Consider the following 288,358-nt stretch of genomic DNA (forward strand, 5'->3'; position numbering starts at 1 on the left):
TATAGCTGGCAGCTCGAGGGCGAGACTATTCTTCTGCCCGGAATACTGAACGCCAACTGTGCCAGTCAGATCTTCTGTCTCTGAACAAATAAGTGAGAAAAACCAATGAAAGGTAGGAATTAATTATTTTTAGCCAGTGGGCTTAGATGTTGTAATCCACAGTTCTTTGTTACACCAATGTTGGTCCTACAGTGAAGTGGAACACCCTGGTTGGTCTGGGCACATGGCAGAAGCTACATACCTTATGAGGGACCGGAGATGGGGAATGGTCCATATACTAGGTACAGTCTTCAATGGCCTGTCACTGGTAGGTACTTTCTCCACCTAGGCCTGCCTCCTAAAGTTTGCATCACCTCAGGTGGGGATCACATGGTCAACACCTGAGCATGTTGAGGATGTTTCATAATAAAACCATAATATTAGTCTTCAGAGTCTTGCCAAAGACTAAATCTACAATAGTATCCCAGTTTCTTTCAGACTTACATCAGGTATAACTGATACTGGAGTAGAAGCCCGCGGAGACACCTGGGCAAGGAGACACCTGTGCTCATCATTCAGACCTCTGTGGTTCCAGGTTCATATCCTAGTTCTCACACTGGACCACTAGGAGGCGCTGCTTGCTTTTTAACCAGATTTCCATGACTTTCTAAATATAGCACCCACCTAGCCCCCCCCCCCCATATGTATTTCTGAAAGGTTCACAGATACACAGATTTATTTCAGAGATCACAGGCCTGAGAAATACGTGGCACTCAGGAGTAAATGGGAAAGCAGAAACTCATAGCTACAGGCTTCCTCACCTTCCTCCGTCTCTCCTGAGGCGCCTCATTTCATTGCCTTTGTAGAAAGGCTTTATCTTTTCCAGGGCACATTGTGAAAACCACGTTAAGTCTACAGCCTGTGCCTGGATTTTATTCTCTTTCCACCCCCACCTCACTCCCCATAGATTGGGCTAGATGGACCTTCCTTTAATCTCAGCTTGAAATTTCCTGGCTAGGAATGTGCGGTTCCTTTATCTTGGGAAACTCATGGATCAGCAGTTTGGAAGAGGTGAATTAGCCTTCTCCAGAGGAACAGAACAAAAAGGCACAGGTGATGACAGAAGCTAGAAAGTCCAGTGACTGCACCCAAGCAGGGGTTCCAGGCGAGCTGGCAGCATAGGTTTAGTCCATGCCTGAAACCAGGAGGCGCACAAGAGCTGTTGGCGGAAAGTCTAGTTCACAGGCAGGGGACCAATATTCCAGACCAGGCAATGAGCGATAGGCAGGGAGAGGCAATTCACCGGCCATGCCTTGCTGTTTTGTTCACGTCGGCTGCATTTGATCGGGTAAGGCCATTAGGGAAGGCTAGCCTTACCTGGTCTACTAACTGAGATGACGACCTCACTGACACACCTAGAGGTGATGTTTAATCAGGTTTTGGGACATCCCGTGACCCAGCCACATCTGCCTCACCGCAGACAAAGCAGCCAGGAGCTTTGGTTGTTTCCATGTGAGTTGGGTGGGTCTTACAGAAGCAGGCCTCATAGGGAATTCTTATGGATGAATTGTCTTACGTACTACATTGCTTTTGCTTCTTAAAACACTCTAATTTTATTTAGTATTCTACTTTTATTTTACATGTATGAGTGTGTTGCTTTCATGTATGCCCGAGTGCCACATGCGTACATGGTGCCCTCAGAAGCCATTTGAGAGTGTCAGATTCCCTGGACCTGGTGTGACAGATAATTGTTGGTACTGGGAACCAAACTCAGCTCCTCTGGAAGAATAGCCAGTGTTCCTAACCACTGAGCCATCTTTCTTGCCTCTGTTCTTGCTTTAAAACAATGTTTTTTTTTTTTTTTTTTTTTACTAAGTTTTTGAGAATTTGATGTAATCTATGTTGATTAGATTCATCCTTCAACTGTTAAGAATCAGTTTTATGAAGTAAGAGTTCATTGTCAGGGTGCTGGTTGAATGGTCTCCATTGCTGTACTGTGTGGTGATCTTTGTGGTGGTAGCGTTTCTCCTGAGTATGCCATTTATTATATTCTACAATCTGCATGGACTTGTGAGGCTTCGAGTTTTGTCTGGCAATCAGCTTGAATTAGGGAAGTAATTTAGCCTCTTTCAACTTTGCTCTCATTAATAAAACAGATCAGATACAGATTGTTCTAAGTATTAAATAACACACTGTATGCAAAGTGCATGTTCTCAGAAGGCTAACTATTATTATCATCACTAATGTACTACTAATCATTATGTCATGTTGGCATGTTCTCAGACCAACACTGACAAAGGCCACTCAAATAAATTGAAGCTTTCCTTTTGATTGATGGTGACAACAAGATTGCAAACCAATAGGTGTTCTGAAAGGCACGATCTCTGCTTCCCAAACACATAAAACACATAATTATATTTTCATGCTAACAAGGACTGAGAAGCAATAATCTTTAATTTTTTCATTTGTTTGCAGTGACACCAACTAACCCAGACCAGTGTTCTGTGGTGGGGAAATCACATAATGATACTCCAGTCTTAGATTAGCTCTAAACTTGTGGGCCTACTGAAGCCTGTCATTTCTGTCACACAAATATAATGGGGAAAATACCTATTTGAATCCCTGTGTGCCTTTGTTCTTAAAATACAGGATGGAGGGCTAGAACAAAGGAAAGATTGTGATAGTGTTTGTGATTCTATAATTATAACAAAATGAGTAAAGAGAGTTGTTCCATAATGTGCTAACATGGAGGTCTGAGTGCACTAGTTTTCTCTAAATATAAAAACAGTTCTTCAAAGAGCATGTCCCAGAAGGCAGCCAGATGACTTGTTGGGTAAAGCCCCTTGCTAGATGAAGCAAACCTGAGGACTCAAGTTCAATCCCAAGAATCATGTGAAGGTGGAAGGTGAGAATTGACTTCAGAGAGTTGTTCTCTGCCTGTAGCACCACACACAAAGCCTTGGTAGGCCTTTCTGGGGTATTTATTCAGCCCTCTGGTTAAATTTAACAGCATGTTGTATTTACCTGCTTTTGGATATGTTGCAGTTCTTTCACAGTCTAATGATGATCACTTTCCTGAGTGTTTATCTAGCACAATTTAAAAAAAGATTTCCTGCTGCTATGAAGTGCAGTTATACCCAGGATAGAATTTTTTTGGGAAGTATTTTTTATCTCTCTCAGTGCTTTGTAGCTATCATTTCGCTTTTTATTGGCTCACAGAGTTTGTGCTGAGAACCTGAGGACAGGCACTGCTGGGGATTCCCTTGCAGACAAAGTGTTACCTTTCATCTTGATGCTTTTGCAATCTACCATCTGTGACTTCTGACAATTCAGTTGCCTTGGTCACTATCATCAACTGTTTTCGGTAATACTTTAGATTTTACGAAACTGGATTTTCAGTCATTCTGTGGGATTATTTTACTCTTTCATTCTTTTCTCTTTTGATCTTCTAACTGAACAGCTTCAAATGTTCTGGCCTCTCATTTGTTGATTTTTGTCTACTTGATTGAGACCTCCAATGAAGCCTTCTATTCAGTTTTTCAGTTCAGACACTATTTTATTCAGCCCTGGAATTTGTTTGGTTTAGTCTTTGGTGTCTGTCTTTGTGAACTTTTCATTTTATCCTTGTACCTTTTTGCTGATTTTTTTGAATTGTCTGCTTGTGTTTCTTCATAGCCTGTTCAGCCTCTTTAACACAACTGTAATGACTTATTTTCAGGAAGTTCTTCCATTTCTATTTCTTTAGGGTCACCTAGTGAGAATTTACTTTCTTTCTCTGGCTGTGTTCTATTTGCTTGATGTGTGTGTGTGTGTGTGTGTGTGTGTGTGTGTGTGTGTGTTTCTCGAAGCTATGCTTTATTGTTCTTACATTGGAAGAATTAGTCATTTCTTCTGGTCTTAATGGCCTTGGAGAGAAGAGCCTACACTAATAAGCACAGCGGGACATTCTGTAGGCTGTTTAGACGTTTTAGACTGATATTTCATTGTCCTGATCCTTCCATTCCTGCTTTCTTTACAGGAGAAGCTTTAAACTTTTGTGCTTTGCTGCTAGCATGTGTTGTGAGTGCTTCCCGTCTCTCACCTGTTGGAAGGACCCTGTTGTTTGAGGTTGCAGTCCTCCCAGTCTGGACAGCCATTCTGAGCTCGGCTGATGGTGGGAGGCTCCCTCTCTTGAGCAGGAGGCCCTGATATCGCTGCCTGACATCGTCTGGAGAGTGTCTTTAGGCATAGATGCATCTAACCACATATGATGTATGGCCTTTGACACAGCTCCCTGCTAGCTCTCCTCTCACTGCACCTATAGGATAATTAGGTATCATATTCCCATGCATATGATAGGAGTGTGATGTTTAATGCAAATCAAGCATCTCTGAAGTGCCTAGTTTTAACCAATTATGCACACCTCTCCTTGTAGCCCCCCCCCAACCACCACCGAATGGGTATGTAACCTTTCTTCTCTGGAATTCAAGCTGAACTGGCTCTCTGAAGCAGTCCCTGGAGTATCTGATCTCTGTAGTGCTTGCTGGCCTTCCAAGCTCAGTGCCTTGTCTCCCGAGGCAGACCCCAAGGCAGAAGAACTGTACCCACCCACAGGGCCAGTGTTTTGAGACACACCAACTTCTGTGATCTTCACTGGCTTTAAAATTATTCTGTTGTTTGTGGAGCATTTGTACTCCATACTCAAAAATGTGCAGCATGCCATCTGTGTTGGGAATGCGTTAGGCTTTGTGGCTGTTAGGTCCAAACTTGTCCCCCAAATGGCAGTGCCACTGAAAATGTCCCAAGAGACAACCTGGGCTCAGCTCAGGCCAGACCAGGTAAACAAAAACCTAAGCCTAGCATTCCTTAGTATGAGGTGGATTCCTGTTTGTCAGGAAAAGCCATTACTTCCCTCATCCACTCACAATGCTCAACTTCCTTGGGCAAAGGACACCTCATTCCTGATTAAGCCAAGCACCCTAAACGTATCAAAGTGAGCCCCCCAATTGCTGGCTGTTCTGTTCTGTAACTCTTCTCCCACTGCTACCTGTTCCCATAAAACTGGCAAGGCTTTTCTCACTGCCAGCAGTTCTCCCACAGTTTGGTTCCCAAATAAACTCTCCTCTACACATAGAGTGGTCTAGTTCAGGGATTTCACTATGCCATTGCTTACAGAGGCAACTGAGAGGTCCATAAAACATTTTATCTGTGGGTTCTATGGGCAGAAACCTCAGAGGCAGAGAGCTGGTTCTCAAGACCTAGGAGTGGATGCTGCACAGCACACCCTTGGTTTATGCACTGTTGTCTGTGCAGACTTCCTCATGGTTCTAGGTTGGGAAACGCAGAGTAGTCCTCTGGGTCAGCATCCCACAGGACGGGCATGTAGACACTCTCTTCATCCTCGTTACTTTTCTTCAGGGAAAAGGCTGCGGCACAGGGCTGTGCTGCCTTAGGAATGAGGCAGGGAGCAAAGTGAAGTGATTCTTGCCTCTCACACTGCAAATACGTTAGACCCTTTGTTTTTGTTGGACACTGGACCCTCTCAGATAAAATCCAGACCTCCATGAAGTAGTCTCATGTGTTGACTGCCATTAAGATTATGATTTTTCTGAGTAGAGAGGGATGAGACGTGGTACCTTCTACTTTCCATCATCATGCTGGACTCTTATTCAGGCCATGTTGGACCTCTAGGTAAAATTTGTAGCACAAGACTTAGGATGCGGAGGACATTAGAGAGGTGTGCAGGGGAAGAGGAGAGACTGGAAAATATGAGCAAGAAAAAGAAGTATTTCTTAAGGATTTAAAGCTGCGTTCTATTTTTAGTGTTTGATTTCATGTGTCCCAGTCTCCCAAGATCTTAAGTGAATATCAGTGCTTACTACTATGCATGTGCAGGTGCACTGCTAGGCCAGAGGCATAAGCACTTAGTACATCCCTAAAAGGTCAGAGCGGTGGTTCCCTGTGGAAGGCTCCCCATCTCTGGAAGATAACCAGGAGTTATCTTCAACAGGGGTCACCAGGTCCATCCTTTACTTTTCATTCCTCTGGCAAGTTCCCTGGGAGTCCTAGACAACTGATAACCCTTTTCTTTATTTCATTTTACTGAAACAAACTTTCACAATTGTAGTCCTGGGTGGCCCAGAACTCACCATGTAGGCCAGGTTAGCCTCAAACTCATAGAGGTTTTCCTGCCTCTGCCTCCCAAATCCTGGGATTAAAGTCATATGCCACCACACTGAGCCTGATAATCTTTCATGAGAGCACTTAGCTCATTAGTTGGCACTAAACTAAGCTCTTATCTGGGTTTACTAAGGTATGTATCTGTTAGAACTTGAGTTAGTTGAACATATGGTCTTAAGCTTTTTCTTTTTCCACCTAAGTCTCTGAATTGACAAATGCTAGGCTTAGATTAGGTGCCCATTAAATGGTGATAAGGCTTAGGTAGGTTGAGTCCCACATGCATCATCATTAGGTGTATTTGCTGCAAGTCCTGGGGTGATGAGTAAACACTTCCAGTGAAGAGCATGTAATGAAACAACACCGTGCAGCTGGCAGGTCTTCTTGCTAAGCCATCTCATGCCAGGATGCTGTTGCTAAGGCTTTCCATGGCTTCACAGTTAGCTTATTATTCTAATAAGAATGTTTACTTCTTTTAGTAGCAGCTGGGAAGCTGTATTTTTCTTGGCTGCTGCTGACCTTTTCATCTCATTTGGGAATTAGGCCTGAGGATGTGCAGGCCAAGGAGTCGGGTTATAACCAGGTCAGCCTTTCACTTGAAATAGTCATGAAAAAGAACTCCTAAGTAAGCTAACCATGAAGAATGTTTGAGGGCCCAGTGGAGTAAACAAAGGAGAGGAATGAAGCCGTAGCTATAAGCAGAGGAAAAGGAAGGGCAAAGCTGTGCACTCAGTGGAACGATACTTGTAAATCGATTGAAAAGGAGAGGGTGCAGAGTGTCAGTGTGTAATCACTGATAGCCTTTCTGGTGTCCTTCTTAGCAAAACTTGGGTCAATGCCTCCCTGTTGATGGTGAGGCTTTGAGGGTGCTATGGATTCATACTGCAATATTCCAGTATGGTTCCTTGTTCTGCTTCTCCCTGGAGTGCCTGGATGCCACTGGACACCAAGCCAAGAAGGATGAGTCAGAGTCCAGAACCAATGGGGGAAACTGCAGGATTCCAGTCTTGTTGGGGGTAATGGTGATGGTGATGATGGAGAAGACCTTCTCTGGGGATGAAACAACAACTCTTAGGCAATATTCAGTGAAACAGCTTATGTGTGCATTTATTGTTGAAACAGCTCAAGTTTTTTTTTTTTGTGTGTGTATGTGTGTGTGTCTGTGTGTCTCTCTCATGGTGAACAAGCCTTGGAAATCAGGGAGGGTTTTTTTGGGTTAATACTTTTCATTATTTGGGGCTGACATGCTGGTGATGCTGTTTGCATCCAGGTGCTCACTGCATGACTGACTACCTGACCACCTGGTTGGGGGTTGACAGATACCAGATGGGTGCTTAGAGGCAGGTATGGAAAAAGGGAGGGATCTTGTCCCACTCCTGCTGTCTCAGGATGAGATTTTTAGATCTCATGTTTGAGATTTCTGGGGTTTGAACATGCTACACCTTGTTAGTTCCATGCCAGTTTCCCTGGTAGCATGGTCCATGTGCCCCCCATACCAGGTGGTTTCTTCATTGGCCTATTTGAAGGCTTCATTAAGTCTGTAACATTTCTGCTATTACTTAGCAAATGAAATTACTATGAGGAGGTAAAAGTATAACCCAATGGTTAAAACCCTGGACAGTAGAGCCAGAAAGAGGAATTAGTGATGCCATGTCTGAGTAAACAGTTGCCTTCGTGTTAAAAGGAGATTAACATGTCACCTGAGACATTTTATCAAGTGGAAACTTAAGAGGTTGATGTCATGACAGACATTATTCATAAGCTATCTACTGTGTCAGTTCACATTTCTGTTTTGTGAACTTGTATAATCGGCTTGGACTTTGTGTGTCCTCGCTTCCCAGACTGTAAAGTAAATAAATGTATACCCTTCCTCGGGTTAGTGTGGAATCTACTGAATAAAAAGTGTTTCATACTAGGACCCCAATAAAGAGTGGTGGGAATGAGTGTGTTCTTTCAGGAACAGTGCTCTGGTACTGATCAAAGCAACAGCATGTTCAGCGTAGACAATATTTCCAGCTTCTTTTGCATCTACCTTGAGCATGTTAGATCTATGCCCGCATAGTGAGCTGAAGGTGAAGGTAGACAGTTCAGAGATGCTTTAAGTATTTATTTATTTTTTCATATAATAAAAGAAATATATCTCACAAGTCCTTTTTTGCTTCCTTCTTCCTGTTGCCTGGTTCTCAGAGGTAGTGGTCAGCCATTTGAGTCATGATGTGACTTTGCAAATGGAAGACACAATTTCAGGATGACAAGATGGAAACATAGCCTGGCATGGTGGTGCAAACTCCCAGGAGGCAGAGGCAGGTAGATCTGTGTGAGTTCAAGGCCACTCTAGTCTACATAGCAAGTTCCAGGACAGCCAAGCTACATAGGGAAATCCTATCTCAAAGCAAAACAAAACAAACAAACAAACCAAACAAAAAGAAGAGAAAGGTAGAGCAGGAGAGTAAATAGCTAAAGAGTAGAAACTCAGATTTTCATTGTAAAATGCTTTACCAGGATGTCTTTAAGGTGAAAGAATTATCTTTTTTTTTTTTCAATGCAGTTTATTCAGGAACCTTGAACAATCATCTGACCCTGGGGAATGCCAGCCCACAGCTTAAATAGCCTCTGGGTAGCCAACCTCAGCTACCTGCATTGCCACGTGGGCAATGCAGATAGGTCCACATACATGGAAGCAAGCCAGATCCTCAGCCTTAGCCAAATGTGGAGTTGTTCGTGACAGAGAGCACTCACCATCAGGAAGGTGGAAGGCGGAAACCAGCTCCTTCTTTAAGGTGCGGCATTACACAGCTCTCTACAGTTCCCCCTTTTTGTTTTAGACGCATCAGGCAAGAGCAGAGGTCTGATCTCTGATATTAGAAATAAATTGGGACTTTGTACCAATGTTCATTTAGGTGTCATCCACCCAAAGAGCATCAGACCCGTCCGATACCTTTTTCTCAGAGGCGGGACCGCATGCAATCAGACATGCTCTTCTCTGGGTCGAAAGTGGCTGACCCTGAGTGCAGTGCTTAGCCTCGCATCCTGAGCATAACATTTTAGCTTTTTATGGTAGCCAACCATGCTTGGGGAGACTGTCCTGCTTCGATGGCTGTAAAGGCCTGAATGATCATGGCTGCAACTAAATGTTTTCCCTTTTCCTTTTTGAGTGAGAAGGGACTCACTCTGTTGCCTAGGCTGGCAGGAAACTGACCCTAGCTTCCAGAATAGTTGTGACTCAGACATGTGCTACTTCTTTTGGTTATAGGATTAAAAAATGAATTTTTAATAAATTATTAGTCATTTTGTTTACATATGTGTATGGTGTGCATGCCTATACGATCATACTCACATGTATGTTACCACATCTATGCATGTACATGTAAAGGTCAGTGATTGGTGTCAAGTGCTTCTTTTGATTGCTTCCTGCTGTATCTCACCTAAGCAGGGTCTCTCCCTGAACCTAGGTTTGGCTCGTTTATCTAGTGAGCTTATCTTGGGCATGGCCTATCTCTTCCTCAGTGTTAGATGATAGGCAGGCTGCCATGCTCACTCAGCTTTGAAAACTGTGGCTGGTAGGTCTTTTCAACCTTGTTCCTTGTGTTTGTGCTACATGCATTTTAGCCATTGAGCATCTCCCTGGGCTTTTCATTTTACACACAGAACAATGTTTTTTAAATGGGAAATAATGTGAAGATTTTGCAAGAGGCATACATTAATTTTCAGACAATTTCCAGGAGTTGTCTTGCAGTGGGTTGATTCCTACATGGATCAACAGCTAGGCCAGTGTACTGAGAGAGCAGGTTATAACACAGAGACTCAAGGGTGATGTTTGTAAGGATGGTGGTTGTGGATGGAGTAGGAAAAGCATCTCCCACTCAGTGTTTATCAGCTGGGCTGTCTGGAGCATGTCAACGAGCAGGCAGTTCTGAGTTCAGGCTTTGACATCCCCCAAAGGCTGCAGTGGGGATTAAATGAGATCATTATTACAAGATCTGGCTCGTTGTAATTATCTCAATAGTGTTTATTTCTACAGATTTATTAAACTAGGTCTTTAGCAATCTTATTTTTTTCTTGTATACGTTTGCATGGTATGACAAGCTCAGGATTCACTGTTTCTTAATTAGAATTGTTCCTGGCTCACACTCTCATGCTGTTTGTGGTTCCTGACAGGCCCTGGCTTGTCTTAGCTTGTTGTGAAGGAAGGAGGTAGGAAGAGAGGGTGGGCACAAGGCCTTCACCCTCTTTGCTGAGCCCCTGGCCTGTCTGGTCCACTGCAGACTGGATGACTTTTCTTTTTCCCCAGGGATGTTTTGCTGAACACAATTACATGCAGCATTTGACAACAGAGCTGGTAATTTATGTGCTGCTGGAATGGAGAAGGAAGGGGATTGGGATGAATATCAATGTGCTCCGAGAGGACAGTGCATGTCATCCTCCCTTTCAGAAACCGAGGCTGCTGTGGAAGGGAGGATGCTAATTGGTCACTTGGCTAGTTGTCCAAGAATGTGTCTCCCCTCTCCCTCCACAGTTGAGGGAGAGGGAGGAAGTCAGCATCTGATTGCCACATTGCAAGTGTTTGATGAAATTACTGATTTGCTACTAGAGACCACTATTACATGTTTCTGAATATCTGCTTTGTTATCAGTGAGTAAGAGATAACACTATCTCGTTGGCCTATTCTGAGGGCTAAGTAAGATAAATTATATACGGCACTAGATATGTGGTAAAAAATATTCCTTTTCTGGGTCACAGAGATAGCTCAGTGGGTAATGTAGCTGCTGCCAAGCCTGAAGACCTGAGTTTGACCCTGAAATATGGTGAAGGAAAGAAATGATTCCTTCAGGTTGTCCTCTTCTCTCCACATGTGCATCATGGTATACACGCACACTGGTGAGCACACACACACACACACACTCCACACACACTGCACACACACACATGCAAACACACACATAGTAAATGAATGTACAAATGTTTAAAAGAAAATAAACTGTTTCTTTTGTCTATCACCCAAAGATAACAATTTATGTTTTTCTTGTAAAAAATAAAAATCTTTGAAAAGGTTCAGCATGAGAAGGTAGATCCTTTCATTGCATTACTGAATAGTTTAGTTTCATCACACAAATTCTCTTTGATGAACACATGTTTATGTGTATAAATTTCAACATCTCTCACAGTTTTTATTTATTTATTTCAGGGAGGTTTCCTCTTCATTTAAAGTCAGTGTTTTGTTTTTTTTTTTTCCCCCTCCCTGTATTGCCTTAATGGTAACTGAGGGTAAAAAATTCTATTTGAGTACACATAAGGCCTTGTGGTCAATCTTTAACACTGGGGCAAAAACAAATCTCAGCTTTTACGTGATTGAGAAACAGAAATCTTAAATTGTCTTCTCCCAGGAAAAATCATGTTATCACAAGGTTTTGTAGGAACTGATGTGGGCTGTTGTTCATGAACGACCATGAATGACCTTCCTCTTTTCCTGACAGGTAAGTGCTCCCTGGGCAGACATGACCTATTCAAACTCTTTTGGCAATCTGAAGACAGCTTTGGTATCACCAGTACAAACTGAGACCCCTAGAAATAAGATAACCTTCCCTGTTTGGAAGAACATTTATGATGCTGAGTGTTATCAAACTGATGTGACCTGCACATGGACAGGGACTTTGGGAATTGCCTGTTAGGGCTAGACTATCCCTTCAACTGCTCATCCTGACGGTGTAAGATGAAGAAAGCTAACTGAGTGTTATCATGTGGTTGTTACCCTGCTTCTTGGCTGTGGATGACCTGTGACAACCATCCTTGGGCTGTGATAGACTGCAACCTGGATCTATGAGACAAAGCAACCCTTTCTTTCTTAAGCTGCTTTTGTTAAGAGTATTTTTCCATAGCAACATTCAAAGCAACTAAGACATCTCCCTAAAGAAGAGGGCCTTTTCCCACCAACTCTGCTTCTTAGGCCCTGCAGCCCTCTCTTGCCATGATCTTGGGTTTAGCTTTCCCTTTGTTATTTTCTCTCTCTTTACTCACCTATGGGTTTCTATTCAGATCTCCAGTTGATTCCCCGCTGTTGTCTAGGCATTTCAGTTTGTTCTGGTGAGACAACAGGTCTTTGAATTCCCAGAAGAATTTGAACAGATCCAGTCCTAGCAAAAACCCAGAAGACCTTCACTGCATACAGTGGTGGAAGATATGTCTTAGATCCTGGTCTGGCCTTGCCTGACCTAGGGGGAAGGCAGACATGAGCAACTGTTCCTTGGCTTGCCTTTTTTTTTTTTTAATATTCTGGCATTAAATGCATTAAATGATAGAATAAAATCAATGCTCCTGTATGTGTTATTTTGTGGCTGTTGTGTCATGGTTCACACATAGCAGTTGTGTAGTTTCTTTGCCGGGGACGAGCCTCGGCCAATTGTTTCAAGATTGGGAGGAATGGATCGGGGCAGGAACAAGCTGACGGTGACTCATTTCAAGAGACTGTTCTCAGGATGCAGTCTCTCTGGTGTCTGCTCATACTCTCTTTTTTTCTTCTGTCTTTCTTCTCTCCTTTCCTTTTTCTGTTCTTTTAGAGGAGAGAGTCAATCCCAGTCTTTTATTTGTTAAATCATTTCCTTATACATTTTTTTTCCACGTGATCAAAACCCTTTTTCTCTTTCCCCAAAATATTGGCTTTTCCCCAAAGACCCACAGATGAGAATAAACAGAATATAGCAGGCTTTACTTACTCTACATACAGGGTACAGTGATTGTACCCAAGAAGTCACAGAACAGAATATAGCAAGCTGTACTCTACATACATGGCACAGTGATTACATTGCAAGCAAGCAAGCATACTTAATCATTAACTCAGTGCTTTTTCTCAGGCAAACCTCTACGCCATAGGTCATCTGGGCAAAATCTTGCAGTTACAGTAAGTGGCATAAGAACAAAGAAATGCTAACCAAACTAGATAATTCTTAATTCTTAGCTGCTGATTGCGGCAAAGCAAGTTCTTTTTGAGCACTTTCTAAACATCTTTTGTAATAGAAGTGATCTTTCAGAGGGTTTCTAGCCCCTTCCTCATGAACTATATAAAGCTCCTGTAATCTCCTCATCCTATGCCAAGGAGTTATGTACATGTGACCAAGTCTTTTCAGAAAAGGAACTTAGTATGATTCCAGGAATATCTCTAGGGTCCAATTCCTTTCTGATTGCAGGAGTCTGAGGCATGAGTGTGGAAACTCAAACAAGTCCTGATATCGTTTGATATCTAGGAGATGACTAAAGTTTTTCAGGGAACAATTAGCATTAAAGGCCTCTATGAATTTAATTTCTTGTTCAGATAATTCAGGGTTCACTGCCTTTACTGCAAAGAGGAACACTTCCTCCATAGTGGTTGTTTTTGAGACATTTCCTTCTCCCCCAGTCCCCTAGAAATCTTAACAGTTGCACTGATTGTGGTTGAATTAGAGGAAAATGATGGAGTCACAGTAAGAAACAAAGCAGGCAGAGATATAGGAAAAAGCAATGCCATTTGTGGACTGGTAATCCAGAGATGTTTTCTCCAGGGCAATGGTGCTTCAGCGGCTGGAACTGTGTCAAGCAGCTGCTTCCACAACAATGTCGTCCCTGACATTTCTTTGTTGCAAAAAGTAGGATTGAAAAATCTTTGCACTCCATTATAGTGGCTCTCATCCATGCGTTATCACTGGAACTAAAACATGTGCACACTTTTGCTTCAGTGGTTTGGGTTCTAGCCGTGGCATTTAGGCCTAATGGTAATCCTGGCTGGAGCTGCCTTTTTCTGGCTTACCTGGTATGACTGTCATGCTCCTGTCAGTGCTGATGTTAGTTTCAACAGTGTCTGGATTCAGGTCTTAGCATATCCCATTTGTCTGAGTGGGAGGACATTCTCTTCTACTACCTCACACTTCCCTTTGCTCTGGAGGCTCTTCCTCCTGGTACGTTTTGCAGCCGCTCTGTGTCTTACCCCTCTCCAGGCTCAGTGTGAATAATTAAAATCACCTTTTAATATAAGACTTCAAAAAGTGTTTTATTTGATTTCTGGAAACTTTTAGGGTAGGTGGACAGAATGAGGACATCTATTCAGATTGTAGTAAAATCTTTAAGAAGCCAAAGATATTTCTAGACATAAGAGACTGGGCAGTTGCAACGTGCATGGCCAATGCTTAGTTTGCACTTCTTCCAGTCAGCCAGGACCTAATCAGTCAGCAAGCTTGCCAGTCAATCACTTGGGTAACAGACTTGTTGAGCTTTCATTGTGAGCTCAGCCATGTATTAAGGACCTCAAGAAACAGGTAACAAGAGAAATGCATAGCTCCTGCTTTGAGACAGTTTGTAAACTGGTCAAGAAAAAAGACAAATGTTCATCCTTCCAGAAAATTCTTCAGCTAATTAACTGCTATATTCTCTCTCCCTTTTTCTGTCTCTCTATCGTGTGTGTTTGTGTGTATTTGTGTGTGCATGTGATTGCATGTGTGTATATACTTGTGTGTGAGTGTGTGTGTGTTTGGTGAGGAGGGTAAAAACCCCTTCCCCAGGAGAGGTAGTGCAGTAACACAATATCGATTTGATTCTGGATTGGAAGGGATCAGCTTTGAGTCCCAGATTCCCCTCACACCAGTTTTGTGTTTCTGAATTCTTAATCACCAGCAGGAATCATTTGTTGTGAGTTTTTTTTGGCACCAAAGGGGTTACAGGGGAAGGCACGGCTAGCAACCTACCCTAAAGTTGCAATCTCAACAGAAGTGATGAGACCAAATAGCAGATAACATAATACTTCAGTGTTGGCATTGGGTGGGTAAAAGGGCATCTATGACTGTGAACAGCAGATGATGTCATCCTTATGTGTTGGCCTTGGTTGGATGAGGGACATCTATGACTTCGGACATATACTCTGCCAGATTGATGTAGGACTTATGGTACTTTGTATACCATAAGTTCAATTGAATTGAATAAAAAACTCTCTCCTGATATATTTCAGGAAGCAGGCCAGTGCCTGCTTTAAGATGTCTACCCCATGTTAGCACCTCAAACTTCAACACCTGAGTAATTTTTTCCATGAGCAGCCATGGCTATGCATTTCTATTTCCAAATGAGAAAAATCAATGTTAAAATAGGGGGAATGAATTGCTTAAGAGAAACCTCTACTAAGTTAGTGAAGTTTAGGTGCTGGCCCATACTTCTCAGGCATTAGCTGTTGTGTTGCAAAAATATATCTTCTTCCCTTTTGCATATTAGACAGATGAGACCAAGCAAGTCATTTTAAATATGTCCGACTAATGTTGGAACCCAAATCTGATCTCCTGATATTGACGTCTGAGACTCCTTTCTGTCCACAGTCTTTAGGGGTGAATGTTGAATGTAAAAGAATAGTTGCTGTGTAAAACACCCTCTCAGTTAAGACTGGCAGTGCCTTCCTCATGCAATGAAGTCTATCAAGAATCTGAATTACTACTTCTAAATGTGTGTAAAAACCATTCTGGAACCTTGGGAAAATGCAGATATAGGTCCAGGGAGTCTGGGGGACATGCCCGAGGTGCTGAGAGTCTAAGAAGCTGATGCATTGGACATTAAATACCAACGTCAGTTTTCCCTACTCGTGGGACACAGCTTGGCATCAGGTAGTTTTCTGTTGAAGGGACGCTTAGCAGCTTCCCTGGCTTCTTCCCACTAGATGTCAGTAGCATCATCTCTCTCCTCATAACAAAAAATATCTTCTGATATTGCCAAATGTTTCCTAGGGGCACAAAAATCAACCCCTGCTAAGAACCACGGCTCCAAAACAGGGATTTTCAAATTTGCTTGCACATGGTAATCACCCAGGGAGATTTCAAACCCTGGTACATGTGTCCTACTGGGCAGCCTGTGGTTTACTTGACCCAGAAGACAGCTGGGGCTTCAGATGCTTAAAAGCTTCCCCAGGAGATCCCACTGGGCAGGCAACTTTGGCAATGAACAGGCTAAGTCAAAACTCTGGAGAGAGCTTATGTCTCTCCCCCAGCTTCCTAGAAGCTGCCAAGTCTGCTCATGACTGACCAGACACCTGGTTCTGAGAAGGGAAGGGAGGCTCCAGCCTTCACTCATCATGCAGAGAGACCAGCTCTGAGCAGGCTCAGATCCTCCAATGAGAAAGAGCAGAAATAATCTCAGGCTGGAATATATTCAGGCCCTATCCATCATGCTGCCCAGGGCTGCTTTGCATGCAGAACACTGTTTGTTTTAATCTCTCAGAATCCCACTTTGAGCTGTTGATCTCTAAAGAGAAGCCTCTGCCTTGTTTTGGCTCCCTTCCCTCCTCCAAACTCTTTCTAAGAGCATCCTTTATTCTTTTCACACTTAAGCAGCTATGATAGCATTGCAATGATTGTCTGCAGTTCAGACTGAATGGTACTTGGAGGTAGAGAATCCTTGATAGGCTGCATCATACCCAGTGAAGTCTGCAGAGGAGGGTGTCTTTTCTTAGGCCTTCACCTTAGCTGAGAGAGAGAGAGAGAGAGAGAGAGAGAGAAAGAGAGAGAGAGAGAGAGAGAAAGAGAGAGAGAGAGAAAGCGAGAGAGAGAGAGAGAGAGAGAGAGAGAGAGAGAGAGAGAGAGAAGCAAAAGGGTTTTCCTATATATGAAGCAAAATAAAGATATTTTCTACTTGTTGAGCCATGTTGTCAATGTGGACCAAACAATTTGGAGCATTAGGCAAGGAACTGCCTGAAATGATTCACCTTTGCCAGATAAGGCTCTGAATTTTGGAAAATGAAGACATAAGAATAACAGTCAACTCTTACTACATCTATTTCCATCTATTTCCACTACTTATTGCCAGACACCTATTTTTTTTTTAACCTGGTAACATAAGAAAGCAGGAATTGAGCTGCAAAGTCTGGAACCATGGATGAAACAGAATTGAACAGTATACAGCGGCTGGAGAGGTATTTCAGCCATTAAGAGCTCTAGTTGCTCTTGTTGAGTATCTGGGTTCAATTACAAGCACCCACATAGTGGCTCATAGCCATCTGTAACTCCAGTTCCAGGGGGTTTAATATCTCCTTCTAGCCTCCTTGAGCACCAAGCATGTGTTAGTGCACAGATTACACACAGTCAAAACACTTATTACACAAAAGTGATGTCAGAAAGAAAAAGCCAATACACTCTCTAGAAAGCAGATCCCCTGGCTACCCCACTAGGAAATCTGGAAAATATTCCTATTTTTACTTTGCTTCACAGTGACTCCAGGTCACCTAAACACCCTAAGGCTCAAATTGTTTTTGTTTCTGTCAGAAAGAATAATAAGCACACACAGGATTTTGCATTAAGTAGTAAGAAATCCTGTTTACCAAGCGCGGTGCAGTGTCAGAAATGTGTATCAGTTCACTTTAATGCCCCAGTATATCCCTGGAAGTATGTCTCACCACGTCCTCCTCATTTTGCAGATGGGAAAATGAAGGTGCAGACAGACTGAATACTTTCTGAGTTGGGGAAACAATTTAAGAACTTGAGATGAGAAAAGACTTGGGAGATGGCTTTGTGGCTCACTCACTTGCTGCATAGGTGTAGGGCTGCACTCAGGATCCCCAGAACCCATGAAAAATGCCAGGTTGCTACTGAGGCCCACCTGTTATTCTAGCCCCCAAAGGCAGAGCAATCTGGCTAGCGGGACTAGCCATATCGGCAAGCTCTTGGTTTGACTGAGTGGCCCCGTCTCCATGAATAAAGTGGAAAAGCAGTCGAGGATGATTCCTAGGATCAGCCACAGACCTCCACACAAAGGAGCATATGTGTGTAAACACACATACTTGCTTGCATACATGCAAACATGAACTCACACGTGTGTACAATACATACATTAAAATGGAAAGTGCAAAAAGGTACGTAAACCTCACTGCTTGCTAATAAATGTAACATGCTTGGGATAGATTGCAGTACCCTGAAGATTCTTTGGTTTCCATTTCTTACTCTAGGCAACATGTTACTTTCTCAATATTATCAGTGACCTGGGTAAAGATGAAGGAGGGGGATTTAGTGGAGGCAGTAATGTTTTGCTTGGTAGAATCTAGGCTGATGTAAGGAGAGATCGATGGTCAGTTAATAAAACAATGAGGTAAGGTTTTGTCCTGTTTCCATCTTACAGATGAAAAAATAGAACCCAGAGAGTTTACACAATTTAATAAAGATAGCCTGCTTGGTAGAAGGCTTTAGGATTCAATCAAATCAGGAGGTGGTCCAGCAAGAAGTGGCTAACTGAGGGCCTTCAATATGTCTTGCAGAGTTGTTAATGGGTTGTTGGCCACCCATGGTCAAGGCCTTGGATATTGCTTTTCGAAGTTGTTCTGACTGGGTCTCAGTATATCTTGGTATGCCCATCACTATCTGGAGATAGATTTTTCAGCCCCAAATAGGACAGCTTCTCCCAAGTGGAACTGTCACTTGCTCCATGATAAAAAGTACAGTTTCCATAGTTTCCCCAGCATCTGGAAGATGAACTGGTGTCACATATAATAAAGCTCAGAGAGACCATAATACCCCAGGGTTCTGCCTCATCATTCTTCAGCTCATCTAAGCAAGTCCAGATCTGCTCTCATTTTGCATCCATTACAAGATTATGTGGAGGTGACAATTCAGTGGCTGTAGTTCAGCAGGCAGCTCTACATCTTGTCAATAGCATTTAAGGGCACTGGAGAATCTCAGCATCCTGGACCTTTACTAGTTTACTCAAATATTGAAGAAATTGTTTTTTTTTTTTTTCTGATCAAACCATAAAGGTAGTACATTCTTCAGTCATCTCAGTGACACATGCCTGTGATCCCAATACTGGGATGCTAAGGGAGGGGGTCACAAATTCGAGGTTAGTCTCGGCTGCATACTACGATGATAACATTACCTGTTCCCCAACATGTTCATTGTTCTGAGACCTGAGGAGTTTGTATGCTTTTTTTTTTTCGATGTGAGTTTTAGGTACCAGGAACCCTCCCTCCCTCTCTTGTTCTGGGGAATCTGGGGAACACTCTACTTAAGCCTGTATCTCTGCATGAATAGGCGTGTTGGGATTGACTCACACCAACCCTTGCTTACACAGAATGCTGCCTCACCAGGGTTAAGTGGAGGGCTGTTTGGGCTTCTCCGTTAAAAGCAGAGAGAGGAAAAAAATGCCAGGTATGGAAAGGGCCTGGAAGTCAAGGTGAAGCAGCAAAGATTTTTTTTTTCCATTTGTTGCAGTGAACATTTACAGGTTAATTACTTTCCTAGAGAGGTGGCTTTATTGTCTTCCAACATTTGCCATTCTACCCTCATGTGCAAACTCCCCGTTTAAGAGAAGAATAATACTTAAAGCCCAGAACAATGCTGAATAGAAAAGGAATGGGCTGAACTCTGAAGGTACAGATTCTAGAATCTTAGTTTCTCAGGCCACCTGGCTTAGCTGAGCTTCACAGCTGTTAGCAGACATGGCCAAGCATTTGTTTCATTTAATTGTGCAGTCTGGGTTCTTACTGCCCATTGACAGCCCATTAAAGGAAGCTGCACCTGCATTTATTGAAAGAGACAGAAGGAAAATTCCAGGTCTCAGTGCATCAACAGCCAGGTGGAGGGGCTGGACTCTGAGCAGCAGGTGAAGAAGACAGGCTGACAGATAGAAGAGCACTCAGGCTCGTGAGGGGAGGGCTCCATTCAGGACAGGGCTTTACTGAATGGCTCTACAACATGCAAGCATTGTAGTATTTTTATTCTCCATTCCTTTAGCTGCTATAGTCATCTCAGCCACAGCTGAAGATAGGTATAGCCAGTGTTCTATGTCAGATCTCAAACCAAGTTCCAAAGTATAGAGCAAACATCACTTCAGAGCCTGCACTCCAATGCTAGCATGGTAGTCAGATTTTACATCACCATGAGAACATACCTCACACAAACACAGAGGGAAAGATTTGTTTTAGTTCAAGATTTCAGAGATTTCAGTCCATAGTGCTTGGCTATATTGAGTCTGGTGCTATGGTAAGATAGAACATCTTGGCAGTAGGAGGATGTGGAGGAGGAGGAGGAGGAGGAAGAGGATGCTGTTTTCCCATGGTGGACTGGAAGCAGTGAGTAAAGAAAGAATGTGGGGACCAGGCTTATATTAGTCAAGGTTCTCTAGAGTAACAGAATTTATACAATGAATCTCTCTCTCTCTCTCTCTCTCTCTCTCTCTCTCTCTCTCTCTCTCTCTCTCCATATATATATGTATGAGATTTATTAGAATTACTTATGGGCTGCAGTCTAGCTCATCCAGCAATGGCTGGCTGTAAATGGAAAGCCCAAGAACCCAGTAGTTTCTCAGTCTACGAAGCTGGATGTCTCAGCTGGTCTTTAGTATACACTGGAATCCTGAAGAAGTAAGCTTTTTAATGCCAGCAAAAGAATGAACTTGCTAGTGAAGGCAAGCATGCAAAAAGTAAAAGCTTCCTTCCTCCATGTCCTTATATAGGCTTTCAGCAGACTGTCCAGATTAAAGGTGTGTCTTTCCACCTCAAAAGATCTGGATTAAAGGTGAGCCTCCTTTTACCACAAAGATCCAGGTTATAAGTGACTTTTCTTACTTCAAATTAAGCAAAATTTCCTCATGTGTGTGCCCTCCATTTTTGGATTTTAGTTAATTTCAAATGTAGTCAAGTTGACAACCAAGAATAGCCATCAGAAGGCCTAAACTTCAAATGCTTGTCCTCTGGGACTCACTCCAGTTAAACCATCCTAAAGTTTATAAACCCTTCTAAAATAATGCATTGGCTGGGGGCCAGTTCCTGAATGCATGAGTTTATGGGGATGTTTTCATATTCAAACCATCTCAGCTGGTTTATCAATTGCAAGTATAGTGTTCAAGACCCATGTGGTAGACTGTACTGGGTGAGGATATAAAAAGATGAAAAAACTCATCCACAGCCTCAGCTTCTAGAAAACAAAAAGAATCCCAAAATTCAGAGGTGTGTTATGTTGTGGGGTCTGAGTTTGTAGGGAGCTGAAATTGTAAGGACTCATGGGTATCTGTCAAGTAACCATGTTGATCACCAGATAGGTAGTGGAAGTTTCGGAGAAAAATCTACAGGCAAGGTTACAGAGGAATGGAACTAAACTTGGAATGTGGGTTTAGTGGGGATGGTATTCAGAACTCATGGAGAATAGTATGAGCTAATACACACTCAGCACTTCTGTCCGCAGGTTCTTCTTTGCCCAGAGTGGTTCCTTGAATTCTCAGAGGTACTATTTCACCTTCATGATCATGGTGACACACAGGTAGGGAGATTGTGTCTTATTATTTTAGGTAACTCAGGAAGAGGGGAAGCTGTGCATGACGACCAGAAGTGTGTTGCTTGCTAAATCTCCTTCACTTGTGCAGAGTGGAGGAACAGATCCAGGGAGGGCCAGCACACACCAGCAGAGGAGGCCAGCCTGGGCTAGCCTGGGCTTTACTTCTGCTGTCAACCACTCATTGTTAACTCACTGATCACTGTCTAATTTCATGTGCATAGTATGTACAAAGGACAATAAATTTAAAATCACTAGAGAAGAAAACATGAGGAAACTCTTCTGCTAATATGAGGAAGAGTCTCATTTGTAGCCTGAAATTCAAGAGCTGAGAAAGGCACTTCCTTAGTCCTTCACATACATAAGAGTTCTTTATTTTTGCATTTCAGTGAAGCTCATGGGTGATAACCATGAGCTTAACCGGTATTGCAAAGTGGCTTCAAACTCTTCCTCTGCCTCAGTTTCTTGAATGCCGAATTATCACTGTTTTTTAAATTCGAGTTTATGCTATGCTTCACTTATTACTCCTTGTCTCTCCAGCAAAATTCTGTATTTCTTCAATACTTGATATAATGCCTTATGTCAGCAACATTTCTTAATAAATATACCTCATGGGCACCTGTTCTTCATGAAAAGTTATTATCTTTTAAAAATTCACCAGAAGGGAAATCTACTTTTGTATGACCCCTGCCCTATCTGCAGAGCCAAACAAATTAGCAAGCTACCTTTTACTGGCACTTCTTCAGAAATGGGAAGAAACACTTCCAGTGTGGTACTCTATAGCTAAAAGAACTTCCTTTTCATGCATCTTGATTTGACCCCATATGTGGAGCCCAACCCTCTTTCCAGCTGGTTCACTTCTCTTTGTTTGGAGGACCACTCCATCTGGTCCCTTCTGCTCGTTGGACTCTTTCCAGTTAACTGTGTGTGTGTATGCATACATATGCACACATGTACTTGTGCATGAGTGCATTGAACATATTGTTTTCAAGTGTAATTTTTCATACCTTTTAACTTTCTTGTGTACACACACACAAACACATACATGCACATTTAAAAACATTTAGTGTGTTTGTGCCTGTACACATGCCCACAAGTACACAGAACAGGTGAGGAAGTGAGAGGACTACCTGTGGAGGATGGGTTTGGGAGGTTGAACTCAGGTCATCAGGCTCAGTGGCAAGTGCATTCACTTGCTGAGCTATCTTGCCAACTTCATACGCTTATTTGTTAGAACACTTTTTCTTCTTTTGGCTCTCCATTTGATAACAAATACAGTTGTAGACTTCCCTCTAGTGCCTGTTACCCTCCCCAACATTTGACTAGGTTTATAATACCAGACATGTATTCTTTTTCTCTTATTGAGCAGGCCTCACATAACTTCAGAAAGTGTTTGATTAACCACAACACAGTCACGCCACAGCTGCGACATAAGGTGGATTTTGCCTGGCAGTTTTGCATTGAAACATACAGGGTCCACAGCTGGTTGGGAACATTGATGTCTTTCCTTCCCTTAAGCAGGCTGCATAGCTTTTTCTAGCCTCACGAACAGGAGCCACTGTGAAAGGAGCTTCCAGGCAAGTTAGAAGTTGATTGCCCAGTGTCCTGCATCCAACATGTATGATGTTTTCTATCTGGCAGAGCATTTTTTGAACACTTTTAAACACAGAAGGGCAGGGGCATAATTTAGTGAAATACCAATACTTATTTCCAGTTTTAGTTACCATTAACTTTATGTCATTTTTGTGTCATGTATCTCCCTGCTCTGTCCCTACCCACAACTCACCTATTTCACAGCAAACCCACAACTTTATATCCCTTCATGTGTAAATGCTTTATAATAGAAATGTCTACTAGATAGTTTTCTTCAGCCTTCATAACAGCATCTCAAGGTCCATTTACTCAACACAAATGCAAGACAACTTTATTTTTAGAATCCATCCTCTTCTAGAAGTTTCTTACTCAGTAAGTGTTACTGCTATATCTACCCAGAGCCATCCCCAAATATTCCTTTCCAGGCCTTCTCCCAGTATCCTATCAATTTCCCCTTCTACTCAAAAATGTGACATCCCTTTCTATAACCACATCACAGACCATTATTTTTCTGTCTCCTAGACTAGTGTAACATTCTTTTAACCACATTTCCCCTCTACCAAGTTGGTTCTACTTCAATCCTTTTTCTGTCCATTTTACAGCAAAAAGATGTTACCTATGGCTACTCAACAGAAATATACAAAACATCTCTTGTTACACAAGTATTAAAAACAAGACACAGGACATGTGTTTATGAATGAAATAAGAATTTCCTGTAAATTCTTATTTTTCCATGAGAAAAGCATACACACAGATGAATGTATTGTTAGAGAGCAAATATGTTTTGAAGTGTGAGATGTAGAAAATTAAACCAAGCCAGAGAGTGACATGGTGCTATCTTATATAGAGTAATTGGAAAGGTATTTCTAATAAGTTAATATTTGAGCAAAAACTGATGGAGATGAAGATATAAACCACAAAGATGTCCAGAAATAGATGATCCCTGCTACTGAAGTAACAAGCACAGTGGTACTTGCTGTAGATCTCACCTATCAACTTAGTTTTTGTTTGGAGGACCACATTAATTGTTTAGATATTTTCCAGATGATTTTAGGATAATAGAAAAAATGTACAGAAGGTATAGATAGCCCATGTACTTTGTTTTACTAATACAGTTTCCTCACTGATCAGCACCTTTACCAGATTGGTGCATTTGTTACAGCTAGTGAACCTTTTCTGGTCCATCAGTATCACCCAGAGCCCATAGCTTCTGTGAAGACATGCTCACAGTGCTGTGTGCTATGTGGTTTGGATAAACATATAATGAGCAATTTTCTTATTACAGTTTCACACGTAGTATTTTTACTGCCTGAACAATCCCATGGCAGCTTTACATTTTAGAATATATTGATCTTTTGAAATGCCATCATCCATAAGGTATAGAGTGAAAAGCTTGATATTTTTCTCAGGATTACAGTTTCTCGTATTTCCTTTCAAAGATGACCACACATTATTCAGCAGACATAAATAGTAACGACTCTCAGATTAAAAAAAAAAAAAAAACATAAAACAAAACAAAACAAAAACATGAATTCACTTCTTCTAAAAATACTTTGTCTTAGATTTCTATAGCTGTGACAAATTCCATGGCCAAAGCAACCTGGGGAGGGAAGGGTTTATTAAAACTTACAGTTGTCTCTGTAGGGAAATTAGGGATCCAAGGAAAGAATCTAAGGCAGGCAGCTTGAGGCAGGAACTCTGAGGCAGGAACTGAAGAAAAAGTCATAGCAGAACACTGCTTATTAGCTTGCTCTTCATGGCTTGCTGAGCCTGTTTTCCTATACAACACAGCATCTCTGGCCCAGGGGATGCACAGCCCACAGTGAGCTGGGTCCTCCCACATCAATCATTAATCATGCCAGGCCAGTCTAGTGGGGAAATTGATGTTCCATCTTCCCAAATCTAACTTGTGTCAAATTGACAAGAACTAACAAGCAAACTTTTCTACTTCATTTAATTTTTCAGTTTTATGGATTGAATCTAAAATCCTAGGCATGCTGGGTAAGCGTTCTACTACTGAGCTACATCTTCAGTTCTAAGAATATTCCTAATGTAAAAATACATAACACTGGCTGGAGATACAACTTATTGGAAGTCCTTGCCTAATACATTGAAGGGTCTAGGTTCAAGTACTGCATACAACCACAAGAATAAAACAAAACAATCATTAAAACACTCTTTCCTTTGAAGGATTGAATGTAGGATAATGCCCACACTCTTTATAGACATCACATTGCCTTTTGACCTCTGTTTTGTCTTAGACTTTAGTGCCTGTTGTATACTATGCTATAGGCACATGATCCTTTTTCTAGTCATTAGGATACTCTCTTCTGCTACAGAAACTTTGTACATGGTCTTCCCTCCATCAAGAATGTTCCTTTCCTTGTCCTATCTTTTGTTATATAGTGTAGGCAGAGAACACCTGGGTTCCTCTGTCTAAACCTGCTTGATTGCTTGTAACAAAACACTGTAGGCTGCATGACTTTAAAACAAAGCAGTGATTTCTGACAGTTTTGAAGTTGGAAATCTGAAATTAGAGTGCTAACACTGGTTAGTGTGAAAGTTCCCCTTGATTGTAGATTTGATTAGGTTCAGAGATAGCTTGGTTAATCTCAGCATAGATTCACTATGTGTTTGTGGGGGCATTTTCAGAGACCATGAAGGTTCTGACCTAATCAGTAGTTTAATCCATTGATGGGTCCAAATTTTGAATACATCTTAGACAGTGGTGGAAGCTGGGGCTTGGGTAGAGCAGGTGGGTCGTATGTGGCATCACTTTGAAGAGCATATCTTGCCCAGGCTTCTTAAGGGCTCTTCTCTACTTCCAGTGCAGCATGAGAAGAGCTTTTCTTCTCTACAGTGACTTTCTTTCCTGATGAATCCCTTTTGAAATAACAAGCAACATGAATCGTTCATTTTTTGAAGTCATTCTGTCTGTCATGAGAAGTCTAGCATCTTCATTTCCAGTGGATACCTTTTTCTGTGGTACAGATTGCCAACTTCTTGTCCCATCAGATGCAGGAAGAAGACCAGAAAGATTGATGGGATTCCTTTTAGTTTTCCTTGAGTACCAATATCATTCATGAAGACTATCTTCATGACCTAATCTTCTCACAGTCTGCCTTTGTATAGCATCAACTTGAAGGTAAAGATTTCAATATACAAACCTTGGGGAGAGGCATTCATTCAAACCAGAGCATCATCTTCATAATCACATTCCCAGGCAAGCATCAGGTCTTCTTTTATTCCTTGATCCTGGTTGAGTTTCCTATGCTTCAGTCACCATGGCACCTTTTGGCTCCTCAAATGTACCTGCTATTGTTACTGTTCCTGGCTTTTGATGACTGCTTCTCCTGATTTGGGGGCTGTATTTCATTCATGTACTCCTGCCTGGTGTTACACGGCCTCAGAGAGGCCTTCCAATGCCATCTCACCGAAAGTGGCCATACAATTTCTTTTCTAACAGCTCTTTGCTGACATTTCCTCTGACTGATCTGATTGACCTCTTTAGCTCTACTCCAGACATAAGGGCTGAGCAGGAGAAAAATCATCTCCTTCACTCAACATGCCTCATGCTCCTGGCATATGTGTGGTGATGTCTGTAAGTCAGTAAAGGCATTATGTGTCTGTGAGCAGGGAAGTATGAAATGAGAGAAGTGCTTATGAAGGACTCTCAGATCAATAATATTCAAGGACCAACCTAGATGTGGAAATGATAGGAAAAGAAAGCAAAGAAAGAACCAGTTCATGATGCTTCTGGTTGCTAGATTCACTTCAGACCCCATACTCATGTGCTTTATTAAGTTCCTTGGGAGCTTTAGAGTCTCAGGGCTGAGAATGGTAGAATTACACAAGGTGTAGGCCTATATCAGCTCAACTGGAACACCAGTGGCAATGTAATTTTCCTTTCTAATGTTTTAAATAAAAATATAAAAACAGGGAAAATTAGTCTATTTCTTATTTCCTATAACCTGCTACAGTAAAAATATACTCCAGTATTTAACAAATACAAAAAGTTTAAAAAAAGGTAAATTTTCTTATTGTTATTGTTTGTTTGTGATTGTTTTTGTGAGATAAGGCTTTATCATATATCCCAGGTAAGCCTCAAGATCCTATCTCTGCCTCCCAAGTGCCTCCCAATTCTCTAATTAATGTCTCCAAAATCACTGTGTAACTTACATTTATTTGCAAACCCTGGAATCTGGGCTAGTCCTATTATAAGAGCTCAAAATCCATGTGTGCCTAGGGACCTACCTACACCACACAGTGCAAAATATAACCCCCTTCTGGCCCTGTCTTCAGACAGCTGCATACTGAGGGGAGACCACTGCCATTGTGAAACCCAGCTCAACATGTTCTGGGGATTGCATTTCTTTCTTGTCTGATTAACATCTGTGTCCTGCCTTTTCTTGGCTCTGGACTCCTTTCTTCCAGCTGTTTGTTAGAGATTGAGAATCCCCTGTGTGGATCAAAGCTATCATGTGAGCCTTCTTTTCCTTAGTAAGACTTGCATAGGGTCTGAGTTTTAACCAGTGGAGGTCACTATTCACTGAAGGAGGGTCCTTGGAGGAGGCAGTGGAATTCAGGATGAATGCAAAGACAGCACTTGGTGTTGTCCTTCCCTGTGTTCGTATTTCTCATATAATTTGGAGGAATGACAGGTTATTATTATTATTATTATTATTTTTTAAATAAATGGAATGTCAGTGTTCACTGAGATGATTGACCAGTGCTGTCTACAGAATTTATTGACCTTGGAGAGTTGAAGTTCCACTAAAAAAAGGCATCATCAAAAATTATAAGATGATCAGCAAGAAGTTCATGTGTGGAAACAAACATTTCTAAATTTCTGTTTTTAAAAGAGACTATCTGGATTCACATAGCTCAGTAGCACAGTGCTTTTATAGCATGGGCAAGGCCCCGGGTTCAGGCTCAGGTGACACACACCCTGCTGTAAAGCAGTAAAGCAGAGGCCACAGTCTGCATGTGAGTCTGTTCCACTGCTGTGCTTAAAAAAGCAATTGAAGTATCACTTGCTTTCCTGGGAATTTTGTGTGGGGCTTTGGATTTCTGGTTTCACCTGTAACATGAATACATGGTGGACTTATAGTCACCCAAACCATATCTCGGTTGACAATTGTGACTCTTCTTATGAGCTTTCTTCTCATCTTTTCCCACATTTCTTTTTAAACCAACTCATGTCACCAACTCATGGTGGCAGACTAATTAATCTTTCTTGGCATTTATACTTTTGACCTTTGTTTCTTGGAACCAAAACGTGCAGTGAAGCACAGAACTTTTCTGTGATTATCCAGAGGATGGGGCATTTGGAAACGGGAAGCTGCTTCTGTAAGGCAATTCTTTAGGTTCTGCTGGGGGCCTGGAGTACTTTTAGCTCAAAATAAGAAAAGATGGCTTGTGCGTTCTCCAAGGTAGCCATGACAGGGAATATGGGAAGAAAATAGGTTAAGGACATAGAATCTTTGATTTCATTGTTAGAAGGTGGGATGGAGATAGACCCCATTAACCCCTTCTTACTGTCACTCCAGTGAGCTAATCATAAATTGGGGATCCTCCTTCACTTTTGCCCCAGGTGGTGTTATGGCTTGGAAATTAAATGGCTTCAAAGGCTCATGTAGTAGAGCATTGGTTTCTGTTGGTTGTGTTATTAAGAGAGGTGATTACATCATGAAATGTGGATGATTTTATAGATTAAAGAGCCATTAGGAGGTAGAGGCTGGCTGAACTGGGTTACTGGAGGCAATGTCTTTGAAGGGTTTACCTTATTTGTGGTCCCTTTTTGTCTTTTTCTTTTCTTTCCAGCTTCCCTGAGGCAAGTAACTTCTTTTGTCATCCTCCCACAGTAAGATTTCTGTTCACCATGGCCCAGAAACAATGGAGCCAGATGGTCATGTACCTCCGATGAGCCATGATAAAATTTCTCCTCTTTGATTATTTGAGAATTCATTTTGTTCCAAGAAAATCTCAGGTACTCTGGGGCAGCTTGTTCTGTGACTACACTCTGATATCTTTTCTCTAAGGTTTCAAAGCCAAAGTGAAATTGCTTCAAAGGAACGGAGTGTACATAAGGACACACTGAAAATAAGATCATGAATTCTGCTCCAGAGAAAGTGCATGGCAGAAGAGTCAACGTATTTCTCACATTGTGGAGAAGGCCCTGGCTTTTTCCTTATCACCATGTACGACACTTCTCAAGGAAAAGGACAAAATACCAAGGGATGACCTGTAACTCAGGAGCTGATTATCTGTCAGTGGAGAAGTGACCTTTTCTTCACTGCCTCTGACAACACTGTGCAGAGAGGCAGGAGAGGAGCCTGGCAGCAGTGGGAGCTGACATTTACTGAGTTCCTACTGTCTACCAGGAGCTGAGTTACACTGCTACCTATAATACCCTCAATCTATTCTTGAACCACTCTAGGATGTATTGCCATGTACATTTGCATTTTATAGTTTGCATTTTATAGGTAAATAGCTTTCCTAAAGCCACACAAGTAATGCGTGCTGGCCAGGATTTCAGCTGGGTTTACCTGAGTCTCCATCTAGAGCTCCTAGTCAGCGCTTCTCAAACTAAGAGGAGTGTGAAGGGTGAGAGTGTCACTCGGGAGCTGTGGGACTTTGCTTGTGTCTGGATCCTGTGCTACAAAATGTGAACAAGAATACCCCTTCCTGGATTGTCCTAAGAGTTAATACGATGAAGTCATTGAGGCATGAACCAGGAGATACATTGGTTGATCCATTTTTTTCCTCTATAAAACTATAACAAACTTCCTCCTTACCCCCAGAGCCTCTTAGGTGACTTCCCTTATGCCCCAAACCATTAATTTATGGGGTATTTACAGGGTACTCATTGTGTGAACAAAGATGTGGTCCTTGTAGTGCAGTGGCAGAATGAGGCTATAACTGATTGAAAAGCTACAGACCAACTCTAAACCTCCAAATGCAACCCAGCATCCAGCATGTTCCCCTGACGGGGTCTCTTCTTGGATGCCTCTTCTCTCTGTCACTTGCCATCTTCATGTGCCTTGGAGTCAACAGTCTGGCTGATCTCCTCCATATACCTCTTCTAGATACCAGAGTACTTATTTCAAGCATGCTCTAGATTCTAGGGATTCAACATACAAAATCTGTGTCCCCACAATGCTTGTTTAATTTAGTTTGGAATCACCTCTATCATGGACTGTGTCACAAAGGGGTTTACTGTGCTGCCAGTCTTGATTTTTCTAACAAAGTCTTTATCTGGCTTCTGGACTGAATGTTCACATATGCTTCTGAGTCTGTGGCTACCTGTTCCAGGTTCTATGGTAGCTCATGGCTTGCTTCCTAGAGGCTTCCATGTTCAGCCTCTAGGACACTCAGAATGCTGCACTCTCTGATATGTCCTCTTATCTTTATTTCCCAGCATACTTTGTTCCTTAGTCCCTATCTGCTCATTCTGATGACTCATACCTCTAAGAAAGTGTTCAGGATCACCTTCACTCTTTTTGGGTCACAACCAACTACCACCCTCTGTTTGGGTGGCTTCTAGTCATCCTTCCTAACTCAGATTGAGAGAGTGCCTAGGCAAAAATATTTTTTTCCTCTCCAGTGTAAGCCAAGGCCATCTTCTGTGATCTGCTTGTTTTTATCACTATATCAGATTTAAAAACAAGCAGTTGTAGCATAGTTGCTGGATGGAGGCCACTGAGCTCTGGGAAGGTTCAAGGCTCCCAAAAATGCTGTCTCAAGTGAGCACAAAGCACAGTGGGCAAAGCCTGTAGGGTAATTGTTGGACCTTAGGGCTCAGGGGTTTCAACAGTCAGAACAAGGTAGCATCTTTATTTTAAGATCTTTCCCTCTGACATTTCTTCCCAGAAATGCCACTTCTACTGAGTCACAGAGAGACACATGTTTAAGGGGCCTTGACCTATTCAAAGGCTCAACGATCAATCAGAAAGAGTGGAGCTTCTTGTGAATCCCAGCTGAGGGCTTCTGGACAGACAACAGCAAAGGCCTCTACCTATAGCAGCTGACCTACTTTGCGTTTTCCTGTCTGCTTGTTGGCCTTTTGTCGTCCCAGAATTCTCTCCTGTGCAGAAGGAGACCGTAAATTGAGCCAGGCTTCTTATGTGGGCCCTTGATTCAAATTCCAGAAAAAGAAAAAAATGAAAGAAAGAAAGAAAGAAAGAAAGAAAGAAAGAAAGAAAGAAAGAACAAACAGGCTCTATGTTTACTGACCCCTTCTTCCCACTCCTTTTCCACTAGGCAGTGAGCCATCCCTCTAGAGCCCCAGTAGGGCTCCAGTGGTGCCACCAGTTAGAACTGGCTCTAAGGGTGGGTGTGACGTGATGTGTCCTCAGCAGGAACTCTTAAGTTCTTACTTCTGTTGTGGGTTTCAGGGGCTGAGAGAAGTGGTGGTGGCGAGTAAACAGAGGGCTTTTTTATTTGTGGAGACCTGGGAACTATTGTTAAATTTGTTGATGAGGATTCTACATTCCACAGTTTGGTAAAATGGCCCTAGAGTTGGACAGAGAGGACCATGGAAACAACTGCCTTGAGAGTCTGTAAAGAAAACTCCTTCTCTTAACGCACTTCCCTGCTGGTTTGTTTCCTGTTAACAGAAATAAAAATGAAGCTCTGGTGGAGTGAAGCAGCACCCAACCAGTTTCCCATCTTTTCCTTAATTTGATTCTGATCCAACCCTGGGAAGATAAGCAATATGGTTCCTGCTTCATAGATGAGGAAACAGCCATGGAGCAGCCATTTGCATGTAAGTGATTACATTTGATTGCTTTCTGCTTCTTTGCTTTTTTTAGTGCAGGGTCTGATCCGTCAGGCAAGGGCTACCACAAAGCCACATGGTTGATGAGGACCCACTGTATCAGCCAGATTGGCTCCAAAGTCACTTTTTTTTTTAATGTCTCAGCTCTCATATACCAGGGTTCAGCTCTTTGCCACTGTATTAAAGTTGATTCTTATAACACAAATGAAATTTAAATGAGGGGTATGTAAATAGAAACTTTACAAAAAGAAAATCCTCTTTTATTGTATGTTTGTATAAGCTGCACTGTTGTGATAATTATCTTGGGCAACGACCTATAGTAGGTGCCTTTCTCCAAGCTTGTTCTAGACTTGATTCTTAAGAAAAAGACATTGAAAAGTCTTAAGTAAGAAAAAGACTCCTGAGTCAGTGTCACAGGAGGGACAAGGATGGCCTTAAGCGTTGAACTCTGCACTGCTGCTTATGAGGCTGTATGCCCAGGCCCTGTTTACAACCTTCTCAGGAGTGTTTTTGGCCTTTGAACATGAACTTGGCCATTGGTTACCGAAGCAGATGAATCCCCATACCTATAGCAGACAGTCATGGCAGGTTAATGACCTTGGCTAGGAGTCCTTGTGTCTGCTGCTGTGTGGGAAGATGTCAGTGTTGGGCAATAACTGATCATTTGCTGCAAACCATTTTGTTTTGGAAAAGACTTTATTTTTCTCACAGAACTTTTCTTGTTTCCTGATCTATTCCCAGGGATTAATAACTTTTTAAGCACCTAAGCCCATCATGTTTACAGAGCAATTTCACTTTTAACTCAATTCAGAATTTCCCACTGAGACCTATAATATTATCCCAAATTTATGAATGAGGACTTTTTTTTTTTTTTTAGCAGAGATGTGGAACAATTTGCTCCAGACACACAATGTTTTAAGTCTGTAAGAGTCACAGCAGGGATTTGAGCCTCAGCATCATTGACCCCAAAGCTCTCCAAGTTGTCTACTTTAGTGTCTCAGAGAGAAGTTGAAAACCTCAAAGGTTGTCCTATACAGTGTCTTTGAGAAGACTGTGGGGGGTGAGGAGGCGAGGGAGTTGTAATAAATTAAAAAATGGTATAAATTCTAGGCTCTGTCGAGGGACAGATGGATCAGTGGACCATGCCTGGCAGAGCAGAGCAACAGACCCAGGGAACAGAGAGTCACTTTAGCTTGAGCCTTTTTTCATTGCACAGTTTGTGTGCTTGGGCTACATCTGGACCCTCAACTGGTGGTGGCCAGATTATAATTGCCTTTGATTCGGCAGTCCTTACACATGAGTGACCACGCTTGTGGGCCATGTAAATGAAAGCATGTACTATGTCACTAGACTGCCTGGGTTTGAACACTGGCCCTTCTCCCTGAAAGCCTTGTAACAGGAATAAGCTAGCTTTAGTCAGTTTCACTTTGCTGTAGCAAAAGACCAGAAGCAATTAACTTGGAAAGATAAAAGGGCTATTTTGACTATTAGTTCTGGAAGCTCCAGTTCAAGATAAGGGGGTCCTATTGCTTTAGATCTCTGATGAGAGGTCAAGAGTGAGGGCCCGAGGAATCTATTTATAGTTCAGTAGTTCTGAACCTTCCCTGTGTTGTAACCCTTTAATACTGTTCCTTATGTTGTGGTGAACCCAACTATCAAATTATTTCATTGCTATTTCATAACTGTAATTTGCTACTGTTAATGAATCATAATGCAAATATCTGATACAAAGGATATCTGATCTGTGACCCCTGTGAAAGGATTGTTAGACCCCCAAAAGGGTCACGCCCATGGGTTAAGAACTGCTGATTTACATCACAAGCGTGAAGCAGAGTGAAAGAGGAAGACACCAGCTTCCCATAACCCAACCCTTTCAGTGGCATAGCTTCCTCCAATGACCCAAAGAGCTTCCACTAATCACTGCCTCCAAGAGGTCCACAGTGCTTCCTGAGAACACCTCCCCCTTACCAAGCTCTTTATCCATGCTTCCAGGAAGAGCAGATGCCCAAACATGGAAACCTAGCCCTCCAAGCCTATGTTACAAGGATTCAATAAGAAAACTCTTGTCACATGAGTACAGTATCCTGGGCCCCTCAGCTCTCAGAATGGTGTTATTATAAACATTGTTGCCCGGGGCTCCTCTTTAGAGCAGTCACCTATGCAGGAAAGCCTGTTTTCCAGACTCTTTTCATCAGCCACTTTGTCATGGTAATTAGAAGCCCATGAGGATCCAATTAGAGGTGAATAAACAGCAGGAAAAGAACAAGATAGTCCTCATTGCCTAGTACTCTCAAGGTAAGGTCATGACAAATTTCAGTTTTCCTCTCTTGGTACAACTAATAGGTAGAAGTGTAGATAAAGTGAGTTCTCCTGCCCCTTGTGCCCATACAAAGCTACTATTTATCTTTCAAAGCCCCAGACTAGATGTTTTACCCTCCCTTATTTTTCGACAGGTTACATTTCTACTTTGTCTGGTCATTAACTTGCTTCTTATTTAATTGAACTTTTCATGCAAACAGTACTAAAAGAGCATCTATTACACGAAAAGCGTGGTGACAATCATGAGAGATGTTAGTGGCAGAAGATTATAGTCTCCTTTATTTTCTTGTCATCTTTGGTTCTTGCCAGTCTTAGACCCAAGGACCATCTAATTTCTATAATATCTGAAATCTGAGCTCTGGTACCATGGCCCTGTGTTTCTCCCCTAGAAAGCTTCTATGACCCCACTGAGAATAACTAAAAGAACTCTGCAATGTGAGTGACCATTCACTAGCCCAAATCATGTGTAGTAAGTAGAAGAGGCCCCAGGGTAAGAGCATGGGAGGGGAATCTCAGGTCTGTGATTAGAGAGCCAGCAGAGCAAGGAATGACCTGGGAGCTGAGTCTTTCTGGACTGGTAGGTGTGAGCAAGAAGCACATGGCTGACACTTCCCCTCCACCTCTCTACCCCCACCCTACCATCGTCATGCTTTGCCTGGCTAGGGAGGCTTTGGTGCAGCTGTTCTTCAGTTCTGAATGCAGGTGTTTATGTGAGGAGAAGAGGGCGAAATCCCTTACAAAGCCAGAAGCAGCGAGTTCAACAATAAGGGCATCTTGGAAGAAACAACAGTTTGACCTACAGGCAGCATTAAGCCATCTCAACAGTGACCATTTTGTACTAAAAAATACAGAAAGACCAGAGGAAGACAGCTTCACCAGAAACTTGGGGCTTCATAAGTGGTTCTTATCCTATGGGTTATGACCCCCTTTTCGGGAGGTTGCATATTAGATATCCTGCATATCAGATATTTACATTATGATGTGCAACAGTAGGAAAATTACATTTATGAAGTAGCAACAAAAATAATTTTATGGTTTGGAGTCACTACAATTTGAGGAACTTTATTAAAGGGTCGCAGCATTAGGAAGGACTAGATGGATGGAGAATGTGTGTAAACCATCAGGGTTTTGTTTGTTTGTTTGTTTGTTTTTTTAACTCAAGTACCAAGGACAGAGGCAGGTGGAGAAAAGACTTCCAACACTGCAGTCCCATCTCATGTGGGAATATGAACCCTCACTTTTTGTGCATACAAGGCTCATGCAACATTTTTTCTGTTCATAGCAGAGCACATCTATACTTACTGGGCTGGGATCCTGGTCATGGAGAAGGGATTGGTTTTTGGACCTCAGTGAATACCCAATCCATGGGCACTTAAATCTGTCAAATGGCATGGAGTTAGCATATAATCTCTCCACATCCTTCCATGTACTTTAAATAATCTCATGATTATTTAGAATCCCCAAGGCAGTCTGAAGGCTTTACCACTGGCTCTTACACTTTATTGTTTAGGGAATAATGAAAAGAAGTCTATATGTATTCAGTACAGACACAACTTTTGAAATATTTGCATCTGTCACTGGTTAAATCTGTGGTGTTCTGAATCTGAGGATGTGGCCATCACCGATATGGATGGCTGAATATGTTTAATCTTCCTGGGGTTTTAGTTTCTACATCTGCATAATGATGGTCTTGATAGCTGTGGGAGTTTAAAAACAATGCATACAAAATAGTTTGCTCAGTGCCTGGCAAGGAGTAGTGGTGGCTAACTAAAGTGTAGTTATTATAATTTTAGGGAGACTGTAGCACTTGTGCTGAAATTGAGTAATGTTACCAATTGTAGGTATCAGAGCAATGAAATCTCAGAGTTTCAGCTTCATAGAACAATAGAAGTCTGTTCTCATGCACGTAATCATCTAGTGCAGGGTGGGAGGTCTCAGGGTGATTTTCTCCCATATGCTGCCTCAGAAACCCACACTCTTTCCATCTGTTCTGCCATCCGCTGGGATCTGAGAGTCTGCAGCCAGCAGAGAGAAGAGTGAGGATGCCCTGCTTCAAAAAGTTCCGATCTGGATGTGTGCCCACAGAGATGAGGACCAGTTGCATGAGTACTTCAGGAGATGGATGAGGGGCAGGTAGCTGGGTAAGAATCTTCCAAAAGGACGGAATGGAGTGTTCTCCCCGAAACAACTGCAGAGGGTTGAAAGGAGGTGAGCAGGCAGTTAGCTGGCTCTCCCCCAGTGCTCTCTGGAACTGAGCTCATTCTAGCCAGGTGGAGGTGTTCACCAGGGAAGTAGAGCCTGGCCCACTGCACCATGTCACCTCAGGAGCTTGTTGAAAACACAACATTCCAGCCCAATCCTGACTTTGATAATCTCTGTGCAGAGGCTGATTGGGAAGGACTGAGGTGGACTTGACATTTTTCCACCAGGTTTTCAGCAACTTCTAAAGCTATATGAATGGCGCTGGTCCACAGATCATAGTTTAAATAGCAAGCATGAAGAAGATACAGGTTAAAAAAATGCAACTTCTTCCTGTGTGAAAGGAAATCCTGTAGTGTGTGTAAGGAGGTGGGCATTTTTGTTTCCCACAGTTACTTGGCAAGGGTGGGCAGCATTTCAGTTGGAAGAGCGTTAAAGAGGATCCTAAGTCTTAGTTTTGTTTGGGAAGGCTGGACTCTGGTGATCACCCACAGACGCCCTGCAGCAGTGTCTTCCATGACAGCATGTGGCTGAACAGAAGCAGTTTTCACACCTCTGGTAAGAATCCATCTCCAGACTGTCCAGCTGAGATTCACGGGCAGTTGTCCGAAGTTATGTTAATGTTAATGAAGCCTGTGCCAGTGTCACCTGGGGACTCACCTCGGTTCATCTCACTCCCCCTTTCCCTCCCCCTTTCCCTTCTGTACTTTATCTTTTTTCTTTTTTCTTTTTTTTTGTAGGCATTAATTAACCTACATCAACACTTTTCAATATATGACAACTCCAAGCAAAAGCAAACTGGTGTTCTTGCTTTCACAGACAATTCCCTCAGTTTCTATGAGCTTACACACATTTTAGGAACAAAACAAAACAAAATAATACAGAACAAAATACACCTTGACTCGGGAACAGTGCCCCTATACAAAATCGGCTGAGAAGTCATCTGTCTCATCCAAGTTAACAAGCTGACTGCTAGAATTCTTAAAGTTAAAGCGTAGAGACTGGGAAGGGATACATTGTGCATTCATGACGCACTGCCGTTTTCTGTAGTTGGTGCCTACCGCTCCTTACTTTTTGACCATTTTGTCAGGAAGAGGAGTGGGCCCAGCAGGGCTGCAATTTGCTAGCTGTCCTGCTTTGAGCTCTTCTCTATTCATCACCTTGCCTTTGAACCTGTTTGAAACCTTGAGGACTGGTCACTCTTGCATGTGTGAGTTGATGTTTTATAATTGAAGGTGAGGGTTTTATGAAGCATAGCAAAGTGTGCATACAGAGTTTAACCCCAAAGCTGCTTCCCTGATACTCACAGTTTCCCCAGCTTCATAACAATATCACGAAAATGAGAACTGATCAGTTGACTGTAGTCAGGGCGAGGTGATAGCCCATGTTTGAAGATCTATGAGATACAGCCAAGGAAAAGTCTAATATGCAGCTGAGAGTACAGGCTCTGGGGCACCTCGCTTGTGCATTACTGCTTTTTCAACAGTGAGTTCAGAGCCTTAGTTTCCTTGACAGAAAAGTGTGAATCACAGTAGTACTACTATGTTGAAAATAATCCAAAGAACAAAGAGACCTCAATGTGAGAGTTTTCGTATAGTGCCATACACAACATTAGTGTTAGTTAATATTAATCCTTACTGAGAATGTTCATATGATTGGTTCAAGACCATTTTCACTAGATGGACAGACACCAGTCAGCTTAGACCATGTGCATAGGCCAGGGTTATTGCAAACCTGTGAGGAGCCGCCTGAATGTACAGACGTCAATGTTATCCCCTTCTTGTCGCCCAGGTAGCACTTGCCATCCTCATACCTGCTTCTCTTGTTGGATATAAGACATGATTCTCCTGATTAGTGTCCTAGGTTTACTTCCCAGTGTAAGGTCCAATAAGATCGCCTGCTGTGCGACTCTCACCCCACCGTATACTAAGGCTCTAATTTGAAATTAATGAAAGGGTATCTGGTTAGTTAACGGTTAGTCCATGAATGGACCCTTTTGGTTTGGGGTTCTTGACTGTTTCAGATGAGGGTTACTCTGGGCTGTAGGAATCAGTCATGGATAGAAGAGTGAGACAAGCAATGAACTATCTGTAATAAGGATAGTGGTTCCTTCTTTCAGTGTGTTTCTGAATTGCCTGTTTCCGTTACTGCCTTCATTCTTCAATTGGGCACAAGTATTTAATCATGTCATTGAGGGATAAGGATTTGAGATAGTGTCTGAGCTGATGAAAACTAGTTCGCAGAAATGGTGGATCTGTGGAAACAAGATGTGTTTGGGCCCTTCCTAGAGCCACTGCACTTCAAGCCTTAATCAACCTCTTAGGGACTTTCAGCTCTGCACTGCTGTCTAGGAAGACCTTGATAAGCATTTCTCTGTATCTGTCTGTCTCTTCTGCCTTTACACATAATTGCTGCTATTTTTCATTAAAGAAGAATTTTCTTGGAGAAAATTACTTTCTCAACCTTTTGCCTTTTCATGGCCTGAAAATTACTAGCAAGTTCTGGGGCAAGGACTTTATAGTTTTGATTTTGGATCTAATTCTGTGATTGGAGTTAGATGGCAGAGTATCAAAGAACACACCAGGGACATTAGCCTTTCCAAACATGGGAGGCTGATTGGGAAATTCCAGCTCCAGTCCAAAGAGACAATCACTTGCTTATCCTGCTTCTTAAACTGGACTTTTCTAGTTCTTTCCACTATAGGAGAGTAGGATGTAGTAAAATGATTATAGAAATATGAATTGTGGTCTTTTAGGACATTAAAATCTCCCAGTAGTCATAATTTGTTTAGCTTCATTTGCCTGGTAATTTAGGGACTAGGCTTTGGAGCTGGGGTTTTGAAGATTGCATCTTTACCCTGTAATTACCAGCTCACTTCCTGGCATGAAGAAAGTGGACAGCACCATTACTATTGTTCATTATTTTAAGCATTGTTGACTATCAGTCTGGGAAATTTGAACTTTTGTTGAAAAATTATCCTATTATTTTATTCACTCTGATATCTCTAGCTTTTGGTAAGAGAAGTGCCATCTTCCTGTGCCCATAAAAGGCACAAACTTTTTCCTAGTGCCAGAGCTCAGAGTACTATGTACAGGCTCTAAAGAACATCCCTCAGAGCTAGGAGAACATACTCTGGTGCCCTTCTCTAGTGTTTGTGATTCCCTCAAAGTAAGAGGTTAAAATCTATTCTCTCCCGTGTGGCTTTGGTTGTTGATTTCAAACTCCCTTACAGCAAACTAATTAGTACATAGAGACAATTTGCTTTGTCTCCCGTCTGGGTGTTTGCTGTTTATTTTTCATTAAGCTTTATTTAAGAAAAACAGGCATAAGAGTAGTTAACATTTACCAAACATTTGCTATGAATCAGCCACTGGGCTAAGTGCATGTGGGGTCTTATCTCATTCAATTATCACCAGAGCACTGCACCAGGAATTAGGGTCATCTTGTTTTAGAAGTGCAAGAACTAAAGCTTGGAGTGATTAAGTACTGGTTGATTTGGATCTTGGTCAAAGTAAACAATTCACATTTTAGCTCTTGTCATTTTAGTCAATAGTCCATCTCAATGGTGTATAGGTACCTTTCGTATATTTGCCCTTCTGGGAAAATGATAACTTTAAAACACTTTTCACTATAAGTACTGAAAACATTCATTTGACTTTACCATCTCTTCTTCTCTTAGCTTCTTTTTTTCTTTCTCTCTCTCTCTCTCTTTTTTTTTTTTTACTTTATCTCCTGTCTCCTCCTCTTCATTTATACTTTCTCCTGTTCTATGTGTCTTGAAAGGAAGTTTCCAATACCCTAGCCATGAAAGACAGAAATCCCACTGTTTCTATCCTCCCCTCTCTCCACTGCTCCCTGACAACTTGGAGAGTTCTGTTGTCCCCTCTCCCTCCCCTGACCCCAGCCTCCTGACAGAATTACTCAGCTAGTGTGCTCACTAATGTTGCAATTGTCTGGAGAAATGGAATCCACAGTATCTAAGCAGTGCTATGAGGGAAGGTGTGGAAAGAATTAAAAGCTAAGGAGAGATGGGAAGCAGTAATTAAAGTTTGCCATCTTTGGAGTCAAACTAACTGTCATATCAACCAGAGATTAACCTAGTGATTTTCCAGTTTTCCTGCTTTGGACCAAGATTCTTCCTTTGAGTTTTGGGGTTAGTGATGAAGCCCACCTGAAGTCTTGGGGAGCTGCAATGACACGACACTTTGCAGAGCCCCAAGCATGGCCTGGTTGTTAGTAACTGCATAGGTATTATCCTTTGCATCCCTGCTGTGCTGAGGCACATGCTTCCTGTGCAGTCAGATGCTTCTCTCTTTGCTGTAGGCATTCAGATATTCAGTGAAAGGTGCTTGGTCAAGCACAGCACCAGCATTGCCAACTGCATGAACCTGGTCAAATTGCTTTGTGCATTGAGCTTTTGTTTCTCCTTCTATTGTGTCTGGGATAAAATATTTCACAGCTTTCTTGGACAGGGAGTTTTGAGAAAGTCTTTTTGACTTGGTGATATTTCTTTGGTGTTACCAAGAATGTTTTCTTATCACTTCTTCTCATCATTCATCTTGTCTTAACTTTGTATGTGTGTTTCTGGGGAGGGAGTTGGAAAGCATATAGGTATTAGCCTATTGAGCAAGGCTCAGGAACAAAGAGAAAATACCTATTTTTATACAATTTGATAATTAAACAAAACTTTGCAGCAAAGAGCTTTTCGGTTTCATGTGGTCCCAGTTATCTGATTTTCTGATTTTACTTCCCATATTTGTACTTTTAGCTTCAAAAATAAGAAATCATTACCAAGGCTGATGCACAGTAAGTCATCAACAGAGTAAAAAGGAAATTACAGAAAGAGTAAAAGGAAAATTTGCACACTGTGTATCTTATAAGGGGTTAGTATGTAAAATAGAAAAGGAAAGAACTCCTACCATTCAAGGTCAAAATCCAAAATAGTCCAACTGGCAAAGAACTTTAATAGATATTTTTATCAGACAGAGACACACAAGTGGCCAATGTGTATATGAGAATTCACACTAGTTGTCAGAGAAGTGCAATGAGAGGCACAATGTGATGTCATCTCAGTTCTGTTAAGGTTGCCATTATGAACAAAATGTTAATGGTGAGGAGAAAAGGGGACCACTGCACACAGATGAGGGGATGTAAGTTGGGATAGCCAATATAAAAATAGTATGGATACTCTCCAAAAACCTTAACTACCACATGCTCTAGCTATCCCACTTCCGAGTATTCCAAATGAAGGAAAGTCAGGATCTCACAGAGGTACTTACCCCTCTGTTATTGCAGCAGGTTTATGTTAGATAAGATACTGAATTAACCCAAGCACTCACTGGCACGTGAATAGAGAAATAAAACGTGTTATGTATACACGATGGAATATTACAAATCCTTAAGAATATGGAAGTCATGTAGTTGGCATGAACATGGATGAGATGAAGAGCATTACATTTAGGTGAAGTACATCGTAAGTATGAGAGCAAATACCGTATGCTTCTATTTATATAAAGAATCTCCAATCGTTAGGGTTAGAGAGATAGCTCACCAGCTAAGAGTTGGTCTTGCCCTCACAGTACCTCATCCAGGTACTCACAACTGCCTATAATTTCAGCTACAGTGTCTCCTTCTAACCTCCACAGGTACCTCCATTCATATGTGTGTGTGCGCGCACACACACACACACACACACACAAATACACACACACACACATGCACACACACACACATGCACACACACACAAATACACACACACACAAATACACACACACACACATGCACACACACACACAATCATTAAAAACGAATCTACAATAATTTAACTCATAGGAACAGAATAGAATGATGGTTTCCAGGGACTGAGTGGGAGTTAAATATTTAGCTATTCGATTGATGTGAAGTTTCACATATGCAAGCTGACTAAATCCTAGAGGTGTTCTGTACCACACGTCAACGATAGCTAACAACAGAGTATTGTGTACTTAGAAGTATGCTGAGAGGGTAGATCTTATGTTAAATGCTTTTTCCACAATAAAAAAAAATCTGGATACTAGTAATTTACGTCTAAAATATTTATACACATTTCTCTATTAAAAGAGAACAACTGAAAATGCTGTAATTCATCTTAATAACATGTTATAGCCACAAGTCACCTCATAGGATAGAGGACACAGGTATACAGGGCATTGCCGAGTATGTACTGATTTTGATGAAAAACTATTGCATGTGAGATTATTGTGCAATATTCATACCTTTCTAACTTAACCAGCAAATTGATTCTGTTAAGAAAGAGTGACAAGATATAGAGAAAATTATTAGCAAGGCCTGAGCAGCCATTTCCTTTGAGGCCAGCTTTGGCCAGGTCCCCGGATGGTAATCCATATTCACTTGGACAGCTGAGCCTGCAAAGTCCTCAGAGAGTTGGAGGTGGGACCTGGCAAGCTGGTGGCAGGAGCCAGGCATCAAATCCATGGAATCTTCTTGGCTGACAGGAACTTCTTTGCTTTTTATGAGAAAATATGAATGAGCTCTATTAGTTCTTCTATGCAGGAAGAGCTCTTCCTGAATGATCAATTCCAGTGCTGTCAGCCTGCAACTGAGATATTTAAAGCAGAGTGCAGCCAGTCTCACTTCCTCTGCCCACATCAGCCTTCCTAGTCAAGAGTGAAAGCAAAGCCTCTTCCATAAACCAGTAACTGGCCACACCCACTTGGGGAGAAGGCAGCCCTCTCTTCTTTCATTATTTTTTAAGCTACTCACACCATCATGCTCTGTAACCACTCTTAGATTTCAGTGGGCAAGTCATTAATATCCAATTTGAGAAAGTCAGTGGTATGTAACTACAGCATGGCAAAATAAATGGAAACTAGAAGGCTCATGAACATGGTATTAATTATCCTGTGCGGCAGACAGAGTGCAGGCAGCTGTTTGTGGGTTCCATTTTCCTGGTTGCCCTGGCTGTGATCAAGGTGATCACATACTCCAGGGCACATATTCCTGCTCTATGCTGAGCAGCCCTCTAGCCCAAACAATATTCTTGCTTTGAATTAAAAATATAATATCTATCAATAATGTGACATGAGTTAGATAGTATCATATGTTATATGAGGTAGATAGCCTCATCTACCACCCCCAGGAAAGTTTTGTTAGAATAACAGTTTGAACAGTATATAAAACACACTTAAGGTAAAACAAGAAAAGACCTCCCCTTATGGAATTAAAGCATATGGCTCTTGGATATGAGTCTCCCTCATTTATGTGAGGACTGAAAAATGCACCCTTGAGATAAATAAGGTATTAATCTATACATGAAGTAATGTGAGTTAAAAAAGAAATCAAGCACAAGGTAGTTGGCATTCTCATACTCTTCTTTCTGTTTTTATTATTTTTATTTATTTAACAAATATTTTATCTAGCTGCGACCACATGACTTTCTATCTGCTTCTCTTCTTTCAATTGTTCCCCAGAAATTTCATTTCAAAGGGCTGCCATTGCTATGAAGTTGCTGAGTGTAACATGACTGTGACACTATCCCGCTGAAAGGCCTCCTCCTTCACGATGGAGTGAGGATGGACTGGACCCAGGGCAGCCGACATGAGCCTGCCTTTCCATGTGTGAGTGTTAGGCTCAGGAAGGGGAAGCCATGAAGCCTACACAGGGCTGTTGCTGAGGCTGGTGTGCTTCTTCTGGGTGAGTTGAATCTGAGCAGCTTCTGTATATGATATCCCATGTCTTCCTTTCCTGGCTCTTGTCTGTGGTCTTGGGGGAAGGACTTAGGGGCTTGAAGCATGGTGGCCAGCTTCATTTTAAGTAATACGTTGTTTTGGATAGGTACTTAGGATTACAAAACCTATTCCTATTTGTTGTATAGGAGGGCGGCCATACAGATATGCATGTTCACAGGCTGCCTCATTGAATTGCTTCATGGTGGCCCCATGTAGTTAGAAAAACAAATCAAGGGAGTAGAATACAGTGCGTTGTTGTTTGACTCTAAAATATCCCCACAGTCTTCCGGTGTCAAACTCTGGATCTTCGGGTGGCGCTGCTATATTGCTAGGTTCTCAGAACTCGAAGAAGCTGGACTAAGCTGGAATCAGGAGATCACTAATGGTGGGTTGTTGGGGTTATCTTGTTAACCTTCCCTCTTACTCCTGGTTAGTTGTATGATATGCGATAAAGAAACTCCTTTGCCAAATGCTATCACCACTGTGATGATCTGCCAAGTTCATGGAGCAAAGTCAACCATGGACTGGACTTTTTGAAAACATGAGTGAAAGCAGATATTTCCTTCCTTAGGCTTTTATGAGGCAATTGTTGGTATCAAGCTAAATCTAACTAGTATACACTTCTAGAATAAGGACCAGAGCTTTAAATGAAACAAGATATATATATATATATATATATATATATATGTACATACCTGGCATATTATTGACTGTAGCTGTGACAAATACCTGAGTAACCTGAATCTGCAAGAATAAGGGTCCCAAATGGCAAGGTGTCGAGTGAGAGGAACAGGGATCAGAAATAAAGAAATAGAGAACACAAAAGCAATAGCTGGAACCAGGGGGTCTTGCATAAGCTGATGATTTATGCCAAGCATGTTTATTACAAAATACAGAATCACATATATTATTTGCAGAGGAAATTTGGTTAAGGCCAGTAAAGAGCTAAGTCAGACAATGTTGGCAAAGGACCTCAGACATAGCTGCCTAAGAATTGATAGCCACAGCCCAGGGGAAGAAGCCGCAATCTTGACTCCTATAAGGCACTGGCTCCAGCTAAGAACTAGCTTTGTCAAGTTTTCTCCTTCACAAAGATACAGAACAAAAGTTCCCTCTGTCATTTCCTCAAGGCCTCTGAAAAAGTCTTGGGTCAATATGGCTCCTCACACATAAAAGGAACAACTTAAAGGGAAGATTATTCATTTAAACTCATGGGGTAGAAACTTACAGTTCACTATGGCAAGACAAGCATGGAGGATTTTATGGCCCGTGGCTAGGACACATGTCTTGGAGGACCAAGTGTCAAAGAGCCCAGGCTGAAAGAGGATGTGGTCTATAACCTCCCCACTCTACTGCTCTTTGCTATTTTGTGGGTTCCTCTTTTTCCACTCTTATCCTCCCTGGTTTGCCCTATTTCACTAGATTGGAGAGAAAGAAGTATAGAGGGGAGAGAGAAACATACAGGTCCTTAAACCTAATTTCTTCTTGTTTCCCCTGCTACCAAACTGCAACAAAACCCTCTGAATGACCACCAACCACCAACCCCACCTATCAGGGCTCTAGCTTTCATATACCCTCTGAAAAGTGCCCAAAATTTGAAACGTCACACAATTGCAGAAGTTATCTGCAGCTGGCAAAACCACACCTCTGCTAGAGCATGAGGAAAATTATAGTCAGCTGCTGCAGGCAGACCTAAGCAGCTCCATATCCCCACACCTGGGATTAAAATGAAAGCACATTCTTATAATATTTCCGTGTTTTTTTTTTTAAAGAAACAAAAATTCCAAATTGTTACTATACCCCACCACCCCAGCTGAGCACCAAGTGATCAGAACACATGAGCCTGAGGGGGCTACTTCACATTCCAACCATACAACACGAATGTTGATTCTATTGTTAATTTCAAGAATGAAGTGATACTTTTCTTAGTCTTTTATAGGCTAAAATTTTAATAAAATTTAATTCCTTTCTATATTGTTTATTCCTACCTTCTACTGTACACCATATTTCCTTAAATTTGTTCCATGGTATGGCGGTTTTTAATGAGAATGGCCCTCACCACATCATATGTATGGAACGATTCAGGAAAGATTAGGAGGTGTGGCCTTGTTAGATGAGGTGTGTCAATGGAGACAAGTCATGAGGTTTTAAAATGCCATTCCCAGTTAGCCTCATGCTTGTGGATCAATACTAAGCTCTCAGCTACTGCTCCAGCTTGTTACATACTCTAACTGGCTGGAACCAGGAGCCTCAAATAAACCACTTTTTTTCTAAGTTGCTTTGGTAAAAGTATTTTCCTTTTTACAGCAACTGAAAGGTAACTAAGACACATGGTTTGGGACTTTATATTGAGTTTATTAGTGCATTTGCTTGTGTAAACATTTTATATGCAAACTTTAGTACAATGCTTAGTGTTAAAACTTACATGTTTATAACAATGGTGACAATATTCTTTGGAAGACGTGTTTTATTTATTTTAGTTTTCTTGCATGCTACAATATCCTAATTCTGATTTTTCTCCATCTTTTGCAAAGTAGAATGTGCCTACTTTTAGGAAGCCCCATACACATGGCAGGTGGAATCATAGCAGCACTGAGATTCTCATATATGAATTGAAGTTTGTCAGGATCAGCCTTTGGCAGTCACAATATTTACTCTAAGAAACCATGTAGAACCAGTTACTTGCTGTGAGATTTTAAGAAAGCACCGATTCTGGGTTTTTGTTTGTTTGTTTGTTTTTGTTGTTGTTGTTGTTGTTAATTTGAGGTGGTGTATTTACTATTGTGGGGTGGTCACAATTTCTCTTCATTGGCATCGAAGTAGAAAAGTAAATTATAACCATTAAGGTAAGTGGGTATGGACACTATTGATTGATTGCCCTGGCTCCACTCAGGGATCCTTTTTTTTTTTTTAAATTTTCTGACTCAAGTTGTCATGAACTGGCAGATAGTAGAGGTTCCCCACAGAAATTTACGGAGAGAAAGAAAGAAATGAGTTCTCTGGAAAGGAGTAACTATAATGACCAAATACAGATCTAAATAGACTGAGCAGAACCGTATCACATAGGGGAAGTCGTGGGTAATGGATAATAATTAGTGTATCTGATGTATCATTTGTTTAGAGAAAGTTTTGCTGTGAAGCCAAGATTGGCCTAGAACTCATGATCTTTCTTCTTCTTTTGAAAAAATGCAGGTTTCTAATTTTAATGTTATGCTTATACAGACTTCATCCCTTTCAGAGTCACTTTACTTCAGTTACAAATAATTTGTCATTACATGAAGAAGAATGATTATAATTGCCTCAAATATTTGGATGGAAAACATCAACTTCATTTTTATCCCCAAACCAAAGATACATTTCATTCCTTTAGAGATGATGCTTTCTAGCAATGGTACAAAAAATATCTACAACCGAGCCTTCTTCTTTTTTTTTTTTTTTATCAATGCAGTTTATTCAGGAACCTTGAACAATCATCTGACCCTGGGGAAAGCCAGCCCACAGCTTAAATAGCCTCTGGGTAGCCAACCTCAGAATGCCACGTGGGCAATGAAGATAGGTCCACATACATGGAAGCAAGCCAGATCCTCAGCCTTAGCCAAATGTGGAGTTGTTTGTGACAGAGAGCACTCACCATCGGGAAGGTGGAAGGCGGAAACCAGCTCCATCTTTCAGGCGCGGCATTACGCAGCTCTCTACAGTTCCCCCTTTTTGTTTTAGATGCATCAGGCAAGAGTAGAGGTCTGATCTCTGATATTAGAAATAAATTGGGACTTTGTACCGATGTTCATTTAGGTGTCATCCACCCAAAGAGCATCAGACCCGTCCAATACCTTTTTCTCAGAGGCGGGACCTGGGGCATCAACCCGCATGCAATCAGACTTGCTCTTCTCTGGATCGAAAGCGGCTGACCCTGAGTGCAGTGCTTAGCCTCGCATCCTGAGCATAACATTTTAGCTTTTTATGGTAGCCAACCATGCTTGGGGAGACTGTCCTGCTTCGATGGCTGTAAAGGCCTGAATGGTCATGGCTGCATCACACTGTTGTGAGACTCTAATCTTGCATATATACCACAGGCAAACCAAGGAGACCAACACCAGAAGGCCTGCTAACGCTCCCATGCCCGCCCATTCCGTCAGATGATTCATGGCTGCAGCAATCCATGATGATAATCCTGTGGCTAGTCCTGCATCCACTCTGGTAGAATTTACCTTGACAATGGCCACTCTCAGCTGCTCCATCGTAGTATTGAATTCTCCAGTCCAATTACCTAAAATATAGCTAGACAATTGTTTAGACAGATTTGCAGCACAGGAAAAATTCTCATCTTGTATGCTAGTGACACAAAGTCCAGCATACTTTCATTGACAGCCAAGTTGAGCCATTTGCCATAGGGTATCAATTTGCTCCTGCACGAGGTCAATCCTCTGATTGAACACTATCAAGCCTCTTTTTAGTTGAGCATTAATTCCTTTTTGTACATCTAAGGCATGAGCTACGTTGGCTAAAAGATTATTCAGGGTCAGAGCAGTCTGCACAGTATGACTCATGGCTAATGCCACGGTGGTAGCTCCAACAGCCGCCAATGAGATGGCAGTAACAATGGCGGCTGTAGTTCCAAGATCCCTTTTCTGTCTGAAGAGAGTCATAGCATGAGGGGCATCAACGGGCACAGGTACCCAGCGAGGCATGCGAGTAACCAGGGCATATCTAAATTCACTAGCATTCCAGCATTGGGCAAAAAAGCAAGTATCATTACCACAATTACTTGGCTCTATCTGGCTAATAATGAGTAAAAATGGGGGATATAAACAAACAGGTGTGGGCTTATAGGAAATATTATGAGAAGCCTAATCCTGCATCAGTTCTAGAACTAGGAGTGGTGGTGTCTGAGGTCTGAGTAGGTTCAGGAGACCATTGCCCCCAGGGGTGAGAAGTGCTCCATGTAAATTGACTAACTCCATGTTTTCCTCCACTTTTGAAAGTCATTTAAGGTTCTTGAATTATTTTTTCCCTTTTTTTTAATTTTTCATCAATTACACTTTATTCATTCTGCATCCCCCCATAAGCCCCTCCCTCCTCCCCTCCCAATCCCAACCTCCCTCCTCCCTCTGCATGCATGCCACTCCCCAAGTCCACTGATAGGGGAGGTTCTCCTCTCCTTTCTGATCTTAGTCCATCAGTTCACATCAAAAGTGGCTGCATTGTCCTCTACTGTGGCCTGGTAAGGCTGCTCCCCCCCAGGGGGAGGTGATCAAAGAGCAGGCCAATCAGATTATGTCAGAGGCAGTCCCTCTTCACATTACTATGTAACCCAATTGGACTCTGAACTGCCATGGGCTACATCTGTGCAGGGGTTCTGGGTTAACTCCATGAATAGTCTTTGGTTGGAGTATGAGTCTCTGGGAAGTTCCCTGTGTTCAAATTTTCTTGTTCTGTTGCTCTCCTTGTGGAGACCCCGTCCTCTCCAGCTCTTACTATTTCCCAATTCTTACATAAAATTCCATTCACTCTGCCCAACACTTGCCTATCAGGCTTAGCATCTGCTTTGATAGTCTGTAGGGCAGAGGCTTTCAGAGGCCCTTTGTGGTAGGTTCCTAGGTTGTTTCCTGTTTTCTTCTTCTTCTGATGTCCATCCTCTTTGCCTTTCAGGATGGGGATTAGACATTTTAGTTAGAGTCCTCTCTCTTGCTTAGTTTCTTTAGATGCACAGGTTATAGTGGGTTTGTCCTATGTTGCATGTCTATATGAGTGAGTATATAACATGTGTGTCTTTTTGCTTCTGGGACAACTCACTCAGGATGATCCTTTCCAGGTCCCACCATTTATCTGCAAATTTCATGATTTCCTTATTTTTCATTGCTGAGTAATATTCCATTGTGTAGATGTACCACAATTTCTGCATCCATTCTTCAGTTGAGGGGCATCTGGGTTGTTTCCAGCTTTTGGCTATTACAAATAAAGCTGCTACAAACATGGTTGAGCAAATGTCCTTTTTTTTGTACTTGAGCCTCTTTTGGATATATGCCTAGGAGTGGTATGGCTGGATCTTGGGGAAGCACTATTCCTAGTTGTCTGAGAAAGCGCCAGATTGATTTCCAGAGTGGTTGTACAAGTATACATTCCCACCAGCAGTGGAGAAGGGTTCCCCTTTCTCCACAACCTCTCCAGAATGTGTTGTCACTTGAGTTTTTTATCTTGGCCATTCTCATGCAACCCAGCCTTCTTATTGGCTTCTTGTCTGCTTGATCAGCTGATCTATAGCAATAGATTCCTGGGGTGTCTGTGCAATTGCATGTAATGTGGTCACTGTCCCAGCAGTCCCAGCTACGTACACATATAATATGATCACTTGCCAACAGACATTGTCCAAATGGTAGGACAACATGATCACTACCCAGCATTCTGGGTTCCTAATCTAGCCCTGACTAGAATACCACTGTCTCTCTATTGTGAGTTCTAGAATTATAGGCATGTGCTACTGTGCCTGGCTACATCTGAGGTCTTGATGAGGAAGATAAGAATAATACCCCAAACTGGAAGTTGACATTGCTCCTATTTTATGCAGGGAATGCCTGGAAGATGGTGGGGTGAAAAGGAGTGGGACGGGGGACTGCTGGACGCTCAGGAACCCATGGGCAAGGCCAATCTGTGAGCCAAGTTATGGACTTGAATATCTGGTTTTCAAGGAGATTATGGGAGGAGAAGTGGAAATTAGAACATAATTCTCCTAGTCTAGAGGGGCTTCAGGTTATGAGTAGGAGATCAGTAGATCTGAAGTTTTAGAAGGAAGGACAGCTGTGTAGAATAGCCTCTTAGTGAGATATGGGAGAGACTGAAAGCACACTGGGTAGACCAAAGAGAACTCTGACTCCATTTCCATCTCACTGGGAAATGTTGTTGGAACATCCATCACTTGGTAAGGCTTCATGGGGGTTAGTGGCTCAGAGAAGAGCCAGGTTAAAGAAGAGGATAAGGAAGTTCAGGAGACTGGGAGACTGGGAGAGTACAATCCAAGGTAGAGTGAAAGAGAAAGAGGATACATATCTTAATGTGAGCATTCTTCTAGTTTGCTTTTCTGTTGCTGTGATAAATGCAATGACCAAAAGAAACCCAGGGAGAAAAGGGCTTATTTGGCTTCTACTTCCTGGTCATAGTTCTTCATTAAATTAAGTTATGGGAGGAACTGAAGCAGAAACCATACAGGCACATTGATTATTTGCTTCCTAGCCAGCTCATGTTCAGCTACATTCCATACACAGCCTAAGCCCACCTGCCTAGGGATGGTGTTCCCCACATTAGGCTGGTCCCTTCTACTTCAGTCATCTACCATGAGAATTTCTCACAGATGTGGCCACATGCCAGTCTGATCTGGACAATTCCTCAAATGGAGTTTTCTTTTTCAAGGTGACTCAAGATTGTGACAAACTGAAAATAAAATTAAACCAACATTGGGGTGGTGACCAGGTTGTTCTTGGATGCTGAAGAAAGTGTGACTCCGAATAGTCCCTGATGCAAACAGACAGGAAGACACATGTTTGATTTATGCAAGGACTCCTTTCTGTTGCTCTCTTGAAATGCTCAATGCTGCTTGAATAAGAATCTTTCTATTTTTGTTTTCTTTTGCATCCCAGGATCCATGAGGTTGGTTTTGGTGAGGTGTGACCATGTATAGAAGACAATTCTGTCCCCACACTGGCCAATGCTCAGACTTTACCAGATATCTGTTTGCTTCCCCACAGCACCCATACAAACTTCATGGTCAATTGGTTGTTTTGAGACTGAGCCTTATTTCCTTCCCACATATCTTCCAGCTGTGATATTGAGCGATTCTGTTCCAGTTGTGATACTGAGAGATTCTGCACAGGCTTCTTATCATAGCATTGTGAGTCGTTCATAGGAAGGAACAGCCCACAGTAGTCTTAAAAAATAGGCTATTAAGAAGCAGGCAACAGAGTCCATGTCAGAGACAGTCCCTGCTCACCTTACTAGGGACTCAACATAGAGTCTGAGCTGCCCATCAGCTACATCTGTGTAGGGGGCCTAGGTCCAGTCCATACATGCTCTTTGGTTGGTGCTTCAGTTTCTATAAGCCCCTCTGGAACTTGGTTAGTTGGATCTGTTGGCCTTCTTGTGGAGCTCCTATCACCTTCAGGTCCTTTTATCTTTCTCCCAACTTTTTCACAAAACTTCCTACACTTTGCCCAGTGTTTGGTTCTGAGTATCAGCACCTGTTTCAATCTGCTGCTGGGTGGAGCCTCTCAGAGGACAGCTAATGTAGGCTCCTGTCTGTGAGAATAGCAGAGTATCCTTAATAGTGTCAGGAGTTAGGGGAAGAGGACATGCTCATTCCTGATGTGATTTAATAAGCTGGGATGGGCTAGGGTTTGTATGTGTGTTCCCCTTTTCTGAGAAATAGGGGAGGGTGATGGGAGCAAAGGAAGAGAGGGTAGGACTGGGAGGAAGGGAGAGAAGGGGCTACTATTGGAATGTAAAGTGAATAAATAAATAGATAGATAGATAAATAGATAAAATTCTAAAAATAGACTATTAAGTGGCTGTCCTTAAAGTGTTGCTGAGGAAGACTATAAGGGGTGGTGGGGGACCAGAAAGAAGGGGGAGGAAAATGGTGGAGTAGAGTTATGGAAGGGAAACACAGGGAAAAATAAACATGAAAATGTTTTGAAAGTCATTAATTTGTATACTAACTTTAAAAAAAGAATAAAATTTTCCTATATTTCTGACATGAGAATACTATTATTTCTTTATTTCACTACTGATAATAGGTTCTTCTCCAATTTTATAGGTTTTACGACACTTAATGATAATTGAGGTGCGACAAAGAAGGAGGAATATAATCATATATGTTCAAATTGCTATTATAAGATAATGCATTTTCTTTCTCTTAACATATTTTCTCTGGGCTATTTAAGGGATTTGGATACAAATCTTTGTTTTCCAAATCCTTTGTGCTCTAAAGAGAGGTTCACATAATTAGACTGAGGTGATGGCTAGGTATATAACGTAATTGTAGTAAGTTGCCAGTATTTGTTGCTACTAATTATCAATGCAACGAAAAAGAACAATTGGTTACAGGAAAATCAATTCAGGGTTAACCAAGTAGAAACTGATCTAGTGATACCAAGTCACTTTCATCTGAAAAGAAATCAGTTTTTCCTTCTTTCATTTCTTTATAACCTGATGCCTCTATTGACTATGAATACTTTCAGATATTAACAGCATCAGCCAAATGCTGTATTTCACATTAAGTGTGTGAAGAATTAAAAAAAAAATCCCTCAACATAACAAAGATTAGTTTCCATGCATTCAAAATGAGATCTTAATAAGGAAAACCTGCCTGGGAAATGACCCATTTATCTTGTTCATTCTTCACGTTTTATCTCACTTAAGGAGGATAAAAATCAAATTCCTTTTGCCTTCACACACACAATGTAGCCTGCACTGCCCATGACAGTTATATATGTGGAATGGAGGGTGTGTGTGGGCTTTTGAATGTCATCAGCTCAGCCAAATACCAAAGCTTTCTGTTCATTTAATCAGAGAGTAGATATACTTAATAACGAAGCTAACAAAATATTAAACAAATGAGTCTACGATCAGAATAGACTGTGTGTAGGGGTCACTGCAATTTATTATCCATTTACTGTGCTTGAGCTGTCAGCTTGCTACTTTCATTTGTCATCCGAGCAGATGGAAGGACAACCCCAACATGAGGCATTTCCCATTTCTTATACAACAAAACGGAGACAGAGAGATTAAAGATATTGGTCTGGTGTTATAAGTCATGGACTCAGCCGAAGCAGCCCTGAAAATAAAGCACAGACTAGCTTTTTCCAGCTCGTGCCTATTGTATTCTGAATTCTGATATGTAGAGCTATAAAAATCTAATTGCACAGTGAAATTGGACATGGGAACAAGTTGTTAGCAGAAAGACATCTGGCTATTCGGGACAAGGAGCATGCTCAGACACGGGTATGGGGGAGACTGGTGTATTGAAATGAATCATGTTGTATAGCCCACTTTGCTAGTCTTGTCTCTTGGTTTAGTTCCTGCATATGCTCTGACGCTTCAAGGTGTGTCTTCACTCCTAGAGTGATTTACATGTGAGTGTATGCATGTGTGTGTTTATGTATGTGCATGTTGAGAAAGCCCCAAACTGGTGTGGAGGCACATGCCTTTAGTTCTAGCACTTGCAAGGCAGAGACAGGTAGATCTCTAAGTTTGAGGCCAGCCTGTTTTATGGAATGAGTTCCAGGATGTCCACAGCTACGCAGAGAAACTCCGTCTCAAACAAACAAAACAAACAAAACAAAACCAACCAAACAACCAAACAACCAACCAATCAAACAGACAAAAACAACAACAAAGGAATATATGAACTTAGATCCTATGAAAGGATCTAAGGCACAAACTCTGTGCTTTTTTTATATCCCACCGTTCTGAAATACACAGTGATAAACTTTTTACATTTCTTTTCCTAAATATTAATGAGAAAAGACTATTCACATGAGCTAGAAATATTGACTAGGAGAACCCAATGGGACCTTAACTGGTACATAAAACACTGACTATCAAAAATATTGCATATAGAATGAATTCTTTTTTGTTTTGTTTTTTGTTTTTGTTTGTTTGTTTGTTGCAACAGGTTTTTTTCTGTGTAGCCTTGGCAGTCCTGGACTTGGTTTGTAGACCAAGCTGGCCTCGAACTCACAGAAATCCAGCCTTTGATTTCCTGAGTGCTGGGATAACAGGGATGTACCATCATGCCCAGTATAGAAAACATTCTTAAGAGTCTTACAATGTCTTTGGATAGAAATGGAAGGGATGGGGGTGAATTATTTATTCTGAGAATGATAAAAAGTGTGCGAGGTGCAATGAGGGCATGAGACGGGTTGGTGTGGTTGGCACATGTTACCCAAGAAAGCAGAGCAGCAGAGATGGAAGGGGGAAACTGAAATGGGCTACTAAGCCCACACACGGCAAATACCATGGAAACAAGCTGAAGGTTGTGTTACAGAGGTAAGAGCCAATGAAAGACTAGAAAACCATCATGATAGATTTATATTTTGGGATAAAGCTAATCTAATTTGTTGCCTTAATTTATATTGTGGTACTAATAGTGAAATAGGCAAGACTGGGTACTTTATAAAGAAAAAAAGAGATTATTATAACTAGTGGTTTTGGTTAGCTCCCAGTGAGAGCCTCATGCTAAATCTTATCATAAAAGATGAGCAGAAAAGGAGGCCATTCTTTTGGAAGGAAGACATGGTCAAGAAAAACTAAGATTCAGGGGACAGATTACAAGCATAGCACCCTGTGTCCTAAACGCCTTTTAAGGGTCCCTCACTCTGATATTTTGAGGGATTAAGTTTCAACATGTGTTTTAGTTGGAACAAAGGCACACATGACTAAAACACAGCATGTGTGATGAGTGAACTTGGATGGATGGACTGGGAGTCAGGGGAGGGGCAGAGGCCAGGACACCCCAGGTCAGGATTCTCTACTTAGTTTAGCTAAGTAGTTAGATAACTGGGTGAGAATAATCCTGGTGTCACTGTGAGACCCAATGGACTTTTTAGACTGGTGTTTGGGGTCATGAGAAAGATGAAAGGACTATGAATACATAGCTAAGCTTGCACAACTGAGTGGACGGTGAGATCCCGTACAGTAAAGCACAGAGGGAAAGAGTGTGCGTTTTGAAGGGTTTGGGAAGACGTCATTTGGGTTTGAGACATTGATTTTTTAAACTTCTGGTAATGTTTGATGAAGAAGCAAATTATATCCAGGGTGAGACACACAGAATTCTTGCTCAGGTTCTACTGTCCATGGCCACATGGAAGGCCATGGTGTCCTGTATTTTTTTGTCTCAGTGGAAGCAGTCTTAGAACTCTGCAAAGGAGCAAGGAAGTGTCTGAAGCTCAGGCTCACTGGACAAAGCAAGCCAGTGTTTCTTAATGCAGTATATGACTTGCATCAGGCCAAGGGCCACCCACAGTAAACGTCATCAGTGTTCTTAGGTCACAGTCACTAAGTTCTCAAGAAAGCTGCTCGCAGCATCTCTATGCCAAGTGCCAGAGTCATTGTGTAGACTCTCCCTGATACCAGTTTTCATTCTTCAGTGTCTGGCATTGCCACTGGTGATTGCAACACTGGCAATGTTCAGGCTAAAATGTTCTCTTAGAGAGTCTCTCTGTACGTGTGAATACATGGGTGAGTGTGGCAATCACACACACACCTCCCAGCCACGGACTTGCCAATAGAAGGGGGACTCTAAAGCCTTGTTGAACTAGAGCATGGCCCGAAGAGTCTTTTCTTGCTAATGACTAACACCTGCTTCATGTAACCTAGTACCAACATAACATACCGTGCTGGGCAGTATCTCTAAGATTGTTTAGAAGGCAAAGTCTTAGGGTCAGTGAAATGCCCTGATGGTATCTCCGAACATTTGACAGGTGTGAGGGAATATAGCAGGAAGTAGTTATTTTGTACCCCCATGAGGAACCAATAAGCAAACTCTTAGAGAAGCATCTTCTCATGGAAAGGCCCTGCAGTCCCTGTCAACAAAATCCACAGAAAAGCCCAAAAGAAAGCATGAATGATAAATTAGGCGAGTGTCATTACCACTCTATGGAAGAACGTTGAGCCCCACCAGCCCCCTCCCCACCTCCCGGATTTTGACATCCTGTGTGCTCATTGTCATCAAGGTAGTGGGTTTTCTAGTTGTCCAGCCCAGGGCCATCATGGCCCATCAAATTTTATCTGTATTCTCTGTGTAAGGAGAAAATTACCAAGCACAAATCCAATCCTATGCAGAAGCAATTAATGTGGAACATGCACAGCTAAATAAGCTATTTAAATGTATGGCTACAAACTCCCAGGTCTGCCCATTTGGAGGGAGGCCAGCAGCATACCCCCCAAGAAACATTTCAGTAGTGGTGGCTAAGCAGATATCTAAGTACAAATCCCCAGAGGCACCATTAGGAGGTGTTTATGGAATTATCTTCATGAAGACAGTGGTAGTGGCTCCCATAGATACTTTGGGTAGAGAGACAGAATTCTAGAAGGTAGGGTAAAGCATTTATGATGCGCTTAAGATGCGGTTAAGTTTGTCCAGAAAAGCACTACAGTGAACACGAGCATCGCTAGAGCGTGGGTCTTGCTGTTCTGATTGCCTGGGTAGTTTCTGAAACGCTCAGTTGTCCTTCATTTTGAAAGTCACAGGAAGGCAGGACAGAATAGATTCAGAAATACAACACTCCTCTTTTTCAAAACCTTGTAAGGCCATTTCCTGGCACAGGACTCATATCTGCGGGGGTGCTCAGCTCCAAACAGAAGCTGAAAGTAGACAAGGCCATCAGATTGACTCAACGATCTGAGCCCACAGGTAGAATTGTTGACTTGGAGATACACCTAGATACACAGATATAAAGTGAGTCATGCTATGGGCTTCTTTCAGGAAATCCTGTGGAGTCCATAAATTTTGCTTCTTCTTCTTTTTTTTTTCCAGAATAAGAACCTTCATATTTTTTTTTAAAAGCACTGTCCTTCAGCTGTGGATTTCTAGGTTGCTCAATGTTAATAAATCACTGTATTAAAAATTGTTGAAAATATAGGAAATTTGATGATCTGCTTTGTTCACTTCTATTGCTTCCTGGCAAAGTACTTGATTCAGCAGGGACATGTTATGCATTTACTATGAAATTATCAGTAATGTAAAATAAAGGACTTGATTTGGGAATTTCATCTCATAATTGGAATACATGATAAAGTTTCTGTCTCTGGCCTCCCCATACTCCCCCAAGTGAAAACAAAACAAAAGGCCCTCTCCAGCTATCATTTAAAAAAATAAGATCTTTTAGAGAGAGATAAAGTACCCTGGATAGAGAGCCAGGAGGCCTTATCACTAACACAACCTTGCAAACACCCTTCCTGACCTCCCTTGCTTCCTCTGTGGCATGGAAGAGTTGGAGAGAATTCTGGGTAGGGGTTGCTTTCTATGCTGTGCCCATCATTACCAGACTGTAATGACTACGAACACACAGCCCTGGTATTCAGATGCTCAGGTATGACCAGCAGCGAGCACCTCTGCTCCTCAGGCACTTGTTTGAAGTATAGTATCTCAGCCTGCATCCCAGGCTCCTGAATCACAATCTCGTCAACAAGACCTTGGGTGATGCACACATACATAAACATTTGCCCTCCACAACTTGTCAACTCCTATGTTTTGTACTCAGTGCCCTTGTTTAGCTCTCTCAGCTTTCATATTTGTTGTTGCACTGCTTTGCATGCTGGCTATCTGCATCTGCTCATTTCTTCTCCACTTTCTGCCGTACCCTCTTTGAGCTCTTGCTTCAAACAGACTGAAGAAGATACTGTGTGACTCTTGCATGCCTTTCTGATCATGTCCACAGCATGCTATTCAGATCTTAGGCCCTATGTTGTCTCAAAAGTCCTCCTAGGATTTTTACACATGAATAATTACTGCACTGCCGTACCCCCGAGGATGGCTCAAGGACTCCCTCTGTCTTGACCATACCAAAGGTTACTCCTCAAGCTTCTCAAATAAAATGACATCAGATTTTCATAAGCTATGTTCATCCTCATGATTGCTTTATATGATTTCCGGGTACCTCAGAAGAGCCAATACGAAATAAGTGCCATGTAAATAGTGATCGTATATTGTTTAGGGGAAATGGATAAGGAAATCCAGCCTGTATTTTTAGCACAGGTGAACTTTTGCCTAAGTCTCTCCAATTTATGACTGATTGACACTGTGGACACAGGACCTGGAATACAGAGGACTGACTGTACTTAATAGATGAATTAATTTTGTGCCTTTGCTTCATAAAAAAAGAGTCTACTTCTAAGTTCCACCTTAGCAGTCTTATGCTTGTCAGGAAATGTTGTCTGTGACGCATGAATCTAAAGCCTTTGCTTTCCTTTACTGAAAAACCTCTTTGGCCCAAATGCATCAGATACCTTCGTAATGTATAGTATTTTTTCCAAATTGACTAAGGCACATAAATTTGCTGTGTTGAGCCTTTTCATGAGGCAAAGACTAATTGCTATGTGAATCCTAGCTCAGAACTGATTCCACTGTTCAAGGATGGGCTTTACCAGGCAATTATGCTCTGATTATATGGTAGTTGATTTTTCATTTTCAAGGTCAGAATTAATAGAATAAACATACTGCAAACATAGCATTGGTGTTTTTAAACTTTTTTTTTTTTCCAGTGAAGGAGAAAATAATTTTCTCGAGCTTGCTAAGCCAGCTTTCTTTGTGTAGAAAAAGGTTTCCTCTTATTACCTGTCATTGCTGGAGACAAGAGAGGTGCTGATAGACCATAATCCCCTTGGCTTGCGTCAGAACCAAACCTATTAGCCTCCAGACAGCTCTTTGTTGCCTGATGAATTCAGATTAATACCATGAAGACTTTTTCTAGCAAAGGAAAGAAGTGGACTCAGAGTCTATAACAGCAACTCTTCGGGATGACACATATCACCACAGGCTCAAGCTGGAGTGTAGAATTCCAAAGCTCTTTGAGGGAAGCTCTGAGATTTGCGAACTGTCTCACTCTCCTTATTTCACAGGCCTACAAACCACTATCTGTAGGCTAAATCCTTCCAACTGTGTTTTTGTAAATAAAGTGTTTTTGGTTCATAGCCCTCTCATAATCATCTGATCAATGGCCAGTCTGGGTCTATCAGAAACCAGGAATTTTTCAATGCTCAAGATACTTACCATCTTTCACAGAGAAACTTTGCTGGATCCTCTTAGCTATCTTTATTCCTCAGTTTTAAGTATTATGGGCAACAATGTTGATGGTTTCAATTACGATCAGCTTAGCTGAATCCACATCCTACTGTAATGTAAACTTTGTCCCTCAATAGTAGCTCAGATTTACAACCTCATGGGTTTCACCGTAAAATGGCATGGCTACACTTATGAAACACCGAGAGATAGATCCTTCAAACAAATTAACTTCCTTAGTCAAACACCAAACCATTTCAGAACTTGGTTCTCTGGTAATCATGCAGCCTATCTTTGAGCTCCCCACCCTCCAAGGGAGGAGCAGCCCTGCTAGGCCACAAAGGAGGACTTTGCAGCCAGGTCTGAAGATACCAGATAAAACAGGGTCAGATGAAAGGGGAGGAGGTCCTTCCCCATCAGTGGATTTGGAAAGGGGCAGGGAGGAGATGAGGGAGGGAGGGTAGGATTGGAAGGAAATGAGGGAGCGGGATACAGCTGGGATACAGAGTTAACAAAATGTAACTCATAATAAAAATAAAAAAATATTAAAAAAATCATGCAGCCTAGAGCTATTTTCCCTTATCAGCACCCCCTCTCACACCTAATTACTACCCAGTACCATTTAATGCTTTTACTGAGTGTACTCTCACTCACTTTCTTGTTGAGGGCACCACATTCGTAAGTGTTATAGTGGGACACCGCATTCACAGAGTCTATCATAGCAGGGGCCTGGAACTATCTATCATCATCAGTTGCTATGGTATTAATGTTTCTTTTTCCCTCAAACTCATATGTTGAAGCTAAAATTATAGAGTCAGGGCCCATTGGGAAGTAAAGGGGGTTATTTTTCATATACAAGAGACCTGTGGGATTGGCTCTGCTCCTTTTACCATGTGAGGTAATAGGAGTTACCTCACATGTGTTAATAGTGAGGAAATAAGTTACCAAGAAATGAGCCTCTACTAGATCTCAGATTTGCCAGAACCTTGATTTTGAACTTGAGACTATAGGCAACAGATTTAATTTACTTATGGATGACTTACTTTATAGTATCTTCTTATATCAGTCCAATGGACTAAAGGACTTGAGAGCCCTGTTGTGTTAGGGGCTACACTTTTCTGAATTATTCTATGGTCACTAGGGCCCGAAGACCATGAGTCAGCTATTGTATGGATGTAGCTATAATTGCAGATAGTTTGTAATAATAGGCCCCTAATTTCCCACCGAGTCTTAAAAAAAATCATTGAAAAATTTTCAGTAAAAAAACAGTATCAAGATACAACAACAGGAACTACAAAATTCCTTTTAAAAATTGTTCTGTACAATACTGAAGATGAAATTCACAATGACTCTTTGAAACTTCAATAGCCTCAAATTCACTGTTGTTACCCCATCATGGTTTTATTTGTTGCAATTCAATGAAGATATTAGCAATTCTCAGACATATGTTTCTACCATTTTGGCCAGAGCATTATGAGTCAAAGTCCTGGAAGACATGCCGTGAAATCTTGTCTTCTCCCTTTTTGGAGCTGTACTTTAGGGAGAGCAGGAGATGGTGTGAAGAAGCCCCAGATGAGGTCATGGCTGGCAGGAATTATGTACAATATTTCATCCAGATGACTCCAGAGTCTCAAAAGCTTTCAATATGTCATTGCCACACCATGAGGCAATTAAGAGTAGAAATCAAGCTATCAATTATGGCCTATGGAAATCCAGATTGTGCTTCAGCACTGGGTAGTTAAAAGCCAGTAATTACATTATGCTCCAGCCCTGATTCAGAGTCCCCATTGCAGTGACAAAACCCTGGTAAGTTCTAGGGACAAAGTCAAAGCAAAGTCAACTGAGCTAAACACAGAGTTTGGCTTCCTTAAAAAAACAATGTAAGTGGTTTGTTTATGTTTCCTCTGCAAGGTCTAGACCTAATTATAACAAGTAATCAAATGACTGTTTTAAATTGGAAAAGAAGAGTTTTTGAGTCAAAATAAATTTTGGTTCCCGTCTCCATGGGTGGCATAGTAACCTCTTCATCTGTCTGTAGATAAGTTCATTGATGCAAACTTCTCTTTCCCTTTTTGTCAATCAAGTTTAGCAATAGTAGTAGGTTTTTTTTTTTTGTGTGTGTTAACATGTGTGGAGTGAATGATAGTGGTAGCCTTCCCTTATCCCAATTTTGTTCTTCATAAAACATTTCTCAGAGAAAGAATTTCAGAAGAAATGTATATATTTTAAATTATGTGCTAGGGTAGGGTGATAAAACTTTGAACCATTTTCTCCATCACTCTGTGGATGTGACCAATTCCTCTGTGCATCGGATCTATATTGTATGATGTATTGTATTAATAAATTATTAATTTAATAATAAACCAATTACTAAACAAACAAAAAATAAATACATGTATGGGTTTTGCCAGCATTTACATCTGTGCACCAAGTGCATGCCTCTTGCCCATAAAGTCTAGAAAAGGAAGCAGATACCTGGCACTGAAATCACAGATAGTTGTTTGCTTCCATGTGCATGCTAGGAATCAAACCTCAGTTCTCTGCAAGAGTAGCCAGTGCCCTTAACATACTGCACCATTTTTTCCAGCCCCAACGGACTCTTATTTTACTTAATAATAGCTCCAAATTCAAGAGTAGTGATGCTGGCAGCTTTGGTATAGTATGCCATTATAACTTTTATTTTGTCTTAATTACTGTTCTAATGTGGTAACACTCCATCATGGCAAAGCAATTTATTTTTTTTAAAAAAAAGCATATAATTAAGGACTTGCTTAGAGTTTCAGAGGGTTAGACTGTGATCACCATGGTGGGAAGCATGATGAGAGTCAGGTAGCTGAGAGCTTTTATATCTTATCCAGAGGCAGCAGGGAGAAAGAGAGATAGATAGATAGATAGATAGATAGATAGATAGATAGATAGAGACAGAGACAGAGAGAGAGACAGAGACTGAGACAGAGACAGAGACTGAGACTTTTATGGACTTTTGGGATCTCCCAACCTTTCTCAAGCAGTTCCTCCACCTGGGAACCAAACATTCAAATATGTGACCCTATGGGAGACATTCTCATTCAGATCACTACAATTTTATTGTTTTGGTGATTGCATTAATCAGAGTTCTGCAAGTAACAAAACTTATAAAATAAACCTTTATGTATGTTATATAGTAACATACATATTATATTAAAAAGAATTTGTCAGAGCACCGTACAGGTATGGCTATTCCCACCATTGCTATCTCATATCAGAGAGGTCAATAATCCAGTAACTGTTCAGTCCATGAGACTGGATGTCTCAGCTGGTCTTTAGTTTATGTTGGAGTAACAACAAAGCAGGTTTTTTTTTTAATTTTTTATTTGACTTTTATTAATTACACTTTATTCATTTTGTATCCCCCCATAAGCCCCTCCCTCCTTCCCTCCCAGTCTCACCCTCCCCCCCTTTCTGCATGCATGCCCCTCCCCAAGTCCACTGATAGGGGAGGGCCTCCTCTCCTTCTTTCTGATCTTAGTCTATCAGTTCTAATTAGAAGTGGCTGCATTGTCAGGGTTCTAGGTTATCTCCATGAATAGTCTTTGGTTGGAGTATGAGTCTCTGGGAAGTTCCCTGTGAGTATTACTCAGCAATGAAAAATAAGGAAATCATGAAATTTGCAGGTAAATGGTGGGACCTGGAAAGGATCATCCTGAGTGCGTTGTCCCAGAAGCAAAAAGACACACACTTTTTGCTCACTCATATAAACATACAACAGAAAAAACCCACTAAAATCTGTACATCTAAACATACTAAGCAAAAGAGAAGACCCTTACTAAAATGTTCAATCCCCATCCTGAAAGGCAAAGAGGATGGACATCAGAAGAAGAAGAAAACAGGAAACAACCTAGGAACCTGCCACAGAGGGCCTCTGAAAGCCTCTGCCATGCAGACTGTGAAAGCAGATGCTGAGCCTGATGGCCAACTGATGGGCAGAGTGAATGGAATTTTATGTAAAAAGTTGGAAATAGTAAGAGCTAGAGAGGATAGGGTCTCCACAAGGAGAGCAACAGAACGAAGCGGATTTTAATTCTGTAGAAGGAATGCTTCAGCATCGGCATAGGTGAACTTACCAGTAAGGGCAATTGGCTAAAAGACAGAAACTTCCTTTTTCCAAGTCCTTTTATGTGGGGTGCCAGTAGAAGGTATGGTCCAGATTGACAGGTCTTCCTACCCCAAATGATCCAATCAAGAAAAATCCCTCACACGCATGTTCAGATGCTTTGGTTTTAGTTGTTTCCAGAAGTGGCCAAGTTGACAACCAAGGTTAGCTACCAAGTGCTCTTGTACTATGTGCAATCTATGAATTAACCTTCCAGGCATTATTGTGGGACATGTCTTCCTGGGATCACATTGGCTCCTTGAACCGTCAGCATCTGTGATTAGCCAAAGGAGAGCTACACAAGAGTTTGCCCATTAACTTTCTATTGTGGTGGGGGGCTCACGAGACCACTCCCCTCCTCAGGACATAAAGGTCCTTAACAGTTGCTGGGCAGAGAGTCTTTTCTTCAGTGGTACAGCCACCCATAGGTTACTCATGTTCCTCTAAGTAACTCTTCATCATCTTGCATATTGATTGTTTTAGAAATCCATTGGTGGTTTGTGTGTGTGTGGGGGTGGGGTGGGGGGGGAGGGATATATCTCAGAATATATCCATCATAGATAATGGAAACTACTGTAATGCCTACAGTACTTCAAACACTATCCTCCACATTAATGTGTTAGGAAATCACTGATAAGTGAGTATATTAATTGGTTAGCGAGTAGGTTAATAAAATTTAAAACCCCCTTCACTCTCATATTTAAAGGAGGATTGTATCAAACATTTCGCTTTGTTTCGTGTGTGAGTACAGAATTAGCTGTCATCTTCATCTGAGGAACTTATTTTCAAAGCTGGATGGATGTTTTCAAACCTAAACTGCTAGAGGATAGGGATAATGAGAAGCTAAATCTCAACTTAATTACTCTCTGTTGGATGCAGTTTACGCCTCTTCCTTATTCAGGCAAGCATGCCTGCCTCCTGGGCCTCCTGTCATCCTGGAAAGCCTAATTTTTAATCCTCTAGGCTGTTTAAGCTTCTTCTGGAGGCCAAGGTCGGCCTTCAGCATTTCTACATTACCCTAGGTGCTCCAATGCCTGGCCCAATTTGACCAGAACGAAGATTTCCACTTCCTTAGGATTTACTCAGATGCACATGGGTATCAAGAGACAGGCATGGTCCTAATCTATCAGTTCTCATCAGGACTAGTTACATTGTCTTCTTCTGTGGCCTGGTAAGACTGCACCCCCATCAGGGGGAGGTGATCAAAGAGCCAGCCACTGAGTTCATATCCGAGACAGTCCCTGTTCTTATTACTAGGGAACCTACTTGGACACTGAGCTGCCATGTGCTACATCTGTGCAGGGATTCTGGGTTATCTCCGTGAATGGTCCTTGGTTGGAGTATCAGTCTCAGAAAAGACCCCTGTGCCCAGATTTTTTTTCTCCTTGCGGAGCTCCTGTCTCCTCCAGATTTTTCTAACTCTCCCTTCTGTCATAAGATTCCCTGCACTCTGCCCAAAGTTTGGCTGAGTCTCAACCTATGTGGTAGGCTCCTGTCCTGTTCCCTGTTTTCTCCCTTTTCTGATGTCCATCTCATTTGCTTTTCTGAATGAGAATTGAACATCTTACCCAGGGTCCTTCTTGCTTTGCTTCTTTAGGTGTAAAGATTTTAGTATCTTTAGTCTCTATTATATGTCTAATATCCACTTATAAGTAAGTATATACCATGTGTGTCTTTCTGCTTCTGGTATACCTCACTCAGGATGATCTTTTCTAGTTCCCACCATTTGCCTGTACATTTCATGATTTCCTTGTTTTTAATTTCTGAGTAGTATTCCATTATGTAAATGTACCACAACTTCTATATCCATCCTCAACTGAGGGACATCTGGGTTGTTTCCAGATTCTGGCTATTATAAATAAAGCTGCTACAAACATGGTTGGGGGAGGAGCATGGGAGGAGATGAGGGAGGGAAAGTGGGATTGGGAGGGAGCCACAGCTGGAATACAAAGTGAATAAACTGTAATTAATAGAACAACAAAAATTGACAGTTATATGGCTATGTAGGGACTATACATTCTTTTACAAATGTAAAAGTGCATCTCTTACATTTGAGGGCATTTTTTTTCAATGCAGCTGAGAAAAAACAAGAAGCCAAAAATATGCCCTAAGTGCATAGACTCTTTGTCGCCACTTCTTTCCAAATCTTTTTGTGTCTTTTTTTTTTCTACACCTACAATGTTCTTACATACAGTGTCAGTTATATCAGCCATGCTTCTCTGCCCACCGGAAACCTTTACATGCTTTTATTTTCTTGGTAGACATTTTACAACCAAGTAAATTATAGATGCATACATAAAAAAAAAAAAAAAGGGCAGGCATGGGGACAGTGGTAGTTGTGGTCTTAATACCCTCTAGTGGTAGCACAAAAGATGGCAAGAAGCAGAGGGTGAATTGTTTATTATTCTTCTGTAAAAGGCCAAGTGAGTCAACACAGGTTCCCTAGAGAAGGGTGAATGATGAAGAGCAGGCATTTCTTACACAACGGTATCGATCTCTGTATTTGTTTCTTGTCTTTGCTTCTTCACCTTCCATTCTCCTCACTCCTGCTTCCCAGAGATGGCTAGACCTGGAAAAGAAGAGGCACAGAAATTGCTCCAGGGTCAGTGTTCTGGGACTAGGACAAGCGGCAGATCACCCAGCTGGGATTTTGAGGCTTCCTTGCTATCTGAAAGCTGTGGGAAACATATTTCTGTACTGTGGTGGTACTCAGTGACATGAGAAGCAGTGTAGGAGAAAACAGTAGCCAATGAGCTTAGTCAGTGTAGACAATGATGGGTCTCAGTTCACTTGTTGTAGTAGTATTAGAGGCTTACCAAAGAAAATTAAAGAAAAATTTAGGATGGTTAACAGGTGCCTGCAGCTACACAATGAAAGCTAATGGGTCTTCATAGTGTTTCACAGGAGATACTCTCAACTGGCAGAGAGCAGAGGGGCTGCAAGGGACATTGGCTGTGAGGTGTGACAAAGTCAGCGCTGTTACAAGAGAAAGGTAGGATGTTTGAGGATGAGGCTTATTTGTTTGAACGAACCTGAGCTAACATGTTGGAACTGTCTTGGCTGACAGGAGCAGCCAATTCTTTGCCAGAGAGCAGCAGTAGGCTCTCAGCTGGCTGATGGGTTTGCTGTCATTCCTCACCTGAGGCAGAAGTCTCATGTGAAGATGCCTTCTGTTTTTTTGTTTGTTTGTTTGTTTTTGTTTTGTTTTTTGCTGCTCTTTTAAAAAACTGTTAACAATTATTTTATTAATTACAGATTATTCACTTTGTATCCCAGCTGTACCATCCTCCCTCATTCCCTCCCAACCCCATCCTCCCTTCCTCTTTTCCTCCCATGTCCCTCTCCAAGTTCACTGATAGGGGAGGGCCTCTTCCCTTTCGATATGATCCTAGCCTATCAGGTCTCAGCAGGACTGGCTGCATTGTCTTCTTCTGTGGCCTGGTAAGGCTCCTTTCTCAGGAGGAGGTGATAATGCCTTCTTTGCACAAGATCTGGCTTCTCCTCTTCACATCTATGGAAGGCCAGCAACTGTCATGTCTTGGTGCATTTTAAGTAAAAAAGTGCAAGCTCTGATAAGCTCAGGTTAGAGAGCTACACAACAAGGGAGCTGTGGGACTTTGCTAATTGTCATGAGAGCACTGTGGCAGAAACACAGATGGACATGTCTGTGCCTTTCCACAGCCAGAATTTATTGAATAACAATAAGTTCACAAGATTTAACAATAGCAATTTATCGTTTACCCATATACTTCAGTAGCTTGGTTGCAGTGAAGTGAAAGCAGGTTCTTATATTCTAATCTTAGTTACTGATATTAGGTCTTGAACCACACAAAACCTATGTATGTATGTATGTATGTATGTATGTATGTATCTATAAATATGGGTTATAGAATGAATATAAGATAAAGAGGCTGCGGTAGAGTTCAAGGTATTTCTCTTGATAGTGTTACAATAATTTTTATAAAACTGTGCTTGTTTCTTAGTTTTTCTTTTAACCTGGACATCACACCAATAATTGAGACTTTATTATACAAGAACTGAGCAGTTATGACTCTGTTCTTAACCCTCTAGTCTAACTTGGTTTCCTCCCAGCATACATACCAAAGATATTTGCACTTTGTAAATTTCACTGTTCCAGCTCCTCTCTCCTGAAGTCACCTCTTCCTCTCCTGTGGCTGAATGCCCTACTTCCTTCTTTAACTTCTCTTCCCCTGACTGGCAGGAATTCCAGCCCTATTCTCTTATCTGCTCAGTGATTGGCTGTATGCTGCTTTATTGGCATAGCAGGAGACAATTGGGTAGCAATGTTTACACAACATTAAGACAGGAGATTCTTAGAACAAGGATTGCAATGAGATATTGGGGCATGGAAGCCAACATTTGAGTTACATGATAACCTTATGCCTACATGATAGGATAATGAACTGGACCCTGTTGGGAGGGAGCTCCTGTTGAAGCTTCTGTAGTTAGGTTAGAGAAAAAAGCTGTTAGGGTTCGGTAGTTAGGTGAAAGGCTGAATCAGGGACAGAGAGCATGAAATGGGTTGGGACAGAGAACAGCAGGTTGGATCCAGATCCAGATGAGCAAATAGGTGGACTGATAGGCAGGCAAGCAAGTGGGCTGTAACAACAGTGGGGCACTGAGCTGAGCCAAAGATCCAAAACCAGTCATTCTGGTACTTGATGGGTTTACCAGCATTTGGTGATAGTGTGAAATCATTCCATTGCCCTTGGTCCATCTGTAATGGTGTCCGTCATATTATAGGGTCCAGGTGAGGGAATTACACCCTTTCTTTCATCTGGCTTGTTTGATATTTTTGACCCTGGTTTCCCTGATATGATTGTAATACACTTATGGGTCCCTAAAGTCTCATTTAATCTCAATAAACTTGTAAGTTGCTTCTCTTCCATTTCATGGACTAAGTCATTTGTGCAGATGGTTTGGTTTCTGTATTTATCCAGGGCCTACAGTCATCTTATTCACTCAAAATGGAGCCAAAAGTTGCTTGTAAAATGGAGTTTCATAGGGTAACACGCAGTCTGAAAAACCACTGTATTTTAGAATGGAGTAACTTAAAGAAGTATATATTCTAATCCCAACACCAATTTTACCCTGAGAAAGCAGAAATTCATGAAAGCAGGTTTTACATGTAAGAGACAGAGAAGAGAATATGGACTGTGCTGAGCAGGGATGAGTAAAATACATTGACTTTTAGTTCTGTAAAATACATTGACTTTTTAGGATGTCTTGGTGACATTTGAATGTAATATGGTTTATGGAGAATGAGGCTTAAGTATAAGAACTTCTTTGTCCTATTAAGAATGGAACTGGAAGGCTCAGGGAATTAAGAGCTGAGGGAAGACCACTTGACTGTGTTTTCAGGGAGACCCCACAAAGCAAGAGAGCAAACAATGTCAGGGCGAGAGAGGGGCTAACATTCCTGAGAAGCTTTATGGTAACTGGTAGCCAGTGGCAATGCTAGCAGATTCTGCCATGCAATTGCTGGTGACAGGGATATTTATATAGTGTGAAATTACAAAACAAGAAGGGACACTGTTGGGAGACATTCTGATGCTGCCTCTCAAGATCTGTTTATTCCTCAGATATATCTATCCTTGTTGTGTAAACCTCCTAAGACATACCTGATTGATTGATTGATTAAACAGTCTATACCTGGGTAGGGCAGAATGGGCTAGGCATGGCTAAGATGTCTGGGCTTTTGAGGATAGGAGACTGGGAAACAGATGGATGGGAAGAGAGAAAGAAGGAGGATGACAGGATGGGTTAGGTGGAGAAGGAACTACGTGGTGAGGAGTTAGGACTCCAAGAAAGGGGTGGAAAGGTGAGGATCTGGCTTGCTTCCATGTATGTGGACCTATCTGCATTGCCTACGTGGCACTCTGGGGTTGGCTACCAAGAGGCTATTTAAGCTGTGGGCTGGCTTTCCCCAGGGTCAGATGATTGTTCAAGGTTCCTGAATAAACTGCATTGAAAAAAAATAAAAGCAAATATTCATATGATCATTAATGAAAGATAGCCCACATAAAGATGGTTAAGGAGGATGGCATTGGGTGGGGGCTGTGAGATGAATGATAAGTTATTGAGACTTATTATTTACCTACTTACTTGTAGGTGAAATATCTGCCTGGTCCAAGGTAAATAAGACAATTATAAAATCTAACAGGCGTTTGTGTCTTATTATTTGTGGTAGCAGGTTAGATAATACCACCATGATAATCTTAGGGCTAACAACAGACATTATATAGCCCAAATTTACTACAACAAATGGTGTCCATTAAGATCTTGAGGTTGGTCAGGTTATGCAGGCCTCTAATTCTTACTACTGAGGAAGTCAGAAAGATTGCAAGTTCAAAGTCTATCTGGGAAATTTAGTGAGAGTTTGTCTGAAAATCAAAAGTGGAAAAAATGGCAGATAGAGTTCAGAGTTGAGTGTTTACTGGGCATGTGTGAGGCTGCAGATTCAATGCTGAGCACTGAAAAAAAAATGCCACCAACAGCACATTAGACAAACAGACCAACTGAGGACCGTTTTCAGTGTGGGTGCTCTGTGACACATGGGCTGTGTGTTCTCGGAGCCGGTGCTGATGGTGTTCCCTCAGAACTGGTTTATTCACAAAAGATGAAAGATGGAAGATGGCTGTGGCCCAGAGACGTGTTTGCTGACCCCTGCAAACATCAGAGCATCAGAGTGTGTGCGTTTGTCTTTGATTAAACAAAGGGAGCCTGAGAAGGCACATCTTGGGCTTCTCTGTTTTCTCACACTTATAAGTCATGAAGCAAAGTCCATGGCCTCAACCTTGATCAGAATTGTTCCTCAGGGAAAGGTGGCTCTTGCCCTGGAAGTTAACAGGCTGACAGGGTGGCTTCTTCCCTCAGCATGTCTCCTGTAGCTCCTGCTGCTCACCTCTGGGAAGGCCAAAGAGGCCTTTTGTAGCTGTTCTTTTTTCACTCTGAGTAACTTTGCCGTTGACTTCCACAGGAAGTGTCCTTGACTTCTAAAACACCTTCAAAGACGGCTTTTGAAACAAGCACACAGTGATCTTTTCAGAAGCCCACCAGCCTTTGATTAGCTCTTGCGGACTGTCTAAGAACAAGTCTTGTTGCTTCTCTTGTTTCCAGGGAACCCTTTGTAGTGTCTGGATTTATTTTTATTTTTATTATGTGCTTCACTTCCCCAAGTCAGAACACCCCCTGAAGCCTTGACTTCAGCCTGGGCCTCTGGGTCAGAATGCTTTGATTTTCCCTGCTGTCCTCAGGACTAAGGAGCCTCTTCCCTTTGAAGAGGCTGACTCTGTCCAGGTAGCTGCAAAATACAAAGATCCACGGTGGCACTGATCAGACTGTACCCAGGAAAAGCCCTGGTCTGTATTGGCTCTTATTCTGCACTCTCTGTCTTTGGAATTCTAGGTAAAATTAGGCTCATGTAATGGATTCAATGTGACCTGAAAACATTAACCAAAACTTGTATTTACATGAAGGTCTAGGGTCATGCCTGCAGGATATATGTCTATAAGATGCTTGCCTTCTGCAGCCTGCTTCCCTTAGTGAACACAGAGTTAGGGCACATGTGGAATGCTGTTTCTGCTTGGTCTGCCATGGAGCATGTGCTCTAGCTGGGGATCTGAATCAGCGTGCAGTCCTCACGCCCATGTAACTGGAGCTTGTAGTTTTTCTGCATGAAGCTGTCTCCCATATAACCTGGTGCTGGTCCAGAATAGTGTTACCTGTGTCATTTAAGTGAGTAGGTGAAGGTGTCACTCTTGGTGATTTGAAATGGTCATCTGCTCTATGTCTTGTTCAGGGTCTTTTGTTGCATGTCTCTTGTGCCTCTGGAATCTGATTGCCACCTTGAACCCATAGCAACCACTGGGGCAGGCAGCGTAAAGGACTCCTCTGAATACCAGGTATATCAGAGATCAATCTGGAGCTTGAGTACCCTTGAGGTGTCTGGAATCACATTCTACCAACAGCATGTGGTCTGGTAGGGCAGTAGGAATGGCAAGGGAAAATTTCAGCATGACGTCAGTGCATCAGGGTCTATAGGAGGGACATAAAATGTTATTTGAACTTGATGGCTGTTGGTGCTTAGCTTGTTTTTGACAAGATGGGCTGAGGTTGTCTAGGAAAGATGTTACTTACTGGCACACATGGAAGAGAAGGCCAGATCAACCTGGGAGACAATGTCCTGAAGATCAAGAAGTAGTAGAGAAATGAAGAGTAACAAAGATGGCTATGGATACTAACAATGGAATTAACAGTTAGAATCAGTACACACATGAACTTTGTTATCTTGGAGTATATGTTTTGGAGATGAAAGTTATAATAGTCAACAAGACCATGTTGATGGCTCATCTTTTGACTCCAGACTCTTTTCCTCTGCTTCTTCTGAGGTTTGATGCTAACCTGAACTACTAACCAGCTTTTCTTAGGACTCACCTGCTCTACATTTTGGGAGATGTATCTCAATCATCCACAGAGTGGATGGGCAATGGGACAAGAGGTGTGTTCTTCAACTCTCTGAGTTGAGCTTTCCATTTAACCTTGTCCAGTGCTTCATAGACATCTTGTTCATCTGTGACTTTTGCTTCTCACCCCCACAGTATTACAGCCTTTACCTGCATTACTTTAGGCAGCAATGCTTTTGTTTCTTTTAGCTTTGCAGCTCCTTCCCGCATCCTCTTCTCCCTCACTGGAGATCCAATACTGTCCTTTGAGAAACATAAAGTTCATTTCCTACCTTTATCTTTCTTTCCCAAGAGGTGTTTTGTTAAGTCTTTGTTATTTAAATAATCACATTTTAATTATATTTAGCAAATATTTGTTGATTGGTTCAATTAATGTGCAAGGGTTTATTGGCTGGGCTTAATGATATTTCTTATTGCAAGCATTTGTGTTCAGGGTACACTGGGCTGTCACCCAGACTAGTGATCCTTAGGCTGCTTAAAATCCATCCAGCATTGCCTTACAGTATCCCTGACAAAGCCTTGATTTCTCAGTATTTTACCGAAGACCTGCAGTGCCTATTTTTGTAGTCCTATCCCTATCCTCAGTTGTTTCCTCATCAGTATTTGAACCAACTATTAGTCAGCTCTTCACAATGTCTATCACTCATAATTCCGGCACTGTTTATGTGGATCCACTGTATATGTGGATCTGCCTGCTGTGAAGATTCCTTTCTTGTCAGCAGTAACTTACATCTAATGCATCTTTGTGATGAAACTTTGGGAACACCAACTACACCCTCACTTTGTCAAAGCTGGAATAAAACCTCTGATATGTTGAAAGTCCATCACACTGTACTGTCTTTGTATGTGTTGATTATTACTTATGGGGAGTCTCAATACCTAGGCCACAGCACTGTTGGACATCACTGCTACTGTATCCAGTCTAGAGCAATCACACTGGTGTTATACACCGATTAAGTGATTACAATAATGTGCTTCAGGAGACTTTCATAAAACAGAGGGTTGGGTATTCTATTAACACTATGTTAGTAGTTTGAAGAAGAGTAAACTCTACTAGGTTCTAATGACATTGCTTTGCATGTATAAGATATCACCAAAGAGTTAACAGGATACTTTCGTTATATTTTATAGCTGAATAAATTAAACTGGAAGAGTGATGGGAAATGTTCAAAGTAGGACACAGCTATAAAGGGTGGATCTAGGAAAGAGCAGGGGCACCTCATTAACTTTCCTGGGAGGCACTGCAGCTAGGAGAGCAGCTTAACCAAGAGCCACCCTCATCCTGGCAGGAAACAAACCACAACAGAAAACAGCAATGCAAAGCTCATTGCTGGGAACGGTGTTAGGGTGGCCTCTTCCGATTTTTATACTCAGTAAGGTACATTATGGGCATTATACTGTGCTATATGGCAATTCCTTTGCAGAACAAAACTGAATTCCCTAGTTGCTGAAGTCCTGGTTACTGTTGGTACCCAGCACTGCCCTTTCCAGGAACCTCCCTTTTCAGGTGGGGCATCCAAGCCATGTTACTTCCTGAGCTGACCTTCATTCAGGACTGGCCTCTCTTTGAAAAGAAACAACCCAGCCTGAGAATTCTATGGCCTATAAATATAGGGGTGCTGCTGCTGCTGTACAAAAACCCCACTTCACCCTCCGCCCAATCCTGCTCTCTTTCTTTCTAGGAGTTCCTGGGGACTTTTCTAATAAACTTCTTTTTTCAAGTCTCTGTTTCAGAGATGATTTCCAGGAAACTGTGCTCACATTGAATTTTTTAGTGAGCTGAGCATTGTCTGTTCTTCATGGCTGAGCAGAGTTCTTCCTTGTTACTAGGTTGAGAGGGTAGGGTCTTCCTGTGCAAAGAGGGCATGGCCTGTGCTGATAGGGAGACAGATGGAGGGTGGGACCTCCCTATGGTACCTAGCATAACCTAGAGTCGGGGGCTTCCTGGGGATGCCCCCGATTGGTTTTACGGAGCAATTTGTGTGGGGCTCTTAAATATGAGGTAAACTAGTCGGGTGTGGTGGCTCACACCAGTAAATCCAGCACTTGAGGAGGCAGAGTCAGGTGGATCTCAGGGAGTTTGATGCCATCCTGGTCTACAAAGTGAGTCCATGACAGCCAGTGCTACACAGAGAAACCCTGTCTTGAAACAAACAATTTCCCAAATGAGATAAAATTTGGGCTTCCAGAGAGTTTCTTCACCCAAGACACAGACCCAAGAGAGGTAAGAGGTTCCCCAGTCCAGGATGGACTGCTAGGTGCCAGGGGCTTATGCCAGAGTCATGTCAGCCAGCTAAAAGAGGCAATATCGCCGTTGACACTAGGGATCTTGAATGAGTCCTAAATGTGTTCCCGGAGATCAGATGATTCCATGTTTGCTTCGTTGTCCTGACTTGGGGCATTAAATAAAGAGAAGACCAGAGATAATATAAAGCAGTCAACACACTTGGAAATTATTCTTGTTTATTTTAATTTTTAAAATTTTGTAGAAATTTTCTTTCTTATTCTTTGTGAATTTCATACATGCATACAGTAGTAAAATATGATTGGATACACTTCTATACCACATTTCTCCTCTCTAATCATATCTTTCAATAGTCCCAGTGCTTCTCTCCTGGGTCCCTTCTCCAAGTCTTGGTATTATATCAAACTCATCTGATCCTCTTCCTGGAGCACCGTCCTGAGTGCCACTGGGCATCAAGCAGTTTGGATGAGGAGTGCAGACCCACCTGGACCCAGGTGAGGCTAGAAGCAAGACTGTGTCAGGGGTGGGGACCGCACCATGTGTCATTGGAACACAGAACTCTGAGAATATATGACACAGCCAGATTTTTTTTTTTGTCATGATTCAATTTATTCCTTCCTCAATCTCATGAGTGTAAGTAACGTTGGTTCTTGCCATAGAAGTCCTATAGATTTACGATATCCCTCCCCCCATGGAAGGCAAGTGAAATCACACAGCACAAGGCTACATTTTTTTTGTGCTCAAGGCTAATGTTTCATGTACCTTGGGAAATTATCTTGAGAAGCCTTGTCCCCCCTCCCCCCAAACACATGGTGAGCATTTCCAGGGTGAGCCTTGCCCAGCGCCCCCTCATTCCGCCACAGTCTCACCTCTGAGTTCTAAGTTCCTAGAGACTGAGGGTGGGATGGCATTGGGTGGGGTGGGGAAGAGCTGAGAGCAGGGAGAGGATGAAAAGAATTCGGTGCGATTCAGAAGGGCTAACGAAAAGCCAGCAAGCTTCTCAGCAGAGTGCCATACCTACAAAGCAGGCGATAGCCTCAGATTTCATTCCAAAAACAGAATGGCTGTCTCCAGAGACTTCCACGAAGAAGGTTGTGACCTCAGAATTCTGTGTTCAGCTAAATTGTTGTTGATGTGCGAAGCCATAAAAAAGACACTTTCAGAGATGCAATGGTTTAGAAAGTCTGACTCTTTTGCTGCCTGGAAACTGCTTTTTTTTTAAGGTATTTTTTTTTCTTTTTTCTTTTGGTTTACTAAGCAATAAATCAAATCAAGGATTCAAACGCCGATGCTATTGTGAACCGCAGAGCAAGATACCAGTGTGTTTCAAAGGGTATAAATGCCACAAGCCACATTGTCTGACTCAATACAGTAGAATGGGGGGGGGTGTGTACTAAAAAAATCCCTCAACAAAGGGTATACAGTTTTTTTTTTCATAAATGATCGCTGAAAGATAGATGAAATAAAATGCAATTACTGTATGTTTTAAAAATGAGGAAATTTGCAGGTAAATGGTGGGATCTGGAAAGGATCATCCTGAGTGAGTTGTCCCAGAAGCAAAAAGACACACATGGTATATACTCACTCATATAGACATACAACATAGGACAAACCCACTAAAACCTGTGCATCTAAAGAAACTAAGCAAGAGAGAGGACCCTAACTAAAACGTCCAATCCCCATCCAGAAAGGCAAAGAGGATGGACATCAGAAGAAGAAGAAAACAGGAAACAACCTAGGAACCTACCACAGAGGGCCTCTGAAAGCCTCTGCCCTTCAGACTATCAAAGCAGACGCTGAGCCGGATGGGCAACTGTTGGGCAGGTGAACGGAATTTTAGGTAAGAACTGGGAAATAGTAAGAGCTGGAGAGGACAGGGTCTCCACAAGGAGAGCAACAGAACAAGAAAATTTGAACATAGGGAACTTCCCAGAGACTCATACTCCAACCAAGGACTATTCATGGAGATAACCTAGAACCCCTGCACAGATGTAGCCCAGGGCAGTTCAGAGTCCAATTGGGTTACATAGTAATGTGAAGAGGGACTGCCTCTGACATAATCTGATTGGCCTGCTCTTTGATCACCTCCCTCTGGTGGGGGGGAGCAGCCTTACCAGGCCACAGTAGAGGACAATACAGCCACTTTTGATGTGAACTGACAGACTAAGATCAGAAAGGAGAGGAGAACCTCCCCTATTAGTGGACTTGGGGAGTGACATGCAAGCAGAGGGAGGAAGGAGGGTGGGATTGGGAGGAGAGGAGGGAGGGGCTTATGGGGGGATGCAGAATGAAGAAAAAAAATGAGGAATTGGGTACAAATTACAACATTCGAAAATTTAGTAGCACTCATTCCATTTGTGAACGAGACACTCTTGACGATGACACTTGCCAGAGGCAGGAGTGAGGTCAAGACAGGGGTCCCCATCTTCCTCTGAGATGAAAGTGGTTTCGAGAAGAGCTACCCAGCTGTGAGAAGCTTTCATCACCTGAACGGGCCCGCAGCAGGCAAGTCCTTGCCAAAAGTAGCTGTGCTCATTGCATAGGACTTGCCTGAACGTGGAAGGTAGAGCCAAAAGCGGGAACAAGATAGAGGCGGAGACACACCAGCCAGCCGTGGGCTTCGAAGGGGCTGGCTCTGCACACGTTGGGTCCTAGATAACGGACCTGGGCTTGGTGATACCTTTCCACAAGACAGACCCACCCATCTCCTGAAGCAGCTGCACAGGCAAGGTGGGGACAGAACGGCTCCGTCTTCCACTTGCGACTGCTTGAGAAGATGGTCAAAGCCTAACTGGCCCCTTTGGATTTCCTCAGACCTGTTCCTGCATCTGGGGACAGGGAGCTCTGGAGTGAGAATAAGTGTTGTGTCCAAAGCCACAGTTCCTTCAACCCCCTCCTACTTACTACCACAGCCTTGCTTACTCCAACCGGCCTATTTTCCCAAAGTTGCCAGCAGGGGGCACTGTTTTACCTTTTCTTCACCTGTGACTAAGGGTCTGAACTAATGAGGCTGCTGTGCAGCCGCTAAGCAAGCAACACCGCACGGTAGATTAAGCAGCCTCCTGAGATGAAACATGAATTTTTGCCTGCACACAAAGCAGATATACCAAATGCACAAGGCTCCAAATGCTCAAAATCTGGTCATGTCCCCCAGGGATGTTCTGGTGCCCTCAGGGGGAATCCAGGAAGAAGAGGACTCTACTCCTGACACACATGCTTGGAGGACTCCTGTCTGCACTGCTCGTATGTGCTGTAGTCGCGCAAGGCCTCTGATGAGGTTGGCGAAGTCCCTGCCTGGCTTGCTTCTGCTTGTCTGAAGCAGCCAGACCAGACCCCATCAGCCTGCTGGAGCTTGATCTCTGGGTGTGGAGGGCCACTCCGGTCTGCTGTGTCGGGTAGGCCTCCTTCCCTAAGCACTGCTTCAGGCACACTTCCTTGCTTTTCTTTTCTTTTTTCTTGTTGCTCCCTGCCTCACAGCCTCTCCTTCCAAACGTCAGGCAGAATGATCTTTCTACAGCACCAGCCTGACCATGCCTTCATTCTCCAGAGCTGGTTTGTGTCCCTTTGGATAACCCGCGTGCATCTCCAGGAGATTACAAGATTTTGTGTCTTTGCCAGACAGACTTCATTACCTCTTCCTCCCTAACTCCATCTTCTTGAGCTTGTGAATGCAGACTGTTCTCACTTTGGGTTATTGTGTTTCTCTATCCCTTTTCATCCGAGAACTGCACTGCTTCGGACGCTAGAGCTCTCTACTCAAGACGCTACTTTCCAGAGAGCGTCCCCTGGTACCCAGAGCCTGGCTCAGGCAGCTCTTCTGAGCTCTAAAGGCATGTCCTCCCTCACCTCGGGGCAAGTGCTGCGTCAAATTGTAATTGTTTATGCTTTGATACAGCCTGAAAAAGCCACACATTCTATGAAGTCAGACGCTTGCTTCTAATTGCTATCATCTTTTTAAGTGTTGGGCTGTGGGCTGATGAGCTTGCTCAGTGGGTGGAGGCTCCTGTGCTCAGGCTTGGCCACCTGGGGATAGAACTGAGCCCCTCAGCGTTTTCCTCTGACCTCTTTATGTACAGCTGGGCCTTATAGAGGTGTGGCCACCTGTTTGCGTGGGGTCAGAAAAGGGTGTCGGATCCCTAGGATCTACAGTCCCAGGCCATTGCAGAAAGCGTATCTTGTTACCTAAGTGCTAGAATTCTAAGTATGGTGCTCACAATTGCACGGAGGAGCGCTGAGGCCGATGAACTCAAATTTGAGGATGTTATTACCTCAGGAGCTGCACTGTTTGTATTGTGCACACCAACTTTTAGCTGTGACAGAGCATAGTGGCTTAACTAAGGAAAAGGGAAAACCTTACTAAGTTCTTCCTCCTTCAGCATGTAAGTTTCTTTGGGTTGCATGTGTTTAAATGCTTGTTATTTAAATCTTGCTGTTTGAGTTGCTGACTTGAGCGTCATAAAAAAAAAATCATTAAGCAAATTTTGACTTGGTATTAGTACAAAATCTTCAACAATTTCTAAAATGCCCGTAAGCTTAATTTTGTCATTTTATAGCTGTATAATTATACCAAGTGGCATTCTCAGCATCGACGATTATGAAATCAAAGTATTGACCAACTCTTTAAAAAAAAAAAAAAGAAAACGAAGGTGCTCTGCATCCTACAGTATCAAATACTCAGCCAAGATTTAATTCTTCATGCAAAAATAAAATCGCATCATCTCATCCATGTGAAAATTTGTTTTAGATGTTAATACTCACTAAAATTTTATGTCTGTGTCCTCTCTTGGGGGTTGGCCTTCATCTTCTATGCGAGCCAGTTCACCGAGAGGCTGTTGGTTTTACAACATATGCCAGGAACACCTGAATAGCATATATACATCTATACCTGAAACTTCATTTCCTTAATATTCATATTGTGTCTGTATTTGGAAGCAATACTGTTATGAACATTTTAAAGGTTTGGTGATACCATAATTTGGGGTTTTACCCAATAGGATAAGTGCTCCTATAAGAAGAGAGACCTGAGCTTACACACACACACTCTCTCTCTCCCTCCCCAAATATACAACTTGGGAAAAAGCTTTAGAGAAAATATGGCCATTCACAAGTTAAGAGGAGGGGCCCCACCTGACTCTCTACTGACAGAAAGAATTTACTGATTTCCACATGTGATTTCTGTGGCTGAAGATCCCCTAGCCCTGGCCCTGTCTCTGTCCAATCTCTTGCCTCGAGGATTACCTGCCATAGCCCAGGGCTGGTCCACTGTACCTAGCACTGTACATAAGCATGGGCCATCTGCTCTGCCTCCGTTTACCCACTGCCATGCTCACAGCAATGACAAGACCCTGCACCTTCTGAGGCAGCCCCATTTCCACTCCTGTGACCAAAGACAGTATCTGGCACAATGTCCTACAATGCCGATGACATTCCAGCCTCTTCTAAGTCCATTCCTTCCCCCTACACTGGTTGAAGATTAGCTATCTGTGCAGTGTTGGACCTTACAAGGTAGCCATGGATAAGAGCGGTAAAGCCTCTGCTTTCACAGAACCGATGTCCCATCGGAAGAGATAAGGTAGACGTATTCAAATAAAGTGAGCAATATTTGGACAAAGCTAAGAGGAAAACCAAAAATATCATGATTTGATGTGGCAGCTGAGGGTGTGTGTCAGGTAGTTTGGGAAGGATTTCTCTGAAGAAATGACATTGGAGTTATGATCTGAACAAAATAGAGATAGCTGGCTGTTGACGCAGGGCCTAGACAAAATGGGTATGAAACAGGGATGAGTAAGTGCTGATCATTTAGAAGGCTGATCGCTTACAAGCCCAGCATGTGCAGAGACCCCTTTGCGGTTGTGGGACCTGGGGGTGAAGACTTTGTTGCTTAGCTCCTGCTGTTGCCACCCACTTCATTTAGGACACAGGAATGACAGCCTCTTCCAAACCCAGGTACCGAGCAGGGTCTGAGGGATCATGAGTCCAGGTGCAATAATGATAGCCTCCAGCTAGTCTTAGGAATTGGGGCTGAGTATATCGATACAGGAAGTTACAGCATTCTTTCTGTAAAGGACCTGGTCTAAGAGATAACTGGTCAAAAGAGAGGACCAGTCAAGAAAATTAAAACAGAAAGAGAAGAAAAGAAGGAAAGAAGAACAATAAGATGTCAGCCAGTGTCATTTCTAAAGAGACCATTAGTGAATGAGGCCATCAGTTTTCACTGATGTCAGTTACTATTAACCCAGCGTACCCAGGGGCGAAGGTAAGAGAACAGACACACCCTTGAAGAAACATTAAAGCAGAAATGAGTGGGTTGATGCAGTCTGGGATTTGGCTGTGTTTGGAAGGCTCCCTGTGGGATGGGGCATCTCTGAGTAGAGGAGGACCTCCTGTCTGGAAGCACCTTATATTGCAGAGGGTGTTACAGATGGAAGGGCACAGCTGGCAATGTGTTGTGTCCCTCACTCTTGTGTTCATTTCTTTTTTTCTGAAGGAAAAGGGATGGCAAGGACCTGCAGGGGCAGAGTGGCTCCTTATCTAATCTCCAGCAGTCAGGTTTTCCTCCTATCCATCTCCCTCATGGCTGTCTTGTGTGGAAACCACTTGGTACCATGCTTAGCACAGAGCAGGTGACTTTCTTGCTCTATGAGAACTGCTAGAGCAGACCACTGTCATGCAACAGACCCACACTGCAGACCCCAAAGACTCTCCAGTTTCCTGTAAAAAGCAGCTTCAGTCTCTATGTGGGTTTTCTAGTAAGGGGAGCAGCGCCTGTCTCTGACATGAACTTGGTAGCTTGGTCTTTGATCACCTCCCCCTGGCAGGGCAACCTTGCCAGCCCACAGAGGAAGAGGATCCACGAAGTCCTAATGAGACTTGATAGGCTAGGGTCAGATAGTAGGGGAGGAGGACTCCCCTTTCAGTGGACTAGGGGAGGGGCATAAGGAGGGAAGAGAGAGAGAGAGAGGGTAGCTCCAGGAGGGGATGGAGGGGACTACAATTGGGATCCAAAATGAGTAAATTGTAAAAATTAAAAAAAATATCACACACACACACACACACACACACACAAGAGTCACTAGCATGATGAGAAACTGCACCACATACATCCCATGGATTGAAAATCCGGACTCTATGGCCACCCTGAATATTTGCTTCATATATGATCAGACTCATCTCCTCCCTCCTCCTCACCTGGAGCTTCATGCTAGAGACAGTTCGGTTGTCAAACTAGCTGGATTACCTGCCAGTTCAGTCCATTGACTTAAGGTTAGGAACTATTAATTCTCTCCTTCAGTACATGGTGAGGCTGGGGCTGGAAGTTAACGGGGCCAGAACCCAGCATCCTGCTGCTATCAGGGGTTCCTGTGACTGGTCTGTATGTGTGTGGAGAACTAGCCTCTGTCCATTGTCTGAGGAGATCAGAGCAAGCCAGTTGCCTGTAGTGACATTCAAGACTGGCAATTACCCAACACAATGCCTATCCACCCTCAAAATTTAATGCAGAAATCAGGTGTGTTGTGAAAGGGCTTGGAGAGGCTTTAATTTTCTCAAGTGTCTAAGGCTCCGTGCTGACTGGAGTGTCCCTAGCACAAAAGCCCTGCCCATCATGTGGTTTGCTGAATACAACACTTAGCCCAGCTGTGCAATCTTCCCAGACAGCTCCACAATGGGGCTCAATCAAGGCTCAGAGGCTCTCCCCCCATCCCTCAGACCCACTGCTTTCTTCTTCCTGGGAACAGAAGGAGTCCATTGTTGGGTGCTTCTCTGATGCTCAGCTCTGGCTGATGGAAAGTACCTTCTACCACATGTGTCCCTTGTTGGTTCTGCTCTTGATCCTTGCAGCCCAGGTTTCTTTCTTCTTTTCATTCTTTGTTTTTTGGCAGAGGAGTCAATATACAACCACTCTCCTGTTTTTTCCTCCCCTCTGGCAACTCAAACAACAAAACCGTTCCTCTGCAAATTTGGAAATTTCTGCTTAAACTGCCAACCTGTGAGACTCTGAGGTCCATTAAGTCTTTCTTGTAGTGGAAGGGCTGAGTGAGCTGGGACTCTGCTCCGCAGGTATTAACTGGCAATTGAAAGGTAAATGCCCCACTTAGACAAACAGCTCAGAGGAGCAAGGCTTACTTTTGCCTGAGTATATCTAGGAAGAATGAGCTGGTACTTGTCTTTGACCTTCCTTAGTGGTGTTTGGAGAATCATAGGGGGAAGTACTTAGAAAAAAGAGGCTTCACAATGGATCCAGGTAGGGGTGGTTGGGCTGCTATGGGAATGCTGCACTTTCTGCAAGAGTTGTCACAACACATGAGGCTCTGCTGCTCTGTGAGTGGGGCCACCGTGGAGCACAATAGTCTGGTACTTGGACCCATAGGACCACTACAGAATTGAAGGGCAGTTCTGCAATGTGGGAGAGCCAGTAGTCTTTTCTACAGATGGCTCAAACGGTAGCAGCTCTTGGGCCTGATACTGTGCAGGTATCTGAGTCAGGAGGTATGCCTACTTCATTTAGGATGGCATCTAGGAGCCCAAGTTGGACAGTTCTGAACAGGCAGGTAAAGGAATTTTGCACAGTGCTGAGGTATAATGAATAAAGACTAATGTCTCAAGCAGCAGTGCTAGACAAGACATCAGATAGCTTGAGCCCTCAAAGGTTGGAACAGTTCTGGTCCATGGGGGTTCATCAGAAACCAGTCCCTTATACCTCTAAGGCTAATGAATACTATCTTCCTGATAAGTAGGTTTCTTGCAGAACACTCACTAGGGGGCTGGTTATGGTATGTCTGGCAAAAGATTAAACTGAGTCTCTTGTGTAGAAGAAAAAAAAAATATATGAAAAGGCCATTTGGTATTTCCTGGGAGAATAATCTTATGCTGATTAATGTGATTATAATGATTAATGTGATTATAGCAGTTTATATGTGTTGCTGGCACTGAGAATTGGTTTTGCAGCATAGACTAATAGCTCCTAGATGCTAATGTTTCTTTTTATTGATTTTATTTTTTATATTTGGCTGCATTCTTGGGATCATGCTTGACTCTCCTTTCTGTACAGGCTCTGCAATAAATGTGTCTTGTTCTCCTCCATTTTGCTTTTATTTTCTTCCTCTAGTGACTGATGTACAACAAACCACCACAAACTTAGGGATGACAAATGACAAATGCGAGATGGCTCATGGGGTATTTCAGTTTTATTTTTTCTCCTCTGGCTGTGATTATGCCATGACCACCACAACTTGGGGGAGAAAGGTTTCAGTTCATATTACAGCTTATGGTCAATCAATGACGGGAGTCAAAGTAGGAACCTTGAAGCAGGAACTGAAGTCCAGGAAGGGATGATGCTTACTAGCCACTCTTGCTGGCTTGCTGAGATTGCTTTCTTATCCAACCCAGCACCAACTACCCAGGGGTGCCAGTGCCACATTTTCAATCACTTATCAAGAACTAGTGCCACATAGACTTGTCTAGAGGCCAATTTGGTGGAATCAAATCAGTTCCTTAGTTTAGGGTCCCTCTACTTGAGATGACTCAAGCTTATGTCAAGCTGACATAAAACTATGCACAGAGAGTAAGGGAATCTGTTGCCAAGGCTGAAGACCTGGGTTCAAACCCTAGAACTTACATGATAGAAGGAGAGAACTGTGTCCTATAAGTTGTCCTCTGACTTCCACACATGTGCTATGACACATGTACACCCCTCCGTGCACAAATGAATATAATATAAAAGGACAGGTATACATATATACACACAGTATAGCATATATACATTATATATTATATATACATATATATAATATAGTATAGTACAGCATAGTATAGTACTATAGATGTCTCATGGCTCTATGATTGATGATAACTTTAAGGCCCACTCAAGCATTTCACAACCAATACTGTCTGTCTCTTACTTGGCCTAGAGATTTCCACAGGAGGCGGCTCCTTCAGCACAGAGACAACTTTCATACCTTAAAACAAACCCCATCCTTGCAAGAAGGCCTTATCTCCTTTCATGGAAGAAACACCTTGTAACTGACCGGGATAGGTATACACCAGTGAAGAATTTCCGAACACAGAATGATGCCTAGATGGACAGCCTCCTGTCAGGTGGTGTCAAATGCCTGACTCTATCTAGCTTTTATTACTGGCCCAGCTGCCGTATCCTTTTGGGAATCCGACTTGCTACTGGTGTGTTATGAAGCAGCTCCCATATCCATTTTATAAGGGCACTGTCACAATAGACCACTTGAGCCTCAGATTATGTCCAAGATTTACCGTTGTCACAATTCAGACCAGTAGCAAATGTCATTCCAGGAAAGTTGTTTACCTATGTTCACCTGAGCCCCAGAATGCAGCAATATGCCGCTGGATTCTGTAGTCCTTCCAACAACATGCTGCGAGTAAGTCTGCATTCCCTAAACTGATTCTTCTCAATCATTTTGTCACAGCAATTGAGAAAAATAACAATATATACTCTATTTTTCTGGACGTTAGAGAGGCTGGAGCTTGCATGGCTTCTCTTTAGTCCCTGATGTCTGAGGTCTCAGCAGGGAAGAATTTAGCCGTTGAGGATGGTTAGAATGGTGGGTACCAGGGAATACCTGAAAACGGCTTCATCCCCCTGTTGACCTTGATTTTTTTTTTAACAAACCTACTTTATTTGTGGTTATTAAATGCTTCTACTCCCTTCCAACCCCCCAACACTGGGTAAGAGAGAAAGAAGGTTATAGTGGAGACAGGGGTGGAGTTCTCTCTGCTACTTCCCACTGGGTGGGAAGGATTCTTTTGGGGCCAATTCCAATATAGTCATCCAGAAATCCAGAAGGCCAGGTAACCAGCAAATCAGCAAACAGCAAATGCAGCAGGAGATCAAACCAGGAGCAAGCAGTCCTCCTTCAAGCAGCCATGCCTTCTTCCTCTGGGCTGTCATATTTATACCCCTCAAAGTCCTCAGAATTCAACTAATTCTACCTGCCAAAGACTACATTCTGCATGAGACTTAACAGGTGTGGACAAACTAAAATCCCCAACTTGGAATTTAAACACAAACGTGTTTACATATCCTAAACTGTCCTCCTATCTAGTATTCTTACTTGGAATTCCCCCCTGAGGTCTGTCCAACCCAGCAATCCAAGACTTCAGAAAAGAGAGCTGGAGCCTGAACTTGGAAGACACACTATTGCCACAATGTTCTAGCTGAAGTGGTCCCTGGCCTCGTAGCTTCAAGGGAAGCAAGGGTGGAGTGAGTATACCAGAATCTGAGGCCATGGTTCCTGACTGCAGTCTGTCTCTACTATTTGCTTGATGCTGCAGCTTCTTCCTTTCCTAAGCTGTTTCTCTTCTCATTCACTGCAAGGAAGCTGCCTTGCCAATTGGGCAGTGCATTCTCTGGTCAGTCTGAGCCTTGTTTTTTTGGTTTTTTTTTTTTTGTTTGTTTGTTCTTTAGCAGTTTTTTTTTTTTTTCAATGCAGTTTATTCAGGAACCTTCAACAATCCTCGGACCCTGGGGAAAGCCAGCCCACAGCTTAAATAGCCTCTGGGTAGCCAACCCAGGCGTGCCACGTGGGCAATGCAGATAGGTCCACATACATGGAAGCAAGCCAGATCCTCGGCCTTAGCCAAATGTGGAATTGTTCGTGACAGAGAGCACTCACCATCGGGAAGGTGGAAGGCGGAATCTTTAGCAGTTTTTTAATTTTTATTAATTACAGTTTATTCATTTTGTACTCCCCCTCGTAGCTCCCTCCCTCCTTTCCCCCCAATCCCACCTTTCCTTCCCCTTCTTCGCTCATGCTCCTCCCCAAATCCACTGATAGGGGAGGTCTTCCTCTCCTTCCTTCTGACCCTCGCCTATCAGGTCTCATCAGGAATGGTTGCCTTGTCTTCCTCTGTGGCCTGGTAAGGCTGCTCCCCCATCAGGGAGGGGTGGTTAAAGAGCCAGCTACTGAGTTCATGTCAGAGACAGTCCCTGTTCCCATTACTATGGAACCCACTTGGATACTGAGCTGCCGTGTACTACATCTGTGCAGGGATTCTAGATTATCTCCACGAATGGTCTTTGGTTGGAGTATCAGTCTCAGAAAACACCCCTGTGCTCAGATTTTTTGGTTCTGTTGCTTTCCTTGTGGCACTCCTGTCCTCCCCAGGTCTTACTATCTCCCCCTTCTTTCCTAAGATTCCCTGTACTCTGCCCAAAGTTTGGCTATGAGTCTCACCATCTGCCTTGATACCCTGCAGGGTAGAGCCTTTCAGAAGCTCTCTGTGGTAGGCTCCTATCCTGTTCCCTGTTTTCTCCCTCTTCTGATGTTCATATTCTTTGCCTTTCTGATTGGGGATTGAGCATCTTAGACAGAGTCCTCCTTCTTGATTAATTTTTTAGGTGTACAGATTTGAGTATGTTTATCCTATATTATATATCTAATATCCACTTATGAGTGACTATATACCCTGTGTGTCTTTCTGCTTCTGGAATATCTCATTCAGGATGATATTTTCCAGTTCCCACATTGTTCTTTTATTTGTTCTTACAACATGCTTTCTGGGATGGGGTTATTTATTACGTAACCCTTGGGAACACCTGTCATTTGGCTGGTGTTTATAGCAACAGCATTGGGAAGATCATGCCTAAGGAAGCTTATTCGTGGCATTTCCCAGGTGCTCTGCTTCTTTCTTGTGTCTCAGTAGTGTTGTCAGAGGTCACAGTTTTAGAGGCAATAGAGACTACAGAATAGATTGTGGAGTCTTAAGTAGCTCAACTTTTATTGTACTTCAATAGCTCTTCTCCATACATACTCACATTAAGATATTTATCATGTGTGATGACATATTTTCTTTTTATTCTTGGCCATTTGAAAGTGTGCTGCTGTGCTTCCTTAGCCTATATTTAAAGTTTGTAGGGTTGTGCCAATCTAAGTGGCAGGAAAGCAATTTGCCTCGAGCTTAATAGGTAGTAATTGGAAAGGTTAAAACCAGGTTTTTCTCAATGTGATTTGCATCTTTGTTGGGATTTTATGTTTGATTGGTTTGACAAAGTAAGTACTCAATGTGGGTGGCGATGAGTGACAGCTGGGGGAATCCATGAGAATCTTTTGATAAAAGAACTCTCACATGCTGAAGCAATGAGGCATTGTACATTGTCACATTGCTATGGATTTTCTGTGGCCTTGTGTGCTGCAAGGGAGAAAAGTACTCTGACAGGAAAATGCCAGGAGTTATCCCAACCCTTCTCTAAATGGTCTGTGACCTTGGACTGCTCTTTCTAAAAGTTAGTTTCCTGAGATTTCAAACAGGGCCAATAACATCCATTCTTTAGAATTAGGATTAAACCAGCTTTTAATGGTCAGGATGAAATAAAAGAATTTATGTAAAGTGTTTGTACAGTGCAGTGATAAGATTGGTGGTTGTTCCTTATTGAGCTAAGTCAGGCTTTGTTAACTCAAGGAGACAGGATGATTTCAATGGTCAGAGAATCTGGCCTTCAAGAAAAGTAGGGAGTTGCCTGTGCATTGTCAAAAGACAGCTGTTTCTCCTAATGTGTAAGATGGCTGGGGTCACGGTCAGGTCCTGGTGGCCAGATTTGAAATTCCTAGGCAATCCAGAAATGTAGAGTTTTTAATGAGGATCTTTCTAATGTTTAAATGTGTTATCCATAAACAACAACAACAACAACAACAACACACACACAAACACGATATAGGGGAAACAGGCTGCCCCTCTTTCTGCTTTGTAGCACTAATATAAGGTTTGGCTTCAAAATGATGCCAAGGGCTAAGAGATGGCTGATCCCTGATAACTATGAATCCTGGAAACAGGAGGTACTGAAGACAGAGTTCTGTCTGCAAAAAGGTGGGCCTAACACCAGGAAGCCAGCCAGTTAGACTCATTTACAAAACTCCTGAAAACGGCAATGAGAGTGTTAGAGTATCCAGATGGAAGATAGAAGAATGGAAAGACATGTATGCAGATAAGTAAAATAAAACTTTTGTGGTTTTGACAAATCACATGTAATAATTAACACTAGCATTAAAAGAATAATGCTTACAATAATGATAATGAATGTTGGCATGAATTGTGGGTGTTATCTGGGGTTTGAACCCCTAAGACTGCCTGAAGAACACAAAGTGGGGCTAGGTAAAATGACCTAAAGGAGAGTAAAGTTTGCCACTTCATTTCTTTTTTTTAAATAATTTTTATTTTTATTAATTACAGTTTATTCACTTTGCATCCCCCCTCTACCTCCCTCCCACCTCCCCTCCCAACCCCACTCTCCCTCTTCCCCATGTGTGTGCCTCTCCCAGTCCACTGATTGGGGAGGTCCTCCTCCCCTTCCCTCTGATCCTAGCCTATCAGGTCTCATCAGGAGTGGCTGCAATGTCTTCTTCTGTGGCCTGGTAAGGCTGCTTCCCCTTTCATTTCAAATTCCAAAACAGTGGTGTCCATGCACCATGACAAGCAATATAAGTATGTTGTGACACAGAGTACCATGTAAAGCTAAAGATAGCATCATATGCAAAACTATGCTAAATGAGTTAAGGTAAACTTAAAGAATGCAATTCATTTTGTTTGTTTTTTTTCATTTTGGTAATTAAAAATTTTTTTTTTAATGTTTGTATACGAAGTAACGGGGGGTTTAATCATGGCTTCTTCACACACATATGTTATGACTCTGTTTTCATGGCAGACTGTGGTTCCCAACTGCAGTCTGTCTGTACATGCCTACTGTTCTTATTCTAGCTGATGTTTTCCTTGCATGCCAAAACCTTTTGCTTTCTTATTAGTATTCCATCATAGCCTCTATTTCCTCCTTCATTAGGACTTTCCTTTTTCTTCTCATGATTCCCATTGTAATTTCATGACCTGTGTACACACCCATAAATACACACCCCTATACACACTCATACTTACAAATCTAAATAAATAATCAACATGTAGGAGACATTCAATATTCTTACTAAGTTGGGTTTCTTTGGTTGACATAATGATTTCTATTTCCAATCATACCCCTGCAAATGTCTCTCTTTTTTTTTTTCCTGATTGGCTACATAAAGTTTCATATTGTAGCATTTAAAAAAGTTTCATTGTCTGTTGACAAGCATTTAGGATGGTTAATTTTTTTCTTTTAATAGTGAAGTATAAACACAGATATCTACGTATCCCTTTGGTATGCTAACCTAGGCTCTTTTGGGTATCTACCCAAGGAAGGGTTCAGCTGAGTCATACAATAGTTCTATTTTTAGTTCTTTGAGGACTCTCCGTACTGATTTCCATAGTGACTGAACAACTTTAAATTCAGACTGGCAAGAAAGAAGAGTTTCTCTTTCTTCACATCCTTGCCAGCATTCATTGTATAAGAGCAATACTGACAGAGGTGAGATGAAATCTCAAAAGAGTTTTCATTTGAATTTCTCTGGTGGCTAAGGGTGCCGAACACTTTTTCGAGCATTTGTTGGTATTTTTAAAATTTTGACTGTTTATTTATTGATTAGATTATTTGGGTTTTTGGTGCTTAATGTTTTCAGTTCTTGATATATTCCAAATATTAATCTGTCTGACATGAAGTTGACAAGAATATTTCTTCACTTCCATGGCTCTCTCTGTTCTGGTGGTTGTTTCATTTCTTAGAAGAAACTTTCCCCTTTCAGGTAATCCCATGTGCCAATGCTTCCGTTGGTCCCCTGTGCTATTGCCACCATCTCCACAAAATCTTCATCTACGCTCATCTCTTGAAATAGTTCATCTATGCAGACCTCATACAGCTTCAAATTTTCAGACAGTACATTTAGATTGTTGGTGTATTTAGAATTGATCCTTCTTTTGTTGAGGGATATGGAGCTAGTTTTGTTTTTTTACATGTCAAGATAAGTTTTCTCAGCACCGTTGTGAAACGTTTTTCCCATATGTTTGAGTACTTTTGTCAAAAACAAGGTGACAGTTTGTGTGGCTTTATTACTAGCTCCTTTTTTCTATAGTACTGGTCTTCATGCCTCCACTGTGGCAGTAACACGTGTTTTGTGACTATGGCTGCACTATACAATTTGAGATCAATTATTCTTTCTGCATTTCTAGCATTGCTCTTTTTGTGATGAATTACTTTGGACTTTTGGGAGCTATGTGCTTCATTGGAATTTTGATGGAAATATCTTTGAATCTATACATTGCACTTGTTAATGTAACCTTTATAATTCTAATTGCCAATACATAAATATGGTAGGTCTTTACATTTTCTAGTGTCTTCTTCAATTTCTTCAGTGTTTAATCATTTTCATTGTAGTATTTTTCTGCTTTTTGGTTATATTTGTTTTTAGGCATTATTTTTTTTTTCAATACAGGAATCTGCATTTTTTTTTAAATTTTTCTTTATTAATTACACTTTACTCACTTTGTATCCCCCATGGTTCACTCCCTCCTCCCATCCCAATCCCTCCTTTCCTCCACCCTCTGCATGCATGCCCCTCCCCAAGTCCACTGATAGGGGAAGACTTCTTTTCCTTCCTTCTGATCCTAGTCAATTAGGTCTCATCAGGAGAGGCTGCATTGTCTTTTTCTGTGGCCCAGTAATGCTGCTTCCCCCTCAGGGGGAGGTAATTAAAGAGCAGGCCAATCAGTTCATGTCAGAGACAGTCCCTGTTCCTATTACAATGGAACTCACTTGGATACTGAACTGCCATGGGCTACATCTGTGCAGGGGTCTTAGGTTATCTCTATGCATAGTCCTTGGTTGGAATAGCAGTGTCAAGAAAGACCCCTGTGCTCAGATTTTTTTGATTCTGTTGCTCTCCTTGTGGAGTTCCTGTCCTCTCCAGATCTTACTATTTCCCACTTCTTTCCTAAGATTCCCTGCACTCTGCCCAAAGGTTGTCCATAAGTCTCAGTATCTACATTGATAGTCTGCAGGGAAGAGCTTTCCAGAGGTCCTCTGTGTCAGGCTCCTGACTTGTTCCTTCTTTTCTCCTTCTTCTATTGTCCAGCCTCTTTGGGTTTTAGGCATTTTTTAAGCCATTGTTTCTGGTATTTTTTCTCGGTATTATCTATCATACGTATATAGAATGGTTACTGACTTTGGCAGGTTGTTTTACTATCTTGTTATTTTGATGAAAAAATTTAAAATCAAATTTGTGTGCTATTCCATTTTTGCCTTTATTGGTGAATTGGTGCTTTTCTATTTTTTGTTTGTTCGTTTTATATTTTGTATATCTTGAATATCCTGTGCCACAGGTCAGTTCATTCTAGCCATGTGCATTTGAGTAGTGATTTCTTTCTTTAGGCTTAAGCAATGTGGTGATAGAATTTTAAAGAGTGGGTTTCCCATGACTTTAACTTTTATCCTAGCACCTTCTTCTATCCATGGATTCTTAGGCATAGTCTCCTGACTGTATCTCAGAAAACATAGAGATATAGCTTGCTCAACTTTCATTTTTAAATTAATGTTCGAATTTAATATTTCCTCAATCTTGTCCTTCACTCCTGATAGTCTTTCTGCTGCTTAGTCAAGTCTTCTGTTGATGATTTCTGCTATTTTTTATTGTATTAATTGAGTTTTCCACTTTTAACATTACTTCATTTTTTAAATTTAATCTCAGTTTTCTTGCTGATTTTTAATTCCATGCTGCTTGTGACCCAGATATAAAGAGATGTGAAGAAAAGCCATGACACTCTTGCCTGCTTGCTTTCATTCTTGCTAGTGAGCGCATCTACTCTTCTGTTGCTACTGCTGCCACCATTGTAGTCTAGCTTCTGCGACCTTACAATGAGGAATCTTACAGCGTTTCAGCCTTGCACGAAAAGTGCTGAGGTATCCAGCCCCATGGTTTGAGCAGTTACTGGACCCTCTGCCTCTCATGCAGACAGCTAGGGTTGGAATATGCAGTCAGAATCATGTAAGCCAGCCTAATAAGTGTCTTTCCTAATATATATTCATTCAGTTGATTCTAGAAAATTCTCATTTGTGCAGAGTACAAATATAAAAATAGTAAGTGAATAGGATAAAGTAAGGAAGCAGAGAAAGGAAAACTTGAGAAGCAAAGTTAAATGAATAAAAGGTAAAGGACTGGAGAAGAATGTAACAGAAGGAAGGAGAAAAGAGCAAGATATCAGAAGTTTCTAAAAGTAAAGGAAAATAAACCAACAAAAACAATGAGAAAATTCAAAAGCCATGTTACATGAATTTAAGAAGCAGAATAAGGGGGCAAGATGGCGGTGCCGGGAGGACTCTCATTCTGAGAAGCAGCAGCAGGATCAGCACAGTGACCAGTAATCAGAACTGGAAGCCATAAAACACAGTCATTGTGTTTCCCAGGTGAGAGGATATCCCACGGTGGGGGATTCAATCAGCTTTTAACTCACCCAGCTAAACCGCAGAAGAGATCCCGGTTCCACCAGACGCTTGGCTGCTGGCTGCCAGCCCCAGCCCCAGCCCAGAGCCACAAGCCAGTGTCATGGTCCCAGACTGAACTGTGCACACCACACTATCAGAGACTGGAATTTTCAGTCAAGAGATAACCCCACAGTAGAGAAAACGATTGGGACCGACCTTAGGTCACCCAGACATCCCCTGGAAAAGACTTGGGTTCCATGGGCGCCCCAGGAGCCAGCCCGGAGCCAGAGCCGGGGACCCAGGCTCTGGCACAGAGCCCTGCCTGCCTGCGCACCTGATTTGCCGCTGCCTGAGATAGAACTGTGGGGACCAGGGCACCAGCGAAAGAGTTTCGCTGTCCGGTTCAAACACACAGGGAGGGAAATGGCTGGTCTGATCTCAGAGCACTTAGCCAACAGCCCCACCCCGAAAAGGTCTTGGGAAAATTACCCAGTTTAGGCAGACGCCCAGGCTCCCAAAGGCCGAAAAGGCAGACACAGGCAGTTTCTGCGTGCCAGACAGCTGACAGAGACTGAGCCGCCATCACTCAGAGGTGCTCCAGACACAGGCAGTTTCTGCAGCCAGCCAGCTGGTGGAGACTGAGCAGTGTGCACCAGGGCAAAAAAAGAGACTGGGAGTCCCTGTCTCCAGAGAATCCACAGGGAAGGAAGGAAACTGTACTGACTTAAATCACCCAATCCTTCCCTGGAAAAAGTCTAGCAGACCGGCGGGGCTGAGCCGCCATCACTCAGCTGTGCTCCAGACACAGGCACAAACAGTTGCTGCACGCCTGATGTCCAACTGGGTCACAGCAGCTGATCATTAAATTTACAGCAAGAAACCCAGAAACAGGGCAGCTGTCTTCAGGACTTCCCTGGGTGAGAGAAGAACCCTCTCGACTAACAAAGTCCACAGTTACCACTCAGGTCTCTATCCCTGAGGTGAGCAGCAACAACTCTTGAAAAAACACCAGCCATCCAGGGACTATACCCAAAAAACTGAGAAGACATCCTTCAGGAAAAACCAGCTTTCTGCAAAGGGGATTCTCTCCACCATAGGATCCCCAGGAACCACCAGAAAATAACCCCAAACACCTAAGTTAGCACAATGGGTAGAGGCCAGCATAAAAGCTCAAGCAACAAAAGACAGAGCAATATGGCATCTCCAGAACCCAGTTACCCAGGGGCAAGTAGCCCTGGACATCCCAGCATAGCTGAAATCCAAGAAGATGACCTAACAACTATGCTCACAAAGATTATAACAGAGGAAACAAATAAGATATATAAAGACATAGAGGAAGATAAACTCAAACAGAATATTGCCATCCGTAAAGAAATAGAGGAAGCTGCAGCCAAACAGTTTATGGCCTTAAGAAAGGAAATGCTTAAAGCACTGAATGAAATAAAAGAAACAGATTTGAAGGAACTAAAAGAAAAACAGGAAAGTACAATCAGACAGGTGAAGGAAGTAAACAAAACAACTGAAGACCTGAAGATAGAATTGGAAAAATTAAAGAAATCACAAATGGAGGAAATAATGGAGAGGAAGAATCTAGGGAAGAAAACAGGAACTACAGAGGTAAGCATAAACAACAGACTACAAGAGATGGAAGAAAGAATCTCAGATGTAGAAGATACAATGGAAGAAATCGATGTATCTGTCAAAGAAAATGTTAAATCCAAAAAATTCCTGACACAGACCATCCAAGAAATCCAAGACAATATGAAAAGACAAAACCTAAGAATAATAGGTATAGAGGAAAAAGAAGACTCCCTTCTCCAAGGCCCAGAAAATATTTTCAACAAAATCATTGAAGAAAATTTCCCCAAGTTAAAGGAGAGGCCAATAAGAATACATGAGTCCTACAGAACACCCAACAAATTTGACCAGAAAAGAAAGAAAATCCTCCCGCCACATAATAATCAAAACAGTAAATATACAGAACAAAGAAAACATACTAAGAGCTGCAAGGGAATAAAGGCCAAGTAACATATAATGGCAAACCCATTAGAATCACACCTGACTTTTCAACAGAGACTATGAAAGCCACAAGGGCCTGGACGGATATCATGCAGACCCTAAGAGAACACAGATGTCAGCCCAGGCTACTATACCCCGCAAAGCTCTCAGTCCTCATAGATGGAGAAAACAAGATATTCAATGACAAAAACAAATTTCAACAATACCTACAAACAAATCCAGCATTACAGAAGACACTGGAAGGGAAAATACAACCCCCCAAAAATTAGCTTCTTTCAAGAACACACAGGAAATAATTAACCTTACTATAGTAAAACAAAAAGCAACCAAGCACACAACCTTATGACCACAGCCAACATCAAAATCAAGGGATCTAACAGCCACTGGTCATTAATCTCTCTCAACATCAATGGACTCAACTCTCCAATAAAAAGACACAGATTAACAGAATGGATACGTAAACAAAACCCAGCAATCTGTTGCATAGAAGAAAGACACCTAAGGCACAAAGATAGACATTACCTGAGGGTAAAGGGTTGGAAGATGACTTTCCAAGCAAACAGACCCAAGAAGGAAGCAGGAGTAGCCATTCTAATAACTGATAAAATAGTCTTTCAACCAAAATTAATAAAAAGAGATGGGGAAGGACACTTCATACTCATCAAAGGAAAATTCCACCAGGAAGATATCACAATCCTGAACATCTATGCCCCAAATACAAGAGCACCCACATTTGTTACAGAAACATTGATAAAATTTAAGCAACATATAGATTCCCACACATTAATAGTGGGAGACTTCAACACCCCACTCTCAACGAAGGATAGGTCAACAAAACAGAAATTAAACAAAGAAACAATGTCTCTGACAGAGGTCATGAATCAAATGGACCTAACAGACATTTACAGAACTTTACACCCAAACACAAAAGAATTTACCTTCTTCTCAGTACCTCATGGAACCTTCTCCAAAATAGATCATATAGTTGGTCACAAAGCAAGCCTCAACAGATACAAGAAGATTGAAATAATCCCTTGTATCTTATCTGATTACCATGGAAGAAAGAAAGCTGGACCTCAACAATAACAGAAATAACAAAAAGCCTACACACACATGGAAACTGAACAACTTGTTACTAAATGACAGTGGGTCAGGGAAGAAATAAAGAAAGAAATTAAAGACTTCCTAGAATTCAATGAAAATAAAGGCACAACATACCCATACTTATGGGACACAATGAAAGCAGTGCTAAGAGGAAAGTTCATAGCACTAAGTGACTTCAAGAAGAAATTCGAGACAGCTCATTCAAGCAACTTAATGGCTCACTTAAAAACCCTAGAAAAAGAAGAAACAGATACACCAAAAAGGAGTAGACGGCTGGAAATAATCAAACTCAGGTCTGAAATCAATCAATTGGAAACAAGTAAAACAATTCAAAGAATCAATGAAACCAAGAACTGGTTCTTTGAGAAAATCAACAAGATAGACAAACCCTTAGCCAAGCTAACTAAAAGGCAGAGAGACACCACCCAAATCAACAAAATCAGAAATGAAAAGGGGGACATAACTACAGACACTGAGGAAATCCAAACAATCATTAGGACTTACTTCAAAAGTCTATATGCCACAAAATTTGAAAATCTAATCTAAATGAAATGGACAATTTTCTTGATTGATTTGACTTACCAAAGCTGAATCAGGACCAGGTAAATCAACTAAATAGTCCTATATCCCCCAAAGAAATAGAAGCTGTCATCAAAAGTCTCCCATCCAAAAAAAAAAAAAAAAAAAAAAAAAAAAAAAGCCCAGGACCAGATGGCTTCCACGAAGAATTCTACCAGACCTTTAAAGAAGAGCTAACACCAATTCTCTTCAAACTATTCCACAAAATAGAAACAGAAGGAACATTACCAAACTCATTCTATGAAGCCACAGTCACCTTGGTACATAAACCTCACAAAGACTCAACAAAGAAAGAGAATTTCAGGCCAATCTCCCTTATGAACATTGATGCAAAAATACTTAACAAAATACTTGCAAACCGAATCCAAGAACACATCAAAGATATTATCCACTATGACCAAGTAGGCTTCATCCCAGGTATGCAGGGGTGGTTCAATATATGGAAATCCATCAATGTGATCCACCATATTAACAAACTGAAAGAAAAAAACCACATGATAATCTCCCTAGATGCTGAAAAAGCATTTGACAAAATCCAACATCCATTCATGTTTGAAGTATTGGAGAGATCAGGTATACAAGGTACATATATAAACATAGTAAAGGCGATATACAGCAAGCCCATAGCCAACATCAAACTAAATGGAGAGAAACTTGAAGCAATCCCACTAAAATCCGGGACAAGACAAGGCTGCCCACTCTCTCCATATCTCTTCAACATAGTGCTGGAAGTCCTTGCTAGAGCAATAAGACAGTTGAAGGAGATCAAGGGGATACAGATTGGAAAAGAAGAAGTCAAATTATCACTATTTGCAGATGATATGATAGTATACATAAGTGACCCCAAAAACTCTACCAGGGATCTCCTCCAGCTGTTTAACACCTTCAGCAAAGTGGCTGGATACAAAATTGACTCCAAAAAAATCAGTAGCACTCCTGTATACAAAAGACAAAAGGGATGAGGAAGAAATTAAGGAAACAACACCCTTCACAATAGCCACAAATAACATAAGGTACCTTGGAGTAACCCTAACCAAGGAAGTCAAAGACTTGTCTCTGAAGACAGAATTCTCAAGAGAATTCAGAAGTCTCTGAAGAAAGACTTAGAAGAAGATATGAGAAGATGGAAAGATCTCTCATGCTCATGGCTTGGCAGGATTAAAATAGTAAAAATGTCCATCTTACCAAAAGCAATCTACAGATTTAATGCAAATCCCATCAAATTGCCAACACGATTCTTTACAGACCTGGAAAGAAAAATTCTCAACTTCATATGGAATATCAAGAAACCCAGAATTGCTAAAACAATCCTCTACAATAAAAGATCTTCTGGAGGTATCTCCATCCCTGATCTCAAGCTGTACTATAGAGCAACAGTTTTAAAAACTGCATGGTACTGGCATAGAAACAGAATGGTGGATCAATGGAACCGAACAGAAGACCCAGAAATAAACCCACACACTTATAGACACCTGATTTTTGACAAAAATGCCAAAACCATACAATGGAAAAAAAGATAGCATCTTCAACAAATGGTGCTGGTCCAACTGGATGTCTAAATGTAGAAAAATGAAAATAGATCCATACTTATCACCCTGCACAAAACTGAAGTCCAAGTGGATCAAAGACCTCAACATAAAACCAGACACATTAAATCGGCTAGAAAAAAAGTGGGAAATACCCTAGAACTCATTGGTACAGGAGAGAACTTCTTGAACAGAACACCAACAGCACAGGCTCTGAGAGCAACAATCAATAAATCAAGAATCTAAAAAGCTTCTGTAAAGCAAAGGATACTGTCATCAAAACAAAGCGACTGCCTACAGATTGGGAAAGAATCTTCACCAACCCTTTATCTGACAGAGGACTAATATCCAGTATATGTAAAAAACTAAAGAAGCTGAAAAGCAACAAACCAAGTAATTCACTTAAAACATGGGGAACAGAGCTAAACAGAGAACTCTCTGTAGAGGAATACTGAATGGCAGAGAAGCATTTAAAGAAATGCTCAACCTCATTAGCCATTAGGGTAATGCAAATCAGAACAACCCTGAAATTTCACCTTACACCCATCAGAATGGCCAAGATCAAAAACACAAGTGACAACACATGCTGGAGAGGGTGTGAAGAAAGGGGAACCCTTCTCCACTGCTGGTGGGAATGTATACTTGTACAACCACTTTGGAAATCAATCTGGCGCTTTCTCAGACAACTAGGAATAGCGCTTCCTCAAGATCCAGCCATACCACTCCTGGGCATATATCCAAAAGAGGCTCAAGTACACAAAAAGGACATTTGCTCAACCATGTTTGTAGCAGCTTTATTTGTAATAGCCAGAAGCTGGAAACAACCCAGATGCCCCTCAACTGAAGAATGGATGCAGAAATTTTGGTACATCTATACAATGGAGTATTACTAAGCAATGAAAAAATAAGGAAATCATGAAATTTGCAGGTAAATGGTGGGACCTGGAAAGGATCAGTTGTCCCAGAAGCAAAAAGACACACACGGTATATGCTCACTCATATAAACATACAACATAGGATAAACCCACTAAAATCGGTACATCTAAACAAACTAAGCAAAAGAGAGGACCGTAACTAAAATGGTCAATCCCCATCCTGAAAGGCAAAGAGGATGGACATCAGAAGAAGAAGAAAACAGGAAACAACCTAGGAACCTGCTACAGATGGCCTCTGAAAGCCAGAAGAAGAAAACAGGAAACAACCTAGGAACCTGTCACAGAGGGCCTCTGAAAGCCTCTGTCCTGCAGACTATCAAAGCAGATGCTGAGCCTGATGGCCAACTGGCAGGCAGAGTGAATGGAATTTTATGTAAGAAGTGGGAAATAGCAAGAGCTGGAGAGGACAGGTACTCCACAAGGAGAGCAACAGAAGAAGAAAATTTGAACACACGAATTTCCCAGAGACTCATACTCCAAACAAGGACTATTCATGGAGATAGCCAAGAAACCCTGCACAGATGTAGCCCATGGCAGTTTAGTGTCCAAGTGGCTTACATAGTGATGGGAAGAGGGACTGCCTCTGACATAATTTGATTGGCCTGCTCTTTTAGCACCTCCCCCTGAGGGGGCATCAGCGTTACCAGGCCACAGAAGTTGACAATGCAGCCATTCCTGATGTGATCTGATAGACTAAGATCAGAAGGAAGGAGAGGAGGACCTCCCCTATCAGTGGACGTGGGGAGAAACATGCATGCAGAAACGGGATGTAGGGTGGGATCGGGAGGGGAGGCGGGAGGGGCTTATGGGGGAATACCAAATGAATAAAGTGTAATTAACAATAATAATAATAATAATAATAATAATAATAAAAGACAAAAAAGAAGCAGAATAAAAAATGTTTTACAGAAAAAGAAAATTATATATAGTGAAAATACTGCTAAAGAAAAAGAGGGAGAAAGGGCAAAAATGGAACAAAAGAAGAAAGAAGAATGAAAAGAGTAAAAATTGTCCTATAATAAAAATGATTCACAAACAAAACTAGATAAATGTAGAAAAAGAAATAAATAAATAAGCAGAATAAAAATAAAAAAGAATTTTGCTAGCAGAAAGAGAAATAAAGAAATAAGCAGAATAAAAATAAAAAATATTTTTGGTAGCACAGTAAAAATAAAACTATGAAACAGAGGATGTAGAAAAGTAAAGATTAAAAAGAGAAGTTAGAAAAAAAATACACAGTAGAGAGATGGCTCTCTGGTTAAGAGCACATGAAGAGGGCCTGAGTTTGGTTTAACTTCCGTGATCCATGTTGTTTCGTTTACAATTGCCACTACTTCAGCTTTTTTTTTTTTTTTTTTTTTTTTTTTTTTTACAATTTATTCATTATATATCCTGATTGTAGTTCCCTTCCTCAACTCCTCCCAGTCCCACCTTTCTTTTCTCTTCCCCCATCCTCTTCCCCTAGTCTACTGAAAGGAGGGAGTTCTCCTCCTTTGCCATCTGCGCATAACTTATCAAATCTTGTCAGGATTTCCTGGATCCTCTTCCTCTGTGGCCTGGCCAGGCTGCATCACTAGGGGCAAGTGTTCAAAGAGCAGGCAACTGAGTTCATGACAGAGGCAGCCAGCCCCTGTTCCCCTTACTCAGGAAACCACATGGAGACTGAGTTGCTTATGGACGCCATTGGAGCAGGGGGTCTAGGTCGGGTCCATGTATGGTCCTTGGTTGGTGCTTCAGTCTCTGCAGGATCCCCTGGAGATAACCACACTGCTTCAGCTTTAAGGGTTTATCATGACACCTACACACACACATACACACACACACGCACGCACACGTACACTTAAAATAATACAAATAAATATTTTTAGAAAATGGATTATGGATAAATATTTTTTTAAAAAAGGATTATGCATTTCTTCCCTCGCTTGAACACTTAACACTTAGACAGTACTTTCTGGTACTATGCAGGCTAGACCCCTAAAAGGAGGTTTTTAGGTTAGAACTAGCTTGAATCTTCAAACTCTGATGTCCTAAATGTACAGTGACTTCAGCAACTGGAACTCACTTTCAACCTCCGAGAGGCACACTAGGGTAACAGCAGCAGCCTATATCGTTCTGTCAATCACTTGGGCTATCCTGACCAACAGGTTTTGTTAGATAGACTATGAATCCTAAAGAAAGATGTGCATGCGTGTGTATGTGTGTGTGTGTATACACATACAATTATATGTATTATATATAATTTTAGATGCACAAATATCTGACTGTGTTTTTGTTGTTTGTGTGTATATGAGAACCTTGTATTGGACAGTCAGTTAGGGGGTGCATCATTGTCTTGAGCTCAGACTTGGGCCTATCACACTCTGGTGTTATTCTGTTCCTGTCCAAAGTCATTGACGTAACAGTTAATGCACTTGACTGCTAGAGCTGAGCTTAACCCTAATCTTCACTTTCCAGCTTGCCAGTGTCTGGTTCTGCTGTTCTCCACTTTTGCTTCTTGGAGCTGTCTCTTGCCTTAGGGTTCCCAGGCCCCAGTGTATGACAGTATTTCTCAATGTGTTCCCTTTCAAGACAGTGCCTGGCCATTGCCCTCTGAGTCATGTAGAGTGACAGAATGGATCAACTGTCCACTGCTGATGTGTCAACTGAAGGAATCAGGGTCTCACCAAAGCCTGCAACTAAATGTAGGAATTTTGCAGTCATGGGTTTGTCTCAATGGTAGGATCACCAGTCTCTTCATCATGGCTCATTTGGCTTATCTTTTGAATCAGGATTTTGCCCCACCTCCTCTTGAAGGGAAGACACATGATTAGAGCAGCGTTCAGCTTGGCTTTTGCATGTGTATGTCTGTGAATCTTCTGTCTTTTTCCTGGCAGTTATACTGTCTTATCACTGCCTTTGTGAGCTTCTTAAGCCCTTCCTTTTCTTCTTTGAAAGAGACTATATTTTCTTGTCCTTTAAAAGAACATCTGGAAGCAGCTTCTGGAAGTCTCTGTCTTACCAGAAAGTCTTAGCAGTTTTATTTTCAAGATTCTCCAAAAGAGAACAATCAAGATTTTTCTATTGGTAAGTGGCTGTTGTCTATATTGTCTAATACTTATTAAGAAAACAGAGAACATTATTGTTATTGTTATTGTCACTGTCATGCTGGAGATCAAACCTTGTACATTCTAAGTAAGCTCTCTCTGCACTGAGCTACTCCACTAACCTCAAGAATCAAATTGCATATTTCATCTTGGATAAATCTCAAAGGCTTTTGCTAGATGAAAAAGAAGCAATCCCTAAAGTTTTGGAAAGGCAAGGAAAGAGGCTTCTAAATGGGAACGGGGGAAAGGAGGAAAGGACATTGTGATAGAACTCTCTGGGTTTTTATGCTGATGGTATATGAATTTTGAGTGGTAGATCTACACACACCAGAGGAATATACAGAAGGTCAGCAGGTTATATCAATGTGGATATGTTGGTTGTAACCATATGCTGTAATTTTTGGATAGTATTTCCACTGAAGTAAACTGAGTGAAAAGGGCATGAACCGGTATTTTTTGCTAGTGTGTACAAATCTACAATTTTCTGAAAACAATAAGTTTAATGAAGAAGAAGAAGAAGGAGAAGAAGAATAAGAATGTTGATTTGCGTTCAATGCACATCTGTCTTTCTAAATGAGGATTGATCATCTTACCCCATGTCCGCTCAATTGATTATCTTTTTTAGTTGTATAGATTTCATTATGTTTATCATATCTTATAGGTCTATATAAGTGAGTATATCCCATGTTTGTCTTTCTCCTTCTGGGATATTTCACTCAGAATGATCTTTTCTAGATCCCACCATTTGCCTGCAAATTTCATGATTTCCTCCTTTTTGATTGCTGAGTAGTATTCCATTGTATAAAAATACCACAATTTCTGTACCCATTCCACCGTTGATGGACATCTGGGTTGTTTCCAGGTTCTGGCTATTACAAATAGAGCTGCTATAAACATGGTTGAGCAAGTGTCCTTTTTGTGTACTTGAACAAACTTTGGGTATATACCTAGCAGTGGTATAGCTGGGTCTGGAGGAAGCACTATTCCTATTTGTCTTAGAAAGCGCCAGATAGCTTTCCAGAGTGGTTGTACCAGTTTACATTCCCACCAGCAGTGGAGGAGGGTTCCCTTTTCTCCACAACCTCTCCAGCATGTGTTATCGCTTGAGTTTTTCATCTTGGCCATTCTGATGGGTGTAAGGTGATATCTCAGGGTCGTTTTGATTTGCATTTCCCTGATGGCTAATGAGGATGAGCATTTCTTTAAGTGTTTTTCTGCCATTCGATATTCCTCTGTCGAGAATTCTCTGTTTAGCTCTGTTCCCCATTTTTTAATTGGATTACTTGGATTGCTGCTTTTCAGCTTCTTTAGTTCTTTGTATATACTGGCTATTAGTCCTCTGTCAGATAAAGGGTTAGTGAAGATTCTTTCCCAATCTGTAGGCAGTTGCTTTGTTTTGATGACGGTATCCTTTGCTTTACAGAAACTTTTCAGTTTCATGAGGTCCCATTTATTGATTGTTGCTCTTAGAGCCTGTGCTGTTGGTGTTCTGTTCAGGAAGTTGTCTCTTGTGCCAATGAGTTCTAGGCTGCTAGCAGTGTTTTCAAAGCAAAGACTCATGACCAAACCTTTGGCAGAGTACAGGGAATCATAAGAAAGAAGGGGAGTTAGTCTGATGGGGAAAGGATAGGAGCTCCACAAGGACCAAATATATCTGGGCACAGGGTCTTTTCTGAGACTGACATTCAACCAAGGACCATGTATGGATATAACCTAGAACCTCCACTCAGATGTAGCCTGTGGTAGCTCAGTAACCAATTGGTTTCCCAAAGTGAGGGGAACAGGAACTATTTCTAACAGGAACTCAATGACTGGCTCTTTGGTCTCCCCACCCCCGAAGGGAGGAGCAGTCCTGTTAGGCCACAGAGGAGGGCTTTGCGGCCAGTCCTGAAGATACCTGATAAAACAGGATCAGATGAATGGGGAGGAGGTCCCCCCTATCAGTGGACTTGGAAAGGGGCACGGTGGAGATGAGGGAGGGAGGGAGGGACTGGGAGGGAATGAGGGATCGGGACACGGCTGGGATACAGAGTTAATAAAATGTAACTTATAAAAAAAGTAAAAAAAAAAAAGAATGTTGATTTGCAATACATGGTTTCCTTTGTTCATTTTCTAAAATTTATGTAAATATATCTGGTCCCAGAATCAAACAGCTGAACATTTATAAAAGGTAACCAAATTAGAATAAGTTAAAAGATGCCTTTGAAAGAGGACTTTACTGTGACCTTTGTCCTGATTCAAGTTTTGCAGCCATTTAAATACTTTTCTTGTGCTGCTGGGAGACCAAATAATTTCCCTCCCCTTTTCATTTCTCACAAGCCAGTTCTGCAACCCCTTCTTTAGAACCCGTGAGATAGAACTCTATTTCTGAAAAGCAAATTATACATTGTGGTTACCTATCATCTGAAGATATCTTGGCTCAGACAAATTATGGGAGTGAATCCTTTTCTGTTTGAATGCTAGAAACCATTCGATGAGGTGGGAGGGAGAAATTCCTACCAAATGCTTATTAAAGAAATGGCTTTTCTCTTCTGGACCTATTGAAGGCTGTGGCAGAATTTCAGTTTGGAGTGAAAAAGTGAAAGCAATTCATGGATTCTTATGAGGGACTGAACTGAAGTAGACTGGATCATCTGTCGCCTATAGACTCTGCATTTCAGCTATGCTGTATGGAAAATGTTGCCATATCACATTTAAAAAAATGTGTACATATTTCTTTCCTTCTTTCTTTTGCTTGTTATATGACTGTCTGTTCAGAGAAGAGTTGATGAAGGGTTCGAGCTGGTGATGGGAGAGAAATGAGTGTAAATCAATAATAAAAAAATCCAAGAGCTGGATTTAAAGTGATTGTATTTGGTAAGCTTGAGTGTTATGCAAAGCCTCTAGGAGCTATCAGGGAAGACTTTTCACTATTTATTGAGTGCTTACTATGTGCTGAGCTCTGTGTCTTTTGTTAAGGAGATCAGAGGATTAGAAAGAACTCCTCTGGTGATGTGACTTATAAATTTCAAAATGGATTGAACTCAACCATGCCATCTGGTTCTCACAGTAACCCCCCCAGGGAGAAATTGTTACTTGTCCTCATTTTATGTGAACGAAAATGAAATTTTTGACATTAAAACCATTGTCAGCATAGGGCTTGAACTCTGTAATTTATAGTCATCTCCCTCAATCTTTGGGGATTTATTCTAATCCCTTTCTTGGATGACTGCAAGTTTTGATAGTATCAAGCCTTGTATTTTCAGTGCTTTTTCCTATATATAAATACTTAATTTATAAGTCAGATGCATAAAAAGATTAACAATGGCTAAGTAATACATTTGATCAATTTCAATAATATATTGTAATAAAATGTATATGAATGTGGTTTCCTTCAAAATGTCTTATTGTAATTCAGATCTTAATAACCTTATATTATAATTATTTTCTCTACATATTAAATTGAGAATTTTACATCCTAATTGGAAGGAAGCACTTTATCGTTTCTCTTTGTTATTTGTAAATTGTCAGTATTGTTTAAAATGAACGTTTGTTGAACATAAGCCCTAGGATACATCAATAGAACATATTGGAATAGAGGAGGCTTTTAGGTGACCAGTGGGCTGGATAGCTTATATGGTGCGGATACTCTGGGGGAAAAGAGAATTTACATCATGGATAGGGCAGAGTGTGATCATGTGACTTCATCATGCTGCTTCAATGATGCATAACTTAAAACTCAGAAATTATTTAATTTGAGAGTGCTCTGCTTAATGTTTTTCAACCACGGTTGGCAGTAGGTGACTGAAATCTGAAACGATTCTGAGGATTAGAAGGGACTTTTGAGTTCTATTGTCTTTAGAATGTTCACACACCTCAGGATCTTATTTCTGTAGGAATGAGCACATGTGAAAACATGGATTTTTTTTTCTCTTACAGTGTCCTCTTACTCATCTTTTCTTGTGTCTTACAGATAACATGACATATATTTAGATAATAAGGACTTGCACAATTATGTAATAATAGTTATGCACTCCAAATAGTCACTTTAGGGCTCAGAGAGTCTATTGTTTTTATAAAAGTTGTTTTATTAATTAACAACATGTGACTTACCTAGGAATCCATGGGTAGTTGAATAAACTTTGTGAGTTTATCCTGGGGAGAAGAACTTTCTCTTTTTGAAAGATGGTCTTACATATCTCAGTCTGGCCTCAAATGTGCTGTGTAGCTGAAGACGACGTTGAACTTTTGATCTTCCCACCCCGACCTCCAGAGAGACGGAATTACATGTATTACTACACCTGGTTTGTAAAGCGCTGGGGACTAAACTCAGGGCTTATGCATGCTACCCAAACATTCTACCAATGGGGCTACAACTTCAGCCCTCAAAAGAAGGAACTTGCAAAATATCTATACTCAAAAATTTGTATTTTATACAACAAAATCATATTGATCACAGAAATATTAACTTATATATATCACCACAGAGTGTTGCAAAGCTCTTCCCAGCATACCCCAGCCAACAATAAAAACCTAACCTCCTCCCCAGAATTAAAAAGCTCAATCTTTAAGAGATTTTTAGACTTCATTGTTCTTTATCCTCCCCTCACTTGACATTTCCATCCTTCCTTACAGAATTAAAAAGTATAATACAAACATTCTTAAAAGTCCTGTTATTTAATACCTTATGAATATGTCATAGACACACATTTGTTAATTTTTTAAATCTCTAATTATTTAACATTTATTGTTGCAAATTTGTTATTATAGATGCCATGAGTTAAAAGGATAGGACTTTATTAGAAGTTAAAACTGAAGTAAGTCTGAAGAATGAAATTATTGCCTGGGAAATTTTTATTATTTATTTACTTGAAGTAGCAATGAAAGAATTTTTAAAATTCTTCTCTCAAATACTACATTCTGACTGCAGTTTCTCCTCCCTCCCCTCCTGCCCAATCTCTCCCTGCTATCTCCCTTCTCTCCTGGATCCACCCCCTTTTCCTTGCCTCAGATAAGCGCAAGCCTCCATGGACATCAACCAAATATGGCATAATAAGCTACCAAATATGGCATATACTGTTATATCAAGGCTGGATAAGGCAGCCTAGTAGGGGGAGAAGAGTCCCACAAGAAGGTAAGAGTCAGGGAAAGGCCCTGCTCCTACTGTTAGGAATCTCACAAGAACATCAAGCTATTCAGCCGTAACATATATGTAAAGGGCCTAGGTCAAACTCCACAGACTTCCTGATCTCTGAGAGCTCCCATGAGTCCCAGACAGTTGATTCTGTAGGTCTTGTTCTTGTGGTGTCCCTGACTCCTGTGGTTCCTATGACCTTCCTCTGTGCCCATCGCACAGCAACCTGTTTTGCCCTGTGTCTCTGCATCTGCTCCCATCAGTTACTAGATGAAGTCTGTCTGATCACTCTGATGATGATGATTACATGATGTTCCAGTCCCAGAACACTCTGAAGGCAGGATAAACTGTAGGTTGAAGGTTTTGTGGCTGGGTTGGTGTTATAATCCCTCCTCTTGGGCTTTATCTTGATTCAGGCTCTGTGTCCCCATTTTTAGGAGTTCTTCCTAGGGCTACTCTTCATGGAATTTCTATTGCAATAAGTTTCTGCCTTGCATCAAAAATATTTTGTTTGTGGCTATTGTGAAGGGGGTTGTTTCTCTGATTTCTTTCTCAGCCCCTTTGTCATTTGTATACAGAAGAACTACTGATTTTTTTTTTCCATTAATTGTGTATTCAGTCACTTCACTAAAGGCGATTATCAGCTGGAGAAGTTCCTGGTAGAATGTTTGAGGTTGCATATCTTCTGCAAATATTAATTACTTGCCTTTTTACTTTTTAATTTGTATCCTCTTGATTTTTTTTTTAGTTGTCTTACTGCTCTAGCTAGAATTTCAGTTACTTTATTGAGTAGATATGGAGAGAATGAAAAGCCTTGTCTTGTTCCTGATTTTAGTGGGATTCTTTGAGTTTCTCTCCATTTCATTTGATGTTGGCTATAGGTTTGATGTAAATTGCCTTGATTATGTTTAGGTATGTCCCTTGCTCTCTTGAATCTCTCCAAGACATTTTTCATGAAGGGGTGTTGGATTTTTGTCAAGGATATTTTTTTCAACATCTAATGAGATGTTTATGTGTTTTTTCTTCTTTCGTTTTGTTTGTATGGTGGATTACACTGACAAATTTAATACACTGAACCATACCTGCATCTCTGGGATGAAGCCTACTTGAAGATGGTAGATGATTTTTTGATGTAGTCTTGGATTCAGTTTGCAAGTATTTTATTGAGTATTTTTGCATTAATGTTCATGAGAGAGACTGGCCTTCCTTTCCTGCTGCAGTGATCCCAGAAGGCATTTGTTGATTTCTTGGGATGGCATCAAAAGACAGTGCAATCTCACTCTACTTAGCATAAGTGACTTTGTGGAGCCTTTCCCTGATTGAAGTGGTTCAAGATCATAAATTAGGAATTTTTAAGATTTAACATTTTCTTTGACCAATGAATCTGTCTCTTCTATTGTATCTTAAATGCGTGAGATTTTCTCTCCCATCACTTGTATTTTGTTGGTGATGTAGTTTCTGTTTGTTTACCTAGTTTTTCATATCTAGAATTTCCTAAGCTTGTGTTTTCTTTATTGCTTTTATTTCCATTTTCAGGTTTGAACAGTTTTCTTCATCAGTAGTATTCAAAACCTTTTCATATCAGAAGTCATTAAAATTGGTTCCCCTGGCATTCCTGGTTCCAGGGTCTGTGTTTTAGGTTGGGTTTCAATTATTGTGATTAAATACCATGACTATAATCAACCAGGGGAAGAAAGGGTTTATTTGGTTCCACTTTCATTTTACATTCTATCATTGAGCTAAGTCAGAAGAGGGATCTACAGGCAGAATTGAAGCAGGAGTCATGGAGGAATGTTGCTTACTTGTTTGCTTCTCATGGCTTGTTCAGTCTGCTTCCTTATGTAACCCAGGCCTCAACCACAATGGGCTGGGCCCTCCAGCGTCAACCACCAATCAAGAAAATGCTACACAGGCTTGCCCTCAAGCGAGTCCTATCGAGGTTTATTTTTTCAATTGAGCTTAATGCCTCTCAAATGACTCTAGCTTTCTTCAAGTAGACAAAACAAACAAACAACTCAGCCAGTATAATCTGGAATCTGGAACTTTATTGTGATTGTAGTTTGTGGCCTGTGCAAAGCTAACCAGGTCATAAATGACTGACTTCAATGTTCTGGATAACAAAAGTGCCATCAATCTGCCTGTCTCCCAAGATTGGATAGAGGTAACGAAGGAAAGAGAACAGCACAGCAGAACAATGTGCGACCATTCTGACCATACCAGCATCTTCATTTCATGGAGACCTGTTCTAGGTAGACTGTAAGATGTCTGGAAAGCAGCATGTACCAGATGCTCTAGCAGGTGCACAGGGGTGGGTTATGTCCAGAAAGTGTCTGAAAACAGCTTTTAATGGTAAGAACGGATACTTCTGGGTGAGCACAGTCTACAAGATTTAAGCTTTCATTTTTAGATTTTGCAATCCATTTCTAATTTGGAACATTTACATGAATTATTTATTCTTATAAAAGACATTTTATTGTGCAAATAAACAATGCATATTGTTTTTCAATTTACACATTAAATTATATCAAGATATATTTGTATTCTGTGTGTCAAATATATTTGAGCTTTACTTTGTAAATACTTAGTTTTATGTCTTGAAAGTTCATTTACATTTTCAGTGGTCTTCTGTATCTTTCATCCTATAAGTTCTTTGTTTAAAATTTCATAGTTCTTGGGGCTGGAGAGATGGCATAGTGGTCAAGGGCCATTGTGGTTCTTGCAGGGGACACAGTTTTGATTCCTAGACTTCCCTGGCAGCTCACAACTGTCAATAACTTCAATTGCAGGTGGTCTAACCCCTTATTCTCATCTCCTCACACACCAAACATGTATGTGGTATAAAGACATACAGAACATATAGAACAGTCACACATAAAAAAATTAAAAAATTCAGTTCTCATACGGTTCCATTTTGCTTTGAAATGGTCATTTTTAGATGATTTATAGCTTTGTTTTAGTTTTGAATGGTGTTTGTTGCCTATAACATCATCAAGTAGTTCATGACATCATCAAGTAAAAGCTGGTGTATAGAATCTTTGTGTGTGTATATCTAATTAGAATTAATTATTCTACTAAAATCTTTTGCTGTATGAGTTTCTGCATTAATTTCTAGGTTTTCAGTGTGCAGTTACAACTTCTGCAAGCACCTACATTTTCTCTTTCAATGCCAATAATCACAAGTTGTTTACTTTTTATTCAGCTTAACTGTATTCATGAGCAATCTTTAAATGAGATTAACTATAATTGACATAGCTGTTCCTCTTTCATCATTAACCACAGCAAAAATTCTTTTCTAGTTTCACCATAGAACACAGTACTAGTTTTGGTTTGAGAGACATACTGTTTTTATCAGGATAAAAAGGTAATTTATAATTTTTTTATCATAATCTTGTAAAACGTGAATGTATACTTATTAGTTGTATTAAAATAGTAACAGCTGTTGTGTTCATAAAGTTTTTTATCAAACAAAAATAAATTAAAAAGCAGGGAGTGAATTTTGCATTTTTGTTCTTTAAGATTACGGTTAAATATGCAAAACATAAAATTTATATTTTTAACAACTTTAAGTATCTAGTTCTTAGTGGATAATAAAAACTTAGTGGCACTAAGTTATTATTCATGTTGCTCTGCAGTAAAGCCATTTTTATAATAAACAGCACCCATTTCCACCAGTAATTATTTTTAATGCTTCATGTGCTATTTGGAAACAATTTATTTCAATGCCATTATATACACTTGGTGTAGATATTCTATGTCTCATCTAATGGGGAGACTGTTTTGTGCTGCTTCTTTGAGACTTTTATTGCAGCATTTTGCTTTATGGAAAAAAATTCACATCATTTTCATTCTTGGATAGGCTCAACAGACTAGGAATGATCCAGACATTAAGTTTTATAGAATTTTTCTCAGATCATCTAGAGTGTGCCCATAACATATTTTGTAGATAATTCTTCCATACTGTGTTCTACATTGACAATGCAGCTTCTTCATTTAAAAACTTATTGATAGAAATTCATATTTACTAAAATTTTTTATATCATACCATCCTTCATATTTATACACTGATATCTTAATCTTTATGTTCATGTAATATTCATATTAAATACTGTGAATATATTAAAGATTCTTATTTTATAGTGTTTTCCATTTCCCCAATCTAACATTGTCCATTTGTATTCAATGAACATTTTAATAAAAATTTTAGTTCTCCAAGAATTTTGTTGTGGGTTACTTAAAGAGGTTTCATGTCATAAATCCTCCAATCAATTACAACCTCACATTGGCAAAGCTCTACAAGAATCCTGCTCTGCAGTCCCTGTGGACCTAGTCCCACTCATTTCTTTCAGCTAGGGTGTCCCACTTTCTCCAAGGCCCAGAGTGTTTGCTCAAGCTAGCTCTTAGGTGGGTCCTGTGGATTCCTGAGCTTTAGTGGTAATACAGAAGTATTGAAATGAAAGGCCAGTTATGTAGGGCAGAGATATGTAGATTCCTTGTAATGTTAGCAGCATGACCAACAGCAAGCTACCATGGCATTGGGCCCCATTGAAGTAAAAATATTGGTTGTATCAATATTTTATCTCCACTGTCATCAGAAAAGCACACAGAGCTGCTGTGACTGCACTCACTAGAGAGTTTGGCAGAGGTATCACAGACTTGATATAGTGAATTTTAGATGCATATAAAAAACTCAAAGTCTTTACTTCATAACTCCTCTTTCAGAGCTCTGATTTCTTATTTGTATTATGTTTCATAATCACATCAATAGTTACTTAGAAAATAAATTAAACAAGTTTCATTCTTACTTTGATGTTGTGACATCAAATATATGACAAAACCATAAGAAGAATTTGTCATAACTATAACAGTTTATACATTTTTGGAGGTTGAAAAGTTTTGCATACTTTTTTCAAGATATGTGTGTGTGTGTGTGTGTGTGTTTGTATAATTATGGTTTTGTACAAACAACCATATAGGATGAAGATTCTTGGGAGAAGGGAAACAAGAGGCAGCAAAGATGAGTTCCTGTGGCTCAGAATTCCCCTTAGCTGAGAGTTCAGAACAGAGTTTCAAGTTGCTGTGATAGTTGCATATGCAGTAGAACACAGAAAAGAAGAAAAGTGGCACAAAACCATGTAGTAAGTGCTATAAACAGATATGCACATTTTTACATGTAGTTCCTCGGATGGGGGCTACAACAGCATAGATCCACGGGTGTGAGATGAACTACTCAACTATAGTGAAAGGCACCAAGAGCTCAGCACATGTCTCACACTGTGAGTCAAAAGCCAAACAGTGACATCAAAGGGCAGGTAAGAGGTACTGAAGTTGCAGACAGCCTGAGTACAGATAGTCCCTTAAGTACCTCAGACCTTCAGTGAAGAAGCTGAAATATTGTGTGTCAGGAGCAAGGACACTTTTCAGGATTAAGGATAAAATCTTTACTATTAGCAAAGCATAAGATCATGGCTATTCTGAAGATGGGCTAACAAATATGATAAAATGAAGAGGACTGCTGGAAAATACAGGACATCAAAAACCTGATAAAAGTTTCTTTGAGAGTCCGGGTTCCGGAGTCCAGTTTTAGCGGAGTTCAGGTCCCCAGTAGGAGGTGTGGAGTCTGTGAAAGAAGGAGCCTGACACAGTCTGATGGCAAGTCACGATAGGTGGTTGTTTACTGAAAAACAAAAACAAAAACCCTCTGTATTTGCATAGTAGCTTAATCACAGGTAATGTTGAAAGCAGACGTAATGATTCCAAGATTTATATGGTCTTTTCACAGATTTCTTTTCAATCTTTTGTAGCTCTATTTTTCAACATCCAGAATGAAAGAAATAATCAACTTAACTATAGTTCTTTTTTTTTCAACACATGTAAGTTTGGCAAGCATCTAAGTCCCTATTGCTTCCTAAGGTTCAGTAACTCCCCCAGGTTACCCTTTACATCCTTCACATTTCCCCTGCCAGGCTCTCACCCTTGTGGTCGGGGGTGCCAGACATTGTGATTTAAAAAAACCAACCTATGAAGAGTAATTTTCATGGAGTTTGTACCATGTAGCATACTAAGCATTGAGCTGTTTCCTGATTGTGTTCCTACATGCATTAGTCTTATAATATGGGCTTGTTCTCAAAATGTGTGCTCCTATGTGGCAGAGGGGGATAAAGCCAGCCTAACTTTTTAACAGAATCTGCTCCTCGTGGGGCATACCAGATCTTGACACTCATCCTGTAAGTCAAGCACCCCGGGAATCAATCATGGACAATATACTTATTAACTGAACTCCTGCCCTCAACTTCCAAGGCCTCAGGTCCTGGTCTGGGCCCATTCTTTTTCTCGATTGTGTGTTTTCTTCCTTGGGACCATGGGTGAGTGCCTAAGAGATCCAGAACCATCTTTCAGTTAGTAAACTTCTTTATTCTTGGTGGAAACAGGGGTGCCCAAAGGGGATTACTGTGTTGGTGTAGGCAGAGTTATCGTACTCTGTAGTTCCATGGTGGTGGAGACTCTTTCCAAAGAATTATTTTGTTAAGAGAGACTGCCATTGTATACATTCACATCCTCTACCAAAACCCCCACAAAATTTCCCAAAAGAAAATGCATAAGGAAACTCCGACAACACATAGCACTAATCATTAAAGGTAAAAGGATACTGGAGAATTGTAATCCATGATGTCAGTATGCTGGAACTTTGTCAAGCAGCAGTGGTTGCCATGTGTTCCTCACCATCAGAGGGAGTGGGGCAAAACTCAACGGAAGAGATTAAGACAGAAAAGTTCCCACATTCAATTATAAATGCAACCTGACAGAGTCAAAGAGCTCGTTAGGTTTCATACACGAAAAATACAAGGAGCATAAAACTATATACAGCAGAAAAAAGCTTAAAGTCAAATATAAAGGAAAAGTCCAGAAATCTATATGAAAAACAATGCATTGTTTACAAGGGACCAACAACACAAAAGGCAGACCAGCGACAGTGGAGCCATTAAAACACAAAACAGCATGTTTCCTGACCAATGAAAATTCAATACAGCATTTTTCTTCACTTCAAATTTGAGAGGAAATTCAATGTTTTCAGTTCAAAAAGTAAAGAGAATTAATTGCTAGCTGAGCCACATTATAATAGTATTAACAGAATTCTTTGGATCTATAAAAATTAATACAGAACAAAGAAACAGTGAACATAAAAATATAACATACTTTATTTCAGTTTCTTTTAAAGCCCTATGACTTTTTAAAACAAAAAACATAAAACATATGTTAGTTATATAGATACAAAGTACGTATGTATTATGTAATATATGTACATGTAATAGAAATAACGATAATCTTAAAAAGTTTAAGTGTGTGCAGCAATGTGGAAAGGTTGTTATGATTTTTGCAATGGCACAGCAATATTATCAGATGTTTTAGGATACATATCTTATTCTAAAGATAATCATTGAGTAATGAAAATATGTGACAAAACTATAAGGGAAACTTAATTTAAAATGACTGTAAAAAAGCCAAAAGAAAATTAATAGTATCAAACAAAGATATAAATAATTAATAACAAGGTAGATTTAAATGAAATCATAGTATGAGAATTACATATGGGCTAAACATTACAACAAAACTTCAGAGACTATCAGATTGCACTGAAAAACAGTTTTAGATAGATTCTTCACAGAAAACATAAATGCTCACAGATAAATTGATAATAAAACAATGGAATAAAATATATCAGGCAAGGGATAATTACACATATGCTGAAGCAACTCTAACTTTATGTTAAATAGACATCGACAAGGACTATTATCAGAGCTATATGAAAACCAATTAGTGAGAAAGATTCAGCAATGATAAATGTGTATGTGAATAATAACAGAGCTTCTGAGAACACAAGCAAATTCTGATGAGGAGAGATAGATAAATCAAAATTATGCTTGGAATATTAAAACTGCTTAAGCTATAATTGATGGAATAAGTAGAGAAAAAATTCAAAAGAGCATAGACAATATATCAGGTCGGGAAGGTGAGGAGGGTTCAGAACTCAGATGGTCTGTCTAGAACAACAAAGAATGATGTCCTGAAGTTGGCAATGTTAGAAATTGCTGAAAGGGTGGATAGCAATAGAATTGAAGACAGACTTAGAATGATAACCAAGAGAGATGTTCCTCTGAGATTATGGAGGAAAGAACTTATTCATATAAACTTTAAAAAGAGGATAATCTTGTAGAACAGTAAGTACAGGTCACTCTTCAGAAGGAATTAAAAGAGATGCAGAACAGTAGGGCTGTTGTCTGGAGGGGGTATTGGATTTGTAGGAAGGATGTTTACTGATTTTGTTTTCTAACAAAGAAGAATCTAGTAGATTGTCAAGTGTGTAAAGAGTTTCTTCTGATGGGTTTTGTTTTCATCATGAAGTGAGGACAAAAGCCATTAGTTGAGGTGAGAAAAAAAGATATGAGATTTGAAAACATGTGGATTGTTGTTTTTTTTTTGTATCTTTTTTTTTTTTTTTGAGACAGGGTTTCTCTGTGCAGCCTTGGCTGTCCATGACTCACTTTGTAGAGCAAGCTGAACTCAAACTCACAGATATCCACCTGCCTCTGCCTCCCAAAGTGCTGCTTTTCTTTTTTAATTATTAACTGGTTTTTATAAATTTACTGTGACTTTGTGGAGAAACTTTAGTTTAGCTTTGATTTAAAGCTAGTCCCATTGCAGGTTACATAAGTTGCTATTCATTTAATGGTTCAAGGCTTAGAATGTCAAGGAAGGCACTAAGATAATCTGCAGCATATTTATTATTAGATGATTTTCATGGCAGAGTGTACATTTGTTACATAAAGCTGGAGGAAAGCATTCATCTGGGAGGAACTTCTATTCTTTCTTCAGTCTTTTGAAAAAAAGGCTATTACAAAAAAAGCTGCTACAAACATGGTTGAGCAAATGTCCTTATTGTGTACTTGAGCCTTTTTTTGATATATGCCTAGAAGTGGTATAGGTGGATCTTGAGGAAGTGCTATTCCTAATTGTCTGAGAAAGCACCAGATTGTTTTCCAGAGGGGTTGTACAAATTTGCATTCCCACCAGCAATGGAGGAGGGTTCCCCTTTCTCCAAACCTCTCCTGCATGTGTTGTCAGTTGAGTTTTTGATCTTAGCCATTCTGATGGGTGTAAGGTGAACTCTCAGGGTCATTTTGATTTCCATTTCCCTGATGACTAAGGACATAGAGCATTTCCTTAAGTGTTTTTCGGCCATTAGATATTGAGAATTCTCCACGCATGCCCCTCCCAAGTCCACTGATAGGGGAGGTCTTCTGTTGAGAATTCTCTGTTCTGGCTCTGTACCCCATTTTTTAATTGGATTATTTGATATGTTGCTCTTTAACTTCTTGAGTGCTTTATATATACTGTACATTAAAAGGAGAAAACAGGGAACATTACAGGAGCCAGCCACAGAGGGCCTCTGAAAGGTTCGAACTTGCAGGGTATCAAAGCACATGCTGAGACTTATGGCCAACTTTTGGGATGAGTGCAGGGAATTTCATGAAAGAAGTAGGAAACAATAAGACCTGGAGAGTACAGGAGCTCCACAGGAGAGCAACAGAACTAAAAAAATCTGGGCATAGGGGTCTTTTCTGAGACTGACACTCCAACCAAGGACCATTGATGGAGATAACCTAGAACTCCTGCACAGATGTTACCAAGGACAGTTAAGTGTCCTAGTGGGTTCTATAATAATGGAAACAGAGACTGTCTCTGACATGAACTGATTGGCCTGCCCTTTAATCACCTCCACCTGTGCGGGAGCAACCTTACCAAGCCACAGAGGAAGACAGTGCAGCTGCTCCTGATAAGACCTGATAGACTAGGATCAGAAGGAAGGAGAGGAAGACCTCCCCTATCAGTGGACTTGGGGAGGGGCATGTGTGGAGAAGGGGCAGGGAGGGTGGAACTGGGAGGGACAGAGGGTGGATGCCATGAGGGGATACAAAGTGAATAAAGAGGAATTAATAAGAATTAAAATAAAAAAAGAAAAGAAGGTTGACAGATTGACAAGTTCAGGGTTACTCGTGGGAGAGTTACAAACCAAGGGCAAGGAACATGGCTGGGTAGGTAGACTGCTGGCTTAACATGTGTGAAGCAATGATCCAATTTCCAGCATTATATAAATTGTGTGTGGTGACACACACTTGTAACCACAGCGCTTATGTGGTGGAGGAAGGATGGTCAGAATTTCAAGACCATTTTGGTTATTTGTGAGTTGCAAGCTACCCTGGGTTACCTCAGATCCCACTTCAAAAACAAACAAACAAATGCACAAGCAAGCAATCTAATAGAGAACCAAACCAACACACACACACACACACACACACACACACACACACACACACACACACGACTTAGTGATCTAGACTCATACTGTCACGACCTTCTAGTTGTATACTATTTTTGGCTTGCTTTTTTATTAAAATGCATGTCAGCTAAATTGGATATTGTTTAATGCATCCTGGCTCCATGGTTCTGTTGTCTTCCCCTGTCTCACATTCTGAGCAAAGCCTTCTCTTTCCTTTAGGCTCAAGTTACCATCTCAGGACACCCTTCCTGATCCTTAAGCCTCCTTCATCTTTGTCTTGTTTCCTTTCTCCCATTTCCCAAGAACATCTCAGAAACAGCCCCAGAAAGAGAAAATAATATGTTGGTGACTGCACTATTCCTATCCCGCACAAATCCATGAACTTCCACCAGTCAACAGAGAGGAGGTCAAGGAGACAGGCCCTCCCTTTTATTTCTTATTAAAAGAAATTTCCTACACAAACAAGTCCAATGAAAAATTTCTCTGAATGACACAGCATTAAAACATCAGTAAAGATGGATTTGACAAATCACACTACTGGTCACTCATAGCTTTACCAGTGTTACCTTTCTTTTGTTTAATGTCACCACACTGCTCTGTGACATTAAATGACACACGACTACCATCTGTATTTTATTGTAACTAAATGGCAGAGCGTTCTACTCCTTTTCTTTATACTATGTAAACCTACTTCAGCAATTTCTTAAGTCTTCTTGCTCATGCCTATTTTTCCTCTGCTTGCAGAAGAATGTGAAAAGAAAACATTGCATTCCTATCACTATACATTCACTTCTTTCAGGAGCTGAAACAGAACTTGAATGAATTCTGCTTCCTAATAAAATCTGTCAGGAAAAAGTAGGAAACAGTGAACAGAAAGTCCCACATTTCGATTTGAAATTTTACTTACAGTGGTGTAGAAATATGTAATTTCACTAGAGCTTCTTACTCTCACATTTTTTTTTTCTAGAGTAATGTATTGCCAGGCAACTGGAAGATTTGGAGCCCAACATGAACAACCTCTTCACTATTGCCTTCACTGCAAAGCTAGCAGAAGGTGAGAGCTATTCAGTACTTGCTTTACATGCTCAGATCTTAGCAATTAAAATGCCTTTGGTTAGATAATTGAGATGTACACTCCTGGGTGGGAATGTTCAAAGAGCTTGGTGTTAAGTCATGCTTATTCCTTACGAATGGGCTCTGATCGTTTTGTCTGTCTAGGATCACCCAATAATGTACTTCTTTCAAGAAGGATTTAGCTCACAACTATTATATCACCCTCTTCAGTTTTAGATGAAAGTGAGAAGACAAAAAGAAACACTTTAGCATGCTTTTGATTTTGTCCTCTTTCTAATTAAAGAGTAGGAAAACAGAGTTTAGCCCTGCCAACCCCTTTACCACTGTGTTTACCACTCTTATGCAAGATATAAAAGCTAGATTTATAACTTGAGCACTAAGAATTTCCTTCCCAGTCTTTATCTACTACATAAATACTCCCAATCCACTTTGCAAGGTGGAAAGCAGACTTGACTTGTGTATAGAGTAGGATGGAGTTTAGCCAATACTGATGCTACTGAGGACCACATTCATTTAACCTTGGCCTTGAAATTCTCTACGATTTTACCATTGCTCAGATTTTGGGCTTCTGTTTGAGGACAGCGTGTCCCTCAATTGTGCTGGAGTGGACAGTTTCTGGATAACATCCAGCCACTTCACCAACAGCCTCTTGTCATAGCACCAATTACACAGACACAAGAAGATTTTGTTTGGAGCCATCATCTGTGGGGATGACTATTTTGAGGTGATGTTAGTGCTTTCACAAAGCTGAGCAAGTGAGCATTCTTTTGGAAGCACTTATCCACTGAGTCTGCTCAATTAACCAGTGGTCATTTCTTATTTACCTTCCTTATGTCCTAATCTTCTTCAAACCTTTACCTTCATTGTTTTCTTTTTCACCTTGCCACCATTTATATTTGGTTTAAATTCACATTGTGAAAATATATTTTTTATCAAAGCCTGTATCCTTTCCCTCTCCAGTTCTTTATAAATAACCCTACACACCCATCAAGTCTATGCCGTGATTTGTGAAGCCTTGTACATATCCTGGGTTTGAAGCTTTTGATGCTTGCTTCCTCACATCCCAGGATGCTGATGTTTTGGTGGGAGCCAGTATAATCCTTATTGTTTCGTAATACCTGACACATACAGGTTGAGGATTGCTGTTATTTCAGCAGAAAAATTGCTTTATGAAATTGCTAAACATTCTTTAAAATTCAATGTTATAGTTACAAGAAAGAAAAGAAAATTGGTACATGCTAGAAATTAAAAGCTTTTTGGAAACCAGACTGGAAAGAATGGGACTCAATCTCTCCTTGCTGTAGTGGGTGGGAGGAGATAGCAGATCTAAGCTTTAATACATAGAAGGGAGTGAGGCATGCAGCTGCTTAAGAGCAGGGCTGGAAATGAGAAAATGAGACCCTTGTATAGAGCAGTAAATGCAGGATAAGAAATGAGGTCATACATAGTATACCTTCTGACACAGAGACAGGGAGACAGTGGGGAGATTATCTTATACTCTGGGCTCTGTGATTCTGCCTGTGGTTCTTATACTCTAGGAATTATTTTACTACTAGATTCAGGGATTTTTAAGATGACAGGATGTAAAGGGGATTGTGAGTAGCAACCCACTGGTTTATTTGAAAGACTGGGTTAAAAAAACAACAACAAAGTTCTAGAAAAGTATAATGTGATAAATTGATTCATGAAGAAATGAATTTTCTGAAAAAGGTGAATCTGTTATTAAAAATTACTTTCCCTAAATGATGATGAAGAACAGAGACAAATTGTCTATAGAAACCTTCAACACCAATGAGTAATTGACAATGTTCAGGCAAAGATTTTCAGAGAAGAGAGGCAACCCAGTTAATTTTGTAGGGCTACTATAATCTTGATTGTAAAGCCAGATAAAATCAGCATAAAACAGAAAACAATGGATGTTAATTGTGATTAGAGAGGGTGAAATACCAAATGAGCACAACCCAAACCTAGAAATGTTAGAATATATTAGGAAATAATGAGGAGGGGGAGAGGGAAAGATGTTAAGACATATAGGTATATGATCATTTTTGTACTATGGAGGGTTCTACCAAGATTCTTTCAATTTTAAAACCATAAATGGAATAAATGTGTTGTCAGTCTAAAAGCATTTATTGTTGAGAGAGATTTAGAGAAGTGTCAGGGACAGAGGACAACTTATGCATTCGGCTATTTCTTTCTTTCCTTCTTGTGAGTCCCAGAGATCAAACTCTGGTTTGCAAACTTAGTGGTAAGTAGCTTTATTTCTTTTTTTTTTTTTTTACTTTTTAAAAATTTAATTTTTATTAATTATAATTTATTCACTTTGTGTCCCCGTAGTTCCCTCCCTCCACCCTTCCTCATCCCACCCTCTCTCCCTCTTCTCCACCCATGCCCCTCTCCCCAGTCCACTGATAGGGGAGGTCTTCCTCCCCTTCCTTCTGATCCTAGTCTATCAGATCTCACCAGTAGTGGCTGCATTGTCTTCCTCTGTGATCTGGAAAGGCTGCTCCCTCCTGGGGGGTGGCGGGGGGCAGAGGTGATCAAAGAGCAAGCCAATCAGTTCCTCTCCCCATTACTATGGAACTCACTTAGACCCTGAACTGCCATGGGCTGCTTCTGTGCAGGGGTTCTAGGTTATCTCCATGCATGGTCTTAAGCCATCTTTCCAACTTCTGAAAAATCTTTCAAAATAGAAGTAGGAGCAAAACTAAAAATGACATTTACTAAATGCCTGCCTTTTTCATCATGCTTAATGGTGAAATAGACTATTTTAGAAGTCAGCAGTCAATCAAGAATAACCTTGATTAGGATTTCTATTTGGCATTATAATGGACGTTTGAGAAAATGTGCTAATCACCATTTGAATCTCATAAAATTCACGCTAATCAGTTATTTTTGACCAACAGCAAAACTAAAAAGATGACACAAAAATTTAAAATAAAAACTTAAACTAATGTTTCTTTAAAAGTATTCTTGTTTACATAGAGTAGTTATACAAATAAATTGTTCCAGCATTATTTTAAACACTAGCACTCCAAATTAATTGCATGCCCATACAGATCAAAAATAGTCAGAAGAGATTAGAATACTTAGAAAAATATAATACAAGTATGGAGACAAAACTGTAGGGTTAGAGTTTAAATAATAACAAAAAAGATTTAACACAAAATTCCAATGAAAGGAAAAATCAATACTATAGACACTTATTTTCTCAGAATTACAAAAGGTGGTATTCTAATCAAAATTTAAATAAAGCATTGTAGGAATAAAAAAAAAAAAGAAAAACAAAAACCAACCAACCAAACAAACAAAACCAAAAGAAAATAGCCAGGCAGTGGTGAATGCCTGTAATCCCAGCACTGTGGGAGGCAGAGGCAGGTGAATCTTTGTGAGTTCAAGGCCAGCATGATATAGAAAGTGAGTCCAGGACAGCCAAGGCTACACAAAGAAACTCTTTCTCAAACAAAACAAAACAAAAGAAAAATTGAAATTCTTTTCTTTATTGTTTGAGAATTTCACAGATCCATATAATGAATTTTGGTTAAAACCATCCCCTTTTTCTTCTCTCCAATTTATTCCTTCTCCTCCTCTCCACTGCCCTATGCTATTTTTCCCCAACTTCATAAACTCTTTTAAAAATCCGCAAAATACATTTAGTGTGATGGGTGAAGAACAATCTCCTGGAGCATAAGTAGCCTCTCCGACCCTCTCTCCCCAGAAGCCATCAATTGCCAACAGCGCCTCAGACAATGATGGGATTTTATAGGCTACTTGTCCATCAATGCTGGGATTTTGGTTGTTTTGATCTTACGTAGGTTTAGTGTATGCTATCAAAGCTGCTCAGAGTTTATGTGAACAATGTACTATCATGTTAGGTAAAGTTTTTTACTGCAGACAATGCTGACTTTCTGTCTCTTACAATCTTTTTTCTCTCCTTGTCAATGATGATCCCTTGATGTTAGGGATGTGATAGAGCTGTTCTATTTAAAGCTGGACACTGTCTTATTTTCTGAACATTGATTGACTGTGGGTCCCTGAATGTGGCCCTCTGCTCTAAATAAGAAGCTTCATTGATACAATTTGATAGATGCACTAATGTATGAGTATAAAGATAAGAATTTGGGACAGTATAATTTTTATGTTTTTGAGACAAGTCTCTCCACATAGCCTGGCTATCCTGGAACTCATTATATAGACCAGGCTGGCCTTGAATTCACAGAGATCCACCTGTCTCTTCCTCCTGTGTGCTGAGATTAAAGGCATGTGCACTATGACTGGCTGTTAGTTTATTACTATGTCCATTTGTCAAAATAATACTATTAAGTTCTTTCCTATAGTCTACAGCCTGGCCATCCGTAAGTGTTTGTCCTGATTAACAGTACCAGACATGAGTTCCATCTTATGGAGTGGGCTTTAACTACAATTTAAATAAAGTGATTGGTATCTCTCATAACATTTTTGCCACTATTGCACCAGTGGGAATAACTTGCCAGCTCAGTTGTTATTGTAGTTTGTAGGGTTCACAGTTGGGTAAGACTGTTGATTACTACCTCCAGCATAAGTAGTACCTCCCAGCACTATAAAAGTTAGCCAGTAGCAACAGAGCTTTTAGATTGGTACCAGCACAATTTCTCTATGTCCTGTCATTGAAGTATGGGATTTCTTCATCAATAGGGTCTTCTATTTTGTTAGTTTTTTAGATTCATTAAAAAAATACATTTAAGTGGTTTGCCTACATGCATGTATATGTACCACATGCATGCCTGGAACATGCAAAGGTCAGAAGAGGATGTTGCTTTTCCTGGAGCTGGAGTTATAGACACCCATGAGCTGCCATCTTGGTTTGGGAAAGTGAATATAGGTCTCCTGAAAGAACAAGTGCTTTTAACCGTTGAGTCATCTTTCTAGTCCTAAGTGATGGGATTTTTACTATAAAATTTTGGAGTACAACCAAGAGCAATGGCATAGCCTATAATGGTTTAGAGGCAAGGTGGTCTATGGTATTTTAGTGTCCAACAATTAAAAAAGAGGTTACAAATATCTGACACTAAAAGAGGTTACTAAATATCATTTAATATATCATGTGCCTGGGGAAGATATTGTATTTCTATTATAGAATTATTACATTTAAGTTCTTTTGTATATACATACATACATACATACACACACACACATATTTCAGGAAGCTTCTACAGTAGTATGTCTCCATAGAGACCTCTACAGAAAGCTTTCTAGAGATGCTACTGGCTAGGTAGCCCAGCAGTAAAGAATGTCCTCTGTTTTTTATAGAGGACCTAAGCTTGATTTCCAAGACATGACAATTAAGAGTGATATTTTTAGGAAATTAGTGAATAGACTACCACATAGGAAATATGAAAACATGTCTTTACATTAATCTCAGTATGACACATGATGGGTGAATGGTACTAAAAAGGCTTGCTTCCATGTATGTGGACCTATCTGCACTGCCCACGTGGCACGCCTGGGTTGGCTACCCAGAGGCTATTTAAGCTGTGGGCTGGCTTTCCCCAGGGTCAGATGATTGTTCAAGGTTCCTGAATAAACTGCATTGAAAAAAAAAAAGAAAGCAGGTGACTCATCAATTAATGTAGGATAATAGGCTAATCATGTATGATCTGTAGAGAAAACACTAAGCTGTGGATTTTTTTCACAATCATTTAAAAATGAAGTCAAGGTAGGAAAAACAAGAGTTTAGAACACAATATACAAGAATGTTATCATGGGCCTTTAACCCCAGCACTTGGGAGTTAGAAGGAGGTAGCTCTCTCTAAGGTTGAGGCCAGCTTGGTCTACACAGTAAGTTCTATGACAGCCAGGGCTTTAATAAAGAACTTTTGGGTAGGGCTATACTTTCAAAACATGAAATACAACTTCCTCTAAAATTTAAAATACAAGTTTTTTATTAAGAAAATCATGTAAATATTTTTTTATGATTTTTTATTAATTATACTTTATTCATTTTGTATCCCCCCATAAGCCCCTCCCTCCTCCCTCCTTCCCTGCCGATCCCACCCTCCCTCCCCTTTCTGCATGCATGCCCCTCCCCAAGTCCACTGATAGGGGAGGTTCTCATCTCCTTTCTGATCTTAGTCTATCAGTTCTCATCAAAAGTGGCTGCTTTGTCCTCTTCTGTGGCCTGGTAAGGCTGCTCCCCCCCCAGGGGGAGGTGATCAAAGAGCAGGCCAATCAGATTATGTCAGAGGCAGTCCCTCTTCTCATTACTGTAACCTACTTGGACACTGAACTGCCATGGGCTACATCTGTGCAGGGGTTCTAGGTTATCTCCATGAATAGTCCTTGGTTGGAGTATGAGTCTCTGGGAAGTTCCCTGTGTTCAAATTTTCTTGTTCCGTTGCTCTCCTTGTGGAGACCCTGTCCTCTCCCACTAAAATCTGTACATCTAAAGAAACTAAGCAAGAGAGAGGACCCTAACTAAAACGGTCAATCCCCATCCTGAAAGGCAAAGAGAATGGACATCAGAAGAAGAAGAAAACAGGAAACAACCTAGGAACCTTCTAAAGAGGGCTTCTGAAAGCCAGAAGAAGAAAACAGGAAACAAACTAGGAACCTACCACAGAGGGCCTCTGAAAGCCTCTGCCCTGCAGACTATCAAAGCAGATGCTGAGCCTGATGGCCAACTGTTGGGCAGAGTGAATGGAATTTTATGTAAGAAGTGGGAAATAGTAAGAAAATCATATAAATATTTTTATACAGAGTATGTTTATGAACCTGGGAGAATGCAAATCAGAAGAAAAATAGACAAAAAAATATAGTATCACTTAAATAAAAGTAACAAGAATGATAAAAATAAAAACACCTTTATACAGTGGATTCTTAACCTCCAAGGAAATCAATGAAACATATATTAAAGAAAAATGCAATGTTATTTCCTATCTATACAAGTAAAAAATTGACTGGTAACATATTTGATTAACACTCAGAGTAGAAGAATTCTACACTACCAGTGGAAATGCAGATTAATACAAGCTATTTAGAAAACAATTTCCTAATTCCTAAGGAAGTTGAAAATATATGAATCTTTGGAACCAGCATTTTTATTTCTTTCCTAGGAATCTCTGGTGTAAATAAACAAGTGACATGTTTACTTTACTGTTGTAATTATCAAAGGAGGAAAACGGATAGATAGTTAAATTATGAGTTATCCATTCAATGGCATGCTATCACCACAAATCACAAATCACCTATGTTTATTAACAATTATGCAAGAGAATTGGTTAAAGATCTTAAACAATAGAGAATTCATGGGAATCATGACATGTCTAAAAGCTAATATTGAAGACTAGTGCTGTGTGTGTGTGTTTTCTGCAAGCAGTACTACTGTTTCAGGAATTTCAGAGAAGAAGATGGACAGACCAAGATGAAAAAAATCTAACTAAGAGAAGTTTGGAATTTAACGATAGACTTGGCCAATTCTATATAAAGTCACATTTCATATTTGCTGGTAATATGTATTGGTTTTGTTTTGGTAGGAGAAAGACACCGAGAGATATTGAGTAATGTTTGTTAACTGAGATAACTTCTAAGAAGTATTGTGTAAATTACAAAGTTCTACACACATACCAGGAGAATTTGGTCTTTTAATGCAAATAACCAGCCAGAATTTTCTACTCAGAGACAATAGTTTCCTGGCAAGCTTCCCCTCAGTTCTTGCCCCACAGACCCTGTGGAAAAGTGCCTTAACCCAGCGGGTTGGACAAGATTAATAATGTTGGTGGCTCTGTCAGAAACAAACAAGCATTGCTTTCCCACTACAACATTAATTGCCTGGCTAAAAGAACAAGGCCAGTTGAGGTCCCCAATTTCACCAGTGAGCCTTGAGGCTTTGCGTGAGAGGCAAATGGCATGGGTTTCAATTTCAGGAGCTTGACGCTGGCTCCCAGCTTACCACTATTAACAGAAGGCAAGTGTCCCAAATCAGATTAATTAATGTGGTCCTGGGAGAGCTGGAGGGTGGCTAATGATTTTATTTCTTACATGAAAACAAAAAAGAAAAACAATCTAAAGAAACAAGGCAGTTTTGGAAGTGAAAGAACAAGAGAAGAAGCTGGCTCCGTTTTTCTTCCTTTGCTGTGGATGCAGGTATATATTCTTGGAAACCTTCCAAAGGCCAGTTTCCAACTTACCTAAAGTTTATTAATTTGTAGGAAGAAATATGATGTTTTCATCTTGATTGGCTGCTTTTTTCACCCCCAGAAGTAGCTTAAAACAACTCAGCCAGTAGTCCCAGGGAACAGTGGGAGTTATATGGCTTAAAATAGAACATTCCTCTTACACGCAATCTTCAACATTGCAGGGCTCTGTTTGTGTCTTCTGGAGAAACAGGAGGATTCTCACAGGAAGGGGATGAGCCCCATAGGTTTTCTCCTGAAAAATACAGCTGATACAGTTTGCTGGATCTGAGTAGAAAAGCAAATGCTGATGTTATTCTGTTAGTGTTGGTCTGTGCACAGAACTAAGTAACCTGACATCTTTTTTTTTTTCCTTTTTTTTCTTTATCCTACCTTATTTTGTTAATTAAAATTTTTATTTTTTATATTAATTACAGTTTATTCACTTTGTATCCCAGCTGTAGCCCCTTCCTCATTCCCTCCCAATCTCACCCTCCCTCCCTTATCTCCTCCCATGCCCCTCTCCAAGTCCACAGATACGGGAGGTCCTTCTCCCCTTCCATCTGACCCTAGCTTATCAGGTCTCATCAGAACTGGCTGCACTGTCCTCCTCTGTGGCCTGGCAAGGCTGCTCCCCCATCAGGGGGAGGTGATCAAAGAGCTAGCCATTCAGTTCATGTCAGAGACAATCCTTGTTCCCCCACTAGGGAACCCACTTGGATACTGCACATGGGCTACATCTGTGCAGAGGTTCTAGGTTATATCCATGAATGGTCCTTGGTTGGAATATCAGTCTCAGAAAAGATCCCTGTGCCCAGATATTTTGGTTCTGTTGATCTCCTTGTGGAGCTCCTGCCCTTTCCAGGTCTTATTAACTCCCCCTTCTTTCCTTAGATTCCCTGCACTCTGTCCATAGTTTGGTTATGAGTCTCAGTATCTGCTTTGATACACTGCTGGGTAGAGTCTTTCAGAGGCCCGCTGTGGTAGGCTCCTGTCCTGTTTCCTGTTTTCTCCTTCTTCCAATGTCCATCCTGTTTGTCTTTCTGAGTGAGGATTGATCATCTTCCCCAGAGTCCTCCTCCTAGCTCAGCTTCTTTAAGTGTTCAGATTTTGGTATCTACCCCTTCCTAACAACTTAGAGCCCTGCAAGTCAGTCATTGTCACTGACAGCTATTATGACGACAACTAAGTTAAGCACTCTGGAGTAATGCTATGCTTCTTATCTATCTTATCTTCCTAGAAATGGTAATAGGTACTGTCTTTGGGGCCCAAATAAAGGCATCTACAGGTAGTGTTCCATGAAGTCTCGATAACACTGAGTGAAAGAAAGAGCTACATAGGCTACCTCTGCACCTTGCTGCCATAGGCTTTAGACACCTGTTGTAAGGGTGATGGATTTATGTTGAGATCTTCTTAGCTGGAAGTGTAGGGTTTCTGAAATTCTTAGGATGTAAAAAGAAGATGGTATCATAGTCAAATCATGGCTGTGATCTTTCATAGGTCTTCTAATTTGTTAGTAAATAAAGTAAAGGGAAATAGTGCATCCAAGAGAGTGGTCATTTGGGAGAATGTTTTAAATATTATAATGGGTACACTACTACATCATCTGTCTGGGCCCCTTAACTGTATATATTTACACTACACATTATACAGAATAGAGAACTGAAGAAATGCAATGTTCTCAAAGTTATCCAGCTTAGGAGTATAACAAAAGCAGCATGAGAAGCCAGAGATCGATGTACTGAATTCTTCATACTTCTATATTGGTGCATAATCAGACACACACTAGCAGCCTTACATCCTTTATCAATGGCCCATCAAATAATGTTCTGAATGGGTTTCAAGCAGAGTGTATGCAGTTGTGGCCCCATGAGAAGTAATCATCCAGGAGAAGAAAATGTGGACATTGGGTTTAAGTTTGAGGAGTCTGGCAAGTTGAAACAACACTACTAGCTAACTACAGATTTTTCTCTCTACTTTGCTAGCTTAAAAATCTGGAGGACAGAGTCATGCAGGAAGGGCATGAAGACTAGAGAGGTTAGCAGGTCATGAAAAAGCAGAGCTGAAAGAGTGATGCAGAACTGAGGGAGGAGCTAGAAAAAGTTCCTCAAAGAGGGAAGTGGGGATGTAGAGAGACTGAGGGAGATAGGGGGAAAATAACAATCATCGTGACCATAATTGGGGGGAAAAAGCCAGAAGAAAAGAATTGGAAAAGGAAAGAAAGAGAAGCAGAGCATGTAGTCCTTGGAGCTCATGCTTTGTAGTGACAGGGTGCATCCTCCTGCTGGCAGTGACATCCTCCTTTCCTAGTAAATGTGAAGGCATCACTTCTGCTGGTGTTTGTAAGTCTTCAATGACAGATTAAATGTAATTGCCAGTGGAAGCTAATGCCCAGTGAAGCCTATGTGCGGTCTCAGGAGGAGAGAGTTGCCAGGTAGTCTCTCTTGAAGGCTTGTCCTTTCCAACCTGAGGTTAGTGCTCACCCTGACATGTGCAGAGTATGTGAACTCAACAATGACTTGGTTGCCTAGAACATGACAGTACCTGCATTTGTCTACATCTTAGTACCTGTGGGCTATTACACTTGGAACTTGATGAATTTGCTAGATGTCTGGCCTGAGGTCCAGCCTATTTGATAGGGCACTTCTCTGCTGTTTGATGTTCTTTAGCTCTGATCCCTGGCTGAGGCCATCATAGAAACTTATGTGTTCCTGGGATCCATACTCTTCCTGCCAGGAAACACCTATGGTTGTCTGTCTTCTCATTATTACTGTCTTTCGCCCAAAGCCAATACCCAGGGACACATACTTGCTGAGCTAAGGTCTGAGCCAGTCTCTTCAGTTTGGGTGGATTTGGGGCTGCAGAATCCACTCTTCTCTTTAGGGTAGCTTTACCTCTGAATGAAACCAACCAAACCAAAATGAAAAACCACTGTTGACTCATTTCATCTTCTGTTAGTTATATGGGAAAGCTAGAAGGGCCTAATAGAGGGAAGGAGGAGTGTAGAGCTCTACTTAGACTCTAAAATCATTTGTAAAAATGTGCATATTTACTGGAAGACTGTAAGAAGGCAGTTTCTGTGGTTGGGGTGCTGCCAGAGCATAAAGGTTTCTCTATTCTACCAGGAAACTAGCTACTGGTAGTGGGGCAGGGTTGAGAAGGACACTGTATAGGTTCTGATGAGCTCTGGGACTTGAGTCACCTACCCCAAAACCCTATTTAGCTGAGCGAACTTTTTCTCAACAGCCAGTATTCATTTGCTGACTGCTGAGAAGGTAGAGAACAGGCCCCTGCAACCCCTGATACCTGGTGTCTGGTAATTATACCCTTATAGACTCCCACAAAGACATATTGTACCAGGTCTGGACTGTGTGACACAGTAGACATAATGGTCTAACATCTGAGAGATTAAGTTCTTAAAAAACCCAAACAGACTCTCTCACTTTTCCTCTCTCTTCCTTTTCTCCCACTTCATCTATTTTGAAGTTCCATTGTTGTTCCTGGACTCATCTGCTTGTGGAGCCATTGGTGGTTACTGCAACAGAAGTAAAACCCATTATTTCACATATGTCTTTGCACTGCATAAAGGATAGAAACTACTGGCCCAAACCCCATAGAAAGCTTCACAAGATATTCTAGTGGCTCAGACTGGCAGCTTTTTTTTTTTCCTTTCTGACCAAATGTGGAACAGTTCCACCAGCCCTGGCTTCTGCTGAATGAGAATCTCCTTCCATTCTTCCCTTGACTGCTTTCTTTGTGAGTTGCCTCTTCTAATCCTATGATGATCCTTCCCCCCCGCCCCCCCGTCCGTCTCTTGAAGGCATTTGTATGTTAATGAAAAAGTTCTATAATTGAAGATCGTTTTACTTTCTCTGTTTTGTTTTAACAGATGATTGCTTATCTTGTCTGGGCTTGAACAAGAGAAAAGCATCAGCAAGGCTCTTGTTGAAAAAAAAAAAGTCATCTTTTTGCTGGTGCCTCCCTGCAAGAAGTAATTAGTCCGGCTGCTGGTGCTGTTCAAATGACAGCAGAAGCAGCAGAGACATGCCTTCCTTTCCCTCTGGCTTTCTCTCTGTGCCCTTTGAGCAGTCCTCCACGACACTGGTATGATTTCTAACTGTTCAAACAGACTTTAAGAATGTCATGCAACACCCCTCCCATTGATGGATCAGTCCCGAGGTGTCAGCAGGTGGAATCAAGGTTCCAGTCTGCTGTTCTTTGAGGTTGCTTTGGCCATTCAGTCCCCAGTATAATCATTTCTGCTATCTGAATAGCTACTCTAGGTACTCTTGCATGAATTTTTCCCTCTTTAGTAGTCATGTAGAGACATACTAATTTGGTATCCAGCGTTTCCTGCCTGTGATAAATCATTCCAGACTCAAGGAAAGTAGAGAATGACAACTTCAAGCAACACTTCCCAGTGATCTCTAGTGGCAATTGTACTGTAAAAAGATACTCCTGGGATTCATTGAATCCGCTTCCACTATGAAGTCCACCTGCCACAAGTACCCAAATTAATGTCGCAATATGCCTTGGATACCTGTAGATGAACACGTGTTGTATTTTCATTCTCTGTTGATTCAAATAAATAGGACCCACAGACTTGGCATATCTTCAAGAGAGGAGCTAGTCTCTCATTCTTAGCTTTATTGAGAATCCTGAGCACAGTGCTTGGCAAGAGTTTGTGCTCATTAAGTAATTTCTAATGTCTACGAGCCCTGAAAACAATTGAAAATATGTCTTTTTGTTGGTCTGGATTTGACCCTTATCTTCCCCGAGAGTGCAGTCTTGGAACATTTAATTTTCCCCCTATCAGTTGGGGTTCTGTTTGTGACACCCTTGTGTGGTAGTTTGAACAAATATTAATTTCTCTTCAATGAAGGGAAAAAATACAATACTAAAGAATTAAAGTTACTTGTTTTATATTCTGATATTAATCTTAATGTGCCATGTTGGGGATTAGTGAGAAACAAATAGTTCTAATTGAACTGTGATGTATTTGTGTGTTAAACTGACAAGGGGTCAGTTGTGCTGGTTACTTTTATGTCAACTTGACACAATCTAGTGTCATCAGAGAGGAAGGAGCCTCCAACTGAGAAAATATCTCCATAAGATAGGGATGTAGGAAAGTCCGTAGGGCATTTATTTTTAGAATTAGTGATTGATGTGGAAAGGCCCAGCCCATTGTTGGTGGGAATGTCCTTGGGCTCATGGTCCTGAATTCTGTAAGAAAGCAGACTGAGCAAGCTATGGGGGGCAAACCAATAAGCAACACTCCTTTATGGCCTCTACATCAGCTCCTGCCTTCAAGTTCCTGGCCTGCTTGACTTCCTGTCCTGACTTTGACTTCCTCCAATGATGAACAGTGATACGGAAGTGAAAGCCATATTAATCTTTTTATTCCCAATTTGCTTTTGGTCATGGTGTTTCATCAGAGCAGAAGTAACCATATCTAGGATAGAAAATGTTCGGTTATTTCCCCTAAATGAGATATTTTGCTCTTCTTCCCCTGGAGTCTAAGATTTTAAAATGAAGAATGACATTTTTAATATATATTAGTTGATTATGAGTTAGTGGGAAGAGTCATCTGACATTTCATAACAAAGAACCTGATTAGAAGACCTCAATTCAAGATGCCTGGGGTGAGACTTAAAATGCTTCTTTACACATCTGTGGTGATTTTGACCATAGGGATCAGCTATTACAGATAGAAAACTAACATTTATGAAACCTTTCACAAGGTTGAGGGTGATGAAGTGACATCACAGGAAAAATGCATTGATGGCAACTGGCTATTAATTTATAATGTTCAAAAAACTCTTGGAAGGGTAAACTGTAGGTAAGTATAGAAACAGCACTTACATTCTTTTAAGAGGTCATGGTATGTTTGACTCATGTTGACTCAAAGTATAGCACTGATGTTAGGCAGAGGAATAAATGGAAGCCAGCTCATGATTATTTCCTCCCCATCGTTGTCCTCCTGATCTTCTCTCCATCACTATCATTTTTACCACCATCACCATAGTTATCACTATCATCACCATTACCTTTTTATTGAGTTTACTAAATTTTCTGTTCTTTTATGTCTTTTTATTGAGGAATTGAGACCAATGATGTTGAGAGATACCATTGATAAGAATTTTAGTGTTCTATTGCTGAGAAGAGGTACCATGACCATGGCATTTATAAAAGAAAACATTTAACTGGGTCTGGCTTATAGTTCAGAGGTTTAGATCATTATTGTCAAAGTGGGAAGCATGGTGGCATGCAGACAGATATGGTGTTGGAGAGGTAGCTGAGAGGTCTACATTTAGATCTGAAGGCAGCAGGAAGAGAGACTTTGGTCTTGGAGTGGGCTTTGAAACCTCAAAGTCCATCTGCCCATCGGGAGTAAAACACTTTCTGCAGCAAACCTTGGCTTCCTAATCATTTCAAATAGTGTCACTCCCTGTTGACCAAGTATATAAATCTATGAGCCTATGGGTGCCATTCTCATTCAAACTATACCAGTGATTGTCAGTTCTTGTTATTTTGTTGTTTTTGTTGGTGGTGGTGGTTGGGGTGTGCTATTGTGAACCCACATACTCATCTCCCTTTTGATTTTGCTCATCTTGGATTGTTTATTCCCTGTGTTTTCTTGAATTTAGTTAACTTCTTTAGGTGTTCTACCAGGATCTGCCTAGTTAGACCCTGGGAATTGGGGAAGAGAATGTGGATAGCCCATAGCAGAAGGTCTGCTACAGACTTGGGGATGAGAATGGGGGAGTGGACTTGGAGGACTGGAATGAAAGGTGAAGATATGCAGTTAACCTACTTCTTTTCCTCTTCAGTGTAGTCTGTGAGTTCCCAGGGAGTTTCTGCTGGAGTTGGGGCTGGGGCGAAGCAATGAGTTGATGGGGGAAGAAGTTTAGAAGGGAAGATTTGTGTGATCCACTGAAGATGGAGACAAAGAGGCAAGGGAATCCTCAGTAGGTGGTCTGTTGCAAATGTAGGAATGAAACTGGGGGATTGGATTTGGAGGAGCTGAGGGAGAGGTGACAATCTGAAATTAGCCTACCCACTTCCCTGGTAAGATTCCATAAGTAGCTTTAAAAATCCCACAGTCTTTACAAATTCAAACGCATTAAAATTCAGTCTATTTAAAAATGTGAAATTCAGTCTATTCAAAAGCAGAAATCTCTTTAAATATTCAGTCTCTCAACTGTGGGCTCCTGTAAAATCAAAAATAAATTAAATACTTTCTTAGTTTGAGAGGGGAGAACCAGGGTACAGTCACAATCAGATCAAAGAAAAACTAAACTCCAACTGTATAAATGAGTCAATGTCTAATGTCTGGGATCCACTCTTGATCTTCTGCTCTCCTCTAAAGGCTTGGGTCACTTCTCTTCAGGACATATAGCTTGCCTTCTAGACTCTGCATGGCTCTGCTTCACCACTGATGCTGTTCTTGGTGGTCATGCCGTGGTACTGACATCTCCAAAATTCTGGGGTCTTCTGTTGCAATTGGGCTGTATTTTGACGATACCCTCTTTGGGCTTTCTTCTGGTGCCAAGCCTCAACTTCTTTGCATGACTCCTTTAATCCTGGGCCTTCAACTGCCACGGAGGCTGCACCTTTTTCAAGAGCTGTCCTGTTCTCTCTCAGTGCCAAGCCTCAGCTGCTCTCCATGAACCCTTCATGCTTTCAAAACTAGTACCATCTGGGTGACTCTTACACTGCCAACTTTGGTTACCATAATAAGGTACAGTCTTAGCTACCTCTGGAACATACCTGTGTCCTCTCAGGAAACACATCTCAGAAAATTTCTCCTCCATGATGCTGGTCTCTTAATCACCATTTATTTTTCAGTTCCAGTTAACCAGCATCAGTAGTCTCAGTGACACAAGGTGCTGATCTCTTGTTAACCAGGACTAACTCTGCAGCCCCAGCTGATATAACACCACAGATTCTTCACACAGGTATCCCAGTAGTCTTTACTTCCCTTTGATTTCACAAGCCAGGCACTCATCATCTGCACTGCTCTTAACATTTCTGCCTTCTGACTTTCTATAGAACATCTTACTGAGCTCTCAATACATAATGGCTTCTTCAGACCAAAGTTCTAAAGCCCTTTCACAGTCCTCTCCAAAACATGGTCAGGCCTGACAAACCTTATTATCCTGGTACCATTTTCGGTTTCAGGGTTACTATTGCTATGATGAAACAGTATAAAGCAACCTGTAGAGAAAAGAGTTTATTCAGCTTATGCTTCCACATCACAGTTCAGAGGAAATCAGGACAGGAACTCAAGAAGAACAGGAACATGAAGCCAAGAGTTGATATCAAGGCTACAAAGGAGTGCTGCTTACTGGCTTGCTCCCCTGGGCTTGCTCAGATTGCTTTCTTACAGAACTTTGGACTTCCTGCCCAGGGATGGCACCACCAACAATGAGCTAGGCCGTCCCTCATCAATCATTGATTAGGAAAAAACCCTACAGTTAGATTTTTTAAAATAACCTTTTCATTGTTTCTTTGTGAATTTTACATCATGCACCCCAATTCCACCCGTCCCTCCCTCCCCTTGTACCTGTCCTCCACCCTTGCAACCTCCCCTCACAACAGAGGGAAAAAAAACCTCCTTGTAGAAACTACAGTGTATCCCACAGTATATCCTTTTGTTCATGTTTCTTTCTTTTCAAATGTTCATTACAATGACTCTTTGGTCTGGTAAAAGGCCTCCCTCCGGCTTCTGCTGCTCTGTCAATACTGGAATCTCACTGGGATTCCTCTCAGATATCCTGTTGTTGCCTTGTGTCATGGAGATCCTGTAGTTTTGATCTGCAGGACTGGCTTCTTCATGCATGCCAGCAGTTCATCAGTGGGGTGGATGTAGAGGTGGGCCAACTCAAAACCCTAGATCAGAGTCTCAGAGGAAGCTGGTGGTCATCTCAGGCTAGCTCCCTGGGACTGGACTGAAGGTCAGAGGTTCACCACAGGTCATAACACTGACCTAGCCTTTCTCCTTTCTACCACCTACTGGCACACATGTGACACTTCAGCTACATATGGAATGACTCTAGGGGCAGACTTACAGCTGCATCATTTTTTTAATTTTTTATTTAACTTTTATTAATTACACTTTATTCATTTTGTATCCCCCCATAAGCCCCTCTCTTCTCCCCTCCCGGTCCCACCCTCCCCCCTTTCTGCATTCATGCCCCTCTCCAAGTCCACTGATAGGGGAGGTCCTCCTCTCCTTCTTTCTGATCTTAGTCTATCAGTTTTCATCACAAGTGGCTGCATTGTCAGGGTTCTAGGCTATCTCCATGAATAGTCCTTGGTTGGAGTATGAGTCTCTGGGAAGTTCCCTGTGTTCAAATTTTCTTGTTCTGTTGCTCTCCTTGTGGAGTTCCTGTCCTCTCCCGCACTTACTATTTCTTACTTCTTACATAAAATTCCATTCACTCTGCCCAACAGGCTCAGCATCTGCTTTGACAGCCTGCACGGCAGAGGCTTTCAGAGGCCCTCTGTGGCAGGTTCCTAGGTTGTTTCCTGTTTTCTTCTTCTGGCTTTCCGAGGCCCTCTGTAGCAGGTTCCTAGGTTGTTTCCTGTTTTCTTTTTCTTCTGATGTCCATCCTCTTTGCCTTTCAGGATGGGGATTGAACATTTTAGTTAGGGTCCTCTCTTCTGCTTTAACTCAAAAAAATCAGTAGCACTCCTATATACAAAAGACAAAAGGGCTGAGAAAGAAATTAGAGAAACAACACCCTTCACAATAGCCACAAATGACATAAAGTACCTTAGTGTAACCCTAACCAAAGACTTGTATGAAAAAAATTTCAAGTCTCTGAAGAAAGAATTAGAAGAAGATATGAGAAGATGGAAAGATCTCCCATGCTCATGGCTTGGCAGGATTAACATAGTAAAAATGGCCATCTTACCAAAAGCAATCTACAGATTTAATGCAATTAATGCCAACACAATTCTTTACAGACCTGGAAAGAAAAATTCTCAACTTTATATGGAATAACAAGAAACCCAGAATTGCTAAAACAATCCTCTACAATAAAAGATCTTCTGGAGGTATCTCCATCCCTGATCTCAAGCTGTACTATAGAGCAACAGTTATAAAAACTGCATGGTACTGGCATAGAAACAGAATGGTGGATCAATGGAACCGAACAGAAGACCCAGAAGTAAACCCCACACACTTATGGACACCTGATCTTTGACAAAGATGCCAAAACCATACAATGGAAAAAAGATAGCATCTTCAACAAATGGTGCTGGTCCAACTGGATGTCTACATGTAGAAAAATGAAAATAGATCCATACTTATCACCCTGCACAAAACTGAAGTCCAAGTGGATCAAAGACCTCAACATAAAACCAGACACATTAAATTGGCTAGAAAAAAAAGTGGGGAATACCCTAGAACTCATTGGTACAGGAGAAAACTTCCTGAACAGAACACCAACAGCACAGGCTCTAAGAGCAACAATCAATAAATGGGACCTCATGAAATTGAAAAGCTTCTGTAAAGCAAAGGACACAGTCATCAAAACAAAGCGACTGCCTACAGATTGGGAAAGAATCATTACAGCTGCATCTAAGAGAGGCATTTTCTCAATTTTGGTTCCCCTTTTCAGATGATTCTAGATGAGTGGTTTTCAACCTTTCTAATGCTCAGACCCTTTAATTCAGTTTTTCATATTGTAGTGACCTCCAACCATAAAATTACTGTCATTTCTACTTCATAACTGTAATTTTTTCTACTGTTATGAACTGTAATGTAAATATCTATGTTTTCTGATGATCTTCAGTGACCCCTGTGAAAGGGTCATTTGACTCCCAAATGGGTTATGACCCACAGGTTGAGAAACACTGCCCTAGATTGTGTCAAGTTTAGATAAAACAGTCCAGCACAGAATGTAAGTTCTGACAGACAAACGTTTAGCATGGCCAGGCATCAGCTGGTGAACAGTTACACCGTGTGACTCTCTTTCCTCCAGTGCAGGCGTGAGGTCATTCCTATCATCACTGAACAGTCAAATGATGCCTTCTGCTTACATTACCAGTACCACATCATAAGTGCCAAAGAGAATGCCTAGAGATAGTTCACACCCATGTCATTATGAAGTTTCTTAAAACTTTGAAATGGCTGAATGAAGTGTTGCTGAAATGTGGAACTTGGTTGCGCACCAGAATTTCTCCTCTTCTCATTTGCAGCTGACTTTTTGAAAAAAAAAAAAAAAAAAAAAAAAAAAAAAAAAAAAAACAAAAAACATAAAATAAAAGCTTAAATACTGTAATGTGACAGATAGCCTAATTGTGTTTATATTAAAATGACAAATACGATTTTGCTGCTTGTCAAATAAAAAATAAGAATTTGATGTCACAAGTTGAGTACTGAGCATTGAAAGCATGAGCCTGTGGGAGACATGTTAGACTTACATCACAGCAGGGAATGAGCACTGAGATAGTGATGGCTATTCATGGTTGTCCACATGACTGCATCCAGAATTAACTAAAACATAACAGCTGGGTAGACTGTGAGGGATTTTTTTTTAATTAATTCATTTGAAGTGGAATGCCTCCTTAAATCTGGATGTTTTGAGGTGCATACAAACACATTGAATCTGAGCCACACCTTCTGGTGGCATTCTATATAAAGGACATGGAGAAAGAGAGTGTTTGATCTTTGCCTGCTTGCTCTCACTCTCAATCGCTAGTCCGTTCCTTCACTGGCATTATTAGAGAATACTTCTTTGGGACTCTGGTGTGTACTGAAGATCAGCTTTGTGAACTGAACTAATACTTGATTGTTGGACTTTTAACTATCAACAGCTATTTCTGGACTAGCTGGACCACAGCTTGTAAGCCACTATAATAAATCCACTATATATATGTGTATGTGTGTGTGTGTGTGTGTGTATACACATAATATATATATTATATGTAGTGTGTGTGTGTGTGTGTGTGAGAGAGAGAGGGAGAGAGAGAGAGACCCTGACTAACACATTGATGCTACTGATATTCTCTGAGATTTTAGTGTGGTCCTCTTATTTTCTTGAAATATGAACATTGTGACTCAGAGAGATCAAAATACATTGTGAGTTAGCTTAGTAGATCCAGGAAATTACAGACAATGTATCTATTCAGAAAGCTTCCTTGTGCACTCATTGTCTGGCTTTTCTTATTACCTATGTGCTGCTCCAGGACTCCCCCTTCTTTTGGATTTCTTTTCTACTCAGTTTTGTTTGTGACCTTGGATTCCACTGTTGTCCCTGCTCCAGGCTTATTGTGATTGCTCTTTCTCCACGTGGCTCCCCCCTTCATCATCAGAGAGCCCTGTGGGGAGTTCACTTGCTTCAGGTTGCTGAAGCCACTTAAATCTTGATTTTGGAGACAGGAACTGCACCAATCATGTCATGGGGTTTCAGCTCATTTGTTATTTCGTGTAAACTAGATGGTCATGGCACAGTCTTAATTCTCCATCCCCTGATTATTAAGATGCTTCACATGGCACAGATTCCATGATTGCAGTTCAGTTTAAATAAATATGCTCAGTTCATCTAGAGTTTTGCTCTAGATAGAATTTCAGGCTCATTTCTCTTTTTGACTCCTGGAGACTTTGGGACCCTGCTATTAATTTTCAAAGGCTTATGAAAATGCCTCTCCGTATATACTGAGGGACAGATTCACACAGATGTGAGCATTAGGTGGTATAAAGGGCAAGTCTCAGTAGGACTGGACCAAGAGGGAACACTTAGTTTGGCTTTCAGGTCAGTTCCTAACTAGCTTGGTAAAAATAATTTGCATCCTTTAAAACTTGCTTACTAAATGAGGGTATCAACTTTTTGAGCAATTGCACTGATTTGCATTTCATAAAGGATCCTACAGGGGTCAGTGGGGTGAGTGGTAGATGAAATATGCCTGGATCACAGCAACTGCTGCACAAAAGCCATATCGTCTGCCTTCTTAACCACACAATAGTCCTTTCATAGACAGTACTGTTTAGATAGAAACATCACATAATGGATGATGTCATAGATTAATGGCATCTATTATAAATTCTGGTAGAGAAATGACAGAGGCTCTGCTTATACCCAGAGCATTCAGTTCTACTGACACAGGAAGTTAGCAGCATTCAAGTTCATATGTCCATCTGTGTTTGGACAAGAATCCTCCCAGCTGTTTCTAAGGTGATAACAGGATCTTATAATGGCACATGAAAAGCAGCAACCAGCGATTCTGGCATACAGAAGAAGTCCAATGAGTTATCATCCCTTTTGTTTTTATTTAGAGCTGGAAGGACCTAGAGCCAGCTAGACTTATAGGTGTAAACAGCCTGAAAGCCACTGGGCTGCATAATGCCGTTGAGTACCTGTCCTGTGGTTCTCTGGGCAGAGGATGACAGGATGATGGTGACATGCACTTGTGGTGGGAGGCTAGTTCCAGCAGAGGTCTCTCTGACACAGGCATCCTTTGCCACACATGCAATGCAGCCTTTCAGACTGCCCTGTGCGTTCAGGCAGCGTCAAGGCTAGCTGTGACTTCTGGGCACATTTTCTGCCTAGGGGATGTTTGCTAAAGCTGTGGTAGCTTTTAGTACAATGAGTCCTACAGTTTCAGTTATATTAAAGAACAATGAATAAAGAAAGGAAAAAGAAAAAGAGTCTTTTTTTTATTTTAGGAAATTTATACCCCTAAAACAGAGTAGATGACTATAACAGAACACGTTTAGATAGAAGAAAAGGCCATATTTAATCTGGTTTAGCCACCAGGAATGTGGAAATCATTTAAATGGATGGAGTTATTGATAGTAAACTTCATAGACTATCACCTATATTAATAGTATTTTTGTCTTTTTATGTGACCAGAAAAATCATACTACATGTTTTGGGGCTATTTCTTGGTTCTTTAAAAAGAATTAAGTACAGCTGGGCTCAAAAACTCTCTTTAAAAGAGGGATTTCTCTCTCTTCTTTTCTTTCTTTCTTTCTTTCTTTCTTTCTTTCTTTCTTTCTTTCTTTCTTTCTTTTCTTAAGAGGGAATGTGTGTTAGAATTTGGAAAGGATGCAGTGAGTTCCAAGATCCACTTGACTCTTCAATAGCTACTGGAACACATACAGATGATTGGGTGTTGTGGGTGCTGCAATTGGGACAGTCACTGGTCAAGGCCGCTGTGGGATGTAACTGGGGCAAAGACTGAAACTATGAATAGAAATGTGTAGATTTTGCTTCCAAGACAACAGGATTCTGTTCCTGTTTGTTCCAGGGATATAATGAATGCTGGTCTGTGCACTTTGCTTCTAACAAAACAACTTGCCTAGTCTTGTCACCACCAACCAATCACTGAATTTTGGTGAATCTCTGCCATAGGCTCAGAACTGTGCAAGGCTGGGAAAGATAAAAAGGAGAATGAGGCAGACTTCCTATACTTAATGTGCTGCCATTTTATTAGCTTCTTGAAGTAATTAGTAAATGGGTTGGCATGTGGTTAAAAACCCACTGAGGAGATCTAAGCTTAAGCTAAATTAGCTGTAAGAATCATCCATGCACTAGGGAGCTGGGGATGACCTGAAAAAGTCTGAAATGCCGGAGAGCAAAGCTGAGCAAGAGTTAGATGTTGAAGACTATTTGGGTTAGTAGGTGGAAAGTAAGCATGGAGTTATTACAGGTAGAGGGAGACTGTACAAAAGAGGCAGAGAGCAGCTGGGGATAGGTGAACAGTTCCTGAAGCAGCTCAGCTACAACTACTGAGTATGAACTAAAGAATGCAGTTTACACCAGAGGTCAGTAAAATGGAGCTCTAAATGTCAGATTAAAGAATGAAACACAAAGTCCAGCAATTATGTTTTCAGGAACCATGATGTCACTATTCTGTTATGTTCCCAGCACATCTAAGAAAGACTCACCAATGCATGAGGAACTTAAGTTCTTGAGTCATTCTCCTCTCACTATCTTTAATCTGCATCAGCAATCAACTCTGGACTCCAAATAGCAACGGGGGCAGGGCAAAGGGCAGATAATATGGATAATATTGATTGAAGTGGAAATGGTGGAAGCCAGGATGGTGTCAACAAGCTAAGTATATGATTTAGACCTGCACCAGGAGTTTGAGATTGACTCTAAAGAAGATTAATCTCTTCTGGGAATACTGTTAAAGGAAAATGGCTGGCTTAAAATCATTTATGTACAGAGAATAAAGTGAAGAGAAGGATCAGTGATAGCTTCTAGATAACGTTTCTAGTTTTGGTATCTGTGATCACTGATAGGATCCTAAAAGATACTGAGACTGTGAAGTGAAGCCAGTTTAGAACTGAAAATATAGACTGTTCTTAAAACAAAATCCCAGATGTTTGATTTTACCAATGAAAACTCAGGAGGCAGATGCTGTGGTGAAAGCCTACTAGCTCAGAGACACAGAGAAAGTTCTCAGCCAACCTTCATACTCAGCTCATATCCCAGAAAGAAAAAGTCCCTTCTCCTTCTCCATGCTGTCTTAAATACCTTCCTCTTCAAGGTCCCTCCTACCTGTTTAATCCCTGTCAGCTGGTTGCTCTTGATGTAGGGCTAATTTTATTTAATCTGGTTTACAAAAGCTCTTGGATTAAAGGTGTGTGGTAGGGCTGAGCCACATCACAAGTTCTTGTCTACAGTAAGCAGAAAGCTCTAGGAGCAAAGACTGAATTAGAAACAGGTTTTTATAGTTCACAATCTTAGAGCTCCCAATGGAATCAAATATCTTGCAATAGTAGACCATTTGGAAAGACGATGAGTGAAATTTGATTCCTGGTGACATTTGAAAAATGGTCAATACTTCTGTACGTTTGAAAAGATGAACATGTGTCTTTAGGTGATAATGTTCTACATGCCTGAGACATGGCAAAGAGAAGAGGCAGGGGGCAAGTCAAAGGTTGTATGAGAAGAATGTTCCTATGGCCCTAAGAATCTGAAGAAGAGACTCCTCTCCCATTACTATTGTTTGCTGTTCTTTCCATGTATCCTGAATGTTGATTATCAGGAGAATAGGTTTAAGAGCCATACAAAAGCGAGAGCTTGGCAAGTATTTTGCTTTCTAGAAGGTTCTGGAAGTTTGAATACCAACTAGTCTATCTAGTAGCAAAAAGAGGCTTTGGGGAGCTTTGGGCCAATGACGTTCATTCAGTGAGGGTAAATAGGAATCTAGGCAAATCAAGCACATTAGACTTACTGCTAGAACTTGTTCCTCTTGCAAAAACACTGTGAACAATTATTCAAGAGTTTATCTGTTAGCACAAAGCAGGCCTAGGACCTAATCATGGCATGACCACCTCCTAGGTCTGACCCCTGTTTGAGGTTCATTCATATCTCTGAGATTTTGTTTCTTCACATGTAAAATAGATAGTGAGGTTACCAGTTCCATTTGGTCCATGCATGGCAAGAAGCCATAGCAATGCTCAACCAACTCACTCATTATATATGTTAATAAGGAATAGTTATAGCAGTCCTCTTTGATCCACAGGAAATTTGCTGTAAGATCTGCAGTATGTGCCTGAAACCACCCATAATAAAAACTTATAGATTTACTATGATTTCCCTGTATATAGGATAACGTTTAATTTATAAATTGGGGCATAATTAAAGATTAGCAGGAATGATTAATAAAACAATAAGTATAACAAAGAATGGAATAAAATTGCCAATATCACCACTTTTGGGACATTGTTAAGTAAAATAAAGATGATTTGGACACAATCACTGTGGTACCCAGACAGCCCATCTGATAAGAAGATGGCTACTGAGTGATGAATGGGTGAATAATATACTCAGTGTAGATATATTGCATGAAGGGATGATTAATGTTTCCTGGCAGGATGAAGCAGGATGATGAAGGATTTCACCCGCTTAAAGTGTCATGAAATTTATAACTCATAAATTTCTCTATTCTGGAATTTTTCTCTTACTTTTTGGTGATCTAGTTTGGCTGTGGGTAATAGAAATCAGTAATCAGAATCATGTATAAAAACTTGACTGTATTGTACAGTTAATGTGCTCCCATTGTCAGAAATAGTATTTTCCCTGTTTTAGAAGTCTTATAGACTAAAGAAAATAGACATTGTTCAAGGACACCAGCAATTAACTGTGATAAGGACTATCAAGGGAAAGGGAGGGTAGTCTAAGAACAAATCAATCAACCTGGTCTTGGCCTTATGAACAGCTGGAACTGAAGGGCTACCAGGGCCTTCATGGAGGGAGAAAGATAACAGTTGACAAACATTTGAGTTACAGGAAGTGTCTGGTTAAGGCTATGAGACAGAAATGAGCCCCAGTGTGGCTGAATCTGAGGAGCATGAAATAACTTTAGGGCACATGCTCTAGTTGTGAGCGTACTCACCTTCTTTTAAGCTCATCCAAAATTTGATTAATCCTTCCAAGTTCAAGGAGATCCAACTTCCTCTTTGAGAATAGGAATTACTGTACATTTGGTTGTTTGAGTATCTTGGGGGAAGATCCAGGTAGAACTTAAAATGCTCCCATTTTACTTTGATATTAGGCATCTGTTTGTTATTCTTTTCCCTGCTAAAATAGAGAATTACCAAGCCTACACTTCCACATTCCTCTATGTTTAAAGGGCCAGATTCACATATAACCCACTGAGAGCTCTCATGAAAGCAGGCCTTTGGAGGGTAAAGGCTGGCTTTAAAGCACGGATGCACATTTTAGCATGAACTGAAAGACTGATTCCAAGAAGACGGACAACCTTATATTAATAAAGGGAGCCACAGTCATATTTGGTAGGGGGTAGGGGGAAAGGATATCGAAAGAGCAGAGTGACCACAGGCTAAGCCAGAAGAGATGAATAGGTATGCTTTGGTTGTTCCAGAACCAGGTCTGAGAGAGGCATGCGGCTGATTGACTGGGGTGCTTGGTGGGGAAGCCCTGAGCATTGCCAGTGCCTTGTGCAGCAGGGAGAGCTCTGCTAAGACTAAGCCTGCTGGCAGTATCACGATGGTAGGATGACATCTGAACATATTTGTACACACTCCATCTTTCAGGACCTGCTCTATCTCCAACCCATGCACCTGCAATGTGCTTTTCTTTTATACTCCCAGCTCGCTAAGGTCTCTTGTTCTTAAATTTATCTGAATTATATTTACATTTCTCTCTGAACTTTCTAAATTTCAGGCAAAAACTAAGGGGGAAAAGTTCTGCTAATGAGGCTGCTGTCATTGCTCTTATGTTATGGTCAATATAAGTCATTGAAGTCTTAAAGAAGTAAATCAATGCCCTACTCTCCACATCATTTGTGTGAGTCACTTTTCTTCCTCCTCCCTCTTTCTTTTCCACTCACCACCACCAACCCTCATCTTCTTCATACAGGGTCTTACTCTGTAGCCCTGGCTGGCATGAAACCTGCTATGTAGACACTCTGGTATTGAAATCATGGTGATATTCCTTCCTTTTCCTTCTAAGTGCTGATACTAAAGGTATGCATCACCATGCCTGACCTAGCCCCATTATTTTTCTTTTTTCCTTTCTTTTCTTTTCTTTTCTTTTCTTTTCTTTTCTTTTCTTTTCTTTTCTTTTCTTTTCTTTTCTTTTCTCTTCTCTTCTCTTCTCTTCTCTTCTTTTCTTTTCTTTTCTTTTCTTTTCTTTTCTCTTCTTTTCTTTTCTGTGTGTCTGTCTGTGTGTGTGTGTTGCTATAACTGAAGTCCCAAGACCTGGGTACTTTACAAAAAACAGAAACATCTAAGGAGAGTCCTGTGGCATTAAAAAAAACCTCAACTCTTTATTGGTTCTTTGTGAATTTCCTATCATGCACCCCAATCCCACTTACATCCCCCTCCCCTTGTACTCGCCCTTCGCACTTGCACCCTTCCTCTCAAGCACAGGAAAAAAAATCTCATTGTGGAAGCTGCACTGTGTCATAGTGTGTACCACAGTGTACGCTTTTGTCCACACCGCTTTGCTTGCAAATGTTCATTACAATGACTCAGTTGCTCTGGTATGAGCCCTCTGACTTCCACTGCTCTACCAATACTGGAACCTCACTGGGATGCCTCTCAAATATCCTGTTGTTGTACTGTGTCATGGAGATCCTGTAGTTTTAGATTGCTAGGACCAGCCCTTTCATGGACTCCAGCAATTCATCAATGCAGCAGATGATAGAGTGGGCCATTTCAAAGCCCTGGATCTGGGCCTGAGATGTATCTGAACTGGACAGCACACTGGTTCTCCTGCTCTCACAGCCTTGGGGCCAGCTCACTAGCAAAGCCCTACTACCAGGGCCATCTCTACCCTGCTGCCCAGGGTAGGTATAAGGCCTGTTTCTCTGAGTGTTGCAGCTGGTAGGGGACATGCTCAGTTCTCTCACTCCCATGCCCTCAAGTCTAACTCTCCTGGCTACCAGAGGTGGTAAGGGGTAAGAGAAGAGTCATCTCTCCTTCACCCATGTCACCACACGGTACTGTCAGCTTTCCTTTGCTCACATCCTTGGGTCCTGCTTGCCTGCACCTCTGCCACCAGGGTCAGCTCTACTGTGCTGTCTAGATGAGGTATAGGGCCTGCTCTTCCCAGTGCCGCAGCTGGTGAGGGATAGGGCCATCTGTCCTACTCTCATGATCCCAAAGACCTAGGACTTCTGCCTGCCACAGGTGATGATGGGTGAGGGAGAAGGGAGTAATCTCTCCCTTGTTCACAACACCACACAGGAGACAAGTGGCAGGGCCAGGTCTCCTGTGCTTGCATCCTTGAGGACCAGCTCAACTGCAATTCCTGCAACGGCAATGTGCAGGGCCATTTTGCACAGAAAACTGTCCACAGAGCTTATAGAGATAAAGTTTCTTTGCATTACAAAGTCACTGTCATGACAACCAACCCAGTCTCCTGATTATTCATGAGGAGGAGCCTCTGTGACTTAATTAGCTTCTAAAGGACCATACAACCTACAAAAGGTGCAAAGGCTAAATGCATCCATGATCTCGAAAGCATTTTACACCATCTCTGGATCTGGAATAAAAATTAAAATCCTTGGCTGTAACCAATGGATAAATTTCAGTACTCACCTTCATGGTTTTGAACATACACTCAAATAGGCAACAGTAAATAAAATCAGCTTTCTCATGGAATTTTGTAGCATCTTGTGAAATTTAAAAATTTAAAAATGATCTTCTATGACTGGACAGATGGTTCAGAGGATAAAAGCACTGTTCTTATAAAGCACACAGCTCAATTACTTGCACCAGCAAGGCAGCTTACAGCAATCTGTAACTCAGATTCTAAGGATCTCATAACCTCCTCTTGCCTCTTGGGTACCAAGCATATGTGTGGCAAAATACGTGCGCTATGTAAGCAAAATACCCATACTCATAAAATAAAATAATATATTTTAAAAACTTAAAAATTTACCTTGAGACTTTAAAACATGACACAGGAGGGTACAGGATGCTTCCCTGGGCAGGAAGAAAGGGTATATATTCATTGAATATACAGTATTAGCCCAGGTGAGAATGAGGTGTAGTCTATTGATTTGTCAGTGATTCTTACAACTTTGTGGGCTACAGGGCAAGATATCAATTTTATAGCCCTTTGCCCCACTTCTTCACTAAATAGTGGAGCTAGAATTTGGAATCAAGTCAGCTAATCCAAGCTCATGGTTCTCCCAATAAATCAAATTGCCTCATATTTATTTATTTATACACAGAGGCAATAAAATCAGAAAATATTTTTCATAGGTGCTGCCTCTTGGAGTTAAAAAATGACACCCAAGTGTCACACACTTCAAGCCCTGGGTTCTTTTCATAAACATTCCTCAGTGACAGCCTGTAGCACCTGTCATCCTTCTACCTTGAAGACAGAGACGATGGAAATTTCTAGGAAATGTATATGGATTTATAGGCTGAAATCAAAGAAACGATCAAAGTTTAAGTCCCAGTCCTCAAGGTCCCTTTAATTCTTTGCACCAATAAATTGTCAAGCCCCTCTTAGTAGACACAGTGATTTGTTTTTAACAGCTTAGAAGAGTTCACACACAGTTTCCTGTACCCTTCAGCCCCCATTTGCTGTCTTCTGTGAGCGGGCTTTGTGAGAGGCACTGAGTAAGCAGGAGATGGTTGCTGCCACATAGCAAGAATGCAAATACAGCTGAGGCTAAATGGAGCAGGGTGATATGCATAAGACTGGGATTCTCTGTGTAGCCTTGACGATCCTGGATTCACTTTGTAGACCAGACTGGCCTTGAACTTATAGAGATTCTCCTGCCTCTGCCTCCCCGAGTGCTGGGATTACAGGCGTGTCCTACTGCACCCGGCTGTGCATCTCATTTTCATTCTCAATGAGAAGAGAATCATTCAGTGCTTTGGGCAGAAGCTAGTTCCGGATGAATGTGGTTTAATGTGAACCAGGTGTCCGCTGGGGTCCTCAGGAATGACAGGTAGAACTAACTCTTCCAAGGCTCTGTGTAGCAGGTTAGGGAGTCCGTAATTTATCATTTAGCAGTAGAGAACCACTGAAGGTCTGGCTTGGTCCCAACCTCCATGTCCTTTTATATTCTCATGTCTATTCCTTACCCATAGGCTCTGACATAGAGAGGATTATCACTAAATCAAGCGATTCTCAGCATAGCGTTGCTGCTAGTTTTATTTGACCAGGTGTCCACAATGCTGCAATCAGGCTGATTTATAGCTGTGTGTCTCCTTCTGTAATCTGTCTCGGCCTAGGAAGAGCTTTCAATTCCTGGGGCCTAGAGGCTGGCCCCTTAATACTGCTCAACTCAGTGCCTGCTCTTCTTAGTGACACCCTTTTCAAGCTCAGTATCATGTGGTCTTGATTTGTGGTGACTGTCTCATTAGGAAGGATAAAGGGAGGTGATACAAAATTACAATTAAATAGAAGTATTAAGTTCTAGTGTTATATAGCACAGGAGGGTGACTGTAGTTGACAATAATTTACTATATATATCAACATAGCTAGAAAAGGGGATTTTGAATGTTTTTACCATAAAGATAAGCTGTATGTAGGAGGTGATGGATGTGCTAATTGCACTGATTTGATCATTCCACATCATATGTACGTATCAGGCTTCCTTATGAATAGGAACACATGAATTATTATGTGTTAATTGAAAATAAAAAGGAAGAAAGAAAAAAAGAAAAAAAAAGCAGCAAACACAGTCGAATATGGTAGGAGCTAGACTAAAGGCAAAATAAAACCAGGGAAGTAAAAGTGGTCAGAATTGGGGTACTAAAAAGATTTTTTTTTTTGTGCGTATGTATACAGTCATATCTTTGGAAAGCTGAACAGAACACTTACAGTTTTCTTCTTTAATCTTGATGGGTGGTGGATATGAAGAGAGAAAACAACATTCAGGCTGCTTCAAAAGGCAGATACCTCACAGTCAGAAAGCATGCCCATTTTCTAGTTACCTTCCAAGGTCTCAGAGGCCTGAGGTATGTGGGAGATGCCATTATACCTGTCGCCTGAGCAGGTAAATGTTTGAGGTTTAGGTTTATATTTGTTATTCTCTTCTTCTGGCAAGTAGGTAGTTTTAAAGCTTATTCTCCGTGGCTTTATTTTGAATGTTCATGTTTTTCTGAGGCCATTCATAGGTACTTTGATGGACTGTTGGGAAAGGTTGTGTCAGGGGCTTTTTGCCAGATGCCATCTTAAGCCAGAGCTGATAGACATTAGGCTAAAAGCAAGGTAAGCTCTATGCAGTATTCTAGGGTGACTTTGAGCCTCAGTTGTGTTTGCTTTTGGTGTCTATCCTTTTCCTAACATGAACCGAATGTAACAAATCTGTAGGTAAAACCAACATTATTTTAATGTTTTTCAGAACATGGACTCTCTCTGATCTTTTCTATTCTTAAATCATCTCTGCTTTCCTCTATTGTTTCTTTTGCTACCCAGATCAGGTTTTATTATTTTTTTGGAAAATGCTTAATATTTAGCAATCAGTATGTAATTATTGTGGGACATTTGACTTCTATAACTAACATATTTGAAGGTTCTCTATAGTCATTCAGTATTATTTTTACTCTTGGTTATAAATTGATAAGACAGACTGTTTTTGGATTGCAGCATCCTCATTAGGCAAGTCACGGTATGTATTCTCACCATCAAGATGGAAGCCTGGCAGCCTCCCTACCTTTGTTCTGGAGAACCTGCCAAAACTGGGGTGTATGTAATTGCTTCGAGTGCTCAGAGCCAAAGCTGCCATCTCCATGACTTCCTGATGGCTGCTGACGTGCACCTGCCAAATAGTCAGTGCCAGCAGGTGCACCTGATCTGGGCCCCAGTGCCAAGACCTGGGGAACATGGAAACCAGCAGAACATCCAGGTAAAATGCAATTGAAGGGGCTTGGGATAGGCAATCATAAAATTCCCATTTTTAAAGTTTTCTGTGGCAGTTCACAAAATGATAATTTATTACTAGGATGTTAAATGTCCTCTGTATATTGACAGTTTCAAATTTCTACTCCCAATTCAGGGCTATTTTAAATTCCAGACCAGTACATGCAATTTATTACTTTATTATTTGACGATTCCATATAAATGTCCAGAAACAGATTTTCTGATCTTTGTCTTCTCCCTCACAATTTCATTACCCTTTCTTCCCTATCTTAGATATAGTAATTCATCCATCTTATCTCTTCCTATATATTCACTGAAGTTATATTAACTTTCATTTTTAGCTTACATCTATATCAAAACATCAGGAAATCTCAATGACTCAACCTTCAAAGTCCATTCTTGATCTGTCTAGCCACTGCTTCTGTTTTTGAAATTCTGAGCTTATCATTCTTGCTTTCCTGGTTACCAAAAAGCGCCCTCGGTTACTCTTGTTCACTTCCAACACACCTTTAAACTCATAACCTTGAGTTATTTTTTTTTAAATTTATCTTAAAAAATTCTATTACCTAACTCCTTTCTTCAAAACTTTACAAAACAGTTTGTCTTTCCAAGAATAAAAGCCCCAACTCCCCAACGATTCTTTATGGTTTACTTATGTGTCACCTCTACTCCTAGTACCTATACCACTCCCTTCGTCTCGTAGACACAGAATCTGTGATTTCCCAAACATTTTAGTCATGTATCTTTTTAAGGTTACTTTTAAGGTTATTATTATGGTGACTTCTCCATTTTCTCAAAGTCCTTGCTCAATTTTCATTTTCTTGCAAGTGTTTCTGCTCACAATTACAACTCACAGTTTTCCATTGCTTTTTCTTCATCCATTTCTTTTGCTCTTTTATTCAAGCCAACCACTGCCTTCCAAATGATTATTTAGTGTGCTTATTAGTTGTGTCTGTGGTTTTGTTTATATCCCCTGCACTCACGAAGGCTCTATGATGGCAGGGACTTCTGTGTTTTGTTTGCTGATAATATCAATTATACATCTACAGTATACACTTAGTTACTCAAATATTATTTTAATGCATAAATATTTTATTCCCTCCGAAGAATTACTCTTATTCAGTATCAACCTATATGTAGAGAAATGGGAATCATATTTTTGAGGATTTTTTGGGCTCAGCTCTCTTTGCCCTCCATTAAAATGTGATTATTTTATCACTGTTTGCATGGTTTGCAAAAACAAAAAAACACTGAAATGAAGATATGTAAATAAAATCTTTTGCTAATTACAGTGATCATACAGATGGCATATAAAATATTGGAACAAATCTTGAATGACACAGTACATTAATCTAAATTTATCTGGGTCCCTTACTTCAATATACACATGGACATGCACACATACATACACACATTTTTCAGCTTGTTTAGGATATGAGAACAGGGTGGATATGCTTGGAATATCCTCATTTGAGCACGGAAAACCAGTGACAATTAACATGATAACTGTCAGTCACTGCAGTTATTTCTTTTTTTTTTTTATTTATTTTTATCAGTTACATTTTATTAACTCTGTATCCCAGCCATGTCCCGATCCCTCATTCCCTCCCAGTCCCTCCCTCCCTCCCTCATCTCCACCGTGCCCCTTTCCAAGTCCACTGATGGGGGGGGGGACCTCCTCCCCATTCATCTGATCCTGTTTTATCAGGTATCTTCAGGACTGGCTGCAAAGCCCTCCTCTGTGGCCTAACAGGACTGCTCCTCCCTTCGGGGGTGGGGAGACCAAAGAGCCAGTCATTGAGTTCCTGTTAGAAATAGTCTTTGTTCCCCTCACTTTGGGAAACCAATTGGTTACTGAGCTACCACAGGCTACATCTGAGTGGAGGTTCTAGGTTATATCCATACATGGTCCTTGGTTGAATGTCAGTCTCAGAAAAGACCCTGTGCCCAGATATATTTGGTCCTTGTGGAGCTCCTATCCTTTCCCCATCAGACTAACTCCCCTTCTTTCTTATGATTCCCTGTACTCTGCCAAAGGTTTGGTCATGAGTCTTTGCTTTGAAAACACTGCTAGTTAGAGTCTTTCAGATGCGCTCAGTAGACTCCTGTCATACGTTCAATGCACATCCCATCTGTCTTTCTAAATGAGGATTGATCATCTTACCCCATGTCCACTCAATTGATTATCTTTTTTAGGTGTATAGATTTCATTATGTTTATCATATCTTATAGATCTATATAAGTGAGTATATCCCATGTTTGTCTTTCTCCTTCTGGGATATTTCACTCAGAATGATCTTTTCTAGATCCCACCATTTGCCTGCAAATTTCATGATTTCCTCCTTTTTGATTGCTGAGTAGTATTCCATTGTATAAAAATACCACAATTTCTGTACCCATACTTTCAGGGATCATTTCTATAGTTCGCTGCAGTTATTTCTTATTCTAGACTAAGAATAAGAAATCCAATCTGTGATGTAGATACATCCTAGTTACTTTTCTGTTGATGTGACCAAAACATCATGACCAATGTGACTTACAAAGGAAGCCATTTAATTGGGCTTACTGTTCCAGAGGGTTTGAGTGTATGATACTGGAATGAAGACATAGCAGCAGAGACAGCTGAGAGTTCAAGCAAGCAGGCTGGCCAGACAGAGGTCACATGATGAATGATGCCAGTCTTTTGAAACCTCAAAACCTAACTCAAGTGATATACCTTCTCCAACAAGACTGCACCCCATGATTCTTCCCAAATAGTTCCACCAACTGGGGGCTAAGTATTCAAACATATGAGCCTATGGGGGTCATTCTCATTCAAACCAACACACACACACACCTTTGTCTCTATAGGCTCCTGGCCATATCATAATTCAACATATATTTAGTCTAATTTCAGAGTCAGTCATCTTTTATAGATTTAACAGTGTTCAAAGTGTAAAAGTCCAAAGACTTTTCTGAGACTCTTCACAACCTCTTAACAGAAACTGCTAATAAAAAATTATGTACTTACAAAATACAATGGCACAGAATATGCATTACCATTTCAAAAAGGATACAAGGGGCCTAGTGAGGTTTTGCTAGTCCAAAGCAAGATCAAAACCCAATATGATAATAGTCAAACCTTATAGTTTCATATCTGATGTCAAAAGGCTTAGATGGCTTTGAACTTTCATTTTCACTGCTTGCAACACATTTCTCTCTCTTGGTTTGTTTCCAACCCTTATGTGCTGCTCTCCCTTGGCAGATCCTAAGGCTCTAGGATTTTTAAAATCTGGGGTCTCTAACACAATCCCAGCTTTTTTTCTTTTCTTTTCTTTTCTTTTCTTTTCTTTTCTTTTCTTTTCTTTTCTTTTCTTTTCTTTTCTTTTCTTTTCTTTTCTTTTCTTTCCTTTCCTTTTCTTTTTCCTTTTCTTTTCTTTTCCTCTCTTTTTTCCTTTTTTTCTTTCTTTGTTTCTTTCTTTTATTTCTCTCTCTCTTCCTTCCTTTCTTTTATTTCTCATTTTTTTCCAATGTCTATCCTGTTTGCTCTTCTGAATGAGGATTAAGCATCTTCCATAGGGTCTTCCTTTTGTTTAGCTTCTTTAAGACTATAGGTTTTAGTATGTTTATCCTATGTTATATGGCTAATATCCACTTATAAATGAGTACATACCATGTGTGTCTTTCTGCTGCTACCTTATTCATGATGATCTTTTCTAGTTCCATCCATTTGCTTGCAAATTTTATGATTTTCTTGTTTTTAATTGCTGAGTAGTATCCCACTGGATAAATGTACCATCCTTTTGTTGTTCATAGATTCTGGCTATTAAAAATAAAGCTGCTATGAACATAATTGAGCAAATGTCCTTATTGAATGATGGGGCATCTTTTAGGTATATGCCTAGGAGTGATAACGCCAGATCTTCAGGTAGCACCATTCCTAATTTTCTGAGAAAGCACCAGATTGATTTCCTAAGTGGTTGTATAAGGTTACATTCCCACCAGCAGTGGAGGAGGGTTCCTCTTTCCCTTCAGTTTTTTTTTGTTACATGATTTATTATTATTATTATTATTAATTACACTTTATTCATTTTGTATCCCCCCATAAGCCCCTCCCTCCTCCCCTCCCTATCCCACCTTTCCTCCCCTTTCTGCATGCATGCCCCTCCCCAAGTCCATTGATAGCGGAGGTCTTCCTCTCCTTTCTGATCTTAGACTATCAGTTCTCATAAGTAGTGGCTGCATTGTCATCTTCTGTGGCCTGGTAAGGCTGCTCCCCCCTCAGGGGGAGGTGATCAAAGAGCAGGCCAATCAGATTATGTCAGAGGCAGTCCCTCTTCCCATTACTATGTAACCCACTTGGATACTGAACTGCCATGGGCTACATCTGTGCAGGGGTTCTAGGTTATCTCTACGGATAGTCCTTGGTTGGAGTATGAGTCTCTGGGAAGTTCCCTGTGTTCAAATTTTCTTGTTCCCTTGAGTTTTTGATCTTAGCCATTCTGATGGGTATGGGGTGAAATCTCAGGGTCGTTTTGCAGTTCTTTTTTATAATTTTTATTTTTCTATATTAATCACAGGTTATTTCCTTTGTATCCCAGCAGTTGCTCCCTCTCTTATTCCCTCCCAATCCCACCATCCCTCCATCATCTCCTCTCTGCTCCTTTCCAAGTCTACCGATAAGGGAGATCCTCCTCCCTTTCCATCTGACCCTTGTTTATCAGGTATCTCCAGGACCGGCTGCAATGTCCTCCTGTGTGGCCTAGCAGGACTAGGCTCCTCGCTTGGTGGTGGTGGTGGGGGAAGGTCAAAGAGCCAGCCATTGAGTTCATGTCAGAAATAGTCTCTGTTCCCCTTACTAGGGAAACCCACTTGGATACTGAGCTACCATGGGCTACATCTGAGCAGGGGTTTGAGGTTATATCAATACATGGTACTTTGTTGGAGAAACAGTCTCATAAAAGACCCCTGTGCCCTGATATATTTGGTTCTTGTGGAGCTCCTGTCCTCTCCAGGTCATACTACCTCCGCCTTCTTTCATATGATGCCCTGCACTCTGCCCAAGGTTTGGTTATGAGTCCCAGCATGTGCTTTGATACACTGCTAGGTAGAGTCTTTTAGAAGCCCTCTGCGGCAGGCTCCTGTCTTTCTCCTACTTCCAAAGTCCATCCCTTTTGTCTCTCTAAGTGAAGATTGATCATCTTAACCTGGGTCCTCTTTCTTGTTTATCTTCTTTAAGTGTACAGATTTTAGTATGTTTATCCTATCTTATAGGTCTAGTACCCACTTACAAGTGAGTACATACTGTGTGTGTCTTTCTGCTCCTGGGATACCTCACTCAGGATGAGCTTTTCTAGATCCCACCATTTGCCTGCAAATTTCATGATTTTCTTGTTTTTAATTGCTGAGTACTATTCCATTGTGTAAAAGTACTATAATTTCTGTATCCATTCCTCCATTGATGGACATCTGGGTTGTTTCCAGGTTCTGGCTATTACAAATAAAGCTGCAATGAACATGGTTGAGCAAATGTCCTTGTTATGTATTTGAGCATCTTTTGGATATATGCCTAAGAAGTGGTATAGCTAGATCTTTAGGAAGCAGTATTCCTAATTGTCGGAGAAAGCACCAGGTTGATTTCCAAAGTGGTTGTACAAGTTTACATTCCTACCAGCAATGGAGGGGGGTTCTCCTTTCTAAGTTTCACTATTCGCAGATGATATGATAGTATACATGAGTGACCCTAAAAATTCAACCAGAGAACTTTTTCAGCTGATAAACACCTTCAGCAAACTGGCTGGATACAAAATCAACTCCAACAAATTAGAAGCCCTCCTGTATATCCAAGATAAAAGGGCCGAGAAAGAAATCTGGGAAACAACACCTTCACAATAGCTACTCATAGCAAAACAAAGTACCTTGGGGAGACTCTAACCAAGCAGGTGAAAGACCTGTTTGAAAAAAAAAAAAAAAAAAAAAAAAACCTCAAGTCTCTGAAGAAAGAAACTGAAGAAGATATCAGAAGATGGAAAGATCTCCCGTGCTTATGGATTGGTAGGATTAACATAGTGAAAATGGGCATTCTGCCAAAAGCAATCTACAGATTCAATGCAATTCCTAACAAAATACCAACACAATTCTGTACAGACCCTGAAAGAAAAATTATCAACTTCATATGGAGAAATAAAACACTCAGAATTTCCAAAATGATCCTATACAACAACAGATCATCTGGAGACATCTCCATCCCTGATCTCAAGCTGTATTACAGAGCAATGGTAATAAAAACTGCATGGTATTGGCATAGAAGCAGAAAGGTGGATCAATGGAACTGAATAGAAGACCCATAAATAAACCTACACACCTATGAATACTTGGTTTTTGACAAAAAAGCCAAAACCATTCAGTGGAAAACAGACAGCATCTTCAACAAATGGTGCTGGTCCAACTGGATGTCTACATGCAGAAAAATGAAAATAGATCCATATTTATTACCATACACAAAACTAAAGTCCAAGTGGATCAAAGATCTCAATGTAAAACCAGATACTCTAAATCTGTTAGAAGAAAAAGTGGAGAAGATCCTAGAACTCATTGGCATAGGAGACAACTTCCTGAACAGAACACCAACAGCACAGGCTCTAAGATCAACAATCAATAAATGGGACCTCATGAAACTGAAAAGCTTCTGTAAAGCAAAGGACACTATTGTCAGAAAAAAAACAACAGCCTACAGACTGGGAAAGAATCTTCACCAACACTATATCTGACAGAGGGCCAATATCCAGAATATATAAAGAATTAAAGAAGTTAAAAAGCAATAAATCTTTGATCACCTCCCCCTGAGGGGGGAGCAGCCTTGCCAGGCCACAGAAGATGACAATGCAGCCACTCCTGATGAGATCTGATAGTCTAGGATCAGAAGGAAGGAACGGAAGACCTCCCCTATCAGTGGACTTGGGGTGGGGCATGCATGGAGAAGGGGGAAGGAAGGTGGAATTAGGAGGGGAGGAGGAAGGTGTTTATAGGGGGATTCAAAGTGAATAAAGTGTAATTAATAAAAATTTAAAAAAGGAAAAAAAAAAGAGATGCTTAATGTCCTTAGCCATCAGAGAGATGCAAATCAAAACGACCCTGAGATTTCACCTTACACCCATCAGAATGGCTAAGATTAAAGACTCAAGTGACAACACATGCTGAATATATTTCTTTAATTGTTTCTCTGCCATTTGATATTCCTTTGCTGAGAATTCTCAGTGGCTGAATCTTTTGTCACCTTCTCCTGGGGGATACAGCCTTGCTAGGCCACAGAGGAAGATTATGTACCCAACCTTGATGAGGCCTGATAGGTTAGTGTCAGATAGAAGGGGAGGCAGTCCTTCCCTATCAGGGCACTATGGAAAGGGCATGGGGGAGAAGAGGGAGGATTGGTGGGACTTGGAGGAGACGGGGGTCGGGGGGTTGCAGAAGGGATATAAAGTGAATAAATTGTAATAAAAAAAACTTAAACATAGAAAAAAGATGCAATGGTTCTGGACTTAGTGGGCACTGGAATGTATACACATATACTTATGGACAGACATGCATATACATACACATATTTAAATCTTTATAAATATTTTAAAATTAATTTTGAATTAAAGTAAAATTATTTTGTGTAATGTTTCATTTTTCATTATGATATTATTTATAATCTTCTATTGTAGGATGAAAGGAAATGGCTTCCATTACCAGAAAAATACAATAATACTTTGTACCATTTGGTAATATTAGACTTTCCTAGAGTATTTTTCTATAAATTGTAGTAATAATTACTTTTACTAGAATAAATTGTAGTTATAATTATTTTTATTAGAAAAAATCACTTTACATCATGTGTGTAGTTTCTTTCCTTGTCTCCTCCTGGTCCCACCCTCTCTTCCTCTTTCTGCCATTGCCTCCCTTATTTCTCAAAAAGAGGGAGGGAGCCCTCCACCCCTATCATCTGACCCCTGCCTGTCAAGTCTCATCAAGATGGCCTGCATCTTCTTCCTCTGTGGCCTGGCAAGCTCCCCTATTCCACCACCTGGGGCGGGGGGCAGTGATCAAAGAGCTGGCAATAGAGTCCATGTCAGAGACATCCACTGCTACTCTTACTAGGGAATCCATAGGAATACTGAACTACCTAAGGGCTACATTTGAGCAAGGGGTCTAGGTCCTCTCCATGCATACTCCTTGTTGGGTGCATCTGTCTCTGCAGGCCTCCCTGGGCCCAGATTTCGCTCTGTTGATCTACTTTTGGAGCACCTGTCCTCACTGTGTCCTTTTATTCCCTCACTCTTTCATATGTTTCCCCGAGCTCTCCCCAAAGTTTGGCTGTGAGTCTTACAGCATCTGCTTTGATCCTCTGTGGGAGGAGTGTTTCAGAGGACATCTATAGTAGGCTCCCATCCGAGCTTTAACTGCTTCTGTGTCTATTCTGTTTGTCTTTCTAAATGAGAATTAATCATCTTCCCTATGGTCCTCCTTGTTATTTATTTAGATTCTTTATGTCTGTGGATTGTGGTATCGTGATCCTGTATTATATGGCTAATATCTGCTTTTAAGTGAGTATATATGGTATCGTCTTTTAGATTTGGGTTACCTCACTCAGGATGACCTTTTCTAGTTCCATCCACTTGTCCAGGCTTCATTTTCAGTTTTGCACAGTGGCCTCTCAGAAGCTTCATGTGGGGACTCTCTTTTGCACATCTGGCCTACATAGGCTCAGGTTCCCTTTAATGATGAATGAAGAGTCTACAACCCATTTACTCATGTTTCCTTAATGATTCAAGCCAGTACAACAAGTGTACAAAACTGCCAAATTTAGCTTGAGATGAAATCTGGCCATCTAAAATCATATTTGTGGAAGCTTTAGTTTATTGTTGCATTTTTTAGGAGCAGTTATTTTCTTAGATCTTTTAATTTCACAAGTTGGAAGTTTAGCTGCCTATGATCTTGCCATGAAGTGTCTTTCTGTTTATTCCATTTATTTTTTTTTTTCAGTACATATCTTGGTTCAATATTAAATTCCACAGTGCTCTCATTTTCTCCAAACAGTATATTCTGAGTTATTTTTTCTGTCCTGACTTTCCCTTTTTCACTCTAAGATTGATTATCAATAACCCTGCCCCACAGTCGATATTAGGCTATCTTGAAACGTCCTTCACCAAAGACTTTAGTTCATTACTTTTCAATTTAAACTCTGGCAAATTTTTAGAACAAAGACAGAAAGTAGCCACATCCTTTGCCAAACCTGAGAAAAGAATGCTCTCTAGTTTAGTTGCTAATATCTTACATTTTAAGCCTGGTCTCTACAGTTCACAGAACTCCTGGTACTACTGTCTTCCAAGTTCCTATTAGGATGGCCTATTAAATTATGCTTACAGGAGTCAACTGTTTTATAGTCCAAAGTTCCAATGGCTTAAAAAGTCCTTGAAACAAACCAAACCCTCCAAACCAACCAACCAACCAACCAACCAACCAACCAACCAACCAACCAACAAACACCAGTATGGTTAGACATTATACAATTATAATACCTCTCTCCTGGTACCAACTTCTATATTAGGAACTTTTTTTAAATTAATTTATTTATTTGTTCCTTTTACACCCAATCACAACCTCACTCACTCCCTTGTCTCCTCCCAACCCACCCTCCAATCCACTTTTCTTATACTCCTCCCTTCTCCCTGTACCAACTCATTAGGACTAGGGGCTTCCTCTTTCACGAAGGTAAGACAAGGCAGCCCTGTTAGGGAAACAAGATTCAGAGGGAGGCAACAGAGTTCAAGTCAGGTATCTCCTTCACTCCAATTGTTAGTGGACCCCCTTGAGGACCAAGAAGCCCATCAGGTTCAGATGTGTAGGGGGCTTAGGATCAGTCCATGCATGCTCTTTGGTTGGTGGTTCAATCTTTATGAGCCCCCATGGCCCCAGGTTAGTTGACTATGTAGGTCTTCTTGTGGTGTCCCTGACTCCTTCAGCTCCCTCAATCCTTCCCCTAAGTCTTCCACAAGACTCCTTAAGTTCTGCCTAATATATAGCTGTAACATACATGGCCATGGGTATATGCATATGTTTTTATTATCTGCTCGATGAAGCCTCTCAGATGAAAGTTATTCTAGGTTCCTGTCTTGAAGAATAGCAGAGTATAATTAATAGTGCATGGGGTTGGATCTCTCCCATGGGGTAGGTCTCAAGTTGGGCCAGTCTTTGGTTGGCTATTCTCCCAATCTCTGTTCTGTCTTTCATCCCTGTACATATTGGTGGTAGGTCAAATTTTGGGTGGAGGGTTTTGTGAGTAGATTGGTATGCCCTTTACTTTCTCCACTCATAGTCCTGCCTGACTACAAGATGTGGTCACTTCAGTTTCAGTATCCCCTACTGCCAAAAGTCTCAACTATGGTCACCCTCATATCTTCCCAGAAGCCTCCTCCATCCCAGTTCTCCAGCTTGTCCCAGAGATGTACCAACACCAAATTTCCTTCTCTTTTCCAACCCTTTCACCCCATCCCTGCTTTCGCTCTCTGATCCTCCCCCATTTCCTTCCCCATCCCCTCACCCAGTTCTCCCTCTGCCTCCACTTCTGATGTTTATTTTATTCTTCCTTCTTAGTGGGATTCAAATACTTTTCCTTGAGCCCTCATTGTTATTTAGCTTCTTTTAGTCTATGGATTGTAGCATGGTTATCGTATACTCTTTGGCCAATAACCACTTATAAGTGAATATGTACCATGTGAGTCATTTTAAGTTTGGGTTACTTCACTCAGGATGACATCTTCTAGTTCCATCCAATTTCCCGAAGATTTCATGCTGTCCTTCTTTTTAATGGCTGAGTAGTATTCTGTTATATAAATATACCACAGTTTCTTTATCCATTCTTCAGTTGAGGGGACATCTGGGTGGTTTCCAGTTTTTGGCTACTATGAATAAAGCTGCAATGACCATAATTGAGCAAATGTCTTTGTGTTTTGGTAAAGCACATTATAGGTATATGCCCAGGAGTGGTACAGCTGGGTCCTGAGGTAGAGCTATTCTCAGTTTTCTGAGAAAGTGCCAGATTGATTTTCAAAGTGATTGTGCAAGTTTCACCAGCAATGGAGGAATGTTTATCTTGCTCTACACCCTCATCATCATGTGCTGTTAGTTGAGTTTTTGAACTCAGTCATTCTGACAGGTGTAAGATGGAATCTCAGAGTCATTTTGATTTGCATTTGCCTGATGGCTAAGGATGTTGAGCATTTCTTTAAGTGCTTCTCAGACATTAAAGCTTTCTCTATTGAGAATTCTCTGTTTAGTTCTATATCCCATTTTTTAAAAACTGCATTATTTGGTTTGTTGGTGTTTAATTTCTTGAGTTCTTCATATATTCTGGATATTAGTCTTCTGTTGGATTTAGGGTTGGTGAAGATATTTTCCCAATCTGTAGGTTGCCATTTTACAGACTTTGAAATAGAAGTTCTCAGTTTTGTATGTCCTGGCTACTTTTACACCAGCTTGACACATATTAGAGTCATCAGAGAGAAGCACCCTTCACCTGATAAAATGCCTCAATAAGATGTGCTTATAGGCAAATCTGTGCAGCATTTTCTTAATTAGTGATTGATGTGTGAGGGCTCAGTACGTTGTGGGTGGGGCCATCCCTGGGCTAGTGGTTCTGCATTCTATGAGAAAGCAGGCTTAGCCAGCCAGGTGAGCAAGCCAGTAAGCAGCACCCCTCCCTGGCTTCTACATGAGTTCCTGCCTCCAGGTTCCTGCTCCATTTAAGTTCCTGTCCTGGCTTTCCTCAATGATGGACTACAATATGAAAGTAGAAGCCAAATAAACCCTTTCCTCCCCAAGTTACTTTGGTCATGGTGTTTTGTCATAGCAATAGTAACCCTAACTAAGACAGAAATTAGTACCTGAGTATGTGACAAATCTGACCATGTTTTGAGGAGGACTGTGAAAGGACTTTGTGACTTTGTGTTAGAATAGCTCTTGATTGTTGAGGGCTCAGTGAGCTGCTCTTTTTTTTTTTTTTTCAATGCAGTTTATTCAGGAACCTTGAACAATCATCTGACCCTGGGGAAAGCCAGCCCACAGCTTAAATAGCCTCTGGGTAGCCAACCCAGGCGTGCCACGTGGGCAATGCAGATAGGTCCACATACATGGAAGCAAGCCAGATTCTCAGCCTTAGCCAAATGTGGAATTGTTCGTGACAGAGAGCACTCACCATCGGGAAGGTGGAAGGCAGAAACCAGCTCCATCTTTAAGGCACAGCATTCCGCAGCTCTCTACAGTTCCCCCTTTTTGTTTTAGACGCATCAGGCAAGAGTAGAGGTCTGATCTCTGATATTAGAAATAAATTGGGACTTTGTACCGACGTTCATTTAGGTGTCATCCACCCAAAGAGCATCAGACCCGTCCGATACCTTTTTCTCAGAGGCGGGACCTGGGGTATCAACCTGCATGCAATCAGACATGCTCTTCTCTGGGTCGAAAGCAGCTGACCCTGAGTGCAGTGCTTAGCCTCGCATCCTGAGCGTAACATTTTAGCTTTTTATGGTATCAAACCATGCTTGGGGCGAATATCCTGCTTCAATGGCTGTAAAGGCCTGAATGATCATGGCTGCATCACACTGTTGTGAGACTCTAATCTTGCATATATACCACAGGCAAACCAAGGAGACCAACACCAGAAGGCCTGCTAACGCTCCCATGCCCGCCTATTCCTTCAGATGATTCATGGCTGCAGCAATCCATGATGATAATCCTGTGGCTAGTCCTGTGTCCACTCTGGTAGAATTTACTGTGACAATGGCCACTCTCAGCTGCTCCATCGTAGTATTGAATTCTCCAGTCCAATTACCTAAAATATAGCTCAACAATTGTTTAGACAGATTTGCAGCACAGGAAAAATTCTCATGTTATATGCTAGTGACTCAAAGTCCAGCATATTTTCATTGACAGCCAAGTTGAGCGATTTGCCATAGGGTATCAATTTGCTCCTGCACGAGGTCAATCCTCTGATTGAACCCCATCAAGCTTCCTTTTAGTTGAGCATTAATTCCTTTATGTACAACTAAGGCATGAGCTACATTGGCTAAATGATTATTCAGGGTCTGAGCTGTCTGCCCAGTATGACTCATGGCTAATGCCCCGGTGGTAGCTCCAACAGCCGCCAATGAGATGGTAGTAACAATGGTGGCTGTAGTTCCAAGATCCCTTTTCTGTCTGAAGAGAGTCATAGCGTGAGGGGCATCAATGGGCACAGGCACCCAGTGAGGCATGCGAGTAACCAGGGCATACCTAAATTTACTAGCATTCCAGCTTTTGAAGCTTTGAAAATAAGAATGTTGAGAACAGTACTGGTGATGAAGGCCTTGCTTGTGATATGTCAGGGGGAAACAAATAATTTATCATGCCAATTGTGTGAAGAATCTGTGGGGTCTGGTTAGCTGGAGCTGAAGAATCAACTGTGATTGACAAGAGACCAGAACTACTAATGTAAAATCTTTACTTTGCTGGGACAGTGGATCCTGATCAGCTGGGGCTGACAAATGAGCCGTGATTAAGTAAAGAACAGCATCATTGAGGAAAAATCTTCTGGGAAGTGTCTCCTCAGGTTTATCACACAGAAGCTATGCTCCAGAGGTGATGTGTTGGCAGCTAAACTTGGAAGTGTAAGAGTCACCCAGAGAGTAATGGTTCTGAATGCATAAAATGGTCATGGAGAGCAGCTGTGGCTTGGCACTGTGAGTAGCCAGGCCAGGGCATTGGTGAAGGTGCAGCCTCAGTGGCCGTTGAACACCCAGGACTGAAGGGGGTCATGAGGCTTGCCAACATGAAGATCCTGGGAGAGGCTATTGGAGAAAAGGAAGCCCATTTGTAGCAGATGACCCCAGTGTATTAGATATGCTAATACCATGAGATGACCACCAAGAATAGCAGCAGCAAGTGGAGTGAAACTAGACAGATCCTAGAAGACAAACTGTGCTACAGAGAACAGAGCTTAAGAAATGCTCTAAGCTCCTTGAAGGAGCCCAGGAGATTGGAACTGGATCCCAAACATTGTGTTGTTTACACTTTTGGAGTTTGTTTTTTCTTTTTTAAGATTGTGACTGTGCCCTGGTTCTTTCCTCCTGAAGTAATAAAGTAATTTGTGATTTTATAAGAGTCTACATTTGAGAGGCTTTAAACTGAGAGAATGAGAGAGAGAGCAAGAGAGTGAGAGTGAGCAATCAAGAGAGAGAAAGAGTGAGATTTTAGAGTTTTACAGAGAATTTGGATTTTAGAAAAGACTGTATATATTTTTAAAGAGACAACTTTTAAAATACCTGAACTTTTAAGCTGTGGAGCTTTTAAGTTTGTAAAATATTTGATACTATGATGTCTTTATTAATGAATAATCTTGGGGATGAGCAAGAAGTAAAGGTTGTGGCTTACCAGTGATGTTTGTGTGTAAAGTTGACAAAGGGTAATTTTTCTTGTCTAGTTTTATGCCAACTTGACACATGTTAGAGTAGTCAGAGAGGAGGCAGCCTCAATTGAGCAAGCCATGTGAGCAAGACAGTAAGCAGCACCCTTTGTGGCTTTTATATCAGTTCCTGCCTCCAAGTTTTTACCTAGATTGAGTTCTTATCCTGGGTTTCCTCAGTGATGGACTACAATGTGGAAGTGTAAGCCAAATAAATGCTTTCCTTCCTAAGTTGCTTTGATCCTGATGTTTTGTTATAGTACTAGGAACCCATACTAAGACAGATACTTTTCACTCCCTTGGCAAAACAACATGAACAAGACTATATATATTTTTAAATTGGGTTTATGGTTTTAGAGGACTAGAGTCCATGATGGTGCTGCAAAAGCATGGTGGTAGAAAAGATTGAGAGCTCACACCTCAATTCCCAAGCAAGAGGCAGAGAGGCATATTACAAATGGTATGAGTCTTTTGAAGCCTCAAATCCTACTTCCATGATCACGTTCTCTAACAAAGGCTAACCTCATAATCTTTTCCAAACAGTTCCACCAATTGAGGACCAATTATTCAAACATATAAGCCTACCTGGACATTCTCATCCAAACTACCACAACATATTATAAAAGAAATCTCTTACTATCAAATACAAACTGAACAAAAACCTGTCTAAAAATACGTCAATAAGAGTGAGAATGGAATGAGACAGTCGAAGTTGTTTTTGTAAGTAAAAGAGGTCTAGCTGTGTAATGCAAACAGAGTTCTTGAATATAGATTGACATTAATAAAAGAGAGTAACTACCCCTGCATGGTGGCACACCCTTTTAATCCCAGAACTACAGAGGCAGATAAGACTGTGAGTTTGAGGCCACCATGGTATACAAAGCCAGACAAGGACAGCCAGGACTATTACACTGAGAAACCCTGACTTGAAAAGAGAGAGAGAGAGAAAGAGAGAGAGAGAGAAAGAGAAAGAGAAAGAGAAAGAGAAAGAGAAAGAGAAAGAGAAAGAGAAAGAGAAAGAGAAAGAGAAAGAGAAAGAGACTACTGGATAGGTATTGTAAGGAGACACACATACACATACGCATTGGCAAAAAAAATCAGTTTGATAAAATGAACTATAATCAGGCTTAGTTTTTCTTTTAAATACTTGCCTTTTCAGATATTGTTTTACTTTTAACACAAAAATAAAAGAATTCCTTGTCAAGTTGTTCATCATGTCAAAAAAACAACAATAAGGTATTTTACTTTATTTAAAAGATTAGTCACCTATGATTATACTATCTTAACAAAGATGTCAGCCAACTTTTACTTCCTTGAATTTTGACATAAAAGGTCTCAAGGAAATTATGAAAGAATAGTAATATAAAGAATATGATATACATATAGTGAAATTTTCTTGATATAGTAGATACAAATTATAAAAGCTCAAGTAATAGTTTTAAAAAGTTGTTTTTTTAAGGTTTTTTTAATTACAGTTTATTCACTTTGTGTCCTAGCTGTTATCCCCCCTTATCCCCTCCCAATCCCACTGTTCCTCCCTCTTCTCCTCCCATGCCCCTCCCAAAGTCCACTGATAAAGGGAGTTCTTCTTCCCCTTCTCACTGACCCTAGCCTATCAGGTCTTATCAGGACTGGCTGCATTTTCTTTCTCTGTGGCCAGGTAAAGTTGATCCCCCCTCACGGGGAGGTGATCAAAGAGCAAGCCACTGAGTTCAAGTCAGAGACAGTCCCAGTCTTCCTTACTAGGGATCCCACTTTGAGACTGAACTGCCATGGGCTATATCTCTTCAGGGGTTCTAGGTTAGCTCCATACATGGTTCTTGGTTGGAGTATCAGTCTCAGAAAACACTCCTGGGCCCAGAAGTTTTGGTTCTGTTGTTCTCCTTGTGGATCTCCTGTTCCCTCCAGGTCTTTCATCTCTCCCTTCTTTCATAAGATTACTTATACTCTGCCCAAAGTTTGACTATGAGTCTCAGCATCTGCTTTGATACCCTGCTGGGTAAGGTGTTTCAGAGGCCCTCTGGGGTAGGCTCCTGTCCTGTTACCTCTTTTCTTCCTTATTAATAGTAGGAGACTTCAACACCCAAATTTCGCCAATGGACAGGTCAACCAGACAGAAACTCAATAGAGAAATATTGAACTAACTGACATTATGAATCAATTGAATCTAAAAGATATCTATAGAACATTTCACCCAAACACAAAAAAGTATACCTTCTTCTTAGCACCATACTAAACCATCTCCAAAATTGACCATATAGTGGGTCACAAAGTAAACCTCAACAGATACAAAAATTGAAATAACCCCTTGATATTGCTGTACCTTAACAAGAGAAACAACAGAAAGCCTACATACTCATGGAATCTTTAATGACCACTGCATCAGGGAAGGAATAAAGAGAGAAATTAAAGACTTTCTAGAATTCTGTGAAAATGAAGGCATAAAATACCCAAACTTATGGAACACAGAGAAAGCAATGTTAAGAGGAAAGTTCATAGCATTAAGTGCCTTCATAAAGAAATTGGAGAGATCTCATATTAGCAACTTAATAGCACATCTGAAAGCTCTCGAACAAAAAGAAGCAAACACACCAAAGAGAAGTAAACAGCAGGAAATAATCAAACTTAGGCCTGAAATCAATAATTTAGAAATAAAGAAAACAATACAAAGAATCAACAAAATTAAAAGCTGGTTCTTTGAGAAAATCAACAAGATAGACAAACCCATAGCCAGACTAAGTAAAAGACAAAGAGATAATATCTAAATTAACAAAATCAGAAATGAAAGTGGGGGGCATAAAAACAGACACTGTGGTAATCCAAAGAATCACTAGGTCTTACTTCAAAAGCTTATACTCTACAAAAGTGGAAATTCTAAATAAAATGTATGATTTTCTTGATAGATACCACTTACCAGAATTAGATAAAGACAATCTTAACAACTTAAATAGTTCTGTAACCTCTTTGGAAATAGAAGCAGTTATTAAAAGTCCCCTAATCAAAAATATCCCAGGGCCAGATGGTTTCAGCACAAATTTTTACCAGATTTTCAAAGAAGAGCTAATAGTAGTATTCCTCAAACTATTCCACAAAGTGAAACTGAAGGAACACTTCCTAGCTCATTCCATGAATCAACAGTCACCCTGATACCTAAACCACACAAAGATTCAACCAAGAAAGAGAATTTCAGGCCACTATCTCTCATGAACAATAATGCAAACACACTCAATAAAATACTCACAAACCAAATACAAGAACACATCAAAAACATCATCCACTTAAATGTAACAAATACAATATACAGCAAGCAGATAGCCAACATCAAATTAAATAGAGAGGAACTTAAAGAAATTCACTAAAATCAAAAGTAAGTCAAGGCTTTGCACCCTCTCCATATCTATTTAACATAGGACTTGAATATGGTACTTGAATTACAAGTAGTGCAATAAAACAACAAAAGTTGACCAAGGGAGTGCAAATAGGAAGGAAAAAGTCAAAATATCTCTATTTGCAGATGATATAACATTATATTTAAGTGACCTCCAAAATTCTGCCAGGGGACTGCTACAGCTGATAGAAAAGTGGCTTCATAAAAAATTAATTAAAACACAATAAGTAGCCCTTCTTTATACAAATGATAAATGGCCTGAGAAAGAAATCAGAGAAACAACACCCTTCACTATAGCCACAAATGACATAAAATATCTTGGCGTAATGCTAAGAAAGCAAGTGAAAAACCTGTATGACAAGAACTTTAGGTCTCTGAAGAAAGAATTTGAAGAAGATATCAGAAGATGGAAAGTTTTCCCATGCTCATGGATCGGTAAGAGCAATATGGTAAAAATGGCTGTTTAAGCAAAAGAAATCTACAGATTCAATACAATTTCAAACAAAATTCCAACACAATTCTTTACAGAAGTTGAAAGAGCAATTGTCAACTTAATATAGAAAAAATAAAAAAACCAGGATAGAGAAAACAATCTTGTACAATAAAAGAACTTCTGGAAGTATCAACATACCTGATTTTTTTTTTTCAGGAAAATAAATTTATTAAACTGTACTTATTCACTTACAAATAACTACTTCATCTGGTCAAGCCATTGCAGACTTCTAAAATAACATATTAATTTAATCATCATTTTTTTTCAATGCAGTTTATTCAGGAACCTTGAACAATCATCTGACCCTGGGGAAAGCCAGCCCACAGCTTAAATAGCCTCTGGGTAGCCAACCCCAGCATGCCATGTGGGCAATGAAGATAGGTCCACATACATGGAAGCAAGCCAGATCCTTGGCCTTAGCCAAATGTGGAGTTGTTCGTGACAGAGAGCACTCACTATCAGGAAGGTGGAAGGCAGAAACCAGCTCCATCTTTAAGGCGCGGCATTACGCAGCTCTCTGCAGTTCCCCCTTTTTGTTTTAGACGCATCAGGCAAGAGTAGAGGTCTGATCTCTGATATTAAAAATAAATTGGGACTTTGTACTGATGTTAATTTAGGTGTCATCCACCCAAAGAGCATCAGACCTGTCTGATACCTTTTTCTCAGAGGCGGGACCTGGGGCATCAACCTGCATGCAATCAGACATGCTCTTCTCTGGGTCGAAAGCGGCTGACCCTGAGTGCAGTGCTTAGCCTCGCATCCTGAGCGTAACATTTTAGCTTTTTATGGTAGCCAACCAACATACCTGATTTTTAAACTATATTACAAAGCAATAGTAACAAAAATTGCATGGTATTTAGCATAAAAACAGACAGATTGATCAATGGCATTGAATCAAAAACCCAGAAATAAACCCACATATCTAACAACACTTGATTTTTTTCAAGGAAGCCAAAACCATACAATGGAAAAAAAAGAAAGTATTTTTAACAAATGGAGCTGGTCTAACTGGGTGTCTTCATGTAGGAGAATGCAAATAGATTCATATTTATCACCTGCACAAACTGAAGTCCATATAGACCAAAGACCTGAACATAAAACCAGATACACTAAATCTGTTAGAAGAAAAAGTGAGGCATAATCTTGAACACATTAATACAGTAGACAACTTCCTGAACAGAATACCAACTACTTAGGCTTTAAGATCAACAATTAATAAATGGGATCTCATGGAACTGAAAAAAATCTGTAAGGCAAAGAATACTGTCTGTAGAATAAAATGACTGGAAAAAGATCTTCACAAACACTACATACATACAACAGAGGGCTAATATACAAAATATATGAAGAACTCAGGAAATTAAACACCAACAAACCAAATAATCCAATTAAAAATGGACTACACAGTTAAACAGAGTATTCTCAACAGAAGAATCTTTATTATCCAAGAAGCACTTACAGAAATTCTCAACATCCTTAATCATCAGGAAAATGCAAATCAAATCGAATCTGAGATTCCATCTTACACTTGTCAGAATGGCTAAGATCAAAAACTGAAGTGACAGCACAAGATGGCAAGGATAAGGAGCAAAGGGAGCACTCCTCCATTGCTGTTGGGAGTGTAAACTTATACAACCACTTTAGAAATCAGTCTGGCTCTTTCTCAGAAAATTGGGAAAGCTATACCTTAAAACCAAGCTATACCACTCTTGGACATATATGCTCCACCATACAAGGACATTTGCTTAACCATGGTCATTGCAGCTTTATTTGTGGTAGCCAGAAACTGGACCCACCCAGATATCCCCTCAACTGAAGAACTGATAAAGAAACTGTGGTACATTTACACAAGGGAATACTGCCTAGCTATTACAAACAAGGAAATCATAAAACTTACAGGCAAACGAATGGAACTAAAAACGTTTTCCTGAGCAAGGTAACCTAGAGCCAGAAAGAAACACATGGTATATACTCACTTTTAAGTGAATATTAGCCATAGAGTATAGAATAATTATACTGCAATCCACAAACCCAAAGAAGTGAAGTAACAAGAAGGGCACAGGGAAGGATACCTGAATTCCACTTTGAAGAGGACACAGAATAGACATCAGAACTGGGTGGGAGACAGTGTTGGGAGGGGAATAAGGGGTAATGTGGGAAAAGTGAGGGTGGGAGGGATGGTAGAGAAAAGAGAAACCGAGGTGGCGGCCCCTCTGGGACAAGCTGCAGACCTAGGACAGGATAGGCTTCTGGGAGGATATGGGGATGACTTTAGGGTGTGTGTGTGGGGGAGGGGGCGGAAGACATGGAGACTGAAGTGGCCACCTCGTAGCCAAGCAGTACTTCTAGCTGAGGGAAAGGGCCACCAACCTGCCCACAAAATCTTTCACCTAAAATTTACCCTGCCTGCAAGATGTGCAGAGATAAATATCGAGCAGAGATTGAGGGAATGACCAACCAACAATCTAGTTTCAGCCCCTGGGAAAGAACCAAGCCCTGATACTATGAATGATATTCTCCTGTGCTTAAAGACAGGAGCCTAGCATAACTGACCTCTGAGAGGCTCTGCCCAGCAGCAGATCAAAACAGAAGTTGAAACCCACAGCCAAACATTACGCAGAGTTCATGAAGTCTTGTAGAAGAGTAGGGGGAAGGATAGAAGGACGTAGAGGGGGAAAGACCTCCACTAGAAGACTAGCAGAGCCAACCTAGGCCCATGGGGGCTTATAGGGATTGAAGGCACCAACCCCAATGCATGCATAGACTGGACCTATGTTCCTGACACATATGTAGCTGATGGGCAGATTGGTCTTCATGTGGATCCCCTAGCAAGTGGAGAGGCAGTTACATCTGACATGGACTCTGTTGCCTAATTTTGGGTCATTTTTCCCTAGCTGGGCTGCCTTATCTGCTCTTAGTGGAGGAGCATTTGCTTCGTCCTGATGTGTCTTGATATGCCAGGATGGGTTGGTACCTATGGGGGAGGGCTCTCCTTTTCTGGAGAGATGGGGAGGGGAGAAATGGATAAGTGTGTTGGAGGGCAGGACTGGGAGGAGAGAAGGTAGGGGGTACAATTATGATGTAAAGTGAAAAAATATAAAACATCAATATAAAAAAAGCGCCACTTGCTACAGAAAAATAGAAATACAAGAAAATCCATCTAAATATATATATATATATATATATATATATATATGGCTGAATTTCTAATAATAAAAATACTCAATAAAGTCACAAATTCTCAGGTATCAAAGTATTAAACTACAATACTCAGTGTTGACAAGGACAAGATGAATTTCTTATTCTCCTAAGTACCTGACACTCTTGCAAATTGCTAACTCTTCTGGAAACAAGTTTGTTAGTATATGTTTCAACACAGCAACTTCCTTTTGAAGAATGTTTCCAAGAAAACATATCAGAGATATAGATGAGTAATTTCATGTTAGCTCATTACTTTCCTAACTATAACAATGAACCATGTAAGAAAGGAATGTTCAACATTGAAAGAATAGTTGGCTATCTGCTGTATAATCTCTAAAATGGATGTAATAAACACTGAAATAGACATTTTAAAGAGCGTTTATGGGTATGGTACAAGGTCTAGGTGAAAGCAGAGTTTCATCATTCCCTATTTACTACATCCATAACAGATTGGATGTAGCTAAGAAGAAATGAATGAGCTAAACGGAGCAGAAAATTCTTTTAGAATATAGCCCACACATAGAAAGAAGATAAAGAAAAGAGATAGCAGTTGAGACAGTAGAATAAACTCAGAGTCAAGGAAGAGAGTATTCGGGGGAAATCTGATAAAGAAGAGGCTGGTTTGAAGCATGCAGTGTGCAGCAGACCTCCATATCTTTTCTCATCCTGTATGATGAGTAGCTGCTTCCAATTACCCCAATCTGGCCCCTGGCTTCCATCATTCTATGTTATACGTCTATGAATTTGATTTTTTCTCAAGTTTTTCACACAGAAAGCACACAGCACTTTTATTGTATGGCTGACTCATTTCTCTTAGCACAATGCCTCGAGATTCTTCCATGCTGAATCACATCATAGGTTATTCTTTCTTAAGTCTGTATAGAATCACATCACACCACATTTTCTTTATCCAATTTATTCATTAGTGGATAAACATTGAATCAAATGAGAAAAATCATAAGGACTGAAATATCTCTTGCACTTCTTGATTTCAGTTCTTTTGGATACATGCTCAGAGGTGGAGCTCCTTGATCCAAGGACATTAATACTTTTAACTTTTTGAGTCAATTCCTCACGGTTTCCCAAGTGTCTTAGGATTTCCATTGCTGTGAAGACAAGCTATGAGCATGGCAACTCTTATAAAGGAAAAAAAAATTAATTGGGGCTGACTTACAGTTTTAGAGCTTCAGTCCATTATTGTCATGGAGAGAAACATGGCAGCGTGTGGGCGGGGAGGGTGCTGGAGAAGGAGCTGAGAGTTCTATATCTAGAGCTGCAGGCAGCAAAGCACTTTGTCACACTGGGCAAAGCTTGAGCATATATGACTTCAAAGCCCACCTCCACAGTGACACACTTCATCAAGGCCACATCTACTCTAACAAAGCCTCACCACCTAATAGTGCCACTCCTTTATGGCCAAGCGTTCAATCACACGAGTCTATGGGGACCATTCTTGTTCAAACCACTACAGCAAAGTAACTATCATTTTATATTTCTACCAGTCATATGCATATAGGGGTTTGGGGACAACTCTTGGGAATCAGTTCTCTCCTATAATGTGAGTTCTGGGGATAGAACTCAGATTGTCAGCTTTGACTGCGAGTGCTCCAACTCTCTGAGACTTCTCATTGATCCAGTTTATACAACATTAAAGCATTTTTCCAATATTTAAAATTTGTGCTAATGTTCTGCATATGTTGTAGAATGAGATTATTGTTCAATAACACAAATGCTACCTAAATGTTAAAAAAAAGGCACAAACTAAATAATTGGGAGAACAATATGAAAAGAAGCTGGGGGAGAACCAAGTTCTTTTGGCAAATGTATGCCAGACAACCAGCAGGGTGTTCAAAGTGCCCACTTTTCTAGCCATTATTGCTCCCATTGGGGGATTAGGGGTTTCCTATCAAAACTCATTCAGGAAAGCCCTCATCCCGTTTCATTTTGACTCATTTAATCTGAAGTAGCAGACAGACAAAAGTAGCTTGGAAGAATCCCAGTTCTCCTCCAGTCACCTGATTCAAGAGAATAAATCCTCTCACGCAAGCCAGAAAAATAACACATGTGTATAACACTTGGAGATATTCTAATTTACTTCTACATCTGAAGCGATGGGTGGTGTTTTGGGTGGAAGCCTGCTTTGGGAATATCATATTGCTCTGCTCTCTTCTGCCTAGGGACTCATTAGGGTGATTTGAAGGAAGCTAGGGGTCCTGGCTGGGTTTTACTGAAATCACTGCAGAATGTCAATAAAGACTGCCCCCTCCTAAAGCCATATGTAAAACACCAAGGAGGACCTCAGAGCTCTTCCTCACACATTTTCAATTTTCAAAACTGACATTTCAGTTCTTATGCTCATGAGAGGATTTGCTTCTGAAAACTAAATAGACGCCTCCCCTGATGTTTCTTTGCTAATCAAATGCACAAGCAGGAGACTGAATTTCTCTGGGGTCTGTGGGGTGGCTCATAAATACACGAATACACATCATTTGTATTCTGCTTGTGTATTTGGTAATAGCTACATCATTAGTGTCTGACTTAAGCTCTAATCTCTTCAAAGGCAGAGACATCAACAGATCTGAGTGGGCTTCAGATTTCTTTGATGACTGATTTCATTAGAGAGGCAGGGAATACAGGAAGCAATTAGCGGACAGTGTGATTCTGGGCTTGGGCACCAAGTTACAGGATGTTTCATAGAAGAGTATCCTAAGTTTTCCTGCTTAGATCCACTAAGTTCCAGGAAAAACAGCTCATATAGGTGGTCTGGGCATGCCTACAGAAGCTTTACTTTTCTACACAGAATTGCAGAAGTCAGCAATGGAAAATCAAATCTGTGGGCTAGCTTTAGACTTTCCGTTACTGGTGGTGGCAGAAGGTTCAGCATCATGACACTGTTCACAGAGAGTTTCTCTCTGAGCAAAGGCCCTTCAGATAATGGCCACCAGCTCTATGTGTGATTGACATCTGGAGCCAGTACAAGGGCTCCTCTAGGTTGAAGCTCTTTCTGGTTTTGCCTACATTTGGGTCTTCTTAAAGGCTTCTGTAACTGCCACGAATCTTCTAGAGGGTAGTGAGTGGTAGTGTTGAGATAACCGAGCTGGCAAGGCATTGGATCTGGTGCCCCCATCTGTATTGCCTGTTTGTTCTGGGCCAGGCTAGGATCTGTCTGACTGCCTCTTAGCATGTCCTTAATTGTAGGCCCGTCTGGGCTTTTCTGTTCAGGGAAACACTGTCCTCTGAGGTTTCATGGAGTCATTTCTCCTTAACTTTAAAACATGTCAGTCGAGCCTCATAGAGGGTATCTTTTGAAATACAAGTGGGTGCCACTCCCACTCATAAGCCCAGATTCGCTTAGCTTGTGTTTGTGGTTCAGTGGCTTCTAGACATTGTTGAACTGCTCAGAGAACTTTGGGGGGGGGAGGGTTATGGGAAAACATTCTTTATTATGAGACTGTCTGACAGAATGGAATCTGTTTAAATAAAACCAGCATCCAGCCTTCCTTGGCAGAAGAGTCCCTGCCATCTGTCTGGAGGGCAGGGCTGCTGTGAAGTCCCAGGCAGCACTTTGCATCTCTGACTCCGTTGCTTGTCCACGGGGCTGTCATAAAATTGTTTTTCAGCCTCCGGATCCTGAAACTGCATGCTTTTCCATTAGAAATTTTGATATGTTTTCAACATGAGAATAATTTCTAATGGGTGCCCAATCTTTTATAATGTGAAAGTTTCTTTCATATATACTAACTTAGGAATCATTATTATTATCTCTCTTTATAGATGAATGTCTGAATTCAGACAGGTCAAATGGCTACTTCAAGATCACATTTCAGAGAGCAGAATTTTATTCAAAACGTTTACTTTTATTGCTCTTTCCATTATTGAGCATATTTATAGATTTGAATTGTCCAAATAGGACCTAGTTAGATACCAAGATAAAAAATTTAACAGAGATGTTCAGATTGGAGAGTTGCTGCACTCTATTTAAAAGATACTGAGGTTAGCATAGGTGAGGATTTGTCTCGCTGTGGTATGGATCTTTAGAAGTAAAAAACACAGTCACAACTCTCCCCCCTCCATCTACTATACACTTTATTCAGTTGTGTTCTGGTTAATTACGAATCAATTCCTTTATTCATTCAAAAGTAATTTAGAAGTTAGTATGTTATTGGTCCTCTCTCAAGAACCTTGGATAAAGTGATAGCTAAGACAAGCATGCAGGATTGCAAACCAGCGGTTTGCTTGGGATTTCAGACAAGAAATGGAAGTTCATGACTGTGACATAGAAGTATGTTTGAGGGACATATGGCAGTGGGAGCCATGCTGGCATAGAGACCTATAGAACATATCCTTCTTCATGTGTTTTCTCTATGTAATAACACATGGAAAGCCAAGTCAGGCTAGAATGTGTGCAAAAGAGGAGCCTGGATTTTCGTTGAGGAACTGGAAGACCAATCAAGTGGAAGACAAAAGTGATAGAGAGAGAAGCTTGAAGAAAATGATTCACACTACAGGGAAAAGCTATGGCCCCAGAGCGTTCCCAGGAGATATGTGTGGAGGCCATAGTTTAGTCTGCATGGAGTGACTATAACTCACAAAGATACACATTGCCTGAATCAGGACAACCATACAGTGCTGGAGTTTTCCCTTAGTGAGGACTGTTCCATTCCCATGGATGCATGTTGCAGGGGTGGCCTGAGCCCTGATGAGATTAATTTTCTTAATTATTGGGCTTATTTGGAGGCAAGACTGGTGTCCTCCTGTGTTATTGGGCTATTACTTCATTTTGTTTCTTATATTTTGTTTTATTTTTTTCTTTCTTTTTTTCATTTCTGTCTTTCTTTCTTTTTTTTTTTTTTTTCTTGTTTTGAATTTGAGTTTGAGTTTCTCTATGTAACCCTGGCTGTTCTGGAGCTCCCTCTGTAGACCAGGCTGGCCTTGAACTCAGAGATCTGCCTGTCTTTGCCTCCTGAGTGCTGGAACTAAAGGTGTGCACCACCACCACCCAGATTACTATTTTCAGTGGTCATTAGTAGGCTTCATTCTTATTTTTTTAAATTGCTATTTTATTTATTCAATCCCAGGCCCCTCTCTCCTCTCTTCCCAGTTCTATCCTCATGATTTCCTCCCTCATTCTTTTTTAATTAAATTTTTATTTTTTATATTAATTACAGTTTATTCACTTTGTATCCCAGCTGTAGGGAATGACGTAGGTTTCATTCTTGGTTAGATTATAGAAAATGTGCCTCTTTTCCTTTTGTTGTTTTACCTTGTCCAACTTTGATGTGATTTTTTTCTTATTATATTTTGTTTTATTTTTATCTTTTAGATGCCTATTCTTTTCTAATGAGAGACAAAAGGAATAGATACAGAGGAAAAGGAAGGTGGGAGAAACTTGAAGGAGAAGAGGGAGATGAAACTGTGATAAGGATATATTATATGAGAAAAGATTCAATTTTCAAAAAAAATGAGGAAACTTACCCTAATAAATAAAGTTGCATCTCAGCAAGAAGACAGTTTGTATATTGGTGTGTGATTTAAAGAATAAATGTAATTTTTCCTTTAACACTTCTTAGAGTTCATACTTAGGAAAAACACCCTATTGTAACTAAAATCAAAAGTACTTTTAGAGCTTGCATATTTTATGACTTTGTTCAAGTTTTTAACCCTGTATGATCTTGAATAGTATACAACTTGATAGTTTCTAATAAGACATATTTCTCAGTGAATGCGATCCGACCTTGGGATTAGGTATTTAGTGTCAAGGGGAAGAAATTATGGGAAATGCTACCTGTGGCCAATCACGAGCTCTGTGTGTGGTTGCTTTAACAAGGCTAGCCCCGTGACGAGAATATAGAGCTGCATGCACAGATAATGAATCAAAGATATGCAAAGTGCACTGCCGGGGGGGCTCATGTTCTGGTGTATGGCTTTTGTGGTGAATTCGCTCAGCTATTGATAGGAATAATTTACCAGTTGAAACCCAGCAACTACTTATTACATCATTCTGCATTTAAAGCCTGAGATCTAGATTTGTCAGATTCTAGGGCGTTAGCTGGAGCTATAAGGCCAGGGGCAGAGGGTTCAAAGCAAGCAAAAATGTATTTGGTCTTTGGAGCTGTAGTTTTAGACACCTTTCCTCTTAAAGAATTAAGGTGAGAGACACTTTTGGTTCTCTGCTTCTCTGAAGACAGCCCAGCCATCCATACTTCTCTTTGCTATCTTCTTTGAATGACCTATTTTTTTTCCAGAACAACTAATGAAAATGTGTTAATTAAAATATTTAAGGAAGAACTGAGGTCAGTTTACAGACATTTATATCAAATTCTCCAGTTCTTCATTTGCGTGTTTTCTAGGCAGTGTGCATCTCTCATCATAGTAAGGAGAGCTGTGACTCAGCTATGGGTTTTGTGGTGGAAGCTTATTAATACAATTGTTCTTGGTTCTCTCAAACCTTTTAGCTTTAGCAGAAAGATCACATGGACCATGTGGAACAGCCAGACTCTACAGCTTGGGACTTAGGCCCTAAAAAATAAAACATGTTCTGTGTAATACTTTCTGGTCAGACATTGTTCTCTGGGAAGTAGACTAAATGAAATTCTGGCGGTCCAGGGTCCCTAACCTACTTGTAATGTAATATTTCTTATTTTAACTTAAACTGTACTTACAAATGCCATGGTTTTACTTCCTCTACACGAAGTGTCAGCTGCCTCCTGGTAAACATAAAATTTATTAGACAAAATAATTTAGGGCAGCATTTTAAGAACTATTAGTACCAGACACAGTTAAGTGATTTCTATTGACTCAGTAATAGGAGATTTAATCTCAGGTGACATATTTGAAACCTTTACTAGCACTTTTTAATGATGTGCTTTAACTTCGGTGGTTGATTCAGTTTGCAAAGGATTGGCATGAACTATTGACTCTTCAGTGACCAGAACCAAGCTCATAATCTCACAGATTTCTAGTTGTACATTGAGAATCAGAGTCAAAGTGATTTTGTATGTGAATGTGTAAACATGTATGTATGTGAGACTGTATATGTGTTTATGTATGTTGAAGGCATGCATGTATATAAATGTGTGTGTGTTTGTCTTTGTGTGTATTCATGTGCATTTGGAGGCCAAACATCAAACTTAAGTATCTTTCTTGATTACCCTCCACCTTACTTTTGAGTCAGTGTCTCTCCCTGACCCTACATCCCTGAATCCATTAGGCTAGACTATCTGGTCAGTCAGCCCTATGTATCTTTCTGTCTCTGTGTCCAGATACAGGCACGGGCCACAATGGTCCAGTTTTTACAAGGGTATTGAGGATATGAACTCAGATTCTTATACTTGTATGGCAAGCACTTTGCTGACTAGGCTATCTTCCCAGCCTTCAAAGTAAATTTTCAGAAGGAGGAGTCTTAGTTATATGTTTTAATTTCAGGTAAACAGGCTAAACCTTAAAAAATAAATTTAGAAGAAATGTTATCTTTTAAGACTATTTGCATAAATGTTAAAGGATATTGAAAAGGTGGATCTCACTGTGTGTTATCAAAGCATCTTATGAATGACAGCTTTCATCCCTATTGCTGCAGTGAACTAGGTAAACCTGGTAGAAACAGGGACAGCTCTGTGGTGGGGAACCTCTGAACACATACCCAGCTGAATAATCTGTGAAAATCAGCACCTTAATAAACATATAAGATGTCCACAGGGAAGGAATCCATCAAACAGTAACCATGAAAGAAGTCTTGGAAATTGATTGAAGTCCAGATAACCACTTGATGGATAACTATGGAGCTGGCTCTATTGCAAATACAATGGAGTCTCCACGAGGTATCAGTCTTTATGGTGACTAGAGAGTATCAAAGGATTATGTCTCTCTTGTAGAGGACAGTGAGAGCAATGCCAGACCTTTGTTTAGTGGATTGGCCACCATAAAAGGAAGACTAAGATACAGGTGCAAGAAAAAGGTGGGTTCACATTTGTGGTGATGGGATCAAAGGTAATGATTACAAAATCATGATGAGGGCTTAGAAAGTGGTAGGTGCATATTTTTGATGAAGGGGTCCAAGATGGTGAAGAAGCCAGAATCAAGATGTACCAGGAACATGAGACCAGAGTGTAACAGAATGAAACATAGTGCATTATTTCATACATTTTAGAAATGTATTGAAGCTGTGGGTATTACCCTGTTGTAGAACACTTGCTTAACATCAGTTGAGGCCCTGGGTTTAATTATCAGCATTGAAAAAAATAAAAAAAATGAGAGAAATATGCTGAATACTTTTAACATTCCAGATTAACTATTCTAAGCAAGAGAGGTAAAACAATGATTAATACTAAAAACAGGCATAATTTTTACCTACTTGGTGTTCTTGTTCAAATGGTCAAAAGACAAATATTGGAAAGAAAATACATAGTGTTACTTTTGTCACTATTTAGTTTTTTCTCATACTCTATTCCCTTTGAATTGATTTTAACTAACAGGTAATAACTGTACATGTTTATGGGTACTTCATGATGATTTGATGCATGTATATCTCATAATAAAAATCATGATTTTTAACATAGTCATCATCTCATCATTTACCACTTCTTTGTAGGTGGCACATTAAAAATCTTCTCTTTTAGCTATTTTTGAATAAAATTTATTATAAAAATACACAAAGAAAGCCAAAGATAAAAACATTCATAACCCGAGCTTCAACCCAAATTGTTCTAAGAAAAGACAGTCCTACCCCCTGTTAAATTTCATTCCCTCCAGAGGCGTATTCCTTTCCAGCAGCTTTTAAACAAATTTATAAAGATACTTCAATGATACCTATGTATTTTTGGTGAGTTGTGTTTTTCTTATTACTAAATAATAAGTTTCAGACTGATACCCAAAGTCAGTATATATAAAAGTCTATGTTTATTATAATAGTTGTCATGTAGCCAATAGTATAAATTTTACCATGATACATAAATGTATTTCCTTCTTTGTAGGTGCTTAGATTGTTTACGGTTCTTGATAAAGGTAGCTATCAGAATTAAATCTATACTATCGAAGATCCTAAATGGTTTCAGAACACAGGGGTCAAATCTAAAGGTTGGGTTTAAAGACTGGAATCCACAAAGGAACTGAGTTGGGAAGGAAGCAGAGTAGTAGACAGTGAGGCACAAGGGAAGGTTCCTTTCCATCATCTCACACAATAGTCAGTAATTTAGCTCATAATTATTTAGTAGGCACCCTTTCTGCTAATGGACCCTTGTTCTGAGATAAGGGAGCCTTGAGCAGGTTGTGATTTTTGTCTTAAAAACAGGGAACACTTTGGAGAAATCTTCATGTTCAGTCAAAAGATACACACTGAGCAAAGCATTTTTTCACATGCCCAAGATCCCAGAATTTGGGAGACAGAATCAGGCAGTTTAAGTAGTTTGAGGCCAGCCTGGCCTGCATAGCAAGTTTAAAATCAGCCCAAAGAAGATAGTTACAACTTATCTTGTGTGTGTGTGTGTGTGTGTCTGCATGTGTGCAAACACCAACACACACACACACACACACACACACACAAAATCACACACAAATTCTCTTGCCTCCCAGCACCATACACACACACAAAACAAAGCAAAACACCAAAGGACTGAACTGCTTAGTGCACACAAAATCCTAGATTTGCTCTCCAGGAAAGCTAAAAACTAAAAGAATGAAAGGAGACAGAACAAAAAAAATATTTTAAATGCTTAAAAAATCCTTGAAAAAAATTTCTGTGATAGCTACAAACATTTAGATTTCCATTAGGCTGGAGGCTTATGAAGAATGTCTTTTTCTGGAACGTTAGAGCCAATTCTTGCTAATTTTCTTCTTTCCAAGTGTCTTTTAATAGAGGGCAGCCTGTAGCAAAAATTAAGCTTCAGGACACCAGAAATTGCTTGTCTTTCTCAATATGGCAGCCTGTTCACTCCCCAGCAGCTCATTCTCCACGGTACAGACACATGCTTGACAAATTCTTCATTTCATACTTTAAATGTGTTCTCTGAAGAAGAGAAAGTAAGATTTTATTTGCTGAAAAAATATGGGGTAGCACTCCAAACATCTCTTTGAAAATAGAAGCTAAGCAGGAATCGCTAATATACCTCAGTTCTGGCTTCTTCATTTTGCCCAAGCGCTTTGGGTTGTTTTGTTACCCTATCCCTGCTGCATGGAATCCCCTTCTGTTACTGTTAACATTTACCCGACAGGAGAATATCCGTTCCTCCAGCAAGCTGTCAAAGGTAACTACAAGTCCATCAGATGCTCTGGCCTTTATATAATGGCTTCATTTGTGTGTGTGTTTTCTAATCCAATTTGCTATTTTTGTTGTTTTATTTTTTTTTTCTCATAAGTCAGTCTAGAATCACTTGTGATGTTTCACAGATCTGTGATGGAGAATACATTTGGTAAATGTTCATCTCTTCAGAGAGTAGCTTTCAAAAGAATTCAAGGCAAAGAAACTAGACGGGTTTCAACACACACACACACACACACACACACACACACACACACACACAGTGTCTACCACAAACTTCCTGTGTGGGAGGGATGCTGAGGCTGGCTGGTAGATTCAAGTGGACAGGAGCCTCATGTTCATGAGAGAGCTCCTGTTTAAACTTCGACATCTTCAATGTGTGTACAAAGCAATGTACAAAGAAATACTGTGATGAGTATAGAAGATAAACCTTATGAGGCTTGTCCTACTATAAGACTCTGGAGAACACCGGATCCATTTTGTAATAAAACTGTAATTATCTTATGGCCAGTGTAATTAACTGCATGTGTCTGTGCTTCTAAAAGCAGTTTTATGAAGGTGTTACTCCATGTATTTAAAGCACAGGGGTTTCTACACTTAGGAAGCAATCCCAGTCAAGAAAATCACCCAATACTCATGCTGGCAGCCGCTCTGCAGGTTTTTATGTTCCTCTGTAATCTCTTCCCTTTGCTCTTCTTGCCTGTGGATGCACTTTCTGCCAGCACACATCGCTTCCCTCTTTTACTGTCTGAGACTGTTTGCCAGTGGTTCTGGACATTCCCCACTCCTGCTGTTGCCTATATTCTTGCATTTGGGGATAATTACTGAAACAATCCACAACATGACGTATATAGTTAGCATTAATCACTGAGAAGTTTTCCATATGGCATGATCATTTGAGTTCCTTCGAGTTTTTAGCTATGGGAAAAATAATTGCCGTTTACAATGACCTGTGCTTTTCACATATTTTAGGTAAATCCACATGGGTTAAAAAGGATAAGTCGTATGGCAGTCATAGTTTCTTTTCACATTTTAAAGTGGCCATTCTATTTATACCCCCAGTGGCAGTGTATGAGAGCTGTATTTGTCATACAGCACTCAGTGGAATTAGTTTTTCTTGTCATTTTAATACACATATAATATCTTTCTTTCAGTCTTTTAATGGTATCCCATAGATTTCATATACTTTATTTGCACTTTGTTTTTATTTTATCATTGTTATTGTCTGGATGTTTTAACTCATATAGGTTATCTTTAAGCCACAGTATTATTTTTCACTTATCTATTTTATTGGTGGGGTTTTCCACTGAGGTTTTTTCTTTTCTTTTCTTTTCCTTCCTTCCTTCCTTCCTTCCTTCCTTCCTTCCTTCCTTCCTTCCTTTCTTCCTTTCTTTTTTCCTTTTTTTGACTTATTGAGCTTCTCATTTTTCGAAAGTTCCACTTTGATTATTTTAAGTGTCTCTATATCCTTATTAGATTCTTCTTTTATAAGGAATAATGAAATAATAATGAAGTAAGATTTTCTTATTTCATTTAACTATTTATTTGTGTTCCTGTTTAATTTATTCAGGAGTTTGTGCCCTGTTTTATTTCATTAAACATTCTTACAGTTATTTTTTGAAATATTGGTGTGAGTTTTTTTCATTCTTATTAAATTTTAATTTAAAATTTTATATTATAACATGTATTATATATTTTTATATTATATATTACAGTTTATTCACTTTGTAGCCCAGCTGTAGCCCCCTCCCACATTCCCTTCCAATTCCACCCTCCTCCCTCATCTCCTCTCATGTCCCTCTCCAAGTCCACTAATAGGGGATGTCCTCCTCCCCTTCCATCTGACCCTAGATGTGAGTTTTTAATTAGTCCATTTTCACAAGAATTCATTACTGTAGACTTTGTAATTTTCAGGGTAATCATGCCACTTTAATTTGTGTTTATTTTGTTTCTGTATTAAGAGTTGAGAATTTGGGATTAAATTTGTTAGTCTGAAATTTTTATCATTATATTCTTTCAGCTGAAATCATTGCATTGTACTATGGTTGAGAGGTTGTTCATCACCAGTAGACTTAAGTATGTAGCTCAGTAGATACAGCTTTGGTGCATATGCTCAGAGCACTGGGATAGTCTCCAGAAAAATGTTGGATGTAGAATATTAACTTTAGAAGCAGCCACAACTGAATTCAACGCCTTCTATACAAATAAAATAATAGCCAATTAAAATAATCTCTCAACTCCAATAACTTATAGGAAACAAAGAGCATGGGTAAACTAAGATATTAGTTACTAATGGGAAGAGTGAAATAAATAATTTGAGTAAGACTATTTATCTAGTTTTGTTTTGTTGTGATAAAGCAGTGACCAAAACCATGTTGGGAATTACAGTTTATTTTGGCTTACAGTTTATAGCCCATCATTGAGGGAAGCCAAAGCAGGAACTCACTGCAGGAGCATGAAGGAAAAATTTCAGAAGAAAGCTGTCGACTGGCATGCTTATCCTGGCTCTTATACTAGTCCAGGCTTGCTTGCCTAGAGATGGCCCCATCAACAGTGGGTTGGACCCTTCTGCATCATTTAGCAACTTAAAAAAAATATATCTGTCAGAGACAGCCCCTGTCTCCCTTACTAGGGAACTCACTTGGAAACTGAGTAGCCAATGGGCTTTCTTTGAAAAAGGGTCTAGGTCCTCTCGATTCATGGTCCTTAGTTGGAGTATCGGTTTCTGCAGGCCTCCCCTGAACCCAGGTCTTTTGGCTCTGTTGTTTTCCTTGTGGAGTTCCTTTCCCCTTCAGGTCTTTCTATCTCCCTCTTCTTCTATAAGGATTCTGGAACTCTTCCCAAAGTTTGGTTATGAGTCTCAGTATCTCCTTTGATACCCTGGTGGGTAGAGACTTTCAGAGGTCCTCCATGGAAGGCTCCTGTCGTGTTCCTTGTCTTCTACTGATGATGTTTATCTTCTTTGCCGTTCTGAATGATGATTAAACATCTCCACTAGGGCCCACCTTCTTGTTTAGCTTCTTTAGGGCTATAGATTTTACTATGTTTATACTATATTATATGGCTAATGTCCACTTATAAGTGAGTATATATCATTTGTGTCTTTCTGCTTCCGGGTTACCTTACTCTGAATGATCTTTTCTAGGTTCCACCATTTGCTGCAAATTTCATGATTTCCTTGTTTTTAATTGCTGCATAGTATTCCATTGTGTAAATGTACCACAGTTTCTTTTTTTTTCCTATTTTTTAATTTTTTTAATGTTAGTTACAGTTTATTAAATTTGTATCCCAGCTGTAGCCTACTCCCTCATTCCTTCCTAATCCCACCCTTCTCCCTCCCTCATCTCTTCCCTTCCCCCTTTTAAGTCCACTGATAGGGGAGGACCTCCTCCCCTTTCATCTGACCCTGGTTTATCAGGTATCTTCAGGCCTGGCTGCAATGTCCACCTGTGTGGCCTAGCAGGACTGCTCCTCCCTTGGGGGTGGGGGGTCAAAGAGCCAGCCATTGAGTTCATGTCAGAAATAGTCTCTGTTCCCCTTACTAGGGTACCCATTTGGATACTGAGCTACCATGGGCTACATCTGAGCAGACGTTCTAGGTTATATCGATACATGGTCCTTGGTTGGAGAAACAGTCTCATAAAAGACCCCTTGCCCAGATATATTTGTTCCTTGTGGAGCTCCTGTCCTCTCCAGATCATATTAACTTCTTTTATATGATTCCCTGCACTCTGCTGAAGGTTTGGTTACGAGTCTTAGTATCTGCTTTGATATGCCTCTAGGTAGATTCTTTCAGAGGCCCTCTGTGGTAGACTCCTTTCCTGTTACTTGTTTTCTCTTACATCCAATGTCTATCCCATTTGTCTTTCAAAGTGAGTATTGACCATCTTACCCCGGGGTCTTCTTTCTTGTTTATCTTCTTTAGGTGTATAGATTTCAGTATATTTATCCTATTTTATAGGTCTATATAAGTGAGTATATACCATGTGTGTCTGCTTTTGGGATACCTCAATCAGGATGATCTTTTCTAGGTCCCACCATTTGCCTGCAAATTTCACAATTTCCTTGTTTTAATTGCTGAGCAGTATTCCATTGTGTAAAAGTACCACAATTTCTGTATCCATTCTTCTGTTGGTGGACATCTGGGCTGTTTCCAGGTTCTGTCTATTACAAATAAAGCTGCTACAAACATGGTTGAGCAAATGTCCTTGTTGTGTACTTGAGTATCATTTGAATATATGCCTAGGAGTGGTATAGCTGGATCTTGAGGAAGTAGTATTCCTAATTTTCTGAGAAAGTACCAGATTGATTTCCAAAGTGGTTGTACAAGCTTACATTCCCACCAGCAATGGAGGAGGGTTCCCCTATCTCCACAACCTCTCCAGCATGTGTTGTCACTTGAGTTTTTGATCTTAGCCATTCTGATGGGTGTAAAGGGAAATATCAGGGTTGTTTTGATTTGCATCTCTCTGATGTCTAAGGATGTTGAGTATTTCTTTAAGTGTTTCTCTGCCATTCTGTATTCCTCTACTGAGAATTCTCTGTTTAGCTCTTTACCCTTTATTTTTTTTAAATCAGATTGCTTGATTTGTTACTTTTTAACTTCTTTAGTTCTTTATATGTTCTGGATATCAGCCCTCTGTCAGGGTTGGTGAAGATTGTTTCACAGTTTCTGCATCCATTCCTCAGCCTGACATGAACCCAGTGGCAGGCTATCTGATCACCTTCTCCCTTTTCCAGGGGTTGCAGCCTTGTCAGGCCACAGAAGATGATGATGCAGCCAGCTTTGATGAGGCCTGATAAACTAGGGTCAGATAGTAGTGGAGGATGTCCTCCCCTATCAGGGTACTAGGGAAAGAGCATAGAGGGAGAAGATGGAGGGTGGATTGGAATGAGAGGAGACAAGGGAGGGGGCTGCAGTAGCAATAGAAGGTGAATAAGTTGTAAGCAATAAATATATAAATAAAAGTAAAAAGAAAAAGTACCTGTAGATATGGCCATGGGACAATCTGATCAAGGCAATCCTTCAGTTTTGGATCGCTCCTCTCAGAAGTGTCAACTTTACAACAGAGATTAGCCATTACTACATGCAACTGATGTTAGAGCAACAGAGAAAAGTCAAGAGGGAAGAGTAAATAGAAAGGAGCAGCAGGGTACTCTTAGTATAAAGGAGTTTAAAGATTATTTTTTGATATAGAAACTTACAGTTAAGAAGTTATAAAAGGTGAAGGGATGAAACAAAGCCTAAATAAGAGAGCGATTAAGTGGATGTTTATGGACTGTAGGTAAGAAAAAGAGAACAGACAATAAAAATGGCACAAAAAATAGATGGAACAATCTTAAAACCAACGCTAACAATGTAAAAACTAAAACAACCCAATTAAAAACTATTTATGCATGAAAGGAGATTTGTTTCAATTTTAGATGTTCTTTTTCTCATTCATCATTTTGCCTTCATTTGGTCTGAATCTCTTTGCAATTCGCTTTTATTTCCATTGATGGTTTCCTAGATAGGATTTCCCACTTGATGCTTGCTTTAGAGTTTATGACTCAGATCATTAAGAATTTTATCTGTTTGGTTGCTGTGTATTTTATTTTCATATTATAGACATTGAGATTTTTTTCAGGGATATTATTTGATTTGATCATATTTGGTCTTTTAAAAACTTTGAGTGACATCTGTTGTATAACTATGTGGGGGAAATGCAATGTGATATTTTGAAGTATAATTTTTGGGCAAAAATCAAATTAGGGCAATTAGAATATCCATTATTTTAAACATTTATTATTTCTCTGTAGTTTACCATTCAAAATAGTCTCTCAGCTATTTTCAAATATGAACTATATTATTACTAATCATGTCACTACTGTGTAGTACAATACCACAACTTTGTCCTCCTATTTCACTGTAATGAGTTCTTGGTTATACATTCTGTCATGTCAGGCAGAACAATGCTTTATCTAGGCTTAACTGTTTCTCATTGGTGTTGCAAAGCTTTTTTTGTGTCTATATTTGGTGTCATGAGCTTTTCTAGTCTGGCAGACAGGAGCAGGAACCTTCTCCAGCTCTGCATGAAGTTGAGTATTTCCAATCATTCAGAGTCATGTTTTTTTTTTTTTTTTTTCATTCTAAAGTGTTTTTCTCACAAGTACATCCTCATCACTTCTGAGATAGATACTCCATAGCGACTCTTGGAGGAATCCCAGGGTTTCATCTTTGCACAGCTGTCTTCTCTTCAACATTTTGTTCTGCAAAGTCTAGTTGTTTTGGAATCCCTTGACTCAGTTTTAGTACCCTTAACACTGAGAGGATCTGTGTTTCCTCTCCCCTGCCCTGCATTATGACTTAGAGACAGCTGAAGATGTATGATGAGACAATTCTTGGTTCCCTACCCCATCCCACCACTGATTGTATATATTCTACTTCTTTGGACAGCCAGTGTCTGTTTCATTGTATTAGGTAGTGTTTCTGTATTTTAGTTGCTTTATGTGAGGGAAAAAAAAAATCTCTGTTACCCCCATTTTCACTGAAAAGGAGTAAGTGCATTCAAGAATGTTTGTAGCCTTCTAAGCTCTAGTTTGTGCTAAAGCAAAGTTAACAACACATTCTAAACACTGTATCCCTAAATCATTTATCAGTGGTTCTTCTTTGAAAACAAGAAATGTATGTGTACTTATGTAGATTCACTAAGGGAAGAGGCAGAGGTTTGACTAACACACAGTGAATCTATGTACTTAAGAGGGGAACTGATCAGAGAGAATTTAGCAAATATTGTTAGTAGCTGTGCAATGGGATGCGAATAGGGCACATAGTGAATTAACACACAAGGCCAAAATGGAGAGCATGGTTGAGAGCATCCTCTACTTTATATACGACATCTTCCTGGAGTTCATTTTAACAACCAAGAAGAACTGAGAATCTAATGATATCCCGTGAATTAGAGTATTACACATCGAGTGAGCATCTGTATGTGCCCAAGGAAAAACAAAGACCTATGGAACTTAAATACATTTTGGCACTTTGTCTATATTCTTTAACAAAATGTGGTTCTTCTAACTTTGTGCATAAGTAGCCTTCCAGAGTGCAGGCAGGTACTGCTGAGTGTGAATCATGCCTCTGGCACTTATTTTTCTACTCAGTGAAGGCAAGATGATTTGTCTTCCTGATCTTTGATTTTTTTATCCTGTATAATAAATGTCATCATACCTAAATTGTTGAGGTGGGTCATTAAAGGGGATACAGTGCAGAGATTTTCTAATGTCTAGCAGGCATTACATGATGCATTTGCCTTAATTAGGATTCTCCATGGAATGGAAATCAATAACATGTGTATGAAATTGGCTCACATGATTATGGCATCTGGCCAGTCAGTCCAAAATCTGCATTTGGTCTGGCAAGCTAGAGACCTAGAAAAATCTGATGTTGCAGTGAAGCTGAAAGGCTGGAGGACTCCTTGTTCGTAGGAGCAATGTTTCGCTTTGTTCAAGGTCTTAACTGATTGGGTAAAGCCCACACCAATTGTGGAGGGAAATCAATTTTTACTCAAATTCTACCCAATTAAATGCTGATTCATTGAGAAACACCCTCAAAGGAGCATGCAGAATAATACTTAACTAGACACCACAGTACAGAAAAAGCATATGACGAGCTGACCCAGCATGGTATTTATACTCGTTAGTTCATTCAGCTCATCAGTTTTTATAGTAGGTGTTGTTTCCCCAGAGTGACAGTGAAAAAAACCCCGATGCCTAGAAAAGTGATACAGCTTGCACCGAACTGTAAATTGAACTCACATTTATCTGGAGAGGTAGACAATGCCCTTATGATTATAATGTATTTGAATACAGGGGTTTATACAGAGCAGATGCTCAGTCCTTAAGGTGAATAGGGTTTCAACCCCTCTCTTCTTGACTAATCCAGGACCAACTAAATAGTTAATTTCAGGTCATTTCAGTCTTTTATTGTTGAAGTTTTCATAAGTGATGTCATTCAATAAACTGATGTCAGAGTGCAGTTGGAGATAATATCTTCAACCTCTTACTCATTGCATTAAATGGTGTTTTTCTTCAGTGATAATTTTGTATAACTATCAGAAGATTAAAAAAGAAACAAAACACCAGATATAGGCAGGATTTAGCCATCAAAAATTTTGTTTTCAACTTCTGGACATATGCCCAAAGGACTTTGCATACTACTATAGAGGTACCAGCTCATCCGTGTTCATTGCTCCTCTATTCACAATAGTTAGGACATGGAAACAGCCTTAATTCTATCAATGGTTAATGAATAATGAAAATTTGGCAACTATGCACGAAAGAATTTTATTCAGCTATAAAGGAAAATGAAATTTGTAGGTAGATGAATAAACTGAAAAATATTGTACTGGGCAAGGTAACTCAGACCCAGAAAGATAAACTTCACATGCTCTTGTTGGTAAGTGGATCTTAGCTTCACATCTGTGGATCTGTGTATTTAGGTTAGAATACCTATAGAAGCCATGGTGATAACTAATATGGTTGTCCATTTGACAATGGGAAAATAGATCTTTAGTTGGTCTGTGGTACATTTTCATATGGTAGGATAGTTCACTGTGGGAACACCCATGTCTGGGTAGGTTAGGCTGAACTGCATAGGAAGAGAGGCTGATGGTGGTCCTGCAGAAAGTTGGTGAGCCACATTCTTCCATGGTCTGTGTTTCAGGTCCTGTCTTCAGGTTCCTGCTTGACATAGTTTTGGCTATGTTTCCCTCAATACTGGGCTGAAATCGATGATATGAAATAAACCCTTGCCTACCTAAGTTGATTTTGTTCAGAGTTTTACCACAACAACAGAGCAGCAAACTAGAGCAGTGAGAATATGGTACTGGCCAGGACCCCGAGGCATGTGTCTTTCCTCTTTACAGAATAGTCTGCCGGATTTTTATGCCTAATTTTATGAGTGGAGATGATGACGCCTCAAGAAAGGCATGCAGTTCTTCCACCGAGAATCTGGATTTCGTGGGCATACTCCTTCCCTTAGTTATGCAGGAGAGATCTCAGCTTGTTAGGTTTCAGTCGTGGGGCCTCTCTCTGTAGCTTGTGCTGCTTGGTTATTGCCTGCCCTTGGATCCTTTACCCAAGTTTCTGTTTGCAGACTGAACACGAACCATAATGATACCATCTGTCAAACGGCACAAGCTTGACATTCCCACCACCAGTCGCGGTCTTTGGCTTAGAGTAAACAATAGGTCTTTAAACTAACACAGAGAGTGCAATAAAGCTCAGAATGCAATAAAACTTATTTTCTATGGTGTCTTATAGTGTACCTCACATTAGCAAGTTTACTTCCAATTCATCAAAACAAAGATGTACAACTCAGGGCAGGTATTATCAATGAACCAACTACATAAAGCCTTAGAATGAATACTTGGCCTTGGCCTGTGCTGCTCACTAAACATTCTCACCCTTTTCTTTATTCTTAGTACAATATTGAGAAAAATAATATAGCATGTGAGTTGGGCTTTGAGATCAGAATTTCTGGTTTACTACATCAGCTCTGTTGCTTCCTAGTAGTATGATCTTTAAGGAAGGTTAATGTTTTCAATATCTGTCTCAAATCCTATGTTTAAAATGGGGAGCATTTTTAGGAAGGGAGTAGAAATTATCTCATAGATGTAATCAATTCAGTACAGGCTGAACATATCTGAAGCTTTATTGTGCTTTTTGCAATAGTGGTTATGTAGGTGGCAGGCAGTAGAAGAAGGATGTTAGGTCTAGATAACCATTATCTCACTGCTCTGTGTCAACCACCTTACTTGCCAGAAACATCAATATGCAATGGACAGACCTTTGTCACAATTTCCTTCCCCCTGCATCCTAGCGACTGTTCAGCACATTGCCTGTTCCTGAGTGACTCAACCAATCCTGATTCTGCTTTAGATTTCATCGCTGGGATGACTGGACAAAGACAGCCTTTCAAACACAAGTTCCAGAGCCTCCCTAAAAATGCCTACCCTCTATGCTAGTCTTTATATTTTATTTTAAAAATAATTAATATTTCCTTTTGATTGAAATATCATTTTTGTATACATATATGAGGTGAAAAGAGATGTTGGAGATGTTTTCAGTGTGGTGCAATTAAGTTTAGGTGGTCACACACATATCACCTCACTCACCTATCTTTTTATAATAAGGTATCTAAAATTTGCTCAGTTATTTTGAAATACCTCATTATTATCCATAGTCAACTGTCTGTAAAATGAACCACAAAACCTAGGATTTCTCCCTTAAACTTTGGGCCCTTTGATTGCTAAGCTCTCATCTCATACTCCTGTGGCCATCATTTTCCATTGCAATGAGCTCACTTTGTTAGTTCCACTTCATGATCACATGCAGCACATGTCCTTCTTTGGCTGCCTTATTTCATTCAGCATTTAGTCCACCACCCCCAACTATGTTAATGCTGGTTAACATTCCACTGAGTGAACATACCATGTTCTCTTTTCCTGTTAATTTGTTGATAAACACTTTCCATTTTTCATTCACTTATCCAGGGATCTTATTTTCTTGAGAACATTCAGTCTGTCTTCTCTCCCAAAGGATGCCCAATTTATTGGTTTGGCTCTAGTCTCAGCCAAACTGCTCACTTCTGACTGATCATCTAGCCTCATTCCTATATACTTGGGCTACAGGGGTCCCTTAACACCACCCTGTTTCATCTCAGAACATCAGTTGCCCACCTGGAGCTGAGCCATCCCTCTTCAAGAACCTCCCCCCTCCAGGGTAATACTTATGCTGGCCTTCCTAGCTCCTGTCAGTCATCTCCACAGGAGTCGTAAAGACTAGTCCTGTGTACATGATTCACTTTGGTGTTAGGCAGTCCAGAGACTGATTACAGATATACTTAGGGCAAAGGAGGTACTCCATCCATACCTGGGAAAGATATCCATTTTATTTTTAATTAATTTGACCATAATTTTGCAATTAAATTGGTTGAAAAAAATTGATTCAGCCAGGATATAATTTTAGTGTTGTTTTGAGAATGAATACTCTTTGACTTTCTTACGGAGAAACATAGATTTTTACTTTTTATTCACCCACATTCTTTTTAAAATTTATTTATTTTTTATTCATTAAAATTTATTCACTTCGTATTCTAGCTATATCCCCCTCTCTTGCTCCCTTCCATTCACTCCCTCCTTCTTCTCCCATGCCCCTCCCTCAATCCACTGATAGGGGAGGTCTTCCTCCTCTTCCATTTGACCCTAGCCTGTCAGGTGGCATCAGGACTGTCTTCATTGTCTTCCTCTGTGGCCTGGTAAGACTGCCCCTTTCCCCTCAGAGGAGGGGGGGGAGTGATCAAAGAGTAGGATTAACATAGTAAAAATGGCCATCTTACCAAAAGCAATCTATATATTCATTGCAATTCCCATCAATTTACCAACACAATTCTTTACAGACCTTGAAAGAAAAATTCTCAAATTCATAAGGAATAACAAGAAACCCAGAATAGCTAAAACAATCCCCTACAACAAAAGATTTTCTGAGGGTATCTCCATCTCTGATCTCAAGCTGTGCTATAGAGCAACAGTAATAAAAACTGCATGGTACTGGCATAGAAACAGACTGGTGGATCAATGGAATCAAATAGAAGACCCAGAAGTAAACCCACACACTTATAGTCACTCACATTTTTAAGGAGGCACTGGTCTTGCACATCTGGGCTCATCTTAGAGATAGCCATGTCCACTCTGCAGGGTATGGAAGTGGCAGGTCAGAAACTGGCCCTCATTCTGTCATTTCTTTGCTCCCAGCTTGTGACCCTTGTGCAGAATATCATCATTTGAGTCTCCAGCTTTGTTATGTACTTGATGCTTTTTCCACTTTCTCCAGACTGGCCTTAACATTTAGATAGGCAATAATCCCAAAAAGTGAAGCTTCAAGCTATCATCTGGAATCATCCCCAGCTATTTCCGTAGCAGAGTTTCAGAGCATTAAGCCAATTGTGACCCTCCGGAAGAGAAGGGTTCCAAATGGAAGCAGGAAGAACGTCTTTGCCTTTCAGTAGGAATGAATCACCAACAGATAAATAGGTTCTTTCAATTTATGCCCTTGCAGAGGAGGGCATTGGAGAGTGCCCCTGTACAAGCCCAAATACTGAGATTTCTATTTTGACAAAAATCCTTTTCCAGGGCCAGGAAAGTAAAAGCGCTATAAAATCTGAAGGAAGGAGAGGATAAATTGAATCTGAATGGATCCGAGCCCAGCTTCTCCAACACACTTTTATTGAAATGGGCTGACTACTCTGTCATCTGCAGCTGCCTGAGTAGATATAGACCTGCAAGAGCTTGATATAAAGGCAGTTAGTTTGATTTGGGAACGTGGGGATTTCAGGAAAAAAGAGATACACCTTGTCCAAGTGGTACTGATGCACAGGCTCTGAGGAACAATGAGTGTGTGTGTGTGTGTGTGTGTGTGTGTGTGTGTGTGTGTGTGTTTGTCTCTGCTTGTGATAGTGGGGTAATGTGCTGATGTTTAGGCAGAAGGGAGTTAAAGTTCCTGGCTCCTGTGCTCTAGAAAGTGGCTGCCCACTCATTTTTATGAGGCATTGCTGAAAGTAGGTTCACCCTCATTAATCACAGTAATAGCAATAAGCAGGCAATTAAGTTTTCCTAAGGATGGATGGGAGATTTCTCTGCTTTTTTCAGAGCTGCTGTGTCTGTTGGGGTTTATGACAGGGAGATGGTGCTTTGAGCTGGGTCAAAGCTCATTTTCTGGTTCAAACAGATGACAACATGCCCACCATTGTCCAGTTTTATCTTCTTAGAGAGGCCACCCATTGGCCTGCTGGATAGTACATTCAGCACTGTAGAGAGCACAATTTCTTCATTTTCCTGATGCAAAGGATTTGTTGAGTAGGTGTAGCTCCCTTGAGACCCCTGGCAAAAGGTGATGTTCACTAGATAGTTCCTCACCCAGAAGCTCCATTCCCAGAATATGGCCCATGAAGAGTATTCTCAGAAAAATACTTACACTGTATCAAAAATTGAAAGCCAGCACTGTGATAAGCTTTGTCATTTGGATAGCCAACTCTGAATCTACATAATAGGATCCCTGCTAGTCTATCCTAATAGAGAGTAGGTGTTTCCTTGGAGTATTTTCTTCCTTCATTCAGGTCACAATACTCAGATTCCTGCTTCACTAGTTGTTACTTATGCTCAGGAGCTCCCATGCTGTTTTGTCTTCTCCCCCACAAAGCCTGGCTTCCTGATGGTGACTCATATCAGTCACTAATTAAACCCATGGCCTTGGAGGATGTATCCATGTTCCTTAGAGGCTCTTTCAGGTGCTAGGCTTTCTTATTCTCTGTTGTTCATCTTCTGTTTTTCCGCTCTCATCTCTGTTTTTCTGTCTTTCATCTCTTTTCTGTACATGTGGTGTAATTACATGTGTGTCTATGTGTGGAACTATTATGGGAAATCTGAAGAGCAGAGACTAACAGAATGATTTTTCTATATTTCAAAATGATGAAGCAGACTTGGATGAATTCACATTTGCACATTTAGATAGTGTATAAGGGGGAATAATAAGGACTCTATCCAGGAAGCTGAATAGAGAACCTTCACGAGAATCTGTGAGACAGATCAGTCAATAAAAGAGAGCTTTGGAAAATAAGTGATATCACTCATTTGAAAATGCTGTGTGATTTGTTAAGAGTATTAGACATGACATGTTGTTAGAATCACCATCATTGTTCTTACGTATCCCTTCTAATTCTCTAACAGACATGTAATATGCATCTAATATGCATGTAATGTATACCTAACTGGACCTAGAAAAGTGGAGACATCTAGTTTGCATGAACATACACCAATGAGGAAGGAACTTCTGTCTGAAGTGGGCAGTAATTGCATGCTATTAACATCCATAAAAGCATGAGGAGTGTTATTGTGGATTGGCTATACAGCTTTACATAGCTCCATCCATTTGGTAAATGAGCACAGAGGTTGTTTTAGAGATTGAGAAAAATTTAGAACAAATCCTTAATATGTGTGCACACAGAGCAGTAGACCATCTGGTTCAAGACCTCAATCTCTCTTTGTCCACTAATTGCTCACCCTGAAACATTTCCTCTTCAACTTTTATTTTATACTGTGGCCCTTGGTATACCTCTTGCATATAAATCTGGTCATGCCAACCCCAAATCCAATTGTTTCACTGGTGTGGGTTTACTGAAATTATGCATGAAGCTTTCTCAAGGCAGTTAAAAATGGATGTGAGAAAGGAAATGAAGAACACAATTTACCTCTTCTGTATTGTGATGTGAGACTTAGAACATTTTTCTCTAACCTTGAAATTAGGTAATAATGTGCTTAAAATCTGTTTGCCCAGAGTGATCCTCATAACTAAAGAAAGCAGAGAGAAATATTGAATCTCTTCTAGAAGGAGATATTTCCTTTCTCCTGCTTCTTAGTGGATGTCAGACATCACTGAGCTTATGATCCAACAGAATGTACTTTTATTGCTTCATGGTAATTCCAGATGCTGGGGCATCTCTTTCCTATTTGTCTTCTTTCTTATTTTTGTCTCTGTCTCTCTGACCCTTTTTCTATCTCTGTTTCTTGGTGTCTCTCCCACTTTCTTTCTTGACTCTTCCTTTCTCCCACCACTCTCTCCATGTTGCTCCTTCCACCTTTCTCTGTATAGAATGTACATATATCTTAGCATATATTAATCTGAGAGTATGGATCATGTGAGGGTATATATATTTGCTATAGAGTCAGAGTGTAGCAACTTTATTCATAACATCCAGAAACTGGAAACAACCCGGATGTCCCTCAACTGCAGAATGGATAAAGAAATTGTTATATTTACACAGTGGACAACTACTCAGCTATTAAAAACAAGGACATAATGAAATTTGTAGGCAAATGAGTGGAACTAGAAATACCATCATGAGTGAGGCAATCAAAACCCAGAAAGACAAACATTGTATGTACTCACTTATAAGGCAATTATAGCCATATAGTACAGGAAAAACATTGCAAGGCAGAGATCCAATGAAGACAAGTAACAAGGAGGACTCACAGATGCTTAATCTCACTAGGAAGGGAAAATAGAACAGGCAGTGGAAGCAGTTAAAGAGAGGGAACAGGGTAGGAGAGGGAGCACAGAGATAAATTAGGTAGAAATCAGACCCGGGGAGAGTAGGGGTGGTAGGACAGAGGGTTTGCAGAGAGAAGAGAAACTGTGGGTGTGGGCATCTCTGGCACAAGCTGGAGACATACAACAGGGTAGGCTCCTGGGAGGATGTGGGTGTGAGTTTAGCTGAGACTCCTAGCAGTAGGGGACATGGAGACTAAAGAGGCCACCCTTCAACTAGACAGGACTCTTAGTGGAATAGGGGAGTATCAACCCACTCATAAAAACTTTGATCAAAATTTACCCTGCCTATAAGATGTGAAGGGATAAAAACAGAGCAGACTTTGAGGGAATTACCAACGAATGCCTGGCCCAACCTAAGACCCACCCCATGGGAGAGAGCCAACCGCCAACACTATTAACAATACTCTCAGACTATCATAGTTGTCCTCTGAGAGGCAACACCCAGCAAAGGATAGAAACAAATGCTGAGACTCACAGCCAAATGTTGGGTGGAGCACAGGGAGTCTTGTGGAAGAATTGTGTATGTGTGTGTGGTTTTCTTTGGGGGTAGAAGGACCTGGGTGGGTGAGGGGGTAGAAGGACCTGGAGGGAACAGGAACTGCAACAAGAAGACCAACAGAGTCAACTAATGTGGGCCTGTGGGGGAGGCTCGTGGACACTGAAGTACCAACCAAAGACTGTGCATGGACTGGATCTAGGCTGCCTACACAGATGTAGCTTTTGGGCAGCTTGGTCTTCAAATGGTTTCCCTACTAAAGGGAGAGGGATTTGCCTCTGACCTGGATTCTCTTGCCTGTTTTTCTATCACTTACCTCTGGGGTTCGAGGGAAGGCCTGTCTTGCCAGGCCAGGGGAAGAGGATGTACTCAGTTCAGATGTGACTTTCTGTATTGGGATTGGTTGCTGGGGAGAATGCCCCTTTTTTGAGGAGTAGGGGGAAGAAAGAGGGAGGATAGGAATGGGAGGAGAGAAAGGAAGGGGCTACGATTGGGATGTAAAGTGAATAAATAAATAAATTATTGATTTTTAAAAAAATAAAAAAAAATGCAGCACTTCCTGCCAACCTTGTTTCTGATTTTCTCTAGTTTTTCACTTGGGAAGAAGAACTGGATGGTTCAGCTTCCTAAGAATATTATAAACCTATTTTTATTTTAGATTAAAAGCTCAGAGAGAAACTCTCTATCTCATTCTCTCTCTTTCTCTCTCTTTGTATGTGTGTGTATGTGTGCTCATGCATGTATGTATCTGCCTGTGCAGATAGGATGGATGCTATAGAGTTTTTATGGACTTTTAAACTTGAGAAACTAGTAAGCTTTCCATATGAAGATGCTGTATGTTCAGTTTGCTAAATGTAGATCATGGGGGAAAATTCTGAGGTGCTGCTGTGTATTTGTAAATTGTCAGTGTAAAAGTGCTACTTAAGCTAAAGAAATAACACAAATTCCCCATTGGAAGAGGTATGGAATGAGATGAAGACCCAGGATTGAAAAGGGGAGATTTTTACCTAAAGCTTAGCATAGAAGGAGGTAGAAAAGGAGACTAAAATGTAAATGCTAGAGAAACCAACATATGAAGGAAAACAAAGGGAGTTATGTGAGAGAAGCAAAGAAAGAAGGGGAAACTCCTGTGCTATCGAATGGATTAAACCAGCCATGGGTAAGGCAGGGATGGACATGGGTGATTTGCAGTTTGCTCAGACATGGAGGGCTGTAATTCAGTCCCTTGTCTAGAGAATGATTGAAAATCCAAGGAAGCTGAGAAGTGAAAGCTACTCACTTGATATAGGCACAATAAAGTTATTGCTGCCCTTATTAAAATTATTTCCAATAACGGGTAGCCCTTCTGTGTGTGTTGAAGGAGAATGAGGAGTCATGGAACAGACAGAGACTACAATCTACTCTTTTGAAAGCTTAATTTTGAAAGGAAAATAATTAGGACATTAATAATAGAGACATGATTTCAGATAGGATAAAATTTCTTTGCTTTTGTTTTGTAGAAGCTAGAATGAACAGAATAGTTTAGAAGTTTGTCATAGAAAGTCATCTGAAAAAAATTGGAAGCTATTTACATATTTCTTACTTTCAAATGGGATGAAAGGTAAGACTGACCACAAATGTAGTGAGTGTTTAGTTTGATGAGAAGGTGGGAATATTCATTTTGACAATTTACATTTTTATTTATGAAAGACCATAAAAATTTTACTTGGTTAGAAAGGGTGTGAGTAGGAAAGAAGAGGGGTCTCAAAGATGAAGAAAATATTCTGCATGCACTATGCTCTTCTGAATTATGATTAAATTCTTGCTCACTTCAGATATTCTTTGGCTTATTCTACTTGGAAATGACTTATTGAACATGTCTGTGCAAGAAATATTATTCCGTTTATAGCTCTAGCCTTTGGATATAGTTTTGAAGTTAAGAAGAGGAATTCTTTTTTTTTTTTTTTTTGCCTTTCTATTCTTTGATGGTTATTTTTAGTTTTTTAAACTACTGTTTCCACAAGCTAAAGCTAAATTAGTGAAGAATGTTAGGACTTCTGGGTAAGATTTAAGGTTAGACACCGTATCTGGGATCAGATTTAAAAATTAAGATAAATGCAATAGATACTATTCCTATGAGATAAAGAACTAAAGAAAAAATAGAAATAAGTGCTGGTGGAGTTGTCTCTGGAAAGAAGCCATCAAGCCACTGCTCGTGAAATACTGGTCTCAGCTCTAGGTGGCAGGAAAGTATATTTTTAGCTCTGGTTTGTGAGAGCTGGAGAGAGGTGGTGATGTTTCAGAAACCCAAATACCAGTGCAGATACAGGATGCATGGAGAGATGGCTAGAGCATAGCAGCTGGCTGCGAGGACAAAAGCAGAATTGGGTGTGAGAGGAGGAAGCTGAGACGTTTTCAGTTTTTCTATCCCTATTCCCTGCATGAATTTCATGAGATTGCAGGACGTGCATGCTCTGACAGGTTCAACAAAGATAAATACAGATACCCTGTCAGAACCTTAGCCAAGTAAAGCCATATGAGGAAGCATGGTCTCCTCAAACAAAGTTGTAATTTGCACGTGAGTAGCCTCAAACTGGGAAATAGTGGGGGAAGAAAACACTAGGCTTTGCTTATTTTGAGTCTTGGCAGAATAGGTTTTTCTGATATGTTTCCTCTGTACCTATTCTAGAGTATTTTCTGTAGCACTTCATATTCCTAATTTATATTCTTTTATTATTACTCCATCCTCTCTTTTCTTCTTTCCTATTCTCTCCTCATTTCACTGCTTGAATACTGATACCTGTATTGGCTAGTTTTGTTGACACAAGCTACAATTTCTGAAAGAAGGGACTATCAATTAAGGAAATGTCTCCATAAGATCTGTCTGTGGGGCATTTTCTTAATTAGTGGTTGATGAGGAAAGTCCAAGCCTATTTTGGATAGTGACATCCTGGGGCTGGTGGTCCTGGGTTTCAGTAAAAAACAAAACAAAAAAAGAGGTTGATCAAGCCACAAAGAAGAATCCAGGAAAAAAACATCACTCTATGGCCTTTGTATAAGCTCCAGTTTCCTTCCCTGTTTGAGTTCCAATCCTGGTTCATTCAATGATGAATAGTGATGTGGAAGTGTAAGCCAAATAAACTCTTTCTTCCTCAACTTGCTTTTTGGTCATGGTGTTTCTTCATGAGAATAGAAACCTTGACTAAGACAATACAATAGCTCTGATCTGCTATAAACTCTATTTTCCCCAACCAGAACTCTAGCACCTTTTTTTTCTTGAACCATATCAAAGGATTAAATGAAGTGAGAAGCATCTTCTGCAGCAGGTTAACACTTGAGATTGGTGTCAGATCATAATATGTCATTATATCTACCACTATCGTAGACATCTCTTATAAAGAGCAGTAGGGAGCATAAATACAAGTGAAGACAACTAACCAAGAGGACTTTTGTAAAAAAAAAAATAAGTGGAACAGTGTGGAATAAAATAAAAACTGCAGTATTCCTCCATCCTAACAGATGAACAAAAATACAACAAACAAGAAACAACAAACCGACTACTGCAACACCAGCATAACCATAACTACTAAATACTGGAGGCCAAAGCTCACGAGGTAGCTGAGAGAGCTATAGGAGATTTCTGAGTCTTTTTAAAATAAGCATCAATAACCATAGAGAGAAGCGGCAGGTGAAAGAGGAAAATGAATCAATTAATGATAAAAGAGTTGCCAAACTGGACATAAAGGTTGGTAATTTGGAAGAGAAATTAAAAACACTTAAAGAAAAAGTTTAGCACTAAAATTGAGGCTCTGAAAAAGCACCCTACAGAAATTCTGGAAATGTAAAAAAACAAAAAAAATCAATGAGACAAATTTTAAAACACAGCAGAAAGCATCATCAATGTATAAGACATAGTAGAAGGATAAATTTCAGGATTGGGGGATGAAATAAAGGCAGGAAGACATTCAGTGAAATGTAAATAAAAACAAACCAACATAATCACAGTATGAAGAAACTCTGAGATATGTTCAAAGACCAAACCCCAGGATCAACTGTGGGCTGTGAGGTGTTACTAAGGTAAAGCCTATTTCCAGGCAATTTATTTAGATACATCATACCAGAAAATTTCCTAACCTTAGAGAAAAAAAATAAAACATTTAAATACAAAAGGTATTTTAAAACCCCAAATTGACATTATTGAAGTTCTTCATGTCTATAATAATTGAGACATTGAAAATACAAAGCAAAGAAACAATCTTGAAACTGTAAGAAAAACAACTCACATGAAAAGACAAAAATATAAATATAGAATCAGGTCTCTTTGCAACAACCTTAACATCAGGAAAATAAGGAATGGTTTATCTAAATCATTGAAAGGGATAACTGTGGACCAATATAGCTATACTCACCATTGTTATTTCTTAAAAGTAATGAAAAAAAACCAGGAACATACCAAATAATCCCAAATCAAGAGTATTTATGCCATTCAAGCTGGCACCATAGAAAATAATTCTACAATACACAAAGAAAGAAGAAACAGTCTCACCAAATGCACAAGAAAAAAATGCAAATCACGAGAGGAGTAGATTAATGAAGGATAACTTAAAAGTCTTCCAATACAATAAACAACTGAAGTTAATGGAAGGAAGTAAAGAACAACAAATAAATCTAACCACAAAACCAAAACAAAAGCTCACAAGAAATAGAAAACACTTTTTCGAAAAAAGATACTTAATCTAAACTCACTGTTAGAAGATTTAGACTGATGACAACCAACTATTGTTGTCTCAAAAAAAATGTATTTCACTTGCAAAAAACACCTAAAACCTGTCAGTCAAAGATAAACAAGCTTGTCAAACAGAGGAAGAACATAAACAAGGAGGCATAACTATTCTGTTACCTGATAAATTAGACTTCAAACCAAAGCTAGTCATAAGAAACAAAGAAGTCCACTACTTATTAATAAAGGTAACAATTCATGAGGAAGACATACAATGTCAGTCTTACTGAGGTTCAGGCTCACAGATGAATGAAACATACTTCAAAGATTGTGAAAGATCCGATAAGTTGTGCTGCAACCATGATGGTAATTTTCAGCAGCACACTCTTATTGTTAATTCATCTTCCCTACTAAGAATCAACACAACAAACGGATTGTGGTTTTCCTTTACCAATTAGCCCCCAAGGCTTGCACATTCATGGGCACCTTGGACATGATATTGGCACAAGGCCCCCTCTGACGATGATGCTGTGAAAGTACAGGCATGGGCCATTTTACTTGTTAACTACTGTTTCCTATGAAGAAACCTGTGGCATATTGCTTACCTTCTCCTGAACTAGGCAAAGGTCTCCATGTTGGGCAAATGGGCACATTGTTCTCTAGATTTCCTTCAGAGCCCTGTCTTCTGCTCTTTCAGTCCATACCAGGCAAATTTGTGTTTCATGATGTATAAGAGCTCATCCCTTAAATGTAGAAGGAAGAACTTCTTATAGAACAACTGTATTTAAAAGACATGTAAAGAATATCCAATACAACAGATGAAAAAAAAATTATCTTTTTAGTGGCCCTTGGACCTTTCTCTAAAATTGATTCTATTAATACCACAAAACAAATATTAACAAATACAAAAAGTGGAAACAATTACTTGCCTCTTATTCACCTGTAGTGGAGTAAATCTAGACACCAATACCTAGACAAACCTCATAATATTACACAAATACTGTGAGACTGAATAGTGCAATTTTGAATGAAGAGTGGAGCATTAAAAAAATCAAGAAGATATAACAGGACTTTCTTTGGGCTATCAGCTCATGAATAATGACATGTTGATGCTCTAGCTTGTTCTCAACTATCTCTTAAAACTCAAATTGTTCCATTTATATTGATCTATATTCTGCCATGTTGCCTGTTACCACTCTTTAGTTTCGTACGTCTGACTTCCTCCACATCTGGATAGTCTCAGATTCTGTTTCTGATGGAGTCATTCCTATTAACTTTTGCCTCAGCTTTTGGCCATTCAGCTCTTTATTTAACCAATCAGAAGATATTGGAGAACAATGTTTACCCAATACTAAGGCATGTTATTCTTTTTAAAAATTAAAATACCAAAGTCTGGCCTCTACTCAACTCTCTGGGCACAGAAATCAGCATTTGAATAATATGAAGGCAACAAAAAGATCACCCCAGCAAGGAGAAAATAATTAAATATCTAGTATAAAAAGAAAATAATAACATAGCTTGGCAGAATCTCTCCAGTACATTTAAGGCAGCTGATGAGTGCTTACATTAAAAAGGTAGAGAAGTTTTAAATAAGTAAAAGTTCAAAGAAAACAAACAACCAAACAAACAAACATAAAACCAAGAATCCAAACCCAAATCCAAATGCACTGTATGACAAGAAATAATAAAGATTTAGGCAGAAATTAATAAATAGAGACTGAGAATCAATAAAAAAAACAAGGGAGCAAAAAGCAAGTTCTTTGAAAAGATAAAAAATATTGACAAACTTATTATAGTAACCAGGAGAGAGAGACAGAAGGAGAGACATAGACAGAGACACAGAGACCCATCTCATGAAATTATATATAAAAATAAAAATATTCTCCACTACAGGTGGAGAAGATACAAAAATTGTTTCCATTTTTGTATTTATTAAGATTATAAAAATAAGAAAATAATAAATAAAATTGCCTTTCTTTGCAGATCACATGGTTTGATATGTAAAATGTCATATTGAATTTACAAGATTTTAAACATGATACATTATATCACTAAACTTTCCAGATATAAAATCGACATACAGAAGTTAGCAGCATAGGTTGATAAGATGGCTCAGTAGGCACCATTGCCTGCCCCCACCTCTAATGACCAATTTGGATCCTCAGGACCTACATAGGTGAAAGAGAACTGACAGATTGTACTCTGACCTCCACACATATGCCATGGTATATGTGTCCTCTTCCTTACATAAATAAAACTATAATGATAAAAGCACTAATTTTTCTATAAACCAATAATGTTATGCAAGGAAAGTAATTAGAGAAAATAGTCTATTCTTAATAGCCATAAAGATACCAAGGAGTAAACTAAAGGAGGTAAAAAGACTTCTACAAAGAGAATTTTAAGATACTGATTTTTGACAAAGATGTCAAAACCATTCAATGGAAAAAAGACAGCATCTTCAACAAATAGTGCTGGTCTAAGTGGATGTCTACATGTAGAAAATGAAAATAGATTCATACTTATCACCCTGCACAAAACTAAAGTCCAAGTGGATCAAAGACCTCAACATAAAACCAGACACATTAAACCACTTAGAAAAAAAAAATGGAGAAGAGCCTTGAACTCATTGGCACAGGAGACAACTTCCTGAACAAAACACCAACAGCACAGGCTCTGAGAGCAACAATCAATAAATGAAAAGCTTCTGTAAAGCAAAGGACACTGTTGTCGGAACAAAAAAACAGCCTACAGATTGGGAAAGGATCTTTACCAAACCTATATCTGACAGAGGACTAATATCCTGTATATATAAAGAACTAAAGAAGTTAAACAGCAAAAAGTCAAATCAAGTAATCCAATTAAAAAATGGAGTACAGAGCTAAACAGAGAATTCTCAATAGAGGAATATGGAATGGCAGAGAAACACTTAAAGAAATACTCAACCTCATTAGCCATCAGGGAAATGCAAATCAAAACGACCCTAAGATTTCATCTTACACCCATCAGAATGGCTAAAATAAAAACTCAAGAGACAACACATGCTGGAGAGGTTGTGGCGAAAGGGGTACCCTCCTCCATTGCTGGTGGGAATGTAAACTTGTACAAACACTTTGGAAATCAATCTGGTGCTTTCTCAGACAAAGAGGAATAGTGCTTCCTCAAGATCCAGCTATACCACTCCTAGGCATATACCCAAAAGAGTCTCAAGTACACAATAAGGACATTTGCTCAACCATGTTTGTAGCAGCCTTATTTGTAATAGCCAGAAGCTGGAAACAGCCCAGATGCCCCTCAGTGGAGGAATGGATGCACAAATTATGGTGCATCTACACAATGGAATATTACTCAGCAATAAAAAAACGAGGAAATCATGAAATTTGCAGGTAAATGGTGGGATCTGGAAAAGATCATCCTGAGTGAGCTATCCCAGAAGCAGAAAGATGCACATGGTATATACTCACTCATATAGACATATAATATAGGATAAATCTACTAAAAATCTGTACATCTAAAGAAACTAATCAAGAGGGAGGACTCTTGGTAAAATGCTCAATTCCTATCCAGAAAGGCAAAGAGGCTGGAAATCAGAAGAAGGAGAAAAGAGGGAACAAGTCCGAAGCCTGACACAGAGGATTTCTGAAAGGCTCTTCCCTACAGACTATCAATGGAGATGCTGAGACTTATGGGCAACCTTTGGGCAGAGTGCAGGGAATCTTAGGAAAGAAGTGGGAAACAGTAAGATCTGGAGAGGACAGAAACTCCACAAGGAGAGCAACAGAACCAAAAAAATTCGAGCACAGGGGTCTTTCCTGAGACTGATACTCCAACCAGGGACTATGCATGGAGATAATCTAAGACCCCTACACAGATGTAGCCCATGGCAGTTCAGTATCCAAGTGGGTTCCATTGTAATAAGAACAGGGACTGTCTCTGACATGAACTGATTGGCCTGCTCTTTAATTACCTCCCCCTGAGGGGGAAGCAGCATTACCAGGGCACAGAAGAAGACAATGCAGCCACTCCTAATGAGACCTAATTGACTAGGATCAGAAGGAAGGAAAAGAAGACCTCCCCTATCAGTGGACTTGGGGAGGGGCATGCAGAGGGTGGAGGAAGGGAGGGATTGGGACGGGACGGGAGATACAAAGTGAATAAAGTGTAATTAATAAGGAATTAATAAAAAAGATACTGTTGAGAAAAATTGAAGACATTAGAAAGTAGAAAGGCATTCCATGCTTGTAGATTGCTTGGTATAATAATGTGAAGATGGCCATATTACCTAGAATTATGTACAGATTCATCACAGTCTCCTAACATCCAATAACATTTATCACAGAACTATAGATATAAATGTTACTATTCTATGGAAGTTCAAAAAACCTTGAGTGGCTAAAGCAATTCTAAGAAAAAAAAACAAAAAACAAAAAACAGTAAGAATGGTGCTGGGGTTCTTGTAGAACCTCCTTTCTGGTTATACCACAGTGCCATAGTGACAAAGGCAACATGGTACTGGCTTGAAAAGAGATATGTAGATAAAGGGAATAGAAGAGAGAACTCAGAAACAAACCCACATAGCTATAGCCCCTTAATTTTTGCTAAAACTGTAAAAACCCTACTTTATAAAAACATTCAGTCTTCAATAAATGCTACTGGGAAAATTAGGTATCCAAATGCTGAATATTGAAATTAGATTGTTAATTCTCACTCTGTACAAAAAAAAATCAATTTAGTGTGGATCAAAGATCTGAATATAGAACTTGAAATGATGATATAGCTAGAAGAAACAGGAAAACTATTTCAAGATATTAGCATGGACATAAGGTTTCTGAAAAGGGGTCTAATATACAGGAAATAACTCCAGGATTGGTAAAAGGAATTTGGTGAAAGTAAAATGCTTGGTCAAGGGAAGCTATCAGCAGAGTGTCAAATGGCCTAGATACAGGGAGAAAATCTTTTCCAGCTGTAATTCAGACAGGTAATTAATTTCTAAATTTTTAAAGAACTATAAAATTAACCTCTAAAACCCCTATAAATATTCTAGCAAACAAATAGGCTAATGAACTAGACAGAATTCTTAGAAGAAAAATGAGTAGCTCATAAACAATTTAAAAACTGTTCAATATCTGTAGGAGTCAGGAAAACTAAAACTAAAACTACTTTGAGATTCCATCTTACTGAAGCCCTAATGACTTACCAGGAAATTTTTCACTTAGAAACATAGGCAAAGATGTGAGACAAGGAAATATGTGTTCACTGCTATTGGGACTGTAAGTTGGTATGACCAATATAGAAATATATGTGTTTTATATATAGAAATAATATTTCTATATATAAATATAGAAAATAAAGATTATCCTAAAACAAATCAAAACAAAACCCACCCCTAAACGATAAAAATACATTATGATTCAGTTATATTATTCCTGAGAATATACTCAAAGGGCTCTTCCACAGACATGATTGCACATCCATGCTTATTGCCACAATAGTGACAGTAGCTAAGAAATGGGATTGTCTTAGGTGTTCATCAACTGCTACATGTATAAAGAAAATGGAACTTCTTTCAGGCATAAGAAAAATGAACGTGATGGTTCAGGGGTGCAGACCACTTGCTGCTCTTACTAGGTACCTTGTTGCTAGCACCCACATAAAGGCTCCCCCCAATTTTAACTCTGGGCACTGCAAACAGCAGGTGCACACACAGTTATGCAGGTAGCTACTCACACATAAGACAAAAATAGATAAATCTCTAACAAGTAAGAAAAATGAAACATGGCATTTGCTCGTAAGAGCAACAAAGTGAGCCATGTATAAAAATGCCATGAAGCAAGTCATTTCTTTGTATTATGAATTACTAAAGCCATTAAATTAGTAGAGAAAAACATAATAATGTCCTGCCATGACAAGTGCCATTTACTAGATTCAGAGTACACTGTAAATAATAATAATATATTACTTTATTATAAATTATTTATTAATAAAAGTTTATTGTTTAATAATAATTATTATGGCTTTTCAAGACAGGTTTCTCCGTGTATTATTGGTTGTCTTGAAACTCTCTCTGTTTTTCAGGCTAAACTCTACCTTGGAGATTTACTGCCTCTGCCTCCTGAATGTTGAGATTAAAGGCATGAGCTACCACATTGGGATTCAGACTGACTTCTCTTTCCCACCCCTTACACAATGTATGTGCATCTCTGGATAAAGCTGAGCTGGGGCCACACATTTCATGGGCTGAATGTTGTCTCAGCCTGAATGGATTCTAAGTAGAAGCAGCAGGAGGATCTAATTAGTCTTTGTTACATGGATTTTGGATTGATGAACTTTGGATAAGTACCTTGGATCTTTGGGGATTGTCTTCACTAATATCATTAAAAAATATGTCAGAAGAAAAACTAGATGGCAGAATTTGGTGCCTCCCTCTACAAATAATTAATATTTTCATTTCTAGAGAAAAATTAATGAATCTAAAAATGTTTATATTTTTGTAGACTAAAATATTCAATCAGGCTTGATGATTTAATCCAATCTACATGGTAATTAATTAATAAATAAAGCAGATTTTGAGCATTTTTCTTACCTGACAAAATGAACACATTAAGTCCTTTAGTCATTATTCAGTTAATGTGAGCGGAACCTGTACCACATGTGCAGGCCCTGACTCATCCATGCTAGAAACACATATGGGCATAATTCTTGCTGTTAATATGTGTTAAGTTTGAGGATGATAAAGGCATACACATGCCATTTAATAGTGATGTGGGTTGGCAGAATTATGATCAAGGCATCATGGAAGCTCTGCTGAGAGAGTTTAGGAAAGAACAGACTAGAGAAGAGCCTCCTCTCCTTGGCCAGAGGCAGAGGTGGGGGTTAACCTTCACATGGCCAAGCAGGAGTTTGCAAGCTCAGAAGTGCCACTGATGATGGCATATGGACCTCTGGTTTTTCCCGAGCCCAGTTTTCTTATTTATGAAACACATTTACCTAGATTTATTTATTGTCTTTCTGAATCTGAGCAGAACTCAGTATCAGAAGGCACCTGTCAGTTAATTGAAGAGTGGGTCATTTAGCCACCTAATCTTGGCGATCATTGCATCTTCATTTTAATCCACATCAATGTTTTCAACTATTTCAGGTCAATAAAGCTTTAAAATGTCTTCTCTCAACCAATCCTCTTCAAACACAGACACTGATGCTTTAGGACATTTACAGAGTTTCAGACTTCACTTTCCTGAACAGGACTGTAAACAACTTCAACCCAGCTGGTGACATCTGCTTTGGTGAGTAGACGAAGTATGTGATTAGATTTCTAAGTCTGCATTTGTCATAACATTCCTGTTTCAGTGCTTTAGACCCACAAATTATCTGCACCAAATCCACTGAACAGGAGTATTGCTTGTCAATGTATGGGGTCAACAGGGGCTTTTTTCTCCATTTCGAATACCTGAGAAATGAGAGCCAGCAAATGCATGTTCTTACAGTTAGTCTCTGTATTCTTTGATCCAATCCCCAATGCCCCTACCAGGATGGAAGCATGTTTTATTATATATTAAAAATACTTTGCATATCCAGGGAAGTTTGTAGTAATGAAATTCAAGTTTCTCATATTCTAGAGGACTGGCATACCGAGAAAAGCATCTCATTGTAACGGTGACATAAAGAAACTTGGGCAAGTCATTTAGACTCATTTCTCATTTCAGTTTTGTCACTTGTACAGCTGGGTTGATAATAATTGACTCCCTTTGCAAGAGAATTTCGAGGATAAAATGAACAGGAAAGAGGATTGGGAATCATGAAAATAAGAATTATTTATGTGCATCTCACTGCACAAGAGGTACCTGCACTGCCATATGCCACCTTATGTCTGTTAATACCTACATTTATTAAATACTCACAGTTAATAAAAAGGGACAATTTGTTCCTTAAAAAAAAAAAACTCTTGTTTTTCTGTAAACATCAAATGTATGAGATTCGGAACATTTGTTTACCTTTTGGCTATTGTAATCCTCATTGGTAATTTTCTTTTTGCTTTCCTGAAGTGGGATTATAGGTGTTTGCCAACATAACATCTGGCTTGCCAATATTTTCTGTATGTTTATGGTGTTTTATATCTTTGGCAAGAATACTTTTCTTCAAACAAAAATTTTTAAGACTTGTGATTTCACCTGATGTTATTATTTCTTACTGTTAATTTGGGATGCTGAGAAACCTTGGTGTGGTTTTATGACTTACAGAGGGCTTTCATGTGGCCAAAGGGCTTTGTCAATTCCTTGGCCCGATCAAGCGTTTAAAGGAGAAAAGTGGAACAGTGATGGAGAGTCATTGGCCATGTTGTTGGTTCTTGAACTTACTCTCGAAATTTGGGAAGGAGACATGGGCTTTGGTTGGAGGTATTTCTTGTTATGTGAAGCAGTGCCACTCTCTGGTGACTAAGCATTCAAATATGTGAGCTCATGGGAGTTACTCCAATTTAAACCAACACAATGAGGGTACTTTGTTGAGACTCAGGAGAGAAACAAAGCTTACAAATCTCAGGAAGTCTCCATAAGCTTGATGTTCCTAAGACCCTCTCCTCGAGATTTTATAAGGAAGTTGATGTTCCTAAGACCCTCTCCTCAAGATTTTATAAGGAAATTGATGTTCCTAAGACCCTCTCCTCGAGATTTTATAAGGAAATTGATGTTCCTAAGACCCTCTCCTCGAGATTTTATAAGGAATGAGCAGCTGCTGGGAGGGGAAACTGTCTGACCAAGGAGCTGCAAGTCTCTCAGAAAGTGTCACAGTTGAAATTTTCATGACTTATCACCCAGGTTGGGGAGAGCTTTTCATTGATGCAGCTGTTTATGAATTAGTAATTTTTCTGTAAGCCAAGTGTCCTCAACCTTCTCAACGCTGCAAACCTTTAATACAGCTTCTCCTGTTGTGGTGACCCTCAACCATAAAATTATTTGTTACTACTTCATAACTATTAATTTTGCTACTGCTATGAATCATAATGTAAATATCTGTGTTTTCTGATGACCCCTGTGAAAGGGTTGTTCAACCCATAGAGGAGTCACAGCCCACAGGTTGAGAACCATTGCTAAGCAACTCTATATGTATACTTCTGTAACTGCCACATTGGACTTGGAAGTTTACACTTTCTATATGAAAGCCCAGGAAAGAGTGACATTAAAAATATTACAAACATGTAAACCTTTTAAAAACAGATTTTTGTGTGATAAGAGTAATTGGTACATGGTAGCATCATAAAGTTAGAAGTTATAAAAAACAGATATTTAATATCATGAATTGATATAAGATAATAAATAACAATTCAAATGCTTTTTTTTGTTTTCTTTTCAGGCCTTTCAACTTTTAGTTCATCAACATTTATACTAAAAAGTAGATTCTTCCTCAATCAATGGAACCAAAAGCAGTACCACTCATTCTTGGCAAATACCAGATTGCAGTTGGGTTTTGATTGTGGTTTACTCGGATGTGGATGGTTCTGAAGTTGCAATAATTACTGGAACTGGTAATAGTATTTTATAGATTGTGGCTACATCAGGGCTATTTCTGACCAATCACAACATAAATTTAAGCACCACTAGAAGCACTTACAGTTTTTGTAAAAGTTTAATTTTGTAAATGTCTGAATTTCATTTTAAATCTGAATTTGTGTGATGGCATTTCCATGTCTCCTCTGACATTTTCTGTATATATTGAGATTAAATGAGAAATTGAAAGTGAGTTGATTCTCTGTATATAATTAAAGATGACTATTTTGTCTTTCATGGTATTTTCAATTAAGAGGAAAATACCTTAGAATTTTTCTTTTTCATTAATAATAATTCATCTTAAGTCATTGAAGAATATTTTTCTTTTCTGTGGAATTATAAAATCTTTAATTTATATTTGCTTTGAAATGTCACAGTTTTTCTCAAAATGGGAGATTAAAAAACTCTTTGAAGAGTTCTTGTGACTGTCTTACTTCGCACTATCAAACGATATGATTTTATTTTTTTAGAATTTACTGGAAAAATTTACTGCCTGAGAACTGGTGTTTCTGTCCTGCAGATAAGAGTGAGCTAAAACTTAAGTAGAGGAGGCAAAAAAGGGGGATTCAGGGACAGAATGGCAAGCTGGCACCCCATCATGCTCCAGGAACTGTCCTTTAGCCAAGTTTCCTCTCTCTTGCTGCTGCTGTGGTCCAGGACTCGACTCCTCTATCTGTGTGTCTTGTGGTACCTCTGACAACTAAAGGTACATGTAACTAAAGGCCACCAGGACAGGTGCCAGATATCTGCACTGTGTCCTTTATCTGCTGAATGGCACAATCAGTGGGAGAAAAGCCTGCACATCTCCAAGCTTTACCTTCCCCTTAGATTTTGCTTACAAAACATATGAAAAATAAATGTACTAAAAGTTTTGAAACTACAACAAAAGAATATTGAACCAAGGAGCAGTATGAGAGAAAGACCCTAAGAGCACAGGCCTCTTTGACTATACCATTTGTAGCCTGTAAGTCATCCCAAGTGTCTGGAATGTTTGTCACTTTTAATCAAGAGAAAAAACATGTTTTCACATGTCTCTATGTATACGTAATGTTTTGCCATTATGTCTTTTAAAACACCTTTTTGATGCAAGGCATACTGGAAGAGTGATGGTTTTCTAGCTTCTTCAGTAAAGACAGGCAAAGGAGAAAGAACTTTTGTTAGCCAGTCAAGATTCTGCATAGGTAAGTGCATCTGTGATGAAGTGTGCTAGGCTGAGCTAACAGTCTATATGACATCCTCAGACGGAAACAAGCTTGAGTAGTCTGGTGGTGGTGCAGATAGAAACCTTTGCATAGAGGGCTGAATACACAACGATGTTGAAGCAAAATGAAGAAGAAGAAAAGTCATCTGAGAAAGACTACTAGGTTTTACCAAGCTTCAAATCCTTAATGGCTCCAGAGAGATATATACTCCTGCTTCTTTATGTCTTTGGTTTTTATTTCAAGTCTAAGGTGCAAGAGTCTGTGTAGAGCGCATGTTTATGTTCTAATTGAAAGCATGCCCCAATAGGAATAGGCCAGGCATATTCTTATTGAACTGGACTCTATCTCTGGCTAAGCTCTGTCTGGTGTTTGTATGCAATCATAGTTATCAATCTAGAGAAATTTTAATTTATTCCCACATTTTCATCACACCATTCTCATATGTATTTACTAGCTAATGTAAATTTACTTAAGGGAATGGAGATTTACCTCATATTCCTCAGTTATTACTGTTGACATCATAACCTGTTACCCATTTCTCTTCTACTTGTGCATATTCTCATACGGACAGATACAACCTCAAAACTAAACTGCAAAGGTAACGACTACTAGTTACTACTTTATGTGCAATAAGAGGTTGTTAGTAGTGAATTTGAGAGGATTATTTTTGTCTTTTTGAGAGACAGAGTTTTAGTATGTGTCCTAGGTTGGCCTTGAACTTGTGATTCTCCTGTCTTTGTGAGGATTACAGATATGTTTGACTACAGAATGGGGAATTCTTTTTTAAATTTAAATTTTTATTAATTACAATTTATTCACTTTGCATCCCCCTTGTAGCTCCTTCCCTTCTCCCCTACCAATTCCACCCTCCCTCCCCTTCTCCACCCATGCCCCTCCCCCAGTCCACTGGGGGATAGGGAAGGTCTTCCTTCCTCTCTCTCCAATCCTAGTCTATCAGGTCTCATCAGGACTGGCTGCATTATCCTTCTCTGTGGCCTGGTAAGGGGGAGGTAATCAAAGAGCAGGGGGAGGTAATCAAAGAGCAGGCCAATCAGTTCATGTCAGAAGCAGTCCCTGTTCCCATACTATGGGACCCACTTGGTCACTGAACTGCCATGGGCTACCTCTGTGCAGGGTTCTAGGTTATCTCCATGAATGGTCCTTAGTTAGAATATCAGTCTCAGAAAAGACCCCTGTGCCCAGAATTTTTGGTTCTGTTGTTCTCCTTGTGGAGCTCCTGTCCTCTCCAGATTTTACCATTTCCCACTTCTTTCATAAGATTCCCTGCACTCTGGCCATAACTCTCAGCATCTGCTTTGATACCCTCCAGGGTAGAGCCTTTCAGAGGCCCTCTGTGGCAGGCTCCTGTCCTGCTCCTTGTTTTCTCCCTCTTCTGATGTCCATCCTCTTTGTCTTTCTGAATGAAGATTGAGCATTTTAGCCAGACTCCTCCTTCTTGATTAGTTTCTTTAGGTGTACAGATTTTAATAGGTTTATCCTATATTATATGTCTAATATCCACTTTTGAGTGAGTATATGCCCTGGGTGTCTTTCTGTTTCTGGGATACCTCACACAGGATGATCTTTTCCAGTTCCTACCATTTAACTGCAAATTTTATGATTTCCTTGTTTTTCATTGCTAAGTAATATTCCATTATGTAGATGTACCACAATTTCTGTATCCATTCCTCATCTGAGGGGCATCTTGGTTGTTTCCAGCTTCTGGCTTTTATAAATAAAGTTGCTACAAACATGGTTGAGCATATGTCCTTGTTGTGTACTTGAGTATCATTTGAATATATGTCTAGGAGTGGAATAGCTGGATCTTGAGGAAGTAGTATTCCTAATTTTCTGAGAAAGTGCCAGATTGATTTCCAGAGTAGTTGTACAAATTTACATTCCCACCGGCAGTGGAGAAGGGTTCCCCTTTCTACATATCCTCTCCAGCATATGTTGTCACTTGAGTTTTTGATCTTAGCCATTCTGATGGGTATAAGATGAAATCTCAGGGTTGTTTTGATTTGCATTTCACTGATGACTAAGGACGATGAGCATTTCTTTCTTTAAGTGTTTTTCAGTCATTTGATATTCCTCTATTGAGAATTCTTTGTTTAGCTCTGTACCCCATTTCTAATTGGATTACTTGATTTGTTGCTGTTTAAGTTCTTGAGTTCTTTTTATATTCTGGATAATAGCTCTCTGTCAAATACAGGGTTGGTGAAAATCCTTTCCCAATCTGTAGGCAGTCGTTTTCTTCTGAGGACAGTTTTCTTCGGTTTACAGAAGCTTTTCAATTTCATGAGGTCCCATTTGTTGATTGTTGCTCTTAGAGCCTGTGCTGTTGGTGTTGTGTTCAGGTCTCCTGTGCCAATGAGGGAAAGGGGGAATTCTTTAAACCACAGAAGACTAAGTAGGGAGCAAAGTCATTAAAGTCTTCATTTATTATGCTTATGAGTTCTCCTAATTGTTCCTATTTTTTTTTAATTTAGTGTTTCACCTGGTCAAACAAAAAATTTTGCCTAAAATCTGGATTCTTGAGGTATCTGGTTCTCACCACCTTCTAGTATATTTGGCCACAGCAATTTCATATTAAATTTTACTAAGGACATAGTGGTAACATTGTCCCCATCCTCACAAAGAGATCCTTCATCTTGGCGACTTGACTGGAACCAGAATCACTATGTGAGCATACCCCAGGGAATATGTATGAAGGCATTTCCATAATGTTTCAACTAACGAGGCAATTGTCATGTGGGATGTGAATAATAACATCCCATCTTCTGAGGTACCAAAATGATAGAGAGGGACAAAGGTCGATGACTACCGGCATTCATATCCCTCTGTTTCCTGACTGTGGACACAATGTGTCCAACTTTTCTGTTGCCATGCCATCCTCAGCAGAATGGGCTATATTCTCAAACCATAAGCAAAATCAAACCTTTCCTTCAGGTAGACGAGAAGAAAACTTGCTATTATATATTTTGTACATGCTTATACATCCTCTCATTCACAAATGGCTACTATTTATTATCCTTACTGAAGATTTAAACATTTTCTTTTTCAATGTTATCAGTACCCTGAGCAGTCAGAAATTGGCTATATATCATTTTCAAATTCTAATTTAATGCTAATAATTTTGTGTTTTCTTAGAGGAAGATGTCCTCTTTAGAGCAGTAGAATGTCTAATCAAGGCATAGAACTTACATGCAAATGCACACACACACACACACACACAGAGAGAGAGAGAGAGAGAGAGAGAGAAAGAGAGAGAGAGAGAGAGAACAGGATTGGAGAATAAGTCATGAGTAAGACAGCCCAGTTTCAATTTCATGCCAGTTTCTCCATTCACTAGTTAGGTTACTGGTGAAAAGAATCATTTTTATCAGTTAGGGTGGTACTCACTCTTTGGATAGAGATGAACAATTTGACTTACTGTGTCTGACTTATGTCCTACAAAAGTCTTGTGTTGAGTCATGTCACGGGGTCCAATGGTATACAACAGCATCAAAGGAACAAATGGGCTTTCAAGAAATACTTCTATTATTTAACCCCCAAATAGGTACATTGAGATACCATTTAGTATGTAGAACCATGGCACTAGGTTATGTGGCTTGTGTGAAATCTTGGGCACATGAAAGCCCGTTTTCTAAATTCTGCTGTGAGCCAACATTCTCTTTGTCTAGTAACCTCATCATAGCAGCTCACTCAAATGTGTGTATCTTTGCCCAGGAATGAAAACAGATGACCATTTCCTCATTGGAGAAAGTGCTGCACATGCATGTATGCTTGTGTGAATGCATATTTTGTTCTCCGCTCTGGAAATTGTGTTTTGATAGGTCTTCATTCAGGGAACACTGCTGCCTTGGTAACTCAGCCACACTTCTGCTATGGTGTAGTTCTTTTTCAACCAGGTGACATGTATACATATCACAATGTGATAAGGACCCTGGGTCTCTCAATGTTTAGATGGAGATAAAAAGGAAATCATGAAATTTGAAGGTAAATGGTGGGAACTGGATAGGATCATCCTAGGGAGTTATCCCAGAAGCAGAAAGACACACACACAGTATATACTCACTCATATAGACATATAATATAGGATAAACCTACTAAAATCTGTACACCTAAAGAAACTAATCAAGAGGGAGGACCATGACTAAAATGCTCAATATCCATCCAGGAAGGCAAAGAGGATAGACATCAGAAGAAGAAGAAAACAGGAAACAAGTTAGGAACCAGCCATAGAGGGCCTCTGAAAGGCTCTGCCCTGCAAACTATCAAAGCAGATGCTGAAACTTAGGGCCAACTGTTGGGCAGAGTGCATGGAATCTTATATAAGAAGAGGGAAATAGTAAGATCTGGAGAGGACAGGAACCCCACAATGAGAGCAACAGAACCAGAAATTTGAACACAGGGGTCTTCCCAGAGACTCACACTCCAACCAAGTACCATGCATGGAGATAACCTAGAACCCCTGCACAGATGTAGCCCATGGCAGTTTAGTGTCTAAGTGGGTTGAATAGAAATGGGAAGAGGGACTATCTCTGGCATAATCTGATTGGCCTGCTCTTTGATCACCTCCCCCTGAGTGGGGAGCAGCCTTACCAGGCCACAGAAAATGACAATGAAGCCACTCCTGATGAGATCTGACAGACTAAGATCAGAAGGAAGGAGAGGGGGACCTCCCATATCAGTGGACTTGGGGAGGGGAATGCGTGAAGAAGGGGGAGGGAGGGTGGGATTGGGAGGGGAGGAGGGAGGGGCTTATGAGTTGATACAAAGTAAATAAAGTGTAATTAATAAAAGTTAAAAAATAAAAAATAAAAAAGTTCTCTTCCTTGGGGATGTTGCTTTGGATATTATAGTCAGAAGCTAGTTCTTCATTCTTTGTGTAAAAACGTTGATATGAGGTCTTTACTAGGTGTTGAAGATTACCAGTTTTAGTGCTCTGGAGTTCAAATATACACAGGTTCTTACTGCTTCTCTAATATAGCAAATATATTGAATGATGGGTGAAAATAAAAATAGGTCTTTACCCTCAGTGGTAGGATAGAATGGTATTAAGGAGCTCAATGAACAGGTGTTAGCCCAGGAGCTGGGATCTCAGTCTGAGAAAGCTGGATGTTTCTCTTTTCCCTCTGCTCTGCCATCCTGGGAGATGGCCGCAGGCTCTTCAGGAGAGCTTTGTAGTAAGCACAAAGATTTTGCTGCTGCTGTTGCTGTTAACAATCTTTTCTAAAGGTTATCCAGTTTCCATTTTGTTCACTAAGTCCTGGCATCTCTGAACCAACTCAGCTTAGGATATTAAGAGGAGATTATTACTTTTCCTGTTGCCCTCTGGTCATAATACTTTTTGTTTGCTTTGTGTTTTTTGTTTTGTTTTGTCTTTTTGTTTCTTTGGTTTTTGTTCTACTTAGAAGAGGGACTCAGCAGGGATGCCCAAGTTCTTCTTAGTTGCTTCCCCACAGTGATTGTTTCATAGTACCTCATTTATGATTCTTTCCTGATTCTCATAGGCACTGGCCTTAGCTTTTCATGATTTTGTTATTTGCATTGTAATTACAGAATTATTTGACTTTGGGAAGGGTGATAAATATGGGTCTTATTTGCATTTTTCTACATGTAGACATCCAGTTAGGCTACCACCATTTGTAGAATTTGCTATCTTTTTTCCACTGTATGGTTTTGGCTTCCTTGTAAAAAAAATGTTTTCATAAGTATGTAGGTTTATTTCTGGGTCTTCAACTCGATGCCATTGATCCACCAGTCTGTTTCTGTGCCAGTAACATGCCGTTTTTATTACTGTTGCTCTATAGTGCATCTTAAGATCTGGGATGGAAATACCTCCAGAAGATCTTTTATTGTACAGGATTGTTTTAGCTATTCTGGCAGAGAAGCACTTACAGAAATGTTCAACATCCTTAGTCATTCAGAAAATGTCAGTCAAAACGACTGTGAGATTTCACCTCACCCCCATCAGAATGGCTAAGATCAAAAACTCAAGGGATGATACATGCTGGAGAGGTTGTGGAGAAAGGGGAACTCTCTTCCATCGTTTGTGGGAATGTAACCTTGTATGGCCACTTTAGAAATTAATCTGGTCCTTCCTCAGAAAATTAGGAATTGTGCTATCTCCAGATCCAGCTATACCACTCATAGGCATATACCTAAAAGTCACCCTGCCATTCAATAAAGGCATTTGCTTAACCATGTTTGTAGCAGCTTTATTTATAAAACCCAGAATCTGGAATCAACCTAGATGTCCCTCAATGGAGGAGGAATGGATACAGAAAGTGTGGTACATTTACACAATGGAATATTACTCAGCAATTAAAAAAAAAAGAAATCACGAAATTTGCAGGTAAATGGTGGGAACTAGAAGAGATCATCCTGAGTGAGGTAACCCAGAAGCTAAAACACATATAACATATTCACTTATAAGTGGATATTAGCCATATAATATAGGATAAACATACTAAAATCTATAGCCCTAAAGAAGCTAAACAACAAGGAGGACCCTAGGGAAGATGCTTAATCCTCATTCAGAAAGGCAAACAGAATAGACATTGGAAGTAGAACACAAGGAACAAGACAGGAGCCAGAGGTAGTGGATGTTGTCCAGCGAGCAGCAGGTTTCAGACACAACCAGATGGATACACAAATAAAGTCACAGAGACTGTGACAATAAGCATATTAGCCACAAGTTCAAAAGAGCTAAAAATATCAGCACCTAGAAGACACAAAATCTCACCCCTAAAAAAGAAGCTCTTTGCAATTAATAGCTTTTGGAAAAGCACAAAATCATTTTTCTTTAGTGGAGTGTCATTGGGTTTCAGAGCCACACTCTGGGGTAGATGCGTGTTCAGAAAGAGTTAAAAATGTATTTCATGTTTGTTTATTTGGTTTTTTTTTTGTTGTGTTTTTCTTGTTTGTGTAATTTTCTTACTGCTTTTTCAGGATTTAAAAGAAAAAATTTACATTTATTGCAGTTTATTCAGTTTGTATTCCAGCAGTAGCCCCAAAGCTGCCTGCCCTCCTTCCTCTCCCAGGCTCCTTCCAAAGTCCACTAGTAGGGTAGGGGATGTCCTCTTCCCCTTCCCTCTAACACTAGCCTATCAGGTCTCATTAGGATTGGCTTCATTGTCTTCTTCTGTGGCCTGGTAAGGTTGCTCCCTAATGAGGGGAGGTAATCAAAGAGCCAGCTACTGAGTTCATGTCAGAGACAGTCCTTGTTCACCTTACTAGGGTACCCACTTTGATACTGAACTGCCATGGGCTACATCTGTGCAAGGGTTCTAGGTTACCACCATGCATGGTTCTTGATTGGACTATCAGTCTCAGAAATGACCCCTGTGCCCAGAGATTTTTGATCTGTTGCTCTCCTTGTGGAACTCCTGTCCTCTTTAGTTCTTCCTATCTCCTCCTTTCATAAGAGTCCCTGCACTCTGCCCAAAGGTTGCCTATGAGTCTCAACATCTGCTTTGATACTTTGCTGAGTAGAGTCTTCCTGAAGCACTCTGGGGTAGGCTCCTGTCTTGTTGCCAGTTTTCTCCCTCTTCCAATGTCCATTCCATTTGCCTTTCTGAGTGAGGATTGATCATCTTACCCAAGGTCCTCTTTCTTGCTTAGCTTCTCTATGTGTACAGATTTAGTATGTTTATCCTATATTCTATATCAAATATCCACTTATAAGTGAGTATATACCATGTGTGTCTTTTTGTTTCTAGGATACCTCATTCAAGATGATCTTTTCTAATTCCTACCATTTGCCTGCAAATTTCATGAATTCCTTGTATTTAGTTGCTGAGTAGTTTTCCATTGTGTAAATGTACTTAAAAAAATGCTCAGTGTCCTTAGTCATCAGGGAAATGCAATTCATAATGACCATGAGATTTCACCTTACACCCATCAGAATGGCTAAGATAAAAAATTCAAGTGACAAAACATGCTGGAGAGGATGTGTAGAAAGGGGAACCCTCTTCCATTGCTGGTGGAAATGTAAACTTGTACAACCACTTGGGAAAGCAACCTTGTGCTTTCTTAGACAATTAGGAATAGTGCTGCCTCAAGATCTATCTATACCACTCCTAGGCATATATCCACAATATGTCATACATTAAGGACATTTGCTCTACCATGTTCATAGTAGCTTTATCTGTAACAACCAGAATCTGGAAACAACCCAGATGTCCCTCAACTGAGAAATGGATACAGAAATTGTGGTACATTTATACAATGGTATACTTCTTACTTTTTTTGTTTGCCTTTAGTTTTGATTTTTTTTAAATAGAATTTTGTTTTTTTTTCCTGAGGGAGTTACAAATTTGTTTGAGTAGGGAGGTGGGGGAGTATCTTGAAGGAGTTGGGAGAGAATATGATCAAATGGATTGTATCAAAAATTTAAATAAAAGATAATTTAAAAATCTTGACACATTAATTTAATTTAGTATGGGCCTTTGTTGAATCCATGCTTCAGTTAGTCAACTAATCAACTGATAATATCTGCTCACTACTGTTTGTGCTAACACAGTAAATCCAGAAATTCTCCCAAGTATATTTTAAACACATTAAGTAGAAAGTTAAGTTGTGCTATCTGTTCCTTTGGGCTGGCACTTTTAGAATCTACTCCCATATATATTTCCCAAACATTTCAGACAGAAATAAATGAAGTCTTTGTAGTCTCTTGAAGGATACATTTTCTTTCTTAGGTTTGATGTTATCATTGATTGGGGAATGATTATCAACACTTTCAAGTTTATAGACAGTGAGGGATCCTATGAGGGATCCTAGAGCATTTGTAACAACAAGATAAGACCATATAAGGAAAAACAATGAAATTAGTATAGATGATAATATTCCTAAGCTTTTCAATAGTATTGCGAATAACCACATTATATGGCCATGAAGCTCAGTCCAGGTTTGGTGTTAGAATGTTCTGGATCGGTTGATTTGCCACCACGTTCTGACTCTCAGAATGTTAAGCTGTCCCAAGCAAAACACTAAACATCCTGCTAGACCTGATAAGACTCTATGCATAAGTGAAGTTAGAATTTTCAATCTGTTTTTCAAACCCAGTGCTTAAGTTTAGCCCATGATGCAAGTATTACTTGCATATATCTTTCCAAGTGTTCTGTGGGCATGGCTATTTATATGCTTGTTTAATTAATTAATTAATTAATTTATTTATTTGCTTATTTTTTTCATTTTTTTTTAACATTTTAGCCTTTTTATTTCATGCTAATATAAAACAGAAGGGTACAATTGGGGTCATTTTGCTTTTTCCAAACAACTTTTAACTGTTATCACTCTTTAAAAAATTTCTTATTCTATTTTTTCCCATGTACAGATTTTAATTACAAGCATTTTCTTATAAGTTTAAAGCTAAATTTTTGTTGCAGATTATATAGATTTTTTTCTTTTTTTAAAATTTTTTATTAATTACACTTTATTCATTTTGTATCCCTCCATAAGCCCCCCCTCCTCCCCTCCCCATCCCACCCTCCCTTCCCTTTCTGCATGCATGCCCCTCCCCAAGTCCACTGATAGGGGAGGTTCTCCTCTCCTTTCTGATCTTAGTCTATCAGTTCACATCAAAAGTGGCTGCATTGTCCTTTACTGTGGCCTGGTAAGGCTGCTCCCCCCTCAGGGGGAGGTGATCAAAGAGCAGGCCAATCAGATTATGTCAGAGGCAGTCCCTGTTCCTATTACTATGTAACCCACTTGGACACTGAACTGCCATGGGCTACATCTGTGCAGGGGTTCTAGGTTATCTCCATGAACAGTCCTTGGTTGAAGTATGAGTCTTTGGGAAGTTCCCTGTGTTCAAATTTTCTTGTTCTGTTGCTCTCCTTGTGGAGACCCTGTCCTCTCCAGCTCTTACTATTTCCCACTTCTTCTATCACTTATCAGACTAATTCACATGTTCAGACTGTATTTCAAATATTCATTGTCAGAGTAGAGAATTACTTTTTTCATTCCTGTCTATGATTTCAGGGTATTATGTTCATATAACTTTGATATGGTTTGGATTTAGAATCTGAAGCTCCCAGAAGAATAATTAAGAAAGGATTTGGGTGGCTTCGCTGAGAGAGGGCTAGTTTTTCTCATAATGGGACAACTGGCAGAGGTCTTTGTAATTTGTCTGACACAATTCGCTCAGTCACATGACAGAGTGCTCACTCTTTTAGCTGAAGGAAAGGGGGTTCTGAGGTGCTGTAGAACATGCTACTAAAGGATGGTTGTGTTTAAAGATGTGGGAACATGGCGCACTGTTAAAATTCAAAATGAGGCAGAGGTATGTGAGATATTTTGAAACAACAATCTTTGGTGACAAAGACCAATTATCACAACACTAACTGGATTAGTACTGGCCAAATCTCCCTACAGAAATTCTCGTGTAAGTGTGCAGAGACCTCTGTGCAGCTTGTGGTTATGGTAACAAGTTTTCCAAATATTATTACCAAGTTGTTATGGCTAAGAACTCTTTCTCCGTAATTTCCTGACCTCATTTGTTAATTTTCATTCAAACTGACTTGAGCACTTCTAGTCTGACTTTTGAAAACTCTCACATTCCTTCCCCATGGACACTTGTCAACTTAGAAAAGGAAAGAAAACGTGAGAGAGCTCCTGGAATGAGACTGGGGGTCAGAGAGCAAGGCGAGGTCACCTTCTTTTGTTCCCTGTGAGATGCCTGTGCCTTTGTGTGCTTCCAGGGTGTTAGGGTCTCCTGAAGTTCACTTTTTTTAAGCGGCAGTCACAGCCTTGCTTCTTTTCTATTTAGTGCTCCTGAGGCTTATAATTGCACATAGCAGGGAAAGTGATTGGTTCACAGCATACTGACTTCCCTACACTCCAGGGAGTCAATTTATTAAACTAGAGTTAAAACCTCATAATCGCTCAAGGCTGCTCAGGTATTGATAGACTAAGAATTGACAGACAGAGTGAGCCCTGGTTCTAAGCTCAAATTGTATGCTCTTTCTACTTCCTTCAACCATAAAGCTTAGAGAAATAGTTAGGGAAAACTTACACTAATCACTCAAGCTTCACAGTACTCATTTTATTTAAATGGTTACTGTGTCCAGTCTCCCTACCACGAGTACAAAGAAGACAGAGGGACAGACATAGCCATGCATTCTGGAGAAATAAAATTGTTGTTTACCTGGACACCATTTGCAGACAAAAATGCCCTCTGGCATTCCAAGTGATGTTTGTTCATTCTTTTCCATGTTTCCTGAAGTTCTATTTGTACTGTTCAGTTAACATCTTTTAAACCAAATGGCGGCAGGTAAGTCTAACTTCTCAGTCTGGTACAGTAGCAGAAACATACATTTCTCATACCTAACCTTACATGAAAGAAGGCTGATTGTCATCTAGGTATTTAAGGTCCCCACTCAGCTATCCATAAGTTAATGCAGAACCCAATACAGAACTGGCTCTGTAAGTATTGAAGTTATAAGATTTTTTTTAAAAAAGTGTTTATATATAAAAGATGTGTTATATTTAGTACAGAAAGCTGGCTTTCTTCAACAGGAGTTATTCTTAGTTCATTCATAGCTTTATGCCATGAAAATCAACAGGAAAGTGGATTAGGATTAAGACAGCCTTCAAACACAGTCCTTTGTTAGGGCTCAGTTTGTCCGGGCATTAAGACCCTTTATATAACACCATGGGATACACATCTGGCTTTCTGGCACATAACTGAAAAGATATGGAAGTAAAAACTCAAGCTTCTGAACAGTAGGGGACTCTGCAGATAAAAGCATGCCTGTGATAATCGCATTCCTGTGAAAACTCTAATCTTTGATGAAGGTGGGCAGTGATGGATCCTTATATGGTATTCTGAGTCCTCCAGCTGGCCAAGAGAACAGGCCACTCTGGGGTGTCTGTGTTGCTTGTTTCCATGAAAGGCCGACTAAACGCATCTTAGTTTAAGCATAAAGCATACAGCTGAGTGAGTCTTGACCTTGGCTGCATCCCAAGCAAGCAGTTTAAGGGCACAGTTTGCCTAGTTCAGGGAGGACTCTTAGAATCAGTTAAGTATTATAGTGACAGTTTCTCTGATAGCAGCCCGATGTCTTCCAGGCTCTGTGTGATTCCTTTCTTTGTGTCTACAAAGTATATGTTAAAAACAGAACAACCATTCCTCTGCATCCTACATTGCAATAGACATTTTTTTAGTTCCCTGTGTGACTGTGAGTTCTAGAACGTAGCACTCCAGTCACATAGCCCTTTTCTCTGGGCACACAGAGAGGAGCCTCTATCACTTGTATACAGGGAATCTTTTGATGTAAGCACTATCCTTCTGGACTGTCATACCTGTTTTTCCTAAGTAGGTACTCTTTTTCCACTGTAGACAATGCTGTGTTTTCTATGGACATGCTTTCATGGCTGTGTCATTTGTTTCTCTCATATCTAATCAGTTCTAAAGTTCATCTGTTATACTCAGAATGAAGTATATTGCCTGGAAAAATCTTTTACAGAAAAAGCAAGCAAACAAACATTTGTTGAATATTTCATCAGTGTGCTTTTGAGCTAAACTGACTTAACTAATAGATCTTCAGCCACAGTTCTTTTTTTTTTTTTTTTCAGCCAATTACATTGTAGATATAACTGAGTAAATAAGTGGAGGACACTAATGAGAACTCATGTGAACCAAAGCATTTATAGTACTCCAGTGGTCAGTGCTGGATTTAATTTCTTTGGACCTGAGATTCTGGATAAAATAAAACCATAACTATAAACACTGTGAATGTTCATATTTAAAAAGGGAGTTATTGCTGGGGTGAGCTATTGCTGGCAAAGTGGGTAATGTCCGTGCTGCAAAAGAGTGGGAACTTGAGTTTGAGTTTGCACACAATGGTTATATGCCCTTCTGTAACTCTAGCATTCCTATAAGGAGTATCACAGGAGAATCCCGGGAGGCATGATGGCCAGCTAGCCGGAAATACACAGCAACAAAAACCAAAAACCAACCAGCCAACCTATCAACCAACCAATCAACAAACCAACAACCAACCAACCAACTAACCAACCAACCAACCAACCAACCAACCAACCAACCAACCAAAACAAGAGGAGACCTTGCCTCAAACATGTTAGAAGACAATGATTTACACCCAAGGATGATCTCTGACATCTGTACATTCATTATAGTATGTCTACACTTGTATTCACACACAAGAATGAGCCCACATTTATATGCATATTCACATGCAAATTGCACACACACACACACACACACACACACACACAAAATAACAATTAGGAGAATAGCCTTCATTTGTGTTTCAAATAGCAGCAAAGAGTACTAATTAGCCCACAGTGAAATTTAAAGACACAGGTGTAGCAAGGCCTCTGGCTACTGTTTTCTAAATTAAGATGGTTTTATTTTCTCAAAAAAAATTTTACTATCCTTGAATTAGTAACATTTTTAGGAAAACCAAGAGTTGTCTGTTAGGCCATTGGCTCTACAAACACTGAGATACCCATGGAGGATGGGAGAGATTTTAAAAGGATGCATTCAGCTCTTTCTTTCCTGAGCTTATGACTTTTCTTATAGGGACTGTTTGGGAACAGGGGTATATTAAAAGGAATTATTAGATAATTGATTTTCAATTAATAATTTCTCTTAATACTTTTTTAGCTTAACATACTGTTCTTAAATTTGGTACTATTCATGGTTTGGTGAAAAACTGCTTTAGAGACTGCTGGTTTTCATATTCACTTTCACTAGTCTTTATTTGTGCATTTATAATTTCAATGGAAACAGTTGGAAACAAAAAAAAAGAGGTATTTAGGGCCAATTTCACTACTTTATTTTTTAAACTTTATCTTCTTTTTGGCTATACGATACTTGGATTTTTTTTTCCATGTGGATTGTACAGATGATATTAGATACTTTACTATCCACATCTTTAAAATTTTTTGAAGACAGTAGGTCATAGTAGCATATGCCTTTAATCCCAGCATTCAGGAGGTCGAGGCAGGTGTGGGTTCATGTACATCCATGAATTTGAGTCCAGCCTGATCTACACTGTAAGTTACAGAATAGCCAGGACTGCACAGTAAGACTCTGTCTGGGAGAAACAGAGCTAAACAACAACAAAAATTTTCTAGAAGCCTATGGTTTTGGCAAAAATTAAAAAAAAAAAACAAAAATTTATATGTGTAAACTAATTGTGAACTGATCAAATTAATGAGCAAATATTCATTGCTATCTAATTTCTGTTAAAATTACTTCAAGTGAGATGGCTCAGTGGGTAGAGATGATTGCCAGTAAGTCTGATGACCTGAGTTCTAATCCTGGGTCCCATGTAGTAGAAGAAATGAATTGACACCTTCAGACCTCTATATGCACCCTGGAGCATATGCTATCTTCCTCCAAAAATGTAAAAAAAAATAATAAAAGAAATATTTCTTAAGTAATACATTGGGATTGAATATGACAATATATCCAAAACCACTCTATACTCAAAGTGCTGTTTGATAATAGTTTCCAACAATTGCTTATGAATTTGCAAATGAACGTACTCACTCTACTGAAAATATGTCTATGCATTTTCTTTATTAGGAAAACAAGAAAGAATTAACTAATGGCAAACTGTGAAGGAGGTAAACTGAAGGATTGGGTTTCTTGGGCAACTGCAGAGCTACATAGTTGGAAACATTTGCATCTTCTTTTTTTCTGTCATAAATCTCAGCGATTATACTAGAAGCTGAGTATTGTCAGACCTCATCAAAACTGGGAAGTGGGTAAAATTTGTTTTTCATCTTTTTTTTTTTTTCATTTAATACCCTAGTAAATTCACCCCTGGGGAATTTCTTATCCTCCAAACAGAAAGATTAGATTCATTTTGTTTTTCTATTTGTTGATAGTAGTCAATACACGTCAGCTCTGTTTGGCTGAAGAAAATTCAAAAAAGTGTGGCTTGAGCTTAATTGGAGCAGAGAGGGATATAAAGAAGAGCAGTAAAGAGGGATCGGGGAAGCCTAGAAGCAGCTGGAGCAGAATCTTCAGGATGATTCCTCTTGCCCAGTGTTGCTACCAGTATAACCCACATTTTTTTGGTGTTTTGTCAAATCTCAGGCTTCTATAAGTGTCTAAGCCAACTAGTTTTCCTCAGGCAGGACACATCACCGGAGGCATCCCTTGCAATGAGTGCCATTTTCATAGAAAGGGAATAAGTCCGCAGGCACTTCAAGATTAACTTTTCCATGGAGAAAATGGGGTCAGTGAAAATAACTATTTCTGGTCATGGGTTTTATTTGGAAGGTGCTTTGTCGTTTTTGAAGTACTTTCACGTTTGAGATAAGCTCTGCAGAACAATGAAAACACAAAGTCAGTCAGAATGCTCTCATGGTAACAGAAAGTGAGCGCTGGTTGAGAGCAACGGGTCACCAGAGTGAGTGGTTAAACTGGCCTTCCTCTGGGTATGAGAGCACCTTACAGCATTTTCCCTCCTCTTAAGGTCTGGGGTAAAATCTAAGAAAAGCCTTGTTGCTTAATGCTAGAAAATAGTCCTGTTCCAAGCCATGTGTGTGAAGTTGTTAAGGATGAGCCCTCCTGACAGACAGCTCATGGCAGCTGGGACCACTTCAGCCCCTGCCCCACTTCCGTCTTAGCCACAGCTCTGAAGCAAGTGTAGCATTTTCACTTCTAAGTTCTTTCAAATTCCAAGAGTTGGAAGCAAGAGAAAAAAGCTCATCCCCAGGTTTGAGATGTCCCCAAGCTTCCTGAATCAGGATGTGTTTCCTTTTTCCATCATCACTCTGAAATACTCCAGATTTAGGAACGTTCAAATAAAATGTAACAGAGCTCTTTTCACACTAATGATGCATATTTCCCCAATTATATTCTAAAGTGTTTTGTTCTACTTTCATGTTCTACACATATACATATATTTAAAACTGCATTCCACTAATGAGAGAAGGCATGGTATTTGTCCAGTTATGACTAAATTTGCATAATATTCTGATCTCCAGTTTCATCTATTTTTCTAACAAAAGACATAATTTAATTCTGTACTGCTGAATGAAATCCCATCGTGAATGTAATGACCATTATCCTTTCATTTAAAGATGGACACCTATGCTTGGTTTCAGCATTGTGAAAAGTGCTGTGGTAAACACAACATACAGATATCTATGTTGATTTAAATTTTGGGGGGAATATTCTCAGTAGCAGTATGAGTAGCAGTATGAGTACTCAGTAGCAGTAGCAGTATCATATGGTTGAGACCTGATAGACTAGGATCAGAGAGAGGGGGAGGAGGACCTCTCTTATTAGTGGACTGGGGGAGGAGCATCTGGGCTTCTGGGCTGTTTCCAGCTTCTGCCTATTACAAATAGAGCTGCTACAAACATGGTTGAGGAAATATCCTTGCTGTATACTTGAGCGTCTTTTGGATAGATTCCTAGGAGTGGTATGACTGGATCTTGAGGAAGCACTATTCCTAATTGTCTGAGAAAGTGCCAGATTGATTTCCAAAGTGGTTGTACAAGTTTACATTCCTACCAGCAGTGGATTTGGGTTCCCCTTTCTCCACAACCTCTCCAGCATGTGTTGTTACTTGAGTTTTTGATCTTAGCCATTCTGACAGGTGTAAGATGAAATCTCACGGTCGTTTTGATTTGTATTTCCCTGATGACTAAGGATGTTGAACATTTCTTTAAGTGTTTCTCTACCATTCGATGTTCTTCTATTGAAAATTCTCTGTTTAGCTCTGTACCCCATTTTTTAATTGGGTTACTTGATTTGACTTCTTAAGTTCTTTGTATATACTGGATATTAGCCCTCTGTCAGATAAAGGGTTGGCGAAAATTCTTTCCCAATCTGTAGGCAGTTGTTTTGTTCTGCTGACAGTATCCTTTGCTTTACAGAAGCTTTTTAGTTTCATGAGGTCTCATTTATTGATTGTTGCTCTTAGAGCCTGTGCTGTTGGTGTTCTGTTCAGGAAGTTGTCTCCCGTACCAATGAGTTCAAGGCTTTTTCTCACTTTTTCTTCTAACAGGTTTAGTGTGTCTCATTTTATATTGAGGTCTTTGATCTACTTGGACTTTAGTTTTGTGCAGGGTGATAAGTATGGATCCATTTGCATTTTTCTACATGTAGACATCCAGGCAGATCAGCACCATTTGTTGAAGATGCTATCTTCTTTCCACTGTCTGGTTTTGGCATCTGTGTCAAAAGTCAGGTATCCATAAGGGTGTGGCTTTATTTCTGGGTCTTCTATCCAATTTCATTGATCCACCATTCTGTTTCTATGCCAGTACCATGCAGTTTTTATTACTGTTGCTCTATATTACAGCTTGAGATCAGGGATGGAGATACCTCCAGAAGATCTTTTATTGTACAGGATTGTTTTAACACTTCTGGATTTCTTGTTATTCCATATAAAGTTGAGAATTTTTCTTTCAAGGTCTGTAAAGAATTGTGTTGGTAATTGATGGGAATTGTATTGAATGTGTAGATTTCTTTTGGTAGGATGGTCTTTTTTACTATGTTAATCCTGCCAAGCCATGAGCATGGGAGATCTTTCCATCTTCTGATATCGTCTTCAAATTCTTTCTTCGGAGACTTGAAATTTTTTTTATACAAGTCTTTGACTTGCTTGGTTAGGGTCACACCAAAGTACTTTATGTCCTTTGTGGCTATTGTGAAGGGTGTTGTTTCCTTAATTTCTTCCTCAGCCCTTTTGTCTTTTGTATACAGGAGGGCTAATTTTTTTTTTTTTAAGAGCTAGGTAATGCACACATGAGATTTCTCTGTATCATTGATTTTGTTTGCATGTAAGTTTTCAGCTGTCTTTAAAGTGGTGTACTTAATGTTAAAACAAAACTGTTCACAATATACAGTAAAATTTTATTTAAAGTATAAAATATCACATTACAAATTTAGAGATATGTTAGGTTGTTCATTTCAAAGGAACTTGAAATTTTTTGTACTTAACAAATTCATATTTTGTAGCACACATATCTATGTCTGTCTGTCTGTGTATGTATCTATGTATCTAAGTATCTATCTATCTATCATCATCATCATCTGTGTGTGTCCATATGCATTATGGAAAGGTGTTTGTGCTATCTATTATCATCTGATTGTGTCTATGTGCATTATGGGTAGAAAGGTGTGTGTAGTGAGTGCTGTGGATTCTTCTCATTGTATGTACATGTGTGTATGTTACATGTCTAATAAAACATGTAAATTTATTCATGCCATTTTATAATATTAAGGACACTCATAGCATTATTCCATGAATATTCACCAGCAGAATATTTCATTTTCTCACACTGGAACTCCCTGACCATTAACCAGCAACTCCCCATACTCCTAACTGTGGGATGTTTCATGACTTATCATGATATCTTTGGACATTCTAATATCTGTAACATTTAAAATTTAAGGCTGCTAATAGAAACACTGAGAGTAGTCTTTGTTTTTAGTGGCTGATTTGTTGCCATTAACATGTAACATTATCACAGTGAAAACTCAAAATATAGCTCCTGGTTACCCTATGACTTGCTTAATATATTGTGATTAAGGGAGGCAACTGTTTGACTTCATTATTTCACTTTGAGACAACATAACAGATTTCTTGAAGATTAGATTTGCAGGTTGATTTAATTTGGGAATATCCCCCTTTTTCATTGGTAGTGGTTGTAATCTGCTTTGAGATACAACAAGGGCTGTTCGTTTAAATTATTTTATTATTTAATTTTGTGTTTGGGTATGTTTCCTGCATGCAAAACCCTGTGTTTATGTCTGAGTGTTTTGTCTGTATGCTTGTTGCTCACAGGCAACAGAAATTGGAGTTATAGACAGCTATGATCTGTTGTGTGGGTACTGGAAATTGGACCTGTATCCTCTGGAAGAGGTACTCTTAACTGCTAAGCCGTGTCTCCAGCCCCGAGATTCATTTAGTTTACCTCTAAGTCTTGTGTGCTTATGGATTGCATTGGTGCAGAGAACTTCTTAAAAATGGATTGTTCAGAATGAAAAAAACCAGACTTTGTCCATCATTCTTGATAACTTGTGCTTCTCTCTTTTTTTAATGTTCTGGACTCAACATTTATCCTACAGTTGTTCCTGTCTTCTTTTCCAGAACACCCTAAGTTGTGAAAACATTAGTAAAATGTGTTCTACTTAATTTCTACAATGTTGTTGGAAAGGAGTATTTTTAAACCTGCACTAGAAATTACAACAATCCTCTTTCTATATTAAAATGTTTTGGGTGCTTAACATTTTACCTTCCTGTAGAATCTGGTTACATGTTACTTTTACAGTAGGCTATATTCTTAAGATGAGTTTGAGATTTACAGAAAAAAGTAAAAAGTACCACTGGGAATTCTGATGTATCTTGCATACAGGCTCCACTATGGCTAACCTCCAATGCTAGGATAACAAAAGCACTGTACTTAATGAACCAGTATCTATAAATTATTAATAGCAAGTCCATAATGCATTCAGGTTTTCTTAGAGCTTTTCTTCTAGGATTTGGTCGAGATTAGTTTTATGTTCCCTTTATTTCTTCTTGGCTCTGAGGTCTGTCAAACTTTTTCTGTTCTTCTTGATGAAGCATTGAGGATGTTGGTTGATTACATTTGTGAGACTTTTCACTATTAGACTTAATGTGATGCGCTTTTTTAAAATTTAATTTTATTTTAGTAATTACACTTTATTCACTTTGTATACCCCCATGAGCCCCTCCCTCCTCCCTTCTCAGTCCCACCCTCCCTCCCCCTTCTTCATGCATGTCCCTCCCCAAGTCCACTGATAGGGGAGGTCCTCCTCTCCTTCCTTCTGATCTTAGTCTATCAGATCTCATCAGGAGTGGCTGCACTGTCATCTTCTGTGGCCTGGTAAGGCTGCTCCCCACTCAGGGGGAGGTGATCAAAGAGCAGGCCAATCAGATTATGTCAGAGGCAGTCCCTCTTCCCATTACTATGTAACCCACTTGGACACTGAACTGCCATGGGCTACATCTGTGCAGGGGTTCTAGGTTATCTCCATGATAACCTAGAACTTGGTTGGAGTATGAGTCTCTGGGAAGTTCCATGTGTTCAAATTTTCTGGTTCTGTTGCTCTCCTTGTGTGTGATGCGCTTTTATCATGAACACTGCTATTTAAAATTTACCATGTGAATGTGTGTGCATGTGTGTTTGCCAGTACCATATTACTTTTGTTACTATGCCTCCCATAGCTCACGTGTAGAGGTCAGGGGAGGGTTTGTAGGAATCAATTCTTTTTTTTTTACCATGTGTATTCTGGGGATAAAACTAGGGTTAGGTCAAATGCTTAAGAAGGGTTGAGAAGAACTCTTATATATACTCATGTATATATATACTCTTAAGATTTTTTTCTCACTCCTCTGTGGGGTTCCCCTGGACTTGCCACAAAGTTTGGCTGTGGGTCTCTGCATTGTTCCCATCAATTGCTGGATGATGCCTCTCTGATGACAATTGGATTAAGCACTGATATATGGGTGTAGCAAAGTATCATTACAAATAATTTCATTGGCTTTATTTTTATTTATTTTTTTTGTCATTGTATTTGGGTCCACACTGGGTTTCTGGGCTGCCAAACCTCTGGTTCCTGGTCATTCACACAGTGTCAGGCATGGGCTCGCTCTTGTGGTTCTCAAATTGGACTAGTTATTGGTTGGCCACTTGCACAAATTCTGGGCCACCATTACCCTAGCACATCTTGCACGAGAGACATATTTTAGGTCAAAGATTTTGTGGCTGCTTTGATCTTTTAGTTTCACTGCTGGGTGCCTTATTAGTTAGTTTATTTATGTCTGTGGATTATATTATGGTTATCCGTTATTATGTGGTTAATATCCTCTTATAAGTGAGTATATACCATGCATGTCTTTTGGGGTCTGGGTTACCTCACTCAGGATGATCTTTTCCAGATCTATCTATTTGTCTGCAAATTTCATGATTTTAATAGCTGAATAGTATTCCCATTGTATAGATGTACCACAGTTTCTTTATCCATTTTTTGGTTGAGGGACATCTGGGATTTCTTTTGAGATTTGCTTTGTGACTGAGTATGTGGTCAATTTTGGAGAGAGTTCTGTGAGGTACTGAGAAGACATTATGATCTTTTAGTGTTTGGGTGAAGTGTTCAATATGTATCTGTTAGTTCCATTTGGTTCATATCATTTGTTAACTCCTGTATTTCTCTGTTTAGTTTTTGTCTGGATGAACTGTCCATTGGTAAGAGTGAGGTATGGAAATCTTCCACTATCATTGTATGAGAGTTGATGTGTGATTTAAGGTTTAGTAGTATTTCCTTTACAAACGTGGCTACCCTGGTGTTTGGGGCATAGATGTTAAGAATCATTTTGGTTGATTTTTTTTCAAATTAACTTTGGTTTGAAGTCTTGTTTGATAAATTTTAGAACTGCTACACCAGCTTGTATTTTCAGTCCATTTGTTGGAAAATCGTTTTCCACCCTTTTACTCTGAGGTAATGTCTATCTATCTATCTATCTATCTATCTATCTATCTATCTATCTATCTATTGCAAATGGAAGCACAAGGACAATTTCATTAATTTAAAAAAAATAGTTAGAGCAGATGAGCTGTATAACCTCTGCTGATGCTGAGAGGAGGAGAATGGGGGAAAGAACGGAAAGGCTAAGCCATGCTATATCAGCTAGGTTTGGTTCCCAGCACCAACATGTTAGTATATAGCCACCTGGAACTCCAGGTCCAGGAAATCCAGTGCCTTTTTCTCCCCCTAATTTATTCACTTTACATCCTGATCATAGCCCCCTCCTTCTTTTTCTCTTGGTCCCACCTTCTTCCCTCTTCTTCCTATACCCTTCATCTGGTCCTCAGAAAGGGGGTACCCTCCTTGCCTACCATCTAACCCTAGCCTATCAAGTCTCATCAAGACTGCATCCTCTTCTTCTGATGTCCATCCTCTTTGCCTTCCAGGATGGGGATTGGCCGTTTTAGTTAGGGTCCTCTCTCTTGCTTAGTTTCTTTAGATGCACAGATTTTAGTGGGTTTGTCCTATGTTGTATGTCTATATGAGTAAGAAAACAGGCAACAACCTAGGAACCTTCTACAGAGGGCTTCTGAAAGCCAGAAGAAAACAGGAAAGAAACTAGGAACCTACCACAGAGGGCCTCTGAAAGCTCTGCCCTACAGACTATCAAAGCAGATGCTGAGCCTGATGGCCAACTGGCGGGCAGAGTGAATAGAATTTTATGTAAGAAGTGGGAAATAGTAAGAGCTGGAGAGGACAGGATCTCCACAAGGAGAGCAACAGAACAAGAAAATTTGAACACAGGGAACTTCCCAGAGACTCATACTCCAACCAAGGACTATTCATGGAGATAACCTATAACCCCTGCACAGATGTAGCCCATGGCAGTTCAGTGTCTAAGTGGGTTACATAGTAATGGGAAGAGGGACTGCCTCTGACATAATCTGATTGGCCTGCTCTTTGATCACCTCCCCCTGAGGGGGGAGCAGCCTTACCAGGCCACAGTAGAGGACAATGCAGCCACCTTTGATGTGAACTGATAGACCAAGATCAGAAAGGAGAGGAGAACCTCCCCAATCAGTGGACTTGGGGAGTGGCATGCATGCAGAAAGGGGAGGGAGGGAGGGGCTTATGGGGGAATACAAAATGAATAAAGTGTAATTAATAAAAAAAAAGACTGCATCCTCTTCTACTGTGGCCTGGTAAGTCCTCCCCCCCACCCCCAGGAGGTAGTGATTGAGAAACAGGCAACAGAGTCCATATCAGCTTATCTTTGATGTTGAGGTTTGTTTCTTGTATGCAGCAGAAGGTTGGGTCCTGTTTTTGCATCCATTTTTTTTAGTCTGTGTCTTTTTATTGGAGAATTGAGACCATTGATATTGAGAATTATCAGAGACCAGTGACTATTAATTCTTGTTATTTTGTTGTGGTTGGTTGTGTGTGTGTGTTTTCTTTTTTGGGCTTTTGCTGGGGTGAGAGTATTGTCTGTGTTTTGGTTAGTGTTGTTAACCGTCTTGGGTTGGAATTTTTCCTCTGATACCTTCTGGAGGGCTGGATTTATTGATGAATATTGTTTAAATATGACATTGCCATGAATATCTTGTTTTTTGTTATGGTGATTGAAAGTTTTGCAGAATGTAGTAATCTGTGATGGCATCTGTAGTCTCTTAGAGTCTATGGATCATTTGTCCAGGCTCTTCTGGATTTTAGAGTTTCCATTGAGAAGTTAGTTATAATTCTAATAGGCCTGCCTTTGTATGTTACTTGGCTTTTTCTCTTCTAAGTTTAGTATTCTTTCTTTGTTCTCTGTATTTAGTGTTTTGATTATTATGTGACAAGGGGACTTCCTTTTTTGATCATATCTGTTTGGTATTTTGTAAGCTTCATGTATCTTTATAGTAAGTATAAAGTAAGGAAAATTTTGTACCATGAGTTTGTTACATATATTTTCTGTGCCTTTGAGCTGGAATTCTTTTCCTTTTTTATTCTACTTATTCTTAGGTTTGGTCTTTTCATAGTATCCCAGATTTGATGTATGTTTTGTGTTAGAAATTTTTAAAATTTAACATTTTTTGACTGATATATCTATTTCTTAAATTGTATATTCAATCCTTGAGATTCTCTATTCTATCTCTTATATCCTGTTGATAATTTTTATATCTGTAGTTTCTGTTTGCTTACGTGGATTTATCCATTTCCAGAATTCCCTCAGTTTGTGTTTTCTTTATTGATTCCATTTCTATTTTCAGGTCTTGAATAGTTTTATTCTTTTTCTTCATTTTTTTTTGCTTTCTTTAAGAGATTAATCCTTCTCCTCCACTTTTTGTTTGTCTTTTCCTCAATTTTTAAGTGATTTATTAATTTCTTTTCTGAAGACCTCTATCATCTATAAATTTGGTCTTGAGGTCATTTTCTTGTGCTTCAGGTGTGCTGGAATACTCAGGGCTTGCTGTGTTGAGATGGGTGGACTCTGGTAGTGACATATTGCCCTTACTGTCATTGATTGTACTGTTACACTGGTATCTAAGTATCTGGGTTCAGGGTGATTACAGGTCTAGGTGCCGATTTCTGAGTTTGTTTTGGTTGGATGGATATTTTGTTCTTTGGAGTCTGTGTCTTCTCAAGTCTTCTGGCTGGAATAGCCTGTGGCTGAGTAGATGGTCTCCATCTGAGTTGGGTACTGGACTTCAGATTGCCAAGACACACTCTCATCAAATAGGAGAATTCTGCCTGAGTTGAGGGCTAGAGTTCTCGCAGGTAGCATGGACTCTGCTCTAGCCAGGTTTCCTGGTGTTAGGTTGGCAGTGTGGCCTCTGGTGGTACACTGGTCTTCCCCAGAAAGTGTGGGCTTGGATACTGAGAAGGAGGGGCTGTTGTACTGGTTTTACAGGCACTGAGGGATTATTGATGGTCCATGTGCATGGTCATATCTGGGGATCTGGGTGCTGGAGTGGCCTCTGTTGTAGGAGGGATTAAATTACTTTTTTAATAGTGCAAAAGTTTTTTTTTTAATAAAATTAAACTCTAAAATTTGTTCTTTCATAAATTTTTCTTTTGAATTTCCATCTCAGTGTTTGCTTTATCCGCTTTGGATTAATGATATTACCTTAATATAATAATCATAGTTATTATAAATTCTTTATCTGATAAATACAAAATTACTATCATATCTAAACCTTTTGTTGCTTTCTTTGTCTTGTCTGAGTGTTTTTTAACTTATAAGATACTTTATAACATTTTGTTGTTGAAAAGTGCACAACTTTTGTTTTTTGATATAAATATATATGTATATATGTATAACAGAATATATATGCACATATATAATGAAACATATATATGTACATATATATAAAACAACACTCATTTAAGCATAATAAAAACCATTTATTTAATGCAATTTGTCCTTCCACTTGGCTTTAAAAAGTGATATCTGGAACATACGATTTCAATTTTATAAACATGGTGTCATAAATATGAATTTGTTTCAAAATATTACTGGAATATTTTAGAAGGAATCTTTTGTGTTTTTTTGGAGGCATCACCTGTCAATAAAAAGCTAATGGCCTATGGCTGTGGCAGAAAATAGGAGATTTAGACTCGTGGTACCTGAGCAGAGGTGACCAGCACATGGTAGAATGCAGATTAGTAAAGAGGGTTATTTTTAAGTTTTGAGCTAGTTGGAGAAGAGCCTAGCTATATGGCCAAGGTATTTGTTAATATATTTGATTCTTATGTGTTATTATTCCAGGAGTTTGGGCCAGAAGGAAAAAAAAGCACTACAACATAATATATTATTAAACTATTTCTTTGGATATGAAAGTTTGTAGTTCATTTATTTGTGTAGGAAAAGTCTTTATGTTTGCACATTGTTATATTGTAAGACAATGGAGTTACTTTTAATTTAGTTTTTATTTTTATTAATTGCAATTTATTCACTTTGTATCCCAGCTGTAGCCCCATCCCTCATTCCCTCCCAAACCCACCCTGCCTCCCTCTTTTCCTCCTTTGCCCCTCCCCCCAGTCCACTGATAGTAGTGGTCCTCTTCCCCTTTCATCTGACCCTAGCCTATCAGGTCTCATCAGGACTGGCTGCCCTGTATTCCTCTGTGGCCTGGTAAGGCTGTTTCCCCCTCACTGGAAGTGATCAAAGATCCAGCCACTGAGTTCATGTCAGAGACAGCTCCTGTTCCCCTTATAAGGGAACCCACTTAGACACTGAGCTGTCATGGGCTACTTCTGTGCAGGGATTTTAGGTTATCTCCATGCATGGTCCTTGGTTGGAGTATCAGTTTCACAAAAGATCCCTGGGCCCAGATTTCTTTTGGTTTGTTGCTCTCCTTGTGGAGCTTCTGTGCCTGCCAGGTCTTCCTATCTCCCCTTCTTTCACAAGATTCCCTGCACTCTGCCAAAAGTTTGGCATCTGCTTTGATACCCTGCTGGGTAGAGTCTTTCAGAGACCCTCTGTAGCAGGCTCCTGTCCTGTTCCCTCTTTTCTCCCTCGTCCAATGTCCCTTTCATTTGCCTTTCTGAATAAGGATTGATCATCTTACCCAGGGTCCTCTTTCCTGCTTAGCTTCAAGTGTACAGATTTTAGTATGTTTATCCTATATTGTATGTCTAATATCCACTTATAGGTGAGTATATACCATGTGTGTCTTTCTGCTTCTGGAAAGATATACCTTACTCAGGATGATCTTTTCTCATTCCCACCACTTGCATGCGAGTTTCATGATTTCCTTGTTTTTAATTGCTGAGTAGCATTCCATTGTGTAAATGTACCACAATGTCTGTATCCATTCCTCATATGAGGGATATCTGGGTTGTTTCCAGATCCTGGCTATTATGAAAAAAGCAGCTGCAAACATGGCTGAGCAAATGTCCTTGTTGTATACTTGAGCATATTTTGAATATATACCTGGGTGTGGTATAGCTGGATCTTGAAGTAGCACTATTCCTAATTGAGAAAGTGCCAGATTGATTTCCAAAGTGGCTGTACAAGTTTACATTCAAACCAGCAGTGGAGGAGGGTTCCCCTTTCTCCACATTCTCTTCAGCATGTATTGACACTTGAGTTTTTGATCTTAGCCATTTTGATGGGTATAAGATGGAATCTCAGGGTCGTTTTAATTTGCACTTAGTGGAGTTATTTTTCATTCTCTCTATTATAATATTCCATGACCTTTGTTGCACATCTCTTTGTGTTAGATTTTATAGGAAGCTCCTCATTAAGGAATGCAATTCTTCACTCAGACCATAATCATTCTGTTCATCAATCATCATTCTTTCATTGTTTTTTGTTGTTTTTTTTTTTTCCTGCTGTCCAGATAGGGAGGTTTCAGTTGATCTGTTTCAATATCTGTTCCTCTCTATTAAATTTTATTTACTATACTTTTAGACTCTAGGACTTTCACTTGGATCATTTTTAATGATTCCAGTCTTATTGTTGGGAATTTCTACATTTTGTAAATTTGGTCAGATGCCTTTCTTTAGCTTTCTATGTGAGTTTCTTTGTCTCTCTGAGTGTATTTAAAGTAAACATTTATAGTCCTTGTCTGTTCATGTCGCAACTTCTGTGAACATTCTTACCAAGTTGCCCTTTTCTATTTATGGGGCATACTTTCTACATCTGAGAAGGCTTTATAATTATGGTAATTATAAACATGAACTCTCAAAATAAAAATCTCTCATTTGTTGATGATTGTTTCCCTACACTGTTAGTGATGTCAATGAAAAATTTCATTATGTCTGTTCTCTTCATTGAGTGTTATTGTAATCCCTGTCTTTTTGACTAGTAGTCATTTAGTTATGCAGGAGAGAACTCTTTAAGCATCTGGAACAAAATAAAATACTCACCCATTTTGAATATGGGACGATCTTTAAGAAATTTGTTGGAGAGTTTCTCAGTTCATTGCCAAGCAGTTTACAGTTTTGTCTCAGCCTCCAACTTCCTGGGCAGGCAGAATCTGAAGGTGATTCAAAGATAAAGCCTAGTCATTTCTTCAGCCTTCTATGAACATGTGCACAACTGCAAGCATGCAAGTGATCTTGGCCCTGGGACTACATAAAAACCAGTGCATCTGAGTCCCCAGACTCTAAGCATTTTGTTTAGTCTGTTTTTCCCCAGCTGTTATTTCTTGCCCCAGGTAGTGACAGCCGATACATTCTCTCTCCATTTTTTTTTTTGATGAAGGAATGATCTGCAGATTGCTAGCTTTGGGAATATTCTTGGTTACTCACACACAAACACACAGACACTCACCCAGAGTTCCTCTAGTGATTTTTCATGATTCCACAAAACACAAAAGCAGATTCCATTGAGTGCAGAATTATTTCTGCTTCCTTGGACAGAATAGCTCCCTGAACTAGGGATGGAGAGCATTGTGAAAGGCCGCCATGGGAAGTGGGTAAGGTGAAAGCTACAACTTCTCTGAGATTTAAACATCATTTCTTTATTAAGCATTCCCTGGTAAGTTTTGTGTATTTCTAATTTTTTTTTTGAAAAAAAAAAAAAAAAAGGTTGACTCTGATCTTTTTTGTGGCCTTCTTTGGTGAAAGGAAGGGGAACTTTTAGGATCCAAACTGCCCCATTTTCCTGTCACAGACTTAGATGTTTATATTTGGGTTTTAAATCAGTTGATGAGAAAAACATCAAATTTTCTTTTTATAGACTTGTCTGGCCTTTAAATTTGCCAAGTTGTCCTTAGCAATTTTTGATCTATTTAGTAGCCAAACAAGATACTCTTTTTGTCATCCTGCTGCTGTGAACTTTTGATCATATGAAATATTTATCTTTTTCATAAGACTGCTTTGTGCGTGAAACTCAGTTTCCTTTGCTGATAGTGTGTACACATAGCAGCTTATCTTTCTTTGGGCATTGATTCATTTCTACTTCCATTTCAAATTTCTGAAATATTCATGGTAACATATTGACCATATTATATTTAACACATTGCTGTAACTTGTAATCAACTTATTGTTGAGCTTGAAATGCCTGCCTGCTATACATTAGTTTTTGCCTGTATGCACACACATACACTGTGTGCAGACAGTGTCTCTGGAGGCAAGAGGGCAATAAGTCCAAGGAACTGACTTTAATGGATGGTTGTAAGCAGCTATATGGGGGAACCAAAGCTATTTTCTCTTCAAGAACAGAAGTGCTCTTGATCCCTGAGCCATCTCTTCCAACCTGCCACTGTCTCAATTTAGGAAGGTTAAATTTTCTATTACATATGGTCGGTGTAGCTCATTTAAGTATATTTACAGTTATTTTCTACCTTAAAACTTATTTTATTTTTTCTTACCTATTTTTTTTCTGTACAGTTTTCTGAGACATTAAGTTTCTTGTTTTTTTAATTTTCTAACCATTTATTTTATTTTATTTATTAATTACACTTTACTCATTTTGTATCCCCCCATAAGCCCCTCCCTCCTCCCCTCCTGATCCTACCTTCCCTCCACCTTCTTCACGCATGCCCCTCCCCAAGTCCACTGATAAGGGAGGTCCTCTTCTCCTTCCTTCTGGTCTTAGTCTATCAGATCACATCAGGAGTGGCTGCATTGTCATCTTCTGTGGCCTGGTAAGGCTGCTCCCCCCTTAGGGGGAGATGATCAAAGAGCAGGCCAATCAGATTATGTCAGAGGCAGTCCCTTTTCCCATTACTATGTAACCCACTTGGACACTGAACTGCCATGGGCTATATCTGTGCAGGAGTTCTAGGTTATCTCCATGAATAGTCCTTGGTTGGAGTATGAGTCTCTGGGAAGTTCCCTGAGTTCAAATTTTCTGGTTCTGTTGCTCTTTTTGTGGGGTTCCTGTCCTCTCCAACTTGTACTATTTCCCACATCTTACATAAGATTCCATGCACTCTGCCCAACAGTTGGCCATAAGTCTCAGCGTCTGTTTTAATAGTCTGCAGGGCAGAGTCTTTCAGAGGCCCTCTGTGGCATGTTCCTAGGTTGTTTCCTGTTTTCTTCTTCTTCTGAAGTCCACCCTCTTTCCCTTTCAGGATGGGGATTGAGCGTTTTAGTCAGGGTCCTCTCTCTTGATTAATTTCTTAAGATGTACAGATTTTACTAGGTTTATCCTATGTTATATGTCTGTATGAGTGAGGATATACTGTGTGTGTCTTTCTGCTTCTGGGACAGCTCACTCAGGATGATCCTTTTCAGGTCCCACCATTTACCCGCAAATTTCATGATTTCCTTACTTTTTAATTGCTGAGTATATACTCCATTGTGTATATGTACTACAATTTCTGCATCCATTCTTCAGTTGAGAGGTATCTGGGTTGTTTCCAGCTTCTGGCTATTAGAAATAAGGCTGCTACAAACATGGTTGAGCAAATGTCCTCACTGTGTACTCGAGAATCTTTTGGATATATGCCTAAGAGTGGTATGGCTGGATCTTGAGGAAGCACTATTCCTAGTTGTCTGAGAAAGTGCCAGATTGATTTCCAGAGTGGCTGTACAAGTTTACATTCCCACCAGCAGTGGAGGAAGGTTCTCCTTTCTCCACAACCTCTCCAGCATGTGTTGTCACTTGAGTTTTTGATCTTGGCCATTCTGATGGGTGCAAGGTGAAATCTCAGGGTCATTTTGATTTGCATTTCCCTAATGGCTAATGACATTGAGCATTTCTTTAAGTGCTTCTCTGCCATTCGATATTCCTCTACAGAGAGTTCTCTGTTTAGCTCTGTTCCCCATTTTTTAAGTGGATTTCTTGGTTTGCTGCTTTTCAGCTTCTTTAGTTCTTTATATATACTAGATATTAGCCCTTTGTCAGAAAAAGGGTTAGTGAAGATTCTTTCCCAATATGTAGGCATTTGTTTTGTTTTGATGATGGTGTCCTTTGCTTTACAGAAGCTTTTCAGTTTCATGAGGTCCCATTTATTGATTGTTGCTCTTAGAGTCTGTGCTGTTGGTGTTCTCTTCAGGATGTTGTCTCCCGTACCAATGAGTTCTAGGGTCTTCCCCGCTTTTTCTTCAAACCAATTTAATGTGTCTGGTTTTATGTTGAGGTCTTTGATCTACTTGGACTTTGATTTTCTGCAGGGTGATAAGTATGGATCAATTTGCATTTTTTCTACATGTAGACATCCAGTTAGACCAACACCATTTGTTGAAGATGCTGTCTTTTTTTCCATTGTATGTTTTTGGGATCTTTGTCAAAGATCAGGTGTCCATAAATGTGTGGGTTTATTTCTGGGTCTTCTGTTCGGTTCCATTGATCCACCATTCTGTTTCTATGCCAGTACCATGCAGTTTTTATAATGGTTGCTCTATACTACAGCTTGAGATCAGGGATGGAGATACCTCCAAAAGAACTTTTATTGTAGAGGATTGTTTTAGCAATTCTGGGTTTCTTGTTATTCCATATGAAGTTGAGAATTTTTCTTTCAAGGTCTCTAAAGAATTGTGTTGGTAATTTGATGGGAATTGCATTGAATGTGTAGATGTCTTTTGGTAAGATGGCCATTTTTACTATGTCAATCCTGCCAAGCCATGGGCATGGAGATAGTTCCATCTTCTGATATCTTCTTCTCATTCTTTCTTCAGAGACTTGAATTTTTTTTTCATGCAAGTCTTTGACTTGCTTGCTTAGGGTTACTCCAAGGTACTTTATGTCATTTGTGGCTATTGTGAAAGGTGTTGTTTCCCTAATTTCTTTCTCAGAAATATATATATACAGGAAGGCTACTGATTTTTTTTGAGTTAATTTTGTTTCTGGCCCCTTTGCTAAAGGTGTTTATCAGCTGTAGGAGTTCCCTGGTAAAATTTTTGGGGTCACTCACATATACTATCATATCATCTGCAAATAGTGATACTTTTACTTCTTCTTTTCTGATTTGTATCCTCTTGATCTCCTTCAACTGTCTTATTGCTCTAGCAAGGACTTCCAGAACTATGTTGAAGAGATATGGGGAGAGTGTGCAGCCTTGTCTTGTCCCTGATTTCAGTGGGATTGCTTTAATTTTCTCTCCGTTCAGTTTGATGTTGGCTATAGGTTTGCTGTATATTGCCTTTACTATGTTTAGATATGTGCCTTGTATCCCTGTTCTCTCCAATACTTTAAACATGAATGGATGTTGGATTTTGTCAAATGCTTTTTCAGCATCTAGGGAGATTATCATGTATTTTTCTTCTTTCAGTTTGTTAATGTGGTGGATCACATTGATGGATTTCCGTACATTGAACCACCCCTGCATACCTGGGATGATATCGTTGATGGTCATAGTGGATGATATCTTTGATGTGTTCTTGTATTAGGTCTGCAAGTATTTTGTTGAGTATTTTTGCATCAATGTTCATAAGGGAGATTGGCCTGAAATTCTCTTTCTTTGTTGGGTCTTTCTGTGGTTTAGGTACTAAGGTGATTGTGGCTTCATAGAATGAGTTTGGTAATGTTCCTTCTGTTACTATTTTGTGGAATACCTTGAAGAGAACTGGAGTTAGATCTTCTTTGAAGATCTGGTAGAATTGTGCACTGAAGCCATCTGGTCCTGGGCTTTTTTTGGATGGGAGAATTTCGATGACAGCTTCTATTTCTTTGGGGGATATAGTCATCTCTCTGCCTTTTAGTTAGCTTGGCTAAGGGTTTGTCTATCTTGTTGATTTCCTCAAAGAACCAGGTTTTGGTTTTATTGATTTTTTGAAATGTTTTATTTGTTTCTAATTGATTGATTTCAGCCCTGGATTGATTATTTCCAGCCATCTACTCATTTTTGGTGTGTCTGCTTCTTCTTTTTTAGGGTTTTTAAGTGAGCCATTAAGTTGCTTGAATGAGCTGTCCTGAATTTCTTCTTGAAGGCACTTAATGCTATGAACTTTCTTCTTAGCAATGCTTTCATTGTGTCCCACATGTTTAGTTATGTTGTGTCTTCATTTTCATTGAGTTCTAGGAAGACTTTAATTTCTTTCTTTATTTGTACCCTGATCCAGCTGTCATTTTGTAGCAAGTTGTTCAGTTTCCATGTGTGTGTAGGCTTTTTGCTATTTCTGTTGTTTTTGAGGTCCAGCTTTATTCCATGGTGATCAGACAGTCTTCTTGTATCTGTTGAGACTTGCTTTGTGACTAAGTATATGGTCTATTTTGGAGAAGGTTCCATGAGGTGCTGAGAAGAATGTAAATTCTTTTGTGTTTGGGTGTAAGGTTCTGTAAATGTCTCTTAGGTTCATTTGGTTCATGACCTCTGTTAGAGACATTGTTTCTTTGTTTAATTTCTGTCTTGTTGACCTGTCTTTGTTGAGAGTGGGGTGTTGAAATCTCCCACTATTAATGTGTGGGGATCTATGCATGGTTTAAGTTTCATCAATGTTTCTTTTACAAATGTGGGTGCCCTTGGTATTTGGGGCATAAATGTTCAGGATTGTGATGTCTTCTTGGTGGAATTTTCCCTTGATGAGTATGAAGTGTCTTTCCCCATCTCTTCTGATTAATTTTGGTTGAAAATCTATTTTATGAGATATTAGAATGTCTACTCCTGCTTGCTTCTCACGTCCATTTGCTTGGAAAGCCCTCTTCCAACCCTTTACCCTCAGGTAATATTTATCTTTGTGACTTAGGTGTGTTTCTTGTATACAACAGATTGCTGGGTTTTGTTTACGCATCCATTCTGTTAGTCTGTGTCTTTTTATTGGAGAATTGAGTGCATTGATGTTGAGAGAGATTAATGACCAGTGGCTTTGAGATCCTTTGATTTTGATGTTGGCTGTGGTCATAACACAACATAAGGTTGTGTGCTTGGTTGCTTTTGGTTTTATTGTAGTGATGTTAATTATTTCCTATGTTTTCTTGAAAGTAGCTATTTTTCTTGGGTTGTATTTTCCTTTCTAGTGCCTTCTGTAATGCTGCATTTGTGTGTAGGTATTGTTGAAATTTATTTTTTCATTGAATATCTTGTTTTCTCTCTGTATGAGGACTGAGAGTTTTGCTGGGTATAGTAGCCTGGCCTGAAATCTGTGTTCTCTTGGGGTCTACATGATACCTGTCCAGGCCCTTCTGGCTTTCTTAGTCTCTGGTGAAATGTCAGTTATGATTCTAATGGGTTTGCCATTATTTGTTACTTGGCCTTTTCCCTTGCAGCTTTTACTAGTTTTTCTTTGTTTTGTATACTTAGTGTTTTATTATTATGTGGCGGGAGGATTTTCTTTTCTGGTCTAATTTATTAGGTGATCTGTAGGCCTCTTGTATTCTTATTGGCTTCTCCTTTAAGTTGGGGAAATTTTCTTCAATGGTTTTGTTGAAAATATTTTCTGATCCTTTGAGCAGGGGATCTTCTTTTTCCTCTACTCCTATTATTCTTAGGTTTTGTCTTTTTATGCTGTCTTGAATTTTTTGGACGGTCTGTGTCAGAAATTTTTTAGATTTAACATTTTCTTTGACAGACATATCTATTTCTTCCACTGTATCTTCCACACCTGAGATTCTTTCTTCCATCTCTTGTAGTCTGTTGGTTATGCTAACCTCTGTAGTTCCTGTTTTCTTCCCTAAGTTCTTTCTCTCCACAATTTCTCTCCATTTGTGTTTTCTTTAATTTTTCCAATTCTATCTTCAGATCTTTAGTCGTTTTGTTGTTTTCCTTCACCTGTCTGAATGTATATTCCTGTTTTTCCATCATTACCTTCAGCAGTTTGTTTGAACAATCCACTGTTTCTTTTATTTCATTCAGTGATTTAAGCATTTCCTTTCTAAGGGCCACAAACTGTTTGGCTGCAACTTCCTCTATTTCTTTATGGATGACCATAATCTGTTTGAGTTTATCTTCCTCTGGGTCTTTAAGTATTTTCTTTGTTTCCTCTGTTATCCTCTTCATGATTACAGATGTTAGGTCATCTTCTTGAATATCAATTATGCTGGGGTGTCTAGGGCTACTTGTCCCTGTACAACTGGGTTCTGGAGATGCCATATTGCTCTGGCTTTTGTTGGTTGAACTTTTACGTTGGCCTCTATCTATTCGGCTATCTTAGGTGTTTGGAGTTAGTTTCTGGTGGTTCCTGGAATCCTGTGGTTGAGAGAATCCCTTTGGCAGGAAGATAGTTTTTTCCTGAAGGAAGCCTTCTTAGCTTTTTGTGTACAGTCACTGGGTGTCCAGTGTTTTTCAGGAGCTGCTACAGCTCATCTCAGGCATAGAGACCTAAATGGTAACTGTGGTACTTGTTAGTCGAGAGGGCTCTCCTCTCACCCGGAGAACTCCTGAAGACAGCTACCCTGTTTCTTGCTCTGAATTTAGTGATCTGCTGCTGTAACCCTTGTGTCCCGTGGTTTTGTTGGTTTGGTTAGGGATAACTGGATGCCCCTTGGAGCAGTATCTGTGGGTTCATCTCAGGGATCCCGGTATTGTAGGTCTGAGTTTGGGGCTCTGTGTCCCAGTACCCAAGTAGTAATCTGTGGCTGGTGAGTACTGCTCTCCTGGTAGTAGCAGGCTATCTGATGCACAGCAGGTCCCTTGGGTTGGGCCAGTCTGTGGGACCTTTTCTGGGGATATACTGGTTTGTCTAAGTCCATCTACTTTGCTTCGTTCTCTGTGAAGATTTCTCCATACATTGACTCAAGTCTCTGGTGTCCTGTCTGTGAGAAATAGTTGATACAAAGCAGGTCTCTGAGCTGGAAGTGCGCGTGCCTGCCCGCTCCTCTGCGGGAGCTGGGTGCCAAACAACTCTCTGTGCTCCCGGCTTGGTGCCAGATCAGTGATTGCTACTTGTACCCACTGGCTCATACCCACTGGTCTTCGAGACCTTCCCCGGGTAAAGCCTGGGTGGCCCAAATCAGCACTGTTTCCTTCCTTCCCTGTGGGTGCTTCTCCCAACTCCATTGCAGTAGGGTACACAGCTCTGTCTGTGCCAGAAAGCTGGACGGACAGTCACTCTCTGTGCTGGCGCTGGTGGCTTGAGCTCAGTTCAGTGATGGCGGCTCGTACCCTCTGGTCTTCAAGGCTTTTTCAAGGGAAAGCCTGGGTGACCCGTGGCCAGTCCCACTACTTTCCTTCCTCGTGGGTTTTTCTCTCGACTGGGACTCCCAGTCTCTGGTGTTTTTGTGCCCACTGTTCAACCTGGGAAGGTGATCGGGACACGCAGGTGTGTGGCTCTGGTCCGGCGACCTAGTCCCTGCTGGACCTGGGATCTCTTCCGGGTTCTGGCTGTGTGGCTTGAGCGTGGACCATACTGGTTCTCACGCTGTGGGGGTTTCCTCTCACTTGGGAAACAGGATCGCTGTTGTTTAAGGGCTCAGAGTTCAGCCTCTTGGTCGCTGTATGGAAAATGTTGTCCTGCTCCTCAGATGCAGTGTTCTCCTGGCGCTGCCAACTTGACCCCCCTTTGTAACCATTTTTGATATATTAGAATTGTCACTGTAATTTATTTTATTATTAGTAGTTCTATTATCAGTTAAATATACTTGTCTCACTAATCTCCAGTGCATATTTCAAAATTTTACTCTAAGAAAAAAACTTTAAAACAGTTTTAAAAACATTTAAATCCCTTGCCTTATGCATTTGCCATTTTCATTGATCATAATCATCATCTTTATCATCATCATCTTCTTGATCATCTTATCACATCTCTCTCTATATATATAGTAACTTAGAATTAGTGATCAATTTGCTTACATTATAGATTTTTATTTTCTTACTGTGTTTTCAAGTGTGATTGTTAATCTTAGTTGTCGAAAGGAACTACCTTTAAGACTTTGGCATGTGGGAATGTCTTTGGGGCATTGTTTTGATTGATGACCAATGTGGGGATGCCCACTGTGAGCATTTCCTCCGTAGGCAGCTGTGCCTGGGCTATATAAAAAGGCTTGCTGAGCAAGCCAGAGTGAGCCAACAAGTAAGCAACAATTCTTCCATGATTTCTGCTTCACTTTCTGCTTCAAGGTTTGTACATAAAGAAGCCTACAATGCTCACATTGGAACTATTTATTATAATAAAGATGTTACTTCTCTTTAAGCAGAAATAGAGATACACTGTGATTCTTAACAAAATGTAAAATACTATTTTCAATACAGACAAAGCAAGTATAGCATTAATGTAAACCTAAAGGACCCATATTAGATTTAAAAGAATATTCATATTAAAAAATTAAAAAAATATTAAAACTGGCAGAATTAGTATTTAATCCAGAATGATACTTGGTATGTTAGTGAGCTTTCTGTTGCTGTGATAAACAGTGTGAACAAAAGTTACCTAAGGAGGAAAAGCTTTATTTTATAACTTATAGGTTACAACTCATCATCAACTTAGCAAATAAAAACAAGGAAATCATGAAATTTGCAGGCAAATGTTGGGATCTAGAAAAGATCATTCTGAGTGAGGTATCCCAGAAGGAGAAAGACACACACGGTATATACTCACTTATAAGTGGGTACGAGACCTATAAGGTAGGATAGACATATTGAAATCTGTACACCTAAAGAAAATAAACAAGAAAGAGGTCCCTGGGTAAGATGATCAACCCTCATTTAGAAAGAAAAATGGGATGGACATTGGATGTAGGAGAAAACAAGTAACAGAACAGGAGCCTACCACTCTGAGGGCCTCTGAAAGAATCTACCTAGCAGTGTATCAAAGCAGATACTGACTCATAACCAAACCTTTGACAGAGTACAGGGAATCATATGAAATAAGAGGGAGTTAGTATGACCTGGAGAGAACAGGAGCTCCACAAAGACCAAATATATCTGGGCACAGGGGTCTTTTATGAGACTGTTTCCCCAACCAAGGACCATGTATGGATATAACCTAGAACATCTGATCAGATGTAGGCCATGGTAGCTCAGTATGCAAGTGGGTACCCTAGTAAGGGGAACAGGGGCTATTTCTGACATGAATTCATTGGCTAGCTCTTTGACCTCACCTCCATCAAACGGAGGGAAGAGCAGCCCTGCTAGGCCACAGAGGAGGACTTTGCAGCCGGGCCTGAAGATACCTGATGAGCTAGATCAGATGAAAGGGGAGGAGGTCCTCCCCTATCTGTGGATTTGAAAAGGGGCAGGGAGAAGTTGAGGGAGGGAGGGTGGAATTGGGAAAGAATGAGGGAGTGGGATACAGCTGGGATATAAAATTAATAAACTGTAATACTAAAAAATAAAAATTTAATTAAAAAAAAACCAACTAGTCATCAAGGAAGTCCAGGCAGGAGCCCAATCAGACACCTAGAGGCAGCAGAAATAAGAACAGTAATGCAGATGACAAGGGATAACAATGGTCCTAAACTGCTGTTTTGTCACCTTAGAAATATTTTTGTTATTCATTTGAGAATTTTTTATTGTTTTAGAATATATTTTGATCATGTTTATCCCTCCTCCAACTCCTACCAGATCCACCCCCATTCTGTTTCTCTGTCTGTCTGCCTCTCATACCCATGAATCCAGTTTATGCTGTCTCTCTACTCTTGGGTATAGGACCTTCCCTGGAGTGAGGTCAATACACCAAAGTTCACACCATTTAAGAAAATTGATACTATATTTATCAACAACTATCAAATACTAATAGCTCCTTAGTATGGAACTATGTACCTACCTTCCAACCCCCATGCTGTGAAGGGTGAAGGAGAGAAGTGGGGAGGAATAACCAACACTAAAAGCATTTTGAAAAAGCTATATGGAAACTGCCTACAGAAGTTTCTTAAAGGATATACACATAATATTCATATTCATATAGAAAGAGCTTTAATGGAGTTACATTAAATGGAGGACAAAACACCCAATTAAAGATACCACAACTACAACATAAAAACTCAGTAGTAGAGATTGGTTGCCTATTTTTAAGTTGTTGGCCAATGGGGTCCCATAGGCTCACAAACATTATAAATTACTACACTGTTCTTTGTTGTTCTCTGCAACCTCATGGTGAGACACTTGCAGAAGACACCACATAGCTGAACACAGAGAAATCAAGTATGTGCTGATCTAGAAGCAGCATTTCCACTGCCTGTCTTTCATGGTGCTGAAGGTTACTGGGAGAAAAAGGTGGTTGTTCAACTAATCTCACCATGACCCCCATAAGCAAAAATAACCCCTGCCTGGCAAGGCAACGTTAGTTCAATGGTGACACATTTAGGATTGCCATGTCTTTTAAAAAGTATTTTTATTAATTATTATTATTTATCACATTTTTTTCACTGTGTATGTGGCTGTAGCCACTCTCTAGTCTCGCCCCCTCCTCTGGAGTAGGAGTGTCTCTGACATGAACTCAGGGGCTGGCTCTTTGATTAGCTTCCCCTGATGGGGAGCAGCCTTACCAGACCACAGAGGAAGACAATGCTGCCAGTCCTGATGAGACCTGATAGACTAGGGTCAGATAGAAGGGGAAGAGGTCTTCCTCTATTAGTGGAAGGATTATCATGTCTTAATGAATATACAGATAGGTTATTTTGTCAATATGCTTGTTCTTGGGAATTTAAAAAAAATCTTTGATATCACTATAAACCATTATCAGTTTTTGATTAGCATTTTATGATTATTTTTTATTTTCAATTCTCTTATGTCTGGCTTAACCTATATCAGTTATATTAAAATTGAATTACCTACAGCAAAGGTTGGTTAAGGCATTTAGAACTTATTAATTTTTCAAATGTCTGTATTTTATGTTTTACAATTTATTCATTTTATATCCTGACTGCAGCTCCTTTCTCAACTCCTCCCTGCCCCATGTTCCTTCACTCTTCTCCCCTGTCCTCTTCCCCTAGTCCACTGAAAGGGGGAGTTCTCATGCCCTGCCATCTGTCCCCTCAAATGTCTAATAATGCAATTTCAGAAATCTCTATTAAATTTCTATCTGTATAATGAAATTCACATATCTCATTTTATGTTTCAATTTCCATCTGCCATGCTATTACTGTTCTTATGGTCTTTTGGTGAAATCCAGCCACACCTGGTTGTAGAAAATTTGTTCTTTCTCGCCTTTTCTTGAAGGTGAAGACCATCTTGGGTCTTAGGTTTATGTCTGACCAAGCCTTATGCTTGAGCTTTGTCCCTTTGTGACCTGTTTTCAGATGCCTAGGACTTCAGGATCTGAATAACCCCCAGTAAATCAACTAGCCCTATATCTTGCTTACTCCCATAAAGCCTCAATATGATTCCTAGTCTTAATACATTCCATTGGAAGGAATCAGAATTATTAAATATATAAAATTTAGGAAATTTTAGCATCCATGTTGAAACTCCAGAGTGTATTGCATGAATCATACTGCCTTGTGGAACAATTATATGAAGTAGATATCAATATCTGTTCTTTGCAGAAGAGAAAACAGATTTGCCTCCTGTAGAGAAGTGCATCCTGAGGATTCAAAGGAATTTGATAACATAGATTCTGTCAGGAAGAAGGCAGTAAGTATTCTAAAGGTTGGAAACCATAAAAAATAGATATTTTAGAGGGCTTTGGCACTGGCCATTTAAACTTGTCAGAATGAGGGCTAGGGGACTGAGATTTTTAGTTTCCAATTAAGCTTGTGCACCTGGAATGAATGTGCCCATCAATCATCTATCCCATGTTTATATTTCTCAGCTTATTTTAACAAAGCTGTGGCAGAATTTCTAGCTGCAGAGAATGCCAAATATTTTGCTAGCTTAGAGGAAGTAGTTTCAGCATATAGCCCAAAAAAGAAAGACCATAATCCAGAGAATATGAAGAACCATTTATAAATCAATAAGAAAAATTTAAATATTATATCTAGATAAGGAGATGATGGACAATCCACGGGAGAAAAAAAATAACAAAGTGATTCTTAACATTTCTATTTAGAATAATAATAATATTTTATACTAATCACTCATTTTCAGGCAAATGAATGAAACTAGAAAAGATCATCCCGAGCGAGGTAACTCAGGCCCAGAAAGACACACATGGTATGTATGTACTTATAAATGGATATTAGCCGTGTAATATAGGATAATCACATTGCAATACACAGAACCAAAGAAGCTAAGTAACAAGAAGGACCCGAGAAAGAATGCTTGAATCTCACTCAGAAGGGGAAATAGAATAGATATCAAAAGTGGATGAAGAGAGGGAGCTGGTGGGGAGATCAGATGTGGGGTGAGTGGGAGTTGGAAGCAAGGGGGCTGGGAGAAAGAAGGGAAACGAGAGGGGAGGGCATCTCTGAGACGAGCCGGAGACCTGCAACCATATCCTCCTGAGAGGACATGGGGGTGACTTTAGCTGAGTGTCTGAGCTGTGGCATACATGGAGACTGAAGTGGCCACCTCCTAGCTGGGCTAGACTTCCAGTGGAAGGAGGAGTCTACCAACCCACCCACAAAATCTTCATTTCAAAATGTACTCTACTTACAAGATTTACTCTGTACAGGGATAAAGACAGAGCAGATATGATGGAATGGACAACCAATGTCTGCCCCAACCTGGGACACACCTCATGGGAGAGAGCCAGCCTCTGAAACTATATTTTTTCTTTTTTAAAAATTTTATTTTATTTTTATTAATTACAGTTTATTTACTTTGTATCCCAGCTGTAGGCTCCTCCCCTATTCCCTCTCAATTTCACCCTCCTTCCTTCTTCTTCTCCTATGCCCCTCCCAAGTCCAATGATAGGGGAGGTCCTCCTCCCCTTCCACAAGACTCTAGTCTATCAGGTCTCATCAGGACTGGCTGCATTGTCTTCCTCTATGGACTGGTAAGGCTGCTCCCCCAACAGATGGAGCAGATCAAAGAGGACATTTGCTCAACCTCTGACACTGTTAATGATACCCTGCTATGACTACAGACAGGAGCCCATCATAGCTGTACTCTGAGAGGCTTCACCCAGCAGTGCATTAAAGCAGATGCTGAAACTCACAGTCAAACATTAGGCCGAGCTCTGGGGGGTCTTTTGAAGGAGTAGGGGGATAGATAGAAGGTCCCAGAGGAGCAAGAACTCCTAAAGAACACTAACAGAGTCGACTAATCTAGGGTCATAGGGGCTGAGAGAAACTGAGCACCAACCGAAGAACATGTGTGGATGGGACCTAGGCTCACAACAGATAAATAACCTATGGGCAGCCTGGTTTTCATGTGGATGCCCTAGAAAGTGAAGCAGGGGCTGCATCTGATCTAGACTCTGTCGCCTGCGTTTGGATCACTTTCCCCTAACTGGGCTGCCTTGTCTGGCCTCAGTGGAAGAGGATGCTCTTAGTTCTGATGCAACTTGATGTGCCTCGGTGGGTTTGTAAGGGAAGGGGGTGGCTCCCCTTTTCTGAGGAGAAGGAAGGAAATGGCAGAAGAGGGAGGGTGAGACTGGGAGAGGAGGGAGAATGCTGTGGTTGGGATGTAAAATAAGTAAATTTAATAAAATTTTAAAAAGTAGCATTTGACACTAATTATTCACACATATCAAACAGTCTATAGTATGGTTCAAATTAGAAAAAGAAAAAGAAAGTTCACATTCTAAAATCATAGAATCAGCTAGTATGGATATCCAGAAAATATTTTGTAAATAAATAATAGTATTAAATATTTATATTTATCTTAAAAATGTAATGCTATCACCTCTAAATGTTTGTCTTAGAGAAATTGTTGAACAGACAGAGAAAGAGTTTAGTTAAATGCATAATCAAGTTTTCTATTTTATCTAGAATATGAAAAGCAGATCAGTGTTTTAAGTCTTCCTTTGTCTCAAGTCTGAAACCTTTGTTCTAAGTTTGCATGTCCAGCTAGCAGTTCAGAAGGAGAATCACTGACTTCACAACATATCTCAGTTAAGCCTCAGACTAACAACTTCCTTAAATTTTATTTTTTCTTAATGAAAATATAATAGCATCATTTTAACTTCCTTTCTTCCTCTGATACAACCTATATCTTCCCTAGCTTCCTTTCAAATTCATGGGTTCTTTCAAATATTATTGTTGTTATATGCACACAAATACACACATATAAGTTGTCTTGCTCATTGCTCTATTGCTGTGAAATAACACCACAACCAAGGAAACTCTTAAAAACAAGGCAGTTAACTGGGGGCCTTGCTTATAGTTTCAGAGGTTTAATTCATTATCACCATGGCAGAGGGATCATGGCCATGCACATTGCTAGATCAGTAGTAGGTGAAGGCTACATCGAGAGAGAGAGAGAGAGAGAGAGAGAAAGAGAGAGAGAGAGAAATGTGAGCTTTGTAAACCTCAAAGCCCACCCCCAGTGAAACACTTTTTCCATCAGTGCCACACTTACTCCACACTTTTTAATCCTTTTTAAGGATTAAAATTAAACTTTTTAATCCTTCTCAGTGCCACTCCCTGATGACTAAGCATCCAAACATATGAGCCTATGGGAATAGAGGCATTCTTATTTAAACCAATACCACCACCATCCCACAGGTAAATATAAATATAACTTGGGAAGTCTGCTTAGTGTTGCTTGCATATATGCTTTTGAAGATGATCACTTGGCGTTGGATAACCAACCAGGAGGCTTATGCCTGAGCAAGTCTATTTCTCCATCTCTCGGAGGTTGTTAATTGCCTGTAGTTCTTTATCTAGGGCCCTGTCAGATTTCTCCCATCCATGTGGCATGTCAACTGGTGTTTTCTGTTCATGTATTATTTAGGCAGTCCTACTGTTGCGTTTTCATGGGAACAGCTTCTGTTTTATATCTAGAAGACACAATCTTGAAGCCAACTTCTTGATTCTCTGTCCTCATAATTCTTCCACCCTCTCTTCTGTGATGCTCCCTGAGACTTAAATGTAGGGATTATGCTATAGATATATCACTGGGATGGTTGGCCACAGACAGTTGCTCTTCTCAGTTTTGACCAGATGTGACTTTTTGTAATGGTCTCTTGTTTGCCTCATTAAGAAGTTTTGTTGATAAAGGATAAGAGCTACTCAATATGTGGTGTAGGGACTGGTATTTAGGAATTACTTTGGCTTAGGAAAATTGCAGTAGTAGATTCTCCTCTAAGGTCGATGACATCACCATCCTTGGATAGTTGGCTAGGTTTATAATTTAAAGCATGGGTTCCTGCCTTTTGTGTGTATCAGAAGCCTAATTAGACAGCTGTTGGGGAATATGGCACACAGCACATTACCCTTGTCATTTATGAAAGGTAGATAATGTTTGTGATATTAGTAACTATTTTTTTGCTTGCATTAAATTTTTCTTCTGAGGCACTACAGAAAATTGGAAATACAGGAATTTTTCATGCTATATTAATGTTCAGAGGGCTTAGGAAAATGAACTAAACTCCAGTAAGAGCATTGGATTTTGCAGGATTTGCTTCACGGACACAGTGTAAAAAATGCTGCAGAGCCAAATGCCTGTGCAGTTTCTGAAAGCAGCCGTTTCTAGATATCTTAACCTTTAAGAAATTAAAAGATAGAATCTTCAATAAATGGTGCTGATCTAACTGGATGTCTACATGTAGAAAAATGCAAATAGATCCATACTTATCACCCTGAACAAAACTAAAGTCAAAGTGAATCAAAGACCTCAGTATAAAAACAGACACACTAAACCTGTTAGAAGAAAAAGTGGGGAAGAGACATGACCTCATTGGCACAGTAGGCAACTTCCTGAACAGAACACCAACAGCACAGGCTCTAAGATCAACAATCAATAAATGGGACCTCATTACACTGAAAAGCTTCTGTAAAGCAAAGGACACTGTCTTCAGAACAAAACGACAGCCTACAGACTGGGAAAGGATCTTTGCCGACCCTATATCTGACAGAGGGCTATTATCCAGAATATATAAAGAACTTAAGAAGTTAAAAAGCAACAAACCAAGTAACCCAATTAAAAATGGGGTACAGAGCTAAACAGAGAATTTTCAATAGAGGAACATTGAATGGCAGAGAAACACTTAAAGAAATGTTCAACATCCTGGTCATCAGGGAAATGCAAATCAAAACAACCCTGAGATTTTACCTTACATCCATCAAAATGGCTAAGATCAAAAATTCAAGTCACAACACATGCTGGAGAAGATGTGGAGAAAGAAGAACCCTACTCCATTGCTGGTGGGAATGTAAACTTGTACAACTACTTTGATAACTAGTTTGACGATTTCTCAGACAATTAGGAATAGTGCTACCTCAAGATCCAGCTATACCACTCCTAGGCATATAACCAAAAGAGGCTCAAGTAGACAATAAGGACATTTGCTCAAACTTGTTTGTAGCAGCTCTATTTGTAATAGCCAGAATCTCGAAACGACTCAGATGCCCCTCAGTTGAGGAATGGATACAGAAATTGTGGTACGTTATACAATGGAATACTACTCAGCAATTAAAAACAAGGAAATCATGAAATTTGCAGGCAAATAGTGGGATTGAGAAAAGAACATCCTGAGTGCGGTATCCCAGGAGCAGAAAGACACACATGACATATAACTCACTTATAAGTGGATATTAGACATATATAGGATATTCATACTAAAATCTGTACAACTAAGGAAGCCAATCAAGAAGGAAGACCCTGGGTAAGATGTTCAGTCTTCATTCAGAAAGGCAAATGAGACGTACAATGGAAGAGGGAGAAAAGAGGGAACAGAAAAGGAGCCTATCACAGAGGGCCTCTGAAAGACTCTACCCAGCAGGGTATCAAAACATATGCTGAGACTCATAGCCAAACTTTGGACAGCGGGCACAGAATCATTTGAAAGAAGGGGGAGATAGAAAGACCTGGAGGGAACAGGAGCTCTACAAGTAGAGCAACAGAACCAAAACATCTGGGCACAGGGGTCTGATACTGATATTACAAACAAGTACTATTCATGGAAATAACATAGAACCCCTTCACAGACGTAGCCCATAGTCTTTTGTGATACTGATATTACAAACAAGTACTATTCATGGAAATAACATAGAACCCCTTCACAGACATAGCCCATGGCAGCTCAGTGTCCAAGAGCATTCCCCAATAATAGAAACAGGGACCATCTCTGACATGAACTCATGGGCTGGCTCTTTGATCACTTCCACCTAAGGGAGGAGCAATATTACCATTCCACAGAGGAAGACAATGCAGCCAGTCCTGATGAGACCTGATAGACTAGGGTCAGATGGAAGGGGAGGAGGACCTCCCCTGTCATTGGACTGGGGGAGGGGCATAGGCAAAGAAGAGGGAGGGAGTGCTGCTACAGTTGGGATACAAAGTGAATAAACTGTAATTGATAAAAATAAAATAAAAATTTAAAGATAACAGAGGATAAAAGTACCACAGAGTCTTTTTGTTGTTGTTTTAGTCTCCTATCAGAGTTAAAGAAAAAAAAAAATCTTCCCAGTACTCATGGAGGCAGGTGCAGAGGCAGAAGCAGGCGGATCTCTGTAAGTTCCAGGCTAACCTCATCTACAAAGTGACAGAGAAGCTTTGTGAAAACAAAATTCCTTGCTAATAAAATGCATATAAATGAGGAGAATTTGATAGTGTTTTGTGAGGAATATACAAGGTTGTAAATGAATGTTTTTAGCATTAGGATTGGCCAAAATAAGAGCTGAAGAAATGTGGATCTTGTTTTCTGATTCTCTGAGAATAATCCCATGTCAGACCTCCAGCATTCATGTGAAAAGCCGGGGCAGCACTATGCTCCTATGATCTCTAGGCTAGACATCAGACAGGAGGACCCATGACTAGCCAGTCAACAGAGCTGGATAGGTAAGGTCCAGGTTCAGCGAGAGACTGTAGCTCAAAGCACATGCTGGATAGTGATTGAAGAAGATACATGATGTCAATCTCTGGCCCCCACATGCATGCACACACATGTATGTGCACACAGGAAAAACAACAAACACACAAATACATAAGGAGACATTTAATACTGTTACAGAAACATCATGTTGTAAATCCTGTTTGATATACAGTTATTAAGAATTGATTTCTATTTAATAACATGAAATATTGTTTATGTTGGCCCAGACTCTTGATATGTTAAGCAGTTTCTCTCAGAATGTTCCTGTTTATTTCTAACTTGTTGTCATTGATGTCAAGTTCTCATATGTTCTATAACTTCTTTTATATCCTTAATATTTTTCATATTTTAGATAACCTTTGCCAAGGTTTTCCTCTTAGTAGTCTAAGCCCACCTGTGGTGTCTAGCCCATGGAACATAACTTCCAAAAAGATGCTCCAATTTGTAGCTACATAAAGTACTGCTTAAGTATTTTGTGTTTGTAATAACCTGATATTGGTCCTGACTTTTAGCGGCCCATGATCTGAAGCTGTACCTAATGTCTCTAGTTTTCCGTTTTCTGAAAATCAGCATGCTTTCCACTTAAGTTTTTTTTTAAGGATAAAATGAGATAACACATAAAGTGCTCATCATAATGTAAGTAAGCCATGGGGAAAGTGTTCATCAGATGCTTTTATTTATTATGAAACTGAAAAAGCAATTTTTCCCCTAAAAATTTAAAGTAGAACAAATTCTAGAGTTAAGATTGTTCTTTTCAGATTAATGCCTTTAAGATATGCTTTTACTCCCATGGGCCTGAAAGTGGATGCGAGAACTAGTTGTTAGAGTGCGTATCTATCTTACATTGCATTTTTCAGCCTGGAAAGGTGCTTTAAATTGCCTTCAAGGTAACTCCCATTTCCCAGAAGTGTACTTTATTCTGTTTCCATGGGACAATTATCCCCAAAGCTTTGCAGAAAGCTTCCTTGTCACAACACATCAGTCCACCTCAAACAGGAAGAGGTTGTTGGTGGGTGTATATTCCTTTTGGAAGCATCTTTGTCACATATCTGACTCAACACTTATTTCTAGCAGAACGAGTTGTTCAGGCAGGAAATCTATTTCCACAGCTCTAGTGGAAGCTTCATTTAAGAAGTGCAATTGGCATAAATCATGCAAGAGAATGTGGTTAAAGCGCACAGCTGCCGATTTCAAATTTAACACAATTTGGGTATGAAAAAGCAGTTGGAAAAGTTTTTCTTTTACTTCTGGACTGATGGAGTAGCCACTGAGCATGTGAAAGTGTTCCTCTAGCCTCCCTACCCTCCCCAGGACATGAAAGCAAAAGTGCCATGGCTTTCTAACAGATAAACAAACAGTAAGACATGAAAACCTGTGTTACTTCTTGGCTGAGGATTTAGAGATTTGGCCTTCAGAGATTTCTAAGCAAAGTGTGGGTGTTGCTGCTATATTAGATATGATAAAGTAAAATGAATTCTTATCTGAAGGGATCTTAAACTTAAAGAGATTAAGGCATGGGGACTCAGGCTCTGTACTTAGGGTTATGGCCCATGACAGCTCTGTACCTTTTGATGTATTGTGTAGAGTTTGACTTATCTCATTAGGCATCTCTTGAGGTTTGGGTCTTTCTCTCTATCTCATTCTTTTGTTCAGTAATTCTGCTTCATTCATCTTTTTCACATCCACTCCTTCTTTTGATAATTTTCCCATTTCAGTCATTCCTGTTTATTCTATACCTTAGCTTATAGGATATATCCTCATGTTTTCTGAATTTTCCTCTTTCTCCTAGTTTTGCTTTCCCATTTTTCAGGTGTCTCACTTCTTCTACCTATAACCTCTTTAACATTTCCCATTGAGTCCTTCTTGTCACCAAATGAACAAAGGCAAGAAATGATGCCTGTCTGGAACTGTCCAGATACTTTGTGACTTACACCTGAGTCTGTGGTTGCTGGTGACTGGCTGCTAACCTGGAATTCTATTTATCTCTGACTTGACTTCACCTCCTTGTTAGCTATTGTAGCACCCTGAATGCGGTTCTAAGTAACAGCAGATACTCCTCCCACATAAATGTAATGTGTTTCCCCCCTCACAGCTTCCTGTAAGAAAATACACCTCTTTGTAGATGTTAGAAACATTTACCCAATAAATCTTTGAGTACACATATATAAAATGGTCACTGTGACAATTTAACATGTTATTAGAATTTATGTACTTTTTTTTTTCAATGCAGTTTATTCAGGAACCTTGAACAATCATCTGACCCTGGGGAAAGCCAGCCCACAGCTTAAATAGCCTCTGGGTAGCCAACCCCAGCGTGCCACGTGGGCAATGCAGATAAGTCCACATACATGGAAGCAAGCCAGATCCTCAGCCTTAGCCAAATAATTTATGTACTTTTGTCTCTTGAAAATTTAAACAAATCCCATAGTCTCTGGAATGAGCTTTATTTTAAGGTTGCATTCTCAAAAGGAGGTGGTCTTAGAAAATATTTCTTGTCTAGATATAACACAGAGCCAGCCAATCACTGGCATTGTCTTTTAGCATATCATAGGTGAGAGAGAAGGAGTGAGTTGGGCAAGGGTGCTGAGGGCAAAGAGATTTATCAGAGCTCAGAGAAGTCCGGATGATGGATGTCACAAAGTACATATAGTAACATCTAACAAACCTGGATAAATCCACTTCATTGTTTGATTTTCAGTGTTCCAAGAAGAGCACAATCAATATCTTTTTCCTCATCTTCTTTCAAGGTCAAGACAGAAGATAAATTAGTAGGTTTTGATGAAAAGGCTTTTAGTGTTTATTGTGATAAACAAAGTTGTAAGCCTCTGTTGGATTTGTAGGATTTTGCGTGAGTTCATCTACAGTAAAAGCCAAAGTCCTTAATGACAACCTACAACATCTTTCATGGCTTTTGCTAGACCTCCTTCTCCTGTAAATCACCTATCTCCTGTTTTGCTCTTGTTTTTCTTCTTTCTTCCTGTCTGTGTACCCGTTACCGTTTTTTTCAGTAGGGTGCACATAAAGATAGTTATATCTGGGGCTTCTGTGTGTAGTGTCAAAAACACTTTTCTCCAGATGCCCCCTCTTTTTTTTTCTTTTTTTCCAAAAGATAAGTGGGAAACCTTTCCCCACATAGAGACTATCCCAATTCACTCCCTAAACATTTCTTACCATAAAACCCCTCCAAAGCTTTCTCTTTCGTGTTTCTGCACTTGCTGCATGTACTCTAACATTTGCTACCTGTTTGTTTACACCCATCTCATGGCCCCACAGTTGTGTCTAAGCTTTGCTATTTTCAACTTGAAATACTCAGAGACTGGACCAGCTTTTGCATTTTCAATTGATTCTGATCCATTCTGATAGATTGTGTGGTTGTTTTATGTTTACTTATTTTAAATATTACTTGTCTCTTCACAAAACAAGAGGTACTTGGTGAGTGCAATTTTATGATTATGTTTTAAATGTTTAAAACTTTGAAATAGTAAAGAAGTTAATAGCTGAGGCAGTGGAGATATAATTAAGGAGAGTAGTTATTTGACTTGCCTCTGGCATTTATCCAACTATCATGAAAACATATTTTAGGAGGAGGGGCTTGCCCTCTTCTTTAGCTAGAAGTAAATGAAAGCTGAGAAAATTGAAAAACCAAAATATTTTGACGTTTGAGAAATAGAAATAAGAAGTATTGCACTTGCTCTGAAGTTCTCTGCAGGTGCAAGTTCAGGAAGTGCCTAGAGAGAATACTAGAAGCTTCTGGTAACAAAAAAGCCAGTGTGTGGCCACAATCGTTCTTTGCTGAGAAATTTTTACCACTTAGTGCTAAGTTCAAAGGTATAGAATGTGAAAAGGTTGGAATAAATGGGTAAAACCAGAAAGAAGCTACTCTTCTCAATTGCTCTTTTAAAAATTATATATATATATATAATTTATATATAATATATATAAGGTTATATACATATACTCATATATAAATAAAGAACAATCTAATACATTATACAATACATTATATGTATTTTTCTATATATATATGCATACAGATAACATGAATTTTGACTAATTTCAGTGAACAATTTGATAACATCAAGCATGCACATACTGTTGTATAATTAGCATTGTCTTCAAAGAATTTTCACTATTGTCTTTAGAACTATTTTTTTCTCAACAGAATCTGTGCACATATCAAACATTAGCTTTTCATTTGCTTGCATCTTAAATCCTGACAACAACCATTCTTTTGTTGTCTCTCTGAATTTACTTGTCTTAAGACTTTGTGTAACTATTACTATACATTAGCATAGTAGAATGTCACTTAGCAGAATGTCTTCACAATCCATCTGTCCCATATCGTGCATCAGACTGAATAAGTTTGCATCACAATTTGTTCATCAGCTCATCTATTGATAAGCAAAGGTTCATTCTGTCTCAAAGTCATTGTGAACAATGTTGCTATGAATTTAATTGTGCAAATACTTTCTCCAGACAATTCTCACAATTATTCTGAGCTTATACTAATAAATAGAATCATCAGCTCATATAATTTTGTCAAATATTTTCACATTATTTTTCATAGCAACCAAACCATTGTACATCTTCAATATTAATAAAGGTTTCATTTTTTGTATTCACATCAGCATTTATTTTAATTGACAATAGCTAGCCTAATAGTGTTTTTGACTTATATTTCTCTAATGATTACTGATATTGACTATCTTTTCATGTGTTTCTGGCCATTTGTATGCTATATCATCCTTAAAAGGATGTGTGTTCAAGTTATTTTCTCATTATTGTGTTGTTGTTGTTCATTTGTATGTGTTAAATCTGAAGTGCTCTTTACCTATATTAGATATTAATTCTTTTCAACACGCATGAATATTTGTGTCTTCAAGAATATTTGTGTCTTATCCTGTGGATTTTCTGTTCACTGGTTGTTAGGATCCTTTGATATATAGAGGCTTTATTTTGGTTCAATCTAGTTTATATTTTCTTTCATTGTCTATGCTTATTGTATCTGTCAAATGACTGTCAGGTCTGATGTCATGTAAGCATCTGTCTATTATTCTCCTAAGAATTTTACTGATTCAGATCCTGGTCTGTCTAACTAAGTTTTATCTATCTATCTATCTATCTATCTATCTATCTATCTATCTATCTATCATTTATCAATTTATATTTTAGATGCATTATTGTTTTACTTGTTTCTATGTCTCTGTTTGATTGTTGTATCTCCTAGAAGACAGTTGTGAGCAGCCATGTTGTTGCTGAGAATTGCACTTGGGTTCTCTCAAAGAACAGCCAGTGCTCTTAACTGCGGAGCCCTCTCTCCAGCATCCTCTACCTAAGTTTTTAAGCTATTTTGAATTAGAATTTTATTATGTAATGAAATCTTCCAAGCTGATTCTTTTGTTGTGGAAAACCAGTTTTGAAGTCTGTCTGTTCTCCATCTAATAGTGTTGGAAGCCTTATTGAAAAGCATTTGGAAATGTAAAAAACAAACAACAACAAACAAAAAACAAACAAACAAACAAACAAACAAACAAAAAAACAACTCTGAGATTCCATCTTTCACCAATCAGTATAGCTAATATCAAAAACTCATGTGGACAATGCATGGAGAGGAACAAAAATCCCTGACTCAGATGTAGCCCATAGTCTCAGTCCCCAAGTGGGTTCCCTAATAAGGGAAGCAAAGCAAGGGCTTTCTCATGAATTCAGTGACAGGCTCTCTGATCACCTCCCCCTTGGGGGGGGGTGCAGTCTTGCCAGACCACAAAGGAAGACAATGCAGCCAGGCCTGATGAGACTTGATAGGCTAGGGTCAAATAGAAGGGGCGGAAGACCTCACCTATCAGTGGACTAGGGAAGGGGCATAAGGGGAGAAGAGGGAAGGAGGGTGGGATTGGGAGGAGATGAGGGATGGGGACGCAGCCAAGATACAAATTGAATAAAATGTAATAAATGGTAATAATAAAAATAGAAAAATAGTAGAATAGGATTTTAAAAAAAAGCCAGTAAGTAGCTTTCTTCCATGGCCTCTGCTTCTGTTGGAATTCCTACATTAGTTTCCCTATGATGGACTGTGATTGGGATGTATAAGTCAAATAAACCATTCCCTACCCAAAACAAACAAACAAACAAACAAACAAACAAACCAAACTAAACCAAAACAAAACCCTCAACTGTCAACACATGCTCTCAAGAGGATGTAAAGAAAGGGGAACCCTTCTCCATAGCTGGTGGGAATGAAAACTTGTATAACCACTATGGAAATCAATCTGGAGCTTTCTCAAAAAATGGGAATAGCACTACCTGAAGATCCAGCTATATTACTCCTGGGCATATCTCCAAAAGATGTCCCACCATTTAACAAGGGCATCAACTATGTTCAAAGCAGCTTTATTTGTAATAACCAGAAGCTGGAAACAACCTAGACATCCCTCAGTGCAGGAATGGATACAGAAATTGTGGCACATTCACACAATGGAATACTACTAAGTAATTAAAAACAAGGAAATCATGAAATTTGCAGACATGGATGGAAAAAGGAAAGATTATCCTGAGTGAGGTAACCCAGAAACAGAAAGACAGACATAGTAAACACTCACTTATAAACTGATACTAGCTGATACAGACCTAAAAAAAACTAAACACTAAAGAGGGCCCTAGGGAGGATGCTTAAATCTCATTCAGAATGGCAAACAGGATAGACACCAGAAGTGGTAGAAGAGAGGAAACAGGATGGGAGCCTACTATAGAAGGTCCTCTGAAAGCCTCCACCCAACAGAGGAATTGAAGCAGATGATGAGACTCACAGCCAAGCTTTGGGCAGAGCTCAGGGAGTCTTATGGAAGAAGGGGGAGGGAGGATGGAAGGACATAGAGGGGACAGGAGCCCCATAAAGAGACCAACAAAGCTAAAAAATCTGAGCCCCGGGGATCCTGCAGAGACTGATGTACCAAGGACGATGCATAGAGAGGACCTAGACCCCAGTGCTCAGATATAGCCAACTGACAGCTCAGTCTCCATGTTTGTTGCAGCATAAAGGGAGCAGCAGCTGCTTCTATCATGAACTCAGTTGCCTGCTCTTTGATCACTTGCCCCTGGCCATGTGGCCACAGATGAAGAGGATCCAGGCAGTCCTGATTAGACTTGATAAACTAGGGGCAGATGACAGGGGAACTCCCCTTTCAGCTGACTAGGAGAAGGGAAAGGGGGAAAGAGGAAGGAAGGGTGAGACTGGGAGGAGTTAAGGGAGGGGGCTTTGATCGAGATATATAATGAATAAATTGTGGAAAAAAATTAAAAGCAAAAAAATTTGATATTATGTATGCATATAGATTTATTTCTGAGTTTTCTATTTCATTCCTTTGCTCTAAATGCCTGTTTTATGTTATTGCCACATTGTTTCCATTGCTCTAGCTTTGTTGATAGTTTGCTTTCTTTCTTTTTTCTTTTTTCTTATTTATTTACTTTATGTCCTCTCCTTTTTCTCCTCCCAGTCCCTTCTTCTCTCTCACCTTTTCAGAAAAAGGGAAGACCTCTCATGAATATCAACCAACCTTGCCAAATCAAGTTGCAGTAAGACTAGCTCATCTTCTTCTATTGAGGCTAGACAAGGAAGCCCAGTTAGGGAAAGAGATCCAAAGAGTCAATGTTGTCAAAGACAGCCGGTACTCCTTCTTTAGAAGCTCCACATAAAGCTCCAGCTACATAACTGTTACATATATGCAGCTGGTCTAGGTCTGTTCCATGCATGGTCTCTGGTTGGCAGTTCAGACTCTGTGAACCCTGATGGACCCAGGTTAGTTTTTTTCTGTAAGTTTTCTTTTGGTGTTCTTGACCTTTCTGACTCTTTCAATCATTTCTCCCCCTCTTCCACGGGGTTCCTCAAGCTCCACTTAATGATTGGCTGTGTGCCCCTGCTTCACTTTCAGTCAGTTGCTGGGTGAAGCCTCTCTGATAACAGTTATACTAGGCTTCTATCTGCTAGCATAGCAGAATATCATTAACAGTTTCAGACATGGGCTTCCTCTCATGGCATAGGTCTCAAGCTGGACCAGTCATTGGTTGGCCCTTTACTCAAACTCTGTTCTATCTTTTACCCCTGCACATCTTGTAGACAGGAAAAATTGTAGATCTAAGATTTTGTAGCTGGTTTAGTGTCCCAAGTCCCTCCAGTCTTGCCTGGTTACAGGAGATGGCCAATTTAGGTTCCATGTCCCCTGTTGATAGGATCACCCTCATACGTTCCTAGGAGTTTCTATTGTTCTAGGTTCTAGCTCACCCCAGATATTCCCTCACCACCCCAATCGCATCCCCATACCCTCTCCCTCCATTCTCCCCTCACCTATTCTCATTCCTATGCCCTACCCAACCCGGTCACCTATTTCCATCCACCCCTGATGTCAAATCTATTTAGCCTTATTATTGAGATTCAAGTCTCCCCACTCTACTTGGTCCCTTTTTATTACTTAGCTTCTTTGGGTCTGTGGTTTGTAGCATGGTTATCATGTAGTTTATGACTAACATCTACTTATAAGTGAGCACATACCATATTTGTTTTTCTAGGTCTGGGTTACCTTACTCAGGATTATCTTTTCTAGTTATATTCATTTGCTTGCAAACTTCCTAATGTCATTGTTTTAAAGGCTGAGTAATACTCTATTGTGTAAATGTGTCATTATCCATTCTTCAGATGAGGAACATGTATGTTGTTTCTAATTTCTGGCTATTAGAAATAAAAGCTACTATGAACATAGTTGAGGAAGTATCCTTGTGGTAGGATGGAGTGTCATTTGGGTATATGCCCAAAAGTAATATAGCTGGGTCTTGAGGTTGATCTAGTCCCAATTTTCTAAGAAACTGCCAAATTGATTCCCAAAGTGGTGTATAAGTTTGCACTCCCCCCAGCAATGGAGGAGTGTTCCATCTGCTCCACATCCTCACCTGTCATTAGTTTTAAAACGGGGAATTGCTAACTCTTCAGCTTAATCTTTATTGGATGTCTAGGTTCTTTGAGATTTCTATGATTTTTAGAATGCAATTACTCTCTCTATTCCTTTTTAAAATTGTTAGTTATTAATTGATAGAAACATGAATGGTTTCTTTCTGTCTATTTTTAATCCTTCAGTTTTGTAGAACTCATGTATTTGGTTCTAATGGTTTGCTTTATGTGGGTTTTATCTTTCTCTCTTTCCCTCTTTTTTATATAATGCCTCTTTCTATAGTTTAGGTCAGCTCCAAACTTTTAATGTTCCTAATTCAGGCCACCTAATCTTTGGGGCTAATGTTATAATACCATGCTCAGCTGATGTGCATTCTAATATCTATTCTTAGAGGCTTCTTATATTGCTTTATATATAATTTTCGGTGCTTTATTTTTATTTAGTGATGTAATAGGAGAAAGTATTGCTACTCTATTTTTCCACCAGCAGAGTTTGATGGTGTATGTTAAGTTAAAACTATTAGTGAATGAATGAGTGAGAATATGACTGAGTCAGTAAAGTATTTGCCTTCAAGCGTTATTAAGTGAATTCAATGCCTAGCACCAATGTAAAATTCGTGTGTACGGCACCTGAAACTAGAGTGATAGGAAGACAGTGACAATGGATCTCTGGAGATTAAGGTGTCTATTACATTGCAAGTTTACCTTGGGTAAGTTTCCTTTTATTTTACACACGAATAAGATGACCATTTATGTAAATAATACCAGTAGGTTTATCATTAGAGCCTATGATTTATCTTGTCCTGAGCCTTACCCAGGTTTACAGTCCCATACACGAACTCTCTCTCATGGAGTAGACCTCAAATACAACCATAAAAGGATGTCTACTCCCATAATCAATATGCCACTACTGTACTAGTCAGCACAATTTACTGTCAGTATTGTAGCATGCAGGGGCCAGCCCTGGGTAAAACTATTGGTATGTGCATATCAACCCGCAGCACCTTGAAAGCTGGCCTATCACAAAGTGGTTTCATGCTCAGTTTGAAAATTAATTTACTGACATTCTGCATCTCAAGTAACTGGTATTTTTTGCAATAGGAAGAAACATTATCCACTATGTAGGGTACCTTTGAAAAAAACTCTCCTTTATGTTATATTTTTGAATTAGCTTATTAACTAGTAGATTTCCATAAAACTTCTTTATATATAATCAGTTTTGGTTACCATACACTCTACTCTGGATATATAAATAGTAAATATGAAAACAATAAATTTATAAAACTTAAAATATAACAATCATAGAAATATAAAGATATTCTTTCTGCCTTTAATAAAGACTTTTAGATGTCTTATACCATAAAACTTCGAGCTGACCTTTTCCATTGAACAGAAATCATTTGTGTCAGTTTGGGGACATTCTGTAAGTTTTAAAGTATAGTTTCTTTTAAATGCTCATGTAAAGATAGTACATGTTTGTGATCCACAACTTCATGCTTTGAAATATGCATACATACAGGTTGGCTAATTCTAGGTAGCTAACATATGCTTTTCCTCATTCTTATTTTTGGTGAGAACGCTCTTAAATTTTCAAGTGCGTAATACAGTTTTCTCCCATTTACTATGTTATACATCAGTTCTCTTGATCTCTGATAGCCAATCACAATCTGACTTATGATTAGGCTTAAACATTGAGATGAACAAAGGATCTTCATTCTTTCTTGAGTGGTCATTGACACTGATATTTAAAGGATGTGACTCCCACATTTTTATTTTCAAGTTTCATATCATTTTGGTAAAAGTACTGGGCAGACTCTTAATAAGGCCATGAGAATGCATGTCCTAAAGTCGTGAGGATGAAATATTGCCACTTCTATCACTACAAAACCTATAGGAGGTAACAGTATGTTTCCCTTCAAAGTCTGAAAAATTTCTTTTACTTGTTTAGTTAGAAGCATTCATTTCCATTTTCTACTAAACTGTGTGGAAAATTATGTAGTTCACTGAGCTTAGAATGTGAGCAGAAACAGACAAGTCATTTTTTATGAAGAACGATAAAAGGGAGCGTTTTCTGCCACCATGGCCTGAAGACTTAAAGGTGCTGCACTTAAAGCTATCGAGGACTAAGCTTAAGCAGCGACTTTTGGTGACACTGAGAACAGTTTTCAAACATTTCCTTGTTATTTGAATCACAGCTCTCCCATTACCACAGCACTGTTCTTAAAGTTTGTCTGGGCAGAATCAGCCTCTTTTGGGAACATTTTAGAAATGCAAATTTATAGTTTCATCTTACATGAGACACTTGAGGGTAGAGGCTGGCCAGTCAGTTTTACATACTCACAGAATGACTACAATGACTACAAAGCATCTTCAGCTCTCAGTTAAGTAGGACTCACTTCAGAAAGACTAGGAATAAAAAGAAATCTGAATAACTACTTATTGTTAATGCTAGGTGATGTATTGAACACTTTATGGGTACTACAGCACCTGGTATGCAATCACGCAATCATTTCCATACTTGCCTACACATTAATGTAGCTACATGACTCCACCAAAAATGCTGTACCTATGTGCACACACTGATAACTGTGATTTAATTGATCTGAGCTCTGATCCTGACAAGAATATTTAAAAGATGCCTGTTACCCAGTCCTGTTATATGGCAACTCTTTTTTTCCAACTCCTCCTTAGTCACTTGTCTTTCATCTTTTTCAGTTATCATTGATGAAATAGAAATGAATAACAGAGATCTTCTATGTCCTTGGCTTCTACTCACCAATTTTTAATCTATACTCGGTTATTCTGACTCTCTAAAAGCACCGAAATCAAGATCTCCATGAGGTATCTGCACTTCTTTGATTATTACAGTTCTATGTGCAATAACTAAGGTAGAAAAACAACATAATCATTACCTGACAGATAAGTGGTTAAAGCATATTTGGCTCAAACATATTATGGAGCACTGTGTGGCAAAACAAAGGAGAAGTACTTCTATTTACAGTATGAATCACGTTTGGAGAAGGTTGAAAGGTATTTCATTAAGTGAAATAAGACAGAGAGGACAAATATAATAGGACTCCATTTATATGGAGCATATAAAACAGTGAAGCTCATGTAAGCACAATGAAGGATGGTGGCTGCAGGAGGCCAAGGGGAGAGAACTGGAGAAGTAAAGGTGAAAACAGCTACTCAACAGCAGCATGTTTTAGAGACTTGTGTAAATATTGCCTATAGTTGAAATCCTATATTACCTTACAGAATTTGCTTAAAGGATAGATCATATAATACACAAATAATTAATAAAACAAAAATTTTAGAGGTAAAGGGTATGTTAATGTATGTAAACGTTATTGGTAATGTTTCACACATATACTCACTAGAGAACTAATAGAAGTAATTTACATTGCTTACACAAAATCAAGAAAGCTCTTTATAAATCAGTTATAATTGACTTACTTAAAAGGTTTTATTCTATTTTCTGTGTGATTCCATTTATGTTACCCTCCTGAGTGACAACCTTATAGAAATTGGGAACACAGTGGTGGTTGCTGGAAGTTACTGATTATTGTTGTCATTATTCTACTTTATTTTAAGACAGAACCTTAAAATCCAGTGGGGCTAGCCTAGGCCACACTATGTAGATTATGCTGGTCTTGAACCTGAAGTAATCCTCTTGCCTATACTTTCCAAGTCTTGGAAAGTTTGATACCACATATGGGCAATGCTTCCTATTTGTTTAAAGAAACAAAACAAAACAAGACTAACAAACAAACAAACAAACAAACAAAAAACACAAAAGGCTGTGTGGTCAAATTGAGTAGAATCTTATTCCTCTTGGAAAATGGTAAAGATCAAGCATCTCCTTTGTGCCTCTTTCACTTAAAAACCCAAGAAAAGAATATTGTTTGTAACTTTGGCAAGCAGTCCAGGCAAAAGAAAAGGACCCTCTTTTTTGTTCAATTAGCTTCAGAAATAATAATTATTCACATATTTATATGCATAGATCTACTTATAAGATGCAGAAGTTTCCATGGCGTCTCCACTTTGAGTAAAGCTTTCTTTCTAAGCAAAGTCTGTTTCTGGAGCAAACAGAGGAGCCTAGGTGTTTAAATACTTATATTAGAGCAGCATAGAATGTATGCCTAGATAGAAAACCCTTTTGCATCTAGTTATAATTAAGAAAACAGGTGAATTTATAAAATATTTAGGACTCTTCTAACAACACTCAAAGAAATCCTTCCTAGACCAAAATTTCCTGGGAGAAACTCCACTCCAGTGTGCACGTGAGCACACTGAATGGAGTTGATACTCATGGGTAGAGCCATGGTAGTCACAACAGCAGGAGGCTGAGCACTCGCTGAGATCAATATCCAGTGGCATCATCTCCTGATAGGGGATCTACACAAAGATCCACAAAGGAGCTTCTGAGCTCCAGAAGCCTGTTCTCTTTAAATTGTGAGTGGCACCTTGCGTGAGGCCAGGAAGCACATGAAAGAAAATTATGATAGAAAGTCACTGTAACAAGATCTGATTGGTTCTTTGGTCAAAAGTTTCACAGTTAGTGGGATCACATTAAAATTATTCACATTCTCATTTCTTCACTAAATGTTCTGCTGTAGGCTTTTTTTTGCATTTAATTTGAGAGTAGATAATAAAAATAGCTTTAATAAAAGCAAAACCCAAGATGCAGTAACAATAACAAAATTAATCAGAACAATAACAATGGCTACTATTATTAGTCTTGCAGTGTGCTAGGCACCATATTACTTTCTTTACACTCATTCTGTCTATTTGCCTTCTGGCCCCATTGTTATCACCCCAGTTTCCTTATAAGGAAAAGGATTGTCAACCTTATGCAGAGAGCAAGTTGGTATGCTGCATCTTATCAAGAACATGCTCTTTGAAAATACAAAACTTTCAATTTTTTCAGACTTTGCGTTTTGAGAAGTGGCTACTGGAAAGGACTGTCCTTTTCCATGTGTCTTAGTTGGGAATCTCTTACTAATGACAAGGAACAGCAAGACTCCAGGTCCTCATACTTTTCCATCACTATAACCAAGTGTCTGAGATAATCAGCTTAGAGGGAAAGAGTCTCAGTCCTTGGTCATAAGGTTGCATCACTTTGCTTCTGTGGAGAGCCGGAACGCTAGGGTTGAAAGCACAAGCCAGGGTCAATGCTTCCTTTGTGGTGACCAGGAGGTAAGCAAGAAAGAGAGAGGAAGAGCCTGGGGTCCATAGTTTATTTAGGTTTCCATTGACCTAACTTCCTTTCACTAGACTCCATCTCTCAAATATTCCACCACTTTCTAGTAGTGCCATAAGCCAAGTACCCCACTGTGGAGAACACTGAAGATCTATCCATTTCACCGTATTTTGCTTCATTAATGACTCGCTGGCTTGTTTATATCCACTGATAAGTATGTGTAAAAGGACTATACCATGACCACAAGCTTCATTCCTCTCCTTCCCTTCGAACATTGATGCACTCCTCAACCTGAGTCTGCACAGAGCCTTTTCTTTTGTACTTTTCTGAGAACAAGTGACTTTAGAACAAAATTTCCTGATGCCATCTGCCAGCTCCACCCAATTATCCAGAGTCTTTCTATCTTATTTACTTCTGCCAGATAAAACAAGGATATGTGCTGCTCAAACTCTGAGATGCTTACAGATCTCCTGGTAGGAGTTATCGGTATATTACAATAGTTTTTTTCTACCTTATTGCAATAAAGCCTCCTTTCTAGATAATCAAATATGGTTTGTTTCACCCAAATACTGTCAATATAATAATTCCACAAGTGTGCTTGCATTAAGATATTACACACAACAATGAATTGCAATCAAACCCTGGGAAGTCTACCACAAATATCCTTCTGCCAAAATCCAGTCTTTCCAGAAGTCTTTGTATCATATCTTATGAATTTCAGTTACCTCTAACTGTTGTTCCATAAACTACTCAATGTCAGGAGAACCATGGCTTTTAATCTAAAGCAAAAGAAGAGAATGTGCTTGAATAAGTATTTCATAAAAGAATGTGTAGGAATGAGACTGAAGTGATTGCACTTCAAGGAAAGGAATTTAAAAAATCTTTTCTACTTTATTTGGTTCTCTAGATAGGAACATAAAAATTATACCAACAAAAGATAGATTAACAATTAAAAAATGTTGTCATGTGCAGCAAACATGACAGAAACTCAGCAATGAGGACATCAAAAGAGTACTAGAATGTGGGCTTATGAGACACTTTAACAGAGATAGAAAATCTGGGAAGAAGTGATAAGACAAAGGAAAGGTTGTGGGATCTCCATAGCAGCAAACTCTAGGACAGTAAATATACAGGGAACCAGCAGGGTAAGAATTATTTGCTCAGATCTATCTTCACAAAGACTTTCTCCCTGGCGGTAAAACTCCCCTGGCAGAGAGGATTTATGAGCATTCTCATTCCTCGGAAGTTTCTGCTTTGAGTCAGATAAGGGAAGCTGGAAGAGGCTTTTTCTCATGATTGATAAATCTCAAATTCTGCTCAAAACAATCCTTGTGCTAAAGTGTCACATTTAGGACAGTATATTTTCATCTCTAAATGAGGAGAATGGTTTTCTTTGAGCCTCATATTCTTATTCCCACAGTAAGAGCCAGACCCCAAATAGCCAGTCCTCATTGCTCTACAAGTGCTTGAGTAAAGATAGTATTTTATAAATGGCTTCAGGGTACAAGCAAATTTGAACACAAGCAATAGACAAAGGAAGGTCCACAAATGAATCAACATGTTGTTGTTGCTGCCAGTGAATCTGGGAAATGTCCTTGCCTTCCTAGGATACCTAAACAGATACTTGCAAATTGTGCCCTGAGCATTAGAGATGAAAACGCTCTTACCACCAGGCATATGTAAAGAATCTGACTTGGTGTTTCTTTTTCTTAGAGTTATACAGTCGATACCCTCCCACCCCCGAAATTCTCATCAAATGTTGTGTTCTCCACTGATTCCAATGCCAATTCTATAGAAGTATAAGACGAGAAGAGGCTTGGGGATGGTCAAAAGGAAACCTGGGGTATCCTTTCTTTAAGGCAATGGCAAGATATGGAACCACTCATGATATTTGTAGCATCTCATTTAGAAACTTGAGAGGAGCAGATTCACCTGAGTTTATCCTGGCATTCTGGTTAAAAGGCAGGATAAGAGCCAGGAAATACGACAGCCCTAGAGACGAGTCATCTCTGGGCTCTATTTCTGTTCTTGGGAGTATGTGTGGTTATTTTTTTTTCTATTGCAAAATGACTTCTTGAGATAAGTTATGAGTGAAGATTTATCTGAGGAAGAAGAAAAAGAACCAGTAAGGAATTAAAGAATTTTAACCTTGCTGGTTTATAAAAAATCAAAACAAAACAAAAGAGTGCTCTGGACTTGGGGACCAAAACATCTTCAGTTATACTTTAAACCTAACTGCCAAGCACCAGAGTGAGAGTTTCAGCACAAGAAAATAAAGAAGCTCGCAGTGTACAAACCTGAGTTTAGACACCCTGAAATCACTGAGCCCAGCTCTAGTTATTGAGCACAAGGAGAGAACGCTCAGTAGAAGGGTATACAGTGAGGAACTGAGCAGAGGACAGAGGCAGTTAGGCAAAGGGGAGAGAAGAATAATTCAAAGCAGAAGGAAAAACAAGGCAAGATTGTTGCTCTGATTTTGATTTGGTGTAAGTGTGTGACCACAAATACATGTTTTTGGTCTTCAGTGTGGCAATTTTATGTGTAAAGCCTGTACGGAGAAGGACCTTGGACCAATTGAGGATGTGTTTTCCGCAGAGATTATGGAAGCCCTAGGTTTCTTGCCAGAACCAAGCAACTTGCCCTCTAATCTCCAGAAATACGACCTAAATAAATTGCCTTAATTTAACTTATGTCAAAGAAATCCTTTCTTGGGTATAGTACTATAATAGCAAAAAATGGGCCATGCTAGGGTTAGGAGTTGACTCAGTGGTTAAAGAGGTTTGATGTTCAAGCCTGATGAATGGAGTTCTACTCCAGGAACCCATATAAAAGTCAGGTGCTGTTACCTGAATCTGTATTCTCAGCACTCCAGCAATGGAAGGAAGGTAGAAAGAGGACAATCAGCTTGAAGCTGATGGGCAGCTAGGCTGTAGTATGCATCACAGTGTCAGAGACATCAGAGAGACCCTTATTACAAAAAAGAATAAAAAAGTATGCTTGCATGTATAGGAGGATAAATTCTATTTGCCTGGATTTGAAAACATGTAGCTGGTTTGATATTTTAAGTGACTTCACAGAGATGTCCTCAGCTTTGTAATTTTCATTTATTTTGAACTGAAGAAAATTACGGTCAGTCCCAAGAGCCAATCTATAGTTCATGTCTAGGGAGGTGGATTGTAGTTGCAGCATTTACTGCCATGTCAAATTGCCTAGGGAATGTACAAATGAACCCTGCTGAGACAGAGTGGGCAGAAGTGCATTCAGGAGGCTTCTTTTCCTTTTCCCCAAAGCTGATCTGTGAGAGGGATAAAGTACTATCAAAATTACAGAAATGTGTTCTTTTCATTCACAGCCCATGGAGGTGGGTATTGGGACCATTAATGGATGATGATAAGGCACACAACAGATTTTACATGAAAGAGGTTTAGATGGAGATGAAGAGAAGGAGAGAGAGAGAGAGAGAGAGAGAGAGAGAGAGAGAGAGAGAGAGAAGGGAGAGCAGGACATGATTGGGGGAGAGAGGGAGCACCCCAATAGTTGCTCCCTTTAGGAGCAAAGTAACCATGCCTTCCAGGTGTGGCCACCTGGTCGGTGACACATGATGACATCATAGGTTGCTAGGCAACCCAGAAGCAGGTGTCCAAATACTTAGAGTGGGTGCTTGCAAATACCAGGACACTGGTTGTTTGTAATCTGTCATTATTGTTCTTGGTACCAATGATGGTTCTGTTTCCTTCCTTCCTTCCTTCCTTCCTTCCTTCCTTCCTTCCTTCCTTCCTTCCTTCCTTCCTTCTTTTCTCTCTCTCTCTCTCTCTCTCTCTCTCTCTCTCTCTCTCTCTCTTTCTCATTTAGATTTGGGTATGTCTTGGTCAAGACCATCAGGGCCTTTGGTCAGTCTCCTGGCTTTATCCTCTTCCCAAAGTCATTCTTTCATTGGATTCCTATGCTGCCCAGGATATTGTTTCTGCCAAGCCACCCAGGGAGCTTCTCCAAGAATAATTATATATAGTAAAATCAAATCTGCACCTGCCTGTAGGTAGGTGATCCACATCCTGACTAGTACTTGACTTCTTGTTTGTAATAATCTTTAGTTCAAGTAAAATGATTTAAAATTTGATTAAGGATCTACCTTATCTGCCTTTCTTACACACGCATAGGCACATGTATGCAAATGCACACATATGCACCTATATACTTGAGTACACTTACAGAATAAATAACCTATTGAATACTGGAAAGGTCAAGAACTCAGATTCTAGTGCTTGAAAAAGTGTAGTGGGTCTTTTTCTATGTGCTTCAGGGCACTCTGCTTATTCTTTAGATTCACAGACATCTACAATATCAAAGTCAGGGAAAGAAAGTGAAAGAAGCCAGCACGCATAGCAGGGAGTTGAGGGATGGAAAACATAGGTTATATTCCTGCTCATAATGAGCTGATTACCATTTCATGAAAAGAAAATTGAGCCACAAAGAAGGACAGAACTTAAAGAGCCAGTCTGAAAATACTACAGAGGAACATGAAAATAGTCATGTAGACCTGAGAAATCAGGTAGGCTTAACTTTTGAGAAGACTTGGGTAGGTGTAAGGGACATAATTAGTAATTGGGCAGGCCTTAGGAGAACAGGCCATTTCTCAAGATGCCTTATTACACAGCTAGCAGGTGCACTAGGGAGCAATGGGCATTACTGTAAACTCAGACAGGAGGGGTCACAGGACCCTAATTGTGAATCAACTTTTACATTTTCCTCCTTCTTTTCTCTATGGTACTTTGCTAAGCGCAAACATCCACTCCCAGCACACATCCATTCACTGCTCACTGCTCTGTGTTAAACGGGGCCCCTGTAGCTTATGAAATTATGGAGAACTGAAAACATTCCCAAGCTTCATGCTCACCTCCACAATCCTAGGATGAATACCTGGAAGAACTGACAACAGCATGCAGAAAAGGAAGCTCACAATGATTGGCCTCTCTACTCATTTTTCATGGTGCCTGGCTGTCTTATTTCAGAGTAGGAACAGCAACCCTAATTTGGTTTACGTGGAGATCTTAATAAATAAAGATTGTCTAGTTCAAGACGTACAAGAGTGTCTGGAGTTGGTTATGACAGATTGCTTGTTTTCATGAAATATAAGATGGGAAATAGAAACTTGAAATGGCAGAGTTAGTGAAAGCTCCTGTGGCTTAGCACTCAAATTCATCTGGACTCGAACCCGAGTCTTATTCTTTGGGAACCCTGTAATTTGAGGGAAATATTTTCATCTATTGGTTCCTTGGTGCATTTATTTGCAAAGTGAACAAAAGAATGATCTGTCACTTTAATGTGATTCTGCATGAGAAGGTCTATGTTCTTGAGTGAGAGGTAAATCACAGTTGGATAGAATCTGTGACTCAGGTACGCATCCGGGCTAGTATGGGCATAGGGCGGAACTGTTCTCCTGGTTATGAGATTTGAGGAGGACTGCATAACACAGCAGGTGCTCTATGCTCTGTACTAACTGCACATAGTAATCAACAGTGAGGGAGTTGAATGTTCTTAATAAAACATAAGATAAATAATTGTGGTCATGGCTATAAAACTGACCTTGGTCAGATTACTACACAGTGTGCACATGAGTAAGCATCACAACATATAAGCAAATGTACGTAAACACTATGTGGCACTTTAGAAAAATGAAAATGCTCTTTGTTTTAAAGTTTCTGTGTTTTTAGGAGTGCTGGGTATGCAGGTGGGGCCAGAATGTGGAAGGAAGGAACAGAGGAAGTGCATCTGATTTCAGTTTGAGTATTTTCCTCTCAGAAGACAGATTGAGATTGTTCAGGATTGTGAGCCTGGGGTGATGGAGAGCTGAGAAAAGTTCAAAAAAGCATTACATGATGAACCATGTGTGGAATACTAGGCCCACTCTTCATTTTCTGTCACTTTTAGGGCTTAAGAAACCTTGTGAAAACTTCAGGCCACCTTATCTGTTGAATCTCTTCTCCAGTCCCCAGAGGAAATCAATGCATCCAGCAACTCAAGGGCAGGAAATGCAGCAGCCACCCCAGAGACAGACAACAGCCACTAACTGGAGACAGAGCCTTCTAAGAGGAAGCCAGGGACCCCAAGGACAGACAGATATCTTGCCTTATTCTTTCTTCTCTAGAGATTTTCTTTCTAAATCTCAAACATGGAGATTCTAGATTTGTTTTTAGTTGGCTGCCACTTAAGTACAACAGAAAAGCAGGGAATTTCTAATGAGGGGGTTATTTGCAACTCAAACTTCAGGCAGCCTTCTGAAGCAGATTTGTTATGGTCCTTTAAGAGGATGCTGTTTGGAACAAAAAAAAGCAAGATTTAAATTAATACACTCTACCCACAATAGAATCTTTATTATGTAGTAGGAGTGGGGCTGGTCTGTTTTCTGATGTACTAGATCTTTGAAAATGCTTCCACTGGGAAATTGGTAAAGCAATTCTCAAGGAAGTGTTTTAATAGAGGGATTGTAAACATTTCATTCAATAGTTGAGGTACAGAGCTGGTGTTTCCAACAACTGACTGTGTCAAGCAGGAGCTTACTTCATCCAGCTTTCAACAAATAGATTTCTGAAATTCTGTTCTGTGGATCAACCCCAAATTTCTGCCTCCAAACACCTATTCCTCAAAAGTGTCAAAGTATTCCATGTTTGTTTGTTTTCTTTACACAGCAAACTCCTCTACTGCTTCTTGCTGGCTGGAAGCTGTAATATTCTACATCCTATGCTGAATCTCCTTCCTGCTTTTTTTCTTTTTAATATTACATTTCATTCTAGGATTCTCTGATAGCCTGTGTTGCCCTTCAGTCTTGCAAATGTGAATTTGCCTTAAGAAAAAATAAGGGAATGATTCATTGTGAGATTTTAAACTCTCAACATCAGAATCATACTTGCTGCATCTGGTCCAGTTCTGACACAGAGAAGTACCTTCCCTGAGCTGCACGTGGTCCAACAATAACATGAGGATGATATTAATCCCTTTGCTCATATGCGATATATGTGGTCTGATACATTTTAAACTGCTGATCAATATTATCTTTTATTAATGTCATTATTCATGGCAGGTTCTACTGTCATGCTGAAATTATGCCACAGAATTTAAAATCTTAAAGCACTTACCCATGCCATGTGGCCCAGGGTCCAGCTACATTCTTCTGACGAAACATGTGTTTCCAGAAAAAAATTATCTAAGTATCTTGTCTCTATCTGTTTGAATTACCCCAGACAAGAGCCTGAAGGCATTCACATCTCTGAAAACGGTTCTGCTGAGGTCAATGTAAGTTTAACTGAATTGACTCCCTGGTGAATCTTTTATGGCTGGCTAGAAGATTGATCTCCATCACAGAAGGATTTAGGATTTAGAATGAAAGTCTGCTCAAAATGTGTCATTTCCTCTGCTGCTGTCTGGGATGACCACAAAAGTATCTTCTTTCTGCAGGGGGAAGATGACATAGAACTCATTCTTTTTGTAAGTGAGGCATGGTGTAAGACCTTCATACATATTAGTAGAAACTGGGCCAGTGCTGTTTCTTCTTCCTATATTTAGAGAAAGAATGCACTGAAGTGAATTTTTCTTTTTTCTTTTTTTTTCATAAATTACAAGAAGACAAATCCAATAAATAAAAATTAAAAATTTATGCATCTTGAAGGGCAGTTATAAAACAAAATGAAACAAGCATATTTGTCTCCATGGGTTCCTTGAGGAACTGTACAACAAAAAGAGCAAACCAGCCTTCATGTTCTTCCTGGAAGAAAAGAGATCTATGAGAGAAGAAAGAGCACAAGCTTATGAAACATTTCTTCATAAACAACACTCATCGTAATATAAAATATATACATTTAAAATTATCCATCTATTTATTTATTCACTTTACCTCCTGATCATAGTCCCTCCATCTTCTTTTCCCAGTTCCATCCTCACTCCCTCTTTTCCCCTTTCCCTCTCTTCTATTCCTCAGAAAAGGGGAGCCTTACCCCATCAACCTCTCTAGTACATTAAGTTGCATCAGGACTGAGCACGTCCTCTTCCTTTGTGGCCTGGCAGTCCAACCAGGAGAAGTGATCAAAAAGCAGGCAACAGAGTCCATGTCAGAGATAGCCCTGGCTCACCTTACTAGGGAACCCACATGAAGCTGTCCATAGACTACATCTGTGTAGGGGGTCTAGGTCCAGTTCATGCATGGTCCTTGGATGATGCTTCAGATTTTTCAAGCTCCTCTGGGTCCTGGTTATTTGATTCTGTTGGTCTTCTTGTGGAGCTCCTGTTCACTCCAGGTCCTTCTATCCTTTCTTCCATTTTTTTTTTTTTTCACAAGACTACCTATGCTTTGCTCAATGTTTGGCTGTGAGTTTTGATTTGAGCATCTGTTTCAATTTGCTGATGGATGGAGCCTATTAGAGGACAGCTGTGCTAGAATCCTGCATGGAACAGTGACTCAGGTACAGTGGATATCAGTACAGAGAGCCATAGTGGCCAAATCAAAATTTCTCAGCCACATTTGGGTAATTTAAATATTGTTGTTAACCAAACGTATAGACATGATGTCTCACTCAGCATTAACTTTCAAGAGTTAGTGATATGGATAGGACCAGCTCAATCCTGAGGCCCCATCAACATCAAAGTGGAGCAAGATTGGATATATGACTATCAAGACTGGGTATGTGACTACCATATTCCGAATTTGGAATATGTCCCAACAGATAACAACCATAAGCCTACTTGAGAGAAAAGGTAGCTAAGCAGTGTTATTGTTCACAAAAAAAATCTTTTGTTTCAATTAGGAAATTTTTGAACTAAAAATTAACATAATCAGGAAGAGCATATAGATTGATGATTGGCTCATTTTAATCTACTCAGGAGTAACTTGAACCTCAGGTATTAATTCTAGTGTTGGACATAGTTCTCCAAGCCACCTTCAGATGTGACACAGGTGCAGCAGGTATGTGCACAGAAAAGCACAATGGCCAGGATAATGCCCATGAGGTTCTTCCACCAGATTTGAAGTCTTCTAGTGGGCTCTCTTTCTAATCCAGCTTTTCAATTATAACTCCCTACCCTTTGGGTTTTTCAAGTATTAAAAGGGCAGCAAGACTGAACTTCATGCATTTTACTTGCTGTAAAAGTTGACATGAAGATGAGAACAAACAAACAAATGACACAAGTGACCTTTAATATATACCAGAGGTAGACCTTCTTCCAGGCATCAGTCTGCTCTTTAATTCAGGACTTAGGTTAGGTCCTCCTTAAATATTAAAGAGTAAAAAGATACCTCCCAGTAAAAGTATCCTTAGCCAGTGAAGTACTCATCAACTCTGCCTACCTCAACTGTCTTTGCAGAAGGAAAATGAGTAAATTTAGAGAATTTTGAACCTACTAACATGACTCTGAAGTGGCAGAACATGTTTCTGAGGCCAAAGGGAGCTAACACTGAGCAGATTTTCTAGAATGTAGACAAGGATTTTCCATGGGGCATTTGACAGTAAAACAGGACAGAAAGCAATGTGAAACAGGGTGCATTTAAGATGATCTGTACATCTGCAAATTTGGCTTTGGGACACAGAGAAATTAAAGAAGAACTAAACTAGAAACTCCATCCCCACTGGCTATATTTCAAAATGCTGGAATGCACTATGAAGCCTCCGGGAGCTGAACTGTTACCAATATCCTTTTTAGAAGGGGATCATGTAGACTACAGTACCTGTACTGTAATATATGACAGACAAGATGCATACATGGGTTTATTAGTGACATGGCTATAAGAAGTTAAACAAATTGTTTTCTGACTAGGTTTAAAGTTCACTACATGGAAAGGAACTCCAATCTTGTTCTGTAACCTAGACTAGGGAGGTCACAGGTTGCAATAGGGAGTACACTAGTATGATCTTATTAAATGGATGTAAACTGCATGTCAATTTGTCTTCAATATATGTGGTATGTATAAACAAATAATGATGATGCTGTTTGAAAATAGTATTATTAATAACAAACACTAGCTTTCCTAAATTAGTTCTTAGAATCTTCCCTCTCTAGTGTGTGATCTGTCTTCATCCCTGCATTCTAATATCTTGTACTGTCTTAACCTGTCTGTTCTTTGCATTGAGAGATGAACTTTTTAAAGGCATAAGATAGAACACTAGATTCTGTTCCACATACTTGGTATTTTATATGCATAGCTACTTTAGAGAATGGAGATATTGATCAAAGAAATTAGCTGGCTATATATTAGGAATAAAATTACAGCCAGGCATGGTGGCACACGCCTCTAATCCTAGCACTCTGGGGGTCAGAGGAAGGCATATTGCTGTGAGCTCGAGGCTACCCTGGTCTACAAAACAAGTCCTAGAAAACCAAGGCTACACAGAGAAACCTTATTTCAAACATGGAGAAAGAGGAAACATGATTATATTTTAGTACTAGGAATCATTAATCCTCAAGGATTTTGACCTCTTTTTACAATCTCTTAGGCTAGAAATGCAACAAAACCCTAAAACAGCTGGTAAGATCTGGGAGTCTATAAATGAAGCTAAACACGCATGAAAAATAAGTAGTTCTTGTGAGGTGTGGTGACTGTCATTGTTGGTGGGAACTTAGAAAGCAGGTATGATGGCTATGCCGCTATTGCCTGTGGGCACTCAGAAGGCAAGGTGTGATGGCTGTGTCATTACCACCTATGGAGACTTAGAAGGTCTCAAAAGTTTTTTGTTTTCAACAGGTAGCTTGGGAGGTTTTGAGTGTTTATAGACTCAAGTGAGTTAAAAATATCCCAGAGCTTCATTAAAGCTAAAATTACATGACATTCAAAGGAGGAGTATAACAGTAAGACCTGTCTGGGTGCAAATGTGAAGCAAAAGATTTTTCCATCATCCCCAGTGGAAAAGACAGTAATATTCAAGGTAAATTAGTTAGAAATAACAAAGATTTATCACTCAAGAGAGTGGTACTTGTGTTTATGCATATCTTACATAGATATAGTAAAGGAAGGAGCTTTGGGTAAGCAGTTTTACATATACAAATAGTCGCACAGTTATATGTGCAAAAATAATTATTCACTATAAATACATTTATAAATATGTAGGTAAGTTTATAGATAAATGAATGTTCAGATGTATATACATATGTATATTATCAACATATGTGTTATACTTTTTGCACGACTCATTCTCCATGGTACTGTGGAGTATATGTCTATGTCAATGAAACTGCTAAAGCATTTCCACACTGTGTGCTTTATTTAGATAGATGTTTTAAATGCAAAAATCTACTGAATATATGGTTCTGCACAATTTTTATTTTATTTATTTATTCTCTTGAGAGTAAGAATAGAATAGATTATCAAAGGAACCATTCTTCCCTCAGGACTAAATTAAGTCCAGCTCTAATTCTATAGAAACATGCCGTCTCTGGGCTGCCTCCTGAGACATTCGTATTGCTGGTTGTCCATACAGTTCTGCTATCATCATTCCCACCATATGCACTCTTGGAGACTGCTCATAACCAAGATGTTCCCTTACACACTCACTTGTTTATTCAGCGAGCATTTGCACTTATTCACTTTATACTAAAATATTAATGACGTGCTTCTAGTCCCAGAGCAAGAAACAAAGCAAAGACGACCAGAAGAACAGAAAGCAGTTCTTGACTGATTTTCCAAGCCCAGGTTGTGTATCTACAGTCCATGTAGCCAAATGCCATCCTAAAAATGACACAAATTGACAAGGAATTGTAAAACAAAGTCTATAAGAGGCCATTGCCTTATCACATATCATCAGCATATACCTTGATAAGATTGTTTCTTTTGTCCTTTAAACACTTTCTAAGTTGTAAAGGAAAATTTGATAGCCCTGGCTCAATGAGATGGCACACACTAGTCACATAGCAGGACAAGCTGAGCCTGTGCCCGGGAGTTCACCATCAGCCTGGGCAGGCCGAGCAGCCAGGTGGACCCAGACCTGTCACAGAAACGTTATTTTCATTTCTTCATTGTTGGTGAAATAAAATATTTTTATCTTAAAAAAATATATAGTAATTTGAAATCATACAATGTATTTAATTCACCTCCTCCTCCAATTCCTCCCAGATCTTCCCATTTTCTCATTTAAAACCTTATATTTTTAAACCTTTTTGTGTGTAATTGGGCTATTCATCTATTAAACTTTTAATGTTTTTATATCAATGTAAATGAACATCACATGATTACCATATGGTTATAATGCACAACATTACAGATCATATTTTTGTGTTTATGCTATGTAAATTCTGCAGCTGTTGCTTCATGTTTCAGGAACGCTTGCACTGGCTGTGGTGATTTGAATGTTAAGCTTCTCGAACAGCCTCCATAGGCGCCCAGCTGGCGGCACTGTTTGGGAAGGAGCCTCAGTGGAGGCAGTATGTTCACAACCTTGCCCATTTCCACTCTGCTCTCTCCTTCCTGTGTATGGTTGAGATGTGATCTCCCAGTGTCCCGCCCAGCCATCTGCTGCCATGCTCCCCATCATTATGGACTCTCCCTTGGGAGCCAAAAGAAACTTCTTTCCTCTGTAAGTGGATTTTGGCCAAGCAATTTTTATCACAGCAAGAGGAAGGCAGCCAGTACATGGCTACAATACATTACACTCATTCCAGGCCCACAGTTCAGATGCATTTGACATACAGGTCAACACACTTGAACCAATAAAACAATTTACAGCCCCCCCCCCCCAAAAAAAAGAAATATTGTGTAATAGTCCCTCCAGTGCCATCCACCAATCTCCACTTCCTGGAGACCCAGATGCTGATATGTATAGATTCTGTCAATGATTTGGAGTAGCTCAGCCAATAAGTAATCATAATTGGGTTGCAGACCAGTTACCAACCTTCTAAACTTTACTGAGCAAAATAAATGTGGTTGTTTCAAGTTACTGAATTTTAATGTAGTTTGTTATACCATTGAAATACCTGGAACATTCTCCTCTTTACTACAAATGTAGCTTATTCTCTGAAAGGGGGCAAGACACATGACAGTACATTGTAGAATTGTTGATGTTTGCTAAACTTCAACCTACATCGTCCCAAGGAAGCTCTAGCTATGATCTATGGAAAGCCAGACCTGAGGACAGGACAAAGGGGTGATCTCATTCAGAAGGACCAGGGTCAAGCCAATTCAGATTTGAGAAAGATTAGATGTATATTTCAGAGATAGAATTGTATATGGATTTTCATTTTTTAAGTAGTTGGTACATATACAATGTTGGATGTAGCTACTGACCTAGATCTAAATGCAAATAGAAGCAAAAACTGTGGCATTATTCTGTTTGTGCTGACCTCAGGCCATAGCCCAGTTTGAAACTATGGCACATTCTTCAACATCAGTTGCCAACATTGACCTACATTTTAGCTCTAACAGCTGTGTAAGAAACAGCCAGTCTCTGAAATTAACAGCATTGTTAATATGCCTGGCATCCATTCAGACTCTTCTATGGAACTGAAGTTATGATATTAAAAACAATTTACATTTGTTTCTGACAATCTATTTGCTTAAAGTCTTAATCAGATTTTTTTTTCCACTGGACAGTCAATGATGCCTGCTACCTGTTGACTACTATTAACCTTGCATCTCATGTCTTCAAAGTAAAGTACTCCCAGAATACTCTGGGAATGAAAGGTCCTCATAGAGCTTGTCATAAATAAAAACAACAAGTGCAAATAAAATGTAAATTTTTCTATAGAATCAAATTAAAGGAAATGAGTTAATCTTTTGACAATTTTATACTGCTTAGAAGCATATGGTCCTTTAACTGTCCTATATATTTTGGGAGTAATGACTGGAAGTGCAGTTTAACAAACCAATGTCTTATGCAATAAATAACTCAAAATTCACATTAAAAAAGACAGAGAGTAGAAGAAAGTTAATGATCCTTATCATTTGATGGTCAGGTACCCACAATGTTGACTTCTAACTATGCATCAAAAGCTTGGGCTCCCAGGATTTGGCTGTTTTAGAATCTAACACGCAGAGTCAACAAGCATGACCTCTATGCCACTATACATAAACAAGCATAAGTGGATGGAGAAGAAATTAAGAAAGACATCAAAGGAGAAGAAAACGGAGGGCAAGATAATCAGAGCTTAGCATCCTGGATTCTTGAGAGGTAAAACTCATTTTTTTTTTTTTTGGTGTTGTATTTCAGAGACTGACATGTGTGAATCTGACTATACATTTTACACTTCACTTTTCCAGGCACTTTAACTTCAGGATCCCCATCTCTTCACTTATTAAATAGGACTGGTGATGTCTTACAGGATGAATGAAGCAAGCACATGGAGTGGCTTGTTTATAAATATGGAATCAGTAATCATTCACTGTGTCCTGTTGTTTTTCGGTGTTCATTTTCTTTAAGCTTTTCATCATAGATGAGAAAGAACTGACAAAGATAATTAATGTTTATGCAGTAGTCAAGTTTGCTCTCTCTTACTGTGATAAAACTCTGAAAAGAACTAGTCTAGGAAAAGCACATTTGACTTATAGGTTTTAATCCATTCTGAGGGTAGGGAGGCATGGCAGGAATTCAAGGCAGGAACCTGGAAGCAAGAACAGAAACAGAGACCATGGAGGGGTGCTGTCCTAGTTTATTCTTTCACTTAGCCTGCTTTCTTATACAACCCAGGCACAACAACCCAATAGTGGCACCTCCCACGCTGGGCTGGATTCTCACACATCAGTGACCAAACAAGAAAATGTCCCATCAACATGCCCACAGGCCATTCTGATGAATACAGTTCCTCAGTAGATGATACCTCTTCCCAGGTTCCTCAAATCGTCAGATCGACACCTGAGATTAGCCATCTCAAACAGTGATTATCAGGGAAGATATGGTGGGGTTTTCTAGTAATACAAAGTCTTCCATATCAAAAGCCATCCTGCTTAGAAGACACGGGATTTGCAAAACGGCAGGAGGCTAGAGAGCAGTGTGTGGACTCAAAATTCACTTAGATTTAGCACTAGACACATAGAAAATTATTGTTATTATTATTTACATGTTACAATCTTATAAAACATTTTTGGTG

General features: G+C 39.9%; 1 long non-coding RNA gene and 2 pseudogenes across 1 annotated transcript; 2 read left to right on the top strand and 1 right to left on the bottom strand.

Annotated features, from left to right (window-relative positions):
• The first annotated feature begins 31,647 nt into the window (after positions 1–31,647).
• LOC132656575 (uncharacterized) lies at positions 31,648–208,486 on the top strand. Its single transcript, XR_009594331.1, has 3 exons — positions 31,648–31,746; positions 118,603–118,689; positions 208,384–208,486. It is a non-coding gene; the product is annotated as an uncharacterized LOC132656575 (long non-coding RNA).
• LOC132656713 (small nucleolar RNA SNORA17) lies at positions 135,805–135,925 on the bottom strand (annotated as a pseudogene).
• Positions 152,570–152,659, top strand: LOC132656731 (small nucleolar RNA U3; annotated as a pseudogene).
• Positions 208,487–288,358: the final 79,872 nt, after the last annotated feature.

This window comes from Meriones unguiculatus, chromosome 9 (genome assembly GCF_030254825.1).
Source record: "Meriones unguiculatus strain TT.TT164.6M chromosome 9, Bangor_MerUng_6.1, whole genome shotgun sequence".
Classification (NCBI taxonomy): Eukaryota; Metazoa; Chordata; class Mammalia; order Rodentia; family Muridae; genus Meriones; species Meriones unguiculatus.